General features: G+C 52.5%; 4 protein-coding genes and 1 long non-coding RNA gene across 5 annotated transcripts; 1 reads left to right on the forward strand and 4 right to left on the reverse strand.

The window, feature by feature from the left end:
- Positions 1-8,817: 8,817 nt before the first annotated feature.
- On the reverse strand, positions 8,818-74,418 carry TRIM45 (tripartite motif containing 45; the record flags this gene model as incomplete). Its single annotated transcript, XM_076058904.1, has 11 exons — positions 8,818-12,461; positions 39,321-39,564; positions 41,108-41,222; positions 42,210-42,339; positions 47,526-47,895; positions 48,338-48,514; positions 51,585-51,743; positions 56,225-56,463; positions 66,498-66,612; positions 70,430-70,710; positions 74,205-74,418. Coding segments are annotated over 11 exons (2,313 nt in total), but the record flags the coding sequence as incomplete, so codon positions are not given.
- Positions 74,419-83,039: 8,621 nt separating this feature from the next.
- On the forward strand, positions 83,040-99,998 carry PSMB1 (proteasome 20S subunit beta 1). The gene is made up of 6 exons (XM_032981433.2): positions 83,040-83,300; positions 85,891-85,998; positions 87,162-87,243; positions 92,409-92,538; positions 94,805-94,911; positions 98,625-99,998. Exons 1-6 carry the CDS (start codon positions 83,194-83,196, stop codon positions 98,814-98,816), a joined length of 726 nt encoding a protein of 241 aa, XP_032837324.1. The 5' UTR covers positions 83,040-83,193; the 3' UTR covers positions 98,817-99,998.
- A 13,159-nt stretch (positions 99,999-113,157) lies between these two features.
- Positions 113,158-201,772, reverse strand: LOC116958706 (mucin-5AC-like). Its single transcript, XM_076058903.1, has 26 exons — positions 201,597-201,772; positions 197,251-197,427; positions 195,143-195,237; positions 189,267-189,399; positions 188,325-188,655; positions 174,530-174,582; positions 171,711-171,823; positions 169,316-169,467; positions 168,432-168,579; positions 166,558-166,671; positions 165,348-165,533; positions 164,811-165,149; positions 164,403-164,559; positions 159,372-159,500; positions 147,240-147,387; positions 144,952-146,058; positions 142,365-143,240; positions 139,796-140,619; positions 138,510-138,553; positions 136,195-136,369; positions 131,875-131,985; positions 130,154-130,194; positions 124,609-124,734; positions 123,525-123,579; positions 115,232-115,352; positions 113,158-114,660 (listed from the first exon to the last, which is right to left on the reverse strand). Exons 1-26 carry the CDS (start codon positions 201,739-201,741, stop codon positions 114,345-114,347), a joined length of 6,216 nt encoding a protein of 2,071 aa, XP_075915018.1. The 5' UTR covers positions 201,742-201,772; the 3' UTR covers positions 113,158-114,344.
- Positions 201,773-259,315: 57,543 nt separating this feature from the next.
- LOC116958698 (uncharacterized) lies at positions 259,316-261,324 on the reverse strand. Its single transcript, XR_004405451.2, has 4 exons — positions 261,263-261,324; positions 260,075-260,128; positions 259,667-259,708; positions 259,316-259,363 (listed from the first exon to the last, which is right to left on the reverse strand). It is a non-coding gene; the product is annotated as an uncharacterized LOC116958698 (long non-coding RNA).
- Positions 261,325-261,559: 235 nt separating this feature from the next.
- On the reverse strand, positions 261,560-278,594 carry LOC116958710 (uncharacterized). The gene is made up of 16 exons (XM_076058909.1): positions 278,529-278,594; positions 278,041-278,076; positions 276,127-276,195; positions 275,691-275,726; positions 274,948-274,992; positions 273,041-273,076; positions 271,988-272,059; positions 271,561-271,596; positions 270,890-270,934; positions 267,010-267,060; positions 266,422-266,466; positions 265,494-265,541; positions 263,273-263,314; positions 262,563-262,616; positions 262,155-262,196; positions 261,560-261,850 (listed from the first exon to the last, which is right to left on the reverse strand). Coding segments are annotated over exons 2-16 (774 nt in total). The 5' UTR covers positions 278,042-278,076; positions 278,529-278,594; the 3' UTR covers positions 261,560-261,698.
- Between the last annotated feature and the right edge of the window lie 9,764 nt (positions 278,595-288,358).

Below are 288,358 nucleotides of genomic sequence, written 5' to 3' on the forward strand. Positions count from 1 at the left end.
ATTAATTACCACGAAACCACGAATTAAACTGAAATATGTAACTAATAAGCTTGTGCCGGAGGCCCCGGGGGGCCAGGCGTCTATGACGTCTCCTGGCCAAACCCCAATTGGCGGAGCCAGGAGATTGAATACCTACACTCGGGGCTACTCCAGAAACAACGAAAAGCCACTACGGGTGGCCACGTGGAATGTTCGAACGCTCACTGCAGAGGAGAGGCTGCCACTCCTCTGTCGGGAGCTGGACCGGTACCGCCTGGATCTATGCGGCATTCAGGAGGTCCGGTGGACCGGCTCTGGCTCCTGCCACCATGAGGGGTGGACAGTCCTCTACTCGGGGCAGCAGACTGCCAAACAACAGGGTGTGGGTCTTCTTTTGAACAAAAGAATGAAGGGGGCGTGGGAGCGTGGCGGTGAGGTGTGGGAAGCTGTAAGCCCCAGGCTACTTTGGGCTCGCCTTCCCATCAACCGGAGGCGAGGAATGGTGGTCGTGGTTACTTATGCCCCCACCGAAGATGAACATCCGTGGAGGGATGCAGGCAAAGCCGATGAGTCAGATGCCTTCTATGACCTCCTGTCACAGGTGCTGGCTAAAGTGGCCCCTCGGGATAGAGTCATCATGTTGGGTGACTTCAATGCCCGAGTTGGTCATGATACTGGCACCTGGTCTGGAGTGATTGGAGGGCATGGGCCAGATCAGCTCAATAACAACGGTAGGAGGCTGCTAGATTTTTGTGCAGCCCATGGGCTTGTAATTACCAACACGCTGTTCCGGCATCGGCGCATCCACACAACATCATGGATGCATGCCGGGTCCAAGCACGAACATCTGCTGGACTACATAGTGACGGAGCAGCAAATGCGAGCCCATGTCCTTGACACCAGGACCTACCGTGGAGCTGATCTGCCCTCTGACCATCGACTAGTCATCTGTAAGATGCGCCTGCCATTCTTCCACTCCGGTGGTGGGTGTACACCCAGGACCCCATTCCAACATAAAGTGGCCTGGTCTCAGTTATCTGATGCAAGTTGCAAGCGAGAATTTCATCATCGCTTGCGTCTGGGATTGGCATCGTCCCCGACTCCTCCTGATGTCGAGGGTAAATGGGCGAGGTTTAGGACTGTGACTCATGCAGCTGCAATGGCTGCTTTGGGTACGTGGTCCAGACCTCCCCAGAGACCCTGGCTGACAGAGGAGGTGTTCAGGATGGTTGAGAAAAAGCGACAGGCCCACTGTCATCGGCTACAGAATCCCACGTCAGAGAATGAGGAGGCTTACCGCAGCCTTCGCTCGGAGGTTCGGAGAGCCGTGAGGCGCTGCAAGGATGGGTGGTGGTCGCGGGTTGCTGAGGAGATGGAGTCTGCCTCAGTGGCCCGTGATCACAAATCTCTATTTAACTCCATCAAAAAAGTAACCTGCAGCGCCACACCTATTACCATCATTAGGAGAAAAAACGGTGATCCAATCTCCGACCCCCAGGAACAGGTTCGCAGATTTGCTGAGCATTTCTGTGAGGTCCTGGGGGAGGGAAAATCCCTCAGCCAGGAAAACATCGTGGCACAAAGTGAGGATGACCCTGCTGAGGCTGCGGTGCCTCAAATATTGGAAGTCACTCCCTGTGAGTGGCTGGCTGAGGTGCCATCTGCTGAGGAAGTATTGAAGGCAATCCGGAGTCTGAGACCAGGAAAGGCAGCGGGCAGAGATGATCTCCCAAGCGAAATGCTGAGGGAGGGTGGCGTTTGTGCACAGACTGCCCTATATGACATCATAACAACAGTCTGGACCACTGGACGGGTTCCGCAGGATTGGAAGGATGCCCTGGTGGTCCCCCTTTTTAAGAAGGGGGACCGCACAGACTGTAACAACTACAGGGGCATCTCACTCCTCAGTGTGCCGGGAAAGGTCCTGGCAAGGATTATTCAGCATCGCCTTGCCAGGCACGCTGAGGAGAGGCTTGCGGAGCCCCAATGTGGTTTCAGGAAAGGGCGGTCCTGCACAGATGCCATATTTTCTGTCCGTCTGCTACAGCAGAGGTGTAGGGAATTCCAACAAGACCTACATCTCTGCTTTATTGACCTGGTCAAGGCCTAGGATACCATCAGTAGGCCTGGGCTCTGGGTCGTTCTTCGTGCTTTTGGAGTACCTGACCCTCTGCTCACGATCATTAAGGACCTTCATGATGGTGAGCGGGCCCGGGTAAAACTACGTGGCCGGGAGTCAGAGCCATTCCCTGTACACCTTGGGGTGCGACAGGGATATCCTCTGGCTCCCACATTATTTAACATCTATTTTGACCACGTAGTTCGTGAAGCCTTCAATAGCTGTACCGGGGGAATCTCCATATGGTACAGATATAATGGGAGGCTAATCGATGCCCGGTTGCGGTCAACGGATGGCTCCCTATTGCACAACCACGTTATGTATGCTGATGATTTGGTAATAGCTGCTCAGTCAGAGGAGGAGTTGGAGACGCTGCTGCTGAGACTGGAGCGTGCCACTAAGAGGTGGGGCCTTACCATCAGCCCCACCAAAACTAAGCACCTGCCTGGGTATTTTGTACCATCGGACACTCCACCCCCACAACTCCCAATCGGTGATGGGGCAGTTGTGGAGAGAGTGGACAGTTTCCCATACCTGGGCAGTGTGCTTATGACTGGCTCCAGTTTAACAGCAGAGGTCTCACTTCGAATCAGTCGAGCTGCAATATCTTTTCATCGGTTGTGTAACGCTGTGTGGAAGCTACCTGGTCTGTCGCTCCGCACTAAGCTTCAGGTCTTCTCGGCCACGGTCATTCCCTCCCATCTCCACGCTTGCGAAACGTGGACCCCCCTAATGGAACATCTTCGCCGGTTAGAAACATTTAGGCTGGCCTGCCTACGATCCATCCTGGGTTTAACCAGACTGGATTGTGTAAGGAGCTCATAAATCCTTGAAAGATCTGGGCAGGGTCCCATCGGTGAGCTCCTCCGGCAGGCAAGGCTGCGATGGCTGGGTCATGTAGCCTGCATGCCCAGCCACCGCATGCCGAAACAGCTTTTGTTTGGCCGGATTGAGGGGGCTAAGCGGGCGCGGCACGGGCTAGAGAAGAGATGGAGTGATGTGGTACAGGAGGACGTGGAGCTGAGTGAACTTGCCGATGACTGGTACCAGCGGTGTCAAGATCGGCCTCTGTGGAGGAGGCTCGTGAAGGACGCTACTGGGCAGTTGGAGGCAGTCGCCCTCCAACAACAACGGAGGGCGGAGGAGCGACGCTCAGAACAACGAGCGGAGCGCCGGGTGGCTAAAGCACAGCAGATTGGCACAGTAGGGGGCACAGGTGGTCCATCAGCCAGTCATCTCAGTCAGTCGACCCGTGGCACCTGGGTCTGCCCAGTGACCTCCTGCCAGCGGGCGTTCGACACTTCACGTGGCCTCACGGTGCACATAGCCTGGCACAAGCGTCGTGGTGACGTCACCGCCACTTAGTGGCGAATGGCGGTTGTTGTTGTTGTTGTGTGTGTCTGTGAGTGTGTGTATGTGTGTGTGTATGTGTGTGTGTCTGTGAGTGTGCGTGTATGTGTGTGTGTATGTGTGTGTGTGTCTATGTGTGTGTCTGTGTGTGTGTCTGTGTGTGTGTCTGTGAGTGTGTGTGTCTGTGTGTGTGTCTGTGTGTGTATGTGTGTCTGTGTGTGTGTGTCTGTGCGTGTGTGTGTGTGTGTATGTGTGTGTCTGTGTGTGTCTGTGTGTCTGTGTGTGTATGTGTGTCTGTGTGTGTATGTGTGTCTGTGTGTCTGTGTGTTTGTGTGTCTGTGTGTGTGTATGTGTGTCTGTGTGTCTGTGTGTTTGTGTGTGTATGTGTGTCTGTGTGTGTATGTGTGTCTGTGTGTGTGTGTCTGTGTGTGTCTGTGTGTGCGTGTGTGTGTGTCTGTGTCTGTGAGTGTGTGTCTGTGTGTGTGTCTGTGTGTGTGTGTCTGTGAGTGTGTGTGTCTGTGTGTGTCTGTGTGTGTATGTGTGTCTGTGTGTGTGTGTCTGTGCGTGTGTGTGTCTGTGTGTGTGTGTATGTGTGTGTGTGTCTGTGTGTGTCTGTGTGTGTATGTGTATGTGTGTCTGTGTGTGTATGAGTGTGTCTGTGTGTGTATGAGTGTGTCTGTGTGTCTGTGTGTCTGTGTGCCGCTGCCGGCGTCCTCGCCGCCCAACGCGAGAGTCGCCTCCTCGCCGTGCGACGCGGCCGAGGAGGCGGTGGTGGAGCGCCGCTGGAGACGGGGAGACGCGGAGACGGGGAGACGGGGAGATGGGGAGACGCGGAGACGGGGCTCGCCGCTGGAGACGGGGAGACGGGGAGACGCGGAGGCGGGGAGACGCGGAGACGGGGAGACGGGGAGACGGGGCTGGCCGCTGGAGACGGGGAGACGGGGAGACGGGGCTGGCCGCTGGAGACGGGGAGACGGGGAGACGCGGAGACGGGGAGACGCGGAGACGGGGAGACGGGAAGACGGGGCTCGCCGCTGGAGACGGGGAGACGGGGAGACGGGGAGACGCGGAGACGCGGAGACGGGGAGACGCGGAGACGCGGAGACGGGGCTCGCCGCTGGAGACGGGGAGACGGGGAGACGGGGAGACGCGGAGACGGGGAGACGGGGCTCGCCGCCGGAGACGCGGAGACAGGGAGACGGGGCTCGCCTCTGGAGACGGGGAGATGGGGAGACGCAGAGACGCGGAGACGGGGAGACGGGGAGACGGGGAGACGGGGAGACGGGGCTGGCCGCTGGAGACGGGGAGACGGGGAGACGCGGAGACGGGGAGACGCGGAGACGGGGAGACGGGAAGACGGGGCTCGCCGCTGGAGACGGGGAGACGGGGAGACGGGGAGACGGTGAGACGCGGAGACGGGGCTCGCCGCTGGAGACGGGGAGATGGGGAGACGGGGAGACGCGGAGACGGGGAGACGGGGAGACGCGGAGACGCGGAGACGGGGCTCGCCGCTGGAGACGGGGAGACGGGGAGACGGGGAGACGCGGAGACGGGGAGACGGGGCTCGCCGCCGGAGACGCGGAGACAGGGAGACGGGGCTCGCCTCTGGAGACGGGGAGATGGGGAGACGCGGAGACGCGGAGACGGGGAGACGGGGAGACGGGGAGACGCGGAGACGCGGAGACGGGGAGACGGGGAGACGGGGCTCGCCGCCGGAGACGCCCGCCGTCAGGACGGCCGCTCTCGGCCTTTCGTGGATCGCAACACTGCCCCCACCCCCGCGCACGAAAGACCCGGAATGACGCTGCAGCGCCACGCGTTTGTGAACTCAAAGGGCGGCGATGCGGAACTTGACGGAGCCCTGAAACGCGCGATCCAAGGGCACGTTTACACCGTGCACGCCTCGCACGGCCAGGCCGCGGTGCTTCGGGTGTGGTGGTACCGGCCACGCCCGGAGGGAAACTGCCCGGAGGGCAAAGAAAACTCAAGGATGCAGCGGCCACGCTGGCGCAAGCGGAGCGGCAGCGAAAACAGCAGCAGCAGCAGTAGCAGCAGCAGCAGCAGCAGATCCACGTCGACTCAGCAGCAGCCGCAGTAGCAGCTAGCAGCAGCAGCAGTAGCAGCTAGCAGCTAGCAGCAGCAGCCGCAGCAACAGCAGCAGGAGATCCACGTCGACTCAGCAGCAGCCGACTGCGGAGCGCCTGGGCTCGAGGGCGATCAGGACGGCCAACAGCGGCACCGCGGCGGCGGCGGCGGGATGGGGGGCAGAGCGACCGCCGGCCCCGGCCGCTCCGACAGAGGAGGGGGGGGGGAGGGGGGCCACTGACCGCCACCAGTGCACCTGACGGTGCCTTGGCGCCCAAGAACGCCCCCTTCTCTCGCCCCTCGCTCGCCCCCTCGCTCGCCCCTCGCTCGCCCCTCGCTCGCCCCCTCGCTCGCCCCTTCGCACGACGAGGCAACGACGATGACCGCAGAACCGGAGGAGGAGAGTCGCCCTGGGACGGGCGAGAGCCCGGCTCCATCACCACCACCACCACCACCACACACAATCACCATCACAGACAACCACCACCACCATCACAGACAACCACCACCACACACAATCACCACCATCACCACCATCACCACCACCAGCACCACCAGCCTGGTAGTGGAGCAGAAATCCGAAGGGCTGTAAAGCGTTTTTGCCACAGACGTCCAGATGGGGGGGGGGAGGGCACGGGTCCTGAAAGTTATGACAACAACCACAACAACAACAACCACAACAACAACAACCACAACAACAACAACCACAACAACAACAACCACAACAACAACCACAACAACAACAACCACAACAACAACCACAACAACAACAACCACAACAACAACAAACAACCACAACAACAACCAACAACAACCACAACAACAACAACCACCACAACAACAACCACAACAACAACCACAACAACAACAACCACAACAACAACAACCACAACAACAACAACCACAACAACCACAACAACAACAACCACAACAACAACAAACAACCACAACAACAACCAACAACAACCAACAACCACAACAACAACAACCACCACAACAACAACCACAACAACAACCACAACAACAACAACACGACGACGCGAGTCCGCGGTATAAGCGAGGTTAAACAAATCCGCTTAATAATAATAATAAAATAATAATAAAATAATAATAAAAAATGCCAATAAAATATTGATAAAGTAAAATAATAATAAAATAATACAAATTAATAATGAAATTGTAATAACATAACAATAAAAGTAAAATAATAATAAAATAATGAAATAGCGATAACATTATAATATAATAATAAAATCTCTCTTGTGCTCGATGACTATTTGAGACGAGCCAGCACAGCAGCAGTGGACGCTGCTGGCAGCTGAGCTCCCGCGTCTCGCAGGAGGGAGTCGCCGCCGCCGCTCACATCGCCTTCGGAGACCTGCGAACCGGTTTTTCTCATTAAAAACCGGTTCAAATGTTCAAATCTCCGAACCGGTTAAACCCTCCAATGTAAACTCCGCCCACTCCCCTCCCCCACCACCAATGACGCTCTGACCTTGCTGCTACGGGCGTCACGTGACACGGCGGGTAGGGCCACGACCACGCCCTTTAAACCGCCACGCCCCCACTCCCTCGCACGGCCACGCCCTTATAAGGAAACAAGGGGGCGCCGACTTCCTTGTTAGGCCACGCCTACGTCATTTAAACCGCCACGCCCCCACTGCCTCGCACGGCCACGCCCGTATAAGGAAAGAGGGGGCGCAGACTCCCTTGATCGGCCACGCCCATAGCTCTGGCCACGCCCACATCGCTTAAACCGCCACGCCCCCACTGCCTCGCACGGCCACGCCCGTATAAGGAAACAAGCCCCGCCCACTCCTTTAAAACGCCACGCCGACTCCCGCACGCCCTTATAAGGAAACAGACCGCTCCCACTCTTTACCCGGCCACGCCCACAAGGAGATTCACGCCCACGCCCTTATAAGGACTCAAGGCACGCCCACGCGCTCATTCGACCACGCCTAAACAGGACGCGCGTATATTCTTGGTTCTTCACGGTAAAGTCACCACGCGGAAGGGAAACAATAAAATAATAATAAAAAATATATAAAACAATTAAATTTATCACGACGTCTCGACTGCAACACAAAGCAGCAATCATCATCAGGGTGTGAAAACCACAGCAAGAACAATTTTAAAAAGTGGCGTTTTTTTCCTGAACGTCAGCACCACGGAGAGCGATTTGGAAGTCATTCAGATGGACGAGTCCATCTATTTTGATTTAAAGCTTTCGTGACTGCAGTAATTCATATTCTTAGTTCTTTCGGTAAAGTCATCACGTTGAAGGGAAACAATAAAATAATAAAATATATATAAAACAATAAAAATCCTCACGACCGTTTGTGTTATGGTCGAAACGTCGTGAGAATTTTTTATTGTTTTATATATATTTTATTATTTTGTTGTTTCCCTTCAACGTGACTTTACCGAAAGAACTAAGAATATGAGTCCATCTATGTTCGGAAAAGAGGAGGGGGGGAGACGAAAAATTAATGCATGCTGTCTGAAAGCCACCGTAAGCGTGAACAATCAATTAAGACCCCAAATGGTTTATCAAATCCTTCCAATGATTGCTAAGCCCAGAATCCATCTTCCCGGTTGAAATTGTCTCCGCGTTTGTATATGTGTGGATAGCCTCATGAACGAATCTCTCATGGTAGTAGCCAGATGGCTTACAGAGAACCTCTGTCTTGGAGAAGTCAATTTCACGTGAGCCTACTGAATTATAACAGTGATCTGCCACGGCCGAGGTGTTGGTCCTACCGTGTTTTATTATTTTATTGTTTCCCTTCTACGCGGTGGTGACTTTACCGAAAGAACCAAGAATATGTATCCCTGCGGTCTTGTTCAGAAGCGACCTGGCTACAGCAAATGATGGCAGCTCAAGAAATTGGAGAGAGAGAGAGACGCTGACTCCAAATCTACAGCAGCAGCAGCAGGCATCTTCAGGGTCGGCATCGAACCCACGACATCCTGTAGATCAGGCGAGGTGGTTAACATCTCACCGGGGAGAGACACACGCAGACTCCAGATATATGACAGGGATGGTCAGGGTCGGCATCGAACCCACGACCTCCTGTACACCAGGCGAGGTAGTTAACATCTCACCGGGGAGAGACACACGCAGACTCCAGATATATGACAGGCATGGTCAGGGTCGGCATCGAATCCACGACCTCCTGTAGACCAGGCGAGGTAGTTAACATCTCTCACCACGGGGGGAGGGGAGTCAGATGAGAGGCAGGAGAGTCGTGGAGAGAGACGAGAGAGGGCGACACTTGGGGTCGTGCTGGTGACTTTATTAGCAAAACAGAAAGAGAGCGAGAGAACACGTATCGTGTAGGCAGACCGCTAAATACAGAGCGAGGGGATGGGGGCTAATGTGGAACAACAACAACATCCAGGCCAACAGGCACAACTCTAGATATGGTGGGATAGATAAGGTACACACACACCACACACTACACACACCACACACACACCACACATACACCACACACCACACACACACCACACACTCACACACCACACACTCACACACCACACACACACATTCACACACCACACATACACCACACACACCACACCACACAACACACCACACACTCACACACCACACACACACACCACACACACACCACACACACACACCACACACTCACACACCACACACACACACCACACACTCACACACCACACACACACACTACACACTCACACACCACACACACACCACACACACACACCACACACTCACACACCACACACACACTCACACACCACACACACACTCACACACCACAGACACACAATCACACACCACACACACACCACACAACACACCACACACACACACCACACACTCACACACCACTCACACACCACACACTCACACACCACACACACACACCACACACTCACACACCACACACACACCACACCACACACATTCACACACCACACATACACCACACACACACCACACATACAACACACCACACACACACACTCACACACCACACACACACTACACACTCACACACCACACACTCACACACCACACACTCACACACACTCACACACACTACACACTCACACACCACACACACACCACACACACACACACCACACACTCACACACCACACACACACTACACACACACATTCACACACCACACACACACCACACACACACCACACACCATACACATACCACACACAGAGAGAGACACACAGAGAGAGACACACAGAGAGAGACACAGAGACACACAGAGAGAGACACAGAGACACACAGAGAGACACACAGAGAGACACACAGAGAGAGACACACACAGGGAGAGAGACACACAGAGAGACACAGAGAGAGAGACACACAGAGAGACACACAGAGAGAGACACACAGAGAGACACAGAGACACACAGAGACAGAGAGACACAGAGAGAGACACAGAGAGAGAGACACACAGAGAGAGAGAGACACAGAGAGACACACAGAAACACAGAGAGAGACACAGAGACAGACACACACAGAGAGACACGCACAGAGAGAGACACAGAGAGAGACACAGAGAGAGACACAGAGAGAGAGACACACAGAGAGAGACACACAGAGAGAGAGACACAGAGACACAGAGAGAGAGGCACAGAGAGAGAGACACAGAGAGAGACACAGAGAGAGACACAGAGAGAGACACAGAGAGAGACACAGAGAGAGAGACACACAGAGAGAGAGAGACACACAGACAGACACAGAGAGACACAGAGAGACACACAGACAAAGACACACACAGAGAGAGACACACAGAGAGAGACACACAGACAGAGAGGGACACGCAGAGAGAGAGGGACACACAGAGAGAGGGACACGCAGAGAGGGACACACAGACTCCACATATACAGCAGCAGGTGTCGTTAGGGGTCGGGATCAAACCCACGACCTCCTGCAGACCAGGCGAGGTCGTCAACATCTCAGAGTTAACCACGGCACCCGATACAATCTGTGTGTGGATGAGGGGGTGGGTGAGTGGGTGAATGAGTGAGTGGATGGGTGAATGAAAAGGTGGGTGAATGAGTGGGTGGGTGAATGAGTAGGTGGGTGGGTGAATGAGTGGGTGGGTGGGTGAATGAGTGGGTGGGTGAATGAGTGGGTGGGTGGGTGAATGAGTGAGTGGGTGAATGAGTGGGTGGGTGAATGAGAAGGTGGGTGTATGAGTGGGTGGGTGAATGAGTGGGTGGGTGAATGAGTGGGTGGGTGAATGAGTGGGTGGGTGTATGAGTGGGTGGGTGTATGAGTGGGTGGGTGGGTGAATGAGTGGGTGGGTGAATGAGTGAGTGGATGGGTGAATGAGAAGGTGGGTGAATGAGTGGGTGGGTGGGTGAATGAGTGGGTGGGTGAATGAGAAAGTGGGTGAATGAGTGGGTGGGTGGCTGAATGAGTGGGTGGGTGGGTGAATGAGTGGGTTGGTGGGTGAATGAGTGGGTGGGTGGGTGAATGAGTGGATGGGTGAATGAGTGGATGGGTGGGTGAGTGAGTGGATGGGTGAGTGAGTGGATCGGTGAGTGAGTGGATGGGTGAATGAGTAGGTGGGTGAATGAGTTCGGTGGGTGAATGAGTAGGTGGGTGGGTGAATGAGTGGGTGGATGGGTGAATGAGTGGGTGGGTGAATGAGTAGGTGGGTGGGTGAATGGGTGGGTGAATGAGTGGGTGGGTGGGTGAATGAGTGGGTGGGTGAATGAGTAGGTGGGTGGGTGAATGAGTAGGTGGGTGGGTGAATGAGTGGGTGGGTGAATGAGTGGGTGGGTGAATGAGTAGGTGGGTGGGTGAATGAGTGGGTGAGTGAATGAGTGAGTGGGTGGGTGAATGAGTGGGTGGGTGGGTGAATGAGTGGGTGGGTGAATGAGTGGGTGGGTGAATGAGTGGGTGGGTGAATGAGTGGGTGGGTGAATGAGTGGGTGGGTGAATGAGTGGGTGGGTGAATGAGTGGGTGGGTGAATGAGTGGGTGGGTGGGTGAATGAGTAGGAGGGTGGGTGAATGAGTGGGTGGGTGAATGAGTAGGTGGGTGGGTGAATGAGTAGGAGGGTGGGTGAATGAGTGGGTGGGTGGGTGAATGAGTGGGTGGGTGAATGAGTGGGTGAGTGGGGGAGTGAGTGGATGGGGGAGTGAGTGGGTGGGTGGGTGAGTGGGTGGGTGGGTGGGAGAGTGAGTGGGTGGGGGAGTGAGTGGGTGGAGGAGTGAGTGGGTGGGGGAGTGAGTGGGTGGGTGAGTGGGTGGGTGGGAGAGTGAGTGGGTGGATGAGTGGGTGGGTGGGTGGGAGAGTGAGTGGGTGGGGGAGTGAGTGGGTGGAGGAGTGGGTGAGTGGGTGGGTGGGTGGGTGAGTGAGTGGGTGAGTGAGTGGGTGGGTGGGCGAGTGGGTGGGTGGGGGAGTTGGTGGTGAGTGTGGTCACCCTATCACTGCATGTGTCACCGCATGACCGTGTGTATGTGTCACTGTGTGTGTGTGTCACTATGTGTGTGTGTGTCAGTGTGTGTGTGTGTCACTGTGTGTGTGTGTGTCACCGTGTGTGTATGTGTCATTGTGTGTGTCACTGTGTGTGTGTGTGTCACTGTGTGTGTCACTGTGTGTGTGTCACTGTGTGTGTGTGTCACTGTGTGTGTGTGTCACACGGTGGCTGACAGGGTCTCTCCCCGCTGGGGGCTTCTCGCTGTGAGTGCGGGCGGTGGCGGTAGAGCACCAGCGCGGTGAGGCTGCTGGTGAGGCTGGCGGCGAGGCTGCTGGTGAGGCTGCTGGTGAGGCTGGCGGTGAGGCTGGCGGTGAGGCTGGCGGTGAGGCCGGCACTCTGTGGCGGAGCGTGAGGGGTGACCGCAGCAGGACCAGTGGGGGTGGCCGGGGTGGCCGGGATGGCCGTGGCCACAGCCCAAGAACCCTCCTGGGGGGGCGGGGGGAGAGAGACACAGATCCCCCGTGTCTCACATGTGTCTCACCTGTGACTCACATGTGTCTCACATGTGTCTCACCTGTGTCTCACATGTGTCTCACATGTGTCTCACATGTGTCTCACTCCTCAGTGTCTCACCTGTGTCTCACATGTGTCTCACATGTGTCTCACCTGTGTCTCACTCCTCAGTGTCTCACTCCCTGTGTCTCACCTGTGTCTCACTCCTCAGTGTCTCACTCCCTGTGTCTCACTCCCCTGTGTCTCACTCCTCAGTGTCTCACTCCCCAGTGTCTCACTCCCTGTGTCTCACTCCCCTGTGTCTCACTCCCCTGTGTCTCACTCCCCTGTGTCTCACTCCCCAGTGTCTCACTCCCCAGTGTCTCACTCCCCTGTGTCTCACTCCTCAGTGTCTCACTCCCCAGTGTCTCACTCCCCTGTGTCTCACTCCCCTGTGTCTCACTCCCCAGTGTCTCACTCCCCTGTGTCTCACTCCCCTGTGTCTCACTCCCCTGTGTCTCACTCCCCTGTGTCTCACTCCTCAGTGTCTCACTCCTCTGTGTCTCACTCCCCAGTGTCTCACTCCTCTGTGTCTCACTCCCTGTGTCTCACTCCCTGTGTCTCACTCCCCTGTGTCTCACTCCCCTGTGTCTCACTCCCCTGTGTCTCACTCCCTGTGTCTCACTCCCCTGTGTCTCCCCAGTGTCTCACCCCCTGTGTCTCACTCCCCTGTGTCTCACCCCCTGTGTCTCACCCCCTGTGTCTCACTCCCCTGTGTCTCACTCCCCAGTGTCTCACTCCTCAGTGTCTCACTCCCCAGTGTCTCACTCCCCTGTGTCTCACTCCCCTGTGTCTCACTCCCCTGTGTCTCACTCCCCTGTGTCTCACCCCCTGTGTCTCACCCCCTGCGTCTCACTCCCCTGTGTCTCACTCCCCAGTGTCTCACTCCTCAGTGTCTCACTCCCCTGTGTCTCACTCCTCAGTGTCTCACTCCCCTGTGTCTCACTCCTCAGTGTCTCACTCCCCTGTGTCTCACTCCCCTGTGTCTCACTCCCCTGTGTCTCACTCCCCTGTGTCTCACTCCTCAGTGTCTCACTCCCCTGTGTCTCACTCCTCAGTGTCTCACCTGTGTCTCACATGTGTCTCACATGTGTCTCACCTGTGTCTCACTCCTCAGTGTCTCACTCCCTGTGTCTCACATGTGTCTCACCTGTGTCTCACTCCTCAGTGTCTCACTCCCTGTGTCTCACTCCCCTGTGTCTCACTCCTCAGTGTCTCACTCCCCAGTGTCTCACTCCCTGTGTCTCACTCCCCTGTGTCTCACTCCCCTGTGTCTCACTCCCCTGTGTCTCACTCCTCAGTGTCTCACTCCCCAGTGTCTCACTCCCCTGTGTCTCACTCCTCAGTGTCTCACTCCCCAGTGTCTCACTCCCCTGTGTCTCACTTCCCAGTGTCTCACTCCCCAGTGTCTCACTCCCCTGTGTCTCACTCCCCTGTGTCTCACTCCCCTGTGTCTCACTCCCCTGTGTCTCACTCCTCAGTGTCTCACTCCTCTGTGTCTCACTCCCCAGTGTCTCACTCCTCTGTGTCTCACTCCCTGTGTCTCACTCCCTGTGTCTCACTCCCCTGTGTCTCACTCCCCTGTGTCTCACTCCCCTGTGTCTCACTCCCTGTGTCTCACTCCCCTGTGTCTCCCCAGTGTCTCACCCCCTGTGTCTCACTCCCCTGTGTCTCCCCTGTGTCTCACCCCCTGTGTCTCACTCCCCTGTGTCTCACTCTCCTGTGTCTCACCCCCTGTGTCTTACCCCCTGCGTCTCACTCCCCTGTGTCTCACTCCCCTGTGTCTCACCCCCTGTGTCTCACCCCCTGTGTCTCACCCCCTGTGTCTCACCCCCTGTGTCTCACTCCCCTGTGTCTCACTCCCTGTGTCTCACTCCTCAGTGTCTCACTCCCCTGTGTCTCACTCCCCTGTGTCTCACTCCCCAGTGTCTCACTCCCCTGTGTCTCACTCCCTGTGTTTCACTCCCCTGTGTCTCACTCCCCTGTGTCTCACTCCCCTGTGTCTCACCCCCTGTGTCTCACCCCCTGTGTCTCACTCCCCTGTGTCTCACTCCCTGTGTCTCACTCCTCAGTGTCTCACTCCCCTGTGTCTCACTCCCCTGTGTCTCACTCCCCAGTGTCTCACTCCCCTGTGTCTCACTCCCTGTGTTTCACTCCCCTGTGTCTCACTCCCCTGTGTCTCACTCCCCTGTGTCTCACCCCCTGTGTCTCACCCCCTGTGTCTCACTCCCCTGTGTCTCACTCCCCAGTGTCTCACTCCTCAGTGTCTCACTCCCCTGTGTCTCACTCCTCAGTGTCTCACTCCCCTGTGTCTCACTCCTCAGTGTCTCACTCCCCTGTGTCTCACTCCCCTGTGTCTCACTCCCCTGTGTCTCACTCCTCAGTGTCTCACTCCCCTGTGTCTCACTCCCCTGTGTCTCACTCCCCTGTGTCTCACTCCCCTGTGTCTCACTCCCCAGTGTCTCACTCCTCAGTGTCTCACTCCCCAGTGTCTCACTCCTCAGTGTCTCACTCCTCAGTGTCTCACTCCTCAGTGTCTCACTCCCCTGTGTCTCACTCCCCTGTGTCTCACTCCCCTGTGTCTCACTCCCCTGTGTCTCACCCCCTGTGTCTCACCCCCTGTGTCTCACTCCCCTGTGTCTCACTCCCTGTGTCTCACTCCTCAGTGTCTCACTCCCCTGTGTCTCACTCCCCTGTGTCTCACTCCCCAGTGTCTCACTCCCCTATGTCTCACTCCCTGTGTTTCACTCCCTTGTGTCTCACTCCCCTGTGTCTCACTCCCTGTGTCTCACTCCCCAGTGTCTCACTCCCTGTGTCTCACTCCTCAGTGTCTCACTCCCCTGTGTCTCACTCCTCAGTGTCTCACTCCTCAGTGTCTCACTCCCCTGTGTCTCACTCCCCAGTGTCTCACTCCCCTGTGTCTCCCCTGTGTCTCACCACCTGTGTCTCACTCCCCTGTGTCTCACTCCCCTGTGTCTCACTCCCCTCTGTCTCACTCCCCAGTGTCTCACTCCCCAGTGTCTCACTCCCTGTGTCTCACTCCTCAGTGTTTCACTCCCCAGTGTCTCACGCCTCAGTGTCTCACTCCCCTGTGTCTCACTCCCCTGTGTCTCACTCCCCAGTGTCTCACTCCTCAGTGTCTCACTCCTCAGTGTCTCACTCCTCAGTGTCTCACTCCTCAGTGTCTCACTCCTCAGTGTCTCACTCCCCTGTGTCTCACTCCCCAGTGTCTCACTCCCCTGTGTCTCCCCTGTGTCTCACCACCTGTGTCTCACTCCCCTGTGTCTCACTCCCCTGTGTCTCACTCCCCTCTGTCTCACTCCCCAGTGTCTCACTCCCCTGTGTCTCACTCCCTGTGTCTCACTCCTCAGTGTTTCACTCCCCAGTGTCTCACGCCTCAGTGTCTCACTCCCCTGTGTCTCACTCCCCTGTGTCTCACTCCCCAGTGTCTCACTCCTCAGTGTCTCACTCCTCAGTGTCTCACTCCTCAGTGTCTCACTCCTCAGTGTCTCACTCCCCAGTGTCTCACTCCCCTGTGTCTCACTCCCTGTGTCTCACTCCTCAGAGTCTCACTCCCTGTGTCTCACTCCCCTGTGTCTCACTCCCTGTGTCTCACTCCCCTGTGTCTCACTCCCCAGTGTCTCACTCCCCTGTGTCTCACTCCCCTGTGTCTCCCCAGTGTCTCACTCCCCTGTGTCTCACTCCCCTGTGTCTCCCCTGTGTCTCACCCCCTGTGTCTCACCCCCTGTGTCTCACTCCCCTGTGTCTCACTCCCCAGTGTCTCACTCCTCAGTGTCTCACTCCCCTGTGTCTCACTCCCCTGTGTCTCACTCCCCTGTGTCTCACTCTCCTGTGTCTCACCCCCTGTGTCTTACCCCCTGCGTCTCACTCCCCTGTGTCTCACTCCCCAGTGTCTCACTCCTCAGTGTCTCACTCCCCTGTGTCTCACTCCTCAGTGTCTCACTCCCCTGTGTCTCTCTCCTCAGTGTCTCACTCCCCTGTGTCTCACTCCCCTGTGTCTCACTCCCCTGTGTCTCACTCCCCTGTGTCTCACTCCTCAGTGTCTCACTCCCCTGTGTCTCACTCCTCAGTGTCTCACTCCCCTGTGTCTCACTCCCCTGTGTCTCACTCCCCTGTGTCTCACTCCCCAGTGTCTCACTCCTCAGTGTCTCACTCCTCAGTGTCTCACTCCTCAGTGTCTCACTCCCCTGTGTATCACTCCCCTGTGTCTCACTCCCCTGTGTCTCACCCCCTGTGTCTCACCCCCTGTGTCTCACTCCCCTGTGTCTCACTCCCTGTGTCTCACTCCTCAGTGTCTCACTCCCCTGTGTCTCACTCCCCTGTGTCTCACTCCCCAGTGTCTCACTCCCCTGTGTCTCACTCCCTGTGTTTCACTCCCCTGTGTCTCACTCCCCTGTGTCTCACTCCCCTGTGTCTCACCCCCTGTGTCTCACCCCCTGTGTCTCACTCCCCTGTGTCTCACTCCCCAGTGTCTCACTCCTCAGTGTCTCACTCCCCTGTGTCTCACTCCTCAGTGTCTCAGTCCCCTGTGTCTCACTCCTCAGTGTCTCACTCCCCTGTGTCTCACTCCCCTGTGTCTCACTCCCCTGTGTCTCACTCCTCAGTGTCTCACTCCCCTGTGTCTCACTCCTCAGTGTCTCACTCCCCTGTGTCTCACTCCCCTGTGTCTCACTCCCCTGTGTCTCACTCCCCAGTGTCTCACTCCTCAGTGTCTCACTCCCCAGTGTCTCACTCCTCAGTGTCTCACTCCTCAGTGTCTCACTCCTCAGTGTCTCACTCCCCCGTGTCTCACTCCCCTGTGTCTCACTCCCCTGTGTCTCACTCCCCTGTGTCTCACTCCTCAGTGTCTCACTCCCCAGTGTCTCACTCCCTGTGTCTCACTCCCCTGTGTCTCACTCCCCTGTGTCTCACTCCCCTGTGTCTCACTCCCCAGTGTCTCACTCCCCAGTGTCTCACTCCCCTGTGTCTCACTCCTCAGTGTCTCACTCCCCAGTGTCTCACTCCCCTGTGTCTCACTCCCCTGTGTCTCACTCCCCAGTGTCTCACTCCCCTGTGTCTCACTCCCCTGTGTCTCACTCCCCTGTGTCTCACTCCCCTGTGTCTCACTCCTCAGTGTCTCACTCCTCAGTGTCTCACTCCTCTGTGTCTCACTCCCCAGTGTCTCACTCCTCTGTGTCTCACTCCCTGTGTCTCACTCCCTGTGTCTCACTCCCCTGTGTCTCACTCCCCTGTGTCTCACTCCCCTGTGTCTCACTCCCTGTGTCTCACTCCCCTGTGTCTCCCCAGTGTCTCACCCCCTGTGTCTCACTCCCCTGTGTCTCCCCTGTGTCTCACCCCCTGTGTCTCACCCCCTGTGTCTCACTCCCCTGTGTCTCACTCCCCAGTGTCTCACTCCTCAGTGTCTCACTCCCCAGTGTCTCACTCCCCTGTGTCTCACTCCCCTGTGTCTCACTCCCCTGTGTCTCACTCCCCTGTGTCTCACCCCCTGTGTCTCACCCCCTGCGTCTCACTCCCCTGTGTCTCACTCCCCAGTGTCTCACTCCTCAGTGTCTCACTCCCCTGTGTCTCACTCCTCAGTGTCTCACTCCCCTGTGTCTCACTCCTCAGTGTCTCACTCCCCTGTGTCTCACTCCCCTGTGTCTCACTCCCCTGTGTCTCACTCCCCTGTGTCTCACTCCTCAGTGTCTCACTCCCCTGTGTCTCACTCCTCAGTGTCTCACCTGTGTCTCACATGTGTCTCACATGTGTCTCACCTGTGTCTAACTCCTCAGTGTCTCACTCCCTGTGTCTCACATGTGTCTCACCTGTGTCTCACTCCTCAGTGTCTCACTCCCTGTGTCTCACTCCCCTGTGTCTCACTCCTCAGTGTCTCACTCCCCAGTGTCTCACTCCCTGTGTCTCACTCCCCTGTGTCTCACTCCCCTGTGTCTCACTCCCCTGTGTCTCACTCCTCAGTGTCTCACTCCCCAGTGTCTCACTCCCCTGTGTCTCACTCCTCAGTGTCTCACTCCCCAGTGTCTCACTCCCCTGTGTCTCACTTCCCAGTGTCTCACTCCCCAGTGTCTCACTCCTCAGTGTCTCACTCCTCAGTGTCTCACTCCTCAGTGTCTCACTCCCCTGTGTATCACTCCCCTGTGTCTCACTCCCCTGTGTCTCACCCCCTGTGTCTCACCCCCTGTGTCTCACTCCCCTGTGTCTCACTCCCTGTGTCTCACTCCTCAGTGTCTCACTCCCCTGTGTCTCACTCCCCTGTGTCTCACTCCCCAGTGTCTCACTCCCCTGTGTCTCACTCCCTGTGTTTCACTCCCCTGTGTCTCACTCCCCTGTGTCTCACTCCCCTGTGTCTCACCCCCTGTGTCTCACCCCCTGTGTCTCACTCCCCTGTGTCTCACTCCCCAGTGTCTCACTCCTCAGTGTCTCACTCCCCTGTGTCTCACTCCTCAGTGTCTCAGTCCCCTGTGTCTCACTCCTCAGTGTCTCACTCCCCTGTGTCTCACTCCCCTGTGTCTCACTCCCCTGTGTCTCACTCCTCAGTGTCTCACTCCCCTGTGTCTCACTCCTCAGTGTCTCACTCCCCTGTGTCTCACTCCCCTGTGTCTCACTCCCCTGTGTCTCACTCCCCAGTGTCTCACTCCTCAGTGTCTCACTCCCCAGTGTCTCACTCCTCAGTGTCTCACTCCTCAGTGTCTCACTCCTCAGTGTCTCACTCCCCCGTGTCTCACTCCCCTGTGTCTCACTCCCCTGTGTCTCACTCCCCTGTGTCTCACTCCTCAGTGTCTCACTCCCCAGTGTCTCACTCCCTGTGTCTCACTCCCCTGTGTCTCACTCCCCTGTGTCTCACTCCCCTGTGTCTCACTCCCCAGTGTCTCACTCCCCAGTGTCTCACTCCCCTGTGTCTCAGTCCTCAGTGTCTCACTCCCCAGTGTCTCACTCCCCTGTGTCTCACTCCCCTGTGTCTCACTCCCCAGTGTCTCACTCCCCTGTGTCTCACTCCCCTGTGTCTCACTCCCCTGTGTCTCACTCCCCTGTGTCTCACTCCTCAGTGTCTCACTCCTCTGTGTCTCACTCCCCAGTGTCTCACTCCTCTGTGTCTCACTCCCTGTGTCTCACTCCCTGTGTCTCACTCCCCTGTGTCTCACTCCCCTGTGTCTCACTCCCCTGTGTCTCACTCCCTGTGTCTCACTCCCCTGTGTCTCCCCAGTGTCTCACCCCCTGTGTCTCACTCCCCTGTGTCTCCCCTGTGTCTCACCCCCTGTGTCTCACCCCCTGTGTCTCACTCCCCTGTGTCTCACTCCCCAGTGTCTCACTCCTCAGTGTCTCACTCCCCAGTGTCTCACTCCCCTGTGTCTCACTCCCCTGTGTCTCACTCCCCTGTGTCTCACTCCCCTGTGTCTCACCCCCTGTGTCTCACCCCCTGCGTCTCACTCCCCTGTGTCTCACTCCCCAGTGTCTCACTCCTCAGTGTCTCACTCCCCTGTGTCTCACTCCTCAGTGTCTCACTCCCCTGTGTCTCACTCCTCAGTGTCTCACTCCCCTGTGTCTCACTCCCCTGTGTCTCACTCCCCTGTGTCTCACTCCCCTGTGTCTCACTCCTCAGTGTCTCACTCCCCTGTGTCTCACTCCTCAGTGTCTCACCTGTGTCTCACATGTGTCTCACATGTGTCTCACCTGTGTCTCACTCCTCAGTGTCTCACTCCCTGTGTCTCACATGTGTCTCACCTGTGTCTCACTCCTCAGTGTCTCACTCCCTGTGTCTCACTCCCCTGTGTCTCACTCCTCAGTGTCTCACTCCCCAGTGTCTCACTCCCCTGTGTCTCACTCCCCTGTGTATCACTCCCCTGTGTCTCACTCCTCAGTGTCTCACTCCCCAGTGTCTCACTCCCCTGTGTCTCACTCCTCAGTGTCTCACTCCCCAGTGTCTCACTCCCCTGTGTCTCACTTCCCAGTGTCTCACTCCCCAGTGTCTCACTCCCCTGTGTCTCACTCCCCTGTGTCTCACTCCCCTGTGTCTCACTCCCCTGTGTCTCACTCCTCAGTGTCTCACTCCTCTGTGTCTCACTCCCCAGTGTCTCAATCCTCTGTGTCTCACTCCCTGTGTCTCACTCCCTGTGTCTCACTCCCCTGTGTCTCACTCCCCTGTGTCTCACTCCCCTGTGTCTCACTCCCTGTGTCTCACTCCCCTGTGTCTCCCCAGTGTCTCACCCCCTGTGTCTCACTCCCCTGTGTCTCCCCTGTGTCTCACCCCCTGTGTCTCACTCCCCTGTGTCTCACTCTCCTGTGTCTCACCCCCTGTGTCTTACCCCCTGCGTCTCACTCCCCTGTGTCTCACTCCCCTGTGTCTCACCCCCTGTGTCTCACCCCCTGTGTCTCACAACCTGTGTCTCACCCCCTGTGTCTCACTCCCCTGTGTCTCACTCCCTGTGTCTCACTCCTCAGTGTCTCACTCCCCTGTGTCTCACTCCCCTGTGTCTCACTCCCCAGTGTCTCACTCCCCTGTGTCTCACTCCCTGTGTTTCACTCCCCTGTGTCTCACCCCCTGTGTCTCACCCCCTGTGTCTCACAACCTGTGTCTCACCCCCTGTGTCTCACTCCCCTGTGTCTCACTCCCTGTGTCTCACTCCTCAGTGTCTCACTCCCCTGTGTCTCACTCCCCTGTGTCTCACTCCCCTGTGTCTCACCCCCTGTGTCTCACCCCCTGCGTCTCACTCCCCTGTGTCTCACTCCCCAGTGTCTCACTCCTCAGTGTCTCACTCCCCTGTGTCTCACTCCTCAGTGTCTCACTCCCCTGTGTCTCACTCCTCAGTGTCTCACTCCCCTGTGTCTCACTCCCCTGTGTCTCACTCCCCTGTGTCTCACTCCCCTGTGTCTCACTCCTCAGTGTCTCACTCCCCTGTGTCTCACTCCTCAGTGTCTCACCTGTGTCTCACATGTGTCTCACATGTGTCTCACCTGTGTCTCACTCCTCAGTGTCTCACTCCCTGTGTCTCACATGTGTCTCACCTGTGTCTCACTCCTCAGTGTCTCACTCCCTGTGTCTCACTCCCCTGTGTCTCACTCCTCAGTGTCTCACTCCCCAGTGTCTCACTCCCCTGTGTATCACTCCCCTGTGTCTCACTCCTCAGTGTCTCACTCCCCAGTGTCTCACTCCCCTGTGTCTCACTCCTCAGTGTCTCACTCCCCAGTGTCTCACTCCCCTGTGTCTCACTTCCCAGTGTCTCACTCCCCAGTGTCTCACTCCCCTGTGTCTCACTCCCCTGTGTCTCACTCCCCTGTGTCTCACTCCCCTGTGTCTCACTCCTCAGTGTCTCACTCCTCTGTGTCTCACTCCCCAGTGTCTCAATCCTCTGTGTCTCACTCCCTGTGTCTCACTCCCTGTGTCTCACTCCCCTGTGTCTCACTCCCCTGTGTCTCACTCCCCTGTGTCTCACTCCCTGTGTCTCACTCCCCTGTGTCTCCCCAGTGTCTCACCCCCTGTGTCTCACTCCCCTGTGTCTCCCCTGTGTCTCACCCCCTGTGTCTCACTCCCCTGTGTCTCACTCTCCTGTGTCTCACCCCCTGTGTCTTACCCCCTGCGTCTCACTCCCCTGTGTCTCACTCCCCTGTGTCTCACCCCCTGTGTCTCACCCCCTGTGTCTCACAACCTGTGTCTCACCCCCTGTGTCTCACTCCCCTGTGTCTCACTCCCTGTGTCTCACTCCTCAGTGTCTCACTCCCCTGTGTCTCACTCCCCTGTGTCTCACTCCCCAGTGTCTCACTCCCCTGTGTCTCACTCCCTGTGTTTCACTCCCCTGTGTCTCACTCCCCTGTGTCTCACTCCCCTGTGTCTCACCCCCTGTGTCTCACCCCCTGTGTCTCACTCCCCTGTGTCTCACTCCCTGTGTCTCACTCCTCAGTGTCTCACTCCCCTGTGTCTAACTCCCCTGTGTCTCACTCCCCAGTGTCTCACTCCCCTGTGTCTCACTCCCTGTGTTTCACTCCCCTGTGTCTCACTCCCCTGTGTCTCACTCCCCTGTGTCTCACCCCCTGTGTCTCACCCCCTGTGTCTCACTCCCCTGTGTCTCACTCCCCAGTGTCTCACTCCTCAGTGTCTCACTCCCCTGTGTCTCACTCCTCAGTGTCTCACTCCCCTGTGTCTCACTCCTCAGTGTCTCACTCCCCTGTGTCTCACTCCCCTGTGTCTCACTCCCCTGTGTCTCACTCCTCAGTGTCTCACTCCCCTGTGTCTCACTCCTCAGTGTCTCACTCCCCTGTGTCTCACTCCCCTGTGTCTCACTCCCCTGTGTCTCACTCCCCAGTGTCTCACTCCTCAGTGTCTCACTCCCCAGTGTCTCACTCCTCAGTGTCTCACTCCTCAGTGTCTCACTCGTCAGTGTCTCACTCCCCTGTGTCTCACTCCCCTGTGTCTCACTCCCCTGTGTCTCACTCCCCTGTGTCTCACCCCCTGTGTCTCACCCCCTGTATCTCACTCCCCTGTGTCTCACTCCCTGTGTCTCACTCCTCAGTGTCTCACTCCCCTGTGTCTCACTCCCCTGTGTCTCACTCCCCAGTGTCTCACTCCCCTATGTCTCACTCCCTGTGTTTCACTCCCTTGTGTCTCACTCCCCTGTGTCTCACTCCCTGTGTCTCACTCCCCAGTGTCTCACTCCCTGTGTCTCACTCCTCAGTGTCTCACTCCCCTGTGTCTCACTCCTCAGTGTCTCACTCCTCAGTGTCTCACTCCCCTGTGTCTCACTCCCCAGTGTCTCACTCCCCTGTGTCTCCCCTGTGTCTCACCACCTGTGTCTCACTCCCCTGTGTCTCACTCCCCTGTGTCTCACTCCCCTCTGTCTCACTCCCCAGTGTCTCACTCCCCAGTGTCTCACTCCTCAGTGTCTCACTCCCCTGTGTCTCACTCCCTGTGTCTCACTCCTCAGTGTTTCACTCCCCAGTGTCTCACGCCTCAGTGTCTCACTCCCCTGTGTCTCACTCCCCTGTGTCTCACTCCCCAGTGTCTCACTCCTCAGTGTCTCACTCCTCAGTGTCTCACTCCTCAGTGTCTCACTCCTCAGTGTCTCACTCCTCAGTGTCTCACTCCCCAGTGTCTCACTCCCCTGTGTCTCACTCCCTGTGTCTCACTCCCCTGTGTCTCACTCCCCAGTGTCTCACTCCCCTGTGTCTCACTCCCCTGTGTCTCCCCAGTGTCTCACTCCCCTGTGTCTCACTCCCCTGTGTCTCCCCTGTGTCTCACCCCCTGTGTCTCACCCCCTGTGTCTCACTCCCCTGTGTCTCACTCCCCAGTGTCTCACTCCTCAGTGTCTCACTCCCCTGTGTCTCACTCCCCTGTGTCTCACTCCCCTGTGTCTCACTCTCCTGTGTCTCACCCCCTGTGTCTTACCCCCTGCGTCTCACTCCCCTGTGTCTCACTCCCCAGTGTCTCACTCCTCAGTGTCTCACTCCCCTGTGTCTCACTCCTCAGTGTCTCACTCCCCTGTGTCTCTCTCCTCAGTGTCTCACTCCCCTGTGTCTCACTCCCCTGTGTCTCACTCCCCTGTGTCTCACTCCCCTGTGTCTCACTCCTCAGTGTCTCACTCCCCTGTGTCTCACTCCTCAGTGTCTCACTCCCCTGTGTCTCACTCCCCTGTGTCTCACTCCCTGTGTCTCACTCCCCAGTGTCTCACTCCCTGTGTCTCACTCCTCAGTGTCTCACTCCCCTGTGTCTCACTCCTCAGTGTCTCACTCCTCAGTGTCTCACTCCCCTGTGTCTCACTCCCCAGTGTCTCACTCCCCTGTGTCTCCCCTGTGTCTCACCACCTGTGTCTCACTCCCCTGTGTCTCACTCCCCTGTGTCTCACTCCCCTCTGTCTCACTCCCCAGTGTCTCACTCCCCAGTGTCTCACTCCTCAGTGTCTCACTCCCCTGTGTCTCACTCCCTGTGTCTCACTCCTCAGTGTTTCACTCCCCAGTGTCTCACGCCTCAGTGTCTCACTCCCCTGTGTCTCACTCCCCTGTGTCTCACTCCCCAGTGTCTCACTCCTCAGTGTCTCACTCCTCAGTGTCTCACTCCTCAGTGTCTCACTCCTCAGTGTCTCACTCCCCAGTGTCTCACTCCCCTGTGTCTCACTCCCTGTGTCTCACTCCTCAGAGTCTCACTCCCTGTGTCTCACTCCCCTGTGTCTCACTCCCTGTGTCTCACTCCCCTGTGTCTCACTCCCCAGTGTCTCACTCCCCTGTGTCTCACTCCCCTGTGTCTCCCCAGTGTCTCACTCCCCTGTGTCTCACTCCCCTGTGTCTCCCCTGTGTCTCACCCCCTGTGTCTCACCCCCTGTGTCTCACTCCCCTGTGTCTCACTCCCCAGTGTCTCACTCCTCAGTGTCTCACTCCCCTGTGTCTCACTCCCCTGTGTCTCACTCCCCTGTGTCTCACTCTCCTGTGTCTCACCCCCTGTGTCTTACCCCCTGCGTCTCACTCCCCTGTGTCTCACTCCCCAGTGTCTCACTCCTCAGTGTCTCACTCCCCTGTGTCTCACTCCTCAGTGTCTCACTCCCCTGTGTCTCTCTCCTCAGTGTCTCACTCCCCTGTGTCTCACTCCCCTGTGTCTCACTCCCCTGTGTCTCACTCCCCTGTGTCTCACTCCTCAGTGTCTCACTCCCCTGTGTCTCACTCCTCAGTGTCTCACTCCCCTGTGTCTCACTCCCCTGTGTCTCACTCCCCTGTGTCTCACTCCCCAGTGTCTCACTCCTCAGTGTCTCACTCCTCAGTGTCTCACTCCTCAGTGTCTCACTCCCCTGTGTATCACTCCCCTGTGTCTCACTCCCCTGTGTCTCACCCCCTGTGTCTCACCCCCTGTGTCTCACTCCCCTGTGTCTCACTCCCTGTGTCTCACTCCTCAGTGTCTCACTCCCCTGTGTCTCACTCCCCTGTGTCTCACTCCCCAGTGTCTCACTCCCCTGTGTCTCACTCCCTGTGTTTCACTCCCCTGTGTCTCACTCCCCTGTGTCTCACTCCCCTGTGTCTCACTCCTCAGTGTCTCACTCCCCTGTGTCTCACTCCTCAGTGTATCAGTCCCCTGTGTCTCACTCCTCAGTGTCTCACTCCCCTGTGTCTCACTCCCCTGTGTCTCACTCCCCTGTGTCTCACTCCTCAGTGTCTCACTCCCCTGTGTCTCACTCCTCAGTGTCTCACTCCCCTGTGTCTCACTCCCCTGTGTCTCACTCCCCTGTGTCTCACTCCCCAGTGTCTCACTCCTCAGTGTCTCACTCCCCAGTGTCTCACTCCTCAGTGTCTCACTCCTCAGTGTCTCACTCCTCAGTGTCTCACTCCCCCGTGTCTCACTCCCCTGTGTCTCACTCCCCTGTGTCTCACTCCCCTGTGTCTCACTCCTCAGTGTCTCACTCCCCAGTGTCTCACTCCCTGTGTCTCACTCCCCTGTGTCTCACTCCCCTGTGTCTCACTCCCCTGTGTCTCACTCCCCAGTGTCTCACTCCCCAGTGTCTCACTCCCCTGTGTCTCACTCCTCAGTGTCTCACTCCCCAGTGTCTCACTCCCCTGTGTCTCACTCCCCTGTGTCTCACTCCCCAGTGTCTCACTCCCCTGTGTCTCACTCCCCTGTGTCTCACTCCCCTGTGTCTCACTCCCCTGTGTCTCACTCCTCAGTGTCTCACTCCTCTGTGTCTCACTCCCCAGTGTCTCACTCCTCTGTGTCTCACTCCCTGTGTCTCACTCCCTGTGTCTCACTCCCCTGTGTCTCACTCCCCTGTGTCTCACTCCCCTGTGTCTCACTCCCTGTGTCTCACTCCCCTGTGTCTCCCCAGTGTCTCACCCCCTGTGTCTCACTCCCCTGTGTCTCCCCTGTGTCTCACCCCCTGTGTCTCACCCCCTGTGTCTCACTCCCCTGTGTCTCACTCCCCAGTGTCTCACTCCTCAGTGTCTCACTCCCCAGTGTCTCACTCCCCTGTGTCTCACTCCCCTGTGTCTCACTCCCCTGTGTCTCACTCCCCTGTGTCTCACCCCCTGTGTCTCACCCCCTGCGTCTCACTCCCCTGTGTCTCACTCCCCAGTGTCTCACTCCTCAGTGTCTCACTCCCCTGTGTCTCACTCCTCAGTGTCTCACTCCCCTGTGTCTCACTCCTCAGTGTCTCACTCCCCTGTGTCTCACTCCCCTGTGTCTCACTCCCCTGTGTCTCACTCCCCTGTGTCTCACTCCTCAGTGTCTCACTCCCCTGTGTCTCACTCCTCAGTGTCTCACCTGTGTCTCACATGTGTCTCACATGTGTCTCACCTGTGTCTCACTCCTCAGTGTCTCACTCCCTGTGTCTCACATGTGTCTCACCTGTGTCTCACTCCTCAGTGTCTCACTCCCTGTGTCTCACTCCCCTGTGTCTCACTCCTCAGTGTCTCACTCCCCAGTGTTTCACTCCCTGTGTCTCACTCCCCTGTGTCTCACACCCATGTGTCTCACTCCCCTGTGTCTCACTCCTCAGTGTCTCACTCCCCAGTGTCTCACTCCCCTGTGTCTCACTCCTCAGTGTCTCACTCCCCAGTGTCTCACTCCCCTGTGTCTCACTTCCCAGTGTCTCACTCCCCTGTGTCTCACTCCCCTGTGTCTCACTCCCCTGTGTCTCACTCCCCTGTGTCTCACTCCTCAGTGTCTCACTCCTCTGTGTCTCACTCCCCAGTGTCTCACTCCTCTGTGTCTCACTCCCTGTGTCTCACTCCCTGTGTCTCACTCCCCTGTGTCTCACTCCCCTGTGTCTCACTCCCCTGTGTCTCACTCCCTGTGTCTCACTCCCCTGTGTCTCCCCAGTGTCTCACCCCCTGTGTCTCACTCCCCTGTGTCTCCCCTGTCTCTCACCCCCTGTGTCTCACTCCCCTGTGTCTCACTCTCCTGTGTCTCACCCCCTGTGTCTTACCCCCTGCGTCTCACTCCCCTGTGTCTCACTCCCCTGTGTCTCACCCCCTGTGTCTCACCCCCTGTGTCTCACCCCCTGTGTCTCACCCCCTGTGTCTCACTCCCCTGTGTCTCACTCCCTGTGTCTCACTCCTCAGTGTCTCACTCCCCTGTGTCTCACTCCCCTGTGTCTCACTCCCCAGTGTCTCACTCCCCTGTGTCTCACTCCCTGTGTTTCACTCCCCTGTGTCTCACTCCCCTGTGTCTCACTCCCCTGTGTCTCACCCCCTGTGTCTCACCCCCTGTGTCTCACTCCCCTGTGTCTCACTCCCTGTGTCTCACTCCTCAGTGTCTCACTCCCCTGTGTCTCACTCCCCTGTGTCTCACTCCCCAGTGTCTCACTCCCCTGTGTCTCACTCCCTGTGTTTCACTCCCCTGTGTCTCACTCCCCTGTGTCTCACTCCCCTGTGTCTCACCCCCTGTGTCTCACCCCCTGTGTCTCACTCCCCTGTGTCTCACTCCCCAGTGTCTCACTCCTCAGTGTCTCACTCCCCTGTGTCTCACTCCTCAGTGTCTCACTCCCCTGTGTCTCACTCCTCAGTGTCTCACTCCCCTGTGTCTCACTCCCCTGTGTCTCACTCCCCTGTGTCTCACTCCTCAGTGTCTCACTCCCCTGTGTCTCACTCCTCAGTGTCTCACTCCCCTGTGTCTCACTCCCCTGTGTCTCACTCCCCTGTGTCTCACTCCCCAGTGTCTCACTCCTCAGTGTCTCACTCCCCAGTGTCTCACTCCTCAGTGTCTCACTCCTCAGTGTCTCACTCCTCAGTGTCTCACTCCCCTGTGTCTCACTCCCCTGTGTCTCACTCCCCTGTGTCTCACTCCCCTGTGTCTCACCCCCTGTGTCTCACCCCCTGTGTCTCACTCCCCTGTGTCTCACTCCCTGTGTCTCACTCCTCAGTGTCTCACTCCCCTGTGTCTCACTCCCCTGTGTCTCACTCCCCAGTGTCTCACTCCCCTATGTCTCACTCCCTGTGTTTCACTCCCTTGTGTCTCACTCCCCTGTGTCTCACTCCCTGTGTCTCACTCCCCAGTGTCTCACTCCCTGTGTCTCACTCCTCAGTGTCTCACTCCCCTGTGTCTCACTCCCCAGTGTCTCACTCCCCTGTGTCTCCCCTGTGTCTCACCACCTGTGTCTCACTCCCCTGTGTCTCACTCCCCTGTGTCTCACTCCCCTCTGTCTCACTCCCCAGTGTCTCACTCCCCAGTGTCTCACTCCTCAGTGTCTCACTCCCCTGTGTCTCACTCCCTGTGTCTCACTCCTCAGTGTTTCACTCCCCAGTGTCTCACGCCTCAGTGTCTCACTCCCCTGTGTCTCACTCCCCTGTGTCTCACTCCCCAGTGTCTCACTCCTCAGTGTCTCACTCCTCAGTGTCTCACTCCTCAGTGTCTCACTCCTCAGTGTCTCACTCCCCAGTGTCTCACTCCCCTGTGTCTCACTCCCTGTGTCTCACTCCTCAGAGTCTCACTCCCTGTGTCTCACTCCCCTGTGTCTCACTCCCTGTGTCTCACTCCCCTGTGTCTCACTCCCCAGTGTCTCACTCCCCTGTGTCTCACTCCCCTGTGTCTCCCCAGTGTCTCACTCCCCTGTGTCTCACTCCCCTGTGTCTCCCCTGTGTCTCACCCCCTGTGTCTCACCCCCTGTGTCTCACTCCCCTGTGTCTCACTCCCCAGTGTCTCACTCCTCAGTGTCTCACTCCCCTGTGTCTCACTCCCCTGTGTCTCACTCCCCTGTGTCTCACTCTCCTGTGTCTCACCCCCTGTGTCTTACCCCCTGCGTCTCACTCCCCTGTGTCTCACTCCCCAGTGTCTCACTCCTCAGTGTCTCACTCCCCTGTGTCTCACTCCTCAGTGTCTCACTCCCCTGTGTCTCTCTCCTCAGTGTCTCACTCCCCTGTGTCTCACTCCCCTGTGTCTCACTCCCCTGTGTCTCACTCCCCTGTGTCTCACTCCTCAGTGTCTCACTCCCCTGTGTCTCACTCCTCAGTGTCTCACTCCCCTGTGTCTCACTCCCCTGTGTCTCACTCCCCTGTGTCTCACTCCCCAGTGTCTCACTCCTCAGTGTCTCACTCCTCAGTGTCTCACTCCTCAGTGTCTCACTCCCCTGTGTATCACTCCCCTGTGTCTCACTCCCCTGTGTCTCACCCCCTGTGTCTCACCCCCTGTGTCTCACTCCCCTGTGTCTCACTCCCTGTGTCTCACTCCTCAGTGTCTCACTCCCCTGTGTCTCACTCCCCTGTGTCTCACTCCCTAGTGTCTCACTCCCCTGTGTCTCACTCCCTGTGTTTCACTCCCCTGTGTCTCACTCCCCTGTGTCTCACTCCCCTGTGTCTCACCCCCTGTGTCTCACCCCCTGTGTCTCACTCCCCTGTGTCTCACTCCCCAGTGTCTCACTCCTCAGTGTCTCACTCCCCTGTGTCTCACTCCTCAGTGTCTCAGTCCCCTGTGTCTCACTCCTCAGTGTCTCACTCCCCTGTGTCTCACTCCCTGTGTCTCACTTCCCTGTGTCTCACTCCCCTGTGTCTCACTCCCCAGTGTCTCACTCCCCTGTCTCACTCCTCAGTGTCTCACTCCCCTGTGTCTCACTCCCTGCGTCTCACTCCTCAGTGTCTCACTCCCCTGTCTCACTCCCCTGTGTCTCACTCCTCAGTGTCTCACTCCCTGTGTCTCACTCCCCTGTGTCTCACTCCCCTGTGTCTCACTCCTCAGTGTCTCACTCCCCAGTGTCTCACTCCTCAGTGTCTCACTCCCTGTGTCTCACTCCCCTGTGTCTCACTCCCCTGTGTCTCACTCCCCAGTGTCTCACTCCCTGTGTCTCACTCCTCAGTGTCTCACTCCCCTGTGTCTCACTCCTCAGTGTCTCACTCCCTGTGTTTCACTCCCTTGTGTCTCACTCCCCTGTGTCTCACTCCCTGTGTCTCACTCCCCAGTGTCTCACTCCCTGTGTCTCACTCCTCAGTGTCTCACTCCCCTGTGTCTCACTCCTCAGTGTCTCACTCCTCAGTGTCTCACTCCCCTGTGTCTCACTCCCCAGTGTCTCACTCCCCTGTGTCTCCCCTGTGTCTCACCACCTGTGTCTCACTCCCCTGTGTCTCACTCCCCTGTGTCTCACTCCCCTCTGTCTCACTCCCCAGTGTCTCACTCCCCAGTGTCTCACTCCTCAGTGTCTCACTCCCCTGTGTCTCACTCCCTGTGTCTCACTCCTCAGTGTTTCACTCCCCAGTGTCTCACGCCTCAGTGTCTCACTCCCCTGTGTCTCACTCCCCTGTGTCTCACTCCCCAGTGTCTCACTCCTCAGTGTCTCACTCCTCAGTGTCTCACTCCTCAGTGTCTCACTCCTCAGTGTCTCACTCTCCAGTGTCTCACTCCCCTGTGTCTCACTCCCCTGTGTCTCACTCCTCAGTGTCTCACTCCCCAGTGTCTCACTCCCCTGTGTCTCACTCCTCAGTGTCTCACTCCTCAGTGTCTCACTCCCCTGTGTCTCACTCCTCAGTGTCTCACTCCCCTGTGTCTCACTCCTCAGTGTCTCACTCCCTGTGTATCACTCCTCAGTGTCTCACTCCCCTGTGTCTCACTCCTCAGTGTCTCACTCCCTGTGTCTCACTCCTCAGTGTCTCACTCCCTGTGTCTCACCTCCTGTGTCTCACTCCCCTGTGTCTGACTCCCCTGTGTCTCACTCCCCAGTGTCTCACTCCCCTGTGTCTCACTCCCCAGTGTCTCACTCCTCAGTGTCTCACTCCCCTGTGTCTCACTCCTCAGTGTCTCACTCCCCTGTGTCTCACTCCCCTGTGTCTCACTCCTCAGCGTCTCACTCCCGGTGTCTCACTCCCCTGTGTCTCACTCCTCAGTGTCTCACTCCCCTGTGTCTCCCCAGTGTCTCACTCCCCTGTGTCTCACTCCCCTGTGTCTCCCCAGTGTCTCACTCCCCTGTGTCTCACTCCTCAGTGTCTCACTCCCCTGTGTCTCCCCAGTGTCTCACTCCCGGTGTCTCACTCCCCTGTGTCTCACTCCTCAGTGTCTCACTCCCTGTGTCTCACTCCTCAGTGTCTCATTCCCCAGTGTATCACTCCTCAGTGTCTCACTCCCCTGTGTCTCACTCCCCAGTGGCTCACTCCTCAGTGTCTCACTCCCCAGTGTCTCACTCCCCTGTGTCTCACTCCCTGTGTCTCACTCCCCTGTGTCTCACTCCCCTGTGTCTCACTCCCCAGTGTCTCACTCCCTGTGTCTCACTCCCCTGTGTCTCACTCCCCTGTGTCTCACTCCCGTGTCTCACTCCCCATTGTCTCACTCGCCAGTGTCTCACTCCCCAGTGTCTCACTCCCCTGTGTCTCACTCCCCATTGTCTCACTCCTCAGTGTCTCACTCCCCATTGTCTCACTCCCCAGTGTCTCACTCCTCAGTGTCTCACTCCTCAGTGTCTCACTCCTCAGTGTCTCACTCCCCTGTGTCTCACTCCCTGTGTCTCACTCCCCTGTGTCTCACTCCCCTGTGTCTCACTCCCCAGTGTCTCACTCCCTGTGTCTCACTCCCCTGTGTCTCACTCCCCTGTGTCTCACTCCCGTGTCTCACTCCCCATTGTCTCACTCGCCAGTGTCTCACTCCCCAGTGTCTCACTCCCCTGTGTCTCACCCCCATTGTCTCACTCCTCAGTGTCTCACTCCCCATTGTCTCACTCCCCAGTGTCTCACTCCTCAGTGACTCACTCCTCAGTGTCTCACTCCTCAGTGTCTCACTCCCCTGTGTCTCACTCCCTGTGTCTCACTTCCCTGTGTCTCACTCCCCTGTGTCTCACTCCCCAGTGTCTCACTCCCCTGTCTCACTCCTCAGTGTCTCACTCCCCTGTGTCTCACTCCCTGCGTCTCACTCCTCAGTGTCTCACTCCCCTGTCTCACTCCCCTGTGTCTCACTCCTCAGTGTCTCACTCCCTGTGTCTCACTCCCCTGTGTCTCACTCCCCTGTGTCTCACTCCTCAGTGTCTCACTCCCCAGTGTCTCACTCCTCAGTGTCTCACTCCCTGTGTCTCACTCCCCTGTGTCTCACTCCCCTGTGTCTCACTCCCCAGTGTCTCACTCCCTGTGTCTCACTCCTCAGTGTCTCACTCCCCTGTGTCTCACTCCTCAGTGTCTCACTCCCCAGTGTCTCACTCCCCTGTGTCTCACTCCCCTGTGTCTCACTCCCCAGTGTCTCACTCCCTGTGTCTCACTCCCCAGTGTCTCACTCCCCAGTGTCTCACTCCCCAGTGTCTCACTCCCCTGTGTCTCACTCCCCAGTGTCTCACTCCCCAGTGTCTCACTCCCCTGTGTCTCACTCTCCAGTGTCTCACTCCCAGTGTCTCACTCCCCTGTGTCTCACTCCCCTGTGTCTCACTCCTCAGTGTCTCACTCCCCAGTGTCTCACTCCCCTGTGTCTCACTCTCCAATGTCTCACTCCCAGTGTCTCACTCCCCAGTGTCTCACTCCCCTGTGTCTCACTCCCCTGTATCTCACTCCCAGTGTCTCACTCCTCAGTGTCTCACTCCCCGGTGTCTCACTCCTCAGTGTCTCACTCCCCAGTGTCTCACTCCCCTGTGTCTCACTCCCCAGTGTCTCACTCCCCTGTGTCTCACTCCCCTGTGTCTCACTCCCCTGTGTCTCACTCCCCAGTGTCTCACTCCTCAGTGTCTCACTCCCCGGTGTCTCACTCCTCAGTGTCTCACTCCCCAGTGTCTCACTCCCCTGTGTCTCACTCCCCAGTGTCTCACTCCCCTGTGTCTCACTCCCCTGTGTCTCACTCCCCTGTGTCTCACTCCCCAGTGTCTCACTCCTCAGTGTCTCACTCCCCAGTGTCTCACTCCCTGTGCCTCACTCCCCTCTGTCTCACTCCCCAGTGTCTCACTCCCCTGTGTCTCACTCCCAAGTGTCTCACTCCTCAGTGTCTCACTCCCCAGTGTCTCACTCCCCTGTGTCTCACTCCCCTGTGTCTCACTCCTCAGTGTCTCACTCCCCTGTGTCTCACTCCCCTGTGTCTCACTCCCCTGTGTCTCACTCCCCTGTGTCTCACTCCTCAGTGTCTCACTCCCCAGTGTCTCACTCCCCTGTGTCTCCCCTGTGTCTCACTCCCCAGTGTCTCACTCCCCAGTGTCTCACTCCCCTGTGTCTCACTCCCCAGTGTCTCACTCCCCTGTGTCTCACTCCCTGTGTCTCACTCCTCAGTGTCTCACTCCCCAGTGTCTCACTCCTCAGTGTCTCACTCCCCAGTGTCTCACTCCCCTGTGTCTCACTCCTCAGTGTCTCACTCCCCAGTGTCTCACTCCCCTGTGTCTCACTCCCCAGTGTCTCACTCCTCAGTGTCTCACTCCCCAGTGTCTCACTCCCCTGTGTCTCACTCCTCAGTGTCTCACTCCCCAGTGTCTCACTCCCCTGTGTCTCACTCCCCTGTGTCTCCCTCCTCAGTGTCTCACTCCCCTGTGTCTCACTCCCCTGTGTCTCACTCCCCTGTGTCTCACTCCCCTGTGTCTCACTCCTCAGTGTCTCACTCCCCAGTGTCTCACTCCCCTGTGTCTCCCCTGTGTCTCACTCCCCAGTGTCTCACTCCCCAGTGTCTCACTCCCCTGTGTCTCACTCCCCAGTGTCTCACTCCCCTGTGTCTCACTCCCTGTGTCTCACTCCTCAGTGTCTCACTCCCCTGTGTCTCACTCCCCTGTGTCTCACTCCCCAGTGTCTCACTCCCCTGTGTCTCACTCCTCAGTGTCTCACTCCTCAGTGTCTCACTCCTCAGTGTCTCACTCCCTGTGTCTCACTCCTCAGTGTCTCACTCCCCTGTGTCTCACTCCTCAGTGTCTCACTCCCCAGTGTCTCACTCCCTGTGCCTCACTCCCCTGTGTCTCACTCCCCAGTGTCTCACTCCCCTGTGTCTCACTCCCCAGTGTCTCACTCCTCAGTGTCTCACTCCCCAGTGTCTCACTCCCCTGTGTCTCACTCCCCTGTGTCTCACTCCTCAGTGTCTCACTCCCCTGTGTCTCACTCCCCTGTGTCTCACTCCCCTGTGTCTCACTCCCCTGTGTCTCACTCCTCAGTGTCTCACTCCCCAGTGTCTCACTCCCCTGTGTCTCCCCTGTGTCTCACTCCCCAGTGTCTCACTCCCCAGTGTCTCACTCCCCTGTGTCTCACTCCCCAGTGTCTCACTCCCCTGTGTCTCACTCCCTGTGTCTCACTCCTCAGTGTCTCACTCCCCAGTGTCTCACTCCTCAGTGTCTCACTCCCCAGTGTCTCACTCCCCTGTGTCTCACTCCTCAGTGTCTCACTCCCCAGTGTCTCACTCCCCTGTGTCTCACTCCCCAGTGTCTCACTCCTCAGTGTCTCACTCCCCAGTGTCTCACTCCCCTGTGTCTCACTCCTCAGTGTCTCACTCCCCAGTGTCTCACTCCCCTGTGTCTCACTCCCCTGTGTCTCCCTCCTCAGTGTCTCACTCCCCTGTGTCTCACTCCCCTGTGTCTCACTCCCCTGTGTCTCACTCCCCTGTGTCTCACTCCTCAGTGTCTCACTCCCCAGTGTCTCACTCCCCTGTGTCTCCCCTGTGTCTCACTCCCCAGTGTCTCACTCCCCAGTGTCTCACTCCCCTGTGTCTCACTCCCCAGTGTCTCACTCCCCTGTGTCTCACTCCCTGTGTCTCACTCCTCAGTGTCTCACTCCCCTGTGTCTCACTCCCCTGTGTCTCACTCCCCAGTGTCTCACTCCCCTGTGTCTCACTCCTCAGTGTCTCACTCCTCAGTGTCTCACTCCTCAGTGTCTCACTCCCTGTGTCTCACTCCTCAGTGTCTCACTCCCCTGTGTCTCACTCCTCAGTGTCTCACTCCCCTGTGTCTCACTCCTCAGTGTCTCACTCCCCTGTGTCTCACTCCCTGTGTCTCACTCCCCAGTGTCTCACTCCCCTGTGTCTCACTCCCCAGTGTCTCACTCCCCTGTGTCTCACTCCCCAGTGTCTCACTCCCCAGTGTCTCACTCCCCTGTGTCTCACTCCCCAGTGTCTCACTCCCCTGTGTCTCACTCCCCTGTGTCTCACTCCTCAGTGTCTCACTCCCCTGTGTCTCACTCCCCAGTGTCTCACTCCCCTGTGTCTCACTCCCCTGTGTCTCACTCCTCAGTGTCTCACTCCCCTGTGTCTCACTCCCTGTGTCTCACTCCTCAGTGTCTCACTCCCCAGTGTCTCACTCCCCTGTGTCTCACTCCTCAGTGTCTCACTCCTCAGTGTCTCTCTCCTCAGTGTCTCACTCCCCAGTGTCTCACTCCCCTGTGTCTCACTCCTCAGTGTCTCACTCCCCAGTGTCTCACTCCCCTGTGTCTCACTCCCTGTGTCTCACTCCTCAGTGTCTCACTCCCCTGTGTCTCACTCCCCTTTGTCTCACTCCCCTGTGTCTCACTCCTCAGTGTCTCACTCCCCTGTGTCTCACTCTCCTTTGTCTCACTCCCCTGTGTCTCACTCCTCAGTGTCTCACTCCTCAGTGTCTTACTTCTCAGTGTCTCACTCCCCAGTGTCTCACTCCCCTGTGTCTCACTCCCCTTTGTCTCACTCCCCTGTGTCTCACTCCTCAGTGTCTCACTCCCCTGTGTCTCACTCCCCTTTGTCTCACTCCCCTGTGTCTCACTCCTCAGTGTCTCACTCCTCAGTGTCTCACTCCTCAGTGTCTCACTCCCCAGTGTCTCACTCCCCTGTGCCTCACTCCCCTTTGTCTCACTCCCCTGTGTCTCACTCCTCAGTGTCTCACTCCCTGTGTCTCACTCCTCAGTGTCTCACTCCCTGTGTCTCACTCCTCAGTGTCTCACTCCCCCGTGTCTCACCCCCCCCGTGTCTCCCCCCGTGTCTCACCCCCCGTGTCTCACCAGGCATGCTACCCCCTGTGTCTCACCCACTCACCCCCCCGTGTCTCCCCCCGTGTCTCCCCCCGTGTCTCCCCCCGTGTCTCTCCCCCCGTGTCTCCCCCCGTGTCTCACCCGGCATGCTACCCCCCGTGTCTCACCCCCGTGTCTCTCACCCCGTGTCTCACCGGGCATGCTACTCCGTGTCTCCCCCCGTGTCTCACCAGGCATGCTACTCCGTGTCTCCCCCCGTGTCTCACCAGGCATGCTACTCCGTGTCTCCCCCCGTGTCTCCCCCCGTGTCTCACCAGGCATGTTACTCCGTGTCTCCCCCCGTGTCTCACCCCCGTGTCTCCCCGTGTCTCCCCCCGTGTCTCACCAGGCATGCTACTCCGTGTCTCCCCGTGTCTCCCCCCGTGTCTCACCAGGCATGCTACTCCGTGTCACCCCCCGTGTCTCCCCCCGTGTCTCCCCCGGCATGCTACTCCGTGTCACCCCCCGTGTCTCCCCCCGTGTCTCCCCTCGTGTCTCCCCCTGTGTCTCCCCCCGTGTCTCACCGGGCATGCTACCCCCCGTGTCTCACTCCGTGTCTCACCCCCGTGTCTCACCCCCGTGTCTCCCCCCGTGTCTCCCCCCGTGTCTCACCCCGTGTCTCCCCCCGTGTCTCCCCCCGTGTCTCCCCCCGTGTCTCCCCCCGTGTCTCCCCCCGTGTCTCCCCCCGTGTCTCCCCCTGTGTGTCCCCCCGTGTCTCCCCCCGTGTCTCCCCCCGTGTCTCCCCCCGTGTCTCTCCCCCCGTGTCTCCCCCCCGTGTCTCCCCCCGTGTCTCTCCCCCCGTGTCTCCCCCTGTGTCTCCCCCCGTGTCTCCCCCCGTGTCTCTCCCCCCGTGTCTCCCCCCCGTGTCTCCCCCCGTGTCTCTCCCCCCGTGTCTCCCCCCGTGTCTCCCCCCGTGTCTCACCCCCGTGTCTCACCGTGTCTCACCCCCCGTGTCTCACCCCCTCACCCCCCCGTGTCTCCCCCCGTGTCTCCCCCCGTGTCTCACCCCCGTGTCTCCCCCCGTGTCTCACCCCCCGTGTCTCACCCCCTCACCCCCCCGTGTCTCCCCCCGTGTCTCCCCCCGTGTCTCCCCCCGTGTCTCACCCCCCGTGTCTCACCCCCTCACCCCCCCGTGTCTCCCCCCGTGTCTCCCCCCGTGTCTCCCCCCGTGTCTCACCCCCCGTGTCTCACCCCCTCACCCCCCCGTGTCTCCCCCCGTGTCTCCCCCCGTGTCTCACCCCGTGTCTCCCCCCGTGTCTCCCCCCGTGTCTCACCCCGTGTCTCCCCCCGTGTCTCCCCCCGTGTCTCCCCCCGTGTCTCCCCCCGTGTCTCACCCCCGTGTCTCACCCCCGTGTCTCCACCCCGTGTCTCCCCCCCGTGTCTCCCCCCGTGTCTCCCCCCGTGTCTCCCCCCGTGTCTCCCCCCGTGTCTCCCCCCGTGTCTCCCCCCGTGTCTCACCCGGCATGCTACCCCGTGTCTCCCCCCGTGTCTCCCCCCGTGTCTCCCCCCGTGTCTCCCCCCGTGTCTCCCCCCGTGTCTCCCCGTGTCTCCCCCCGTGTCACCCCCCGTGTCTCCCCCCGTGTCTCCCCCCGTGTCTCCCCGTGTCTCCCCCCGTGTCTCCCCCCGTGTCACCCCCCGTGTCTCCCCCCGTGTCTCCCCCCGTGTCTCCCCCCGTGTCTCCCCCCGTGTCTCCCCCCGTGTCTCGCCCCGTGTCTCCCCCCGTGTCTCCCCCCGTGTCTCCCCCCGTGTCTCCCCCCGTGTCTCCCCCCGTGTCTCCCCCCGTGTCTCCCCCCGTGTCTCCCCCCGTGTCTCACCCGGCATGCTACCCCGTGTCTCCCCCCGTGTCTCCCCCCGTGTCTCCCCCCGTGTCTCCCCCCGTGTCTCCCCCCGTGTCTCCCCCCGTGTCTCCCCCCGTGTCTCCCCCCGTGTCTCCCCGTGTCTCCCCCCGTGTCACCCCCCGTGTCTCCCCCCGTGTCTCCCCCCGTGTCTCCCCGTGTCTCCCCCCGTGTCTCCCCCCGTGTCACCCCCCGTGTCTCCCCCCGTGTCTCCCCCCGTGTCTCCCCCCGTGTCTCCCCCCGTGTCTCCCCCCGTGTCTCCCCCCGTGTCTCCCCCCGTGTCTCCCCCCGTGTCTCCCCCCGTGTCTCCCCCCGTGTCTCCCCCCGTGTCTCACCCGGCATGCTACCCCGTGTCTCCCCCCGTGTCTCCCCCCGTGTCTCCCCCCGTGTCTCCCCCCGTGTCTCCCCCCGTGTCTCCCCCCGTGTCTCCCCGTGTCTCCCCCCGTGTCACCCCCCGTGTCTCCCCCCGTGTCTCCCCCCGTGTCTCCCCGTGTCTCCCCCCGTGTCTCCCCCCGTGTCACCCCCCGTGTCTCCCCCCGTGTCTCCCCCCGTGTCTCCCCCCGTGTCTCCCCCCGTGTCTCCCCCCGTGTCTCCCCCCGTGTCTCCCCCCGTGTCTCCCCCCGTGTCTCCCCCCGTGTCTCCCCCCGTGTCACCCCCCGTGTCTCCCCCCGTGTCTCCCCCCGTGTCTCACCCCGTGTCTCCCCCCGTGTCTCACCCCGTGTCTCCCCCCGTGTCTCCCCCCGTGTCTCCCCCCGTGTCTCCCCCCGTGTCTCCCCCCGTGTCTCCCCCCGTGTCTCCCCCCGTGTCTCCCCCCGTGTCTCCCCCCGTGTCTCCCCCCGTGTCTCCCCCCGTGTCTCCCCCCGTGTCACCCCCCGTGTCTCCCCCCGTGTCTCCCCCCGTGTCTCACCCCGTGTCTCCCCCCGTGTCTCCCCCCGTGTCTCCCCCCGTGTCTCCCCCCGTGTCTCCCCCCGTGTCTCCCCCCGTGTCTCCCCCCGTGTCTCACCCCGTGTCTCCCCCCGTGTCTCCCCCCGTGTCTCCCCCCGTGTCTCCCCCCGTGTCTCCCCCCGTGTCTCCCCCCGTGTCTCCCCCCGTGTCTCCCCCCGTGTCTCCCCCCGTGTCTCACCCCGTGTCTCCCCCCGTGTCTCACCCGGCATGCTACCCCCACACAGGCAGCGTGCATCACGTTGCCCGCCGCTGGAGCAGAAGGAGCAGCAGTGGTAGAGTCCACGGTGGTGCCCTCGCGATGGCGGTGACGGCGTCACCGTGGCGGAGGAGGCGGTGGAGGCGGTGGAGGCGGTGGAGGCGGAGGCGGTGGTGGAGGTGGTGGCGGAGGTGGAGGCGGTGGAGGTGGTGGTGGTGGTGTTTGACACTCGCAGGGAGAACGGGGAGCCCTGCAGACCCAGCAGCAGCATCAGCAGCATCATCAGCAGCAGCATCATCAGCAGCAGCAGCATCATCAGCAGCAGCATCATCAGCAGCAGCGTCATCATCAGTAGCAGCATCATCAGTAGCAGCGTCATCATCAGTAGCAGCAGCAGAAGCATCAGCAGCATCATCAGTAGCAGCAGCAGCATCATCATCAGCAGCAGCGTCATCATCAGTAGCAGCGTCATCATCAGTAGCAGCATCATCAGTAGCAGCAGCAGCATCAGCAGCAGTGGTGGTATCATCAGCAGTAGCGTCATCACCATCAGTAGCATCATTAGTAACATTAGCATCAGTAGCAGCATCAGCAGCGTCATCATCAGTAGCAGCGTCATCATCAGTAGCATCAGCAGCAGCAGCAGCAGCATCATCAGCAGCAGCGTCATTGTCAGTAACAGCAGCATCATCAGTAGCAGCATCATCAGTAGCATCATCATCAGTAGCAGCAGCATCAGTAGCATCATCATCAGTAGCAGCAGCATCAGTAGCGTCATCATCAGCATCATCATCATCAGCATCATCATCATCAGTAGCAGCAGCGTCATCATCAGCATCATCAGTAGCAGCATCAGTTGCGGCAGCATCAGCAGCAGCATCATCAGTAGCAGCATCATCATCAGCAGCAGCAGCAGCATCATCAGCAGCAGCGTCATCATCAGTAGCAGCAGCATCAGTAGGGGCATTATCGGTAGCTGTAGTGGTTGCATCGTCATCATCATCATCAGCAGCAGCATCAGCAGCATTGTCAGTAGCAGCAGCAGCATCAGCAGCATTGTCAGCAGCAGCAGCAGCATCATAATCAACATGAGGACTGTCGCGGTTACGAGGAGCGAGCGTGGCGGTTATTAGGAACGAGCGTGGCGGTTATTAGGAACCATGGCGGTTATTAGGAACCATGGCGGTTATTAGGAACCATGGCGGTTATTAGGAGCGAGCGTGGCGGTTATTAGGAACCATGGCGGTTATTAGGAACCATGGCGGTTATTAGGAACGAGCGTGGCGGTTATTAGGAACCATGGCGGTTATTAGGAACCATGGCGGTTATTAGGAACGAGCGGGCGGTTATTAGGAACCATGGCGGTTATTAGGAGCGAGCGTGGCGGTTATTAGGAACCATGGCGGTTATTAGGAGCGAGCGTCGCGGTTATTAGGAACGAGCGTGGCGGTTATTAGGAACCATGGCGGATATTAGGAACGAGCGTGGCGGTTATTAAGAACCATGGCGGTTATTAGGAGCGAGCGTGGCGGTTATTAGGAGCGAGCGTGGCGGTTATTAGGAACCATGGCGGTTATTAGGAGCGAGCGTGGCGGTTATTAGGAACCATGGCGGTTATTAGGAACCATGGCGGTTATTAGGAACCATGGCGGTTATTAGGAGCGAGCGTGGCGGTTATTAGGAACCATGGTGGTTATTAGGAACCATGGCGGTTATTAGGAACCATGGCGGTTATTAGGAACCATGGCGGTTATTAGGAACCATGGCGGTTATTAGGAGCGAGCGTGCATCACCTGTATGTGGCGTCCGCGCACCATGACGGATATGAAGTATCGACCACTGTCCGTGGCGGTGTAGGAGACATTGAACGTCGCCCCCTTGCCACGCGTCACCTCCACCGCCACCGCGCTGTGGAAGTGGACATCGCAAAACTAGCACGGAGATCCCTTCGCTCTTGGGGTGAGAGGGTGGGTGGGTGGTGGAGTGGGTGGGTGAGTGGGTGGGTGGGTGGGTGAGTGGGTGAGTGGGTGGGTGGGTGGGTGAGTGGGTGAGTGAGTGGGTGGGTGAGTGGGTGAGTGGGTGGGTGAGTGGGTGAGTGAGTGAGTGGGTGGGTGGGTGAGTGGGTGGGTGAGTGGGTGAGTGAGTGGGTGGGTGAGTGGGTGGGTGAGTGGGTGGGTGAGTGGGTGGGTGAGTGGGTGAGTGAGTGAGTGGGTGAGTGGGTGGGTGGGTGAGTGGGTGGGTGAGTGAGTGGGTGAGTGAGTGGGTGGGTGGGTGAGTGAGTGGGTGAGTGAGTGAATGGGTGAGTGGGTGAGTGGGTGGGTGGGTGAGTGGGTGGGTGAGTGAGTGGGTGAGTGGGTGGGTGGGTGGGTGAGTGAGTGGGTGAGTGGGTGGGTGAGTGAGTGGGTAGGTGAGTGGGTGGGTGAGTGAGTGGGTGGGTGAGTGAGGGGTGAGTGAGTGGGTGAGTGGGTGGGTGGGTGGGTGAGTGAGTGAGTGGGTGAGTGGGTGGGTGAGTGAGTGAGTGGGTGTGTGGGTGTGTGTGGGTGAGTGAGTGGGTGAGTGGGTGGGTGGGTGGGTGAGTGGGTGGGTGGGTGGGTGAGTGAGCGAGTGTAGTGGTGAGCGAGTGAGTGAGCAAGTGAGGTGGTGAGTGAGTGAGTGAGCGAGTGTAGTGGTGAGCGAGTGAGTGAGCGAGTGATGTGGTGAGTGAGTGGGTGAGTGAGTGAGTGGGTGAGTGAGTGAGTGGGTGAGCGAGCGAGCGAGTGCGGTGGTGAGCAAGTGAGTGAGCGAGTGATGTGGTGAGTGAGTGGGTGAGTGAGTGAGTGGGTGAGCGAGCGAGTGAGTGGGTGAGCGAGCGAGCGAGGTGGTGAGCGAGCGAGTGAGGTGGTGAGCGATCCTCACCAGCGCGTGTTCTCACGGTGAAGTATGGACACTTGGGGGCTGTCGTGAGCCCCAGGGATCGCCTCCCCGGCACGGTCAGCGAGCCGCACCAAGAAGCCGGCACGGCGGCCGGGCCGGGCGCGGTGCAGGCCTGGACCACTCACACACACACTTACACACTTACTTATACACACTCACACACACACTTACACTTACTTATACACACTCACACACACACTTACACTTACTTATACACACTCACACACACACACACTTATACACACTCACACACACTACTCACACACACACACACTTACTTATACACACTCACACACACTACTCACACACACACTTACACTTACACACTTACACACACACTTACTTATACACACACACACTTACACTTACTCATACACACTCACACACACACACACACTTACTTATACACACTTACTTATACACACTCACACACACTACTCACACACACACACACTTACACACTTACTTATACACACTCACACACACACACTTACACTTACACACTTACACACACTTACTTATACACACTCACACACACTTACTTATACACACTCACACTTACACACACTTACTTATACACACTACTTATACACACTCACACTTACTTATACACACCACTCACACTTACTTATACACACACACTCACACACACACTTACTTATACACACACACACTTACACTTACTTATACACACTCACACACACACTTACACTTACTTATACACACTCACACACACTCACACACACACACTTACTCATACACACTCACACACACACTTACACTTACTTATACACACTCACACACACACTTACACTTACTTATACACACTCACACACACTCACACACACACTTACACTTACTTATACACACTCACACACACTCACACTTACTTATACACTTACTTATACACACTACTTATACACACTCACACACACACTTACACTTACTTATACACACTCAGACACACACTTACACTTACTTATACACACTACTCACACTCACACACACTTACACTTACTTATACACACTCACACACACTTACACTTACTTATACACACTCACACACACTTACACTTACTTATACAGACTCACACACACTTACACTTACTTATACACATACACACTTACACTTACTTATACAGACTCACGCACACTTACACTTACTTATACACATACACACTTACACTTACTTATACACACTCACACACACTACTCATACACACTTACACTTACTTATACACACTTACACACACACTTACACTTACTTATACACACTCACACACACTACTCACACACACTTACACTTACTTATACACACTCACACACACACTTACACTCACTTATACACACTCACACACACACTCACACACAAACTCACACACACACTTACACTTACTTATACACACACACACACTCACACTTACTTATACACACTACTCACACACTCACACACACACTTACTTATACACACACACTTACACACTTACTTATACACACTCCACTTACACTTACACACTTACTTATACACACTCACACTTACACACTTACTCTAATACACACTCACACACACACACTTACTTATCACACACACTATCACACACACTTACACTTACTTATACACACACACTTACACTTACTTATACACACACACACATCACACACTTACTTATAAACACACACTCACACACACACTTACACTTTACTTATACACACTCATACACTACTCACACACACACTCACACACACACTTACACACACACTTACACTTACTTATACACACTCACACACACACTTACTTATACACACTCTTACACTACTCACACACACACTTACTTATACACACTCTTACACTACTCACACACACTTACACTTACTTATACACACTCATACACTACTCACACACACACTCACACACACACTTACACACACACTTACACTTACTTATACACACACACACTCTTACTTATACACACTCTTACACTACTCACACACACACTTACACTTACTTATACACACTCACACACACTCACACACACACTTACACTTACTTATACACACTCTTACACACTACTCACACACACTTACACTTACTTATACACACTCTTACACACTACTCACACACACACACACACTTACTCATACACACTCACACACACACTTACACTTACTTATACACACTCACACACACTTACACTTACTTATACACACTACTCACACACACACTTACACTTACTTATACACACTACTCACACACACTTACACTTACTTATACACACTCACACACACTTACACTTACTTATACACACTACTCACACACACACTTACACTTACTTATACACACTACTCACACACACACACACTTACTCTTACACTTACTTATACACACTCACACACACACACTTACACTTACTTATACACACTACTCACACACACACTTACACTTACTTATACACACTACTCACACACACACACACTTACTCTTACACTTACTTATACACACTCACACACACTCACACACACTTACACTTACTTATACACACTCTTACACACTACTCACACACACACAGACTTACTCATACACACTCACACACACACTTACACTTACTTATACACACTCACACACACACACACTTACACTTACTTATACACACTCACACACACACACACTTACACTTACTTATACACACTACTCACACACACACTTACACTTACTTATACACACTACTCACACACACTTACACTTACTTATACACACTCACACACACACACTTACACTTACTTATACACACTACTCACACACACACTTACACTTACTTATACACACTACTCACACACACACACACTTACTCTTACACTTACTTATACACACTCACACACACACACTTACACTTACTTATACACACTACTCACACACACACTTACTTATACACACTACTCACACACACACACACTTACTCTTACACTTACTTATACACACTCATACACTACTCACACACACACACTTACACTTACTTACTACTCACTAATACACTCACTCACTCATACACTCACTCACTACTCACTCACACACACACTCATACACACACTCATACACTACTCACTCACTCATACACTCACTCATACACTACTCACTCATACACTCACACACACACTTACACTTACTTACTACTCACTAATACACTCACTCACTCATACACTCACTCACTACTCACTCACACACTCACACACACACTCATACACACACTCATACACTACTCACTCACTCATACACTACTCACTCATACACTCACACACACACATACACTCACTTCTCTCTTACACACTACTACTCACTCACACACTCACACTCACTACTCACTCACACACTCACTCACACACACATACACTCACTCACTACTCACTAATACACTCACTACTCATACACTCACACACACATACACTCACTATTCACTCAAACACTCACTACTCACTCACTCATACACTCACTCATACACTCACACTCACTCACTCACTACTCACACACTCACTCACTACTCACTCACTCATACAATCACACACATACACTCACTACTCACTCAAACACTCACTACTCACTCACTCACTCATACACTCACTCATACACTCACTACTCACTCACACACTACTCACTCACACACTACTCCCTCATACACTCACTCATACACTCACTCATACACACTCACACACACACACTCACTACTGACTCATACACACTCACACACACACTCACTACTCACTCATACACACTCATACACACACTCACTCATACACTCACTACTCACACACACACACTTACTACTCACTCATACACACTCATACACACACACACTCACTGCTCACTCACTCACTCACTCATACACTCACTCACTCACTACTCACTCATACACTCACTACTCACACACTCACTCATACACTCACTCATTCACCCACTCACCCACCCACTCACTCAACCACTCACCCACTCACCCACTCACCCACCCACTCACCCACTCACCCACTCACCCACCCACTCACCCACTCACCCACCCATGCACTCACTCACCCACTCACTCACTCACAACCCACCCACTCACCCACTCACCCACTCACCCACCCACCCACTCACTCACCCACCCACCCACCCACTCACCCACCCACCCACTCACCCACTCACCCACTCACCCACCCACTCACCCACCCACTCACCCACCCATGCACTCACTCACCCACCCACCCACTCACCCACCCACTCACCCACTCACCCACTCACCCACTCACCCACCCACTCACCCACCCACTCACCCACCCACTCACCCACCCACCCACCCACTCACTCACAACCCACCCACTCACTCATCCACCCACCCACTCACCCACCCACCCACACCCACTCACCCACCCACTCATCCACCCACCCACCCACCCACTCACTCACAACCCACCCACTCACCCACTCACCCACCCACTCATCCACCCACTCACCCACCCACCCACTCACTCACACCCACCCACTCACCCACCCACCCACTCACTCACCCACCCACACTCACCCACCACTCACCACTCACTCACCCACCCCACCCACCACTCACCCACTCACCCACTCACCCACACACTCACCCACCCACCCACCCACTCACCCACTCACCCACTCACTCACCCACTCACCCCACCCACCCACTCACTCACCCACCCATGCACTCACTCACCCACTCACTCATTCACCCACCCACCCACCCACTCACCCACTCACCCACCCACTCACCCACCCACTCACCCACTCACCCACCCACCCACCCACTCACCCACTCACCCACTCACCCACCCACTCACTCACCCACCCACTCACTCACCCACTCACCCACCCACCCACCCACCCACCCACTCACACACCCACCCACCCACCCACCCACACACCCACCCACCCACCCACTCACTCACCCTCTCACCCACTCACCCACCCACTCACCCACCCACTCACCCACTCACCCACCCACTCACCCACCCACTCACCCACTCACCCACCCACCCACCCACTCACCCACCCACTCACTCACCCACCCACTCACTCACCCACTCACCCACCCACCCACTCACCCACCCACCCACCCACACACCCACCCACCCACCCACACACCCACCCACCCACTCACCCACCCACTCACCCACCCACTCACCCACTCACCCACTCACGCACCCACTCACTCACTCACCCACTCACCCACTCACCCACCCACCCACTCACTCACCCACCCACCCACTCACTCACTCACCCACCCACTCACCCACCCACCCACCCACCGTCTCCCAGTGCACTGCAGCTCCGTGCGTGTGCCAGTGCAGGTCCCAGCGTGCCACACAGCGGGAAGCCGTCCACCGTCCCGGCACTTGCCGTGGCCAGCAACGTCATCGAGGCCACTACAGCCTCCACGTCCACAGCCTCCACGTCCACAGCCTCCACGTCCACAGCCACCGCTCCTCCTCCTCCTCCACCTCCACCTCCTCCTCCTCCACCTCCTCCTCCTACCCCTCCTCCACCTCCTCCTCCTCCCGCCGCCGCCGCCGCCGAAGAGGAGCGGGAGGACGAGGAGGTGGAGGAGGAGGATGAGGAGGAGGAGGAGGAGGGAGGAGTCACTGCACCGGGGTGGGGTGGAACTTCAGCGGCGTCGGGCTGTGACAAACGACATCACAACATCGTCAACGTCATCATCGTCGTCATCGTCGTCATCATCGTCATCGTCGTCATCATCGTCATCATCTTCATCGCTATCATCATCCTCATTATCAGCGTCATCATCATCACCGCTATCGTCATCATAATCATCGTCATCATCATCATCACTATCATTATCATCATCATCGCTATCGTCATCGGCATCATCATCGTCATCATCATCATCATCACTATCATCATCATCATCATCGCTATCGTCATCGGCATCGGCATCATCGTCGTCATCATCATCATCATCGCTATCGTCACCATCATCATCATCATCGCTATCATCATCATCATCGTCATCATCATAGACTCACCTGGCGAGCCACCACCTCCTCACCACCTCCTCACCACCACCTCCTCCTCCTCACCACCACCTCCTCCTCCTCCTCACCTGGCGGGCCAGCGTGGCGAGCCTCTGCGTGGCGAGCGGCGCTGTGAGCATGATGTCGACGGGGTGACCGTGCCGCAGGAGGTGCTCGGTGAAGGCCGTGGCCGAGCGGAGCTCCGCCAGGCCGGAGCGGAGAGAAGAAGATCGCCACTGCAGAGAAGCCCGGCACAGCCGCAGCTTCTACCACCACCACCACCACCGGGACCACCACCGGGACCACCACCACCACCGTGACCACCGGGACCACCACCACCACCGGGACCACCACCACCACCACCATCATCACCACCACCACCACCACCACCAACACCACCATCACCACCCCCACCACCACCACCACCGTGACCACCACCGTGACCACCGGGACCACCACCACCACCGGGACCACCGTCACGGCCACAACCACGGTGGTGGTGGCCGTGGTGGTAGGGAGAGTGGGGGGGAGACAGAAGGTAGGGGGAGATGGTAAGTGTCAGTGTAGAGTGTCGGTGTAGAGTGTCGGTGTAGAGTGATAGTGTAGAGTGTCAGTGTAGAGTGTCAGTGTAGAGTGATAGTGTAGAGTGATGGTGTAGAGTGATGGTGTAGAGTGTCAGTGTAGAGTGATAGTGTAGAGTGATAGTGTAGAGTGATAGTGTAGAGTGATGGTGTAGAGTGATGGTGTAGAGTGATAGTGTAGAGTGATAGTGTAGAGTGTCAGTGTAGAGTGATAGTGTAGAGTGATAGTGTAGAGTGATGGTGTAGAGTGATAGTGTAGAGTGATGGTGTAGAGTGATAGTGTAGAGTGATAGTGTAGAGTGATAGTGTAGAGTGATAGTGTAGAGTGATAGTGTAGAGTGTCAGTGTAGAGTGTCGGTGTAGAGTGATGGTGTAGAGTGATAGTGTAGAGTGTCAGTGTAGAGTGATAGTGTAGAGTGATAGTGTAGAGTGATAGTGTAGAGTGATAGTGTAGAGTGATAGTGTAGAGTGATAGTGTAGAGTGATAGTGTAGAGTGATAGTGTAGAGTGTCAGTGTAGAGTGTCGGTGTAGAGTGATGGTGTAGAGTGATAGTGTAGAGTGATGGTGTAGAGTGACAGTGTAGAGTGATGGTGTAGAGTGATAGTGTAGAGTGATAGTGTAGAGTGATAGTGTAGAGTGATAGTGTAGAGTGATAGTGTAGAGTGATAGTGTAGAGTGATAGTGTAGAGTGTCAGTGTAGAGTGATAGTGTAGAGTGATAGTGTAGAGTGATAGTGTAGAGTGATAGTGTAGAGTGTCAGTGTAGAGTGTCGGTGTGGAGTGATAGTGTAGAGTGATAGTGTAGAGTGATAGTGTAGAGTGATAGTGTAGAGTGATAGTGTAGAGTGATGGTGTAGAGTGATAATGTAGAGTGATGGTGTAGAGTGATAGTGTAGAGTGATAGTGTAGAGTGTCAGTGTAGAGTGATGGTGTAGAGTGACAGTGTAGAGTGATAGTGTAGAGTGATAGTGTAGAGTGATGGTGTAGAGTGATAATGTAGAGTGATGGTGTAGAGTGATAGTGTAGAGTGATGGTGTAGAGTGATAGTGTAGAGTGATAGTGTAGAGTGATAGTGTAGAGTGATAGTGTAGAGTGATGGTGTAGAGTGATGGTGTAGAGTGATAGTGTAGAGTGATAGTGTAGAGTGTCAGTGTAGAGTGATAGTGTAGAGTGATAGTGTAGAGTGTCAATGTAGAGTGATAGTGTAGAGTGATAGTGTAGAGTGTCAGTGTAGAGTGATAGTGTAGAGTGATGGTGTAGAGTGATAGTGTAGAGTGATAGTGTAGAGTGATAGTGTAGAGTGATAGTGTAGAGTGATGGTGTAGAGTGTCGGTGTAGAGTGATAGTGTAGAGTGATAGTGTAGAGTGATGGTGTAGAGTGTCAGTGTAGAGTGTCAGTGTAGAGTGATAGTGTAGAGTGATAGTGTAGAGTGATAGTGTAGTGTAGAGTGATAGTGTAGAGTGATGGTGTAGAGTGATAGTGTAGAGTGTCAGTGTAGAGTGTCAGTGTAGAGTGATGGTGTAGAGTGATGGTGTAGAGTGATGGTGTAGAGTGATGGTGTAGAGTGATAGTGTAGAGTGATAGTGTAGAGTGTCAGTGTAGAGTGATAGTGTAGAGTGATGGTGTAGAGTGATAGTGTAGAGTGATAGTGTAGAGTGATAGTGTAGAGTGATGGTGTAGAGTGATAGTGTAGAGTGATAGTGTAGAGTGATAGTGTAGAGTGTCAGTGTAGAGTGTCAGTGTAGAGTGATAGTGTAGAGTGATAGTGTAGAGTGATAGTGTAGAGTGATAGTGTAGAGTGATAGTGTAGAGTGATAGTGTAGAGTGATAGTGTAGAGTGATAGTGTAGAGTGATAGTGTAGAGTGATAGTGTAGAGTGATAGTGCAGAGTGATGGTGTAGAGTGATAGTGTAGAGTGATAGTGTAGAGTGATAGTGTAGAGTGATGGTGTAGAGTGATAGTGTAGAGTGATAGTGTAGAGTGATAGTGTAGAGTGATAGTGTAGAGTGATGGTGTAGAGTGATGGTGTAGAGTGATAGTGTAGAGTGATAGTGTAGAGTGATAGTGTAGAGTGATAGTGTAGAGTGATGGTGTAGAGTGATGGTGTAGAGTGATAGTGTAGAGTGATAGTGTAGAGTGATAGTGTAGAGTGATGGTGTAGAGTGATAGTGTAGAGTGATAGTGTAGAGTGTCGGTGTAGAGTGTCAGTGTAGAGTGATGGTGTAGAGTGATAGTGTAGAGTGATAGTGTAGAGTGATAGTGTAGAGTGATGGTGTAGAGTGATAGTGTAGAGTGATGGTGTAGAGTGATAGTGTAGAGTGATAGTGTAGAGTGATGGTGTAGAGTGATGGTGTAGAGTGATGGTGTAGAGTGATAGTGTAGAGTGATAGTGTAGAGTGATGGTGTAGAGTGATGGTGTAGAGTGATGGTGTAGAGTGATGGTGTAGAGTGATGGTGTAGAGTGATAGTGTAGAGTGATAGTGTAGAGTGATGGTGTAGAGTGATGGTGTAGAGTGATAGTGTAGAGTGATAGTGTAGAGTGACAGTGTAGAGTGTCAGTGTAGAGTGTCAGTGTAGAGTGATAGTGTAGAGTGATAGTGTAGAGTGATAGTGTAGAGTGATAGTATAGAGTGATGGTGTAGAGTGTCAGTGTAGAGTGATGGTGTAGAGTGACAGTGTAGAGTGATAGTGTAGAGTGATAGTGTAGAGTGATAGTGTAGAGTGATAGTTAGAGTGTCAGTGTAGAGTGGACACCTCGTCAAGCGATTGCAGCAGGGAGTGGTAGTGCGTGTGCACTGTGAGCTCGTATGCCCGGCGGAAGCTCTCAATGTCCCCACGTGTTCGCTCGGCGTGCTCCTCCGTCAACTCGGAGAGCTCCTGCAGCTTACGCACGGACGCCTCCATAGCCCTCGCCTGGGGTGGGACACGCGGGGGACACGCGGGGGAGACACCGGGGGAGACACCGGGGGTGAGACGCGGGGGGTGAGACGGGAGACATGGGGGAGACGTGGGGCCAGACGGATATTCAGGAGGTCCGGTGGATCGGCTCTGGCTCCTGCCACCATGAGGGGTAGACAGTGCTCTACTGCCAAACAACAGGGAGTGGCTCTTCTTCTGAACAAAAGAATGAAGGGGGCGTGGGAGCGTGGCGGTGAGGTGTGGGAAGCTGTAAGCCCCAGGCTACTTTGGGCTCGCCTTCCCGTCAACCGGAGGCGAGGAGCGGTGGTCGTGGTTACTTATGCCCCCACCGAAGATGAACATCCATGGAGGGATGCAGGCAAAGCCAATGAGTCAGATGCCTTCTATGACCTCCTGTCACAGGTGCTGGCTAAAGTGGCCCCTCGGGGTAGAGTCATCTTGTTGGGTGACTTCAATGCCCGAGTTGGTCATGATGCTGGCACCTGGTCTGGTGTGATTGGAAGGCATGGGCCAGATCAGTTAAATAATAATGGTAGGAGGCTGCTAGATTTTTGTGCAGCTCATGGGCTTGTAATTACCAACACGCTGTTCCGGCATCGGTACATCCACACAACATCATGGATGCATGCCGGGTCCAAGCAAGAACATCTGCTGGACTACATAGTGACGGACCAGCGGATGCGGGACCATGTCACCAGGACCTACCGTGGAGCTGATCTGCCCACTGACCATCGACTTGTCATCTGTAAGATGTGCCTGCCATTCTTCCACTCCGGTGGTGGGTGTGCACACAGGACCCAATTCAAACCCACAGTTGCCTGGTCTCAGCTAGCTGATGAAAGTTGCAAGTGAGAATTTCATCATCGCTTGCAGCTGGGATTGCCATTGTCCCCCACTCCTCCTGATGTCGAGGGTAAATGGGCGAGGTTTAGGACTGTGACTCATGCAGCTGCAATGGCTGCTTTAGCTACACGGTCCAGACCTCCCCAGAGACCCTGGCTGGCAAAGGAGGTGTTCATGCTGGCTGAGAAAAAGTGACTGACTCTTATCGTCTACAGAATCCCACGTCAGAGAATGAGGAGGCTTACCGCAGCCTTCGCTCGGAGGTTCGGAGAGCCGTGAGGCGCTGCAAGGATGGGTGGTGGTCGCGGGTTGCTGAGGAGACGGAGTCTGCCTTAATGGCCCACGATCACAAATCACTCTTTAATTCCATCAAAAAATAACTTGCAGTGCCACACCTATCATCATGATTAGGGGAAAAAACGGTGATCCAAGCTCCGACCCCCAGGAACAGGTTTGCAGATTTGCTGAGCATTTCTGTGAGGTCCTGGGGGAGGGGAAACCCCTCAGCCAGGAAAACATCGTGGCACAAAGTAGGGATGACCCTGCTAAGGCTGCGGTGCCTCAAATATTGGAAGAAGTCACCCCCTGTGAGTGGCTGGCTGAGGTGCCATCTGTTGAGCACCGGGCAGAGCTGATCTTCCAAGCGAAATGCTGAGGGAGGGTGGCGTTTGTGCACAGACTGCCCTACATGACATCAAAACAACAGTCTGGACCACTGAACGGGTTCCACAGGATTGGAAGGATGCCCTGGTGGTCCCCCTCTTTAAGAAAGGGGACCACACAGACTTATAACTACAGGGGCATCTCACTCCTAAGTGTGCCGGGAAAGGTCTTGGCAAGGATTATTCAATATCGCCTTGCCAGGAACTCTGAGGAGATGCTTGCGGAGCCCCAATGCGGTTTCAGGAAAGGGCAGTCCTGCACAGATGCCATATTTTCTGTCCGTCTGCTGCAGCAGAGGTGTAGGGAATTCCAACAAGACCTACATCTCTGCTTTATTGACCTGGTCAAGGCCTATGATACCATCAGTTGGCCTGGGCTCTGGGTTGTTTTTCGTGCTCTCGGAGTCCCTGACCCTCTGCTCACGATCATTAAGTACCTTCATGATGGTGAGCGGGCCCGGGTAAAACTACGTGGCCGGGAGTCAGAGCCATTCCCTGTACACCTTGGGGTGCGACAGGGATGTCCTCTGGCTCCCACATTATTTAACATCTATTTCGACCACGGAGTTCGTGAAGCCTTCAGTAGCTGTACCGAGGGAATCTCCATTTGGTACAGATATAATGGGAGGCTAATCGATGCCCGGGTGCGGTCAAGGGATCGCTCCCTATTGGTCAACCATGTTACGTATGCCGATGATTTGGTAATTGCAGCTCACTCAGAGGAGGAGTTGGAGGCGCTGCTGCTGAAACTGGACCGTGCCACTAAGAGGTGGGGCCTTACCATCAGCCCCACCAAAACTAAGCACCTGCCTGGGTATTTTGTACCATCGGGCACTCCACCCCCACAACTCCCCAATCGGTGATGGGGCAGTTGTGGAGAGAGTGGAGAGTTTTCCATACCTGGGCAGTATGCTCATGACCAGTTTAAAAGCACAGGTGTCACTCCGAATCAGTCGAGCAGCATTATATTTTCATCGGTTGCGTAACACTGTGTGGAAGCTACCTGGTCTGTCGCTCCGCACGAAGCTTCAGGTCTTCTCGGCCACAGTCATTCCCACCCTTCTCAACGCTTGAAAAACGTGGACCCCCCTAATGGAACAACTTCGCCGGTTAGAAACATTTAGGCTGGCCTGCCTACGATAAATTCTGGGTTTAACCAGGCTGGATTGTGTGAGCTCACAAATCCTTGAAAGATCTGAAAAAGATCCCATCGGTGAGCACCTCCGGCAGGCAAGGCTGCATTGGCTGGGCCATGTAGCCCGCATGCCCAAACAGCTTTTGTTCGGCCGGATAGAGGGGGCTAAACGGGCACGGCTCGGGCTAGAGAAGAGATGGAGTGATGTGGTACAGGATGACGTGGAGCAGAGTGGACTTGTCGATGACTGGTACCAGCGGTGTCAAGATAGGCCTCTGTGGAGGAGGCTCGTGAAGGACGCTATTGGGCAGTTGGAGGCAGTCGCCCTCCAACAACAACGGAGGGCAGAGGAGCAACGCTCACAACAACGAGCCGAGCGCCGGGTGGCTAAAGCACAGCAGGTTGGCACAGTAGGGGGCACAGGTGGTGCATCAGCCAGTCATCTCAGTCAGTCGACCCGTGGCACCTGGGTCTGCCCCGTGACCTCCTGCCATCGGGTGTTCGACACTTCACGTGGCCTCAGGGTGCACATAGCTTGGCACAAGCGTCGTGGTGACGTCACCGCCACTTAGTGGCGAATGGCGGTTGTTGTTGTTGTATGCACGTGTGTATGTGTCTGTGTGTGTGTCTGTGTGTGTGTATAACCCCCTCACACCACCCACTGACCCAATCTACCCACACCACCCACACCTTACCACACCACACACCCCTCCACACCACCCACACCACACCCACACCACACCACACACACCACTCACACCACCCACACCACCCACACCACACCACACACACCACACCCACACACACCACACACACACACACCCCTCCACACCACTCACACCACCCACACCACCCACACCACCCACCCCTCCACACCCACACCACCCACACACACACCACACCCCTCCACACCACACACACACCACACCACACCATACCACACACCACTCGCACCACACCACTCACACCCCTCCACCCCACCCACACTACCCACACCCACACCACCCACACACACACCACACCACACCACACACACACCACCCACACCACCCACACCACACACACACCACACACACACCATCCACACCACACACACACCACACATACACCACACACACACCACCCCTCCACACCACACTACCCACACCACACCACACCACCCACCCCTCCACACCACCCACACCACACCACCCACACCACCCACACCACACACACCCCTCCACACCACCCACACCACACACACACCCCACACACCAACCACACACCACCCACACCACCCACACCACACACACCACACACACACACCCCACACACCACACCCACACACCACACCACACCCCTCCACACCACCCACACCACACCCACACCTCCACACCACCCACACCACTCACACCACACCACACACACAACACCACACCCCTCCACACCACACACACCACACCCCACACCCACACTACACCACCCACACCACACACACCACCCACACCCACACCACACACCACCCACAGCCACACCACACCCCTCCACACCACCCACACCACACACACACACCACACCCCTCCACACCACACACACCACACCACCCACACCACCCACACCACCCACACCACCCACACCACCCACACCACCCACCACCCACACACCACCCTCACCACCCACACCACCCTCACCACCCACACCACCCACACCACACACACACCCCACCCACACCACCCCTCCACACCACACTACCCACACCACACCACCCACACCCCTCCACACCACACGCACCACACCCCTCGACACCACTCACACCACCCTCACCACCCACACCCACACCACACCACACCCCCCACCCGTGCGTGTGCTCCCTCCAGCGCTCCGCTCGCCTCCCCCGCTGCACGCCCAGCGGCGTCCTCGGCCGGCTCCCAGCCGTGTGTGCCGTGAGGCCCTCCGGCAACGCAGCACTCCCGGCACGCCGGCACGGCGCAGCCGGCACAGCGGTAGCGCAGCTCCTGCCCGGCGTGCTGGCGGCAGAGCACCGGGCGGCGCACGACGCGGACCAGCCGGGACAGGGACGGGGAAGAGGACCCGGCTGGAGAGAGGGGGGGGGGAGAGGGGAGAGGGGGGGGGAGAGGGGCAGAGGAGTGTCAGAGTTACAGTCAGATTCACAGTCAGTCAGAGTTACAGTCAGATTCACAGTCAGAGTTACAGTCAGATTCAGATTCACAGTCAGAGTTACAGTCAGAGTTACAGTCACTCAGAGTTACAGTCAGAGTTACAGTCAGATTCACAGTCAGTCAGAGTTACAGTCAGATTCACAGTCAGAGTTACAGTCAGATTCACAGTCACTCAGAGTTACACTCAGAGTTACAGTCACTCAGAGTTACAGTCACTCAGATTTACAGTCAGAGTTACAGTCAGAGTTACAGTCAGAGTTACAGTCAGATTCACAGTCAGATTCACAGTCAGAGTTACAGTCAGAGTTACAGTCAGAGTTACAGTCACTCAGAGTTACAGTCAGAAGCACAGTCAGAGTTACAGTCAGAGTTACAGTCAGAGTTACAGTGAGAGTTACAGTCAGATTCACAGTCAGAGTTACAGTCAGATTCACAGTCAGAGTTACAGTCACAGTCAGAGTTACAGTCAGATTCACAGTCAGAGTTACAGTCAGATTCACAGTCAGAGTTACAGTCAGAGTTACAGTCACTCACAGTTACAGTCACTCAGAGTTACAGTCAGAGTTACAGTCACTCAGAGTTACAGTCACTCAGAGTTACAGTCAGAGTTACAGTCACTCAGAGTTACAGTCAGAGTTACAGTCAGAGTTACAGTCAGATTCACAGTCACAGTCAGAGTTACAGTCAGAGTCACAGTCACTCAGAGTCACATTCACAGTCAGAGTAACAGTCACTCAGAGTTACAGTCAGATTCACAGTCACTCAGAGTTACAGTCACTCAGAGTCACAGTCACTCAGAGTTACAGTCACTCAGAGTTACAGTCACTCAGAGTTACAGTCAGAGTTACAGTCAGAGTTACAGTCACTCAGAGTCACAGTCACTCAGAGTTACAGTCACTCAGAGTCACAGTCACTCAGAGTTACAGTCACTCAGAGTTACAGTCAGAGTTACAGTCAGAGTTACAGTCAGAGTCACTCAGAGTCACAGTCACTCAGAGTTACAGTCAGAGTTACAGTCACTCAGAGTCACAGTCAGAGTTACAGTCACTCAGAGTCACAGTCACTCAGAGTCACAGTCAGAGTTACAGTCACTCAGAGTCACAGTCACTCAGAGTTACAGTCAGAGTCACAGTCACTCAGAGTTACAGTCAGAGTTACAGTCACTCAGAGTCACAGTCACTCAGAGTTAGTCAGTCAGAGTCACAGTCACTCAGAGTCACAGTCAGTCAGAGTCACAGTCAGTCAGAGTCACAGTCACTCAGAGTCACAGTCACTCCGAGTCACAGTCACTCAGTTACAGTCACTCACAGTCACAGTCACTCAGAGTCACACTCAGAGTCACAGTCACTCAGAGTTACAGTCACTCAGAGTCACAGTCAGAGTTACAGTCACTCAGAGTTACAGTCACTCAGAGTCACAGTCAGAGTTACAGTCACTCAGAGTTACAGTCACTCAGAGTCACAGTCAGAGTTACAGTCACTCAGTTACAGTCACTCACAGTCACTCAGATTCACAGTCACTCAGAGTTACAGTCAGAGTTACAGTCAGATTCACAGTCAGTCAGAGTTACAGTCAGAGTCACAGTCAGAGTTACAGTCAGATTCACAGTCAGTCAGAGTTACAGTCAGATTCACAGTCAGAGTTACAGTCAGATTCACAGTCACTCAGAGTTACACTCAGAGTTACAGTCACTCAGAGTTACAGTCACTCAGATTTACAGTCAGAGTCACAGTCAGAGTTACAGTCAGAGTTACAGTCAGAGTTACAGTCAGAGTTACAGTCAGATTCACAGTCAGAGTTACAGTCAGAGTTACAGTCAGAGTTACAGTCACTCAGAGTCACAGTCAGAGTTACAGTCAGAAGCACAGTCAGAGTTACAGTCAGAGTTACAGTCAGAGTTACAGTGAGAGTTACAGTCAGATTCACAGTCAGAGTTACAGTCAGATTCACAGTCAGAGTTACAGTCACAGTCAGAGTTACAGTCAGATTCACAGTCAGAGTTACAGTCAGATTCACAGTCAGAGTTACAGTCAGAGTTACAGTCACTCACAGTTACAGTCACTCAGAGTTACAGTCAGAGTTACAGTCACTCAGAGTTACAGTCACTCAGAGTTACAGTCAGAGTTACAGTCAGAGTTACAGTCAGATTCACAGTCACAGTCAGAGTTACAGTCAGAGTCACAGTCACTCAGAGTCACATTCACAGTCAGAGTAACAGTCACTCAGAGTTACAGTCAGATTCACAGTCACTCAGAGTTACAGTCACTCAGAGTCACAGTCACTCAGAGTTACAGTCACTCAGAGTTACAGTCACTCAGAGTCACAGTCACTCAGAGTTACAGTCAGAGTTACAGTCAGAGTTACAGTCACTCAGAGTCACAGTCACTCAGAGTTACAGTCACTCAGAGTCACAGTCACTCAGAGTTACAGTCACTCAGAGTTACAGTCAGAGTTACAGTCAGAGTTACAGTCAGAGTCACTCAGAGTCACAGTCACTCAGAGTTACAGTCAGAGTTACAGTCACTCAGAGTCACAGTCAGAGTTACAGTCACTCAGAGTCACAGTCACTCAGAGTCACAGTCAGAGTTACAGTCACTCAGAGTCACAGTCACTCAGAGTTACAGTCAGAGTCACAGTCACTCAGAGTTACAGTCAGAGTTACAGTCACTCAGAGTCACAGTCACTCAGAGTTAGTCACTCAGAGTCACAGTCACTCAGAGTCACAGTCAGTCAGAGTCACAGTCAGTCAGAGTCACAGTCACTCAGAGTCACAGTCACTCAGAGTCACAGTCACTCCGAGTCACAGTCACTCAGTTACAGTCACTCACAGTCACAGTCACTCAGAGTCACACTCAGAGTCACAGTCACTCAGAGTTACAGTCACTCAGAGTCACAGTCAGAGTTACAGTCACTCAGAGTTACAGTCACTCAGAGTCACAGTCAGAGTTACAGTCACTCAGAGTTACAGTCACTCAGAGTCACAGTCAGAGTTACAGTCACTCAGTTACAGTCACTCACAGTCACTCAGATTCACAGTCACTCAGAGTTACAGTCAGAGTTACAGTCACTCACAGTCACTCAGAGTGACAGTCACTCAGAGTCACACTCAGAGTCACAGTCACTCAGAGTTAGTCACTCAGAGTCACAGTCACTCAGAGTTACAGTCAGAGTTATAGTCCCTCAGAGTCACAGTCAGTCAGAGTTACAGTCACTCAGAGTCACAGTCACTCAGAGTTACAGTCAGAGTTACAGTCACTCAGAGTCACAGTCAGTCAGAGTTACAGTCACTCAGAGTCACAGTCACTCAGAGTCACAGTCACTCAGAGTTACAGTCAGAGTTACAGTCACTCAGAGTCACAGTCACTCAGAGTCACAGTCACTCAGAGCTACAGTCAGAGTTACAGTCACTCAGAGTCACTCAGAGTCACTCAGAGTCACAGTCACTCAGAGTCACAGTCACTCAGAGTCACAGTCACTCAGAGTCACAGTCACTCAGAGTTACAGTCAGAGTTACAGTCACTCAGAGTCACAGTCACTCAGAGTTACAGTCACTCAGAGTCACAGTCACTCAGAGTCACAGTCACTCAGAGTTACAGTCAGAGTTACAGTCACTCAGAGTTACAGTCACTCAGAGTCACAGTCACTCAGAGTTACAGTCAGAGTCACAGTCACTCAGAGTCACAGTCACTCAGAGTCACAGTCACTCAGAGTCACTCAGAGTTGCAGTCAGAGTCACAGTCACTCAGAGTCACAGTCACTCAGAGTTACAGTCAGAGTTACATTCAGAGTTACAGTCAGATTCACAGTCACTCAGAGTCACAATCACTCAGAGTTACAGTCAGAGTTACAGTCACTCAGAGTCCATAATAAAGGTTTTTGGGTTAGATCGCGTTTATTTATAAATGTGTCGTAACCCTCCACCACCCGACACGGCCAATCAGCAAAGAAAAGTGTCACGTTGACAAAAGACAAATAATTCACTACTTCAGCCCACCGGTGTGTTGAAGAGTTAATCCACATTTACAGTTTGAGTACGACGTTTCGCTGGTAAATACTTCCAGCATCATCGGGCAATTCGCCAGAATGGTAAAGCCCTCGCTTGCTCCCGGTTTTATATAGAGCAGAAGAGTGACGTCATCACTTAACTCATCAGGTGCAGTGATTAGAGGCGGAGGGGGGGGTAATGTAATTATATAATCGATTAGTAATCAGTCATTGGTTATGATTAGTAATGAGTTGTAGATTAGTAATTCTTTAAATCAAAATGTAATGTGTATTATTTAATAATACGCTTCCAGGCCGCACTAAGCCGGTAGCTGTCAGAGCGATTAAAGTTATTCTTGTTCCTCTCAATTTCAATGGATTCTCTAATTAGTCTTTGCCAGTAATAATTAGTTTTACACACCACTGCAACATTGTCAAAATCAATTGAGTGTCCTTGTTGACAAGCATGTTCTGCCACTGCCGACAGTTGTGTTTGAGATAATTTAATATTTCTCTGATGTTCTTTTAGTCTTACGCTGATGTTACGTCCCGTCTGCCCAATGTAGCAGCTGCCACATGAACAATTAATCCGATATACACCTTCTGTTGATAGTTTAGGTAATGCGTCTTTAGTGCAAGATACTAGTTTTTGAATTTTGTGTACTGTACCAAATCTTACTGTAATGTTTTGCTTTTGCAAAACGCGGGCTAATTTGTCAGTTACTCCTGAGATATATGGAATTTTTATTGTTTTAACAATCTGGTCGCTTTCAGTAGTATTGCTTTGCGATCGTGATTTGGCATTCAGTGCTCTGTTAATTTGAGCATTATTGTAGCCATTCTGTCGTAGTGCGTCTTTAACGTGTTTAATCTCTCTCACTAGACTCTCACCATCTGACACTGTTTTTGCCCGATGTACGAGCGTCTTGATAAGAGAGGATTTTTGAGCTGGATGATGATGTGATTCTGCATTCAGATAGGCATCGGTGTGCGTTTGCTTTCTGTAAACGCTGTGTGTTATTTTACCGTTTAGGCCATGTCCAAGCAAAATATCTAGGAATGGGAGTGTGTTATTCACCTCCATTTCCATGGTGAACTGGATGGCCGGGTTTTGTGCATTGAGATGATTTAGAAAATCATTAAGTGTATCTTTACCATGTGGCCAGACAACCAAAGTGTCATCCACATACCTAAACCAAAAGGATGGTTTTAATGTGCTCGAGGCAAGTGCTCTTATTTCAAAGTTTTCCATGTACAAATTTGCTATAGCAGGGGATAAAGGAGAACCCATTGCTGCTCCTTCCTTTTGTTTAAAGAAATCCCCTCTCCATAAGAAGTAAGTGTTATTTAAGCAATGGCCAGCAAGTTTCGGAATATCTTTTTGTAAACCGGTATTCTTTACTAGTGTATCAAGTAATTTAAGCGATTCGTCCACTGGAACCTTAGTGAATAGAGAAATCACATCAAAGCTTACCAGAATATCATCAGGAGTAAGTTTAATATCTTTAATCACATTCACAAGATGTTCTGAATTTTTTATGAATGAAGATGTCTTACCGATGTAGGGCTGTATTTGTTTGGTTATATATTTTGCTAATTGATATGTGGCAGAGCCAATTGTACTGACTATGGGTCGTAATGGGATGCCGATTTTATGAATCTTTGGTAGCCCATAGAGTCTAGGTGGTTTTGAGGCCCTTGGCTTAATTAGGTATTGCTCATTTTTAGGGATTAATGAATTTGCAATTATTGCAGTGGTCTTACGTTCTAAAGTATTAGTTGGATCTCGTTTAATTTTAATGTAGGTACTTTCCTCTAGTAAATTTCTAATTTTATTATCATAATCGGCTCGTGACATCAGTACAGTAGTGCGGCCTTTATCAGCTGCTAGGATTTGGATATCCTTATTTACACGCAGCTCTCTTAAGGCTTTTGCCTCGTTAGAGCTAATATTTACTTTTGGAACTTTGCTATTCTCAATTATTTTAGCAACCTCATGTCTAGTCATCTCTGCCTCATTATGTGGAAGGAGTCTAACTGCTGATTCTACCTCAGCAATTATCTCATCCACTGGAATTGTGCGTGGGGTAACGGCAAAGTTAAGGCCTTTAGAAAGGATAGAGACCATGTCACCGGTTAATACAGTGTTGGTCAAGTTCAGTACAGTTTTGTTTTTACATTTTTGGTTTTCAGTAGGGATTTGTTTATTATGTAGTCTAGAAAATTTATTAATTTGGTTAGTTTTTGTTAGTTTAAACACATTATCAGCCGATTGTTGTGTTATGTTATCGATTATATTCCAATAATGCATAGATACACTATTGCTTATATCTAAGTGTAACTGCTTTAGCAGTTACACTTAGTCAGAGTCACAGTCACTCAGAGTCACAGTCACTCAGAGTCACAGTCACTCAGAGTTACAGTCAGAGTTACATTCAGAGTTACAGTCAGATTCACAGTCACTCAGAGTCACAATCACTCAGAGTTACAGTCAGAGTTACAGTCACTCAGAGTCACAGTCACCCAGAGTCACAATCACTCAGAGTTACAGTCAGAGTTACAGTCACTCAGAGTCACAGTCACTCAGAGTCACAGTCACTCAGAGTTACAGTCAGAGTCACAGTCAGAGTCACAGTCACTCAGAGTTACAGTCAGAGTTACAGTCACTCAGAGTCACAGTCACTCAGAGTCACAGTCACTCAGAGTCACAGTCACTCAGAGTTACAGTCACTCAGAGTTACAGTCAGAGTTACAGTCACTCAGAGTCACAGTCACTCAGAGTCACAGTCACTCAGAGTTACAGTCAGAGTTACAGTCACTCAGAGTTATAGTCACTCAGAGTCACAGTCACTCAGAGTCACAGTCACTCAGAGTTACAGTCAGAGTTACAGTCACTCAGAGTCACAGTCACTCAGAGTCACAGTCACTCAGAGTTACAGTCAGAGCCACAGTCACTCAGAGTCACAGTCACTCAGAGTCACAGTCACTCAGAGTTACAGTCACTCAGAGTCACAGTCACTCAGATTCACAGTCACTCAGAGTTGCAGTCAGAGTCAGAGTCACTCAGAGTTAGTCACTCAGAGTCACAGTCACTCAGAGTTAGTCACTCAGAGTCACAGTCACTCAGAGTCACAGTCACTCAGAGTCACAGTCACTCAGAGTTACAGTCACTCAGAGTCACAGTCATTCAGAATCATAGAGTCACACTCGTAGCCACACTCACATGGCTGTAGTAGTGGTGGTAGTGATGGTGGTGATGGCTGTAGTGATGGTGGTAGTGATGGCTGTAGTGGTGGTGGTAGTGATGGCTGTAGTAGTGGTGGTAGTGATGGCTGTAGTAGTAGTGGTAGTGATGGCTGTAGTGGTGGTGGCAGTGATGGCTGTAGTGGTGGTGGTAGTGGTAGTGGTAGTGATGGCTGTAGTAGTGGTGGAAGTGATGGCTGTAGTAGTGGTGGTAGTGATGGCTGTAGTAGTGGTGGAAGTGATGGCTGTAGTAGTGGTGGTAGTGATGGCTGTAGTGGTAGTGATGGCTGTAGTGGTAGTGATGGCTGTAGTAGTGGTGGAAGTGATGGCTGTAGTAGTGGTGGTAGTGATGGCTGTACTAGTGGTGGTAGTGATGGCTGTAGTGGTGGTGGTAGTGATGGCTGTAGTGGTGGTGGTAGTGATGGCTGTAGTAGTGGTGGTAGTGATGGCTGTAGTAGTGGTGGTAGTGATGGCTGTAGTGGTAGTGATGGCTGTAGTAGTGGTGGTAGTGATGGCTGTAGTGGTGGTGGTAGTGATGGCTGTAGTGGTGGTGGTAGTGATGGCTGTAGTAGTGGTGGTAGTGATGGCTGTAGTAGTGGTGGTAGTGATGGCTGTAGTGGTAGTGATGGCTGTAGTAGTGGTGGTAGTGATGGCTGTAGTAGTGGTGGTAGTGATGGCTGTAGTGGTGGTGGTGGTAGTGATGGCTGTAGTAGTGGTGGTAGTGATGGCTGTAGTAGTGGTGGTAGTGATGGCTGTAGTGGTGGTGGTGATGGCTGTAGTGGTGGTGGTGGTAGTGATGGCTGTAGTAGTGGTGGTAGTGATGGCTGTAGTGGTGGTGGTAGTGATGGCTGTAGTGGTGGTGGTAGTGATGGCTGTAGTGGTAGTGATGGCTGTAGTGGTGGTGGTAGTGATGGCTGTAGTGGTAGGGATGGCTGTAGTAGTGGTGGTAGTGATGGCTGTAGTGGTAGGGATGGCTGTAGTGGTGGTGGTAGTGATGGCTGTAGTGGTATTGATGGCTGTAGTAGTGGTGGTAGTGATGGCTGTAGTGGTAGGGATGGCTGTAGTAGTGGTGGTAGTGATGGCTGTAGTGGTAGTGATGGCTGTAGCAATGGTGGTAGTGATGGCTGTAGTGGTAGTGATGGCTGTAGTAGTGGTGGTAGTGATGGCTGTAGTGGGGGTGGTAGTGATGGTTGTAGTAGTGGTGGGAGTGATGGCTGTAGTAGTAGTGGTATTGATGGCTGTAGTAGTGGTGGGAGTGATGGCTGTAGTAGTGGTGGTAGTGATGGCTGTAGTGGTAGTGATGGCTGTAGTAGTGGTGGTAGTGATGGCTGTAGTAGTGGTGGGAGTGATGGCTCTAGTGGTAGTGATGGCTGTAGTGATGGTGGTAGTGATGGCTGTAGTAGTGGTGGGAGTGATGGCTGTAGTAGTGGTGGTAGTGATGGCTGTAGTGGTAGTGATGGCTGTAGTAGTGGTGGTAGTGATGGCTGTAGTAGTGGTGGGAGTGATGGCTGTAGTAGTAGTGGTAGTGATGGCTGTAGTAGTGGTGGTAGTGATGGCTCTAGTGGTAGTGATGGCTGTAGTGATGGTGGTAGTAATGGCTGTAGTAGTGGTGGTAGTGATGGCTGTAGTAGTGGTGGTAGTGATGGCTGTAATGGTAGTGATGGCTGTAGTGGTTGTGATGGCTGTAGTGGTAGTGATGGCTGTAGTGATGGTGGTAGTGATGGCTGTAGTAGTGGTGGTAGTGATGGCTGTAGTAGTGGTGGTAGTGATGGCTGTAGTAGTGGTGGTAGTGATGGCTGTAGTAGTGGTGGTAGTGATGGCTGTAGTGGTCGTGATGGCTGTAGTGATGGTGGTAGTGATGGCTGTAGTGATGGTGGTAGTGATGGCTGTAGTAGTGGTGGAAGTGATGGCTGTAGTAGTGGTGGTAGTGATGGCTGTAGTGGTAGTGATGGCTGTAGTGGTGGTGGTAGTGATGGCTGTAGTGATGGTGGTAGTGATGGTGGTAGTGATGGTGGTAGTGATGGCTGTAGTGATGGTGGTAGTGATGGCTGTAGTGGTCGTGATGGCTGTAGTCATGGTGGTAGTGATGGCTGCAGTGGTAGTGGTAGTGATGGCTGTAGTGATGGTGGTAGTGATGGCTGTAGTGATGGTGGTAGTGATGGCTGTAGTGATGGTGGTAGTGATGGCTATAGTGGTGGTGGTAGTGATGGCTGTAGTAGTAGTGATGGCTGTAGTAGTGGTGGTAGTGATGGCTGTAGTAGTGGTGGTAGTGATGGCTGTAGTGGTAGGGATGGCTGTAGTAGTGGTGGTATTGATGGCTGTAGTAGTGGTGGTAGTGATGGCTGTAGTGGTGGTGGTAGTGATGGCTGTAGTGGTGGTGGTAGTGATGGCTGTAGTAGTGGTGGTAGTGATGGCTGTAGTGGTAGTGATGGCTGTAGTGATGGTGGTAGTGATGGCTGTAGTGGTAGTGATGGCTGTAGTAGTGGTGGTAGTGATGGCTGTAGTAGTGGTGGGAGTGATGGCTGTACTGGTGGTGGTAGTGATGGCTGTAGTAGTAGTGGTAGTGATGGCTGTAGTGGTAGTGGTGGTGGTGGCTGTAGTGGTAGTGGTGGTGATGGCTGTAGTGGTGGTGGTAGTGATGGCTGTAGTAGTGGTGGTTGTGGTGGTGGTGGTGTTGGTGGTTGTGGTGGTTGTTGTGGTGGTGTCTCGGTGCAGGCCTCACCGCCGTGTGACTGTAGAGGGGTCAGTCTGTGTCCGGCTGTTGGCCTCTGACGCCTGTGAGCCTCGGTGCAGAACTCGCAGAGAAACACCGCACACTCCTCACAGTAGCTGTGAGCCTGTCCGTAGGGGAGCCAGACTCACTCACCTACTCACCTACTCACTCACCTACTCACTCACTCACCTACTCACTCACCTACTCACTCACTCACCTACTCACTCACCTACACACTCACTCACCTACTCACTCACCTACTCACTCACCTACACACTCACTCACCTACTCACTCACCTACTCACTCACCTACACACTCCTCACAGTAGCTGTGAGCCTGTCCGTAGGGGAACCAGACTCACTCACCTACTCACCTACTCACTCACCTACTCACTCACTCACTCACCTACTCACTCACCTAGTCACTCACTCACCTACTCACACACTCACTCACCTACTCACTCACCTACATACTCCACACAGTAGCTGTGAGCCTTTCCGTAGGGGAGCCAGACTCACTCACCTACTCACCTACTCACCTACTCACTCACCTACTCACTCACTCATCTACTCACTCACCTACTCACTCACTCACTCACCTACTCACTCACCTACACACTCCTCACAGTAGCTGTGAGCCTGTCCGTAGGGGAGCCAGACTCACTCACCTACTCACCTACTCACTCACTCAACTACTCACTCACCTACTCACTCCTCACAGTAGCTGTAAGCCTGTCTGTCGGGGAGCCAGACTCACTCACCTACTCACTCACCTACTCACTCACCTACTCACTCACTCACTCACCTACTCACTCACCTACTCACTCACTCACTCACTCACCTACTCACTCACCTACTCACCTACTCACTCACCTACTCACTCACCTACTCACTCACCTACTCACTCACCTACTCACTCACCTACTCACTCCTCACAGTAGCTGTGAGCCTGTCCGTAGGGGAGCCAGACTCACTCACCTACTCACCTACTCACCTACTTACTCACCTACTCACTCACCTACTCACTCACCTACTCACTCACCTACTCACCTACTCACTCACCTACTCACCTACTCACTCACCTACTCACTCACCTACACACTCCTCACAGTAGCTGTGAGCCTGTCCGTAGGGGAGCCAAGACTCACTCACCTACTCACTCACCTACTCACTCACCTACTCACTCACCTACTCACTCACTCACCTACTCACCTACTCACTCACCTACTCACCTACTCACTCACCTACTCACTCACCTACTCACTCACCTACTCACTCCTCACAGTAGCTGTGAGCCTGCCCGTAGGGGAGCCAGACTCACTCACCTACTCACCTAATCACTCACCTACTCACTCACCTACTCACCTACTTACTCACTCACCTACTCACTCACCTACTCACTCACCTACTCACCTACTCACTCACCTACTCACCTACTCACTCACCTACTCACTCATCTACTCACTCATCTACTCACTCACCTACTCACTCACTCACCTACTCACTCACCTACTCACTCACCTACTCACTCACCTACTCACTCACACACTCCTCACAGTAGCTGTGAGCCTGTCCGTAGGGGAGCCAGACTCACTCACCTACTCACCTACTTACTCACCTACTCACTCACCTACTCACTCACCTACTCACTCACCTACTCACTCACTCACCTACTCACTCACCTACTCACTCACTCACCTACTCACTCACCTACTCACTCACTCACCTACTCACTCACCTACTCACTCACCTACTCACTCACCTACTCACCTACTCACTCACCTACTCACCTACTCACTCACCTACTCACTCACCTACTCACTCACTCACCTACTCACTCAGCTACTCACCTACTCACTCACCTACTCACCTACTCACTCACCTACTCACTCACCTACTCACTCCTCACAGTAGCTGTGAGCTTGCCCGTAGGGGAGCCAGACTCACTCACCTACTCACTCACCTACTCACTCACCTACTCACTCACCTACTCACTCCTCACAGTAGCTGTGAGCCTGCCCGTAGGGGAGCCAGACTCACTCACCTACTCACCTAATCACTCACCTACTCACTCACCTACTCACCTACTTACTCATTCACCTACTCACTCACCTACTCACCTACTCACTCACCTACTCACCTACTCACTCACCTACTCACCTACTCACTCACCTACTCACTCATCTACTCACTCATCTACTCACTCACCTACTCACTCACTCACCTACTCACTCACCTACTCACTCACCTACTCACTCACCTACTCACTCACCTACTCACTCACACACTCCTCACAGTAGCTGTGAGCCTGCCCGTAGGGGAGCCAGACTCACTCACCTACTTACTCACCTACTCACTCACCTACTCACTCACCTACTCACTCACCTACTCACCTACTCACTCACCTACTCACCTACTCACTCACCTACTCACTCACCTATTCACTCACTCACCTACTCACCTACTCACTCACCTACTCACTCACCTACTCACCTACTCACTCACCTACTCACTCACTCACTCAACTACTCACTCACTCACCTACTCACTCACCTACTCACTCACTCACCTACTCACTCACCTACTCACTCACTCATTCACTCATTCACTCACTCACTCGCTCACCTACTCACTCAACTACTCACTCACCTACTCACCTACTCACTCACCTACTCACTCACTCACCTACTCACCTACTCACTCACTCACCTACTTACTCACCTACTCACTCACTCACCTACTCACTCACCTACCTACTCACTCACCTACTCACTCACCTACTTACCTACTCACTCACTCACCTACTCACCTACTCACTCACCTACTCACTCACTCACCTACTCACGCACCGACTCACTTACCCTTACCTACTCACTCACCTACTCACTCACCCACCGACTCACCTATTCACACACTCACCTACTCACTTCACTCAGCTACTCACTAACTCACCTTCTCAGTCATCCATGCACTCATCCACTCACCAGCTCACTCACTCAACCACCCACCCAGTCACTCACTCAACCGCTCACTCACTCACTCGCTTGCTCACTCAGTCACCTCCTCAGTCATCCACGCACTCATCCACTCACCAGCTCACTCACTCAACCACCCACCCACTCACTCACTCAACCGCTCACTCACTCACTCGCTTGCTCACTCAATCACCTACTCAGTCATCCACCCACTCATCCACTCACCAGCTCACTCACTCAACCACCCACCCACTCACTCAACCGCTCACTCACTCGCTCGTTCACTCAGTCACCTACTCAGTCATCCACCCACTCACTCAACTGCTCACTCACTCACTCACTCGCTCACTCAGTCATCCACCCACTCATCCACTCACCAGCTCACTCACTCAACCACCCACCCATCCACTCTCTCAACCGCTCACTCACTCACTCACTCGCTCACTCAGTCACCTACTCAGTCATCCACCCACTCATCCACTCACCAGCTCACTCACTCACTCAACCGCTCACTCACTCACTCACTCGCTCGCTCAGTCACCTACTCAGTCATCCACCCACTCATCCACTCACCAGCTCACTCACTCACTCAACCGCTCACTCACTCACTCACTCGCTCAGTCACCTACTCAGTCATCCACTCACACACTCACTCACCTACTCACCCACCCACTCACCCACTCACCCACTCACTCACCCACCCACTCGCTCACCCACTCACTCACCCACCCACCCACTCACTCACCCACTCACCCACCCACTCACCCACTCACTCACCCACCCACCCACCCACTCACTCACCCACTCACTCACTCACTCACCCACTCACTCACCCACCCACTCACCCACTCACTCACCCACCCACCCACCCACTCACTCACCCACTCACTCACTCACTCACCCACTCACCCACTCACTCACCCACCCACCCACCCACTCACCCACTCACCCACCCACTCACCCCACCTTATCGACGCCCACCACCGCCTCCTGCTGCTGCGTGGTGCCTGGACAGCAGCACAGGTCACAGGTCGGACCTGCTGCTGCTGTTGCTGTGCCTGTTGCTGTGCCTGCTGCTGCTGCTGTTGCTGCTGTGGCCACCCGGTGGCGCAGCAGCTCGGTAGCACGGAGGTGGTCGGTGGGCAGCTCGGACGTCCCACCAGGAGGGACGCGGCTCCGCTCCCCGCACACGCAGCACCGCACGACCCCCGTCACCGCCGCCGAGCTGACCGACGTGGGGTCAACGCCTGGTGGGAGACGGTGACGGCGAGTCGGGATTGTGATGGCGGTCACGACCACAACCACCCAACCACCCAACCACACTCACTCACACCGTGTCACACACCACACTCACTCACACTCACACCGTGTCACACACCACACTCACTCACACTCACACCGTGTCACACACCACACTCACACTGTGTCACACACCACACTCACTCACACTCACTCACACTCACACCGTGTCACACACCACACTCACACTGTGTCACACACCACACTCACTCACACTCACTCACACTCACACCGTGTCACACACCACACTCACACTGTGTCACACACCACACTCACTCACACTCACTCACACTCACACCGTGTCACACACCACACTCACACTGTGTCACACACCACACTCACTCACACTCACTCACACTCACACCGTGTCACACACCACACTCACACTGTGTCACACACCACACTCACTCACACTCACTCACACTCACACCGTGTCACACACCACACTCACACTGTGTCACACACCACACTCACTCACACTCACTCACACTCACACCGTGTCACACACCACACTCACACTGTGTCACACACCACACTCACTCACACTCACTCACACTCACTCACACTCACACCGTGTCACACACCACACTCACACTGTGTCACACACCACACTCACTCACACTCACTCACACTCACACCGTGTCACACACCACACTCACACTGTGTCACACACCACACTCACTCACACTCACTCACACTCACTCACACTCACTCACACTCACACCGTGTCACACACCACACTCACACTGTGTCACACACCACACTCACACTCACTCACACTCACGCCGTGTCACACACCACACTCACTCACACTCACTCACACTCACACCGTGTCACACACCACACTCACTCACACACTCACACCACACTCACTCACTCACACACCACACTCACACACTCACTCACTCACACTCACTCACTCACACTCACTCACTCACACACTCACTCATGCCGTGTCACACACCACACTCACTCACTCACTCACACTCACTCACACTCACACCGTGTCACACACCACAACCACTCACACACTCACTCACTCACACTCACTCACACTCACTCACACTCACACACCACACTCACTCACCCACCCACTCACACTCACTCTCACTCACTCACACCACACTCACTCACTCACACTCACACACCACAACCACTCACTCACTCACTCACACCACACTCACTCACACTCACTCACACACCACAACCACTCACTCACTCACACTCACTCACACTCACTCACTCACACTCACTCACTCACACCGTGTCACACACCACAACCACTCACACTCACTCACTCACACTCACTCACTCACACTCACTCACTCACACTCACTCACACCACACTCACTCACTCACACTCACTCACCCAACCACTCACACTCACTCACTCACTCACGCCGTGTCACACACCACACTCACTCACACTCACTCACCCACTCATTCACTCACTCACACTCACTCACTCACTCACCCACTCACTCACTCACACTCACTCACTCACTCACCCACTCACTCACACTCACTCACTCACTCACGCCGTGTCACACACCACACTCACTCACTCACTCACACTCACTCACTCACTCACACTCACTCACTCACACCACACTCACTCACTCACTTACACCACACTCACTCACTCACACTCACTCACTCACTCACCCACTCACTCACTCACTCACACTCACTCACTCACGCCGTGTCACACACCACACTCACTCACACCCACTCACACTCACTCACTCACTCACACTCACTCACTCACACTCACTCACTCACTCACACCACACTCACTCACTCACTCACACTCACTCACTCACTCACCCACTCACTCACTCACTCACACTCACTCACTCACTCACCCACTCACTCACACTCACTCACTCACACTCACTCACTCACTCACGCCGTGTCACACACCACACTCACTCACTCACACTCACTCACTCACTCACACTCACTCACACTCACTCACACTCACTCACACTCACTCACACTCACACACCACACTCACACACTCACTCACTCACACTCACTCACACTCACTCACTCACACACCGTGTCACACACTCACACTCACTCACTCACACCGTGTCACACACCACAACCACACTCACTCACTCACTCACCCAACCACACTCACTCACACTCACTCACCACTCACTCACTCACTCACACTCACTCACTCACTCACACCGTGTCACACACCACAACCACTCACACACTCACTCACACACTCACTCACGCCGTGTCACAAACCACACTCACTCACACACTCACTCACTCACACTCACTCACCACTCACTCACCCACTCACTCACACTCACTCACACTCACTCACTCACTCACACTCACTCACACCGTGTCACACACCACAACCACTCACACTCACTCACTCACTCACACTCACTCACACCGTGTCACACACCACAACCACTCACACACTCACTCACTCACACTCACTCACTCACACTCACTCACTCACACTCACTCACTCATACTCACCCAACCACTCACTCACTCACTCACACTCACTCACACTCACTCACGCCGTGTCACACACCCACTCACTCACTCACCCACTGACTCACTCACCCACCCACCCACCCACCCTCGCCCCACCCACCCACCCACTCACCCTCGCTCCACCCACCCACTCACTCACTCACTCACCCACTCACTCACCCACTCACCCACCCACCCACTCACCCACCCACCCACTCACCCACCCACCCACCCACTCACCCACCCACCCACCAACCCACTCACCCACCCACTCACCCACCCACCCACCCACTCACCCACTCACTCACTCACCCACCCACCCACCCTCGCCCCACCCACCCACCCACTCACCCTCGCCCCACCCACCCACTCACCCACCCACCCACTCACCCACTCACCCACCCACTCACTCACTCATTCACCCACCCACCCACTCACCCACTCACCCACCCACCCACCCACTCACCCACTCACCCACTCACTCACTCACCCACTCACTCACCCTCGCCCCACCCACTCACCCTCGCCCCACCCACCCACTCACCCACCCACCCACTCATCCACCCACTCACTCACTCATTCACCCACCCACCCACTCACCCACTCACTCACCCACCCACCCACTCACCCACTCACCCACCCACTCACTCACTCATTCATCCACCCACCCACTCACCCACTCATCCTCGCCCCACCCACCCACCCACTCACCCTCGCCCCACCCACCCACTCACCCTTGCCCCACCCACCCACTCACCCACTCACTCACTCACTCACCCACTCACCCACCCACTCACTCATCCACTCACCCACTCACTCACTCACCCACCCACCCACTCACTCACTCACCCACTCACCCACTCACTCACTCACCCACTCACTCACTCACCCACCCACCCACTCACCCACCCACTCACCCCACCCACCCACTCACCCTCGCCCCGCCCACCGTCCGTTTGCCCCTCCCCCTGCCCCTCCCCCTCCCGCGTCACGTGGAGGCAGCGCTGACAGAAGGCGTGGAGGCACGGCAGCAGCTTGGGCTGCCTCAGCAGACCCCCGCAGCTCCCGCACAGCAGACGCTCGGGCAGCGTAGACGGCCCTGGGGGGGGGTCCCCTGGGGGGGGTCCCCTGGGGGGGGGTCCCCTGGGGGGGGGTCACCTGGGGGGGGGTCCCCTGGGGGGGGGTCCCCTGGGGGGGGGTCCCCTGGGGGGGTCTCCGTGGAGTTGTAGAGCGCGGGGCCACCCACAAGAGGCCTGTGGTGGAGAGATGAGAGGGTGGTGAGATCCTCACTCCAACACCACACTCCTACACACTCCACACTCCTACACACTCCTACACACTCCTACACACTCCTCACTCCAACACCACACTCCTACACACTCCTCACTCCTACACCACACTCCTCACACTCCTCACACTCCTCACTCCAACACCACACTCCTCACACTCCTCACTCCTACACCACACTCCTCACACTCCTCACACTCCTCACTCCAACACCACACTCCTCACACTCCACCACACTCCTCCACACTCCAACACCACACTTCTCACACTCCACCACACTCCTCCTACACACTCCTCACACTCCACACTCCTACACCACACTCCTCACACTCCTCACTCCAACACCACACTCCTCACTCCTCCTACACACTCCTACACCACACTCCTCACACTCCTACACACTCCTCACTCAAACACCACACTCCTCACACTCCTCACACTCCTACACCACACTCCTCACACTCCTCACTCCAACACCACACTCCTCACACTCCTCACACTCCTCACTCCAACACCACACTCCCCACACTCCTCACACTCCTCAACACTCCACACTCCAACACCACACTCCTCACACTCTTCACTCCAACACCACACTCCTCACACTCCTCACTCCAACACCACACTCCTCACTCCTCCCACACACTCCTACACCACACTCCTACACACTCCACACTCCTACACCACACTCCTCACTCCTCCTACACACTCCTACACCACACTCCTCACACTCCTCACTCCTCCTACACACTCCTCACACTCCTCACACTCCTCACTCCAACACCACACTCCTCACACTCCTCACTCCAACACCACACTCCTCACACTCCTCACTCCAACACCACACTCCACCACACTCCTCACACTCCTCACTCCAACACCACACTCCTCACACTCCTCACTCCAACACCACACTCCTCACTCCTCCTACACACTCCTCACACTCCTCACACTCCTCACTCCAACACCACACTCCTCACACTCCTCACTCCAACACCACACTCCTCACACTCCTCACTCCAACACCACACTCCTCACTCCTCCTACACACTCCTACACCACACTCCTCACACTCCTACACACTCCTCACTCAAACACCACACTCCTCAGACTCCTCACACTCCTACACCACACTCCTCACACTCCTCACTCCAACACCACACTCCTCACTCCAACACCACACTCCTCACACTCCTCACACTCCTACACACTCCTACACCACACTCCTCACACTCCTCACTCCAACACCACACTCCTCACACTCCTCACACTCCTCACTCCAACACCACACTCCCCACACTCCTCACACTCCTCAACACTCCAACACCACACTCCTCACACTCTTCACTCCAACACCACACTTCTCACACTCCTCACTCCAACACCACACTCCTCACTCCTCCTACACACTCCTCAACACTCCACACTCCTACACCACACTCCTCACACTCCTCACTCCAACACCACACTCCTCACTCCTCCCACACACTCCTACACCACACTCCTACACACTCCACACTCCTACACCACACTCCTCACTCCTCCTACACACTCCTACACCACACTCCTCACACTCCTCACTCCTCCTACACACTCCTCACACTCCTCACACTCCTCACTCCAACACCACACTCCTCACACTCCTCACTCCAACACCACACTCCTCACACTCCTCACTCCAACACCACACTCCACCACACTCCTCACACTCCTCACTCCAACACCACACTCCACCACACTCCTCACACTCCTCACTCCAACACCACACTCCTCACACTCCTCACTCCAACACCACACTCCACCACACTCCTCACACTCCTCACTCCAACACCACACTCCTCACACTCCTCACTCCAACACCACACTCCTCACACTCCTCACTCCAACACCACACTCCTCACACTCCTCACTCCAACACCACACTCCTCACACTCCTCACTCCAACACCACACTCCTCACACTCCTCACTCCAACACCACACTCCTCACACTCCTCACTCCAACACCACACTCCTCACTCCTATACCACACTCCTACACACTCCTCACACTCCTCACACTCCTCCTACACACTCCTACACCACACTCCTCACACTCCTCACTCCAACACCACACTCCTCACACTCCTCACTCCTACACCACACTCCTCACACTCCTCACACTCCTACACACTCCTCCTACACACTCCTACACCACACTCCTACACACTCCTCACACTCCTCACACTCCTACACACTCCTCCTACACACTCCTACACCACACTCCTCACACTCCTCACTCCTACACCACACTCCTCACACTCCTCACTCCTACACCACACTCCTCACACTCCTCACTCCAACACCACACTCCTCACACTCCTCACTCCAACACCACACTCCTCACACTCCTCACTCCAACACCACACTCCTCACACTCCTCACTCCAACACCACACTCCTCACACTCCTCACTCCAACACCACACTCCTCACTCCTATACCACACTCCTACACACTCCTCACACTCCTCACACTCCTCCTACACACTCCTACACCACACTCCTCACACTCCTCACTCCAACACCACACTCCTCACACTCCTCACTCCTACACCACACTCCTCACACTCCTCACACTCCTCACTCCTACACCACACTCCTACACACTCCTCACACTCCTCACACTCCTACACACTCCTCCTACACACTCCTACACCACACTCCTCACACTCCTCACTCCAACACCACACTCCTCACACTCCTCACTCCTACACCACACTCCTCACACTCCTCACTCCAACACCACACTCCTCACACTCCTCACACTCCTCACTCCAACACCACACTCCTCACACTCCTCACTCCTACACCACACTCCTCACACTCCTCACACTCCTCACTCCAACACCACACTCCACCACACTCCAACACCACACTCCTACACACTCCTCACACTCCTCACTCCTACACCACACTCCTCACACTCCTCACACTCCTCACTCCAACACCACACTCCTCACACTCCTCACTCCTACACCACACTCCTCACACTCCTCACACTCCTCACTCCAACACCACACTCCACCACACTCCAACACCACACTCCTACACACTCCTCACTCCTACACCACACTCCTCACACTCCTCACACTCCTCACACTCCTCACTCCAACACCACACTCCTCCACACTCCACACTCCTACAAACTCCTCACTCCAACACCACACTCCTCCACACTCCACCACACTCCACCACCTCACTCCACCACACTCCACCACCTCACTCCACCTCACTCCACCACACTCCACCACCTCACTCCACCTCACTCCACCACACTCCACCACACTCCACCACCACATTCCACCACACTCCTCACACTCCTCCACACTCCTCCTCACTCCACCACCTCACTCCACCACACTCCACCACCACACTCCTCCACACTCCACCACACTCCTCCACCACACTTCTCACACTCCACCACCACACTCCACCACCACCACACTCCACCACCACCACACTCCACCACCACCACACTCCACCACCACCACACTCCACCACCACACTCCACCACCACACTCCACCACCACACTCCACCACCACCACACTCCACCACCACCACACTCCACCACCACCACACTCCACCACACTCCACCACCACACTCCACCACACTCCACCACCACACTCCACCACCACACTCCTCCACACTCCACCACCACACTCCACCACCACCACCACACTCCACCACACTCCACCACCACACTCCACCACACTCCACCACCACCACACTCCACCACCACCACACTCCACCACCACCACACTCCACCACACTCCACCACCACACTCCACCACACTCCACCACCACACTCCACCACACTCCACCACCACACTCCTCCACACTCCACCACCACACTCCACCACCACACTCCACCACCACCACACTCCACCACACTCCACCACCACACTCCACCACATTCCACCACCACACTCCACCACCACCACACTCCACCACCACCACACTCCACCACACTCCACCACCACACTCCACCACCACACTCCACCACCACACTCCTCCACACTCCACCACCACACTCCACCACCACACTCCACCACCACCACACTCCACCACACTCCACCACCACACTCCACCACATTCCACCACCACACTCCACCACCACCACACTCCACCACCACCACACTCCACCACACTCCACCACCACACTCCACCACACTCCACCACCACACTCCTCCACACTCCACCACCACACTCCACCACCACACTCCACCACCACACTCCACCACCACCACACTCCACCACACTCCACCACCACACTCCACCACACTCCACCACCACACTCCACCACCACACTCCACCACCACCACACTCCACCACCACACTCCACCACCACCACACTCCACCACACTCCACCACCACACTCCACCACACTCCACCACCACACTCCACCACCACACTCCACCACCACCACACTCCACCACCACCACACTCCACCACCACCACACTCCACCACACTCCACCACCACACTCCACCACCACACTCCACCACCACACTCCACCACACTCCACCACCACCACACTCCACCACCACCACACTCCACCACCACCACACTCCACCACCACCACACTCCACCACACTCCACCACCACACTCCACCACACTCCACCACCACCACACTCCACCACACTCCACCACCACACTCCTCCACACTCCACCACCACACTCCACCACCACACTCCACCACCACCACACTCCACCACACTCCACCACCACACTCCACCACACTCCACCACCACACTCCACCACCACCACACTCCACCACCACCACACTCCACCACCACACTCCACCACCACCACACTCCACCACCACCACACTCCACCACCACCACACTCCACCACCACCACACTCCACCACACTCCACCACACTCCACCACACTCCACCACCACACTCCTCCACACTCCACCACCACACTCCACCACCACACTCCACCACCACCACACTCCACCACACTCCACCACCACACTCCACCACACTCCACCACCACACTCCACCACCACCACACTCCACCACCACCACACTCCACCACCACCACACTCCACCTCATCGACCACCACCACTCACTTGGCCTTGGGAGAGTGACGGAGCTCGTCAGCAACGGAGTCGCTGGAGCAAGCCGCAACCTCACGCTGCTCCTCTGGTCCACGGCCTCTGACCCACCTCCTGCTAGGCCTCGTGACCCCCGTCTCCACGGCGACCCCCGTCGCCACGGCGACCCCCGTCTCCACGGCGACCCCCGTCGCCACGGCGACCCCCGTCTCCACGGCGACCCCCGTCTCCACGGCGACGTCTCCGGTCCCCGTGGCTACTCCCTTCCCGACGCCCGGCGTGCCCCCGTGGGTCACTGCCACGCCTCCGCTAACCTCCTCCTCCTCCTCCGTCTCCGTGGCGACGGGTCCCTCCTCTCTCTCCGTCTCCGTGGCGACGCCGCCGCCGCCTCCTCCTCCTCCTCCGTCTCCACGCTGCCTCTCCCCCAGCGTCAGAATCTCCCAGCCGCTGCCACTGCCACTGCCGCCGCTGCCGCCGTGCCCCACGCCCCCGCCGCTGGGCAAGGCGACGCCGGGGGCCGCTCGCCTCCAGCGGGCCAAGGGACGCGTGGCCGGGCCCGGGGCCTCGCGGGCCTCCGCAGGGGCAGGGGGAGGGGCAGGGGGGGGAGGGCCTCCGGAACGCTTCATGAGAGGCCGTGCCGGACTGCCGCTCAGATCTGAGACGTTACGGAAAGACAGAAAGGGAATGAACCGGGGGAGACCCCCCCTCTCTCAGACTCACGCAGAGACACCACGCAGAGACACCACGCAGAGACTCACGCAGAGACACCACGCAGAGACACGCAGAGACACCACGCAGAGACACACAGACTCACGCAGAGACACGCAGAGACACACAGAGACACGCAGAGACACGCAGAGACACACAGAGACACACAAAGACACGTGTAGAGACACCACGCAGAGACACGCAGAGACACCACGCAGACTCACGCAGAGACACACAGACTCACGCAGAGACACGCAGAGACTCACGCAGAGACTCACGCAGAGACACACAAGAGACACCACGCAGAGACACACAGAGACACCACGCAGAGACACCACGCAGAGACACCACGCAGAGACACCACGCAGAGACACGCAGACTCACGCAGAGACACCACGCAGAGACACCACGCAGAGACACCACGCAGAGACACCACACAGAGACACGCAGACTCACGCAGAGACACCACGCAGAGACACGCAGACTCACGCAGAGACACACAGACTCACGCAGAGACACGCAGAGACACACAGACTCACGCAGAGACACACAGAGACACACAGACTCACGCAGAGACACACAGAGACACACAGAGACACGCAGAGACACACAGAGACACACAGAGACACACAGACTCACGCAGAGACACACAGAGACACGCAGAGACACACAGACTCACGCAGAGACACACAGAGACACACAGAGACACGCAGAGACACACAGACTCACGCAGAGACACACAGAGACACACAGAGACACGCAGAGACACAGACTCACGCAGAGACACACAGAGACACGCAGACTCACGCAGAGACACACAGAGACACACAGAGACACCACACAGAGACACGCAGAGACACTCAGACTCACGCAGAGACACAAAGAGACACACAGAGACACGCAGAGACACGCAGAGACACGCAGACTCACGCAGAGACACCACACAGACTCACACAGAGACACCCAGAGACACCACACAGACTCATACAGAGACTCAGACTCACCAACAGACTCACCACACAGACTCACGCAGAGACACGCAGACTCACCACAGACTCACCACACAGAGACACACAGACTCACCACACAGAGACACACAGAGACACGCAGACTCACGCAGAGACACAGAGACACGCAGACTCACCACCACACAGACATACAGCCTCACCACACAGAGACCCACAGACTCACCACACAGAGACACACAGACTCACGACACAGAGACACACAGACTCACATAGACTCACCACACAGACTCACCACACAGAGACACACAGACTCACCACACATAGACACACAGACTCACCACACATAGACACACAGACTCACCACACAGAGACCCACAGACTCACCACACAGACTCACCACACAGAGACACACAGACTCACCACACAGACTCACCACACAGACTCACCACAAACACTCACCACACACACTCACCACACAGAGACACACACACACTCACCACACACACTCACCACACAGACTCACCACACAGACTCACCACACACACTCACCACACAGACTCACCACCACAGAGACTCACCACACAGAGACACACACTCACCACACAGACTCACCACACTGACTCACCACACAGAGACACACACACTCACCCCACACACTCACCACCACACACTGACTCACCCCACACACTCACCACCACACACTGACTCACCACACACACCTCCCGTGTACAAACAGCCGTGTAACCGTCTCCACCGGACCCATCATCGCGATCCGCGCAGCTAAAACTCAGCACCAGCACTGTACACTCACCCCGCTGAGGCGCTCAAGCCGGTGACGTCACGTCGTCATCGGCGCGTGACGTCACCGGTACAGTTTCGAGCGACCGTGGGGCGTGACGTCACACGCATACGGGGAACAGGAGAACGTTCTCAGTAACGTCATCGACTCTCCAGCGGTTGTGACCGCTGCGCGGCGTCACGGTCAGGATGACGTAATCGCCTGCGCGGTTGTGATCGTGACGTCAACGGTCAAGATGACGTCATCTGTCGTCTCGGTTTCCCAAATGGATTCAATCGACTGGCTATGGAGAGATAATGATCGATTTCGATTCACTCGGACGTTCGATTCCTCTCTTCTGTATGTAAACTCTGAACGCGAGAAATCTGTTTGCAAATCGATCACCAAATCGATTTTTATATTATTGCATTCAAACTTGGAAGACACATCGAGATAGATTTAAAATCGATCTCCGCTTTATTAATCTGAACGTTCATTCATTCATTGTTAACGATTCTCCCAGTCAATTGTCTCCCATTGTAACTGAACGTGAGGAATCTAAAATATATCGATTCTCACAGTAGAATCCATTTCTTTGTAACGGAACGTGACGAATCGTGTGACACCGACTCTCGTAATCGATTATCTTCCTTGAAACTGAACGGGAGGAATCGGTTTGCATAAATTATCAAATCGATTCTCTCATGTTTAAACCGAACGGGAGAAATCTGTTTATACCGATTCCTTTTTTTCATCCAACTACATTTAAATCGATTCTCCATTTAATCTTCACGCTGTCGAATCGATTGCGCTCGAGTACCCAAAACCTTCGATTTTCCATACCGCGTGAACGCGTTTGGAATCGATGTACGGTTGTTCAAAATTCGATTCCGCCTCCGTTCAATCCCAACGCGAGATGTTCGATTTACCCGGTTCGCTGAATTGATCGCTACCGATTCTGGAATCGTTCCAGCTCCGAGCCTTAATTTGCAAATTCACTGCCGGCCGTCCGCTGAGTTCAAATCTCGGCGCTGAATTGGACCTCTCGGTTAATTAAATTTGATTAATTAGCGACGAGGAGATGATGATGATGCAGCAGCAGCAGCCCGAGTCGGGGCTCGTCGGCGAGTGGGGTCTGAGTTCGGGCCCAGTGCAGGCGCGGTTCTCTCCTTACGCCTTTAACGGAGGGTGAGGGCGCCTTGCCTGAACAACCAGGCCTCACTCACTCAGTCATTAAGTTACTCACTCAGTCACTCACTCTCAGTCACTCGCTCAGTTACTCATTAAGTTACTCACTCAGTCACTCACTCAGTCATTAAGTTACTCACTCAGTCACTCACTCAGTCACTCATTCAGTTACTCACTCAGTCACTCACTCAGTCATTAAGTTACTCACTCAGTCACTCACTCAGTCACTCACTCAGTCACTCACTCAGTCACTCATTCAGTTACTCACTCAGTCACTCACTCAGTCATTAAGTTACTCACTCAGTCACTCACTCAGTCACTCATTCAGTTACTCACTCAGTTACTCAGTCACTCACTCAGTCACTCACTCAGTCACTCACTCAGTCACTCACTCAGTCACTCAGTTACTCACTCATTAAGTTACTCAGTCACTCACTCAGTTACTCACTCATTAAGTTACTCAGTTACTCAGTCACTCACTCAGTCACTCACTCAGTTACTCAGTCACTCAATTCAGTCACTCAGTCACTCATTAAGTTACTCAGTCACTCACTCAGTTACTCACTCATTAAGTTACTCAGTTACTCAGTCACTCACTCAGTCACTCAGTTACTCACTCAGTCACTCACTCAGTTACTCAGTCACTTCCTCGGTCACTCAGTCACTCAATTCAGTCACTCAGTCACTCACTCATTAAGTTACTCAGTCACTCACTCAGTTACTCAGTCACTCAATTCAGTCACTCAGTCACTCACTCAGTCACTCAGTTACTCAGTCACTCAATTCAGTCACTCAGTCACTCACTCATTAAGTCACTCACTCAGTCACTCAGTTACTCATTAAGTTACTCACTCAGTCACTCACTCTCAGTCGCTCGCTCAGTTACTCAGTCACTCACTCAGTCACCCACTCAGTCACTCAGTTACTCAGTCACTCAGACTCAGTCACTCGATCACTCAGTCACTCACAAACTCACTCAGTCACTCAGACACTCAGTCATTCATAGACCCACTCAGTCCCTCACAGACTCACTCAGTCACTCACATACTCAGCCACAGACTTTAGTCACTCAGTTACTCACAGACTCGGCCACAGACTAACTCAGTCACTCACAGACTCAGTCATAGACTCCCTCACTCACGGATTCACTCAGTCACTCACAGACACCGTCACTTAGTCACTCACAAACTCACTCACTTAGTCACTCACAGACTCACTCAGTTACTCACACAGTCACATACTCACTCACAGATTCAGTCATAGACTCACTCGCAGACTGACTCATAGACTCACTCACAGACCTACTCATTCACACAGTCATCCACAGCCTCACAGACTCACTCAATCACTCACAGACTCACCCAATCACTCACAGACTCACTCAATCACTCACAGACTCACCCAATCACTCACAGACTCACTCAGTCACAGACTCCCTCACTCACTGACGCACTTAGTCACAGACTCACAGACGCACTCAGTCACAGACGCACTGAGTCACAGACTCACTCAGTCACAGACTCACTCACTGACGCATTTAGTCACAGACTCACAGACGCACTCAGTCACAGACTCACTGAGTCACAGACTCACTCAGTCACTCACAGACTCACTTACTCAATCACTCACAGAGTCACTCACTCACAGACTCACTCACAGACCTACTCATTCACACAGTAATTCACAGCCTCACAGACTCAATCACTCACAGACTCAATCACAGACTCACTCAGTCACACACTCACTCAGTCACAGACTCACTCAGTCACAGACTCACTCAGTCCCATCGGTGAGCTCCTCCGGCAGGCAAGGCTGCGTTGGCTGGTTCATGTAGCCCGCATGCCCACCCAACGCATGCCTAAACAGCTTTTGTTCGGCCGGATCGAGGGGGCTAAACGGGCGCGGCACGGGCTAGAGAAGAGACAGAGCGATGTGGTACAGGAGGACGTGGAGCTGAGTGAATTTGCCGATGACTGGTACCAGCGGTGTCAAGATCGGCCTCTGTGGAGGAGGCTCGTGAAGGACGCTACTGGGCAGTTGGAGGCAGTCGCCCTCCAACAACAACGGAGGGCGGAGGAGCGACGCTCACAACAACGAGCGGAGCGCCGGGTGGCTAAAGCACAGCAAGTTGGCACAGTAGGGGGCACAGGTGGTGTATCAGCCAGTCATCTCAGTCAGTCGACCCGTGGCACCTGCTGGGTCTGCCCCGTGACCTCCTGCCAGCGGGCGTTCGACACTTCACGTGGCCTCAGGGTGCACATGGCCTGGCACAAGCGTCGTGGTGACGTCACCGCCACTTAGTGGCGAATGCGGTTTGTCGTATCTGTATGTATCTTTGTATCTGTATGTATGTATCTGTGTGTGTATCGTGTGTTTGTGTATGTGTTTGCGCGTGTAAATATAAGTGTATGTGTGTGTGTGTATGTAACCGTGTATGTTGCGTATCTATATGTGTGCATGTCTCTATATGTGTGTGTGTAAATATCTATGTGTGTGTATGTATTTGTGTGTGTGTAAATATCTATGTGTGTGTGTATGTATTTGTGTGTGTATCTAAAGATTTGCCTTGTGCGTGTGTATGTGTGCACAGAACCATCCTGGCGATAGCCGGCGAGGATTATGCACTGCTGGCTTCGGACACGCGGCTGAGCGAGCATTTTTCCATCCACACTCGAAACAGCCCCAAGGTCCACGCGCTGTGAGTGGCCTGCACACCACACACAGAGACAAAGATCCCCCGTGTAGCCTGTAACAGACTGCAGGGGCAAGTGCTGCTAGCGAGCAGCGCCTATGAAGGCCGGTAACGGCACACGAGGGGGTGGGTGGCCAGCACCACGCCCGACCGCCTTTTTCTCCCCGGTGGCGATGTCTACTACACACCGCACCAGGTTAACTAATTTGAGGCTGAGTCGACCTAGGGGAGGCCCGGGACCGGTACAGATAATCGTCACCGGTGTTGGCCGTGAGCGGGAATCGAACCCGGGTCGCCGGGTTCATAGCGCAGCGTAGCGCTAACCGCTACACCACCGCTCCCCACAACACGTAGAGACACACACAGATATGGAGAGAGATACACACAGAGATACATACACAGAGACACACGCAACTATAAAGAGACACATAGACACACAGAGACACGTAGGGACACACAGACACACACGGCATTAATAGGCGCTCGCAAACTGCCCTTGGCCACATCAGTCTGTGTGGGCTACATGGGAGACCTTTGTCTTTGTGCGTGTGTGTGTGCACGTGTGTGTACGTGTGTGTACGTGTGTACGTGTGTGTGTGTGTGTACGTGTCTGTGTGCGTGTGTGTGTGTGCGCGTGTGTGCGCGTGTGTACGTGTGTGTGCGTGTGTGTACGTGTGTGTACGTGTGTGTGTGTGTACGTTTGTGTGTATGTGTGTGCGTTTGTGTGTATGTGTGTGCGTGTACGTGTGTGTGTGTGTGTGTACGTGTGTGTGTGTACACTGTGTGTGTGTACACTGTGTGTGTGTACACTGTGTGTGTGTACACTGTGTGTGTGTACACTGTGTGTACGTGTACGTGTGTGTGTGTACACTGTGTGTGTGTACGTGTGTGTACGTGTGTGTGTGTACGTGTGTGTGTGTACGTGTGTGTGTGGGTACGTGTGGGTACGTGTGTGTACGTGTGTGTGTGTACGTGTGTGTGTGTACGTGTGTGTGTGTACGTGTGTACGTGTGTGTGTGTACGTGTGTGTGTGTGTACGTGTGTGTGTGTGTACGTGTGTGTGTGTACACTGTGTGTGTGTGTACGTGTGTGTGTACGTGTGTGTGTACGTGTGTACGTGTGTGTGTACGTGTGTGTGTGTGTGTACGTGTGTGTGTGTGTGTGTGCAGCTCTGACCGCACGGTGCTTGGATGCTGCGGTTTCCATGGCGACTGCCTCACCCTCACCAAGATCATAGAAGCGAGGCGCAAGGTGACACTCACTCCCTCACGTGTTCACACTCACTCACACTCACTCACACACTCACTCTCACACAACAACAACAACCGCCATTCGCCACTAGGTGGCGGTGACGTCACCACGACGCTTGTGCCAGGCTATGTGCACCCTGAGGCCACGTGAAGTGTCGACCGCCCGCGGGCAGGAGGTCACGGGGCAGACCCAGGTGCCACGGGTCGACTGACTGAGTTGAGTGGCTGATGCACCACCTGTGCCCCCTACTGTGCCAACCTGCTGTGCTTCAGCCACCCGGCGCTCCACTCGTTGTTCTGAGCGTCGCTCCTCCGCCCTCCGTTGTTGTTGGAGGGCGACTGCCTCCGACTGCCCAGTAGAATCCTTCACGAGCCTCCTCCACAGAGGCCGATCTTTACACCGCTGGTACCAGTCATCGGCAAGTCCACTCAGCTCCACTTCCTCCTGTACCACATCGCTCCATCTCTTCTCTAGCCCATGCCGCGCCCGTTTAGCCCCCTCGATCCGGCCGAACAAAAGCTGTTTCGGCATGCGGTAGCTGGGCATGCGGGCTACATGGCCCAGCCAACGCAGCCTTGCCTGCCGGATCTTTTAAGGATTTGTGAGCTCCTCACACAATCCAGTCTGGTTAAACCCAGGATGAATCGTGGACAGGCCAGCCTAAATGTTTCTAACCGGCGAAGATGTTCCATTAGGGGGGTCCACGTTTCGCAAGCGTAGAGAAGGGAGGGCATGACTTTGGCCGAGAAGACCCGAAGCTTCGTGCGGAGCGACAGACCAGGTAGCTTCCACACAGCGTTACGCACTGTAGGGGGTACAGCTGGTGGTGCATCTGCCGGTCATCTCAGTCAGCCAACCCATGGCACTTGCTGGGTCTTTCCCGAGACCTCCTGTCAGTGAGCCTTCGACACTTTGCGTGGCCTCAAAGTGCACCTGGTATGGTACAGGCGCTGTCAAGCCGGAGCCGGTCATGAGCACACTGCCCAGGTATGGGAAACTCTCCACTCTCTCCACAACTGCCCCATCACCGATTAGGAGTTGTGGGGGTGGAGTGTCCGATGGTACAAAATACCCTGGCAGGTGCTTAGTTTTGGTGGGGCTGATGGTAAGGCCTCACCTCTTAGTAGCACGCTCCAGGTTCAGCAGCAGCGCCTCCAACTCCTCTGAGCAGCAATTGCCAGATGATCGCCATACGTAACTTAGTTGAGCAATAGGGAGCCATCACTTGACTGCATCCGGGCATCGATCAGCCTCCCATTATATCTGTACCAGATGGAAATTCCTCCGGTACAGCCATTGAAGGCTTCACGAACTACGTGGTCAAAATAGATGTTAAATAATGTGGGAGCCAGAGGACATCCCTGTCGCACACACTCACATTTCTGTATGTGTCCCACCCAGATGTACCAGCACACACACTCACACACACACTGAGGAACTCAAATATACTCACATACACAACAACAACAACCGCCATTCGCCACTAAGTGGCGGTGACGTCACCACGACGCTTGTGCCAGGCTATGTGCACCATGAGGCCACGTGAAGTGTCGAACGCCCGCTGGCAGGAGGTCACTGGGCAGACCCAGGTGCCACGGGTCGACTGACTGAGATGACTGGCTGATGCACCACCTGTGCCCCCTACTGTGCCAACCTGCTGTGCTTTAGCCACCCGACGCTCCGCTCGTTGTTCTGAGCGTCGCTCCTCCGCCCTCCGTTGTTGTTGGAGGGCGACTGCCTCCAACTGCCCAGTAGCATCCTTCACGAGCCTCCTCCACAGAGGCCGATCTTGACACCGCTGGTACCAGTCATCGTCAAGTCCACTCAGCTCCACGTCCTCCTGTACCACATCACTCCATCTCTTCTCTAGCCCGTGCCGCGCCCGCTTAGCCCCCTCAATCCGGCCAAACAAAAGCTGTTTCGGCATGCGGTGGCTGGGCATGCGGGCTACATGACCCAGCCATCGCAGCCTTGCCTGCCGGAGGAGCTCACCGATGGGACCCTGCCCAGATCTTTCAAGGATTTGTGAGCTCCTCACACAATCCAGTCTGGTTAAACCCAGGATGGATCGTAGGCAGGCCAGCCTAAATGTTTCTAACCGGCGAAGATGTTCCATTAGGGGGGTCCACGTTTCGCAAGCGTAGAGAAGGGAAGGAATGACCGTGGCCGAGAAGACCTGAAGCTTAGTGCGGAGCGACAGACCAGGTAGCTTCCACACAGCGTTACGCAACCGATGAAAAGATATTGCCGCTCGACTGATTCGGAGTGAGACCTCTGCTGTTAAACTGGAGCCAGTCATGAGCACACTGCCCAGGTATGGGAAACTCTCCACTCTCTCCACAACTGCCCCATCACCGATTGGGAGTTGTGGGGGTGGAGTCTCCGATGGTACAAAATACCCAGGCAGGTGCTTAGTTTTGGTGGGGCTGATGGTAAGGCCCCACCTCTTAGTGGCACGCTCCAGTCTCAGCAGCAGCGTCTCCAACTCCTCCTCTGACTGAGCAGCTATTACCAAATCATCAGCATACATAACGTGGTTGAGCAATAGGGAGCCATCCCTTGACCGCACCCGGGCATCGATTAGCCTCCCATTATATCTGTACCATATGGAGATTCCCCCGGTACAGCTATTGAAGGCTTCAAGAACTACGTGGTCAAAATAGATGTTACATAATGTGGGAGCCAGAGGACATCCCTGTCGCACCCCAAGGTGTACAGGGAATGGCTCTGACTCCCGGCCATGTAGTTTTACCCGGGCCCGCTCACCATCATGAAGGTCCTTAATGATCGTGAGCAGAGGGTCAGGTACTCCAAAAGCACGAAGAACGACCCAGAGCCCAGGCCTACTGATGGTATCATAGGCCTTGACCAGGTCAATAAAGCAGAGATGTAGGCCTTGTTGGAATTCCCTACACCTCTGCTGTAGCAGACGGACAGAAAATATGGCATCTGTGCAGGACCGCCCTTTCCTGAAACCGCATTGGGGCTCCGCAAGCCTCTCCTCAGCGTGCCTGGCAAGGCGATGCTGAATAATCCTTGCCAGGACCTTTCCCGGCACACTGAGGAGTGAGATGCCCCTGTAGTTGTTACAGTCTGTGCGGTCCCCCTTCTTAAAAAGGGGGACCACCAGGGCATCCTTCCAATCCTGCGGAACCCGTCCAGTGGTCCAGACTGTTGTTACATACACACACACTCACACACACACACACTCACACACACTCTCACACACACTCTCACACACACTCACACACACATTCACACACACATCTCCCTGTGTGTGTATGTGTGCCCCACCCAGATGTACCAGCACACACACTCACACACACTCACACACTCACACACACACACACTGAGACTCTCACACTCACACACTCGCACATACTCACACACACTCACACACACTCACATCTCCGTGTGTGTGTGTGCACCACCCAGATGTACCAGCACACACACACACTCACATTCACTCACACACTCTCACACACACTCACACACACACTCTCATCTCCCTGTGGGTGTGTGTGGCCCACCCAGATGTACCAGCGCACACACTCACACACACTCACATCACTGTGTATGTGTGGCCCACCCAGATGTACCAGCACACACACTCACACACACTCACACACACACACTCACACACACTCTCACACACACTCACACACACATTCACACACACACATCTCCCTGTGTGTGTGTGTGTGTGCCCCACCCAGATGTACCAGCACACACACTCACACACACTCACACACTCACACACACTCACACACTCACACACACTCACACACTCACACACACATTCACACACACACACACACATCTCCCTGTGTGTGTGTGTGCACCACCCAGATGTACCAGCACACACACTCACACACACTCACACACACACACATCTCCCTGTGTGTGTGTGTGGCCCACCCAGATGTACCAGCACACACACTTACACACTCACATTCACTCACACACTCTCACACACTCTCGCACACACTCACACACACACACACACTCTCACATCTCCCTGTGTGTGTGTGTGTGCACCACCCAGATGTACCAGCACACACACTCACACACTCACATCTCCCTGTGTGTGTGTGTGGCCCACCCAGATGTACCAGAACACACACTCACACTCACACATTCACACACACACTCACACACACTCGCACACACTCACACACCACACACACTCACACACACACACACTCACTCACACACACTCACACACACTCACAAAGATAAAAAAAAAAGATCCCCCATATAGCCTGTAACAGACTGTAGGGGCAAGTGCTGTTAGCGAGAACCTATGAAGGCCGGAACGGTACACGAGGGGGTGGGTGGCCAGCACCACGCCCGACCGCCTTTGTCTCCCTAGTGGCAATGTTTACACACCGCACCAGGTACTCATTTGAGGCTGAGTCGACCTAGGGGAGGCCCGGGACCGGTTCAGATAATCGTCACCGGTGTTGGCCGTGAGCGGGAATCGAACCCGGGTCGCCAGGTTCATAGCGCAGCGCGCTAACCGCTACACTATCACACTCTCACACACACTGACACACACTCACATCTCCCTGTGTGTGTGTGTGCCCCACCCAGATGTACCAGCACACACACACACTCACACACACATCTCCCTGTGTGTGTGCGTGTGCCCCACCCAGATGTACCAGCACACACACTCACACACACACTCACACACACACATCTCCCTGTTTGTGTGTGTGGCCCACCCAGATGTACCAGCACACACACTCACACACTCACACACACTCACACACACTCACACACACTCACACACACTCACATCTCCCTGTGTGTGTGTGTGGCCACCCAGATGTACCAGCACACACACTCACACACACTCACACACTCACACACACACACATCTCCCTGTGTGTGTGTGCCCCACCTAGATGTACCAGCACACACACTCACACACACACTCTCACACACACTCACACACTCTCACACACACACTCACATCTCCCTGTGTGTGTGTGTGTGTGCCCCACCCAGATGTACCAGCACACACACTCACATCTCCCTGTGTGTGTGGCCCACCCAGATGTACCAGCACACACACTCACACACACTCACACACACTCACACACACTCACACACACTCACACACACTCACATCTCTCCGTGTGTATGTGTGCACCACCCAGATGTACCAGCACACGTACAACAAGCCCATGGGCACGGGTGCGTTGGCGGCGATGCTCTCCACCATCCTGTACCAGCGCCGTTTCTTCCCCTACTACGTCTACAACATCGTGGGCGGCCTTGATGACAACGGTCACTTTCCCTGCACCATCCTAACTATGAGACTACACTACACGCAACTACATATACTACACTCAACTACCTATACTACACACAACTACCTATACTACACACAACTACCTATACTACACTCAACTACCTATACTACACACAACTACCTATACTACACTCAACTACCTATACTACACACAACTACCTATACTACACACAACTACCTACACTACACTCAACTACCTATACTACACACAACTACCTATACTACACACAACTACCTATACTACACACAACTACCTATAAACTATTACACTACACTCAACTACCTATAAACTATTAGACTACACTACACTCAACTAGCTATAAACTATTAGACTACACTACACTCAACTACATATAAACTATTAGACTACACTACACTCAACTACCTATAAACTATTAGACTACATTACACTCAACTACCTATAAACTATTAGACTACACTACACTCAACTACCTATACACTATTACACTACACTACACTCAACTACCTATAAACTATTACACTACACTGCACTCAACTACCTATAAACTATTAGACTATACTACACTTAACTACCTATAAACTATTACACTACACTACACTCAACTACCTATATACTATTACACTACACTACACTCAACTACCTATAAACTATTAGACTACACTACACTCAACTACCTATAAACTATTACACTACACTACACTCAACTACCTATAAACTATTAGACTACACTACACTCAACTACCTATAAACTATTACACTACACTACACTCAACTACCTATACACTATTAGACTACACTACACTCAACTAGCTATAAACTATTAGACTACACTACACTCAACTACCTATACACTATTAGACTACACTACACTCAACTACCTATAAACTATTAGACTACACTACACTCAACTAGCTATAAACTATTAGACTACACTACACTCAACTAGCTATAAACTATTAGACTACACTACACTACCTATAAACTATTACACTACACTACACTCAACTACCTATAAACTATTACACTACACTACACTCAACTAGCTATAAACTATTAGACTACACTACACTCAACTACCTATACACTATTAGACTACACTACACTCAACTACCTATAAACTATTAGACTACACTACACTCAACTAGCTATAAACTATTAGACTACACTACACTCAACTAGCTATAAACTATTAGACTACACTACACTACCTATAAACTATTACACTACACTACACTCAACTACCTATAAACTATTACACTACACTACCTATAAACTATTAGACTACACTCAACTACCTCTAAACTATTAGACTACACTACACTCAACTACCTATAAACTATTAGACTACACTACACTCAACTACCTATAAACTATTACACTACACTACACTCAACTACCTATAAACTATTACACTACACTACACTCAACTACCTATACACTATTACACTACACTCAACTACCTATACACTATTACACTATACTAGCAATAGGTTTTTACCCTTTTATCTGACACCTTTATTCAAGGCATCATGTTTGCAATAACCACAACACAAGCAGTCAAAATGCAAACAAAAGGAGACAACTCAGGATAATAATATTGGCACTGTCCTTGGCTAGTCTGTTAAGGCTACACGTTGGGGTGGGTCTTTGTGTGTGTGGGGAGCGGTGGTGCAGCGGTTAGCGCGCTGCCCTATGAACCCAGCAGAGATCCGGTTTCGATTCCCGCTCACGGCCATCGACGTGGGCGTCGATTATCTGTCTGAACCGGTCCTGGGCCTCGTCCCCTAGGTAGACTCGGCCCAAAATGAGCGCCCGGTGTAACGGTGCGTGGTGAACATAGCTAGCACTGGGGGAGACAAAGGCGGCCGGGCGTGGTGCTGCTTAACGGCTGCCGCTACTCGCTAACGGCAGCTTGCCCCTAGGGTCTGCTCGAGGCTACCCGGGGGACCTTTGTCTGTGTGCGCGTGTGCGTGTGGGGGGGGAGCGGTGGCGCAACGGTTAGCGCTGTTCCCGGTCAAGGGGCAGCACCGGTGACGATTAATTGAGCCGGTCCTGGGCCTCCCCCTAGGTCGACTCGGCCTCAAATGGGTACCCGGTGCAGCGTTTGGTGGTGGTGGTGGTGGTGTAGCGGCGTAGCGTCGTAAACATCGCTAGCACTCGGGGAGACAAAGGCGGCCGGGCGTGGTGCTGCTGGACACCCACCCCCCCTGGCCCTAACAGTCTGTTGAAGGCTACCTGGGGGATGTTTGTGTCTGTAGGGAAGGGGGTGGTCTATGGCTTCGACCCCGTGGGCTCTTATGAGAGTAACGCCTACATCGCCGGGGGCTCTGCCAACGCCATGCTGCAGCCACTGCTGGATAACCAGGTGAGAGTGGTGCACACAGAACACACAGGGTACACACACACACACAGACACAGGGTACACACACACACACAGACACAGGGTACACACACACACACAGGATACACACACACAGGGTACACACACACACAGGGTACACACACACACAGTGTACACACACACAGGGTACACACACACACACAGGGTACACACACACACACAGGGTACACACACAGGTTACACACACAGACACAGGGTACACACACACACACAGGGTACACACACACAGGTTACACACACACACACAGGGTACACACACACAGGGTACACACACACAGGGTGCACACAGACACAGGGTACACACACACACACACAGGGTACATACACACACACAGGGTACACACACACACAGGGTACACACACACACACAGGGTACACACACAGGTTACACACACAGACACAGGGTACACACACACGCAGGTTACACACACAGACACAGGGTACACACACACAGGGTACACACACACAGTGTACACGCACACACAGGGTACACGCACACACAGGGTGCACACAGACACAGGGTACACACACACAGGGTACATACACACACACAGGGTACACACACACAGGACACACACACAGGTACACGCACACACAGGGTGCACACAGACACAGGGTACACACACACACAGGGTACACACACACACAGGGTACACACACACACAGGGTACACACACACAGGACACATACACACACCTGTACACACACACAGGTACACGCACACAGGGTACACACACAGGGTACACACACAGGGTACACACACACAACAACAACCGCCATTCGCCACTAAGTGGCGGTGACGTCACCACGACGCTTGTGCCAGGCCATGTGCACCTTGAGGCCACGTGAAGTGTCGAACGCCCGCTGGCAGGAGGTCATGGGGCAGACCCAGGTGCCACGGGTCGACTGACTGAGATGACTGGCTGATGCACCACCTGTGCCCACTACTGTGCCAACCTGCTGTGTTTTAGCCACCCGGCGCTCCGCTCGTTGTTGTGAGCATCGCTCCTCCGCCCTCGGTTGTTGTTGGAGGGCGACTACCTCAAACTGCCCAGTAGCGTCCTTCACGAGCCTCCTCCACAGAGGCCGATCTTTGACACCGCTGGTACCAGTCATCGGCAAGTCCACTCAGCTCCACGTCCTCCTGTACCACTTTACTCCATCTCTTCTCTAGCCCGTGCCGCGCCCGTTTAGCCCCCTCGATCCGGCCGAACAAAAGCTGTTTGGGCATGCGGTGGCTGGGCATGCGGGCTACATGACCCAGCCAACGCAGACTTGCCTGCCGGAGGAGCTCACCGATGGGACCGTGCCCAGATCTTTCAAGGATTTGTGAGCTCATCTTCTTTGGTTCTTTTGGTAAAGTCACGTAGAATGAGAATAAAATAATAAATTGATAAAATAAAATAACACAATAATATTCTCACGACGTTTCGGCCACAACACAAGCGGCCTTCATCAGGTGAAGGGACGAGACTGTCTGGAGGACAGCGCTGGAGTGAAAAAGCCACGCTCAGATCGCGACCTTTAAGCTGTGTGAGAAGAAACAAAGCGCCTTGACAAAGGAATTAGCATTTAATTTAGCATTGAAATGGCTGAGTGATTAGCTTGTGACTGGTCACAGAAATGGCTATGTTAAAGTTAAAGCATACACGTCCGCAGAGGCACCCCTTGACAAAGGAATTAGCATAGAATTTAGCATTGAAATAGCTAAGTTAAAGCATACACATCCGCAGAGGCACCCCTTGACAAAGGAATTAGCATATAATTTAGCATTGAAATAGCTGAGTGATTAGCTTGTAACTGGTCACAGAAATAGCTATGTTAAAGTCAGAGCATACACATTTAAATCGAAATTTGTGAGCTCACACAATCCAGCCTGGTTAAACCCAGGATGGATCGTAGGCAGGCCTGCCTAAATGTTTCTAACCAGCGAAGATGTTCCATTAGGGGGTCCACGTTTCACAAGCGTAGAGAAGGGAGGGAATGACCATGGCCGAGAAAACCTGAAGCTTAGTGCGGAGCGACAGACCAGGTGGGTTCCACACAGCGTTACGCAACCGATGAAAAGATATTGCCGCTCGACTGATTCGGAGTGAGACCTCTGCTGTTAAACTGGAGCCGGTCATGAGCACACTGCCCAGGTATGGGAAACTCTCCACTCTCTCCACAACTGCCCCATCACCGATTGGGAGTTGTGGGGGTGGAGTGTCCGATGGTACAAAATACCCAGGCAGGTGCTTAGTTTTGGTGGGGCTGATGGTAAGGCCCCACCTCTTAGTGGCACGCTCCAGTCTCATCAGCAGCGTGTTCACAGGTACACACACACACACAGGTACACACACACACACATAGATACACGCATGTACGCATTGGTGCACACAGGTTCACACAAACACACGACTGTATTCAACAATGCAAGTGTTTATTAGTCAACTTTTGGATCAACAAACAAGCTGCCTTTCAGTAACCATAGCAACTGTCTCCCTCTGCTTCTGCTACTACTACTGCTGCTACCTTGACTACTGCTACCTCTACTACTGCTACTACTGCTACTACTACTGCTACCTTGACTACTGCTACCTCTACTCCTGCTACTACTACTGCTACCTTGACTACTACTACCTCTACTACTGCTACTACTACTGCTGCTACTACTACCTTGACTACTGCTACCTCTACTACTGCTACTACTACTGCTACTACTGCTGCTGCTACCTTGACTACTGCTACCTCTACTACTGCTACTACTACTGCTACTACTACTGCTGCTACCTTGACTACTGCTACCTCTACTACTGCTACTACTACCTCTGCTACTGCTACTACTACCTCTGCTAATACTACCTCTGCTGCTACTACTACTACCTCTGTTACTACTACTACCTCTGTCACTACTACTACCTCTGCCACTTCTACTACCTCTGTTACTACTACCTCTGTTACTACTACTACTACCTCTGCTATTGCTACTACTACAACCTCTGCTACTACTACCTCTGTCACTACTACTACCACTACCTCTGCTACTACTTCCTCTGCTATTGCTAATACTACTACCTCTGCTGCTACTACCTCTGCTGCTACTACCACTACCTCTGCTACTACTACCTCTGTCACTACTACCTCTGTCACTTCTACTACTACTACCTTTGCTCCTGTTACTACTACCTCTGCTACTACTACTACCTCTGCTATTGCTACTACTACTACCTCTGCTGCTACTACCACTACCTCTGTCACTACTACTACTACCTCTGCTATTGCTACTACTACTACCTCTGCTATTGCTACTACTACCTCTGCTGCTACTACTACTACCTCTGCTACTACTACCTCTGTCACTACTACCTCTGTCACTACTACCTCTGCTACTACTACCTCTGCTACTGCTACTACTACCTCTGCTACTACTACCTCTGCTACTACTACCTCTGCCACTACTACCTCTGCCACTACTACCTCTGTTACTACTACCACTACCTCTGCTACTACTACCTCTGCCACTACTACCTCTGCTACTACTACCTCTGCCACTACTACCTCTGCCACTACTACCTCTGTCACTACTACTACCACTACCTCTGCTACTACTTCCTCTGCCACTACTACCTCTGCCACTACTACCTCCCATACGACTACCACCTCCGCTTGCTACCGCCACCAACCCCGTCCCCCAGATTGGCCGTAAGAACCAGCTGGGCGCTGGCGAGGAGCGTCTGGCCATGCCGCTGGACCGCGCCGTGCAGCTCGTACGCGACGTCTTTGTGTCGGCGGCCGAGCGCGACATCCACACGGGCGACGCGCTGCGTGTGTGCGTGGTGACGCGTGACGGCGTGCGAGAGGAGACGCACGCACTCAGACGCGACTAGTGGGGGTGGCGTGGGTACACACACACACACACGTGGGTACACACACACACATGTGGGTACACACACGCACGTGGGTACACACATGCACGTGGGTACACACACACACGTGGGTACACACACACACGTGGGTACACACACACACACACGTGGGTACACACACACAGGTACACACACACACGTGGGTACACACACACAGGTACACACACACACGTGGGTACACACACACACACACGTGGGTACACACACACGTGGGTACACACACACGTGGGTACACACACACGTGGGTACACACACACGTGGGTACACACACACGTGGGTACACACACACACGTGGGTACACACACACACACACGTGGATACACACACACACACACGTGGGTACACACACACACGTGGGTACACACACACACACACGTGGGTACACACACACACACACGTGGGTACACACACACACACGTGGGTACACACACACACACACGTGGGTACACACACACACACACGTGGGTACACACACACACGTGGGTACACACACACACGTGGGTACACACACACACACACGTGGGTACACACACACACACACGTGGGTACACACACACACACACGTGGGTACACACACACACACACGTGGGTACACACACACGTGGGTACACACACACACGTGGGTACACACACACACGCGGGTACACACACACACACACACGTGGGTACACACACACACACACGTGGGTACACACACACACGTGGGTACACACACACACACGTGGCTACACACACACCCCCGTGGGTACACACACACACGTGGGTACACACACACACACACCCCCGTGGGTACACACACACACGTGGATACACACACGCATACACGTGGGTATACACACACACACACGTGGGTACACACACACAGGTACACACACACACGTGGGTACACACACACACACGTGGGTACACACACACGCACACACACGTGGGTATACACATACACACACACGTGGGTACACACACACACACATGGCTAGACACACATGGCTACACACATGCACACACACGTGGCTACACACACACACACACGTGGTTACATACACACACGGCGACATGCACACATTCACACTCACATAACGTGTGGCCCGTTGTGTGCTCGTCACCCGTGAAGTGATACAAAATAAACGTTGCCGCTGGTTTTTGTCCGCGACTTCGGTACCTCTTGCTTACATCCAGCAGTGGAGAGGGCACGGCGTGTGGTGTGTAGGGCGTCGTGTGTGTGCGTGCGCGTGCGTGGCTGGCCCGGCATACATGGGGGTCATCCGTCCAGGCTGGATTTGGGGACTGCGCGAGGAGCTCGCAGGTCCTTGGAAGTTCTGGGCACGGAAGTCCCCATCGTCGGTGAGCTCCCCCCGGCAGGCCAAGGAGGCTGCGTTGTCCGGGGTGGCGTAGCAACCCACGTGCTGCCCCTTGAGGCCAGCTTCTGCTTTGGCCGGATAGCGGGGGGCCTGAGGCGGGCGGGAGCGGCGTTTGCGTTTGTCGGCTGCGTAACGCTGCTCCGTGGAAGCTTCGTGTGGATCTGGGCGCTCCGCATGAAGCCTCGGGTCTTCTCGGCCAGAGTCAGGCCCTCCCTTCTCGATGCTTGCGAAACGTGCCCCCCCCCCCCCATATAGGAACATTTGGGCCGGTTAAAAACATTCAAGGCCGGCCCTGCCTTCGGTCCATCCTGGGCTTTAACCCGGCTGCATCGTCTGAGGAGCCCCACAGGTCCTTGAAAGGTTTCATTAAAAGCCCCCATCGGTTGGAGCACCTCCAGTGGGCAAGGAGGCTTGAGGTTTGGCTGGGTTCACGTGAGCAGCCGTGCACGCCCAGCCACCTGATGGAGTGGCGGGGCGGGGGGAGGGTGCTAAACGGGCACGACACGCGGCCCGGAGAAGAGATGGGAGCTGATGCGGCAAACAGGAGGACGTGGAGCCGAGGGCGTGGACTTGCCGATCCACCGGGTAACCAGCGGTGTCAAGTTTGTCGTCTGGAGGACGCTCCGCGTGACTGTAGCCGCTCAACCCCCGAGCTCTGAATGCCCCGATGGTGCATTGCCTTTGTACTGGTCGCATTTTTGGCGTTCTCTGGTTCGACCGCTGTCCCTTGGCGTAGACCAAATGGGCTTCGAAGACGACGCAGATATTCTTCTTTGGCTCTTTCGGTAAAGTCACCACGTAGAATGAGAATAAAATAATAAATTGATAAAATAAAATAACAATAAAATTCTCACGACGTTTCGGCCACAACACAAGCGGCCTTCATCAGATGAAGAAAGAACCAAAGAAGATGAATCCTTGCAGTCACGAAAGCTTTAAATCGACATTTGATTCAGCTTGTTATCAGCACGCTTTTGTTTGCACGGTTAACCGCAGACGTTTTATTCCTTCCAAAAGATTTACATTCGGTGTTTCGAACACCTGAGCGCAGCTGTTTTATCGTCAGAATGGGTGAAACTTATTCCTTCTCGACTTTTATCTTCCGCGATTCATGTTCTTTGGGTCTTTCGGGTAAAGTCACCACATAGACAGACCTCCCCCGCTTGCGTTGCGACCGGAACGTGCTTTGTTGATTTATTTTTTTAACCAACCTCCCCGTGACTTTACCGAAAGACGTGGAGAATATGAGAAAGAAAAAAAAAAAACCTGTTCTTATTTTTGTTCATAGTTGTGATGTCACAATAGGGCAAGTCTGCACGCAGACACCAACCCTCCCTCTGTTTGCTCGGGGCTGGGGGGGGGTGGAATCATCTCTGCCCGGCCCCTTTTCCTGGTCTCAAGACTCCAGATCGCCCCTCGTACAACCCTCAACATGTGGCACCTCGGCCGACCACTCGGAAGGGGTGGCCCACCACCTCCAATAATTGAGGCACTGCATGGCCCAGAGCCGGGTCACACCTTGAACCCCGTGAAGTTACTTGGATCGAGGGATTTCTCCTCGCCCCGCGACCTCGGAAACGCTCTGCAAACTTGCAGAGTTGTTCGTGTGTGTGGGGGGGGGGGGGGGAGAGGGGAGGTTGGCGATCGGATCGCTGTTCTTTCCCCCCCTTAAGGCTGCCGTGATAGGCGGGGGGGCGCTGCAACGTTACAGCCGCCATTTTGCGCGCTAAGTGGCAGTGACGTCACCACGGCCAGGTGCACTCCGAGGCCACGTGATGGTGCTGCCAGGAGGTCACGGCATAAATACCCAAGCGCCATGGGTTGGCTGGCAGGTGACTGGCAGATGCACCACCTGTGCCCCCCAACTGTGCCAAATCGCTCGTTGTTGCGAGTGTCGCTCCTCCCGCCCTCTGTTGCTGGAGGGCGACTGCCTCCAACCGCTCGGTAGCAGCTTATTTTACGAGCCTCCTCCACAGAGGCCGATCTTGACACCGCTGGTACCGGTCATCGGCAAGTTCACTCAGCTCCACGTCCTCCTGTACCACATCACTCCATCTCTTCTCTAGCCCCGTGCCTCCTGTACCACGTCACTCCATCTCTTCTCTAGCCCCGTGCCTCCTGTACCACATCACTCCATCTCTTCTCTAGCCCCGTGCCTCCTGTACCACGTCACTCCATCTCTTCTCTAGCCCCGTGCCTCCTGTACCACGTCACTCCATCTCTTCTCTAGCCCCGTGCCTCCTGTACCACATCACTCCATCTCTTCTCTAGCCCCGTGCCTCCTGTACCACGTCACTCCATCTCTTCTCTAGCCCGTGCCTCCTGTACCACATCACTCCATCTCTTCTCTAGCCCGTGCCTCCTGTACCACATCACTCCATCTCTTCTCTAGCCCCGTGCCTCCTGTACCGCATCACTCCATCTCTTATCTAGCCCCGTGCCTCCTGTACCACATAACTCCATCTCTTATCTAGCCCCGTGCCTCCTGTACCACATCACTCCATCTCTTATCTAGCCCCGTGCCTCCTGTACCACGTCACTCCATCTCTTCTCTAGCCCCGTGCCTCCTGTACCACATCACTCCATCTCTTATCTAGCCCCGTGCCTCCTGTACCACATCACTCCATCTCTTCTCTAGCCCCGTGCCTCCTGTACCACATCACTCCATCTCTTCTCTAGCCCATGCCTCCTGTACCACATCACTCCATCTCTTCTCTAGCCCGTGCCTCCTGTACCGCATCACTCCATCTCTTCTCTAGCCTCGTGCCTCCTGTACCACATCACTCTATCTCTTCTCTAGCCCATCCCTCCTGTACCACATCACTCCATCTCTTCTCTAGCCCCGTGCCTCCTGTACCGCATCACTCCATCTCTTCTCTAGCCCGTGCCTCCTGTACCACATCACTCCATCTCTTCTCTAGCCCCGTGCCTCCTGTACCGCATCACTCCATCTCTTCTCTAGCCCCGTGCCTCCTGTACCACATCACTCCATCTCTTCTCTAGCCCCGTGCCTCCTGTACCGCATCACTCCATCTCTTCTCTAGCCCCGTGCCTCCTGTACCGCATCACTCCATCTCTTCACTAGCCTATGCCTCCTGTACCACGTCACTCCATCTCTTCTCTAGCCCCATGCCTCCTGTACCACGTCACTCCATCTCTTCTCTAGCCCCGTGCCTCCTGTACCACATCACTCCATCTCTTCTCTAGCCCCGTGCTTCCTGTACCACATCACTCCATCTCTTCTCTAGCCCCGTGCCTCCTGTACCACGTCACTCCATCTCTTCTCTAGCCCCGTGCCTCCTGTACCACATCACTCCATCTCTTCTCTAGCCCCGTGCCTCCTGTACCACGTCACTCCATCACTTCTCTAGCCCCGTGCCTCCTGTACCACATCACTTCACCTTTTCTCTAGCCCCGTGCCTCCTGTACCACATCACTCCATCTCTTCTCTAGCCCCGTGCCTCCTGTACCACATCACTCCATCTCTTCTCTAGCCCCGTGCCTCCTGTACCACGTCACTCCATCTCTTCTCTAGCCCCGTGCCTCCTGTACCACATCACTCCATCTCTTCTCTAGCCCCGTGCCTCCTGTACCACGTCACTCCATCTCTTCTCTAGCCCCGTGCCTCCTGTACCACGTCACTCCATCTCTTCTCTAGCCCCGTGCCTCCTGTACCACGTCACTCCATCTCTTCTCTAGCCCCGTGCCTCCTGTACCACATCACTCCATCTCTTCTCTAGCCCCGTGCCTCCTGTACCACATCACTCCATCTCTTCTCTAGCCCCGTGCCTCCTGTACCCCATCTACTCCATCTCTTCTCTAGCCCGTGCCTCCTGTACCACATCACTCCATCTCTTATCTAGCCCCGTGCCTCCTGTACCACGTCACTCCATCTCTTCTCTAGCCCCGTGCCTCCTGTACCACATCACTCCATCTCTTATCTAGCCCCGTGCCTCCTGTACCACATCACTCCATCTCTTCTCTAGCCCCGTGCCTCCTGTACCACATCACTCCATCTCTTCTCTAGCCCATGCCTCCTGTACCACATCACTCCATCTCTTCTCTAGCCCGTGCCTCCTGTACCGCATCACTCCATCTCTTCTCTAGCCTCGTGCCTCCTGTACCACATCACTCCATCTCTTCTCTAGCCCATCCCTCCTGTACCACATCACTCCATCTATTCTCTAGCCCCGTGCCTCCTGTACCGCATCACTCCATCTCTTCTCTAGCCCGTGCCTCCTGTACCACATCACTCCATCTCTTCTCTAGCCCGTGCCTCCTGTACCACGTCACTCCATCTCTTCTCTAGCCCCGTGCCTCCTGTACCGCATCACTCCATCTCTTCACTAGCCTATGCCTCCTGTACCACGTCACTCCATCTCTTCTCTAGCCCCGTGCCTCCTGTACCACGTCACTCCATCTCTTCTCTAGCCCCGTGCCTCCTGTACCACATCACTCCATCTCTTCTCTAGCCCCGTGCTTCCTGTACCACATCACTCCATCTCTTCTCTAGCCCCGTGCCTCCTATACCACGTCACTCCATCTCTTCTCTAGCCCCGTGCCTCCTGTACCACGTCACTCCATCTCTTCTCTAGCCCCGTGCCTCCTGTACCACATCACTCCATCTCTTCTCTAGCCCCGTGCCTCCTGTACCACGTCACTCCATCACTTCTCTAGCCCCGTGCCTCCTGTACCACATCACTTCACCTTTTCTCTAGCCCCGTGCCTCCTGTACCACATCACTCCATCTCTTCTCTAGCCCCGTGCCTCCTGTACCACATCACTCCATCTCTTCTCTAGCCCCGTGCCTCCTGTACCACGTCACTCCATCTCTTCTCTAGCCCCGTGCCTCCTGTACCACATCACTCCATCTCTTCTCTAGCCCCGTGCCTCCTGTACCACGTCACTCCATCTCTTCTCTAGCCCCGTGCCTCCTGTACCACGTCACTCCATCTCTTCTCTAGCCCCGTGCCTCCTGTACCACGTCACTCCATCTCTTCTCTAGCCCCGTGCCTCCTGTACCACATCACTCCATCTCTTCTCTAGCCCCGTGCCTCCTGTACCACATCACTCCATCTCTTCTCTAGCCCCGTGCCTCCTGTGCCACATCACTCCATCTCTTCTCTAGCCCCGTGCCTCCTGTACCCCATCTACTCCATCTCTTCTCTAGCCCGTGTCTCCTGTACCGCATCACTCCATCGCTTCTCTAGCCCGTGCCTCCTGTACCACATCACTCCATCTCTTCTCTAGCCCCGTGCCTCCTGTACCCCATCTACTCCATCTCTTCTCTAGCCCGTGCCTCCTGTACCACATCACTCCATCTCTTCTCTAGCCCGTGCCTCCTGTACCACATCACTCCATCTCTTCTCTAGCCCCGTGCCTCCTGTGCCACATCACTCCATCTCTTCTCTAGCCCCGTGCCTCCTGTACCCCATCTACTCCATCTCTTCTCTAGCCCGTGTCTCCTGTACCGCATCACTCCATCGCTTCTCTAGCCCGTGCCTCCTGTACCACATCACTCCATCTCTTCTCTAGCCCCGTGCCTCCTGTACCCCATCTACTCCATCTCTTCTCTAGCCCGTGCCTCCTGTACCACATCACTCCATCTCTTCTCTAGCCCGTGCCTCCTGTACCACGTCACTTCATCTCTTCTCTAGCCCCGTGCCTCCTGTACCACATCACTCCATCACTTCTCTAGCCCGTGCCTCCTGTACCACATCACTCCATCTCTTCTCTAGCCCCGTGCCTCCTGTACCACATCACTCCATCTCTTCTCTAGCCCCGTGCCTCCTGTACCGCATCACTCCATCTCTTCTCTAGCCCGTGCCTCCTGTACCACATCACTCCATCTCTTCTCTAGCCCGTGCCTCCTGTACCACGTCACTCCATCTCTTCTCTAGCCCCGTGCCTCCTGTACCGCATCACTCCATCTCTTCACTAGCCTATGCCTCCTGTACCACGTCACTCCATCTCTTCTCTAGCCCCGTGCCTCCTGTACCACGTCACTCCATCTCTTCTCTAGCCCCGTGCCTCCTGTACCACATCACTCCATCTCTTCTCTAGCCCCGTGCCTCCTGTACCACATCACTCCATCTCTTCTCTAGCCCGTGCCTCCTGTACCACGTCACTCCATCTCTTCTCTAGCCCCGTGCCTCCTGTACCACGTCACTCCATCTCTTCTCTAGCCCCGTGCCTCCTGTACCACGTCACTCCATCTCTTCTCTAGCCCCGTGCCTCCTGTACCACATCACTCCATCTCTTCTCTAGCCCCGTGCCTCCTGTACCACATCACTCCATCTCTTCTCTAGCCCCGTGCCTCCTGTGCCACATCACTCCATCTCTTCTCTAGCCCCGTGCCTCCTGTACCCCATCTACTCCATCTCTTCTCTAGCCCGTGTCTCCTGTACCGCATCACTCCATCTCTTCTCTAGCCCCGTGCCTCCTGTACCCCATCTACTCCATCTCTTCTTTAGCCCGTGCCTCCTGTACCACATCACTCCATCTCTTCTCTAGCCCGTGCCTCCTGTACCACATCACTCCATCTCTTCTCTAGCCCCGTGCCTCCTGTGCCACATCACTCCATCTCTTCTCTAGCCCCGTGCCTCCTGTACCCCATCTACTCCATCTCTTCTCTAGCCCGTGTCTCCTGTACCGCATCACTCCATCGCTTCTCTAGCCCGTGCCTCCTGTACCACATCACTCCATCTCTTCTCTAGCCCCGTGCCTCCTGTACCCCATCTACTCCATCTCTTCTCTAGCCCGTGCCTCCTGTACCACGTCACTTCATCTCTTCTCTAGCCCCGTGCCTCCTGTACCACATCACTCCATCACTTCTCTAGCCCGTGCCTCCTGTACCACATCACTCCATCTCTTCTCTAGCCCCGTGCCTCCTGTACCACATCACTCCATCTCTTCTCTAGCCCCGTGCCTCCTGTACCGCATCACTCCATCTCTTCTCTAGCCCGTGCCTCCTGTACCACATCACTCCATCTCTTCTCTAGCCCGTGCCTCCTGTACCACGTCACTCCATCTCTTCTCTAGCCCCGTGCCTCCTGTACCCCATCACTCCATCTCTTCACTAGCCTATGCCTCCTGTACCACGTCACTCCATCTCTTCTCTAGCCCCGTGCCTCCTGTACCACATCACTCCATCTCTTCTCTAGCCCCGTGCCTCCTGTACCACGTCACTCCATCTCTTCTCTAGCCCCGTGCCTCCTGTACCACGTCACTCCATCTCTTCTCTAGCCCCGTGCCTCCTGTACCACATCTACTCCATCTCTTCTCTAGCCCGTGTCTCCTGTACCGCATCACTCCATCGCTTCTCTAGCCCGTGCCTCCTGTACCACATCACTCCATCTCTTCTCTAGCCCCGTGCCTCCTGTACCCCATCTACTCCATCTCTTCTCTAGCCCGTGCCTCCTGTACCACATCACTCCATCTCTTCTCTAGCCCGTGCCTCCTGTACCACATCACTCCATCTCTTCTCTAGCCCCGTGCCTCCTGTGCCACATCACTCCATCTCTTCTCTAGCCCCGTGCCTCCTGTACCCCATCTACTCCATCTCTTCTCTAGCCCGTGTCTCCTGTACCGCATCACTCCATCGCTTCTCTAGCCCGTGCCTCCTGTACCACATCACTCCATCTCTTCTCTAGCCCCGTGCCTCCTGTACCCCATCTACTCCATCTCTTCTCTAGCCCGTGCCTCCTGTACCACATCACTCCATCTCTTCTCTAGCCCGTGCCTCCTGTACCACGTCACTTCATCTCTTCTCTAGCCCCGTGCCTCCTGTACCACATCACTCCATCACTTCTCTAGCCCGTGCCTCCTGTACCACATCACTCCATCTCTTCTCTAGCCCCGTGCCTCCTGTACCACATCACTCCATCTCTTCTCTAGCCCCGTGCCTCCTGTACCGCATCACTCCATCTCTTCTCTAGCCCGTGCCTCCTGTACCACATCACTCCATCTCTTCTCTAGCGCGTGCCTCCTGTACCACGTCACTCCATCTCTTCTCTAGCCCCGTGCCTCCTGTACCCCATCACTCCATCTCTTCACTAGCCTATGCCTCCTGTACCACGTCACTCCATCTCTTCTCTAGCCCCGTGCCTCCTGTACCACATCACTCCATCTCTTCTCTAGCCCCGTGCCTCCTGTACCACATCACTCCATCTCTTCTCTAGCCCCGTGCCTCCTGTACCGCATCACTCCATCTCTTCTCTAGCCCCGTGCCTCCTGTACCACGTCACTCCATCACTTCTCTAGCCCCGTGCCTCCTGTACCACATCACTTCACCTTTTCTCTAGCCCCGTGCCTCCTGTACCACATCACTCCATCTCTTCTCTAGCCCCGTGCCTCCTGTACCACATCACTCCATCTCTTCTCTAGCCCCGTGCCTCCTGTACCACGTCACTCCATCTCTTCTCTAGCCCCGTGCCTCCTGTACCACATCACTCCATCTCTTCTCTAGCCCCGTGCCTCCTGTACCACGTCACTCCATCTCTTCTCTAGCCCCGTGCCTCCTGTACCACGTCACTCCATCTCTTCTCTAGCCCCGTGCCTCCTGTACCACGTCACTCCATCTCTTCTCTAGCCCCGTGCCTCCTGTACCACATCACTCCATCTCTTCTCTAGCCCCGTGCCTCCTGTACCACATCACTCCATCTCTTCTCTAGCCCCGTGCCTCCTGTGCCACATCACTCCATCTCTTCTCTAGCCCCGTGCCTCCTGTACCCCATCTACTCCATCTCTTCTCTAGCCCGTGTCTCCTGTACCGCATCACTCCATCGCTTCTCTAGCCCGTGCCTCCTGTACCACATCACTCCATCTCTTCTCTAGCCCCGTGCCTCCTGTACCCCATCTACTCCATCTCTTCTCTAGCCCGTGCCTCCTGTACCACATCACTCCATCTCTTCTCTAGCCCGTGCCTCCTGTACCACATCACTCCATCTCTTCTCTAGCCCCGTGCCTCCTGTGCCACATCACTCCATCTCTTCTCTAGCCCCGTGCCTCCTGTACCCCATCTACTCCATCTCTTCTCTAGCCCGTGTCTCCTGTACCGCATCACTCCATCGCTTCTCTAGCCCGTGCCTCCTGTACCACATCACTCCATCTCTTCTCTAGCCCCGTGCCTCCTGTACCCCATCTACTCCATCTCTTCTCTAGCCCGTGCCTCCTGTACCACATCACTCCATCTCTTCTCTAGCCCGTGCCTCCTGTACCACGTCACTTCATCTATTCTCTAGCCCCGTGCCTCCTGTACCACATCACTCCATCACTTCTCTAGCCCGTGCCTCCTGTACCACATCACTCCATCTCTTCTCTAGCCCCGTGCCTCCTGTACCACATCACTCCATCTCTTCTCTAGCCCCGTGCCTCCTGTACCGCATCACTCCATCTCTTCTCTAGCCCGTGCCTCCTGTACCACATCACTCCATCTCTTCTCTAGCCCGTGCCTCCTGTACCACGTCACTCCATCTCTTCTCTAGCCCCGTGCCTCCTGTACCCCATCACTCCATCTCTTCACTAGCCTATGCCTCCTGTACCACGTCACTCCATCTCTTCTCTAGCCCCGTGCCTCCTGTACCACATCACTCCATCTCTTCTCTAGCCCCGTGCCTCCTGTACCACATCACTCCATCTCTTCTCTAGCCCCGTGCCTCCTGTACCGCATCACTCCATCTCTTCTCTAGCCCCGTGCCTCCTGTACCACGTTACTCCATCACTTCTCTAGCCCCGTGCCTCCTGTACCACATCACTCCATCTCTTCTCTAGCCCATGCCTCCTGTACCACGTCACTCCATCTCTTCTCTAGCCCCGTGCCTCCTGTACCACGTCACTCCATCTCTTCTCTAGCCCCGTGCCTCCTGTACCACATCACTCCATCTCTTCTCTAGCCCCATGCCTCCTGTACCACATCACTCCATCTCTTCTCTAGCCCGTGCCTCCTGTACCACGTCACTCCATCTCTTCTCTAGCCCCGTGCCTCCTGTACCACGTCACTACATCTCTTCTCCAGATCGGTGCCACACCCGTTGAGCCCCCTCTATCCGGCCAAACAGCAGCTGCTTGGGCATGCGGTGGCTGGGCATGCGGGCTACATGACCCAGCCAACGCAGCCATGCCTGCCGGAGGAGCTCACCGATGGGACTTTGCCCAGATCTCTAGAGAATCTGTGAGCTCCTCAGACTTTCCAGTCTGGTTAAACCCCGGATGTATCTTAGACAGAAGAGACAGGCACAGAGACGCAATACAGACATGGACACAGGCAGAGAGACACACGGGTAGACGCACCAAAACCCACGATTCGCCACAATTATGGTAATGTCACCACGGCACTTATGCTAGGCCAGGTTGCACTTTGAGACCGCGTGAAGTGTCAAAGGCTCGCTAACAGGAGGTCACCGGACAGACCCAGCAGGTGCCATGAGCTGGCTGACTGAGATGATTGGCAGATGCACCACCAGCTGTACCCCCCTACTGTGCCAGGATAGGTACAGGAGGAGGTCACCGGACAGACCCAGCAGGTGCCATGAGCTGGCTGACTGAGATGACTGATAATGCACCACCAGCTTTGCCCCCTGCTGTGCTAACTTGCTGGATTTATTTATCCGCCCGGCGCTCCGCTCGTTGTTGTGAGCGTCGCTCCTCTGCCCTCCCGTTGTTGCTGCAGAGGCGACTGTCCTCCAACGTATCGGTAGCAGCGTCCTTCACGAGCCTCCTCCATGGAGGCCGACACCGCTGGTAACAGTCTTCGGCAAAGTCTACTCAGCTCCACATCACTCCATCTCTTCTCCAGCCCACGTCGTGCCTATTTAGCCCCCTCTATGCGGCCAAACAAAAGCTGTTTGGGGCATGCAGTGGCTGGGCATGCGGGCTACATGACCTAGCCAAGGCAGCCTTGCCTGCCGGAGTAATTTATTTTCTTTCCACGTGACTTTACCGATAGAACCAAAGAGTAATCCCTGCAGTCACGAAAGTTTCGGAATCTAGTTTGATGGGAATATGTCCAGATATTTCAAGGCTTTGTGAATTCACACAACGCAGCCTGGTTAAACTCAGGATGGAACGTAGGCAGGCCAGCCTGAATGTTTATAACCGGCGTGGATGTTCCATTAGAGGGGGTCCACGTTTCACAAGCGTAGAGGAACGAGGGCATGACTGTGGCCGAGAAGACCCGAAACTTCGGGTGAAGCGACAGACCAGGCAGCTTCCACAGAGCATTACGCAGCCGATGAAAATACAATGCCGCTCGACTGATTTGGAGCGAGATCTCTGCTGTCAAACCGGAGCTGGTCATGAGCACACTGCCCAGGTATGGAAAACTCTCCACTCTCTCCACAACTGCTCCATAACCAATGGAGACCTGACGGGGTGGAGTGTTTGATGGTGCTTAGTTTTGGTGGGGCTGATGGTTAAACCTCACCTCTCGGTGGCACGCTCCAGGTTCACCAGCAGCGCCTCCAACTCCTCTGCGTGAGCAGCAATCACCAGATAATCAGCATGCGCAACGTGGTTCCCCAATAGGGAGCCATCCCTCGACTGCACCGGGGCATCGATCAGCCTCGCATTTTGTTTGAACCAGATTGGAAATGCGTGTGGTCCAGTCACGGAGAGCTTCTCAAACTACGTGGCCAAAGATAGCGTTAAATAATGTGGGAGCTAAAGGACATCCCTGCCGCACCCCAAGGTGAATAGGGAATGGCTCTGACTCCTTGTCACGAAGCATTACCCGTTGCCTGCCCACCATCATGAAGCCCCTTAATCGTTCAAAGCAGAGATTCAAGGATTCCAAAAGCACGAAGAATAGCCCAGAGCCCTGGGCCTGTTGATGCCATCATAGGCCTTGACCAAGTAACAAAATAGCAGAGAAGTAGGTCTTGTTGGAATTCCCCACACATCTGCTGTTGCAGACATACAGAGAATTTGACATCCGTGCAGGACCACCCTGGCCTAAAACCGCATTGGGGCTCCGCAAAGCCTCTCCCCTCAGCGTGCTAGGCAAGGTGATGTTGATTAATCCTTGCCCAGGACCTTACACGGCACACTGAGATGAGAGATGCCCCTGTGGTTGTTGCAATTTCTACACACCAGGGCACCTTTACAATCCTGCGGAACGGCGTCCTGTGGTCCAGACAGTCGTGACGATGTCACGTAGGGCAGTCTGCAGACAGAATGCCACTCCTCCCTCGGCATTTTGCTTGGGAGATCGTCTGTGTCCGGCATTCTTCCTGGTTCTCGCCCCTCTCACTTCCCCCACAGAAGGCCAACCACCTCAGAAGGGGTGGCTACTTCCTGCAAATATTTGAGACACGGCAGCCCTTGCTCGAGAAATGATTTGCAAACCTGCGAACCTGTCCCTGGGGGGTTGGATACGGGATCACCGTTCTTTCCCTTCACATGGCGATAGGTGAGGCTCTGCAAGTTACTTTGTAGATGGAATTAAAGAGCGTTTTGTGATTGTGGGCCACTGGGGCAGACTCCATCTCAGTAATCCGCGCCCGCCACTCATCCTTGCAGGGCCGCACAGATCTTCGAACCTTCCGAGCGAAGGCTGCGGTAAGAGAGACTCACACAGAGACACACACAGAGACACACACAGAGAGACTCACACAGAGACACACAGAGAGACTCACATAGAGACACAGAGAGAGACTCACACAGAGACACAGAGAGACACAGACACACAGACACAGAGACACACACAGAGAGACTCACACAGAGACACACAGAGAGACTCACACAGAGACACAGAGAGACACAGACACAGAGACACACAGAGACACACAGACACACAGAGACACACACAGAGACACACAGAGACACACAGACACACAGAGACACAGGCATCGCGAGACGCACAGACACACAGAGACACAGAGACACACAGAGACGCAGGCATCGCGAGACGCACGGTGCACGTGGGAATGAGTTCACAGCAGAGTCGGTGCAGTGCAATGGAAGCAACGTTTATTGTGACTCTGAGACACACAGAGACACACACAGAGACACACACACACACAGACACACACAGAGACACACACACAGACACACAGAGACACACACAGAGACACACACACAGACACAGACACACACAGAGACACACACAGACATACACAGAGACACACACAGAGACACACACAGAGACACACACAGAGACACACACAGAGACACACACAGAGACACACACAGACACACACAGAGACGCACACACAGACACACACAGACACACACAGAGACACACAAAGACACACAGAGACACACACAGACAGACAGAGACACACACAGAGACACACACAGACACACACAGAGACACACAGAGACACACAGAGACACACACACACAGACGCACACATGCACGCACACACATACGTCAGTCTCAGAGTCCGAACTTGACCTCAGGCGGATTCAGATCGGGGGTGGTGGTGGTGTGGGTCACGGGGACAGAGTGTGTGTGTGTAGGTCACTCAGAGGTCACGGGGCTGGCGTGAGTGTGTGTAGGTCACTTAGAGGTCAGGGGGCTGGCGTGAGTGTGTGTAGGTCACTCAGAGGTCACGGGGCTGGTGTGAGTGTGGTTCACTCAGAGGTCACGGGGCTGGTGTGTGTGTGTGGGTCACTCAGAGGTCACGGGGCTGGTGTGTGAGTGTGGTTCACTCAGAGGTCACGGGGCTGGTGTGAGTGTGGTTCACTCAGAGGTCACGGGGCTGGTGTGTGAGTGTGGGTCACTCAGAGGTCACGGGGCTGGTGTGTGTGTGTGGGTCACTCAGAGGTCACGGGGCTGGTGTGTGTGTGTGGGTCACTCAGAGGTCACGGGGCTGGCGTGTGTGTGTGGGTCACTCAGAGGTCACGAGGCTGGTGTGTGTGTGTGGGGGTCACTCAGAGGTCACGGGGCTGGCGTGTGTGTGGGTCACTCAGAGGTCACGGGGCTGGTGTGTGGGGGTCACTCAGAGGTCACGAGGCTGGTGTGTGTGTGTGGGGGTCACTCAGAGGTCACGGGGCTGGCGTGTGTGTGGGTCACTCAGAGGTCACGAGGCTGGTGTGAGTGTGGGGGTCACTCAGAGGTCACGGGGCTGGTGTGTGGGGGTCACTCAGAGGTCACGGGGCTGGTGTGTGGGGGTCACTCAGAGGTCACTCGTCACGGAGCGGCGCACTCAGCGGCGACGCAGCGGCAGCGCTGGGCCAGGGCCACGTCGGCGCTCAGCTCCGTGCCGTTGGGGCACAGCAGCGGCACGGAGACGACGACGGGCCCACCGGGGCCGCCGGGCCCACCGGGGCCGCCGGGCCCACCGGGGCCGCCGGGCCCACCGGGGCCGCCGGGCCCACCAGGGCCGCCGGGGCCGCCGGTCTCCCGGCAACACGAGCAGCTGCCTCGCCACGGCTGAGGCGCAGCGCCGGTCGCCGTGGAGACCGAGGATGAGGAGGATGGGGAGGAGGAGGACCACGCGTCCGGCCTGCAACGAAGGTGACAAGGTAAAGGTCGGCCACCCCAGGTAGCCTCTCGCGGCAGGGCTCTAGGGGGCAAGTGCCGTCAGTAGTAAGTGGATGTGGGGGATGGTTGATATTAATAATGATGATGCCGCGATGATGATGATGATGACGTGACCATGATGATGATGTAACGACGGTGTAACCATGGTGACGGCGTTACCATAGTGACGGCATAACCATGGTGACGGTGTAACCATGGTGACGGAGTAACCATGGTAACGGCGTAACGATGTTGACTTTATAATCATGTTGACGGCGTAACCATGGTGACGGCGTAACCATGTTGACTTTGTAACCATGTTGACGGCGTAACCATGGTGACGGTGTAACCATGTTGACGGTGTAACGATGTTGACGGTGTAACGATGGTGACGGCGTAACCATGGTGACGGTGTAACCATGGTGACGGCGTAACCATGTTGACTTTGTAACCATGGTGACGGTGTAACCATGTTGACTTTGTAACCATGTTGACGGTGTAACCATGGTGACGGTGTAACCATGGTGACGGTGTGACGTCGCCGTTCCGCTCACAGGGTACTGGAGAAGCAGGTGCCCACACATTTGGTGACCTCCACCGGCCCCTTGCTGCTGCAGTCACCCACGCTGATGACCGTCCAGAAGTTTTGAGGTTGGCAGCTTTCCTGGGGGGCTGCTAGGGGTGTGGTGTAGTGGGGGTGGGGTGGGGGGGGTAGACAGAGATAAAGTAATCCCAGGTAGCCTCTAACAGGGATGTAGGGGCAAGTGCTGTTAAGTAGCGAGCAGCAGCAGCAGCGGCGATAGTAATACACGAAGATCCCCCCCCCGTATAGCCCGAGCAGACTGTTGGGGCAAGTGCTGTTAGCCAGCACCTCACACAGACACACACAGAGACCAACACACTCGCACACACAACAACAACCGCCATTCGCCACTAAGTGGCGGTGACGTCACCACGACGCTTGAGCCAGGCCATGTGCACCTTGAGGCCACGTGAAGTGTCGAACGCCCGCCGGCAGGAGGTCACTGGGCAGACCCAGGTGCCACGGGTCGACTGACTGAGATGACTGAGATGACTGAGATGACTGGCCGATGCACCACCTGTGCCCCCTACTGTGCCAACCTGCTGTGCCTTAGCCACCCGGCGCTCCGCTCGTTGTTGTGAGTGTCGCTCCTCCGCCCTCCGTTTTTGTTGGAGGGCGACTGCCTCCAACTGCCCAGTAGCGTCCTTCACGAGCCTCCTCCACAGAGGCCGATCTTGACACTGCTGGTACCAGTCATCGGCAAGTCCACTCAGCTCCACGTCCTCCTGTACCACATCACTCCATCTCTTCTCTAGCCCGTGCCGCGCCCGTTTAGCCCCCTCGATCCGGCCGAACAAAAGCTGTTTCGGCATGCGGTGGCTGGGCATGCGGGCTACATGACCCAGCCAACGCAGCCTTGCCTGCCGGAGGAGCTCACCGATGGGACCTTGCCCATATCTTTCAAGGATATGTGAGCTCCTCACACAATCCAGCCTGGTTAAACCGAGGATGTATCGTAGGCAGGCCAGCCTAAATGTTTCTAACCGGCGAAGATGTTCCATTAGGGGGGTCCACGTTTCGCAAGCGTAGAGAAGGGAGGGAATGACCGTGGCCAAGAAGACCTGAAGCTTCGTGCGGAGCAACAGACCAGGTAGCTTCCATACAGCGTTACGCAATCGATGAAAATATTAATAGTAAAGGTTTTTGGGTTAGATCGCATTATTTATACGTGTCGCAACCATTCGACACGGCAAATCAGTAAAAAAAAGTGTCACGTTGACAAAAGACAAATAGTTCACTACTTTAGCCCACCGGTGTGTTGAAGAGTGAATCCACAACATTTACAATTGTTGAGTTCGACGTTTCGCTGGTAATTACATCCAGCATCATCGGGCAATTTGCCAGAATAGTGAAGCCCTACACTTGCTCCCGATCTTAAATAGAGCAGCAGGGTGATGTCATCATTTAACCCATCAGGTGCAGAGATCAGAGGCAGAGAGGGGGGGGGGGGTTATTGTAATTATATACTACGTTAGTCATCATTCAATTAGTATGTGTTTCCCCTATAAGGAATTGTATACACTCCCAGGCCACACTAAGCCTGTAGCTGTCAGAGCGATTAAAGTTATTTCTATTTCCCTCAATTTCAATGAATTCTCTAATTAGTCTTGGACAGTAATAATTAGTTTCACACAACACTTCAACGTTATAAAAATCAATTGAGTGTCCTTGTTGACAAGCATGTTCTGCCACTGCCGACAGTTGTGTTTGAGAGTATTTAATATTTCTTTGGTGTTCTTTTAGTCTTACGCTGATGTTACGTCCCGTCTGTCCAATATAGAATCTGCTACATACGCAATGAATCCGATACACACCTTCTGTTGATAACGTAGGCAATTCATCTTTAGTACAAGATACTAGTTTTATTTTTATTTTGTATACTGTACCAAATATTTTACTTTAATGTTTTGCTTCTGCAACACACGGGCTAATTTGTCAGTTACTCCTGAGATGTATGGTATTTTAATTGTTTCAATAATCTGATCGCTTTCAGCAGTGTTGCTTTGCGTTCGTGATTTGGCATTCAGTGCTCTGTTAATTTGACAATTATTGTAGCCATTCTGTCTTAGTGCTTCTGTAACGTGTTTGATCTCTCTCACTAGACTTTCACCATCTGACACTGTTTTAGCCTGATGTATGAGCGTCTTCATTAGAGAAGATTTCTGAGCTGGGTGGTGATGCGAATCTGCATTCAGATAGGCATCAGTGTGCGTTTGTTTTCTGTAAACGCTGTGTGTTATTTTGCCATTTAGGCCATGTCCAAGCAAAATATCTAGGAACGGGAGTGTATTATTCACCTCCACTTCCATGGTGAACTGGATGGCCGGGTTTTGTTGCAATTAGATGATTTAGAAATTAATTAAGTGTATCTTTACCATGTGGTCAGACAACCAAAGTGTCATCCACATATCTAAACCAAAAAGATGGTTTTAATGTGCTTGAGGCAAGTGCTCTTGTTTCAAAGTTTTCCATGTACAGATTTGCTATAGCAGGAGATAAAGGAGAGCCCATTGCTGCTCCTTCCTTTTGTTTAAATAAATCCCCTCTCCATAAGAAGTAAGTGTTATTTAAACAATGGTCAGCTAGTTTTGGAATATCTTTTGGTAAACCTATATTCTTTACTAGTGTATCAAGTAATTTAAGCGACTCATTAACTGGAACCTTGGTGAATGGAGAAATCACATAAAAACTCACCAGAATATCATTAGGGTTAAGTTTAATATCTGTAATCACATTCACAAGATGTTCTGAATTTCGCATGAATGAAGATGTCCTACCAATGTAGGGCTGTATTTGTTTAGTGATATATTTTGCTAATTTACATGTGGCAGAGCCAATTGTACTTACTATGGGTCGTAATGGGATGCCGATTTTATGAATCTTTGGTAGCCCATACAGTCTACAGTGAATCAATTTATAACATTTTTGACATGCGTTTTTCTGGATTTTGTTGTTGTTATTCTGTCTCTCACTGTTCAAATAAACCTACCATTAAAATTATAGACTGATCATTTCTTTGTCAGTGGGCAAACGTACAAAATCAGCAGGGGATCAAATACTTTTTTCCCTCACTGTAGGTGGTTTTGAGGCCCTTGGCTTAATTTCGTATTGCTCAGCCTTGGGGATTAATGCATTTACAATGATTGCAGTAGTCTTAAGTTCTAAAGTATTAGTTGGATCTCGTTTAATTTGAGTGTAGGTACTTTCCTCTAGTAAATCTTTAATTGTATTATCATAATCTGCTCGTGACATCACTACCGTAGTGCGGCCTTTATCAGCTGCCAGAATTTGAATATCTGTATTTAATCGGAGCTCTCTTGAGGCTTTTGCTTCTATAGAGCTAATATTTACTTTTGGTACTTTTCTATTCTCAATTATTTTAGCAACCTCGTGTCGAGTCATCTCTGCCTCATTATGTGGAAGGAGTCTTACTGCTGATTCTACCTCAGCAATGATCTCATCAACTGGAATTGTGCGTGGGGTAACGGCAAAGTTAAGGCCTTTAGAAAGGACGGAAATCATGTCGCTGGTTAAAACGATGTTAGTCAAGTTCGTTACGGTTTTGTTTTTAAATTGTTCGTTTTTAGTTGGGAATTGTTTGTTATGACGTCTAGAGAATTGATTAATTTGGTAAGTTTTTGCTAGATTAAATACATTATCTGCCGATTGTTGTTATAGTATCGATTGTATTCCAGGAATGCATGGATACACTATGGCTTATATTTAAGTGCAAGTGCCTTAAAGATTCCGAAATGTGAGATAATTCACTCCTATTGTGCTGTATTCTCTCGAGTAATAATTAGCTGGCTTTGGTTAGCTTTAACAGACTTCATGTGATGTGTTATTTTAACTGCGTTTGGTATTACCTTCGAATCTCTGCACCTGTTTAGGGACGCCAGTGAAGGCATCAATTTTAGCCGCTTAATGCGGAGTTTCTCCAATTTTCTGGTCTTAAGAAAAGTATCCTCCCGATAGAGGTCAGTCAGTTTAACATCAAGGCTTTCGCGACTCGACTGATTCGGAGTGAGACCTCTGCTATCAAACCTGAGTCGGTCATGAGCACTCTGCCCGTGAATGGGAAACTCTCCACTCTCTCCACAACTGCCCCATCACCAATTGGGACATGTGGGGGTGGAGTGTCCGATGATACAAAATACCCTGGCAGGTGCTTAGTTTTGGTGGGGCTGATGGTAAGGCCCCACCTCTTAGTGGCACGATCCAGGTTCAGCAGTAGCGTCTACAACTCCTCCTCTGAGTGAGCGGCAATTACCAGATCATCGGCATACATAGTGTGGTTGACCAATAGGGAGCGATCCCTTGACCGCACCTGGGCATCGATCAGTCTTCCATTGTATTTCTAACAGATGGAAATCCCTCCGATACAGTCATCGAAGGCTTCACGAACTAATTGGTCGAAATAGATGTTAAATAATATGGGAGCCAGAGGACATCCCTGTCGCACCCCAAGGTGAACAGGGAATGGCTCCGACTCCCAGCCACGTAGTTTTACCCGGGCCCGCTCACCATCATGAAGGTCCTTAATGATCGTGAGCAGAGGGTCAGCGACTCTGAAAGCAGGAAGAACAACCCAGAGCCCAGGCCAACTGATGGTATCATAGGCCTTGACCAGATCAATAAAGCAGAGATGTAGGTCTTGTTGGAATTCCCTACACCTCTGCTGTAGCAGACGGACAGAAAATATGGCATCTGTGCAGGACCACCCTTTCCTGAAACCGCATTGGGGCTCCGCAAGCCTCTCCTCAGCGTGCCTGGCAAAGCCACCAGGGTACCCTTCCAATCCTGCGGAAACCGTCCAGTGGTCCAGACTGTTGTTATGATGTCATGTAGGGCAGTCTGTGCACAAACGCCACCCTCCCTCAGCATTTTGCTTGGGAGACCATCTCTGCCCGGTGCCTATCCTGGTCTCAGACTCTGGATCGCCTTCAGTACTTCCTCAACAGATGGCACCTCAGCCAGCCACTCACAGGGGGTGACTTCTGTTCCCAATATTTGAGGTACGGCAGCCTCAGCAGGGCCATCTCCATTTTGTCCCACGATGTTTTCCAGGCTGAGGGATTTCCCCTCCCCCAGGACCTCACAGAAATGTTAAGAAAATATGCAAACCTGTTCCTGGGGGTCGGAGATTGGATTACCAGTCTTTCCCCTAATGATGGTAATAGGTGTGGTGCTGCAAGTTACTTTTTTGATGGAGTTAATCAGCAATTTGTGATCGCGAGCCATTGAGGCAGGTTCCATCTCCTCGGCAACCCGCAACCACCACCCATCCTTGCAGCATCTCACAGCTCTGCAAACCTCTGAGCGAATGCTGCGGTAAGCCTCCTCATTCCCTGCCGTGGGATGCTGTAGCCGATTAGAGTGGGCCTGTCGCTTTTTCTCAGACAGCCTGAACACCTCTGTCAGCCAGGGTCTCTGGGGAGGTCTGGACCATGTACCCAAGGCAACCATTGCAGCTGCATGAGCCACAGCCCTAAACCTCAGCCATTTACCCTCGACATCAGGAGGAGTGGGGGATGATGGCAACCCCTGCCGCAATTGATAATGGAATTCTCGCTTGCAACTTTCATCAGATAACTGACACCAGGCTACTATGGGTGTGAATGGGGTCCTGGGTGTACACCCACCACCGGAGTGGAAGAATGGCAGGCGCATCTTACAGATGACTAGTCAATGGTCTGTGGGCAGATCAGCTCCACGGCAGGTCCTGGTGTCAAGGACATGGGCCCGCATCCGCTGTTCCGTCACTACGTAGTCCAGCAGATGTTCTTGCTTGGACCCGGCATGCATCCATGATGTTGTGTGGATGCGCCGATGCCGGAACAGCGTGTTGGTAATTACAAGCCCATGGGCTGCACAAATATCTAGCAGCCTCCTACCATTGTTATTGAGCTGATCTGGCCCATGCCCTCCAATCACTCCAGACCAGGTGCCAGCATCATGACCAACTCGGGCATTGAAGTCACCCAAGGGGCCACTTTAGCCAGCACCTGTGACAGGAGGTCATAGAAGGCATCTGACTCATCGGCCTTGCCTGCATCCCTCAACAGATGTTCATCTTCAGTGGGGGCATAAGTAACCACGACCACCACTCCTCGCCTCTGGTTGATGGGAAGGCGAGCCCAAAATAGCCTGGGGCTTACAGCTTCCCACACCTCGCCGCCTGCCCCGAGTAGAGGACTGTCCACCCCTCATGGTGGCAGGAGCCAGAACCGGTCCACCGGACCTCCTGAATACCACAGAGATCCAGGCGGTACCGGTCCAGCTCCCGACAGAGGAGTGGCAGCCTCTCCTCTGCAGTGAGCATTCGAACATTCCACGTGGCCACACGAAGTGGCTTTTTTCTGTTTCTGGAGGAACCCCGAGGGTAAGGATTCAGTCTCCTGGCTCCACCAAATGGGGTTTGGCCAGGAGATGTCACAGACGCCTGTCCCCCTAGGGCCTCCGGCACAAGCTTATTTAGATTTTGATCCCGTGGTTTAGTGGTAATTTATTTGAAGGTGGAGGGGGTTGCCAGCCCCTCGCACCCATCCAGAGCCCCCATTTGGCCACTTTGGTGGCTACAAACGCCATGAGAGGAATGGCCGATCGAAATTGTCCCTCCCCCGACGTCACTGCTCACCACAGCTTTGCCGTCCGGCACCAATGAGGAGGTGACACTCACACACAACAACAACCGCCATTCGCCACTTAGTGGCGGTGATGTCACCATGGCGCTTGTGCCAGGCTAGGTGCACGTTAAAGCCACGTCAACATCCAGCAACAACGGAGGTCAGAGGAGCGACGCTCACAACAATGAGCGGAGCGCCGGGCGGCTAAAACACAGCAGGTTGGCACAGTAGGGGGGCACAGATGGTGCATCAGCCAGTCATCTCAGTCAGTCGACCCGTGGCACCTGCAGGGTCTGTCCCGTGACCACTCACAAAGACAAAGATCTCCCGTGTAGCCTCTAAGAGGGCTGACCGGGGCAAGTGCTGTTAGTGGCGAGTAGCAGCAGCGCCTATGAAGGCTACCGGCACTGTGGCACACGAGGGGGTGGGTGGCCAGCACCACGCCCGGCCGCCTTTGTCTCCCCAGTGGCGATGTTTACACACCGCTACACCGGGTACTCATTTGAGGCTGAGTCGACCTAGGGGAGGCCCAGGACCGGTTCAGATAATCGTCACTGGTGTTGGCCATGAGCGGGAATCGAACCCGGGTCGCCAGGTTCGTAGCGCAGTGTAGCGCTAACCGCTACACTACCGCTCCCCACACAGACACATACACAGACACACACACAGACACACACACAGACACACACACAGACACACACAGACACACACAGACACACACAGACACATACACAGACACAACAACAACAACCGCCATTCACCACTAAGTGGCGGTGACGTCACCACGACGCTTGTGCCAGTCCACGTGCACCCTGAGGCCACGTGAAGTGTCGAACGCCCACTGGCAGGAGGTCACGGGGCAGATCCAGGTGCCACGGGTCGACTGACCGAGATGACTGGCTGATGCACCACCTGTGCCCCCTACTGTGCCAACCTGCTGTGCTTTAGCCACCCGGCGCTCCGCTCGTTGTTGTGAGCGTCGTTCCTCCGCCCTCCGTTGTTGTTGGAGGGCGACTGCCTCCAACTGCCCAGTAGCGTCCTTCACGAGCCTCCTCCACAGTGGCCGATCTTGACACCGCTGGTACCAGTCATCGGCAAGTCCACTCAGCTCCACGTCCTCCTGTACCACGTCACTCCATCTCTTCTCTAGCCCGTGCCGCGCCCGTTTAGCCCCCTCAATCCGGCCGAACAAAAGCTGTTTCGGCATGCGGTGGCTGGGCATGCGGGCTACATGACCCAGCCATCGCAGCCTTGCCCGCCGGAGGAGCTCACCGATGGGACCTTGCCCAGATCTTTCAAGGATTTGTGAGCTCCTCACACAATCCAGTCTGGTTAAACCCAGGATGGATCATAGGCAGGCCAGGCTAAATGTTTCTAACCAGCGAAGATGTTCCATTAGGGGGGTCCACATTTCGCAAGCGTAGAGAAGGGAGGGAATGACCGTGGCCGAGAAGACCTGAAGCTTAGTGCGGAGCGACAGACCAGGTAGCTTCCACACAGCGTTACACAACCGATCAAAAGATATTGCCGCTCGACTGATTCGGAGTGAGACCTCTGCTGTTAAACTGACACACAGGCAGACACACACACACAGACACGCGGTGAGGGTGAGTCAGTGCGATGTGAGTGTCTATTTACCATCGTTACACTTGTAGGTGATGCAGCACCCATGGACATCATAGACTACGCTGACCTAGGAGAGACAGCATCAGCACCATCATCATCAGCACCAGCATCATCATCAGCACCATCATCATCAGCACCATCATCATTATCAGCACCATCATCATCATCAGCACCATCATCATCAGCACCATCATCATCATCACCATCATCATCAGCACCATCATCATCAGCACCATCATCATCAGGGTTCCAGGCAGGTGATCTGGTGAGTGTATGAGTGAGTGTGTGTGTGAGTGAGTGTATGAGTGAGTGAGTGTATGAGTGAGCGTATGAGTGTATGAGTGAGTGAGTGTGTGAGTGAGTGAGTGTGTGAGTGTGTGTGTGAGTGAGTGTATGAGTGAGTGAGTGTATGAGTGAGTGTGTGTGAGTGTGTGAATGAGTGTATGAGTGAGTGTATGAGTGAGTGAGTGTATGAGTGAGTGTGTGTGTGTGAGTGTGTGTGTGGGTGAGTGAGTGAGTGTATGAGTGAGTGTATGAGCGAGTGAGTGTATGAGTGAGTGAGTGTATGAGCGAGTGAGTGTATGAGTGAGTGAGTGTATGAGTGAGTGAGTGTATGAGTGAGTGTGTGTGTGTGAGTGTGTGAGTGAGTGTATGAGTGAGTGTGTGTGAGTGTGTGTGTGAGCGAGTGTATGAGTGAGTGTGTGTGAGTGTATGAGTGAGTGAGTGTATAAGTGAGTGAGTGTATGAGTGAGTGTATGAGCGAGTGTGTGAGTGAGTGTCTGAGTGAGTGAGTGTCTGAGTGAGTGAGTGAGTGTCTGAGTGAGTGAGTGTCTGAGTGAGTGAGTCTCTGAGTGAGTGAGTGTATGAGTGAGTGAGTGTATGAGTGAGCGAGTGGCTGAGTGAGTGAGTGGCTGAGTGAGCGAGTGTATGAGTGAGTGGCTGAGCGAGTGGCTGAGCGAGTGACTCAGTGAGTGAGTGTATGAGTGAGTGTATGAGTGAGTGTATGAGTGAGTGTATGAGTAAGTCTCTGAGTGAGTGAGTGTATAAGTGAGTGAGTGGCTAGGTGAGTGAGTGGCCGAGTGAGTGAGTGACTCACATTTGTACACGTGTGTGGGTACTGGGGCTCCAGGCAGGTGATCTGGTGCTCCCTCAGCAACGCAGACCCCTGTGACTCCGTACACTCCAGGAACGAGCAGTTGTCCTTGTTCCATTGCTCCCCAACCTGCACACAGAGACAATCACCACCGGGAAGCCTTTCAATAGACTGCTGGGGCTGTTCGTATGTACGTGTGTGTGTACGTGTGTGTGTTTGTGTGTTTGTGTGTGTGTACGTGTGTGTACGCGTGTGTTTGTGTACGTGTGTGTGTACGTGTGTGTACGCGTGTGTGTGTGGACGTGTGTGTACGTGTGGACGTGTGTGTGTTTGTGTACGTGTGTGTGTACGTGTGTGTACGCGTGTGTGTGTGTACGCGTGTGTACGTGTGTGTGTACGTGTGTGTTTGTGTTTATGTGTGTGTATGTATGTGTGTGTGTACGCGTGTGTGTGTGTACGCGTGAGTCCGGCAAAACAACCCCCTACCTCCTCGCGGTGCCGGACGGGCAACTCTGTCGTGGACAGTGCTGTGGGGGGAGTTCCAATTTTGATTGGCTCCTCCCCTCATGGCATATGTGTCCACCACAGGGGCTAAACGGGGGCTCTGGACGGGTGCGAGGGGCTGGTAACCCCTCCACCTTCAATTAATTACCACAAAACCACGAATTAAAGTGAAATATGTAACAACTAAGCTTGTGCCGGAGGCCCCGGGGGGCCAGGCGTCTATGACGTCTCCTGGCCAAACCCCAATTGGCGGAGCCAGGAGATTGAATACCTACCCTCGGGGCTACTCCAGAAACAACGAAAAGCCACTACGGGTGGCCACGTGGAATGTTCGAACGCTCACTGCAGAGGAGAGGCTGCCACTCCTCTGTCGGGAGCTGGACCGGTACCGCCTGGATCTATGCGGCATTCAGGAGGTCCGGTGGACCGGCTCTGGCTCCTGCCACCATGAGGGGTGGACAGTCCTCTACTCGGGGCAGCAGACTGCCAAACAACAGGGTGTGGGTCTTCTTTTGAACAAAAGAATGAAGGGGTCGTGGGAGCGTGGCGGTGAGGTGTGGGAAGCTGTAAGCCCCAGGCTACTTTGGGCTCGCCTTCCCATCAACCGGAGGCGAGGAATGGTGGTCGTGGTTACTTATGCCCCCACCGAAGATGAACATCCGTGGAGGGATGCAGGCAAAGCCGATGAGTCAGATGCCTTCTATGACCTCCTGTCACAGGTGCTGGCTAAAGTGGCCCCTCGGGATAGAGTCATCATGTTGGGTGACTTCAATGCCCGAGTTGGTCATGATACTGGCACCTGGTCTGGAGTGATTGGAGGGCATGGGCCAGATCAGCTCAATAACAATGGTAGGAGGCTGCTAGATTTTTGTGCAGCCCATGGGCTTTTAATTACCAACACGCTGTTCCGGCATCAGCGCATCCACACAACATCATGGATGCATGCCGGGTCCAAGCAAGAACATCTGCTGGACTACATAGTGACGGACCAGCGAATGCGAGCCCATGTCCTTGACACCAGGACCTACCGTGGAGCTGATCTGCCCTCTGACCATCGACTAGTCATCTGTAAGATGCGCCTGCCATTCTTCCACTCCGGTGGTGGGTGTACACCCAGGACCCCATTCCAACCTAAAGTGGCCTGGTCTCAGTTATCTGATGAAAGTTGCAAGCGAGAATTTCATCATCGCTTGCGGCTGGGATTGGCATCGTCCCCGACTCCTCCTGATGTCGAGGGTAAATGGGCGAGGTTTAGGACTGTGACTCATGCAGCTGCAATGGCTGCTTTGGGTACGCGGTCCAGACCTCCCCAGACACCCTGGATGACAGAGGAGTTGTTCAGGATGGTTGAGAAAAAGCGACAGGCCCACTGTCATCGGCTACAGAATCCCACGTCAGAGAATGAGGAGGCTTACCGCAGCCTTCGCTCGGAGGTTCGGAGAGCCGTGAGGCGCTGCAAGGATGGGTGGTGGTCGCGGGTTGCTGAGGAGATGGAGTCTGCCTCAGTGGCCCGTGATCACAAATCGCTATTTAACTCCATCAAAAAAGTAACCTGCAGCGCCACACCTATTACCATCATTAGGGGAAAAAACGGTGATCCAATTTCCGACCCCCAGGAACAGGTTCGCAGATTTGCTGAGCATTTCTGTGAGGTCCTGGGGGAGGGAAAATCCCACAGCCAGGAAAACATCGTGGCACAAAGTGAGGATGACCCTGCTGAGGCTGCGGTGCCTCAAATATTGGATGAAGTCACCCCCTGTGAGTGGCTGGCTGAGGTGCCATCTGCTGAGGAAGTATTGAAGGCGATCCGGAGTCTGAGACCAGGAAAGGCAGCGGGCAGAGATGATCTCCCAAGCGAAATGCTGAGGGAGGGTGGCGTTTGTGCACAGACTGCCCTATATGACATCATAACAACAGTCTGGACCACTGGACGGGTTCCGCAGGATTGGAAGGATGCCCTGGTGGTCCCCCTTTTTAAGAAGGGGGACCGCACAGACTGTAACAACTACAGGGGCATCTCCCTCCTCAGTGTGCCGGGAAAGGTCCTGGCAAGGATTATTCAGCATCGCCTTGCCAGGCACGCTGAGGAGAGGCTTGCGGAGCCCCAATGCGGTTTCAGGAAAGGGCGGTCCTGCACAGATGCCATATTTTCTGTCCGTCTGCTACAGCAGAGGTGTAGGGAATTCCAACAAGACCTACATCTCTGCTTTATTGACCTGGTCAAGGCCTATGATACCATCAGTAGGCCTGGCCTCTGGGTCGTTCTTCGTGCTTTTGGAGTACCTGACCCTCTGCTCACGATCATTAAGGACCTTCATGATGGTGAGCGGGCCCGGGTAAAACTACGTGGCCGGGAGTCAGAGCCATTCCCTGTACACCTTGGGGTGCGACAGGGATGTCCTCTGGCTCCCACATTATTTAACATCTATTTTGACCACGTAGTTCGTGAAGCCTTCAATAGCTGTACCGGGGGAATCTCCATATGGTACAGATATAATGGGAGGCTAATCGATGCCCGGGTGCGGTCAAGGGATGGCTCCCTATTGCTCAACCACGTTATGTATGCTGATGACTTGGTAATAGCTGCTCAGTCAGAGGAGGAGTTGCAGACGCTGCTGCTGAGACTGGAGCGTGCCACTAAGAGGTGGGGCCTTACCATCAGCCCCACCAAAACTAAGCACCTGCCTGGGTATTTTGTACCATCGGACACTCCACCCCCACAACTCCCAATCGGTGATGGGGCAGTTGTGGAGAGAGTGGAGAGTTTCCCATACCTGGGCAGTGTGCTTATGACTGGCTCCAGTTTAACAGCAGAGGTCTCACTCCGAATCAGTCGAGCGGCAATATCTTTTCATCGGTTGCGTAACGCTGTGTGGAAGCTACCTGGTCTGTCGCTCCGCACTAAGCTTCAGGTCTTCTCGGCCACGGTCATTCCCTCCCTTCTCTACGCTTGCGAAACGTGGACCCCCCTAATGGAACATCTTCGCCGGTTAGAAACATTTAGGCTGACCTGCCTACGATCCATCCTGGGTTTAACCAGACTGGATTGTGTGAGGAGCTCACAAATCCTTGAAAGATCTGGGCAGGGTCCCATCGGTGAGCTCCTCCGGCAGGCAAGGCTGCGATGGCTGGGTCATGTAGCCCGCATGCCCAGCCACCGCATGCCGAAACAGCTTTTGTTTGGCCGGATTGAGGGGGCTAAGCGGGCGCGGCACGGGCTAGAGAAGAGATGGAGTGATGTGGTACAGGAGGACGTGGAGCTGAGTGGACTTGCCGATGACTGGTACCAGCGGTGTCAAGATCGGCCTCTGTGGAGGAGGCTCGTGAAGGATGCTACTGGGCAGTTGGAGGCAGTCGCCCTCCAACAACAACGGAGGGCGGAGGAGCGACGCTCACAACAGCGAGCGGAGCGCCGGGTGGCTAAAGCACAGCAGGTTGGCACAGTAGGGGGCACAGGTGGTGCATCAGCCAGTCATCTCAGTCAGTCGACCCGTGGCACCTGGGTCTGCCCCGTGACCTCCTGCCAGCGGGCGTTCGACACTTCACGTGGCCTCAGGGTGCACATAGCCTGGCACAAGCGTCGTGGTGACGTCACCGCCACTTAGTGGCGAATGGCGGTTGTTGTTGTTGTTGTTGTTGTGTACGCGTGTGTGTGTGTGTACGCGTGTGTGTGTGTACGCGTGTGTACGTGTGTGTGTACGTGTGTGTTTGTGTGTATGTGTATGTGTGTATGTGTATGTGTGTGTATGTGTGTGTGTACGCTGTGTGTGTACCTGTGTGTGTATGTGTGTGTATGTGTGTGTACGTGTGTGTGTGTACCCTGTGTGTGTATGTGTGTGTGTACGTGTGTGTGTATGTGTATGTGTGTATGTGTGTGTATGTGTGTGTACGTGTGTGTGTTGAACTTCTGTCACACCACCGCACGTAGCCAACCGCGCTAATCGGAGGTACGGGAGGGGGGGGGAAGAGGACAAGAAACTACCCAGCAGTGGGTGAGTGAGTGCGGTGAGTGAGTGGGTGAGTGAGTGCGGTGAGTGAGTGGGTGAGTGAGTTGGTGAGTGAGTTGGTGAGTGAGTTGGTGAGTGAGTTGGTGAGTGAGTGTGTGAGTGAGTGGGTGAGTGGGAAGGTGAGTGGGTGAGTTAGTGGGTGAGTTAGTGGGTGAGTGGGTGAGTGGGAAGGTGAGTGGGTGAGTTAGTGGGTGAGTTAGTGGGTGAGTTAGTTGGTGAGTGGGAAGGCGAGCGGGTGAGTTCGTGAGTCAGTGGGAAGGCGAGTGGGTGAGTTAGTTGGTGAGTGGGAAGGCGAGTGGGTGAGTTGGTGAGTCAGTGGGAAGGTGAGTGGGTGAGTTAGTTGGTGAGTGGGAAGGCGAGTGGGTGAGTTGGTGAGTCAGTGGGAAGGCGAGTGGGTGAGTTAGTGGGTGAGTTAGTTGGTGAGTGGGAAGGAGAGTGGGTGAGTTGGTGAGTGAGTGAGAGGCGAATGGGTGAGTTAGTGAGTGAGTGGGAAGGCGAGTGAGTGAGTTAGTGGGTGAGTGGGAAGGCGAGTGGGTGAGTTGGTGGGTGAGTGGGAAGGCGAGTGGGTGAGTTAGTGGGTGAGTGGGAAGGCGAGTGGGTGAGTTGGTGAGTGGGAAGGCGAGTGGGTGAGTTAGTGGGTGAGTGAGAAGGCGAGTGGGTGAGTTAGTGGGTGGGTGGGTGGATGAGTGGGTGAGTTAGTGGGTGAGTGGGAAGGTGAGTGGGTGAGTTAGTGGGTGGGTGGGTGGATGAGTGGGTGAGTGAGAAGGAAAATGGGTGAATTGCTGAGTGGGTGGTTGAGAGAGTCAGTGAGTGGGTGAGTGAGAAGGCGAGTGGGTGAGTTGGTGAGTGAGTGGGAAGGCGAGTGGGTGAGTTGGTGAGTGAGTGGGAAGGCAAGTGGGTGAGTTAGTTAGTGGGTGGATGAGTGGGTGAGTGAGAAGGAAAATGTGTGAATTGCTGAGTGGGTGGTTGAGAGAGTGAGTGAGTGGGTGGGAAGGCAGGTGGGTGAGTTGGTGAGTGAGTGGATGAGTGAGTCTCACCTGGTACATCTTGCCATTATATTCACATGTCGGCGAAGGCTCTGTGACACGCCACACACACGACACCACCACGCACAGTCGCCACTAAAGAACCACACAGCCACTGCGCCATAAGTGAGCGGGTGAGTGAGTGGATGAGCGGGTGAGTGCGTGGGTGAGTGGGTGACTAGGTAGGCGTTTGGGTGGCTGGGTCAGTGAGTGTGTGAATGAATGTGGCTGTGCGAGTGATTACGTGGGTCAATAAGTAGCTGAGTGAGTGAGTGACTGTGTGAGTGAGTGGCTGAATGAGTGAGGGGCTGAGTGAGTGAGTGGTTGAGTGAGTGAGTGGCTGAGTGAGTGAGTGGTTGAGTGAGCGAGTGGCTGAGTGAGTCTCTGAGTGAGCGAGTGGCTGAGTGAGTCTCTGAGTGAGTGGCTGAGTGAGTGAGGGGCTGAGTGAGTGAGTGAGTGGTTGAGTGAGTGGCTGAGCGAGTGGCTGAGTGAGTGAGGGGCTGAGTGAGTGAGGGGCTGAGTGAGTGAGTGGTTGAGTGAGCGAGTGGCTGAGTGAGTCCCTGAGTGAGCGAGTGGCTGAGTGAGTCTCTGAGTGAGCGAGTCTCTGAGTGAGTGAGGGGCTGAGTGAGTGAGTGGCTGAGTGAGTGCGGGGCTGAGTGAGTGAGCGGTTGAGTGAGCGAGTGGCTCAGTGAGTGAGTGGTTGAGTGAGTGAGTGGCTGAGTGGTTGAGTGAGTGAGTGGCAGGGTGGGTGAGTGGCTGAGTGAGTGAGTAGCAAGGTGAGTGAGTGGCTGAGTGAGTGAGTCGCAGGGTGAGTGAGTGGTTGAGTGAGCGAGTGGCTGAGTGAGTGAGCGAGTGGCTGCATGAGTGAGTGGCAGGGTGAGTAAGTGGCTGAATGAGTGAGTGGCTGAATGAGTGAACGAGTGGCTGAGTGGGCGAGGGACTGTGTGAGTGGCTGAGTGAGCGAGTGGCTGAGTGAGTCTCTGAGTGAGCGAGTGGCTGAGCGAGTCTCTGAGTGAGCGAGTGGCTGAGTGAGTCTCTGAGTGAGCGAGTGGCTGAGCGAGTCTCTGAGTGAGCGAGTGGCTGAGTGAGTCTCTGAGTGAGCGAGCGGCTGAGTGAGTCTCTGAGCGAGTGAGTGGCTCAGTGAGTGAACGAGTGGCTGAGTGAGTGAGCGAGTGGCTGAGTGAGTGAGTGAGTGGCTGAGTGAGTGAGCGAGTGAGTGGCTGAGCGAGTGAGTGAGTCTCTGAGTGAGCGAGTGAGTGGCTGAGTGAGTGAGTGAGTCTCTGAGTGAGCGAGTGAGTGGCTGAGTGAGTGAGCGAGTGAATGGCTGAGTGAGTGAGCGAGTGGCTGAGTGAGTGGCTGAGTGAGTGAGTGAGTCTCTGAGTGAGCGAGTGAGTGGCTGAGTGAGTGAGCGAGTCTCTGAGTGAGCGAGTGAGTGGCTGAGTGAGTGAGCGAGTGGCTGAGTGAGTGAGTGAACGAGTGGCTGAGTGAGTGAGTGGCTGAGTGAGTGAGTGGCTGAGTGAGTGAGCGAGTGGCTGAGTGAGTGAGCGAGTGGCTGAGTGAGTGAGTGAGTGGCTGAGTGAGTGAGTCTCTGAGTGAGTGAGCGAGTGAGTGAGTGGCTGAGTGAGTGAGTGAGTGGCTGAGTGAGTGAGTCTCTGAGTGAGTGAGCGAGTGAGTGAGTGGTTGAGTGAGTGGCTGAGTGAGTGAGTCTCTGAGTGAGTGAGTGAGTCCCTTACGAGGAACACATTCGTAGCTGCGGCAGCAGCTGTTCTGAGCGCTGCTCTCCATGAGCTCCATGAGAACGCTGCCGGGCGAACACGCCGGCACCGCACAGTCCTCCGGACAAACTACACACAGAGACAAAGACAAAGATCCCCCGTGTAGCCTCAACAGACTGTAGGGGCAAGTGCTGCTAGCGAGCAGCACCTACGAAGGCCGGTAACGGCACACGAGGGGGTGGGTGGCCAGCACCACGCCCGGCCGCCTTTGTCTCCCCAGTGGCGATGTTTTTACGCACCGCACCAGGTACTCATTTGAGGCTGAGTCGACCTAGGCGAGGTCCAGGACCGGTTCAGATAATCGTCACAGGTGTTGGCCGTGAGCGGGAATCGAACCCGGGTCGCCAGGTTCATAGCGCAGCGTAGCGCCTACACTACCGCTCCCCACACACAACAACAACAACTGCCATTCGCCACTAAGTGGCGGTGACGTCACCACGACGCTTGTGCCAGGCCATGTGCACGTTGAGGCAACGTGAAGTGTCGAACGCCCGCTGGAAGGTCACGGGGCAGACCCAGGTACCACGGGTCGACTGACTGAGATGACTGGCTGATGCACCACCTGTGCCCCCTACTGTGCCAACCTGCTGTGCTTTAGCCACCCGGCGCTCCGCTCGCTGTTGTGAGCGTCGCTCCTCCGCCCTCCGTTGTTGTTGGAGGGCGACTGCCTCCAACTGCCCAGTAGCATCCTTCACGAGCCTCCTCCACAGAGGCCGATCTTGACACCGCTGGTACCAGTCATCGGCAAGTCCACTCAGCTCCACGTCCTCCTGTACCACATCACTCCATCTCTTCTCTAGCCCTTGCCGCGCCCGCTTAGCCCCCTCAATCCGGCCAAACAAAAGCTGTTTCGGCATGCGGTGGCTGGGCATGCGGGCTACATGACCCAGCCATCGCAGCCTTGCCTGCCGGAGGAGCTCACCGATGGGACCCTGCCCAGATCTTTCAAGGATTTGTGAGCTCCTCACACAATCCAGTCTGGTTAAACCCAGGATGGATCGTAGGCAGGTCAGCCTAAATGTTTCTAACCGGCGAAGATGTTCCATTAGGGGGGTCCACGTTTCGCAAGCGTAGAGAAGGGAGGGAATGATCGTGGCCGAGAAGACCTGAAGCTTAGTGCGGAGCGACAGACCAGGTAGCTTCCACACAGCGTTACGCAACCGATGAAAAGATATTGCCGCTCGACTGATTCGGAGTGAGACCTCTGCTGTTAAACTGGAGCCAGTCATAAGCACACTGCCCAGGTATGGGAAACTCTCCACTCTCTCCACAACTGCCCCATCACCGATTGGGAGTTGTGGGGGTGGAGTGTCCGATGGTACAAAATACCCAGGCAGGTGCTTAGTTTTGGTGGGGCTGATGGTAAGGCCCCACCTCTTAGTGGCACGCTCCAGTCTCAGCAGCAGCGTCTCCAACTCCTCCTCTGACTGAGCAGCTATTACCAAGTCATCAGCATACATAACGTGGTTGAGCAATAGGGAGCCATCCCTTGACCGCACCCAGGCATCGATTAGCCTCCCATTATATCTGTACCGTATGGAGATTCCCCCGGTACAGCTATTGAAGGCTTCACGAACTACGTGGTCAAAATAGATGTTAAATAATGTGGGAGCCAGAGGACATCCCTGTCGCACCCCAAGGTGTACAGGGAATGGCTCTGACTCCCGGCCACGTAGTTTTACCCGGGCCCGCTCACCATCATGAAGGTCCTTAATGATCGTGAGCAGAGGGTCAGGTACTCCAAAAGCACGAAGAACGACCCAGAGCCCAGGCCTACTGATGGTATCATAGGCCTTGACCAGGTCAATAAAGCAGAGATGTAGGTCTTGTTGGAATTCCCTACACCTCTGCTGTAGCAGACGGACAGAAAATATGGCATCTGTGCAGGACCGCCCTTTCCTGAAACCGCATTGGGGCTCCGCAAGCCTCTCCTCAGCGTGCCTGGCAAGGCGATGCTGAATAATCCTTGCCAGGACCTTTCCCGGCACACTGAGGAGTGAGATGCCCCTGTAGTTGTTACAGTCTGTGCGGTCCCCCTTCTTAAAAAGGGGGACCACCAGGGCATCCTTCCAATCCTGCGGAACCCGTCCAGTGGTCCAGACTGTTGTTATAATGTCATATAGGGCAGTCTGTGCACAAACGCCACCCTCCCTCAGCATTTCGCTTGGGAGATCATCTCTGCCCGCTGCCTTTCCTGGTCTCAGACTCCGGATCGCCTTCAATACTTCCTCAGCAGATGGCACCTCAGCCAGCCACTCACAGGGGGTGACTTCATCCAATATTTGAGGCAACGCAGCCTCAGCAGGGTCATCCTCACTTTGTGCCACGTTGTTTTCCTGGCTGAGGGATTTTCCCTCCCCCAGGACCTCACAGAAATGCTCAGCAAATCTGCGAACCTGTTCCTGGGGGTCGGAAATTGGATCACCGTTTTTTCCCCTAATGATGGTAATAGGTGTGGCGCTGCAGGTTACTTTTTTGATGGAGTTAAATAGAGATTTGTGATCACGGGCCACTGAGGCAGACTCCATCTCCTCAGCAACCCGCGACCACCACCCATCCTTGCAGCGCCTCACGGCTCTCCGAACCTCCGAGCGAAGGCTGCGGTAAGCCTCCTCATTCTCTGACGTGGGATTCTGTAGCCGATGACAGTGGGCCTGTCGCTTTTTCTCAACCATCCTGAACAACTCCTCTGTCATCCAGGGTGTCTGGGGAGGTCTGGACCGCGTACCCAAAGCAGCCATTGCAGCTGCATGAGTCACAGTCCTAAACCTCGCCCATTTACCCTCGACATCAGGAGGAGTCGGGGACGATGCCAATCCCAGCCGCAAGCGATGATGAAATTCTCGCTTGCGACTTTCATCAGATAACTGAGACCAGGCCACTTTAGGTTGGAATGGGGTCCTGGGTGTACACCCACCACCGGAGTGGAAGAATGGCAGGCGCATCTTACAGATGACTAGTCGATGGTCAGAGGGCAGATCAGCTCCACGGTAGGTCCTGGTGTCAAGGACATGGGCTCGCATTCGCTGGTCCGTCACTATGTAGTCCAGCAGATGTTCTTGCTTGGACCCGGCATGCATCCATGATGTTGTGTGGATGCGCCGATGCCGGAACAGCGTGTTGGTAATTACAAGCCCATGGGCTGCACAAAAATCTAGCAGCCTCCTACCGTTGTTATTGAGCTGATCTGGCCCATGCCCTCCAATCACTCCAGACCAGGTGCCAGTATCATGACCAACTCGGGCATTGAAGTCACCCAACATGATGACTCTATCCCGAGGGGCCACTTTAGCCAGCACCTGTGACAGGAGGTCATAGAAGGCATCTGACTCATCGGCTTTGCCTGCATCCCTCCACGGATGTTCATCTTCGGTGGGGGCATAAGTAACCACGACCACCATTCCTCGCCTCCGGTTGATGGGAAGGCGAGCCCAAAGTAGCCTGGGGCTTACAGCTTCCCACACCTCACCGCCACGCTCCCACGCCCCCTTCATTCTTTTGTTCAAAAGAAGACCCACACCCTGTTGTTTGGCAGTCTGCTGCCCCGAGTAGAGGACTGTCCACCCCTCATGGTGGCAGGAGCCAGAGCCGGTCCACCGGACCTCCTGAATGCCGCATAGATCCAGGCGGTACCGGTCCAGCTCCCGACAGAGGAGTGGCAGCCTCTCCTCTGCAGTGAGCGTTCGAACATTCCACGTGGCCACCCGTAGTGGCTTTTCGTTGTTTCTGGAGTAGCCCCGAGGGTAGGTATTCAATCTCCTGGCTCCGCCAATTGGGGTTTGGCCAGGAGATGTCATAGACGCCTGGCCCCCCGGGGCCTCCGGCACAAGCTTAGTTGTTACATATTTCAGTTTAATTCGTGGTTTTGTGGTAATTAATTGAAGGTGGAGGGGTTACCAGCCCCTCGCACCCGTCCAGAGCCCCCGTTTAGCCCCTGTGGTGGACACATATGCCATGAGGGGAGGAGCCAATCAAAATTGGAACTCCCCCCACAGCGCTGTCCACGACAGAGTTGCCCGTCCGGCACCACAGACACACACACCACACACACCACACACACAGACACAGACACACAGAGACACACACACCACACACACAGACACACACACCACACACACCACACACACCACACACACCACACACACACACCACACACACTACACACAACACACAGTGCCATACCACACACACACACACACCACACACACACACACCACACACACAGACACACACACCACACACACACAGACACACCACACACACCACACAGTGCCATACCACACTGGTAGTGCGGGCAGCACTCTCCGGGCCGCGTGGTGGCCACGGGGAACGAGCCGTGCTTGTGACACTCGCTGGCGCTCCAGTCGCACGACTTGGTGACCACCACTCGCTGGGCCCCCGTGCACGAGTGGACGAACAGAGAGACGCACGCCGTCACCGGCCTCTCCTCCTCCTGGCGGCGGGAAGCGACCACGGCAACGTGGAGGGTATAGTGGTGTAGTGTAGTGTGTAGTGTAGTAGTAGTGTAGTGTGTAGTGTAGTAGTGTGTAGTGTAGTGTGTAGTGTAGTGTGTAGTGTAGTAGTGTAGTGTATAGTGTAGTGTGTAGTGTAGTAGTGTGTAGTGTAGTGTATTAGTGTGTAGTGTAGTGTGTAGTGGTGTAGTGAGTAGTGTAGTGTGTAGTGTAGTAGTGTGTAGTGTAGTGTGTAGTGTAGTGTGTAGTGTAGTAGTGTAGTGTATAGTGTAGTAGTGTATAGTGTGTAGTGTAGTGTGTAGTGTAGTGTGTAGTAGTGTATAGTGTAGTGTATAGTGTAGTGTATAGTGTAGTGTATAGTGTTTGTGTGTAGTGTGGTGTATTGCAGTGTATAGTGTAGTGGTGTAGTGTATAGTGTAGTGTAGTAGTGTAGTGTGTAGTGTAGTGTATAGTGTAGTGTATAGTGTAGTGTATAGTAGTGTAGTGTATAGTAGTGTAGTGTATAGTAGTGTAGTGTAGTGCATAGTAGTGTAGTGTATAGTAGTGTAGTGTATAGTGTAGTGTATAGTAGTGTAGTGTATAGTGTAGTGTATAGTGTAGTGTATAGTAGTGTAATATACAGTTTAGTGTATAGTGTAGTGTATAGTAGTGTAGTGTATAGTGGATTGTGTAGTGTATAGTAGTGTATCGTCGTGTATAGTGTAGAGTATAGTAATGCAGTGTGTAGTGTATAGTAGTGTATAGTGTAGTGTATAGTAGTGTAATGTATAGTAGTGTATAGTGTAGTGTATAGTAGTGTAGAGTATAGTAGTGTAGTGTATAGTGTAGTGTATCGTGTAGTGTATAGTGTATAGTAGTGTAGTGTATAGTCGTGTAGTTTACAGACAGTCCCCGGGTTACGGAAGGGTTAGCTTCCCCGAGATCGATCCATAACCCGAATTCCCTGCGTGTCGGTAACTGAAAATGCCACCCCCCTCCCCTCCCAAAATCAACGACAGAATCCCACAGCCGGGTGTAGCTGTTGCCTCCACTACCACCCCATCAATGGGTTCCTTTTCTCTCGGTGCCCCGCGTTATATCCCTCTGCAATACGTCCTGTGCTTATCTACGATTCTTTCATTTCGATCGAACGTCCACCTTCCCGCTGACCACCACCGTTGTTAAACTCACGGGACATTTTCCCGCATCCCCATTTTGTCTCACGAACACCACGGAACATTTCAACGTCGGTTGTTTAACGGAAAAGGCGGTCGTTCCCGAATGTCCGTTTACACAGTCTTTGGTCTTTCACGGTCAAGTCACGTAGGTAAAATAAAAATAAAATAAAATAACTAACTTAAACCACGACGTTTCCGAGGCAACACAAGCTTCCGTCTTCAGGTGGAACAGACACAACAAAGTTCGCTGCATCAAGTTGGGAGCTCTGGGACACCCGAGATTATATACAGGTTAAGGTGGGGGGGGGGGGGGGGCGGGAGGAGCCAGGCATCTTTTGAGGAAGGTCAGCGTCTCGATGAGCTGTGACTTCTTATCTTGTCGTCTGTTAAAAGCTCTAACGGATAGGTGGAAATCCTCCCCGTAGAGGTCATTAACTCGAGGCGTCTCGTTTGCCGTTCAGCGGCCTAGGCCCGATCGCCTCCGACGGGTGTTGAGCGAATCGGGGGCGCGGTCGCGTCAACTCAAGTACGCGCGGTGAAGACACGCGCGAAATGAACTCAAAATGAAGAGAAGCAGCCGCGTAAAGCTGAGATGTAACGAGACGGCGTGGCGGGTGTAACAGCTCGGCCGACAGCGCAGAGCGGCGATAACGCCGCCGCCGCCGCCTTACGCCTCGCCCCGCTCCGCGTTGCGTTCGATCGCGACCTCGCTGCGCTGCAAAGCTCGGCAATTCTGTTGACTGACGTGATTTACGGGAGCATTTCCGTATGTTGCGTTCCGCGGCAACCCGGCGACTTGTTGTGCTGCAGCGTGGTGAACAGTGTTACTTCAGCGTAGTGTGGTGCGTAGTGTACGTATGCACAACTTCTAGTGGCGAACGGCCGTTGTTGTGCATGTGTGTGTGCGTGCGAGTTTGTGTGCGCGGATCCGAGCACGAGCGGGAACGTCCCCACAGGCACTCACCTTGCAGACCGTCGCCGGGGACAAAGTGGTGGTGGCGGCTGAAGCTGCAACACAAAGGCGGAAGGTCACTTCGGGGGCAAACGGGTGGCCACCTCACGTCCGGCCCAGGTCATCCCCACCGTACAACCACACACTCATCCGCTCACCCACTCATCCACTCATCCACTCACCCACTCACCGACTCATCCACCCACCCACTCATCCATTCACCCACTCACCGACTCATACACTCACCCACCCACCCAACCACCCAACTACTCACCGACTCAACCACTAAAGCACTCACCCACCCACTCAACTAGCTAACCACTCACCCACTCACCTGCCCGACCGCCCAGCCAGCCACTCACCCACCCACCCACTCATCCACTCACCCACCCAACCACCCACCCACCCAATCACCCACTTAACCACTGACTCAACCACCCACTCACCCACCCACCTACTCATCCACTCACTCGTAGTGCAGTAGTGTAGCGTGTAGTGTATAGTAGTAGAGCATGTAGAGAATAGTAGTGTGTATTAGTTTATAGTAGTGTACTGTGTATAGTGTAGTATATAGTAGTGTAGTGTATAGCAGTGTATTTAATAGTAGTGTAGTGTGTAGTGTATTGTATAGTAGTGTAGGTTGTATTAGTGTATAGTGTATAGTATGTATAGCATAGGCGACTCCAACACCTACGACCACTCACTACAGGCGACCCCCGCACCTACTACCACTCACTACAGGTGACCCCCGCACCTACAACCACTCACTACAGGTGACCCCCGCACCTACTACCACTCACTACAGGTGACCCCCGCACCTACAACCACTCACTACAGGTGACCCCCGCACCTACAACCACTCACTACAGGTGACCCCCGCACCTGCAACCACTCACTACAGGCGACCCCCGCACCTACAACCACTCACTACAGGTGACCCCCGCACCTACAACCACTCACTACAGGTGACCCCCGCACCTACAACCACTCACTACAGGTGACCCCCGCACCTACAACCACTCACTACAGGTGACCCCCGCACCTACGACATCAGCGGCCGTCTTCAGGAAGACGACCGCTCGCGTTATCTTTTGCTATTTTCTTTGAACCTATCTACGTGACCTTACCGAACAACCCAAGAATATTAATTCCTGCAGTCACGAAAGCTTTACGCCTGCGTAAGCACAAGTCGGGGATCACCTGCAGTGTGTAGTAGTGTAGCGGGTAGCGTAGCACCGCCACCGTAGCACGTAGCCAACGGCGCCAATCACGGGCGCAGCTGCGTTTTGTGAACAAACCTGCTGGCGTGCCGGGCGGCGGCGGCGGCGTCGTCGTCGCAGCGGTGATATTGGATTTGGCCCCGCAGAGGAAGCGGACGGCGTAGTTGAGGCACAGCGGCCTGGGCCCGCTCTGGTCGGCGTTGCGGCAGATCAGGCCGACGAGACGGTCGCAGATGACCTTCTGCCCCAGCGTGGAGACGTCCCGGCCCGGGTACATCACGGCCTGGCACTGGACGCCCACGGGCTCCGAGCAGACGCCGACGCCGGCGTTCCTGACCTTCTGGATCGTCTCGATGTCCCCCTCGTTGTCCGGCGTCGGCGCGGACACGTCGAACCAGCGCGTCCACTCGGCCGGCTTGATGTCGGGCTCGGTGGAGTTCGCTTCCCAAGGCGGAGTCGGAACGGAGCTCAGCGACACGCCCGGAGCGACGGAAGATGTCGCGGCGGTCGGCCTCATCGTCGTCGTCGGCCCGGTCGCCGGCGCGCACAAGAACTTGACGGCGTAGTCCAGGCACAGCGGCCTGGGCCCGCTCTGGTCGGCGTTGCGACAGATCAGGCCGACGAGACGGTCGCAGATGACCTTCTGCCCCAGCGTGGAGACGTCCCGGCCCGGGTACATCACGGCCCGGCACTGGACGGCCACGGGCTCCGGGCAGACGTCGACGCCGGCGTTCCTGATCCTCTCGATCGTCTCGACGTCCCCCTCGTTGTCCGGCGTCGGCGTGGACACGTTGAGCCAGGGCGACCACTCGGCGGGCTTGACGGTGAGCTCCGTCGAGGCCGCGGGAGTGGGCCCGGCCACCGTGGTGGTGGTCTTGGTGAGGCCCGGGGCCTCCGGCGATCTAGAGACGGACGAAACAATGCAACGAACATTTGGGCTCCGTCGTGGTGGGGCACTTTCACATACAAACTCTCTGACTGTAATAATAAAATTACTGCCCAATCATTTCAGCTCAAGGCTTGGCATGTTTAAACAGTATACTGTGTTTTAATTCTACTTAAAAGGTACGATTCGTATTGAAGAATTCCTTCCCCCAATGAAGGGCATGAAAATGGAATGACCCATGTTGATACATTCGATGCAATACACAGCGTGCTCATGCAGATCATCCCAGGGCACCTTAAAATACAAAACTCTGACGATTATAAAGACCACTAGCTAATCATTCCAGCTCCAGGATTGGCTAATTAAAACTATTTGTTTTCTTAGTTAACGGTATGACCTGCATTTATATCTTCCCCCCCCCCACCAGTGAAAAGCATTAAATGGTCTGACCCAGCTTGCATAATCAATCACGAGGGTGACTGAATCTGGATCAGACTGGTTCGAGTTAGAGTAACCACGTGGTGAGACACGTGGCCATTTATCAAGAAAACCATTGATGTTTGGCCCCCATGACCGGGAGAAGTACAGGCGACCCCAACACCTACGACCACTCACTACAGGTGACCCCAACACCTACTACCACTCACTACAGGCGACCCCAACACCTACTACCACTCACTACAGGCGACCCCAACACCTACTACCACTCACTACAGGTGACCCCAACACCTACGACCGCTCACTACAGGTGACCCCCTCACCTACGACCACTCACTACAGGCGACCCCCACACCTACAACCACTCACTACAGGCGACCCCCACATCTACTACCACTCACTACAGGCGACCCTAACACCTACATCCGCTCACTACAGGCGACCCCCTACACCTACGACCACTCACTACAGGCGACCCCCACACCTCCAACTTAATTAGTTCCTGGATGGCGGTGGCAAGTGGAACCATCGTACGTTGAAACTTAATTTCCCACAGGCCACACTGTTATACATTCGGGTTCCCTTCCTGGAAACCCATTATTGCTTTAATAGATTGTGTCAGTATAAATGCGTCGTAAGACCCGCCACCACCCACCCGACGCAGGCGATCGTTAAGGTTCGTCACGTAAACAAAACGTGCCAATTCGTCACTAGTTCAGCAGACCGGTGTGTGCTGGAGAATAAACCCACTGCAACATTTACAATTGTTAATGACAAACCTTCCCAATTGGCCGTGCCGGGTGGTGGAGGGTTTAATGACACATTTAATATGTATACGATCTAAACCAAAAAAAAACATTCTACTGTCAAAAATAAATCTAGAATAAGTTTTGATTTAAAGCTTTCGTGACTGCAGGGATTCATATTCTTGGTTCTTTCGGTAAAGTCACCACCACGTAGAAGGGAAACAATAAAATAATAAAAATATAAAACAATAAAATTCTCACGACGTTTCGACTGCAACACAAGAAGCAATCATCATCAGGTGAGAATTTTATTGTTTTATATTTTTATTATTTTATTGTTTCCCTTCTACGTGGTGGTGACTTTACCGAAAGAACCAAGAATAAAAATCAAGAATAGGTCACGTTTTTGTGGAAATGACCCTTCCTCGTAGTAACCATGAGATAAGTCGACCACCACAGGCACGTGTTTATTTTCTTTACCGACACTATACCCTCCGAGCAGTTGTCTACGCACGCATGACGTGAGCAGCAGACTTAAGCCCGGCGAGGTTGTTGGACGAGACGGCTTCACCCTCACCTGTCCGCTGGGGTCGGGGATGAAGCCGATTTCAACGACACCGGTGGAGCGATGGACGACGTCGCCACGGTGGTCATCGTCGTCGTCGTCATCGTCGTCGGCCTGGTCCTCGGCGCGCACAAGAACTTGACGGCGTAGTTGAGGCACAGCGGCCTGGGCCCGCTCTGGTCGGCGTTGCGGCAGATCAGGCCGACGAGACGGTCGCAGATGACCTTCTGCCCCAGCGTGGCGACGTCCCGGCCCGGGTACATCACGGCCTGGCACTGGACGCCCACGGGCTCCGAGCAGACGCCGACGCCGGCGTTCCTGACCTTCTGGATCGTCTCGATGTCCCCCTCGTTGTCCGGCGTCGGCGCGGACACGTCGAACCAGCGCGTCCACTCGGCCGGCTTGATGTCGGGCTCGGTGGAGTTCGCTTCCCAAGGCGGAGTCGGAACGGAGCTCAGCGACACGCCCGGAGCGACGGAAGATGTCGCGGCGGTCGGCCTCATCGTCGTCGTCGGCCCGGTCGCCGGCGCGCACAAGAACTTGACGGCGTAGTCCAGGCACAGCGGCCGGCTTCCGCTCTGGTCGGCGTTGCGGCAGATGAGGCCGACGAGACGGTCGCAGATGACCTTCTGCCCCAGCGTGGAGACGTCCCGGCCCGGGTACATCACGGCCTGGCACTGGACGGCCATGGGCTCCGGGCAGACGTCGACGCCGGCGTTCCTGATCCTCTCGATCGTCTCGACGTCCCCCTCGTTGTCCGGCGTCGGCGTGGACACGTTAAGCCAGGGCGACCACTCGGCGGGCTTGACGGTGAGCTCCGTCGAGGCCGCGGGAGTGGGCCCGGCCACCGTGGTGGTGGTCTTGGTGAGGCCCGGGGCCTCCGGCGATCTAGAGACGGACGAAACAATGCAACGAACATTTGGGCTCTGTCATGGTGGGGCACTTTCACATACAAACACTCTGACTGTAACAATAAAATTACTGCCCAATCATTTCAGCTCAAGGCTTGGCATGTTTAAACAGTATACTGTGTTTGAATTCTACTTAAAAGGTACGATTCGTATTGAAGAATTCCTTCCCCCGATGAAGGGCATGAAAATGGAATGACCCATGTTGATACATTCGATGCAATACACAGCGTGCTCATGCAGATCATCCCAGGGCACCTTAAAATACAAAACTCTGACGATTATAAAGACCACTAGCTAATCATTCCAGCTCCAGGATTGGCTAATTAAAACTATTTGTTTTCTTAGTTAACGGTATGACCTGCATTTATATCTCCCCCCCCCCCACCAGTGAAAAGCATTAAATGGTCTGACCCAGCTTGCATAATCAATCACGAGGGAGACTGAATCTGGATCAGACTGGTTCGAGTTAGAGTAACCACGTGGTGAGACACGTGGCCATTTATCAAGAAAACCATTGATGTTTGGCCCCCATGACCGGGAGAAGTACAGGCGACCCCAACACCTACGACCACTCACTACAGGTGACCCCAACACCTACTACCACTCACTACAGGCGACCCCAACACCTACTACCACTCACTACAGGCGACCCCAACACGTACTACCACTCACTACAGGTGACCCCAACACCTACGACCGCTCACTACAGGTGACCCCCTCACCTACGACCACTCACTACAGGCGACCCCCACACCTACTACCACTCACTACAGGCGACCCTAACACCTACATCCGCTCACTACAGGCGACCCCCTACACCTACGACCACTCACTACAGGTGACCCCCACACCTCCAACTTAATTGGTTCCTGGATGGCGGTGGCAAGTGGAACCATCGTACGTTGAAACTTAATTTCCCACAGGCCACAATGTTATACATTCGGGTTCCCTTCCTGGAAACCCATTATTGCTTTAATAGATTGTGTCAGTATAAATCGTCGTAAGACCCGCCACCACCCACCCGACGCAGGCGATCGTTAAGGTTCGTCACGTAAACAAAACGTGCCAATTCGTCACTAGTTCAGCAGACCGGTGTGTGCTGGAGAATAAACCCACTGCAACATTTACAATTGTTAATGACAAACCTTCCCAATTGGCCGTGCCGGGTGGTGGAGGGTTTAATGACACATTTAATATGTATGCGATCTAAACAAAAAAAAAACATTCTACTGTCAAAAATAAATCTAGAATAAGTTTTGATTCAAAGCTTTCGTGACTGCAGGGATTTATATTCTTGGTTATTTCGGTAAAGTCACCACCACGTAGAAGGGAAACAATAAAATAATAAAAATATAAAATAATAAAATTCTCACCTGATGATGATTGCTTCTTGTGTTGCAGTCAAAACGTCGTGAGAATTTTATTGTTTTATATTTTTATTATTTTATTGTTTCCCTTCTACGTGGTGGTGACTTTACCGAAAGAACCAAGAATATAAACCTAGAATAGGTCACGTTTTTGTGGAAATTTACTTCCTCGTAGTAACCATGAGATAAGTCGACCACCACAGGCACGTGTTTATTTTCTTTACCGACACTATACCCCCCGAGAAGTTGTCTACGCACGCATGACGTGAGCAGCAGACTTAAGCCCGGCGAGGTTGTTGGACGAGACGGCTTCACCCTCACCTGTCCGCTGGAGTCGGGGATGAAGCCGATTTCAACGACACCGGTGGAGCGATGGACGACGTCGCCACAGTGGTCATCATCGTCGTCGTCGTCGTCGTCGGCCTGGTCGCCGGCGCGCACAAGAACTTGACGGCGTAGTTGAGGCACAGCGGCCTGGGCCCGCTCTGGTCGGCGTTGCGGCAGATCAGGCCGACGAGACGGTCGCAGATGACCTTCTGCCCCAGCGTGGAGACGTCCCGGCCCGGGTACATCACGGCCTGGCACTGGACGCCCACGGGCTCCGAGCAGACGCCGACGCCGGCGTTCCTGACCTTCTGGATCGTCTCGATGTCCCCCTCGTTGTCCGGCGTCGGCGCGGACACGTCGAACCAGCGCGTCCACTCGGCCGGCTTGATGTCGGGCTCGGTGGAGTTCGCTTCCCAAGGCGGAGTCGGAACGGAGCTCAGCGACACGCCCGGAGCCACGGAAGATGTCGCTGCGGTCGGCCTCATCGTCGTCGTCGGCCCGGTCGCCGGCGCGCACAAGAACTTGACGGCGTAGTCCAGGCACAGCGGCCTGGGCCCGCTCTGGTCGGCGTTGCGGCAGATCAGGCCGACGAGACGGTCGCAGATGACCTTCTGCCCCAGCGTGGAGACGTCCCGGCCCGGGTACATCACGGCCCGGCACTGGACGCCCACGGGCTCCGGGCAGACGTCGACGCCGGCGTTCCTGATCCTCTCGATCGTCTCGACGTCCCCCTCGTTGTCCGGCGTCGGCACGGACACGTTAAGCCAGGGCGACCACTCGGCGGGCTTGACGGTGAGCTCCGTCGAAGTCTTCCTCACCGTCGTTGACGCCGCAGCCGTGCCAGACACTGGCGAGGGACTGGTCGACAGCGTGGTGTGCGCCACATCCGGCTTCGTGGGACTGGCCGATGAATGTTCAGAGTCTGGCTTGGTGGGACTGGCCGATGAATGTTCAGAGTCCGGCTTCGTGGGACTGGCCGATGAATGTTCAGAGTCCGGCTTCGTGGGACTGGCCGATGACACCTGAGCCGCTGAGCTTGTGGGAGCAACGGGAGTAGTCGCGGCGAGGTCTCTGCACTGGGGGACACCGCTCACGCAGTCGCTGCAAGAGAGAGCGTGACGGCACTCAGGTTAGAGCATCCACACGCACTTAGTCTGTGGGCAATGTTAGAGATGGTGCCATGTTAGTCTATGTCTATGGTACCATGTTAGTCTGTGGGCAATGTTAGTCTATGTACAATGTTAGTCTATGTACAATGTTAGTCAATGGTACAATGTTAGTCTATGGTACTATGTTAGTCTATGGTACCATATTAGTCTATGTACAATGTTAGTCTATGTACAATGTTAGTCAATGGAACAATGTTAGTCTATGGTACCATGCTAGTCTCTGGTACAATGTTAGTCTGTGGTACAATGTTAGTCTATGGTACAATGTTAGTCTGTGGGCAATGTTAGTCCATGTACAATGTTAGTCTATGGTACTAGGGTACAATGTTAGTCTATGTACAATGTTAGTCTATGTACAATGGTAGTCTATGTACCATGTTAGTCTATGTATAATGTTAGTCTATGGTACAATGTTAGTCTATGGTACAATGCTAGTCTATGGTACAATGTTAGTCTGTGGTACAATGTTAGTCTATGTACAATGTTAGTCTATGTACAATGTTAGTCTATGGTACCATGCTAGTCTATGGTACCATGCTAGTCTATGGTACAATGTTAGTCTGTGGTACAATGTTAGTCTATGTACAATGTTAGTCTATGTACAATGTTAGTCTATGGTACCATGCTAGTCTATGGTACCATGCTAGTCTATGGTACCATGCTAGTCTATGGTACCATGCTAGTCTATGCTAGTCTATGGTACTATGGTACCATGCTAGTCTATGGTAGTCTATGGTACCATGCTAGTCTATGGTAGTCTATGGTACCATGCTAGTCTATGGTACCATGCTAGTCTATGGTACCATGCTAGTCTATGGTACCATGCTAGTCTATGGTACCATGCTAGTCTATGGTACCATGCTAGTCTATGGTACCATGCTAGTCTATGGTACCATGCTAGTCTATGGTACCATGTTAGTCTATGGTACCATGCTAGTCTATGGTACCATGCTAGTCTATGGTACCATGCTAGTCTATGGTACCATGCTAGTCTATGGTACCATGCTAGTCTATGGTACCATGCTAGTCTATGGTACTATGTTAGTCTATGGTACCATGCTAGTCTATGGTACCATGCTAGTCTATGGTGCAGCCTGTGTGTGAAGTGCTGACCACGTGGTGGTGGTGGCGACGATGACGTTGGTGGCGTTGTGGGCGAGGCGAACGCCGTCAACGTAGCAGGGGCACTCCCGCAGAGCCACGCAGCGGTGGGACTCCTCGTCCCAGTAGGGGCGTGCCTTGACACAGCGTGGGTAGCACCCTGTCAACAACAACATCATCAACAACAACATCAACAACAACAACATTAACAACAACATCAACAACAACATCAACAACAACAACATAAACAACGATAGCGAGGCACTAACACAGTGGTGGGACTCCTCGTCCCAGTAGGGGCGTGCCTTGACGCAACGCGGGTAGCAGCCTGTCAACAACAACCACCACCGCAGTGTACGTGTGTGTGTGTACGTGTGTGTGTGTGTACGTGTATATTTTCTGTCCGTCTGCTACAGCAGAGGTGTAGGGAATTCCAACAAGACCTACATCTCTGCTTTATTGACCTGGTCAAGGCCTATGATACCGTCAGTAGGCCTGGGCTCTGGGTCATTCTTCGTGCTTTTGGAGTACCTGACCCTCTGCTCACGATCATTAAGGACCTTCATGATGGTGAGCGGGCCCGGGTAAAACTACGTGGCCGGGAGTCAGAGCCATTCCCTGTACACCTTGGGGTGCGACAGGGATGTCCTCTGGCTCCCACATTATTTAACATCTATTTTGACCACGTAGTTCGTGACGCCTTCAATAGCTGTAACGGGGGAATCTCCATATGGTACAGATATAATGGGAGGCTGATCGATGCCCGGGTGCGGTCAAGGGATGGCTCCCTATTGGTCAACCACGTTATGTATGCTGATGATTTGGTAATAGCTGCTCAGTCAGAGGAGGAGTTGGAGACGCTGCTGCTGAGACTGGAGCGTGCCACTAAGAGGTGGGGCCTTACCATCAGCCCCACCAAAACTAAGCACCTGCCTGGGTATTTTGTACCATCGGACACTCCACCCCCACAACTCCCAATCGGTGATGGGGCAGATGTGGAGAGAGTGGAGAGTTTCCCATACCTGGGTAGTGTGCTTATGACTGGCTCCAGTTTAACAGCAGAGGTCTCACTCCGAATCAGTCGAGCGGCAATATCTTTTCATCGGTTGCGTAATGCTGTGTGGAAGCTACCTGGTCTGTCGCTCCGCACTAAGCTTCAGGTCTTCTCGGCCACGGTCATTCCCTCCCTTCTCTACGCTTGCGAAACGTGGACCCCCCTAATGGAACATCTTCGCCGGTTAGAAACATTTAGGCTGGCCTGCCTACGATCCATCCTGGGTTTAACCAGACTGGATTGTGTGAGGAGCTCACAAATCCTTGAAAGATCTGGGCAAGGTCCCATCGGTGAGCTCCTCCGGCGGGCAAGGCTGCGATGGCTGGGTCATGTAGTCCGCATGCCCAGCCACCGCATGCCGAAACAGCTTTTGTTCGGCCGGATTGAGGGGGCAAAGCGGGTGCGGCACGGGCTAGAGAAGAGATGGAGTGATGTGGTACAGGAGGACGTGGAGCTGAGTGGACTTGCCGATGACTGGTACCAGCGGTGTCAAGATCGACCTCTGTGGAGGAGGCTCGTGAAGGATGCTACTGGGCAGTTGGAGGTAGTCGCCCTCCAACAACAACGGAGGGCGGAGGAGCGACGCTCACAACAACGAGCGGAACGCCGGGTGGCTAAAGCACAGCAGGTTGGCACAGTAGGGGGCACAGGTGGTGCATCAGCCAGTCATCTCAGTCAGTCGACCCGTGGCACCTGGGTCTGCCCCGTGACCTCCTGCCAGCGGGCGTTCGACACTTCACGTGGCCTCAGGGTGCACATAGCCTGGCACAAGCGTCGTGGTGACGTCACCACCACTTAGTGGCGAATGGCGGTTGTTGTTGTTGAGTGTACGTGTGTGTGTGTGTGTACGTGTGTGTGTACATGTGTGTACGTGTGTGTGTGTACGTGTGTGTACGTGTGTGTAAGTGTGTACGTGTGTACGTGTGTACATGTGTGTGTGTGTACATGTGTGTCCGGCAAAACAACCCCCTACCTCCTCGCGGTGCCGGACGGGCAACTCTGTCGTGGACAGTGCTGCGGGGGGAGATCCAATTTTGATTGGCTCCTACCCTCATGGCATATGTGTCCACCACAGGGACTAAACGGGGGCTCTGGACGGGTGCGAGGGGCTGGTAACCCCTCCATCTTCAATTAATTACCACGAAACCACGAGTTAAACTGAAATATGTAACTAATAAGCTTGTCTTCTTTGGTTCTTTCGATAAAGTCACGTACAATGAGAATAAAATAATAAATTGATAAAATAAAATAACACAATAATATTCTCACGACGTTTCGGCCACAACACAAGCGGCCTTCATCAGGTGAAGGGAGCGAGACTGTCTGGTAGGACAGCGCTGGAGTGAGAGAGCCACGTTCAGATCACGGCTTTTAAGCTGTGTGAGAGGAACAAAGAGCCTTGACGAAGGAATTAGCATAAAATTTAGCATTGAAAAGGCTGAATGATTAGCTTGTGACTGGTCACAGAAATAGCTATGTTAAAAGTTAAAGCATACACATCCGCAGAGGCACCCATTGTTAAAAGGAATTAGCATAGAATTTAGCATTGAAATAGCTAAATTAAGGCATTCGCTTGTAACTGCTACAGAAATAGTTACGTTGAAGTCAGAGCATACACATTCACCGAGGCACTTAGTACAAATCAAAACAGTAGAATTTAGCATTGAAATAACTAGGCGAATTTAGCATTGAAATAACTGGGTGATTTGCTCGTGACTGGTCACAGAAATGACTACACATCTGAGATATTCACAGTACTATATAGTGAACCAATAAAAACTAAAATATTAATTACCTTCATGTTATCAATAAACTCTATATTCTCCAATCAGCTAAGCTACCAACCATAAGTCGTTATATATCACAATGCTATATGGCGAAAAAATGGGTGGATTCTTACCCTCAAATTTCCGTACCACGGATAGCTACGGGCCCCGTTCAGACGGACGAGTTCGTCCATGGTCGGAACAGAGGAGGGGGAGAGAGACAGCTGCGAAGCCCTAGTATACTCCATGTTGTAAACCATACCATTAACCGTGGTGTGAGAGGTATTAAGAGGCAATGCTGGCGAAAGAGCTGCGGTCTGAAGGTTATCGTAAAATTACAATTAATTAAGAACAGAAATGATTTAACACATCTTTCCAGTGGTTACTAAGCCTGAATCCATCTTCTCGGTTGAAATTGTCTCTGTGCTTGTATATGTGAATGGCCTCATGAACGAATCTCTCATGGTAGCCAGTTGGTTTGCAAAGAACCTCCGTCTTGGAGAAGTCAATGTCATGTGAGCCCACTGAATTGTAACAGTGATCTGCCACGGCAGAGGAGTTCGTCTTACCGTGTTTCAAGTCTGCTTTATGTTCGCGGATGCGGTCCGAGATATGTCTTTTGGTTTCTCCAATGTAGCTACTACCACAGAGGCACTTTAGTTTGTAAACGCCCGGGTACTGTATGTCTGGAAGAGCATCTTTTACAGATGGAACTAAATCACGGATTTTGTGTACTGTGTTGAATCGGACCTGGATCTTGTGTTTATTCAGGATTTTGGAGATCTTTTTAGTGACCCCTGCAATGTAGGGTAAGGTGATGGTTTTGAGTGGCCTTCAGAGCTGCGGTCTGAAGGTCATCTTACGATGACCTTCAGACCGCAGCTCTTTCGCCAGCATTGCCTCTTAATACCTCTCACACCACGGTTAATGGTATGGTTTACAACATGGAGTATACTAGGGCTTCGCAGCTGTCTCTCTCCCCCTCCTCTGTTCCGACCATGGACGAACTCGTCCGTCTGAACGGGGCCCGTAGCTATCCGTGGTACGGAAATTTGAGGGTAAGAATCCACCCATTTTTTCGCCATATAGCATTGTGATATATAACGACTTATGGTTGGTAGCTTAGCTGATTGGAGAATATAGAGTTTATTGATAACATGAAGGTAATTTATATTTTAGTTTTTATTGGTTCACTATATAGTACTGTGAATATCTCAGATGTGTAGTCATTTCTGTGACCAGTCACTAGCAAATCACCCAGTTATTTCAATGCTAAATTCGCCTAGTTATTTCAATGCTAAATTCTACTGTTTTGATTTGTACTAAGTGCCTCGGTGAATGTGTATGCTCTGACTTCAACGTAACTATTTCTGTAGCAGTTACAAGCGAATGCCTTAATTTAGCTATTTCAATGCTAAATTCTATGCTAATTCCTTTTAACAATGGGTGCCTCTGCGGATGTGTATGCTTTAACTTTTAACATAGCTATTTCTGTGACCAGTCACAAGCTAATCATTCAGCCTTTTCAATGCTAAATTTTATGCTAATTCCTTCGTCAAGGCTCTTTGTTCCTCTCACACAGCTTAAAAGCCGTGATCTGAACATGGCTCTCTCACTCCAGCGCTGTCCTACCAGACAGTCTCGCTCCCTTCACCTGATGAAGGCCGCTTGTGTTGTGGCCGAAACGTCGTGAGAATATTATTGTGTTATTTTATTTTATCAATTTATTATTTTATTCTCATTCTACGTGACTTTACCGAAAGAACCAAAGAAGATGGATCATTGCAGTCACGAAAGCTTTAAATCGAAATTTAATAAGCTTGTGCCGGAGGCCCCGGGGGGCCAGGCGTCTATGACGTCTCCTGGCCAAACCCCAATTGGCGGAGCCAGGAGATTGAATACCTACCCTCGGGGCTACTCCAGAAACAACGAAAAACCACTACGGGTGGCCACGTGGAATGTTCGAATGCTCACTGCGGAGGAGAGGCTGCCACTCCTCTGTCGGGAGCTGGACCGGTACCGCCTGGATCTATGCGGCATTCAGGAGGTCTGGTGGACCAGCTCTGGCTCCTGCCACCATGAGGGGTGGACAGTCCTCTACTCGGGGCAGCAGACTGCCAAACAACAGGGAGTGGCTCTTCTTTTGAACAAAAGAATGAAGGGGGCGTGGGAGCGTGGCGGTGAGGTGTGGGAAGCTGTAAGCCCCAGGCTACTTTGGGCTCGCCTTCCCATCAACTGGAGGTGAGGAATGGTGGTCGTGGTTACTTATGCCCCCACCGAAGATGAACATCCGTGGAGGGATGCAGGCAAAGCGATGAGTCAGATGCCTTCTATGACCTCCTGTCACAGGTGCTGGCTAAAGTAGCCCCTCGGAATAGAGTCATCATGTTGGGTGACTTCAATGCCCGAGTTGGTCATGATACTGGCACTTGGTCTGGAGTGATTGGAGGGCATGGGCCAGATCAGCTCAATAACAACGGTAGGAGGCTGCTAGATTTTTGTGCAGCCCATGGGCTTGTAATTACCAACACGCTGTTCCAGCATCGGCGCATCCACACAACATCATGGATGCATGCCGGGTCCAAGCAAGAACATCTGCTGGACTACATAGTGACGGACCAGCGGATGCGAGCCCATGTCCTTGACACCAGGACCTACCGTGGAGCTGATCTGCCCTCTGACCATCGACTAGTCATCTGTAAGATGCGCCTGCCATTCTTCCACTCCGGTAGTGGGTGTACACCCAGGACCCCATTCCGACCTAAAGTGGCCTGGTCTCAGTTATCTGATGAAAGTTGCAAGCGAGAATTTCATCATCGCTTGCGGCTGGGATTGGCATCGTCCCCGACTCCTCCTGATGTCGAGGGTAAATGGGCGAGGTTTAGGACTGTGACTCATGCAGCTGCAATGGCTGCTTTGGGTACGCGGTCCAGACCTCCCCAGAGACCCTGGCTGACAGAGGAGGTGTTCAGGATGGTTGAGAAAAAGCGACAGGCCCACTGCCATCGGCTACAGAATCCCACGTCAGAGAATGAGGAGGCTTACCGCAGCCTTCGCTCGGAGGTTCGGAGAGCCGTGAGGCGCTGCAAGGATGGGTGGTGGTCGCGGGTTGCTGAGGAGATGGAGTCTACCTCAGTGGCCCGTGATCACAAATCTCTACTTAACTCCATCAAAAAAGTAACCTGCAGCGCCACACCTATTACCATCATTAGGGGAAAAAACGGTGATCCAATCTCCGACCCCCAGGAACAGGTTTGCAGATTTGCTGAGCATTTCTGTGAGGTCCTGGGGGAGGGAAAATCCCTCAGCCAGGAAAACATCGTGGCACAAATTGAGGATGACCCTGCTGAGGCTGCGGTGCCTCAAATATTGGAAGAAGTCTCCCCCTGTGAGTGGCTGGCTGAGGTGCCATCTGTTGAGGAATTACTGAAGGCGATCCGGAGTCTGAGACCAGGAAAGGCAGCGGGCAGAGATGATCTCCCAAGCAAAATGCTGAGCGAGGGTGGCGTTTGTGCACAGACTGCCCTATATGACATCATAACAACAGTCTGGACCACTGGACGGGTTCCGCAGGATTGGAAGGATGCCCTGGTGGTCCCCCTTTTTAAGAAGGGGGACCGCACAGACTGTAACAAATACAGGGGCATCTCACTCCTCAGTGTGCCGGGAAAGGTCCTGGCAAGGATTATTCAGCATCGCCTTGCCAGGCACGCTGAGGAGAGGCTTGCGGAGCCCCAATGCGGTTTCAGGATAGGGCGGTCATGCACAGATGCCATATTTTCTGTCCGTCTGCTACAGCAGAGGTGTAGGGAATTCCAACAAGACCTACATCTCTGATTTATTGACCTGGTCAAGGCCTTTGATACCATCAGTAGGCCTGGGCTCTGGGTTGTTCTTCGTGCTTTTGGAGTACCTGACCCTCTGCTCACGATCATTAAGGACCTTCATGATGGTGAGCGGGCCCGGGTAAAACTACGTGGCCGGGAGTCAGAGCCATTCCCTGTACACCTTGGGGTGCGACAGGGATGTCCTCTGGCTCCCACATTATTTAACATCTATTTTGACCACGTAGTTCGTGAAGCCTTCAATAGCTGTACCGGGGGAATCTCCATATGGTACAGATATAATGGGAGGCTGATCATATATGCCCGGGTGCGGTCAAGGGATGGCTCCCTATTGCTCAACCACGTTATGTATGCTGATGATTTGGTAATAGCTGCTCAGTCAGAGGAGGAGTTGGAGACGCTGCTGCTGAGACTGGAGCATGCCACTAAGAGGTGGGGCCTTACCATCAGCCCCACCAAAACTAAGCACCTGCCTGGGTATTTTGTACCATCGGACACTCCACCCCCACAACTCCCGATCAGTGATGGGGCAGTTGTGGAGAGAGTGGAGAGTTTCCCATACCTGGGCAGTGTGCTTATGACTGGCTCCAGTTTAACAGCAGAGGTCTCACTCCGAATCAGTTGAGCGGCAATATCTTTTCATCGGTTGTGTAACGCTGTGTGGAAGCTACCTGGTCTGTCGCTCCGCACTAAGCTTCAGGTCTTCTCGGCCACGGTCATTCCCTCCCTTCTCTACGCTTGAGAAACGTGGACCCCCCTAATGGAACATCTTCGCTGGTTAGAAACATTTAGGCTGGCCTGCCTACGATCCATCCTGGGTTTAACCAGACTGGATTGTGTGAGGAGCTCACAAATCCTTGAAAGATCTGGGCAAGGTCCCATCGGTGAGCTCCTCTGGCGGGCAAGGCTGCGATGGCTGGGTCATGTAGCCCGCATGCCCAGCCACCGCATGCCGAAACAGCTTTTGTTCGGCCGGATTGAGGGGGCAAAGCGGGCGCGGCACGGGCTAGAGAAGAGATGGAGTGATGTGGTACAGGAGGACGTGGAGCTGAGTGGACTTGCCGATGACTGGTACCAGCGGTGTCAAGATCGACCTCTGTGGAGGAGGCTCGTGAAGGATGCTACTGGGCAGTTGGAGGTAGTCGCCCTCCAACAACAACGGAGGGCGGAGGAGCGACGCTCACAACAATGAGCGGAGCGCCGGGTGGCTAAAGCACAGCAGGTTGGCACAGTAGGGGGCACAGGTGGTGCATCAGCCAGTCATCTCAGTCAGTCGACCCGTGGCACCTGGGTCTGCCCCGTGACCTCCTGCCAGCGGGCGTTCGACACTTCACCTGGCCTCAGGGTGCACATAGCCTGGCACAAGCGTCGTGGTGACGTCACCGCTACTTAGTGGCGAATGGCGGTTGTTGTTGTTGTACGTGTGTTGCGGTGCCGGACGGCAACTCTGTCGTGGACAGTGCTGTGGGGGGAGGTCCAATTTTGATTGCCTCCTCCCCTCATGGCATATGTGTCCACCACAGGGGCTAAACGGGGGCTCTGGACGGGTGCGAGGGGCTAATAACCCCTCCACCTTCAATTAATACCAATAAACCGCGTATAAAATATATAACTAATAAGCTTGTGCCGGAGGCCCCGGGGGGGCAGGCGTCTATGACGTCTCCTGCCCAAACCCCAATTGGCGGAGCCAGGAGATTGAATCTCTACCCTCGGGGCTCCTCCAGAAACAACGAAAAACCACTACGGGTGGCCACGTGGAATGTTCGAACGCTCACTGCGGAGGAGAGGCTGCCACTCCTCTGTCGGGAGCTGGACCGGTACCGCCTGGATCTATGTGGCATTCAGGAGGTCCGGTGGACCGGCTCTGGCTCCTGCCACCATGAAGGGTGGACAGTCCTCTACTCGGGGCAGCAGACTGCCAAACAACAGGGTGTGGCTCTTCTTTTGAACAAAAGAATGAAGGGGGCGTGGGAGCGAGTCGGTGAGGTGTGGGAAGCTGTAAGCCCCAGGCTACTTTGGGCTCGCCTTCCCATCAACCGAAGGTGAGGAATGGTGGTCATGGTTACTTATGCCCCCACCGAAGATGAACATCCGTGGAGGGATGCAGGCAAAGCCGATGAGTCAGATGCCTTCTATGACCTCCTGTCACAGGTGCTGGCTAAAGTGGCCCCTCGGGATAGAGTCATCTTGTTGGGTGACTTCGATGCCCGAGTTGGTCATGATACTGGCACGTGGTCTGGAGAGCCCCAATGCGGTTTCAGGAAAGGGCGGTCCTGCACAGATGACATATTTTCTGTCCGTCTGCTACAGCAGAGGTGTAGGGAATTCCAACAAGACCTACATCTCTGATTTATTGACCTGGTCAAGGCCTTTGATACCATCAGTAGGCCTGGGCTCTGGGTTGTTCTTCGTGCTTTTGGAGTACCTGACCCTCTGCTCACGATCATTAAGGACCTTCATGATGGTGAGCGGGCCCGGGTAAAACTACGTGGCCGGGAGTCAGAGCCATTCCCTGTACACCTTGGGGTGCGACAGGGATGTCCTCTGACTCCCACATTATTTAACATCTATTTTGACCACGTAGTTCGTGAAGCCTTCAATAGCTGTACCGGGGGAATCTCCATATGGTACAGATATAATGGGAGGCTGATCGATGCCCGGGTGCGGTCAAGGGATGGCTCCCTATTGATCAACCACGTTATGTATGCTGATGATTTGGTAATAGCTGCCCATTCAGAGGAGGAGTTGGAGATGCTGCTGCTGAGGCTGGAGCGTGCCACTAAGAGGTGGGGCCTTACCATCAGCCCCACCAAAACTAAGCACCTGCCTGGGTATTTTGTACCATCGGACACTCCACCCCCACAACTCCTAATCGGTAATGGGGCAGTTGTGGAGAGAGTGGAGAGTTTCCCATACCTGGGCAGTGTGCTTATGACTGGCTCCAGTTTAACAGCGAGAGGTCTCACTCCGAATCAGTCGAGCGGCAATATCTTTTCATCGGTTGCGTAATGCTGTGTGGAAGCTACCTGGTCTGTCGCTCCGCACTAAGGCTCAGGTCTTCTCGGCCATGGTCATTCCCTCCCTTCTCTACGCTTGCGAAACGTGGACCCCCCTAATGGAACATCTTCGCCGGTTAGAAACATTTAGGCTGGCCTGCCTATGATCCATCCTGGGCTTAACCAGACTGGATTGTGTGAGGAGCTCACAAATCCTTGAAAGATCTGGGCAAGGTCCCATCGGTGAGCTCCTCCGGCGGGGAAGGCTGCGATGGCTGGGTCATGTAGCCCGCATGCCCAGCCACCGCATGCCAAAACAGCTTTTGTTTGGCCGGATTGAGGGGGCTAAGCGGGCGCGGCACGGGCTAGAGAAGAGATGGAGTGATGTGGTACAGGAGGACGTGGAGCTGAGTGGACTTGCCGATGACTGGTACCAGCGGTGTCAAGATCGGCCTCTGTGGAGGAGACTCGTGAAGGACGCTACTGGGCAGTTGGAGGCAGTCGCCCTCCAACAACAACGGAGGGCAGAGGAGCGACGCTCAGAACAACGAGAGGAGCGCCGGGTGGCTGAAGCACAGCGGGTAGGCACAGTAGGGGGCACAGGTGGTGCATCAGCCAGTCATCTCAGTCAGTCGACCCGTGGCACCTGGGTCTGCCCCGTGACCTCCTGCCAGCGGGCGTTCGACACTTCACGTGGCCTCAGGGTGCACATAGCCTGGCACAAGCGTCGTGGTGACGTCACCGCCACTTAGTGGCGAATGGCGGTTGTTGTTGTGTACGTGTGTGTGTACGTGTGCGTGTGTGTGTGTGTGCATGTGTGTGTGTGCGTGTGTGTGTACGTGTGTGTGTGTGCATGCTCATCGGAGGTACACCGCACCACGTGGGTAGCAGCCTGCAAACACCACCACCACCCAACAACCACAACAGCAACAACAACCGCATTGCACCATGGGGCACGGGTAGCAGTCTGGCAACAACAACAACAACCGCCATTCGCCACTAATTGGCGGTGACGTCACCATGAAGCTTGTGCCAGGCTAGGTGTGCTTTGAGGCCCACATTTGAATTGTTGAAGCCTCGCTGCTGGCAGGAGGAGGTCACGGGACAGACCCAGCAGGTGCCATGGGTTGACTGCTGTACCAGGCTAGGTGCAGGAGGAGGTCACGGGACAGACCCAGCAGGTGCCATGCGTTCCCTGGTGTACCAGGCTAGGTGCAGGAGGAGGTCACGGGACAGACCCAGCAGGTGCCATGGGTTGACTGACTGAGATGACTGAGACGACTGGCTGATGCACCACCTGTGCTCCCACTGTGCCAACTTGCTGTGTTTGAGCTGCCTGGTGCTCCGCTCATTATTGTTACTGAATGGGTGACTGAGTGGGTGAGCGAGTGGGTGAGGGAGTGGGTGAGCGAGTGGGTTAGCGCGTGAGTGGGTGAGTGAGTGAACGAGTGACTGAGTGAACGAGTGACTGAGCGAGTGACTGAGCGAGTGACTGAATGGGTGACTGAGTGGGTGAGCGAGTGGGTGAGTGAGTGAACGAGTGACTGAGCGAGTGACTGAGCGAGTGACTGAATGGGTGACTGAGTGGGTGACTGAGTGGGTGACTGAGTGGGTGAGCGAGTGAGTGGGTGAGTGAGTGAACGAGTGACTGAGCGAGTGACTGAATGGGTGAGTGAGTAGGTGACTGAGTGGGTGAGTGAGTAGGTGACTGAGTAGGTGAGTGAGTAGGTGAGCGAGTGAGTGGGTGAGTGAATGAACGAGTGACTGAGCGAGTGACTGAATGGGTGAGTGAGTAGGTGACTGAGTGGGTGAGTGAGTAGGTGACTGAGTAGGTGAGTGAGTGAGTAGGTGAGTAGGTGAGTGAGTAGGTGAGTGAGTAGGTGACTGAATGGGTGACTGAGCGAGTGACTGAGTGGGTGAGCGAGTGAGTGAGTGAGTAGGTGAGCGAGTAGGTGAGCGGGTGAGTGAGTAGGTGAGTGAGTAGGTGAGTAGGTGAGTGAGTAGGTGAGTGGGTGACTGAATGGGTGACTGAGCGAGTGACTGAATGGGTGACTGAGTGGGTGAGCGAGTGAGTGAGTAGGTGAGTGAGTTGGTGAGCGAGTAGGTGAGCGGGTGAGTGAGTGAACGAGTGACTGAGCGAGTGACTGAATGGGTGAGTGAGTAGGTGACTGAGTGGGTGAGTGAGTAGGTGACTGAGTAGGTGACTGAGTAGGTGAGTGAGTAGGTGAGTAGGTGAGTGAGTAGGTGAGTGAGTAGGTGAGTAGGTGAGTGAGTAGGTGAGTAGGTGACTGAGTAGGTGAGTGAGTAGGTGAGTGAGTAGGTGAGTGAGTAGGTGACTGAATGGGTGACTGAGTGGGTGACTGAATGGGTGACTGAGCGAGTGACTGAGTGGGTGAGCGAGTGAGTGAGTGAGTAGGTGAGTGAGTAGGTGAGTGAGTAGGTGAGCGAGTAGGTGAGCGGGTGAGTGTGTGGGCACCGCTCACCCTCCAGTGTGTTCAGCTCGCTGCTCAGGTTGCCACCGGGCGCTGTGGGGCAGATGGCGGAGAGGGCGCTGCAGGCACTGTAGTGCCACGTGCACTCCCCCTCCTCGTTGTAGAAGTCACAGAACACGGCTGGGAGGAACCACAGACGCACACACAGTTACACACAAAGACAAAGATCCCCCGTGTAGCCTTAACAGACTGTAGGGGCAAGTGCTGTTAGCGAGTACCTACGAAGGCCGGAACGGCACACGAAGGGGGTGGGTGGCCAACACCACGCCCGGCCGCCTTTGTCTCCCCAGTGGCGATGTTTACACATCGCACCAGGTACTCATTTGAGGCTGAGTCGACCTAGGGGAGGCCCAGGACCGGTTCAGGTAATCGCCATCACCGGTGCTGGCCGTGAAGGGGAATCGAACCCGGGTCGCCAGGTTCGTAGAGCAGCGCGCTAACCGCTACACTACCGCTCCCCACAGTTACACACACGCACAACAACAACCGCCATTCGCCACTAAGTGGTGGTGACGTCACCACGACGCTTGGGCCAGGCCATGTGCACCTTGAGGCCACGTGAAGTGTCGAACGCCCGCTGGCAGGAGGTCACGGGGCAGACCCAGGTGCCACGGGTCGACTGAGATGACTGGCTGATGCACCACCTGTGCCCCCTACTGTGCCAACCTGCTGTGCTTTAGCCACCCGGCGCTCCGCTCGTTGTTGTGAGCATCGCTCCACCGCCCTCCATTGTTGTTGGAGGGCGACTGCCTCCAACTGCCCAGTAGCAGCGTCCTTCACGAGCCTCCTCCACAGAGGCCGATCTTGACACCGCTGGTACCAGTCATCAGCAAGTCCACTCAGCTCCAACATCCTCCTGTACCAAATCACTCCATCTTTTGTCTAGCCCATGCCGCGCCCATTTAGCCCCTTCCATCCGGCCGAACAAAAGCTGTTTCGGCATGCGGTGGCTGGGCATGCGGGCTACATGACCCAGCCAACGCAGCCTTGCCTGCCAGAGGAGCCTGGTTAAACCCAGGATGGATCATAGGCAGGTCAGTCTAAATGTTTCTAACCGGCGAAGAGGTTCCATTAGGGGGGGGGGGGTCCACCTTTCGCAAGCGTAGGGAAGGGAGGGAATGATTGTGGCCGAGAAGACCTGAAGCTTCATGCGGAGCGACAGACCAGGTAGCTTCCACACAGCGTTACGCAACCGATGAAAAGATAATGCCACTCGAGTGATTCGGAGTGAGACCTCTGCTGTTAAACTGGAGCCAGTCATAAGCACACTGCCCAGGTATGGGAAACTCTCCACTCTCTCCACAACTGCCCTATCACCAATTTGGAGTTATGGGGGTGGAGTGTCCAATGGTACCAAATACCCAGGCAGGTGCTTAGTTTTGGTGGGGCTGATGGTCAGTCCCCACCTCTCAGTGGCAAGTTCCAGGTTAAGCAGCAGCGCCTCGAACTCCTCCTCCGAGTGAGCGGCAATTACCAGATAATCGGCATACATAACGTGGTTGAGCAATAGGGAGCCATCCCTTGACCGTACCCGGGCATCGATCAGCCTCCCATTGTATCTGTACCAGATGAAATTCCTCCGGTAAGCTATTGAAGGCTTCACGAACTACGTGGTCGAAATAGATGTTAAATAATGTTGGAGCCAGAGGACATCCCTGTCACACACCAAAGTGAACAGGGAATGGCTCCGACTCCTGGCCACTTAGTTTTACCCGAGCCCGCTCACCATCATGAAGGTCCTTATGAGCGTGAGCAGAGGGTCAGGGACTCCAAAAGCACGAAGAACAACCCAGAGCCCAGGCCTACTGATGGTATCATAGGCCTTGACCAGGTCAATAATGCAGAGATGTAGGTCTTGTTGGAATTCCCTACACCTCTGCTGTAGCAGACGGACAGAAAATATGTCATCTGTGCAGGACCACCATTTCCTGAAACCGCATTGGGGCTCTGCAAGCCTCTCCTCAGTGTGCCTGGCAAGGTGATGTTGAATAATCCTTGCCAGGACCTTTCCCGGCACACTGAGGAGTGAGATTCCCCTGTAGGTATTACAGTCTGTGCGGTCCCCTTTCTTAAAGAGGGGGACCACCAGGGCATCTTTCCAATCCTGTGGAACCCGTCCAGTGGTCCAGACTGTTGTTATGATGTCATATAGGGCAGTCTGTGCCACACGCCACCCTCCCTCAGCATTTCGCTTGGGAGATCATCTCTGCCCAGTGCCTTTTCTGGTCTCAGGCTCCGGATCGCCTTCAGTACTTCCTCAACAGATGGCATCTCAGCTAGCCACTCACAGAGAGCGACTTCTTATTCAAATATTTGAGGCACCGCAGCCTAAGCAGGGTCATCCCCACTTTGTCCCATGTTGTTTTCCAGGCTGAGGGATTTCCCCTCCCCCAGGACCTCACAGAAATGCTGAGCAAATCTGCAAACCTGTTCCTGGGGGTCGGAGATTGGATCACCGTTCTTTCCCCTAATGATGGTAATAGGTGTGGCGCTGCAGATTACTTTTTTGATGAAGTTAAAGAGTGATTTGTAATCACGGGCCATTGAGGCAGACTCCATCTCCTCAGCAACATGCAACCACCAACCATCTTTGCAGCGCCTCACGGCTCTCTGAACCTCTGAGCGAAGGCTGAGGTAAGCCTCCTCATTCTCTGACGTGGGATTCTGTAGCCAATGACAGTGGGCCTGTCCCTTTTTCTCAACCATCCTGAACACCTCCTCTGTCAGCCAGGGTCTCTGGGGAGGTCTGGATCGCGTACCCAAAGCAGCCATTGCAGCTGCATGAGTCACAGTCCTAAACCTCGCCCATTTACCCTCGACATCAGGAGGAGTCGGGGACGATGCCAATCCCAGCCGCAAGCGATGATGAAATTCTCGCTTGCAACTTTCATCAGATAACTGAGACCAGGCCACTATGGGTTTGAATTAGATCCTGGGTGTACACCCACCACCGGAGTGGGAGAATGGCAGGCGCATCTTACAGATGACAAATAGATGGTCAGTGGGCAGATCAGCTCCACGGTAGGTCTGGGTGTCAAGGACATGGGCCCGCATCCGCTCTTCCGTCACTATGTAGTCCAGCAGATGTTCTTGCTTGGACCCGGCATGCATCCATGATGTTGTGTGGATGCGCCGATGCCAGAACAGCGTGTTGGTAATTACAAGCCCATGGGCTGCACAACAATCTAGCAGCCTCCTACTGTTGTTATTGAGCTGATCTGGCCCATGTCTTCCAATCACTCCAGACCAGGTGCTAGCATCATGACCAACTCGGGCATCGAAGTCACCCAACAAGATGACTCTGTCCCGAGGGGCCACTTTAGCCAGCACCTGTGACAGGTCATAGAAGGCATCTGACTCATCGGCTTTGCCTGCATCCCTCTACTGATGTTTGTCTTCGGTAGGGGCATAAGTAACCACCACTACCACTCCGCGCCTCTGGTAAATGGGAAGGCGAGCCCAAAGTAGCCTGGGGCTTACAGCTTCCCACACCTCACCGCCACGCTGCCACACCCCCTTAATTCTTTTGATCAGAAGAAGAGCCACTCCCTGTTGTTTGGCAGTCTGCTGCCCCGAATAGAGGACTGTCCACCCCTCATGGTGGCAGGAGCCAGAGCTGGTCCACCGGACCTCCTGAATACCACAGAGATCCAGGCGGTACCGGTCCAGCTCCCCACAGAGGAGTGGCAGCCTCTCCTCCGCAGTGAGCAGTCGAACATTCCACGTGGCCATCCTTAGTGACTTTTTGTTGTTTCACAGTTACATGCACAGTTACACACACATACAGTTACACACACACAGTTACTCACACACATAGTTACAGTTATACCAATACCAATAGCCGCCATTCGCCACTATGAGTGGGTGGGCGAGTGAGTTGGTGAGTAGGTGGGTGAGAGGGAGGGTGAGAAAGTCGGTGAGCCAGTAGGTGAGCGAGTTGGTGAGCGGGCGAGTTGATGAGTGAGTGAGTGGGTGAGTGAGTGTGTGAGTGGGTAGGTTAGCAGGCTGAGTGGGCGGGTGTGTGAGTGGGCAAGTCAGTGAGCCAGTGAGTGAGTCGTTGAGCGAGTGAGGGTGAGTAAATGGATGAGTTGATCAGTGAGTGAGCGGGTGGGCGAGCGAGTGAGCGAGAGGGTGAGTGAGTGTGGGGGGATGGTCAATGGGTGGGGGGGGTGGTGGTGAGTGAGTGGGGATGAGTGAGTGGGGGTGTGGTGAGTGAGTGGGGGGGCGGTGAGTGGGGGGGTCGTGAATGAGTGGGGGGGGGGGGTGGTGAGTGAGTGGGGATGAGTGAGTGGGGGTGTGGTGAGTGAATGGGGGGGCGGTGAGTGGGGGGGTCGTGAATGAGTGGGGGGGGGGGTGAGTGGGGGGGGTGGTGAGTGTGCGAGTAGGTGAGCGAGTGAGGGGGTGGTGAGTGAGTGGGGGAGGTGGTGAGTGAGTGGGGTGGTGGTGAGTGAGTGCGGGGGGGGGATGGTGAGTAAGTGGGGGGGTGGTGAGTAAGTGGGAGGTGGTGAGTGAGTGGTGAGTGAGTGAGTGGCGAGCGAGTGGTGAGTGAGTGAGTGAGCAAGTGAGTGGTGAGTGAGTGAGTGAGTGGTGAGCGAGCGAGTGGTGAGCGAGTGAGGGAGGTGGTGAGTGAGTGGTGAGTGAGTGGTGAGCGAGTGAGTGAGTGGTGAGCGAGTGGTGAGTGAGTGAGTGAGCGAGGGAGGTGGTGAGCGAGTGGTGAGTGAGTGAGTGGTGAGCGAGCGAGCGAGTGAGTGAGTGGTGAGCGAGTGAGTGGTGAGCGAGCGAGTGAGTGGTGAGTGAGTGAGTGAGTGGTGAGCGAGCGAGTGAGTGAGTGAGTGAGTAAGTGGTGAGCGAGCGAGTGGTGAGCGAGCGAGCGAGTGGTGAGCGAGTGTGTGAGTGGTGAGCGAGTGAGTAGGTGAGTGAGTGAGTGAGTGGTGAGCGAGCGAGTGAGTGAGTGAGTGGTGAGCGAGCGAGCGAGTGAGTGAGTGGTGAGTGAGTGGTGAGTGAGTGGTGAGCGAGCCTCACGACACATGTCGGGAGTCCTCCAGTGCACACAGACGCCGTGGTCGCGGCAGGCGCGAGCGTACGCGGCCACGGCAGTGCACACGCACTCGCAGTCGCCGCCGCCGTCGCACGCACACGCGTCACGCACGCACGCCTCCAGGTACGGCACGTGGTACACCTGGGGGGGAGGGGGGAGACACGGGGGGGGGAAGGGGGGGTGGTGGACGCACGGGGGAGAGACACCACGGTGAGACACGGTGACGGGGGTGTGGCGGGGGTGAGTGTGTTGGGGTGGTCGTGGTGGGGTGGGCGTGGCGTGTTGGGGTGGGCGTGGTGGGGTGAGAGGGTGAGAGGGTGAGAGGGTGAGAGGGTGACCCTCCCCCCACCCCCCCTCCCACCCTTCCTCCCTCCCCTCCGCCCGTGACCCACCTGTGCGTGGCACTCGGCGAAGGCGTCGCCCCCGATGACCGCGCAGCGTCTCTGCGCCCACACTTGGCGGTAGGGGTTGGCGCGGCACGGATCCATCGCCACCAACGCCGTCGAGCTGGACGAGGAGGATGAGGACGAGGAGGACGACGAGGAGGATGAGGAGGAGGATGAGGAGGATGAGGAGGAGGAGGGAGGCGCCGGGGCGCCGGATCCCCCGCACGGAGCAGCGCGCCAGCCCCTGGCCAGGGCCGTCGGCGAGGCCACCCTGGCGCCATCGCGGCCCACAAAGTCGTCCGAGACGTCGCCGTTGTTGTTGCCGCACAGGCCGCAGACGCGGCCCTGGGTGGGGGGTGGGGTGGGGGGAGTGCAGCGAGTTGGGAGAGGATTGTTATCGTCGGCTCGTCTCTGATCACTGATCCAATCTCTCTCTCTCTGGTTCTCTCTCTCCGGTTCTCTCTCTCCGGTTCTCTCTCTTGCCCCGATCTCTCTCCGGCCGACGCCGACGCCGCCGACGCCGGCGCCGCCGCCGCCGCCCACCTGGTACGACGGCGGCAGGGAGAGGGTCAGGCTGGTCCTGCGGTCCCACGTGAGCGTGAGTCCCACCGCCGTGGACACGACGAGGTAGAGGCCACGTGACACCACGGTGTGACGCCGCTCGGGAGACGCGGCGGGGCCGACGCGAGACGCGGAGTAGTTCCCGTCGTGCAGGTAGATCTCCACGTCCTACAGGGGGGCGCGCGCGGGCACAGCGCACGTGGACACAGCGATGCGGAACGACAAGTTAAGCCCGCAGCCTGTGGTTAGGGCCAGAGCTTGAATTATGGCCCCGGCAAGCGGCCCCAAAGCCTGAGGTAGACCCAAGCGCCGTTGGCTATGCACGGCGTGAAAAGAAGGTCAACCTACGTACAAACGAGGAGCATGATTTAGGCCCAAAGCCTGAATAAGCCCAGACAAGGATCCTGAGTTGGGCCCAGAAAAGGAGCCTGAGTTAGGCCCAAAAAGCCTGAGTTAGGCCCAGACAATGTGCCTGTGGTTAGGGCCAGAGCCCGAGTTAGGCCCAGACAATGTGCCTGTGGTTAGGGCCAGAGCTTGGGTTGGGCCCAGAAAAGGAGCCTGAGTTAGGCCCAAAAAGCCTGAGTTAGGCCCAGACAAGGCGCTTGAGTAAAGGCTCAGAGCCTGAGTTAGGCCCAGGCAAGGCGCTTGAGTAAGACCCAGAGTCTGAGGTGTGCCACATTGCCGCCCTGCACAGGCGCTGCAACTCCCGACTAACAGCACTTTGCCTCAACAGCCTGTTCAGGCTATACGGCGGGATCTTTGTTCAACACGTAGGCTTTTGCGACCAAACGCAGTTAAACTAACTCATTAACCCCCCCCCCCCTCCTTCTGGTCTTCGCACCTGATTGGCTCACAAGTGGCAACATCACATTTATCCCCCGTCTATCTCAGGCCCAGACCAGCATCATTTGGCCGTCGCCTGATGATGTTAGTTGTAATTACCGGTGAAATGTCATGGTACTCGAATTGCAAATGTTGTGGGTTTACTCTCCAACACACAACCGGTTAGTGCCTTACCATAAACTAATTGTCATCTTTTGTTTACGCGACAAACAACACCAGTTGGCTGTGTCAGGCGGTGGCGGGTTTAACGGCACATTTGTATTCACGCGATCTAACCCAACAACCTCTATTGTGGATATTTGCGCGTGTCGTCCGAGTGTGTCTGAGCGTGCCCCAAAGTGACCCTCACCTCCAGAATGATTCTGACTGCCCGGGAGCAAGTGGTCCCAGACGTTCCGCACGGCAAGTTCTCCGTGATGACGCGGAACGTGCCCTGCTGCTGCTGCTGATCCCCGCAGTAATCCTGAGAGACATGCAAACGCATGCAAAGACGCACACACGCGCGCGCGCGAACACGCACGCAGATGCACACACACACACATCGACCTGGATTATATTTCTCAGTCAGACGGGGCCTCAAACACAGATGACAATTCCTGGCAATGCTTGGCTCAGTTCGGCCCAGACACAGACCCTGAGTAAGGCCAGAAACAGAGCCTGAGTTAGGCCCAGATAGTAAATTAGGCCCAGACACGCAGCCTGAGGGTCAGGCCCGGATGAAAAGCTTGAGTTAGGTCCTGGCACACAGCCCAATTACATTCAGCTTTCCAAAAGCAAAAAAGGGTCCCACAGACATAACTGCTCGACCCAAGCCATTAATACTTTGATACTGGTGTAGTGAGACATTTCGTAGGGAGGGGGGGGGCACGTCTTTATTATCCACATGTACCCTAACCACTATACATCAATTCTTCACGCAGTTCATCTTGAGGACCTCTTCCACGTGGTATATCATACGCCTCCCCGTGTTTGCGTGCCTAACCCGACTACGCTCCGGGTCCTCCGGCTATAATATACGATGTGAGACTACCTGACCTGACCCAGCCAAGGTACAGGTCCAACACTGACCTCATCACAGAGCTTCGGCCCTTAAAAGGACGGCGAAGCTAGGGGTTCAGAATCCTACTCTAGCAGCGTCTTCTCTTGCTTCAACTGGTTATCTTCAACTGGTTATCTTCAACTGGTTATCTTCAACTGGTTATCTTCAACTGGTTATCTTCAACTGGTTATCTTCAACTGGTTATCTTCAACTGGTTATCTTCAACTGCTCCGGTCTCCAACTGCTTCGGTTTTTAAACCGCCTGGACCTCTCCAGAAGTTCGCCCTACATCCGTTTCTCAGCCGAGGTGCGGACCCTCAGTGAGGGACGCGGGTGACCCCAGTCCCCCACTGAGGTCCGCATGTCTGCCGTTGCGGGTCAGCGCAGCCGCAGCCACCCAACTGCTTCACGGCTGCCTGTCATTGCCTGCAAGCGCAGCCCATCCATGGCGCTGCACTGCCATTGGCTTGGTGCTGTTCGCCTTTTGGCATCATTCTGTGATCCAACACTGGCGCAGAGACACGGCCACAGAGGTAAGCTGCAGGTCTGGCGCGGGCCAATCGGTTGCAAGGACAAACGCGTACACAGCGATTTGTCAAGGCGCGTTCGTTTTTTTGACCACGACGCGTGGTTGGGCAGGCATGACGCCGCCTTTCAGTCGACAACAACAGCTGTCACCTTAGTCCGGCGTTTGAACATCTTACAACACAACGGGCTAAAGGGCACCCCAGTTCGATGCGTAGGCTTTCGCGACCGATGTCGTTAATTTGTCGTGGGTATATATTAAAAAAAAACAACAACAGCGGCAAAAAAAAATCCCTATTACACTTTTTTCTTTTGATTTAAAGCTTTCGTGACCGCAGTAATTCATATTCTTGGCTCTTTCGGTAAAGTTGCGTTGAAGGGAAACAATAAAATAATAAAAAATATATACATAAAACAATAAAGAATCTCACGACGTTTCGACCACAACACAAAATGGTCATTGACCGTTGTTTTATATATATTTTATTATTTTATTGTTCCCCTTCAACGTGACTTTACCGAAAGGGCTAAGGATATACATTTTTTCAGCGCTAACAAAAGGGCGCCGGTGCCTGCGGCGGTCGGCTCCGAAGCCGAATCGCCCGAGGGCACGGTCCACGTACCGCCGGCTCAGCGAGCCACCCCCCCACACCCCTCACCTGAGCCACGACGAACTCGCAAGAGCCGTCGAGCACGAACTGGCGCCCGTCAAAGGAGCTGTAGTGCCCGTCGCCGAACACGGAGCACGTGGAGAGGCAGGGCTCCTGGCGACGCGCCTGGCAGGCCCACTGGCCCCCACGGCACGTGCTGGGACACACGGACGCACGCACGCACGACAGCAAGAGGCAAAGATCTCCCCCACGCCACCTTCTCGTGTGTGTGGGCGTGTGTACGTGTGTGCGTGTGTGTGTACGTATTAAACGAAACGGTAAGCTCACAACTTGTCATACTTGGTGGTGGTGACGGTGGCGGTGGTGGTGATGATGATGGTGGTGGTTATGTTGGTGATGCAAGCACCACACTCACCACTTCTCACACTTGGTGGTGACGGTGATGGTGATGATGATAATGATGGTGGTGGTGGCGGTGGTGATACAAGCACCACACTCACCACTTCTCACACTTGGTGGTGATGGTGGTGGTGATGGTGATGATGATGATGGTGGTGGTGGCGGTGGTGAAACAAGCACCACACTCACCACTTCTCACACTTGGTGTTGACGGTGGTGGTGATGGTGATGATGATGATGGTGGTGGTGGCGGTGGTGATACAAGCACCACACTCACCACTTCTCACACTTGGTGGTGACGGTGGTGGTGATGGTGATGATGATGATGGTGGTGGTGGTTATGTTGGTGATGCAAGCACCACACTCACCACTTCTCACACTTGGTGGTGATGGTGGTGGTGATGATGATGATGATGATGCAGCACCACCACACTCACCACTTCTCACACTTGGTGGTGACGGTGGTGGTGACGGTGATGACGGTGATGATGATGATGGTGGTGGTAATGATGATGCAGCACCACCACACTCACCACTTTTCACACTTGGTGGTGACGGTGCCGCCGCTGCTGTAGGAGCGGCCGTTGCGGCTGCAGGGGCAATCCCGGGGGGCCACACAGCCCCCCACGCCGTCCGCCAGCAGACCCCGGGGACACCCACAGCCCGGCTCACAGCGGACACTCAGCTAAGCGGAGACACGGGGAGACACGGGGAGACGCGGGGAGACACGGGGAGACACGGAGAGACACGGGGAGACAAGGGGAGACACGGGGAGACACGGGGAGACACGGAGAGACACGGGGAGACACGGGGAGACACGGAGAGACACGGAGAGACACGGGGAGACACGGGGAGACAAGGGGAGACACGGGGAGACACGGGGAGACACGGGGAGACAAGGGGAGACACGGGGAGACACGGGGAGACAAGGAGAGACACCGGGAGACACGGGGAGACACGGTGAGACACGGGGAGACACGGGGAGACACGGGGAGACACGGGGAGACAAGGAGAGACACGGGGAGACACGGAGAAACACGGGGAGACACGGTGAGACACGGGGAGACACGGTGAGACATGGGGAGACACGGAGAGACACGGGGAAACACGGGGAGACGCGGTGAGACACGGGGAGACACGGGGAAACAAGGGGAGACACGGGGAGACACGGTGAGACACGGGGAGACACGGAGAGACACGGGGAGACACGGAGAGACACGGGGAGACACGGGGAGACACGGGGAGACACGGGGAGACAAGGAGAGACACGGGGAGACAAGGAGAGACACGGTGAGACAGGGGGAGACAAGGAGAGACACGGTGAGACAGGGGGAGACACGGAGAGACACGGGGAGACACGGGGAGACACGGAGAGACACGGTGAGACAGGGGGAGACACGGAGAGACACGGTGAGACAGGGGGAGACAAGGAGAGACACGGTGAGACAGGGGGAGACACGGAGAGACACGGGGAGACACGGGGAGACACGGAGAGACACGGTGAGACAGGGGGAGACACGGAGAGACACGGGGAGACACGGGGAGACAAGGAGAGACACGATGAGACAGGGGGAGACACGGAGAGACACGGGGAGACACGGGGAGACACGGAGAGACACGGTGAGACACGGAGAGACACGGGGAGACACGGGGAGACACGGGGAGACACGGAGAGACACAGGAGAGACACGGGGAGACACGGAGAGACACGGGGAGACACGGGGAGACACGGAGAGACACGGTGAGACACGGAGAGACACGGAGAGACACGGGAGACACGGTGAGACACGGGGAGACACGGGGAGACACGGTGAGACACGGAGAGACACGGGGAGACACGGTGAGACACGGGGAGACACGGGGAGACACGGTGAGACATGAGGACATGGGTAGCTGAGTCAGGGAGCCATGGTTGTGGTGATGATGGTGATGTCAGTGACGATGTTGGTGATGTCGGTGACGATGTTGGTGACGTTGGTGATGTTGGTGATGTTGGTGACGATGTTGGTGATGTTGGTGATGATGTTGACGATGATGGTGATGTTGGTGATGTCGGTGATGATGTCGGTGAAGATGGTGACGATGTCGGTGACGATGTTGATGATGCTGACGATGTTGGTGATGATGTTGGTGATGTTGGTGACGATGTTGGTGATGTTGGTGATGATGTTGGTGATGTTGATGATGTCGGTGACGATGTTGACGATGTTGGTGATGTCGGTGACGATGTTGACGATGTTGGTGATGTTGGTGATGATGTTGGTGATGATGTTGGTGATGATGCTGGTGATGTTGACGATGTTAGTGATGATGTTGGTGACGATGTTGGTGACGATGTTGGTGATGATGATGGTGATGATGTTGGTGATATTGGTGATATCGGTGACGATGTCAGTGACGATGTTGGTGATGTTGACGATGTTGGTGACGATGTTGGTGACGATGTTGGTGATGTTGACGATGTTGGTGACCATGTTGACGATGTTGGTGACGATGTTGACGATGTTGGTGACGATGTTGACGATGTTGACGGTGATGTTGGTGATGATGTTGGTGATGTTGGTGATGATGTTGGTGATGTTGACGATGTTGGTGACGATGTTGGTGACGATGTTGGTGACGATGTTGGTGATGATGATGGTGATGATGTTGGTGATATTGGTGATATCGGTGACGATGTCAGTGACGATGTTGGTGATGTTGACGATGTTGGTGACGATGTTGGTGACGATGTTGGTGATGTTGACGATGTTGGTGACCATGTTGACGATGTTGGTGACGATGTTGACGATGTTGGTGACGATGTTGACGATGTTGACGGTGATGTTGGTGATGATGTTGGTGATGTTGGTGATGATGTTGGTGATGTTGACGATGTTGGTGACGATGTTGGTGACGATGTCGTCGATGGTGACGCCGGGCACTCACGCAGGGCGTCTTTGTGATCTTCCCGTGGCACGAGGGGGCACACCCCACTCCCTGTGCCGCTGTCGCCGCCTTCCCCGTGCAGTTGTAGCGCACCAGCGGAGCGGAGCACGTGCCTGTGACGTCACAACAGCCGCCAGCGAGTGGTGACGTCACAACAACGACGTCGTCGTCACGTCGCGGCAAGGTCGCGACGTCACAACAGCCGCCAGCGAGTGGTGACGTCACAACAACCGCCAGCGAGTGGTGACGTCACAACAACCGCCAGCGAGTGGTGACGTCACAACAGCCGCCAGCGAGCTGTGACGTCACAACAACCGCCAGCGAGTAGTGACGTCACAACAACCGCCAGCAAGTAGTGACGTCACAACAACCGCCAGCGAGTGGTGACGTCACAACAACGACGTCGTCGCATCGCGGAAAGGTCACGACGTCACAACAACGACGCCGTGACGTCACAACAACGACACCGTGACGTCACAACAACGACGTCGTGGCCTCAAATCTACGACGTCGTGACGTCACAACAACGCCGTCGTGACGTCACGGCGTTGTCACGGCCATCGCCGCGATGTAATCCGACATAAACTAAACTTAACAACAAATATTTTATATATTCTTGGTTCTTTCGGTAAAGTCACGTTGAAGGGAAACAATAAAATAATAAAATATATAATATATTTACAATAATAAAATATATAATATATTTACAATATATTATAACGAGGGAATGAAACCCGGTGTTTATAAAATAGTGCCCCCATTATTCTTGGTTCTTTCGGTAAAGTCACCACCACGTAGAAGGGAAACAATAAAATAATAAAAATATAAAACAATAAAATTCTCACGACGTTTCGACTGCAACACAAGAAGCAATCATCATCAGGTGTGAAAACCACTTTTTCTCTAATTTTCTTGCTGTGGGTTTCACACCTGATGATGATTGCTTGTGTTGCAGCCGAAACGTCGTGAGAATTTTATTGTTTTATATTTTTATTATTTTATTGTTTCCCTTCTATGTGGTGGTGACTTTACCGAAAGAACCAAGAATAACAATTTTATTGTTTTACAATAATTTTATTGTTTTATATTTTTATTATTTTATTGTTTCCCTTCTACGTGGTGGTGACTTTACCGAAAGAACCAAGAATAATAATTGTATTGTTTAATATTTTTATTATTTTATTGTTTCCCTTCTACGTGGTGGTGACTTTACCGAAAGAACCAAGAAGAATAATTTTATTGTTTTATCTTTTTATTATTTTATTGTTTCCCTTCTAACGTGGCGACTTTACCGAAAGAACCAAGAATATAAATCCCTGCAGTCACGAAAGCTTCACATCGAAACTTAACAACAACTATAAACTAATTCTAGATTTGAAGCTTTCGTGACTGCAAGGATCCATACGTACACATGTGTACGTGTGTACGTGTGTGTGTAGGTGTGTGTGTAGGTGTGTGTGTGTGTGTAGGTGTGTACGTGTGTGTGTAGGTGTGTGTGTAGGTGTGTGTAGGTGTGTGTGTAGGTGTGTGTGTAGGTGTGTACGTGTGTGTGTGTAGGTGTGTGTGTAGGTGTGTGTGTAGGTATGTACGTGTGTGTGTAGGTGTGTGTGTAGGTGTGTAGGTGTGTGTGTAGGTGTGTGTGTAGGTGTGTGTGTAGGTGTGTACGTGTGTGTGTAGGTGTGTAGGTGTGTGTGTAGGTGTGTGTGTAGGTGTGTGTGTAGGTGTGTGTGTAGGTGTGTGTGTAGGTGTATGTGTAGGTGTGTAGGTGTGTGTGGTGTGTAGGTGTGTGTGTGTAGGTGTGTAGGTGTGTGTGTGTAGGTGTGTAGGTGTGTGTGTAGGTGTGTACGTGTGTAGGTGTGTGTAGGTGTGTACGTGTGTAGGTGTGCGTGTGTGTAGGTGTGTGTGTGTGTAGGTGTGTGTGTAGGTGTGTGTGTAGGTGTGTAGGTGTGTGTGTGTAGGTGTGTAGGTGTGTGTGTAGGTGTGTGCGTAGGTGTATACGTGTGTAGGTGTGCGTGTGTGTAGGTATGTGTAGGTGTGTGTAGGTGTGTGTGTAGGTGTGTGTGTAGGTGTGTGTGTAGGTGTATGTGTAGGTGTGTAGGTGTGTGTGTAGGTGTGTGTGTGTAGGTGTGTAGGTGTGTGTGTGTAGGTGTGTGTGTAGGTGTGTAGGTGTGTGTGTGTAGGTGTGTAGGTGTGTGTGTAGGTGTGTGTAGGTGTGTACGTGTGTAGGTGTGTGTGTAGGTGTGTGTGTGTGTAGGTGTGTGTGTGTAGGTGTGTAGGTGTGTGTAGGTGTGGAGGTGTGTGTGTGTAGGTGTGTGTGTGTGTGCGTGTGGGGAGCGGTAGTGTAGCGGTTAGCGCGCTGCGCTATGAACCTGGCGACCCGGGTTCGATTCCCACTCACGGCCAACACCAGTGACGATTATCTGAACCGGTCCCGGGCCTCCGCTAGGTCGACTCAGCCTCAAATGAGTACCTGGTGTGGTGTGTAAACATTGCCACTAGGGAGACAAAGGCGGTCGGGCATGGTGCTGGCCACCCACCCCCTCGTGTACCGTTCCGGCCTTCATAGGTGCTCGCTAACAGCACTTGCCCCTACAGTCTGTTAAGGCTATATGGGGGATCTTTGTCTTTGTGTGTGCGTGTATACGTGTGTGTACGTGTTTGTGTGTGCGTGTGTAGGTGTGTGTGTAGGTGTGTAGGTGTGTGTGTGTGTGTGCATGTGTGTGCATGTGTGTGTACGTGTGTGTACGTGTGTGTGCGTGTGTGTGTAGGTGTGTAGGTGTGTGCGTGTGTGTGTGAGTGCCTGTACCGCACGTCCTCACCGTTGTCCACCTGTGCAGGTCTCTCACAATCGAGCACCCCGTTCTGACACGTGCTGCGCACACACAGCACACACGTAACACGTTAACTACACACTAACTACACACTAACTACACACTAACACAACACGTTAACTACACACTAACACAGCACGTTAACTACACACTAACTACACACTAACACAGCACGTTAACTACACACTAACTACACACTAACACCGCACACTAACTACACACTAACACAACACGTTAACTACACACTAACTACACACTAACACAACACTAACACAGCACGTGCTGCGCACACACAGCACACACGCAACACGTTAACTACACACTAACTACACACTAACACAACACGCTAACTACACACTAACACAACACACTAACTATACACTAACACAACACACTAACTACACACTAACACAACACGTTAACTACACACTAGCTACACACTAAGTACACACTAACTACACACTAACACAGCACGTTAACTACACACTAACAAAACACACTAACTACACACTAACACAACACGTTAACTACACACTAACACAACACTAACACAACACGTTAACTACACACTAACACAACACTCTAACTACACGTTAACTACACAAACACAGCACATTAACTGCACACTAACACAGCACGTTAACTACACACTAATACAACCTTAACACAACACGTTAACTACACACTAACACAACACGCTAACTACACCCTAACACAACACTAACACAGCACGCTAACTACACACTAACACAACACGCTAACTACACGTTAACTACACACTAACACAGCACGTTAACTGCACACTAACAGAGCACATTAACTACACATTAACACAACACACTAACTACATGTTAACCACACACTAACACAACATGTTAACTACACAATAACACAACACGCTAACTATAACACAGCACGCTAACTACACACTAACACAACACGCTAACACAACACGCTAACTACACACTAACTACACACTAACACAACACGTTAACTACACACTAGCTACACACTAAGTACACACTAACTACACACGAACACAGCACGTTAACTACACACTAACAAAACACACTAACTACACACTAACACAACACGTTAACTACACACTAACACAACACTAACACAACACGTTAACTACACACTAACACAACACTCTAACTACACGTTAACTACACAAACACAGCACATTAACTGCACACCAACACAGCACGTTAACTACACACTAACACAACACTAACACAGCACGCTAACTACACACTAACACAACACGCTAACTACACGTTAACAACACACTAACACAGCACGCTAACTACACACTAACACAACACGTTAACTACACACTAATACAGCACGTTAACTGCACACTAACAGAGGACATTAACTACACATTAACACAACACACTAACTATACGTTAACCACACACTAACACAACATGTTAACTACACAATAACACAACACGCTAACTATAACACAGCACGCTAACTACACACTAACACAACACGCTAACACAACACACTAACTACACACTAACACAGCACGCTAACTACACACTAACACAACACGCTAACTACACACTAACACAACACGCTAACACAACACTAACACAACACCCTAACTACACGTTAACTACACACTAACACACACAGCATGCTAATTACACACAAAGACAACACTAACACAACACTAACACAACACGCTAACTACACACTAACACAACACACTAAACGCTAACTACACACTAACTACACACAAACACAACACGCTAACTACACACTAACACAACACGCTAACTACACACTAACACAACACGCTAACTACACACTAACACAACACACTAACACAACACACTAACTACACACTAACACAACACACTAACTACACACTAACACAACACACTAACACAACACGCTAACTACACACTAACTACACACAAACACAACACACTAACACAACACTAACACAACACGTTAACTACACACTAACACAGCACGCTAACTACACACTAACTACACACTAACACAACACGCTAACTACACACTAACACAACACTAACTACACAGTAACTACACGCTAACTACACACTAACACAGCACGCTAACTACACACTAACTACACACTAACACAACACGCTAACTACACACTAACTACACACAAACACAACACACTAACACAACACTAACACAACACGTTAACTACACACTAACACAGCACGCTAACTACACACTAACTACACACTAACACAACACGCTAACTACACACTAACACAACACTAACTACACAGTAACTACACGCTAACTACACACTAACACAGCACGCTAACACTACACACTAAGACAACACACTAACACAACACACAACACGCTAACTACACACTAACACAACACTAACACAACACGCTAACTACACACTAACACAACACGCTAACACAACACTAACACAACACGCTAACTACACACTAACACAACACACTAACACAACACGTTAACTACACACTAACACAACACTAACAACACTAACTACACACTAACTACACACTAACACAACACGCTAACTACACACTAACACAACACTAACTACACAGTAACTACACGCTTACTACACACTAACACAACACGCTAACACAACACTAACACAACACGCTAACTACACACTAACACAACACTAACACAACACGCTAACACAACACTAACACAACACGCTAACTACACACTAACTACACACTAACACAACACACTAACACAACACGCTAACACAACACGTTAACTACACACTAACACAACACACTAACACAACACGTTAACTAGACACTAACACAACACGCTAACTACACACTAACATAACATTAACTACACACTAACACAACACACTAACACAACACGCTAACTACACACTAACACAACACTAACACAACACGTTAACTACACACTAACACAACACTCTAACTACACGTTAACTACACAAACACAGCACATTAACTGCACACTAACACAGCACGTTAACTACACACTAATACAACCTTAACACAGCACGCCAACTACACACTAACACAACACGCTAACTACACACTAACACAACACTAACACAGCACGCTAACTACACACTAACACAACACGCTAACTACACGTTAACTACACACTAACACAGCACGTTAACTGCACACTAACAGAGCACATTAACTACACATTAACACAACACACTAACTACATGTTAACCACACACTAACACAACATGTTAACTACACAATAACACAACACGCTAACTATAACACAGCACGCTAACTACACACTAACACAACACGCTAACACAACACGCTAACTACACACTAACTACACACTAACACAACACGTTAACTACACACTAGCTACACACTAAGTACACACTAACTACACACTAACACAGCACGTTAACTACACACTAACAAAACACACTAACTACACACTAACACAACACGTTAACTACACACTAACACAACACTAACACAACACGTTAACTACACACTAACACAACACTCTAACTACACGTTAACTACACAAACACAGCACATTAACTGCACACCAACACAGCACGTTAACTACACACTAACACAACACTAACACAGCACGCTAACTACACACTAACACAACACGCTAACTACACGTTAACTACACACTAACACAGCACGCTAACTACACACTAACACAACACGTTAACTACACACTAATACAGCACGTTAACTGCACACTAACAGAGGACATTAACTACACATTAACACAACACACTAACTATACGTTAACCACACACTAACACAACATGTTAACTACACAATAACACAACACGCTAACTATACACAGCACGCTAACTACACACTAACACAACATGCTAACACAACACACTAACTACACACTAACACAGCACGCTAACTACACACTAACACAACACGCTAACTACACACTAACACAACACGCTAACACAACACTAACACAACACCCTAACTACACGTTAACTACACACTAACACAACACGCTAACTACACACTAACTACACACTAACACAACACGCTAACTACACACTAACACAGCATGCTAATTACACACAAAGACAACACTAACACAACACTAACACAACACACTAACTACACACTAACACAACACACTAAACGCTAACTACACACTAACTACACACAAACACAACACGCTAACTACACACTAACACAACACGCTAACTACACACTAACACAACACGCTAACTACACACTAACACAACACACTAACACAACACACTAACTACACACAAACACAACACACTAACTACACACTAACACAACACACTAACACAACACGCTAACTACACACTAACTACACACAAACACAACACACTAACACAACACTAACACAACACGTTAACTACACACTAACACAGCACGCTAACTACACACTAACTACACACTAACACAACACGCTAACTACACACTAACACAACACTAACTACACAGTAACTACACGCTAACTACACACTAACACAGCACGCTAACACTACACACTAAGACAACACACTAACACAACACACTAACACAACACGCTAACTACACACTAACACAACACTAACACAACACGCTAACTACACACTAACACAACACGCTAACACAACACTAACACAACACGCTAACTACACACTAACACAACACACTAACACAACACGTTAACTACACACTAACACAACACTAACAACACTAACTACACACTAACTACACACTAACACAACACGCTAACTACACACTAACACAACACTAACTACACAGTAACTACACGCTTACTACACACTAACACAACACGCTAACACAACACTAACACAACACGCTAACTACACACTAACACAACACTAACACAACACGCTAACACAACACTAACACAACACGCTAACTACACACTAACACAACACTAACTACACACTAACACAACACACTAACACAACACGCTAACACAACACGTTAACTACACACTAACACAACACACTAACACAACACGTTAACTAGACACTAACACAACACGCTAACTACACACTAACACAACACTAACTACACACTAACACAACACACTAACACAACACGCTAACTACACACTAACACAACACGTTAACTACACACTAACACAACACACTAACACAACACGTTAACTACACACTAACACAACACGCTAACTACTCACTAACATAACACGTTAACTACACACTGACACAACACACTAACACAACACGTTAACTACACACTAACACAACACGCTAACACAACACACTAACACAACACTAACACACTAACACAACACACTAACACAACACACTAACACAACACACTAACACAACACACTAACTACACACTAACACAACACGCTAACTACACACTAACTACACACTAGCACAACACGCTAACTACACCCTAACACAGCACGCTAACTACACACAAACACAACACTAACACCACACTAACACAACACGATAACTACACACTAACACAACACACTACACGCTAACTACACACTAACTACACACAAACACAACACGCTAATTACACACTAACACAACACGCTAAATACACACTAACACAACACACTAACTACACACTAACACAACACACTAACACAACACACTAACTACACACTAACACAACACACTAACTACACACTAACACAACACACTAACACAACACACTAACACAACACACTAACACAACACACTAACACAACACACTAACACAACACACTAACACAACACACTAACACAACACACTAACACAACACACTAACACAACACACCAACACAACACACTAACACAACACACTAACACAACACACTAACACAACACTAACACAACACACTAACACAACACTAACACAACACACTAACACACACTAACACAACACACTAACACAACACTAACACAACACACTAACACAACACACTAACACAACACACTAACACAACACACACTAACACACACTAACACAACACACTACCTACACAACACACAAACACACACTAACACAACACACTAACACAACACACTACCTACACAACACACTAACACAACACTAACACACTAACACAACACACTAACACAACACTAACACAACACACACTAACACAACACACTAACACAACACACTAACACAACCCACTAACACAACACACTAACACAACACACTAACACAACACACTAACTCAACACACTAACACAACACACTAACACAACACTAACACAACACACTAACACAACACACTAACACAACACACTAACACAACACTAACACAACACACTAACACAACACACACTAACACAACACACACTAACACAACACACTAACACAACACACTAACACAACACCCTAACTACACGTTAACTACACACTAACACAACACGCTAACTACACACTAACTACACACTAACACAACACGCTAACTACACACTAACACAGCATGCTAATTACACACAAAGACAACACTAACACAACACTAACACAACACACTAACTACACACTAACACAACACACTAAACGCTAACTACACACTAACTACACACAAACACAACACGCTAACTACACACTAACACAACACGCTAACTACACACTAACACAACACGCTAACTACACACTAACACAACACACTAACACAACACACTAACTACACACTAACACAACACACTAACTACACACTAACACAACACACTAACACAACACGCTAACTACACACTAACTACACACAAACACAACACACTAACACAACACTAACACAACACGTTAACTACACACTAACACAGCACGCTAACTACACACTAACTACACACTAACACAACACGCTAACTACACACTAACACAACACTAACTACACAGTAACTACACGCTAACTACACACTAACACAGCACGCTAACACTACACACTAAGACAACACACTAACACAACACGCTAACACAACACGTTAACTACACACTAACACAACACTAACACAACACGCTAACTACACACTAACACAACACGCTAACACAACACTAACACAACACGCTAACTACACACTAACACAACACACTAACACAACACGTTAACTACACACTAACACAACACTAACAACACTAACTACACACTAACTACACACTAACACAACACGCTAACTACACACTAACACAACACTAACTACACAGTAACTACACGCTTACTACACACTAACACAACACGCTAACACAACACTAACACAACACGCTAACTACACACTAACACAACACTAACACAACACGCTAACACAACACTAACACAACACGCTAACTACACACTAACACAACACTAACTACACACTAACACAACACACTAACACAACACGCTAACACAACACGTTAACTACACACTAACACAACACACTAACACAACACGTTAACTAGACACTAACACAACACGCTAACTACACACTAACACAACACTAACTACACACTAACACAACACACTAACACAACACGCTAACTACACACTAACACAACACGTTAACTACACACTAACACAACACACTAACACAACACGTTAACTACACACTAACACAACACGCTAACTACTCACTAACATAACACGTTAACTACACACTGACACAACACACTAACACAACACGTTAACTACACACTAACACAACACGCTAACACAACACACTAACACAACACTAACACACTAACACAACACACTAACACAACACACTAACACAACACACTAACACAACACACTAACTACACACTAACACAACACGCTAACTACACACTAACTACACACTAGCACAACACGCTAACTACACCCTAACACAGCACGCTAACTACACACAAACACAACACTAACACCACACTAACACAACACGATAACTACACACTAACACAACACACTACACGCTAACTACACACTAACTACACACAAACACAACACGCTAATTACACACTAACACAACACGCTAAATACACACTAACACAACACACTAACTACACACTAACACAACACACTAACACAACACACTAACTACACACTAACACAACACACTAACTACACACTAACACAACACACTAACACAACACAACACACTAACTACACACTAACAACACACTAACAACACACTAACACAACACACTAACACAATACACTAACACAACACGCTAGCTACACACTAACACAACACGCTAACTACACACTAACACAACAAGCTAACTACACGCTAACTACACACTACCACAACACTAACACAGCACGTTAACTACACATTAACACAACACTAACACAACACGATAACTACACACTAACACAACACGTTAACTACACACTAACACAGCACGCTAACTACACACTAACTACACACTAACACAACACGCTAACTACACACTAACACAACACTAACGACACACTAACACAACACGTTAACTACACACTAACACAACACGCTAACACAACACACTAACACAACACGCTAACACAACACACTAACACAACACTAACACAACACACTAACACAACACTACCACAACACACTAACACAACACGCTAACTACACAACACGCTAACGCAACACACTAACATAACACACTAACACAACACTAACACAACACACTAACACAACACGTTAACTACACAACACACTAACACAACACACTAACACAACACACTAACACAACACACTAACACAACACACTAACACAACACACTAACTACACAACACACTAACACAACACACTAACACAACACTACCACTAACACAACACACTAACACAACACTAACACAACACACAAACACACACTAACACAACACACTAACACAACACACTAACACAACACACACTAACACAACACACACTAACACAACACGCTAACACAACACACTAACACAACACACACTAACACAACACACAAACACAACACACTAACTACACAACACACACTAACACACACTAACACAACACACTAACACAACACAACACACTAACACAACACACTAAGACAACACACACTAACACAACACACTAACACAACACAACACACACTAACACACACTAACACAACACACTAACTACACAACACACTTACAACACAACACACTAACACAACACTAACACTAACACAACACACTAACACAACACTAACACAACACACAAACACACACTAACACAACACTAACACAACACGCTAACACAACACTAACACAACACGCTAACTACACACTAACACAACACTAACTACACACTAACACAACACACTAACACAACACGCTAACACAACACGTTAACTACACACTAACACAACACACTAACACAACACGTTAACTAGACACTAACACAACACGCTAACTACACACTAACACAACACTAACTACACACTAACACAACACACTAACACAACACGCTAACTACACACTAACACAACACGTTAACTACACACTAACACAACACACTAACACAACACGTTAACTACACACTAACACAACACGCTAACTACTCACTAACATAACACGTTAACTACACACTGACACAACACACTAACACAACACGTTAACTACACACTAACACAACACGCTAACACAACACACTAACACAACACTAACACACTAACACAACACACTAACACAACACACTAACACAACACACTAACTACACACTAACACAACACGCTAACTACACACTAACTACACACTAGCACAACACGCTAACTACACCCTAACACAGCACGCTAACTACACACAAACACAACACTAACACCACACTAACACAACACGATAACTACACACTAACACAACACACTACACGCTAACTACACACTAACTACACACAAACACAACACGCTAATTACACACTAACACAACACGCTAAATACACACTAACACAACACACTAACTACACACTAACACAACACACTAACACAACACACTAACTACACACTAACACAACACACTAACTACACACTAACACAACACACTAACACAACACAACACACTAACTACACACTAACAACACACTAACAACACACTAACACAACACACTAACACAATACACTAACACAACACGCTAGCTACACACTAACACAACACGCTAACTACACACTAACACAACAAGCTAACTACACGCTAACTACACACTAACACAACACTAACACAGCACGTTAACTACACATTAACACAACACTAACACAACACGATAACTACACACTAACACAACACGTTAACTACACACTAACACAGCACGCTAACTACACACTAACTACACACTAACACAACATGCTAACTACACACTAACACAACACTAACGACACACTAACACAACACGTTAACTACACACTAACACAACACGCTAACACAACACACTAACACAACACGCTAACACAACACACTAACACAACACTAACACAACACACTAACACAACACTACCACAACACACTAACACAACACGCTAACTACACAACACGCTAACGCAACACACTAACATAACACACTAACACAACACTAACACAACACACTAACACAACACGTTAACTACACAACACACTAACACAACACACTAACACAACACACTAACACAACACACACTAACACAACACACTAACACAACACACTAACTACACAACACACTAACACAACACACTAACACAACACTAACACTAACACAACACACTAACACAACACTAACACAACACACAAACACACACTAACACAACACACTAACACAACACACTAACACAACACACACTAACACAACACACACTAACACAACACGCTAACACAACACACTAACACAACACACACTAACACAACACACAAACACAACACACTAACTACACAACACACACTAACACACACTAACACAACACACCAACACAACACAACACACTAACACAACACACTAAGACAACACACACTAACACAACACACTAACACAACACACTAACACAACACAACACACACTAACACACACTAACACAACACACTAACTACACAACACACTTACAACACAACACACTAACACAACACTAACACTAACACAACACACTAACACAACACTAACACAACACACAAACACACACTAACACAACACTAACACAACACGCTAACACAACACTAACACAACACGCTAACACAACACTAACTACACACTAACACAACACACTAACACAACACGCTAACACAACACGTTAACTACACACTAACACAACACACTAACACAACACGTTAACTAGACACTAACACAACATGCTAACTACACACTAACACAACACTAACTACACACTAACACAACACACTAACACAACACGCTAACTACACACTAACACAACACGTTAACTACACACTAACACAACACACTAACACAACACGTTAACTACACACTAACACAACACGCTAACTACTCACTAACATAACACGTTAACTACACACTGACACAACACACTAACACAACACGTTAACTACACACTAACACAACACGCTAACACAACACACTAACACAACACTAACACACTAACACAACACACTAACACAACACACTAACACAACACACTAACACAACACACTAACTACACACTAACACAACACGCTAACTACACACTAACTACACACTAGCACAACACGCTAACTACACCCTAACACAGCACGCTAACTACACACAAACACAACACTAACACCACACTAACACAACACGATAACTACACACTAACACAACACACTACACGCTAACTACACACTAACTACACACAAACACAACACGCTAATTACACACTAACACAACACGCTAAATACACACTAACACAACACACTAACTACACACTAACACAACACACTAACACAACACACTAACTACACACTAACACAACACACTAACTACACACTAACACAACACACTAACACAACACAACACACTAACTACACACTAACAACACACTAACAACACACTAACACAACACACTAACACAATACACTAACACAACACGCTAGCTACACACTAACACAACACGCTAACTACACACTAACACAACAAGCTAACTACACGCTAACTACACACTAACACAACACTAACACAGCACGTTAACTACACATTAACACAACACTAACACAACACGATAACCACACACTAACACAACACGTTAACTACACACTAACACAGCACGCTAACTACACACTAACTACACACTAACACAACACGCTAACTACACGCTAACACAACACTAACGACACACTAACACAACACGTTAACTACACACTAACACAACACGCTAACACAACACACTAACACAACACGCTAACACAACACACTAACACAACACTAACACAACACACTAACACAACACTACCACAACACACTAACACAACACGCTAACTACACAACACGCTAACGCAACACACTAACATAACACACTAACACAACACTAACACAACACACTAACACAACACGTTAACTACACAACACACTAACACAACACACTAACACAACACACTAACACAACACACTAACACAACACACACTAACACAACACACTAACACAACACACTAACTACACAACACACGAACACAACACACTAACACAACACTAACACTAACACAACACACTAACACAACACTAACACAACACACAAACACACACTAACACAACACACTAACACAACACACTAACACAACACACACTAACACAACACACACTAACACAACACGCTAACACAACACACACTAACACAACACACAAACACAACACACTAACTACACAACACACACTAACACACACTAACACAACACACTAACACAACACAACACACTAACACAACACACTAAGACAACACACACTAACACAACACACTAACACAACACACTAACACAACACAACACACACTAACACACACTAACACAACACACTAACTACACAACACACTTACAACACAACACACTAACACAACACTAACACTAACACAACACACTAACACAACACTAACACAACACACAAACACACACTAACACAACACACTAACACAACACACTAACACAACACACACTAACACAACACACACTAACACAACACGCTAACACAACACACTAACACAACACACACTAACACAACACACAAACACAACACACTAACTACACAACACACACTAACACACACTAACACAACACACTAACACAACACTAACACTAACACAACACTAACACAACACTAACACAACACACACTAACACAACACACTAACGCAACACAACACACTAACACACACTAACACAACACTAACACAACACTAACACAACACTAACACAACACTAACACAACACACACTAACACAACACACACTAACACAACACACTAAGACAACACACACTAACACAACACACTAACACAACACACTAACACAACACAACACACACTAACACACACTAACACAACACACTAACTACACAACACACTTACAACACAACACACTAACACAACACACTAACACAACACACTAACACAACACACTAACACAACACACTAACACACACTAACACAACACACTAACACAACACACTAACACAACACACTAACACAACACACTAACACAACACACTAACACAACACTAACACAACACACTACCTACACAACACACTAACACAACACTAACACAACACACTAACACAACACAACACACTAACACACCACTAACACAACACTAACACAACGCACTAACACAACACAACACACTAACACAACACTAACACAACACACTAACACAACACAACACACTAACACAACACACTAACACAACACGTGTGTGTGTGTGTGTACGCTACCACAGGGCGCCCCCCAGCCTGACGGCCTGCCCGCTGGGCAGGCTGCGTCCCGACGCCCCCACGCAGGGGCAGCGGCTGGGGGGGACGCACTGCCCCTGGGGCTCTTCGTAGCTGCCTTGGGCGCACACGCAGCCCTCCAGCCCCACCACGGCAGTGGAGGTGGAGGAGGAGGAGCCGCAGCCGAAGCCACGCCCCTGAGCAGCCCAGGCCGCCGCTGCCGTCCCCTCGCCGCTGCCGCCGCGCGCGAGCGACGCGCACGTGCGGTTGGCGCACGCGGCAGTCGCGCGGTAGGAGAAGACGCGGCCCGGAGCGCATGACGTCGTCGCCTTGTCTGGTGGGGGAGGGGGGAGGGGGAGGGGCATGGGCAGGGGGAGGAGTTAGTGGCCTTGTCTGGTGGGGGTGGGGCAGGGGGAGGGGTTAGTGGCCTTGTCTGGTGGGGGGAGGGGCAGGGGGAGGGGTTAGTGGCCTTGTCTGGTGGGGGGGTGGGGGGAGGGGCAAGGGGAGGGGTTAGTGGCCTTGTCTGGTGGGGGGAGGGGCAGGGGGAGGGGTTAGTGGCCTTGTCTGGTGAAAGCAGGGGAGAGGGGTTAGTGGACAATGTCAGCACGGGCACCGCTACCCACCACCACCACCACCCACCACCACTGGTACCCACCACCACTACCCACTAGTACCCACCACCACCCACCACCACCACCCACCACCACCCACCACCACCACCACCCATCACCACCACCCACCACCAGCCACCACCACCCACCACCACCACCAGCCACCACCACCCACCACCACCACCCACCACCACCACCCACCACCACCACCCACCACCACCCACCACCACCACCCACCACCACCACCACCCACCACCACCACCCACCACCACCCACCACCACCACCCACCACCACCACCCACCACCACCACCCACCACCACCACCACTACCCACCACACACGGGCACGAGTGAGCGCCACGCATCCACGGTGCGTCCGGCGAGGGCGCAGGCCTGCACGTAGGAGGCGAGGGCCGAGCAGAGCGATGCAGCCGCATCCTGGCCGGTGCAAACCTCGTAGCGGCACGCCTGTCACACACACACACAGATACATATACATGTACATACACACATACACACACATACACATAGACACACACACATACACACACATACACAGACACACACAGACATACACACACACATACACACAGATACACACAGATACACACAAACACACACACTCACACACACATATATACACACACACTCACACACACATACATACACACAAACATACACACACAGACACACAGACACACACACAGACACACACACAGACACACACACAGACACACACATACAGACACACACACAGATACACACAGACATACATACACACAGTGGGTGGGTGAGTGTGTGGGTGAGTGAGTGGATGAGTGAGTGAGTGGGTTGGTGAGTGAGGTGGTGGGTGAGTGAGTGGGTGAGTGAGTGAGTGGATCAGTGAGTGAGTGGGTGAGTGGGTGGGTGAGTGGGTGAGTAGGTGTGTGGGTGTGTGTGGGTCTGTGTGTGTGTGTGCGCGCGCAGTGGATGTGTGTGTGTGGGTCTGTGTGTGTGGGTCTGTGTGTGCGGTGTGTGTGTGTGGGTCTGTGTGTGTGTGTCTGTGTGTATGTGTGTGTGTCTGTATGTGTGTGTGTCTGTGTGTGTGTGTGCGGAGTGGATGTGTGTGTGTGTCTGTGTGTGTCTGTGTGTATGTCTAAGTGTGTGTGTGTGCGGAGTGGATGTGTGTGTGTGTGTGTGCAGAGTGGATGTGTGTGTGGGTGTGTGTGTGTGCAGAGTGGATGTGTGTGTGTGTGTGCGGAGTGGATGTGTGTGTGTGTGTGTGTCTGTGAAAAGCCACTACGGGTGGCCACGTGGAATGTTCGAACGCTCACTGCAGAGGAGAGGCTGCCACTCCTCTGTCGGGAGCTGGACCGGTACCGCCTGGATCTATGCGGCATTCAGGAGGTCCGGTGGACCGGCTCTGGCTCCTGCCACCATGAGGGGTGGACAGTCCTCTACTCGGGGCAGCAGACTGCCAAACAACAGGGTGTGGGTCTTCTTTTGAACAAAAGAATGAAGGGGGCGTGGGAGCGTGGCGGTGAGGTGTGGGAAGCTGTAAGCCCCAGGCTACTTTGGGCTCGCCTTCCCATCAACCGGAGGCGAGGAATGGTGGTCGTGGTTACTTATGCCCCCACCGAAGATGAACATCCGTGGAGGGATGCAGGCAAAGCCGATGAGTCAGATGCCTTCTATGACCTCCTTTCACAGGTGCTGGCTAAAGTGGCCCCTCGGGATAGAGTCATCATGTTGGGTGACTTCAATGCCCGAGTTGGTCATGATACTGGCACCTGGTCTGGAGTGATTGGAGGGCATGGGCCAGATCAGCTCAATAACAACGGTAGGAGGCTGCTAGATTTTTGTGCAGCCCATGGGCTTGTAATTACCAACACGCTGTTCCGGCATCGGCGCATCCACACAACATCATGGATGCATGCCGGGTCCAAGCAAGAACATCTGCTGGACTACATAGTGACGGACCAGCGAATGCGAGCCCATGTCCTTGACACCAGGACCTACCGTGGAGCTGATCTGCCCTCTGACCATCGACTAGTCATCTGTAAGATGCGCCTGCCATTCTTCCACTCCGGTGGTGGGTGTACACCCAGGACCCCATTCCAACCTAAAGTGGCCTGGTCTCAGTTATCTGATGAAAGTTGCAAGCGAGAATTTCATCATCGCTTGCAGCTGGGATTGGCATCGTCCCCGACTCCTCCTGATGTCGAGGGTAAATGGGCGAGGTTTAGGACTGTGACTCATGCAGCTGCAATGGCTGCTTTGGGTACGCGGTCCAGACCTCCCCAGACACCCTGGATGACAGAGGAGTTGTTCAGGATGGTTGAGAAAAAGCGACAGGCCCACTGTCATCGGCTACAGAACCCCACGTCAGAGAATGAGGAGGCTTACCGCAGCCTTCGCTCGGAGGTTCGGAGAGCCGTGAGGCGCTGCAAGGATGGGTGGTGGTCGCGGGTTGCTGAGGAGATGGAGTCTGCCTCAGTGGCCCGTGATCACAAATCGCTATTTAACTCCATCAAAAAAGTAACCTGCAGCGCCACACCTATTACCATCATTAGGGGAAAAAACGGTGATCCAATTTCCGACCCCCAGGAACAGGTTCGCAGATTTGCTGAGCATTTCTGTGAGGTCCTGGGGGAGGGAAAATCCCACAGCCAGGAAAACATCGTGGCACAAAGTGAGGATGACCCTGCTGAGGCTGCGGTGCCTCAAATATTGGATGAAGTCACCCCCTGTGAGTGGCTGGCTGAGGTGCCATCTGCTGAGGAAGTATTGAAGGCGATACGGAGTCTGAGACCAGGAAAGGCAGCGGGCAGAGATGATCTCCCAAGCGAAATGCTGAGGGAGGGTGGCGTTTGTGCACAGACTGCCCTATATGACATCATAACAACAGTCTGGACCACTGGACGGGTTCCGCAGGATTGGAAGGATGCCCTGGTGGTCCCCCTTTTTAAGAAGGGGGACCGCACAGACTGTAACAACTACAGGGGCATCTCACTCCTCAGTGTGCCGGGAAAGGTCCTGGCAAGGATTATTCAGCATCGCCTTGCCAGGCACGCTGAGGAGAGGCTTGCGGAGCCCCAATGCGGTTTCAGGAAAGGGCGGTCCTGCACAGATGCCATATTTTCTGTCCGTCTGCTACAGCAGAGGTGTAGGGAATTCCAACAAGACCTACATCTCTGCTTTATTGACCTGGTCAAGGCCTATGATACCATCAGTAGGCCTGGGCTCTGGGTCGTTCTTCGTGCTTTTGGAGTACCTGACCCTCTGCTCACGATCATTAAGGACCTTCATGATGGTGAGCGGGCCCGGGTAAAACTACGTGGCCGGGAGTCAGAGCCATTCCCTGTACACCTTGGGGTGCGACAGGGATGTCCTCTGGCTCCCACATTATTTAACATCTATTTTGACCACGTAGTTCGTGAAGCCTTCAATAGCTGTACCGGGGGAATCTCCATATGGTACAGATATAATGGGAGGCTAATCGATGCCCGGGTGCGGTCAAGGGATGGCTCCCTATTGCTCAACCACGTTATGTATGCTGATGACTTGGTAATAGCTGCTCAGTCAGAGGAGGAGTTGGAGACGCTGCTGCTGAGACTGGAGCGTGCCACTAAGAGGTGGGGCCTTACCATCAGCCCCACCAAAACTAAGCACCTGCCTGGGTATTTTGTACCATCGGACACTCCACCCCCACAACTCCCAATCGGTGATGGGGCAGTTGTGGAGAGAGTGGAGAGTTTCCCATACCTGGGCAGTGTGCTTATGACTGGCTCCAGTTTAACAGCAGAGGTCTCACTCCGAATCAGTCGAGCGGCAATATCTTTTCATCGGTTGCGTAACGCTGTGTGGAAGCTACCTGGTCTGTCGCTCCGCACTAAGCTTCAGGTCTTCTCGGCCACGGTCATTCCCTCCCTTCTCTACGCTTGCGAAACGTGGACCCCCCTAATGGAACATCTTCGCCGGTTAGAAACATTTAGGCTGACCTGCCTACGATCCATCCTGGGTTTAACCAGACTGGATTGTGTGAGGAGCTCACAAATCCTTGAAAGATCTGGGCAGGGTCCCATCGGTGAGCTCCTCCGGCAGGCAAGGCTGCGATGGCTGGGTCATGTAGCCCGCATGCCCAGCCACCGCATGCCGAAACAGCTTTTGTTTGGCCGGATTGAGGGGGCTAAGCGGGCGCGGCACGGGCTAGAGAAGAGATGGAGTGATGTGGTACAGGAGGACGTGGAGCTGAGTGGACTTGCCGATGACTGGTACCAGCGGTGTCAAGATCGGCCTCTGTGGAGGAGGCTCGTGAAGGATGCTACTGGGCAGTTGGAGGCAGTCGCCCTCCAACAACAACGGAGGGCGGAGGAGCGACGCTCACAACAGCGAGCGGAGCGCCGGGTGGCTAAAGCACAGCAGGTTGGCACAGTAGGGGGCACAGGTGGTGCATCAGCCAGTCATCTCAGTCAGTCGACCCGTGGCACCTGGGTCTGCCCCGTGACCTCCTGCCAGCGGGCGTTCGACACTTCACGTGGCCTCAGGGTGCACATAGCCTGGCACAAGTGTCGTGGTGACGTCACCGCCACTTAGTGGCGAATGGCGGTTGTTGTTGTTGTGTCTGTGTGTGTCTAGGTGTGTATGTGCGGAGTGGATGTGGTTTCGTGGTAATTAATTGGAGGTGGAGGGGTTACCAGCCCCTCGCACCCGTCCAGAGCCCCCGTTTAGCCCCTGTGGTGGACACATATGCCATGAGGGGAGGAGCCAATCAAAATTGGATCTCCCCCCACAGCACTGTCCACGACAGAGTTGCCCGTCCGGCACCGCGAGGAGGTAGGGGGTTGTTTTGCCGGACCTGGTCAAGGCCTATGATACCATCAGTAGGCCTGGGCTCTGGGTCGTTCTTCGTGCTTTTGGAGTACCAAAGCGGGCCCGGGTAAAACTACGTGGCCGGGAGTCAGAGCCATTCCCTGTACACCTTGGAGTGCGACAGGGATGTCCTCTGGCTCCCACATTATTTAACATCTATTTTGACCACGTAGTTCGTGAAGCCTTCAATAGCTGTACCGGGGGAATCTCCATATGGTACAGATATAATGGGAGGCTGATCGATGCCCGGGTGCGGTCAAGGGATGTATGCCGATGATTTGGTAATAGCTGCTCATTCAGAGGAGGAGTTGGAGACGCTGCTGCTGAGACTGGAGCGTGCAACTAAGAGATGGGGCCTTACCATCAGCCCCATCAAAACTAAGCACCTGCCTGGGTATTTTGTACCATCGGACACTCCACCCCCACAACTCCCAATCGGTGATGGGGCAGTTGTGGAGAGAGTGGAGAGTTTCCCATTCCTGGGCAGTGTGCTTATGACTGGCTCCAGTTTAACAGCAGAGGTCTCACTCCGAATCAGTCGAGCGGCAATATCTTTTCATCGGTTGCGTAACGCTGTGTGGAAGCTACCTGGTCTGTCGCTCCGCACTAAGCTTCAGGTCTTCTCGGCCACGGTCATTCCCTCACTTCTCTACGCTTGCGAAACGTGGACCCCCCTAATGGAACATCTTCGCCGGTTAGAAACATTTAGGCTGGCCTGCCTACGATCCATCCTGGGTTTAACCAGACTGGATTGTTTGAGGAGCTCACAAATCCTTGAAAGATCTGGGCAAGGTCCCATCGGTGAGCTCCTCCGGCGGGCAAGGCTGCGAAGGCTGGGTCATGTAGCCCGCATTCCCAGCCACCGCATGCCGAAACAGCTTTTGTTCGGCCGGATTGAGGGGGCTAAGCGGGCGCGGCATGGGCTAGAGAAGAGATGGAGTGATGTGGTACAGGAGGATGTGGAGCTGAGTGGACTTGCCGATGACTGGTACCAGCGGTGTCAAGATCGGCCTCTGTGGAGGAGGCTCGTGAAAGATGCTACTGGGCAGTTGGAGGCAGTCGCCCTCCAACAACAACGGAGGGCGGAGGAGCGACGCTCAGAACAACGAGCGGAGCGCCGGGTGGCTAAAGCACAGCAGGTTGGCACAGTAGGGGGCACAGGTGGTGCACCAGCCAGTCATCTCAGTCAGTCGACCCGTGGCACCTCGGTCTGCCCCGTGACCTCCTGCCGGCGGGCGTTCAACACTTCACGTGGCCTCAGGGTGCACATAGCCTGGCACAAGCGTCGTGGTGACGTCACCGCCACTTAGTGGCGAATGGCGGTTGTTGTTGTTGGAGTGGATGTGTGTGTGCCGCTCACCGTGTAGAAGCGTGCCGGGTCCACGTCACCGTGGCAGGCGCCGAAGGCGGATTGCTCGCTCAGCACCAGCGAGCACCACCGCTCGGCAAAGCCTGCTGCAGCGGCACAACCACCGTCACCACCGTCAACCACCACCACCACCGGCAACCACCATCGGCAACCGCCACCCCCGTCAACCACCACCACCACCGTCAACCACCACCACCATCAACCACCACCACCACCACCACCACCGTCAACCACCACCATCAACCACCACCATCAACCACCACCACCATCAACCACCACCGTCAACCACCACCACCACCGTCAACCACCACCACCAACCACCGTCAACCACCACCACCAACCACCGTCAACCACCACCACCGTCAACCACCACCACCGTCAACCACCACCACCACCACTGTCAACCACCATCACCACCACCGTCAACCACCACCACCACCACCACCGTCAACCACCACCACCAACCACCGTCAACCACCACCACCAACCACCGTCAACCACCACCACCGTCAACCACCACCACCATCAACCACCACCATCAACCACAATCAGCATCACAGCCGTCGTCACCACCACCGCCATTGCCAGCATCATCATCATCAGCAGCAGTATCATCATCAGCATCAGCATCATCATCAGCAGCAGCATCATCAGAGTCATCATCAGCGTCATCATCAGCATCATCAGCAGCAGCATCATCAGCATCATCATCAGCAGCAGCATCAGCAGCAGCATCATCAGCGTCATCATCAGCATCATCATCAGCAGCAGCATCATCATCAGCAGCATGTCCCCGTGGTGTCTCTGTCCCTCCCCCCCTCCAGCTGCGGTGTCTCTGTGTCTGTGTCTCTGTGGTGTCTCTGTGGTGTCTCTGTGGTGTCTCTGTGTCTCTGTGGTGTCTCTGTCTCTGTCTGTGTCTCTGTGGTGTCTCTGTGTCTCTGTGGTGTCTCTGTCTCTGTGTCTGTGTCTCTGTGGTGTCTCTGTGGTGTCTCTGTCTCTGTGGTGTCTCTGTCTCTGTGTCTGTGTCTCTGTAGTGTATCTGTGTCTCTGTGGTGTCTCTTTGTCTCTGTCTCGGTAGTGTCTCTGTGGTGTCTCTGTGGTGTCTCTGTGTCTCTGTCTCTGTAGTGTCTCTGTGTCTCTGTGGTGTCTCTTTGTCTCTGTCTCTGTAGTGTCTCTGTGGTGTTTCTGTGGTGTCTCTGTGTCTGTGTCTCTGTCTCTGTGGTGTCTCTGTGTCTGTGTCTCTGTGGTGTCTCTGTGTCTCTGTGGTGTCTCTGTCTCTGTGTCTCTGTGGTGTCTCTGTGGTGTCTCTGTCTCTGTGGTGTCTCTGTCTCTGTGTCTCTGTAGTGTCTCTGTGTCTCTGTGGTGTCTCTTTGTCTCTGTCTCTGTAGTGTCTCTGTGGTGTCTCTGTGGTGTCTCTGTGTCTGTGTCTCTGTCTCTGTGTCTCTGTGTCTGTGTCTCTGTGGTTTCTCTGTCTCTGTGGTGTATCTGTCTGTGTGTCTGTGTCTCTGTCTCTGTGACTCTGCCTCTGTGTCTGTCTCTGTGCCTCTGTCTCTGTCTCTGTGTCTGTGTCTCTGTCTCTGCGGTGTCTCTGTCTCTGTGTCTCTGTCTCTCTGGTTTCTCTGTCTCTGTGTCTCTGTCTCTGTATCTCTGCCTGTGTCTCTGTGTCTGTGTCTCTGTGTCTCTGTCTGTGTCTCTGTGTCTCTGTCGCTGTCTCTGTGTCTCTGTCTCTGTGGTTTCTCTGTGTCTGTGTCTCTGTGCCTCTGTCTCTGTGTCTCTGTCTCTCTGGTTTCTCCGTCTCTGTGTCTCTGTCTCTGTGTCTCTGCCTGTGTCTCTGTGTCTCTGTCTCTGTGTCTCTGTCTGTGTCTCTGTGTCTCTGTCGCTGTCTCTGTGTCTCTGTCTCTGTGGTTTCTCTGTGTCTGTGTCTCTGTGCCTCTGTCTCTGTGTCTCTGTCTCTGTCTCTGTGTCTCTGTCTGTGTCTCTGTGCCTCTGTGTCTCTGTGCCTCTGCCTCTGTGCCTCTGTGTCTCTGTCTCTGTGTCTCTGTGTCTGTGTGTGTGTCTCTCTGTGTCTCTGTGTCTCTGCCCCTGTGCCTCTGCCTCACCGGTGCTGGCGCTGGCAGCGCACGGCTCTGCCAGCGCGTCCCCTGCGGGGCGGCAGGAACCCCCCCCGCGCGCCCCGACCCCCCAGGAGTCGGCGAGAGCGGCAGCCGTGGCCTGCACCACCCCCTGGCTGCAGCGCCAATCGTCGCCCGCGACGCCGTTGAAGTTGCCGCACAGGCCTGCACACACAGGTTCGTGATCACACACACACACACAGGTACACACATACACACAGGTTCATGATCACACACACACACAGGTACACACACACACACAGGTTCATGATCACACACACACACAGGTACACACATACACACAGGTTCATGATCACACACACACACAGGTACACACACACACACAGGTTCATGATCACACACACACACAGGTACACACACACACAGGTTCATGATCACACACACACACAGGTACACACACACACACACAGGTTCATGATCACACACACACACAGGTACACACACACACAGGTTCATGATCACACACACACACACACAGGTACACACACACACAGGTTCATGATCACACACACACAGGTTCATGATCACACACACACAGGTTCATGATCACACACACACACAGGTTCATGATCACACACACACACACAAGTTCATGATCACACACACACACACAGGTTCATGATCACAGGCACCCACACCGGTTCATGATCACACACACACACACACAGGTTCATGATCACACACACACACAGGTTCATGATCACACATACAGGCACACACACACACAGGTTCATGATCACACACACACACAGGCACACACACAGGTTCGTGATCACACACACACACACAGGCACACACACACAGGTTCATGATCACACACACACACACACAGGCACACACACACAGGTTCATGATCACACACACACACAGGCACACACACACACACACACGGGTTCATGATCACACACACAGGCACACACACACACAGGTTCATGATCACACACGCACACACAGGTTCATGATCACACACACACACAGGTTCATGATCACACACACACACAGGCACACACACACAGGTTCATGATCACACACACAGGTTCATGATCACACACACACACAGGTTCATGATCACACACACACACAGGCACACACACACAGGTTCATGATCACACACACACACACAGGCACACACACACAGGTTCATGATCACACACACACACAGGCACACACACACACAGGTTCATGATCACACACACACAGGTTCATGATCACACACACACAGGTTCATGATCACACACACACACACAGGTTCATGATCACACACACACAGGTTAATGATCACACACACACACAGGTTCATGATCACACACACACACAGGTTCATGATCACACACACACACAGGTTCATGATCACACACACACAGGTTCATGATCACACACACACACACAGGTTCATGATCACACACACACACACAGGTTCATGATCACACACACACACAGGCACACAGGCACACACACACAGGTTCATGATCACACACACACAGGTTCATGATCACACACACACACAGGCACACACGCTGGTTCATGATCACACACACACACACACAGGCACACACACACACAGGTTCATGATCACACACACACACAGGCACACACACAGGTGCATGATCACACACACACACAGGTTCATGATCACACACACACAGGTTCATGATCACACACACACAGGTTCATGATCACACACACACACAGGTTCATGATCACACACACACACAGGTACACACACACACACAGGCACACACACAGGCACACACACACAAAGGCACACACACACACAGGTAGACACACACAAGCACACACACAAGCACACACACACAAGCACACACACAAGCACACACACACAAGCACACACACACAGGTTCATGATCACACACGCACACACACACAGGCACACACACACAGGTTCATGATCACACACACACACACAGGCACACACACAGGTTCGTGATCACACACACACACACACAGGCACAGGCACACACACACACAGGTTCATGATCACACACACACACAGGCACACACACACAGGTTCATGATCACACACACACACAGGCACACACACACACACGGGTTCATGATCACACACACACACACAGGTTCATGATCACACACACACACAGGTTCATGATCACACACACACACACAGGCACACACACACAGGTTCATGATCACACACACACAGGCACACACACAGGTTCATGATCACACACACAGGCACACACACACACAGGTTCATGGTCACACACACACAGGTTCATGATCACACACACACACAGGTTCATGATCACACACACACAGGTTCATGATCACACACACACACACAGGTTCATGATCACACACACACACACAGGTTCATGATCACACACACACACAGGTGCATGATCACACACACACAGGTTCATGATCACACACACACAGGTTCATGATCACACACACACACAGGTTCATGATCACACACACACAGGTTCATGATCACACACACACACAGGTTCATGATCACACACACACACACAGGTTCATGATCACACACACACACAGGTTCATGATCACACACACACAGGTTCATGATCACACACACACAGGTTCATGATCACACACGCACACAGGTTCATGATCACACACACACACAGGTTCATGATCACACACACACAAAGACAAAGATCCCCCATATAGCCTGTAACAGACTGTAGGGGCAAGTGCTGTTAGCGAGCACCTATGAAGGCCGAAACGGTACACGAGGGGGTGGGTGGCCAGCACCACGCCCGACCGCCTTTGTCTCCCTAGTGGCGATGTTTACACACCGCACCAGGTACTCATTTGAGGCTGAGTCGACCTAGGGGAGGCCCGGGACCGGTTCAGATAATCGTCACTGGTGTTGGCCGTGAGCGGGAATCGAACCCGGGTCACCAGGTTCATAGCGCAGCGCGCTAACCGCTACACTATCGCTCCCCACACACACACACACACAGGCACACAGGCACACACACACAGGTTCATGATCACACACACACAGGTTCATGATCACACACACACACAGGCACACACGCAGGTTCATGATCACACACACACACAGGCACACACACACAGGTGCATGATCACACACACACACAGGTTCATGATCACACACACACAGGTTCATGATCACACACACACACAGGTTCATGATCACACACACACACAGGTTCATGATCACACACACACAGGTACACACACACACACAGGCACACACACAGGCACACACACACAAGCACACACAGGCACACACACACAGGTAGACACACACACAAGCACACACACACAAGCACACACACAAGCACACACACACAGGCACACACACACAGGTTCATGATAATACAGGTACATGATCACATGTACCTGTGAACAACAACCGCCATTCGCCACTAAGTGGCGGTGACATCACCACAACGCTTGTGCCAGGCCATGTGCACCTTGAGGCCACGTGGAGTGTCGAACGCCCGCTGGCAGGAGGTCACGGGGCAGACCCAGGTGCCACGGGTCGACTGACTGAGATGACTGGCTGGTGCACCACCTGTGCCCCCTACTGTGCCAACCTGCTGTGCTTCAGCCACCCGGCGCTCCGCTCGTTGTTGTGAGCGTCGCTCCTCCGCCCTCCGTTGTTGTTGGAGGGCGACTGCCTCCAACTGCCCAGTAGTGTCCTTCACGAGCCTCCTCCACAGAGGCCGATCTTGACACCGCTGGTACCAGTCATCGGCAAGTCCACTCAGCTCCACATTCTCCCATCGTGCATCAGCTCCATCTCTTCTCCAGCCCGTGTCGTGCCCATTTAGCCCCCTCTATCCGGCCAAACAAAAGCTGCTTGGGCATGCGGTGGCTGGGGCATGCGGTGGCTGGGCACGCGGTGGCTGGGCACGCGGTGGCTGGGCATGAGGTGGCTGTGGCATGTGGTGGGCTACATGACCTGGGCCCATCCGTTCCAATCACTCTGAAACCAGGTGCCAGCATCACGACCTCTTCGTGCATTAAAGTGGACGAACTAGATTACGCTCAATGCATCGCTCCCCGCGTGTCCCCGTGTGTCTGTCTCCATGTCTAGCCACGAGTCCTTGTGTGTCTCACCCCGTGTCTCACCGTGTGTGTCTCACCCCGTGTCTCACCGTGTGTCTCACCCCGTGTCTCACCGTGTGTCTCACCCCGTGTCTCACCCCGTGTGTCTCACCCCGTGTCTCACCCCGTGTGTCACTCTCCGTGTGTCTCTCCCCGTGTCTCTCTCCACGTGTGTCTCTCTCTCCCCGTGTGTCTCTCCCCGTGTCCCCAGCCGCGTGGAGTCTCACCGCGCGTGAGTCCGCGCAGGTCCGGGCTGGCCGTGACGAACATCTGCATCGTGAGCTCCGTGCGGATCTGCAGGAGGAGCGAGGGGCTGGAGGAGCTGGAGGCGCCCTGGGTGGGTGGCAGGAGCAGACGCACCTCCACGAACATCGATGACACCCGCTGGACCTCCACCGAGTCTGTGTCGACACGCGGGGGGAGAGACGCGGGGGGAGACGCGGGGATGCGCAGTGAGAGACACAGACACAGATACGAAAGAGTTTAAAATTTTGATTTAAAGCCTTCGTGACTGCACGGATTCATATTCTTGGTTCTTTCGGTGAAGTCACCACCACGTAGAAGGGAAACAACAAAATAATACAAAAATATAAAACAATTCAATTATCATTCTTGGTTATTTTAATATAGATAGGGAAACGATAAAATAATAAAAAATTATAAAACAATAAATTTATCACGACGTTTCGACTACAACACAAAGAAGCAATCGTCATCAGGTGTGAAAACCACGGCAAGAACATTTGTGGTTTTCACACCTGATGATGATGATGATTGCTTCTTGTGTTGCAGTCGAAACGTCGTGATACATTTTATTGTTTTATATTTTTGTATTTTATTGTTTCCCTTCTACGTGGCAGTGACTTCACCGAAAGAACCAAGAATAATAATTTTATTGTTTTACAATAATTTTATTGTTTTATATTTTTATTATTTTATTGTTTTCCTTCTACGTGGCGGTGACTTCACCGAAAGAACCAAGAATAAAAATTGTATTGTTTTACAATATTTGTATTGTTTTATATTTTTGTATTATTTTATTGTTTCCCTTCTACGTGGCGGTGACTTTACCGAAAGAACCAAGAATAATAATTTTATTGTTTTATATTTTTGTATTATTTTATTGTTTCCCTATCTACGTGGCGGTGACTTCACCGAAAGAACCAAGAATATATTTCCCCAACAAGGCTGTGAAGGCTACACAGGGGCTCTGTAAACCTCTGTGTGTGTGTGCGTGTGATCACTAAACCCGCTGCTGAAGCAAGCACTTGCCCCACTAGCGTGCGCGAGGCTACCTGGGGGAGCTTTGCCTCTGGTACCTGTGACGTAGGGCAGGGGGAGGAGGTCCTCGCCCTGGCTCACGATGCTCGCGCTGGAGAATTCGATATACTCCTTCATCCAGCAGTGAGAGAGAAGAGGGAGGGGGAGGGAGGGGGAGGAGGGGGTGAGGAGGGGTGAGGAGGGGGGAGGAGGAGAAGGGGGTGAGGGAGATGGTAGTGAGGGTGAGGATGGTGGTGAGCGTGGGGTGAGGATGGGGGTGAGGATGACAATGGAGTCGAGGGTGGGGGTGAGGGTGAAGATGGAGGTGAGGATGGTGGTGAGCGTGGGGTGAGGATGGGGGTGAGGGTGAAGATGGAGGTGAGGATGGTGGTGAGCGTGGGGTGAGCATGACGGCACCACCACGAGGAGGTGCCGTCCGGCACCTCCTCGTGGTGCCGGACGGGCAACGCTGTCGTGGACAGTGCTGTGGGGGGAGGGCAAATTCCGATTGGCCTCTCTCCCCATGGCGTCTGTGACCACCACAGCGGCCACATGGGGGCTCTGGACAGATGCGAGGGGCTGGTAACCCCTCCAGCTTCAATTAACTACCACTAAACAACGATGTAAAAAATGTAATAAGCTTGTACCGGAGGCCCTGGGGGGGACAGGCGTCTATGACGTCTCCTGGCCAAACCCCAATTGGCGGAGCCAGGAGATTGAATCTCTACCCTCGGGGCTCCTCCAGAAACAACGAAAAACCACTACGGGTGGCCACGTGGAATGTTCGAACGCTCACTGCGGAGGAGAGGCTGCCACTCCTCTGTCGGGAGCTGGACCGGTACCGCCTGGATCTCTGTGGCATTCAGGAGGTCCGGTGGACCGGCTCTGGCTCCTGCCACCATGAGGGGTGGACAGTCCTCTACTCGGGGCAGGAGACTGCCAAACAACAGGGTGTGGCTCTTATTTTGAACAAAAGAATGAAGGGGGCGTGGGAGCGTGGCGGTGAGGTGTGGGAAGCTGTAAGCCCCAGGCTACTTTGGGCTCACCTTCCCATCAACCGGAGGCGAGGAGTGGTGGTCGTGGTTACTTATGCCGCCACCGAAGACAAACATCCGTGGAGGGATACAGGCAAGGCCGATGAGTCAGATGCCTTCTATGACGTCCTGTCACAGGTGCTGGCTAAAGTGGCCCTTCGGGATAGAGTCATCTTGTTGGGTGACTTCAATGCCCGAGTTGGTCATGATGCTGGCACCTGGTCTGGAGTGGTTGGAGGGCATGGGCCAGATCAGCTCAATAACAACAGGAGCAGGCTGCTAGAATTTTGTGCAACCCATGGGCTTGTAATTACCAACATGCTGTTCCGGCATCGGCGCATCCACTCAACATCATGGATGCATGCGAGCCCATGTCCTTGACACCAGGACCGACCGTGGAGCTGATCTGCCCACTGACCATCGACTTGTCATCTGTAAGATGCGCCTGCTATTCTTCCACTCCGGTGGTGGGTGTACACCCAGGATCCCATTCAAACCCATACCGGCATGGTCTCAGCTAGCTGATGAAAGTTGCAAGCGAGAATTTCATCATCGCGTGAGGCTGGGGTTGGAATCGTCGCCCACTCCGCCTGATATAGGAATAGGTTTTACCCTTTTAACTGGCACAAAAACTGACACCTTTATTCAAGGCATCATGTTTGCAATAACCACAACACAAGCAGTCAAAATGCAAGCAAAAAAGACAACTCTGATAATAATATGCACTGTCCTTGAATTTGATTGGTCCACACCCGAGACGGCTTTTCTTAGAGCCTAGTCTCCATTGGTGTTGGACCAGAAGACCTATTCCTAGATCTTGTTACTGGCAAAGGAGGTCTCATAATGTAAATGCTCACCCCGAGCCCTCAATACTCTGATAGTGCGCTGTTTTTGAGTTGTATGCCTTTTAGCGTCTTCTGGTCCAACACCAATGGAGACTAGGCTCTAAGAAAAGCCGTCTCGGGTGTGGACCAATCAAATTCAAGGACAGTGCCAATATTATTTTCAGAGTTGTCTTTTTTGTTTGCATTTTGACTGCTTGTGTTGTGGTTATTGCAAACATGATGCCTTGAATAAAGGTGTCAGTTTTTGTGCCAGTTAAAAGGGTAAAACCTATTCCTATATCTTGTTACTGGCAAAGGAGGTCTCATAACACTCCTCCTGATGTCGAGGGTAAATGGGCGAGGTTTCGGACTGTGGCTCATGCAGCTGCAATGGCTGCTTTGGTTACATGGTCCAGACCTCCCCAGAGACCCTGGCTGACAGAGGAGGTGTTCATGTTGGTTGAGAAAAAGCGACAGACCCACTCTCATCGTCTACAGCATTCCACGTCAGAGAATGTGGAGGCTTACCGCAGCCTTCGCTCGGAAGTTCGGAGAGCTGTGAGGGGCTGCAAGGATGGTTGGTGGTCGCGCGTTGCTGAGGAGATGGAGTCTGCCTCAGTGGCCCGTGATCACAAATCATTCTTTAATTCCACCAAAAAAGTAATCTGCAGTGCCATACCTATTACCATCATCAGGGGAAAGAACGGTGATCAAATCTACGACCACCAGGAACAGGTTTGCAGATTTGCAGAGCATTTCTGAGGTGCTGGGGGAGGGAAAATCCCTCAGCCAGGAAAACATCGTGGCACAAAGTGGGGATGACCCTGCTGAGGTTGCGGTGCCTCAAATATGGGAAGAAGAAGTCATCCCCTGTGAGTGGCTTGCTGAGGTGCCATCTGTTGAGGAAGTACTGAAGACGATGCAGAGTCTGAGACCAGGATAGGCACCGGGAAGAGATGATCTCCTAAGTGAAATGCTGAGGGAGGGTGGCATTTGTGCACAGACTGCCCTACATGACATCATAACAACAGTCTGGACCACTGGACAGGTTCTGCAGGATTGGAAAGATGCCCTGCGGTCCACCTCTTTAAGAAGGGGGACCGCACGGACTGTAACAACTACAGGGGCATCTCACTCCTCAGTGTGCCGGGAAAGGTCCTGGCAAGGATTATTCAACATTGCCTTGCCAGGCACGCTGAGCAGAGGCTTTTGGAGCCCCAATGTGGTTTCAGGAAAGGGCGGTTCTGCACAGATGCCATATTTTCTGTCCATCTGCTACAGCAGTCGGCCTATGATACCATCAGTAAGCCTGGGCTCTGGGTTGTTCTTCGTGCTTTCGGAGTCCCTGACCTGCTGCTCATGATCATTAAGGACCATCATGATGGTGAGCGGGCCTGGGTAAAACTACGTGGCCGGTAGTCGGAGCAATTCCCTGTACACCTTGGGGTGCGACAGGGGAGTCCTCTGGCTCCCACATTATTTAACATCTGTTTTGACCACGTAGTTCGTGAAGCCTTCAATAAATGTACCGGGGGAATTTCCATCTGGTACAGATATAATGGGAGGCTGATCGATGCCCGGGTGCGGTCAAGGGATGGCTCCCTATTGCTCAAACAACGTTATGTATGGCGATGATTTGCTAATAGCTGCTCATTCAGAGGAGGAGTTAGAAACGCTGCTGCTGAGACTGGAGCGTGCCACTAAGAGATGGATCCTTACCATCAGCCCCACCAAAACTAAGCACCTGCCTGTGTATTTTGTACCATCGGACACTCCACCCCCACAACTCCCAATCGGTGATGGGGCAGTTGTGGAGAGAGTGGAGAGTTTCCCATGCCTGGGCAGTGTGCTTATGACCGGCTCCAGTTTAACAGCAGAGGTCTCACTCCGAATCAGTCGAGCGGCAACATCTTTTCATTGGTTGCGTAACGCTGTGTGGAAGCTACCTGGTCTGTCGCTCCGCACGAAGCTTCAGGTCTTCTCGGCCATGGTCATTCCCTCCCTTCTCTACGCTTGCGAAACGTGGACCCCCCTAATGGAACATCATCGCCGCTTAGAAAGATTTAGGCTGGCCTACCAATGATCCATCCTGGGTTTAACCAAAGCCTGAACATGTTTTGTTCAGCCGGATAGAGGGGGCTAAACGGGCGCAGCACGGGCTAGCGAAGAGATGGAGTGATGTGGTACAGGAGGACGTGGAGCTGAGTGGACATGCCGATGACTGGTACCAGCGGTGTCAAGATCGGCCTCTGTGGAGGAGGCTCATGAAGGACGCTACTGGGCAGTTGGAGGCATTCGCCCTCCAACAACAATGAAGGGCAGAGGAGCGACGCTCACAACAACAAGCGGAGTGCCGGGTGGCTAAAGCACAGCAAGTTGGTACAGTAGGGGGCACAGGTGGTGCATCATCTTAGTCATCTCGGTCAGTCGACCCGTGGCACCTGGGTCTGCCCCGTGACCTCCTGCCAGCGGGTGTTCGACACTTCACGTGGCCTCAACGTGCACATAGCCTGGCACAAGCGTCGTGGTGATGTCACCGCCACTTAGTAGTGAATGGCGGTTGTTGTTGTTGTTGGTGGTGGTGGTGAGCGTGGTGGTGAGGTTACCTTTCCGTTGGTGATGAGGATGGAGTCAAGGCAAGTCTCTGATTCCGTGGCTCCGCACTGAGTGAAGGAGCCAACCAGGGTCCAGTTTCCTGCCTGGGTGAGTGACGGGGTGAGTGAGTGACCGTGTGAGTCATTGACCTTGTGATCATGTAACTGAGAGACTGTGTGAGTCAGTGACTGTGTGACCGAGTGACTGTATGAGTGAGTGACTGTGTGAGTCAGTGAATGAGTGAGTCAGTGACTGTGAGTCAGTGACTGTGTGACTGTGTAAGTGAGTGACTGAGTGAGTGACTGTGTGAGTGAGTGACAGTGTAAGTGAGTGGCTGTGTGAGTCAGTGACTGTGTGAGTGACTGAGTGACTGTGTGACTGTGTGTTTGAGTGACTGTGAGAGTGAGTGACTGTGTGACTGACTGAGTGACTGAGTGAGTGTGTGAGTGAGTGACTGTGTGAGTGACTGAGTGACTGTGTGACTGTGTGTTTGAGTGACTGTGAGAGTGAGTGACTGTGTGACTGACTGTGTGACTGTGTAACTGTGTGAGTGAGTGAGTGTGTGAGTGGGTGACTGTGTGAGTGAGTGAGTGACTGTGTGACCATGTGACTGAGTGACCGTGTGACTGAGTGACTGTGTGAGTGACTGTGTGAGTGAGTGAGTGACTGTGTGAGTGAGTGACTGTGTGAGTGAGTGAGTGATGGTGTAAGTGAGTGACTGTGTGATTGGGTGACTGTGTGAGTGACTGTGTGAGTGAGTGACTGTGTAACCGAGTGACTGTGTGAGTCAGTGACTGTGTGACTGAGTGACTGTGTGAGTGAGTGACTGTGTGAGTCAGTGACTGTGTGACTGAGTGACTGTGTGAGTGAGTGACTGTGTGAGTCAGTGACTGGGTGAGTCAGTGACTGTGTGACTGTGAGTGAATGACTGTGTGACTGTGTCACTGAGTGATTGAGTGAGTGAGTGACTGTGTGAGTGAGTGACTGAGTAAGTGACTGTGTGAGTGAGTGACTGTGTAAGTGAGTGACTGTGTGAGTGAGTGAGTGACTGTGTGACCATGTGACTGGGTTACTGTGTGACTGAGTGACTGTGTGAGTGACCGTGTGAGTGAGTGACCGTGTGAGTGACCGTGTGAGTGAGTGACTGTGTGAGTGACTGAGTGAGTGACCGTGTGACTGAGTGACTGTGTGACCGTGTGACTGAGTGACTGTGTGACCATGTGACTGAGTGACTGAGTGACCGTGTGACCGTGTGACTGAGTGACCGTGTGACCGTGTGACTGAGTGACCGTGTGCCTGAGTGACCATGTGACCGTGTGACCATGTGCCTGAGTGACCGTGTGCCTGAGTGACCATGTGACCGTGTGACCGTGTGCCTGAGTGACCGTGTGACTGAGTGACCGTGTGCCTGAGTGACCGAGTGACCGTGTGACCATGTGCCTGAGTGACTGAGTGACCGTGTGACCGTGTGACCGTGTGACCGTGTGACTGAGTGACTGTGTGCCTGAGTGACCGAGTGACCGAGTGACCATGTGCCTGAGTGACTGAGTGACCATGTGACCGTGTGACCGTGTGAGTGACTGTGTGAGTGACTGAGTGCGTGACCGTGTGACCGTGTGACTGAGTGACCGAGTGACCGAGTGACCATGTGCCTGAGTGACTGAGTGAGCCGCTGCACCTGCAGCAGGAGGTAGCGGCATGCCGCGTGGAAGCGGAACTCCACGTGGTCGAAAGTAGCCACGTGGGAGCCCCCATCCACCACGCACGTTGCCGCACATGGCCGCTCTGTACAGCTCCAACGGCCTCGCTCACACGCACTGGGCACGGGCGGGAGGGGGTAAGCGCCGTAACTTTACCGCTCCGGTACGTGACAAACGTTCCGTCTCGGAATTTGGTTTGGCTTAAAGGTCAGGGAGAGGTCAAATAATAAATTAAACTATGAACGATATACTAAACTAAACTATATACTAAGTTATAAACTATATGCCAAACTATGTACTAAAATATGATCTGAACTATATGCAAAACTAAAAAAAATCACTATATACTAAACTATATGCTAAACTATATGCTGAGCTATAAGCTAAACTATACACTAAACTATAAACTAAACTATATTCTAAACTATAAACTAAACTATATACTAAACTATAAACTAAACTATATACTAAACTATATACTAAACTAGATACTAAACTAAGCTAAACTATAAACTAAACTATATTCTAAACTATAAACTAAACTATAAACTAAACTAAATACTAAACTATATACAAAACTATATACTAAACTATAAACTAAACTATATACTAAACTATATACTAAACTATATACTAAACTATATACTAAACTAAACACTAAACTAAACACTAAACTATATACTAAACTATAATCTAAACTATTTACTAAACTATATACTAAACTATATACTAAACTATATACTAAACTATATACTAAACTATATACTAAACTAAACTATAAACTAAACTATATACTAAACTACATACTAAACTACATACTAAACTACATACTAAACTATATACTAAACTATAAACTAAACTATAAACTAAACTATATACTAAACTATATACTAAACTATATACTAAACTATATACTAAACTATACACTAAACTATACACTAAACTATACACTAAACTATATACTAAACTATATACTAAACTATATACTAAACTATAAACTAAACTATATACTAAACTATATACTAAACTAAATACTAAACTATATACTAAACTATATACTAAACTATATACTAAACTATATACTAAACTACATACTAAACTACATACTAAACTATATACTAAACTATATAAATTCAACTATACACTAAACTATATACTACACTATATAAATTAAACATTATACTAAATTAAACTATAATCTAAGCTATACATTAAACTATATAAATTAAACTATATAAATTAAACATTATACTAAATTAAACTATAATCTAAGCCATACACTAAACTATATAAAGTAAACTACTATAATAAGCTATACACTAAACTATATACTAAACTAAACTATATAAATTAAACATTATACTAAAGTAAACTATAATCTAAGCCATACACTAAACTATATAAAGTAAACTACTATAATTAAACTATAGACCAGTGGTTCTTAACCTTGTTGGAGGTACCGAACCCCACCAGTTTCATATGCGCATTCACCGAACCCCTCTTTAGTGAAAAATAAAATGTGATTTTTTTCAAATTCAAGACATAGATATGTTTTTTACTGGTACACAAAATGAGCCGTGCATGAACATTACCTTGTTCAAAGAATAAAACCAACACAATGCATAAACTCACAACAAATTACATACCTGGAAATCAATGTGACTTCTGCTGTTGCCTTTGAGAGATCAGTTCAGATATGCGTGGCTTCACCTTGGCAAGTGCCACTCTCATGTTATTTTCACAGCAAAGTCTGTTCCTTTTCTTCGTTTTTATGTCCAGCATCCTCGAAAAGGATTGCTCACAAAGATATGTTGTAACAAATGGTATAAAAAAAATCCAGGGCTTTCTTAGCAATAACTGGATACTTGTTCATTTGTCGACACCAAAACGTTGAGAGCGTTGTTGTTCTGAAGAGTTGCTGTTGAACCTGGCTCTGCTGAATTTCAATGATTTCGTCGAGGAATTCATCATTGACATCTGCTGTTTCAACAGCAAACGTGAACGGCTGTCTCACCCATGCTGGATATGACTCTCTTGTAGGGAAATATCCGTCGAGAGACTTTGCAAGCTCATCTAAGTGCGTGGCAATTGTTTGCTTCAGTTCCGTGGATACAGAAATATCTCCGATTCCAGACACATCTTCGATCTTACTTGCACAGTCGTCCAGAAGCGGGAAGTTTGCGAAGTTATTGTTCTCTGTTCGTCGTTTCCATAACGGTTAGCTTTTTTTGAAAAGCCTTCAGGTGTTCTTCCGCTTCCATGATATTGACTCCACCACCCTGCATCTGCTGATTGAGATGATTGAGAGCTGCGAATATATCAGCCATGTACGCTAAAATGAGAATGAACTCAGGATTTTTGAAGCAATCTGCATGGCAGTGTTGGTGCTCTTGCAAAAACAGGGCTAATTCCACACGCATGGCAAAAACACGATTCAGCACCTGTCCCCGGGATAACCACCGAATATTAGAATGGAGCAGAAGTACCTCAAATTCAGAGCCCATTTCTTTACACAGCTCACTGAAGATGCGGTGCCTCAGAGCACTTTTTCGCACATAGTTCACACATTCCACCACAGTTTTTAATACTTCTGCCATTTTTGGAGGTAAGGTTTTTGTTGCCAACGCATGCCTGTGCAGAATACAATGCGTCACAATGATGTGTGGTGCATCGGCCTTTACTAGCGCACCAAAACCAGACTTTCTTCCCAGCATGACTGGAGCTCCGTCCGTACAAACTGCAGAAACCATATCCCATGAAAGATTGTTGTCTCTGAAGAAGTCATCCACAAGCTTCTTCACATCGGCTGCCTTCGTTGTTGTTGTAAGAGGCTTACAAAATAAAAACTCTTCTTTTATCATGTCGTCTTTCACATAGCGTACAAAAACAGCAAGCTGGCTTAGATCAGAAACGTCTGTGGTTTCGTCAAGTTGAAGGCTGAATTTTGCCGGGCTTGAAATCAGATCCGCGACTACTTGAGCCAAGATGTCTTTACTCATGTCTTCTATTCTGTCACTGACGGTGTCATTTGAAAGGGGAATTTGGGATAATTTACCTTCGGCCGCTGTTCCGAGTATCAGATTCGCCATCTTTAATGCAGCTGGTTTCACAAGTGTTTCACCAATGGTGTGTGGCTTGCCCTGCTTTGCGATCAGGTAAGCAACTTCGTACGATGCTGTCAGGATCGGTTTGTTAACAGGTACAAATCCAAGAGCAGGCAGAGTGGCCCTTTCATCGAATCTGGCTCTCTTCACCCTGAATTCAGCAAGTGTTGTGTTCTTGTATTCCCCGTCTCCATGCAGCTTCAAGAAGTGTTCCTTTAGTTTTGCCGGTGCAAGACTAGAGTTGCTCAACTTGGCGTTGCAAATCATGCAGATAGGACGCTCACTCCCATCACGTTCCGTGATACATGAGAATCCATGTTGTACATATTCGTCCGACCACTTTCTTCTTTTGCCCGACATAGTTAGTATGGATAAAATATTAAAGAAATCACACGACGTACGACAACAACAGTCACACGTTGACTACTGAGTACGCACTAAATTCCCCGCAGCGCTGATTGGCCAAGCAGTGTAGCATGATCATCTGCAGCCAGTGATGGCCAAGCGGGCCGTGTGTGTCATCACAAATTTACACAATAATTCAAGTGTGTCCGGACCTCCGTGGCGGGGGATCTGCCGAACCCCTGAGATCGACTCACCGAACCCCTGGGGTTCGATCGAACCCAGGTTAAGAACCACTGCGATAGACTAAACTATGAGCTGCCAGGTGACGCCCCACTGACGCGTGGAGCTCCGTTGTCAGACAAGCGAACTGGCCAATCACAAATGGTCGCAGCTCAGCCGAGTGGCTGACGTCATCATCATCGTCATCATCATCGTCACGTGGAACATTTACACCAGCAGACAGCACACATTTTTGGACGGCGAGTGAGTGGTGAGGGTGAGGTGAGTGGTGAATGAGTGGTGAGTTGTGAGTGGTGAGTGAGTGTGAGTGGTAAGTGAGTGGTGAGTGAGTTGTGAGTGAGTTGTGAGTGGTGAGGTGAGTGAGTGAGCGGTGAGTGACTGGTGAGTGAGTGGTGAGTGAGTGGTGAGTGAGTGGTGAGTTGTGAGTGGTGAGTGAGTTGTGAGTGAGTTGTGAGTGGTGAGGTGAGTGAGTGAGCGGTGAGTGAGTGGTGAGTGAGTGAGTGGTGAGTGAGTGAGTGAGTGGTGAGTGAGTGGTGAGTGAGTGTGAGTGGTGAGTGAGTGGTGAGTGGTGAGTGAGTGTGAGTGGTAAGTGAGTGGTGAGTGAGTTGTGAGTGAGTTGTGAGTGGTGAGGTGAGTGAGTGGTGAGTGAGTGAGTGGTGAGTGAGTGAGTGGTGAGTGAGTGGTGAGTGAGTGGCGAGTGAGTCTGAGTGAGTGGTGAGTGAGTGTGAGTGGTGAGTGAGTGGTGAGTGAGTTGTGAGTGAGTTGTGAGTGGTGAGGTGAGTGAATGGTGAGTGAGTGTGAGTGGTAAGTGCGTGGTGAGTGAGTGTGAGTGAGTGGTGAGTGAGTGTGAGTGGTGAGTGAGTGAGTGTATGAGTAGTGAGTGAGTGAGTAGTGAGTGAGTGAGTAGTGAGTGAGTGTGTGAGTGAGTGAGTAGTGAGTAGTGTGTGTGTGAGTGTGTGTATGAGTAGTGAGTGGGTGAGTGAGTGGGTGAGTGATTGAGTGGTGAGTGAGTGAGTGATGAGTGAGTGGGTGAGTGAGTGAGTTGTGAGTGAGTGGTGAGTGAGTGAGTGGTGAGTGAGATTGAGTAGTGAGTGAGTGGTGAGTGGGTGAGTGAGTGAGTCGTGAGTGAGTGGGTGAGTGAGTGAGTGTATGAGTGAGTGGTGAGTGAGTGGTGAGTGAGTGAGTGGGTGAGTGAGTGAGTGGTGAGTGAGTGGTGAGTGAGTGGGTGAGTGAGTGAGTGGTGAGTGAGTAAATGAGTGAGTGGTGAGTGAGTGAGTGGTGAGTGAGTGAGTGGGTGAGTGAGTGAATGAGTGGTGAGTGAGTGAGTGTGTGAGTGAGTGAGTGATTGGTGAGTGAGTGGTGAGGGCCTGAGTGGGTGAGTGAGTGGGTGGGTGAGTGAGTGAGTGGGTGTGTGAGTGAGTGGTGAGTGTGTGAGTGAGTGGTGAGTGTGTGAGTGAGTGGTGAGTAGTGAGTGAGTGAGTAGTGAGTGAGTGTGTGAGTGAGTGAGTAGTGAGTAGTGAGTGTGTGAGTGAGTGTATGAGTAGTGAGTGGGTGATTGAGTGAGTGAGTGAGTGTATGAGTGAGTGGGTGAGTGAGTGGGTGAGTGAGTGGTGGGTGGTGAGTGAGTGAGTGATGAGTGAGTGGGTGAGTGAGTGGTGAGTGTGTGAGTGAGTGAGTAGTGAGTAGTGTGTGTGTGAGTGTGTGTATGAGTAGTGAGTGGGTGAGTGAGTGGGTGAGTGATTGAGTGGTGAGTGGTGAGTGAGTGAGTGATGAGTGAGTGGGTGAGTGAGTGAGTTGTGAGTGAGTGGTGAGTGAGTGAGTGGTGAGTGAGATTGAGTAGTGAGTGAGTGGTGAGTGGGTGAGTGAGTGAGTCGTGAGTGAGTGGGTGAGTGAGTGGTGAGTGAGTGTATGAGTGAGTGGTGAGTGAGTGGTGAGTGAGTAGTGAGTGAGTGAGTGGGTGAGTGAGTGAGTGAGTGGTGAGTGAGTGGTGAGTGAGTGGGTGAGTGAGTGAGTGGTGAGTGAGTAAATGAGTGAGTGGTGAGTGAGTGAGTGGTGAGTGAGTGGTGAGTGAGTGAGTGGGTGAGTGAGTGAATGAGTAGTGAGTGAGTGGGTGAGTGAGTGAGTGGTGAGTGAGTGGTGAGTGATTGGTGAGTGAGTGGTGAGTGAGGGCCTGAGTGGGTGAGTGAGTGGGTGGGTGAGTGGGTGTGTGACTGAGTGAGTGTGTGAGTGAGTGTATGAGTAGTGAGTGGGTGATTGAGTGAGTGAGTGTATGAGTGAGTGGGTGAGTGAGTGGGTGAGTGAGTGAGTGGTGGGTGGTGAGTGAGTGAGTGATGAGTGAGTGGGTGAGTGAGTGGTGAGTGTGTGAGTGAGTGAGTGATGAGTGAGTGGGTGAGCGAGTGGTGAGTGTGTGAGTGAGTGGTGAGTGTGTGAGTGAGTGGTGAGTGAGTAGTGAGTGAGTGAGTGTATGAGTAGTGAATGAGTGAGTAGTAAGTGAGTGAGTAGTAAGTGAGTGTGTGAGTGAGTGAGTAGTGAGTGTGTGAGTGAGTGAGTGTATGAGTGGGTGAGTGAGTGGGTGATTGAGTGAGTGAGTGATGAGTGAGTGGGTGAGTGAGTGAGTTGTGAGTGAGTGAGTGGTGAGTGAGTGAGTGAGTGGTGAGTGAGAGTGAGTATTGAGTGAGTGGTGAGTGGGTGAGTGAGTGAGTCGTGAGTGAGTGAGTGGTGAGTGAGTGGTGAGTGAGTGGTGAGTGAGTGAGTGGTGAGTGAGTGGTGAGTGAGTGGGTGAGTGAGTGAGTGAGTGGTGAGTGAGTGGTGAGTGAGTGAGAGTCGTGAGTGGTGAGTGAGTGAGTAGTGAGTGAGTAGTGAGTGAGTGAGTGGGTGAGTGAGTGGTGAGTGAGTGAGTGAGTGGTGAGTGAGTGGTGAGTGAGTGGTGAGTGAGTGGTGAGTGAGTGAGTGAGTGGGTGAATGAGTGAGTGGTGAGTGAGTGAGTGGGTGAGTGAGTGAATGAGTGAGTGGTGAGTGAGTGAGTGGTGAGTGGGTGTGTGAGTGAGTGAGTGTGTGAGTGAGTGTATGAGTAGTGAGTGGGTGATTGAGTGAGTGAGTGGGTGAGTGAGTGGGTGAGTGAGTGGGTGAGTGAGTGAGTGAGTGGTGGGTGGTGAGTGAGTGAGTGATGAGTGAGTGGGTGAGTGAGTGGTGAGTGTGTGAGTGAGTGAGTGATGAGTGAGTGGGTGAGCGAGTGGTGAGTGTGTGAGTGAGTGGTGAGTGTGTGAGTGAGTGGTGAGTGAGTAGTGAGTGAGTGAGTGTATGAGTAGTGAATGAGTGAGTAGTAAGTGAGTGAGTAGTAAGTGAGTGTGTGAGTGAGTGAGTAGTGAGTGTGTGGGTGAGTGAGTGGTGAGTGAGTGTATGAGTGAGTGGTGAGTGAGTGGTGAGTGAGTAGTGAGTGAGTGAGTGGGTGAGTGAGTGAGTGAGTGAGTGGTGAGTGAGTGGTGAGTGAGTGGGTGAGTGAGTGAGTGGTGAGTGAGTAAATGAGTGAGTGGTGAGTGAGTGAGTGGTGAGTGAGTGGTGAGTGAGTGAGTGGGTGAGTGAGTGAATGAGTGGTGAGTGAGTGAGTGGGTGAGTGAGTGAGTGGTGAGTGAGTGGTGAGTGATTGGTGAGTGAGTGGTGAGTGAGGGCCTGAGTGGGTGAGTGAGTGGGTGGGTGAGTGGGTGTGTGACTGAGTGAGTGTGTGAGTGAGTGTATGAGTAGTGAGTGGGTGATTGAGTGAGTGAGTGTATGAGTGAGTGGGTGAGTGAGTGGGTGAGTGAGTGAGTGGTGGGTGGTGAGTGAGTGAGTGATGAGTGAGTGGGTGAGTGAGTGGTGAGTGTGTGAGTGAGTGAGTGATGAGTGAGTGGGTGAGCGAGTGGTGAGTGTGTGAGTGAGTGGTGAGTGTGTGAGTGAGTGGTGAGTGAGTAGTGAGTGAGTGAGTGTATGAGTAGTGAATGAGTGAGTAGTAAGTGAGTGAGTAGTAAGTGAGTGTGTGAGTGAGTGAGTAGTGAGTGTGTGAGTGAGTGAGTGTATGAGTGGGTGAGTGAGTGGGTGATTGAGTGAGTGAGTGATGAGTGAGTGGGTGAGTGAGTGAGTTGTGAGTGAGTGAGTGGTGAGTGAGTGAGTGAGTGGTGAGTGAGAGTGAGTATTGAGTGAGTGGTGAGTGGGTGAGTGAGTGAGTCGTGAGTGAGTGAGTGGTGAGTGAGTGGTGAGTGAGTGGTGAGTGAGTGAGTGGTGAGTGAGTGGTGAGTGAGTGGGTGAGTGAGTGAGTGAGTGGTGAGTGAGTGGTGAGTGAGTGAGAGTCGTGAGTGGTGAGTGAGTGAGTAGTGAGTGAGTAGTGAGTGAGTGAGTGGGTGAGTGAGTGGTGAGTGAGTGAGTGAGTGGTGAGTGAGTGGTGAGTGAGTGGTGAGTGAGTGGTGAGTGAGTGAGTGAGTGGGTGAATGAGTGAGTGGTGAGTGAGTGAGTGGGTGAGTGAGTGAATGAGTGAGTGGTGAGTGAGTGAGTGGTGAGTGGGTGTGTGAGTGAGTGAGTGTGTGAGTGAGTGTATGAGTAGTGAGTGGGTGATTGAGTGAGTGAGTGGGTGAGTGAGTGGGTGAGTGAGTGGGTGAGTGAGTGAGTGAGTGGTGGGTGGTGAGTGAGTGAGTGATGAGTGAGTGGGTGAGTGAGTGGTGAGTGTGTGAGTGAGTGAGTGATGAGTGAGTGGGTGAGCGAGTGGTGAGTGTGTGAGTGAGTGGTGAGTGTGTGAGTGAGTGGTGAGTGAGTAGTGAGTGAGTGAGTGTATGAGTAGTGAATGAGTGAGTAGTAAGTGAGTGAGTAGTAAGTGAGTGTGTGAGTGAGTGAGTAGTGAGTGTGTGAGTGAGTGAGTGTATGAGTGGGTGAGTGAGTGGGTGATTGAGTGAGTGAGTGATGAGTGAGTGGGTGAGTGAGTGAGTTGTGAGTGAGTGAGTGGTGAGTGAGTGAGTGAGTGGTGAGTGAGAGTGAGTATTGAGTGAGTGGTGAGTGGGTGAGTGAGTGAGTCGTGAGTGAGTGAGTGGTGAGTGAGTGGTGAGTGAGTGGTGAGTGAGTGAGTGGTGAGTGAGTGGTGAGTGAGTGGGTGAGTGAGTGAGTGAGTGGTGAGTGAGTGAGAGTCGTGAGTGGTGAGTGAGTGAGTAGTGAGTGAGTAGTGAGTGAGTGAGTGGGTGAGTGAGTGGTGAGTGAGTGAGTGAGTGGTGAGTGAGTGGTGAGTGAGTGAGTGGGTGAATGAGTGAGTGGTGAGTGAGTGAGTGGGTGAGTGAGTGAATGAGTGAGTGGTGAGTGAGTGAGTGGTGAGTGAGTGGTGAGTGAGTGGTGAGTGAGTGAATGAGTAGTGAGTGGGTGATTGAGTGAGTGAGTGTATGAGTGAGTGGGTGAGTGAGTGGGTGAGTGAGTGAGTGAGTGGTGGGTGGTGAGTGAGTGAGTGATGAGTGAGTGGGTGAGTGAGTGGTGAGTGTGTGAGTGAGTGAGTGATGAGTGAGTGGGTGAGCGAGTGGTGAGTGTGTGAGTGAGTGGTGAGTGTGTGAGTGAGTGGTGAGTGAGTAGTGAGTGAGTGAGTGTATGAGTAGTGAATGAGTGAGTAGTAAGTGAGTGAGTAGTAAGTGAGTGTGTGAGTGAGTGAGTAGTGAGTGTGTGAGTGAGTGAGTGTATGAGTGGGTGAGTGAGTGGGTGATTGAGTGAGTGAGTGATGAGTGAGTGGGTGAGTGAGTGAGTTGTGAGTGAGTGAGTGGTGAGTGAGTGAGTGAGTGGTGAGTGAGAGTGAGTATTGAGTGAGTGGTGAGTGGGTGAGTGAGTGAGTCGTGAGTGAGTGAGTGGTGAGTGAGTGGTGAGTGAGTGGTGAGTGAGTGAGTGGTGAGTGAGTGGTGAGTGAGTGGGTGAGTGAGTGAGTGAGTGGTGAGTGAGTGGTGAGTGAGTGAGAGTCGTGAGTGGTGAGTGAGTGAGTAGTGAGTGAGTAGTGAGTGAGTGAGTGGGTGAGTGAGTGGTGAGTGAGTGAGTGAGTGGTGAGTGAGTGGTGAGTGAGTGGTGAGTGAGTGAGTGAGTGGGTGAATGAGTGAGTGGTGAGTGAGTGAGTGGGTGAGTGAGTGAATGAGTGAGTGGTGAGTGAGTGAGTGGTGAGTGAGTGGTGAGTGAGTGAATGAGTGGTGAGTGAGTGAGTGAGTGGTGAGTGAGTGAGTGAGTGGTGAGTGGTGAGTGAGTGGTGAGTGAGTGGTGAGTGAGAGGTTAGTGAGGGCCTGAGTGGGTGAATGAGTGGGTGGGTGAGTGAGTTTGTGGGTGTGTGAGTGAGTGGTGAGTGTGTGAGTGAGTGGTGAGTGTGTGAGTGAGTGGTGAGTAGTGAGTGAGTGAATGGTGAGTGGTGAGTGAGTAGTGAGTAGTGAGTGAGTAGTGAGTGAGTGAGTAGTGAGTGAGTGGTGAGTGAGTGAGTGTATGAGTGAGTGAGTGTATGAGTGAGTGAGTGGTGAGTGAGTGGTGAGTGAGTGAGTTTATGAGTGTGTGAGTAGTGAGTGAGTGGTGAGTGTGTGAGTGGTGAGTGAGTGGTGAGTGAGTGGTGATTGAGTGAGTGGTGAGTGAGTGGTGAGTGAGCGGTGATTGAGTGAGTGGTGAGTGAGTGAGTAGTGAGTGAATGAGTGTATGAGTAGTGAGTGGGTGATTGAGCGAGTGAGTGGGTGAGTGAGTGGTGAGTGAGTGGTGAGTGAATAGTGAGTGGTGAGTGAATAGTGAGTGAGTGGTGAGTGAGTAGTGATTGAGTAGTGATTGAGTGAGTGGTGAGTGAGTGGTGAGTGAGTGAGTGGGTGAGTGAGTGGTGAGTGAGTGGTGAGTGAGTCCTCACCATTTGCGGCAGGGTGAGGAGCGTATCGCTCCCGCCCGGTAAACTTTGCCGTTGAACTCACACGAGCAGTTGGACAGCGGCACGCAGCGACCAGACGGGGAAACATCGTCCACAACGGTGCCTAGACACACACACAAAAGACAAAGATCCCCCGTATAGCCTTAACAGACTGTAGGGGCAAGTGCTGTTAGCGAGCACATATGAAGGCCGGAACGGTACACGAGGGGGTGGGTGGCCAGCACCACGCCCGACCGCCTTAGTCTCCCCAGTGGCGATGTTTTTATCCACCGCACCAGGTACTCATTTTAGGCTGAGTCGACCTAGGGGAGGCCCGGGACCGGTTCAGATAATCGTCACTGGTGTTGGCCGTGAGCGGGAATCGAACCCGGGTCGCCAGGTTCATAGCGCAGCGCGCTAACCGCTACACTATCGCTCCCCACCCATAGACACACACACATAGACACACACACATAGACACACACACACACACTTAGACACACACACTTAGACACACACACAGACAAACACACACAGACAACAACAACCGCCATTCGCCACTAAGTGGCGGTGACGTCACCACGACGCTTGTGCCAGGACATGTGCACCTTGAGGCCACGTGGAGTGTCGAATGCCTGCTGGCAGGAGGTCACGGGGCAGACCCAGGTGCCACGGGTCGACTGAATGAGATGACTGGCTGATGCACCACCTGTGCCCCCTACTGTGCCAATCTGCTGTGCTTTAGCCACCCGGCGCTCCGCTCGTTGTTGTGAGCGTCGCTCCTCCGCCGTCCGTTGTTTTTGGAGGGCGACTACCTCCAACTGCCCAGTAGCGTCCTTCACGAGCCTTCTCCACAGAGGCCGATCTTGACACCGCTGGTACCAGTCATCGGCAAGTCCACTCAGCTCCACGTCCTCCTGTACCACATCACTCCATATCTTCTCTAGCCCGTGCCACGCCCGTTTAGCCCCCTCGATCCGGCCGAACAAAAGCTGTTTCGGCATGCGGTGGCTGGGCATGCGGGCTACATGACCCAGCCATCGCAGCCTTGCCCGCCGGAGGAGCTCACCGATGGGACCTTGCCCAGATCTTTCAAGGATTTGTGAGCTCCTCACACAATCCAGTCTGGTTAAACCCAGGATGGATCGTAGGCAGGCCAGCCTAAATGTTTCTAACCGGTGAAGATGTTCCATTAGGGTGGTCCACGTTTCGCAAGCGTAGAGAAGGGAGGGAATGACCGTGGCCGAGAAGACCTGAAGCTTAGTGCGGAGCGACAGACCAGGTAGCTTCCACACAGCGTTACGCAACCGATGAAAAGATATTGCCGCTCGACTGATTCGGAGTGAGACCTCTGCTGTTAAACTGGAGCCGGTCATAAGCACACTTTCCCAGGTATGGGAAACTCTCCACTCTCTCCACAACTGCCCCATCACCGATTGGGAGTTGTGGGGGTGGAGTGTCCGATGGTACAAAATACCCAGGCAGGTGCTTAGTTTTGGTGGGGCTGATGGTAAGGCCCCATCTCTTAGTGGCACGCTCCAGTCTCAGCAGCAGCGTCTCCAACTCCTCCTCTGAATGAGCAGCTATTACCAAATCATCAGCATATATAACGTGGTTGAGCAATAGGGAGCCATCCCTTGACCGCACCTGGGCATCGATCAGCCTCCCATTATATCTGTACCATATGGAGATTCCCCCGGAACAGCTATTGAAGGCTTCACGAACTACGTGGTCGAAATAGATGTTAAATAATGTGGGAGCCAGAGGACATCCCTGTCGCACCCCAAGGTGTACAGGGAAAGGCTCGGACTCCCGGCCATGTAATTTTTCCCGGGCCCCCTCACCATCATGAAGGTCCTTAATCGTAAGCAGAGGGTCAGGTACTCCAAAAGCACGAAGAACAACCCAGAGCCCAGGCCTACTGATGGTATCATAGGCCTTGACCAGATCAATAAAGCAGAGATGTAGGTCTTGCTGGAATTCCCTACACCTCTGCTGTAGCAGACGGACAGAAAATATGGCATCTGTGCAGGACCGCCCTTTCCTGAAACCGCATTGGGGCTCCGCAAGCCTCTCCTCAGCGTGCCTGGCAAAGCGATGTTGAATAATCCTTGCCAGGACCTTTCCCGGCACACTGAGGAGTGAGATGCCCCTGTAGTTGTTACAGCCTGTGCGGTCCCCCTTCTTAAAGAGGTGGACCGCCAGGGCATCTTTCCAATCCTGCAGAACCTGTCCAGTGGTCCAGACTGTTGTTATGATGTCATGTAGGGCAGTCTGTGCACAAACGCCACCCTCCCTCAGCATTTCACTTGGGAGATCATCTCTGCCCAGTGCCTTTCCTGGTCTCACGCTCTGGATCGTCTTCAGTACTTCCTCAACAGATGGTACTTCATCCAGCCACTCACAGGGGGTGACTTCTTCCAATTTTTCAGGCACCGCAGCCTCAGCAGGGTCATCCCCACTTTGTGCCACGATGTTTTCCTGGCTGAGGGATTTTCCCTCCCCCAGGACCTCACAGAAATGCTCAGCAAATCTGCAAACCTGTTCCTGGGGGTCGGAGATTGGATCACCGTTTTGTCCCCTAATGATGGTAACATGTGTGGCGCTGCAGGTTACTTTTTTTATGGAGTTAAATAGAGATTTGTGATCGCGGGCCACTGAGGCAGACTCCATCTCCTCAGCAACCCGCGACCACCACCTATCCTTGCAGCGCCTCACGGCTCTCTGAAACTCCGAGCGAAGGTTGTGGTAAGCCTCCTCATTCTCTGACGTGGGATTCTGTAGCCGATGACAGTGGGCCTGTCGCTTTTTCTCAACCATCCTGAACACCTCCTCTGTCAGCCAGGGTCTCTGGGGAGGACCTGACCGCATACCCAAAGCAGACATTGCAGCCACATGAGTCACAGTTCTAAACCTCGCCCATTTACCCTCGACATCAGGAGGAGTGGGGGACGATGCCAACCCCAGCCACAAGCGATGATGAAATTCTCGCTTGCAACTTTCATCAGATAACCGAGACCAGGCCACTTTTGCTTGGAATGGGGTCCTGGGTGTCCACCCATCACCGGAACGGAAGAATGGGCAGCGCATCTTACAGATGACAAGTCGATGGTCAGAAGGCAGATCAGCTCCACGGTAGGTCCTGGTGTCAAGGACATGGGTTCGCATCCGCTGGTCCGTCACTATGTAGTCCAGCAGATGTTCTTGCTTGGACCCGGCATGCATCGATGATGTTGTGTGGATGCGCCGATACCGGAACAGCGTGTTGGTAATTACAAGTCCATGGGCTGCACAAAAATCTAGCAGCCTCCTACCGTTGTTATTAAGCTGATCTGGCCCATGCCCTTCAATCACTTCAGGCCGGGTGCCGGAATCATGACCAACTCGGGCATTGAAGTCACCCATCAAGATGACTCTATCCCGAGGGGCCACTTTAGCCAGCATCTGCGACAGGAGGTCATAGAAGGCATCTGACTCATCGGCTTTGCCTGCATCCCTCCACGAATGTTCGTCTTCGGTGGGGGCATAAGTAACCACGACCACCAATCCTCCCCTCCAATTGATAGGAAGGCGAGCCCAAAGTAGCCTGGGGCTTACAGCTTCCCACACCTCACTGCCACGCTGCCACGCCCCCTTCATTCTTTTGTTCAGAAGAAGAGCCACACCCTGTTGTTTGGCAGTCTCCTGCCCCGAGTAGAGGACTGTCCACCCCTCATAGTTGCAGGAGCCAGAACCGGTCCACCGGACCTCCTGAATGCCACAGAGATCCAGGCGGTACCGGTCCAGCTCCCGACAGAGTAGTGGCAGCCTCTCCTCCGCAGTGAGCGTTCGAACATTCCACGTGGCCAAACGAAGTGGCTTTTCGTTGTTTCTGGAGGAGCCCCGAGGGTTGAGATTCAATCTCCTGGCTCCGCCAATTGGGGTTTGGCCAGGAGACGTCATAGACGCCTGTCCCCCCGGGGCCTCCGGCACAAGCTTATTTGTTACATGTTTAAGTTTAAGTCGTAGTTTCGTGGTAATTTTTTGAAAGGTGGAGGGGTTACCAGCCCCTCGCATCCATCCAAAGCCCCCGTTTAGCCCCTGCGGTGGTCACAGACGCCATGAGGGGAGGAACCAATCGGAATTGGCCCTCCCCCCACAACACTGTCCACGATAGAGTTGCCCGTCCGGCACACACACACAGACACACACACATAGACACACACACAGACACACACACATAGACACACACACATACACACACACATAGACACATAGACGCACACAGACACACACACAGACATAAAGATAAAGATCCCCCATATAGCCTTAACAGACTGTAGGGGCAAGTGCTGTTAGCGAGCACCTATGAAGGCCGGAACGGTACACGAGGGGGTGGGTGGCCAGCACCACGCCTGACTGCCTTTTTCTCCCCAGTGGCGATGTTTACACACCGCACCAGGTACTCATTTGAGGCTGAGTCGACCTAGGGGAGACCCGGACTGGTTCAGATAATCGTCACTGATGTTGGCCGTGAGCGGGAATCGAACCCGAGTCGCTAGGTTCATAGCGCAGCGCGCTAACCGCTACACTATCGCTCCTCACGAGCCTCCTCCACAGAGGCCGATCTTGACACCGCTGGTACCAGTCATCGGCAAGTCCACTCAGCTCCACGTCCTCCTGTAACACATCACTCCATCTCTTCTCTAGCCCGTGCCGCGCCCGTTTAGCCCCCTCAATCCGGCCGAACAAAAGCTGTTTTGGCATGCGGTGGCTGGGCATGCGGGTTACATGGCCCAGTCAACGCAGCCTTGCCTGCCGGAGGAGTTCACCGATGGGACCTTGCCCAGATCTTTCAAGGATTTGTGAGTTCCTCACACAATCCAGCCTGGTTAAACCCAGGATGGATCGTAGGCAGGCCAGCCTAAATGTTTCTAAGCGGCGAAGATGTTCCATTGGGGGGTCCACTTTTCGCAAGCGTAGAGAAGGAGGGAATGACCGTGGCCCAGAAGACCTGAAGCTTAGTGCGGAGCGACAGACCAGGTAGTTTCCACACAGCGTTACGCAACCGAGGAAAAGATATTGCCGCTCGACTGATTCAGAGTGAGACCTCTGCTGTTAAACTGGAACCAGTCATAAGCACACTGCCCAGGTATGGGAAACTCTCCACTCTCTCCACAACTGCCCCATCACCGATTGGGAGTTGTGGGGGTGGAGTGTCCGATGGTACAAAATACCCAGGCAGGTGCTTAGTTTTGGTGGGGCTGATGGTAAGGCCCCACCTCTTAGTGGCACGCTCCAGTCTCATCAGCAGCGTCTCCAACTCCTCCTCTGAGTGAGCAGCTATTACCAAATCATCAGCATACATAACGTGGTTGAGCAATAAGGAGCCATCCCTTGACCGCACTCGGGCATCGATCAGCCTCCCATTATATCTGTACCAAATGGAGATTCCCCCCGGTACAGCCAATGAAGGCTTCACGAACTGCGTGGTCAAAATAGATGTTAAGTAATGTGGGAGCCAGGGGACATCCCTGTCGCACCCCAAGGTGTACAGGGAATGGCTCCGACACCCGGCCAACGTAGTTTTACCCGGGGGCCTGCTCACCATGTTCACACCACCACAACGTTCACAAAACGTTTCACAAACACACCGCCACAACATTCACACGCCGTTCCACGCTCCAACGTTGACACGACCACCACGACGACGTTCACGCCACCGACCGCTGGGGCAGAAGCAGCCGTAGGTGCATCGCGAGCTGCAGGCGGCGGCGCTGCCCGAGTCCCTGCAGGATGGGGGGCAGGCGGAGCCGCACTCGGAGAAGACTCGGCCAGGTGGGCACCGTGGAGCCGCTGTGTGGGAGAGAGACGACACGCACACAGGTAAAGGTAAAGGTCCCCCAGGTAGCCTTGAGCATTAGACTCGGCCAGGTGGGGCTGGAGAGACACACGCACACAGGTAAAGGTGAAGGTCCCCCAGGTAGCCTTAGGCAGAGAAGACTCGGCCAGGTGGGGCAGGAGAGACACTCGCACACAGGTGAAGGTGAAGGTCCCCCAGGTAGCCTTTAACCGGTCTGTCGGGGCAAGTGCTGCTTGACAATGACACACACTCACACAGACTCACACACACACTCGCACACACACGCGCACACACACACACTCATACACACACACACTCACACACACACTCATACACACACACACACAGACACACACACTCATACACACACTCACACACACACACTCACACACACTCTCACTCACACTCACTCACACACACTCTCACTCACACACACACACTCTCACTCACACACTCACACTCACTCACTCACACACACTCACACACACTCTCACACTCACACACACACGCTCACACTCACTCAGAGACTCACTCACTCAGAGACTCACTCACTCAGACACTCACTCAGAGACTCACTCAGACACTCACTCACTCACTCAGACACTCACTCAGAGACTCACTCACTCACTCAGACACTCACTCAGATACTCACTCACACACACACTCACACACACACACACTCTCACTCACACACACTCTCACTCACACACACTCTTACTCACACTCACACACACTCACTCACACACACACTCTCACACACTCACACACGCTCACACACACACAGACTCACACACACACTCTCACTCACACACACTCTCACTCACACACACACTCTCACTCACACACTCTCACATTCACACACTCTCACACTCTCACACACACTCACACACACACACTCACACACACACACGCTCACACACACACACTCACACACACACTCACACACACACACACACGCTCACACACACACACTCACACACACTCACACACACACGCTCACACACTCACACACACTCACCTCTATAAGACAAATACCCCCACTATAGCCTGATCAGACTGTGAGTGTTGTTAGCAGCAGCTATGAAGTCTAGCGGCACTGTGGCACACGAGGGGGTGCCTGGCTGCCGGCACCACGCCCTGCCGCCTTTGTCTCCCCCAGTGCTGGCGATGCTTTTCTACTCCTGCACTGCACCGCCAGGTACTCATTTGAGGCTGAGTCGACCTAGCGGAGGCCCAGAACCAGTTCAGACGATTCTGGAGGAAAAGGACGAGGAGCGAGGAGGGGGTGGAGGAGGAGGAAGGGGGGGTAGGAGGAGCAGCAGGAGCAGTATCTGTAGTGAGCTGTAGCTGTAGCAGCAGCAAGAGCAGTATCTGTAGTGAGCTGTAGCTGCAGCTGTAGCAGGAGGAGGAGTATCTGTAGTGAGCTGTAGCTGTAGCTGCAGCAGGAGGAGTATCTGTAGTGAGCTGTAGCTGTAGCTGCAGCAGGAGGAGTATCTGTAGTGAGCTGTAGCTGTAGCAGCAGCAGGAGGAGTATCTGTAGTGAGCTGTAGCTGTAGCAGCAGCAGCAGGAGTATCTGTAGTGAGCTGTAGCTGTAGCAGCAGCAGGAGGAGTATCTGTAGTGAGCTGTAGCTGTAGCTGCAGCAGGAGGAGTATCTGTAGTGAGCTGTAGCTGTAGCAGCAGCAGGAGGAGTATCTGTAGTGAGCTGTAGCTGTAGCAGCAGCAGGAGGAGTATCTGTAGTGAGCTGTAGCTGTAGCTGCAGCAGGAGGAGTATCTGTAGTGAGCTGTAGCTGTAGCAGCAGCAGGAGGAGTATCTGTAGTGAGCTGTAGCTGTAGCAGGAGGAGTATCTGTAGTGAGCTGTAGCTGTAGCAGCAGGAGGAGGAGTATCTGTAGTGAGGTGTAGCTGTAGCTGTAGCAGGAGGAGTATCTGTAGTGAGCTGTATCTGTAGCAGCAGCAGGAGGAGTATCTGTAGTGAGTTGTAGCTGTAGCTGTAGCAGGAGGAGTATCTGTAGTGAGCTGTATCTGTAGCAGCAGGAGGAGTATCTGTAGTGAGCTGTAGCTGTAGCAGCAGCAGCAGGAGGAGTATCTGTAGTGAGCTGTATCTGTAGCAGTAGCAGCAGGAGGAGTATCTGTAGTGAGCTGTAGCTGTAGCAGTAGCAGGAGTATCTGTAGTGAGCTGTAGCTGTAGCAGCAGCAGCAGCAGGAGGAGTATCTGTAGTGAGCTGTAGCTGTAGCAGCAGCAGGAGGAGTATCTGTAGTGAGCTGTAGCTGTAGCAGCAGGAGGAGGAGTGTCTGTAGTGAGCTGTAGCTGCAGCTGTAGCAGCAGGAGGAGTATTTGTAGTGAGCTGTAGCTGCAGCTGTAGCAGCAGGAGGAGGAGTATCTGTAGCAGCAGCAGGAGTATCTGTAGTGAGCTGTAGCAGCAGGAGGAGTATCTGTAGTGAGCTGTAGCTGTAGCAGCAGCAGCAGGAGTATCTGTAGTGAGCTGTAGCTGTAGCAGCAGCAGCAGCAGGAGTATCTGTAGTGAGCTGTAGCTGTAGCAGGAGGAGGAGTATCTGTAGTGACCTGTAGCTGTAGCAGCAGCAGCAGGAGTATCTGTAGTGAGCTGTAGCTGTAGCAGCAGCAGCAGCAGGAGTATCTGTAGTGAGCTGTAGCTGTAGCAGGAGGAGGAGTATCTGTAGTGACCTGTAGCTGTAGCTGTAGCAGCAGCAGGAGGAGTATCTGTAGTGAGCTGTAGCTGTAGCTGCAGCAGGAGGAGTATCTGTAGTGAGCTGTAGCTGTAGCAGGAGGAGTATCTGTAGGTAGCTGTAGCTGTAGCAGCAGGAGGAGTATCTGTAGTGAGGTGTAGCTGTAGCAGCAGCAGGAGGAGGAGTATCTGTAGTGAGCTGTAGCTGTAGCAGCAGGAGGAGTATCTGTAGGTAGCTGTAGCTGTAGCAGCAGGAGGAGTATCTATAGTGAGCTGTAGCTGTAGCAGGAGGAGTATCTGTAGGTAGCTGTAGCTGTAGCAGCAGGAGGAGTATCTATAGTGAGCTGTAGCTGTAGCAGCAGGAGTATCTGTAGCAGCAGGAGGAGTATCTGTAGCAGCAGCAGGAGGAGTATCTGTAGCAGCAGGAGCAGTATCTGTAGCAGCAGCAGGAGGAGTATCTGTAGCAGCAGCAGGAGCAGTATCTGTAGTGAGCTGCAGTGCCTGAGGGTCTCACGGCAGAGCGAGGGGCTCCTCCACTCGGCTGGGCGCCCCCCGGCGATGACGAGCGCCTGGGAGAGGGCGCGGAGCGACGAGCACGGGGAGCACGCCGGCGGGGACGACGAGGAGGACGACGACGACGAGGTGGAGGAGGAGGTGGAGGAGTTGGAGCAGGCGCACAGCTCGCCCGCACAGCCAGCCACGAACGGCTCCAGCAGCAGCAGCATGGAGCTGGTGGAGCTGGTGGAGGAGCTGGTGGAGGTGGAGGAGCTGGTGGTGGAGTCACCGCCAGCGCCATGACCAAGCACGGAGCGCAGAAGAGATCGGCACCGTTCTTCCTGCACACGCCACACACATAGACACACATAGACACACCACACACCACACACACATATACATACACACACCACACACACCACACACACACCATACACCACACACACCATCCACACACACACGCCACACACATAGACACACATAGACACACACACATACACACACCACACACCACACACACACACCATCCACACATAGACACACACATATACATACACACACCACACACACCACACACATATACATACACACACCACACACACACCATCCACACACACCATCCACACACACACCACACACACACACACATACACACACCATCCACACACACACACCACACACATAGACACACATAGACACACACACATACATACACACACCACACACCACACACACCATCCACACATAGACACACACATATACATACACACACCACACACACCACACACACACCATCCACACACACACCACACACACCACACACACATACATATACACACACATACATACACACACACACACCACACACACACACCACACACATAGACACACATATAGACACACATATACATACACACACCACACACACCACACACACAACATCCACACACACCACACACACCACACACACATACATATACACACACACACACCACACACATACATATACACACATACATACACACACCATCCACACACACACACCACACACATAGACACACATAGACACACACATATACATACACACACCACACACACCACACACACACCATCCACACACACACCACACACATATACACACACATACATACACACCCCATCCACACACACACACCACACACATAGACACACATAGACACACACATATACATACACACACCACACACACCACACACACACCACACACACCACACACACACCCTCCACACACACACCACACACACCACACACACCACACACACACCATCCACACACACACCACACACACCACACACACATACATATACACACACATACATACACACACACACCACACACACACACCACACACATAGACACACATATAGACACACATATACATACACACACCACACACACCACACACACACCATCCACACACACCACACACACCACACACACATACATATACACACACACACCACACACATACATATACACACATACATACACACACCATCCACACACACACACCACACACATAGACACACATAGACACACACATATACATACACACACCACACACACCACACACACACCATCCACACACACACCACACACATATACACACACATACATACACACCCCATCCACACACACACACCACACACATAGACACACATAGACACACACATATACATACACACACCACACACACCACACACACACCATCCACACACACACCACACACATATACACACACACCACACACACACCATCCACACACACACCACACACACACCACACACACACCACACACACCACACACACCACATACCACACATCACATACACCACATACACCACACACACACACACCACACACTCACACCACACACTCACCACACACACACCACACACACCACACACACACCACACACCAAACACACACCACACACCACACACACATACATATACACACACACACACCACACACATACATATACACACATACATACACACACCATCCACACACACACACCACACACATAGACACACATAGACACACACATATACATACACACACCACACACACCACACACACACCATCCACACACACACCACACACACACCATCCACACACACACACCACACACACCACACACACCACACACACACCATCCACACACACACCACACACACCACACACACCACACACACACCATCCACACACACACCACACACACCACACACACACCATCCACACACACACCACACACACCACACACACCACACACACACCATCCACACACACACCACACACACCACACACACATACATATACACACACATACATACACACACACACACCACACACACACACCACACACATAGACACACATATAGACACACATATACATACACACACCACACACACCACACACACACCATCCACACACACCACACACACCACACACACATACATATACACACACACACACACCACACACATACATATACACACATACATACACACACCATCCACACACACACACCACACACATAGACACACATAGACACACACATATACATACACACACCACACACACCACACACACACCATCCACACACACACCACACACATATACACACACATACATACACACCCCATCCACACACACACACCACACACATAGACACACATAGACACACACATATACATACACACACCACACACACCACACACACACCATCCACACACACACCACACACATATACACACACACCACACACACACCATCCACACACACACCACACACACACCACACACACACACCACACACACCACACACACCACATACCACACATCACATACACCACATACACCACACACACACACACCACACACACCACACACACACCATCCACACACACACCACACACACCACACACACCACACACACACCATCCACACACACACCACACACACCACACACACACCATCCACACACACACCACACACACCACACACACCACACACACACCATCCACACACACACCACACACACCACACACACATACATATACACACACATACATACACACACACACACCACACACACACACCACACACATAGACACACATATAGACACACATATACATACACACACCACACACACCACACACACACCATCCACACACACCACACACACCACACACACATACATATACACACACACACACACCACACACATACATATACACACATACATACACACACCATCCACACACACACACCACACACATAGACACACATAGACACACACATATACATACACACACCACACACACCACACACACACCATCCACACACACACCACACACATATACACACACATACATACACACCCCATCCACACACACACACCACACACATAGACACACATAGACACACACATATACATACACACACCACACACACCACACACACACCATCCACACACACACCACACACATATACACACACACCACACACACACCATCCACACACACACCACACACACACCACACACACACACCACACACACCACACACACCACATACCACACATCACATACACCACATACACCACACACACACACACCACACACTCACACCACACACTCACCACACACACACCACACACACCACACACACACCACACACCAAACACACACCACACACCACACACACACCACACACACACCACACACACACCACACACACCACACACACCACACACACACCACACACTCACCACACACTCACCACACACACACCACACACACACCACACACACCACACACACACACCACACACACACCACACACCACACACAAACACCACCCACACGCATGGCACACGAGTTTCCGGTTAGCGCAGTCTGGGATGGTGACGGTGGTGATGGTGGTGACGGTGGTGACGGTGGTGGTGGTGATGGTGATGGTGACGATGGTGGTGGTGACGGTGGTGGTGACGGTGGTGGTGACGGTGGTGGTGGTGACGGTGGTGGTGGTGATGGTGGTGGTGGTGATGGTGGTGGTGACGGTGGTGACGGTGGTGATGGTGGTGATGGTGGTGGTGGTGATGGTGACGGTGGTGATGATGGTGGTGATGGTGGTGATGGTGGTGGTGATGGTGGTGGTCTTTATGATCCATACTCATGGAGACCCACCACCCAGCTACCCAGCTAGCTACTCACCACCCAGCTACCCAGCTAGCTACTCACCACCCAGCTACCCAGCTAGCTACTCACCACCCAGCTACCCAGCTAGATACTCACCACCCAGCTACCCAGCTAGATACTCACCACCTAGCTACCCAGCTAGATACTCACCACCCAGCTACCCAGCTAGATACTCACCACCCAGCTACCTAGCTAGATACTCACCACTCAGCTACCCAGCTAGATACTCACCACCCAGCTACCCAGCTAGATACTCACCACCCAGCTACCTAGCTAGATACTCACCACCAAGCTACCCAGCTAGATACTCACCACCCAGCTACCCACTCACCACCCAGCTACCCAGCTAGCTACTCACCACCCAGCTACCCAGCTAGCTACTCACCACCCAGCTACCTAGCTAGATACTCACCACCCAGCTACCCAGCTAGCTACTCACCACCCAGCTACCCACTCACCACCCAGCTACCCAGCTAGCTACTCACCACCCAGCTACCCGGCTAGCTACTCACCACTCAGCTACCCAGCTAGATACTCACCACCCAGCTACCCAGCTAGATACTCACCACCCAGCTACCCAGCTAGATACTCACCACCCAGCTAGCTACTCACCACCCAGCTACCCAGCTAGATACTCACCACCCAGCTAGCTACTCACCACCCAGCTACCCACTCACCACCCAGCTACCCACTCACCACCCAGCTACCCAGCTAGCTACTCACCACCCAGCTAGCTACTCACCACCCAGCTACCCACTCACCACCCAGCTACCCAGCTAGCTACTCACCACCCAGCTACCCGGCTAGCTACTCACCACTCAGCTACCCAGCTAGATACTCACCACCCAGCTACCCAGCTAGATACTCACCACCCAGCTACCCAGCTAGATACTCACCACCCAGCTACCCAGCTAGATACTCACCACCCAGCTAGCTACTCACCACCCAGCTACCCAGCTAGCTACTCACCACCCAGCTAGCTACTCACCACCCAGCTACCCACTCACCACCCAGCTACCCAGCTAGCTACTCACCACCCAGCTACCCGGCTAGCTACTCACGTGCTGCGGGCAGGCCGGGGTGACGTTGGCGGCTGTGATGAATGGACATTGCTCTCCAGGATCGTTCACGTGGTGCTCATTCACCATCTGGTGGACGCCCCTGGGAGCCACTCCCTCTGTGGAGGGCGCGTCCACCACCACCACCACAATCAGTGACACGTGTGTGTGTGTGTGTTACACGTGTGTGTGTTAGTGACACGTGTGTGTGTGTGTGTTACACGTGTGTGTGTGTTAGTGACACGTGTGTGTGTTAGTGACACGTGTGTGTGTTAGTGACACGTGTGTGTGTGTGTGTGTTAGTGACACGTGTGTGTGTGTGTTAGTGACACGTGTGTGTTAGTGACACGTGTGTGTGTGTGTGTTAGTGACACGTGTGTGTGTGTGTTAGTGACACGTGTGTGTGTTAGTGACACGTGTGTGTGTGTGTGTTAGTGACACGTGTGTGTGTGTTAGTGACACGTGTGCGTGTCAGTGACACGTGTGTATGTGTTAGTGACACGTGTGTGTGTGTGTTAGTGACACGTGTGTGTGTGAGTGACACGCGTGTGTGTGTTAGTGACACGTGTGTGTGTGTGTGTGTTAGTGACACGTGTGTGTGTGTTAGTGACACGTGTGTGTGTGAGTGACACGTGTGTGTGTGTGTTAGTGACACGTGTGTATGTGAGTGACACGTGTGTGTTAGTGACACGTGTGTGTGTGTGTTAGTGACACGTGTGTGTGTTAGTGACACGTGTGTGTGTGACACGTGTGTTAGTGACACGTGTGTGTGTGACACGTGTGTGTCTGTGACACGTGTGTGTGTGTGTGTGAGTGACACACGTGTGTGTGTGTGTGTTAGTGACACGTGTGTGTTAGTGACACGTGTGTGTGTGAGTGACACGTGTGTATGTGTGTTAGTGACACGTGTGTGTGAGTGACACGTGTGTGTGTTCGTGACACGTGTGTGTGAGTGAAACGTGTGTGTGTGTGTTAGTGACACGTGTGTGTGTTAGTGACACGTGTGTGTGTGTGAGTGACACGTGTGTATGTGTGTTAGTGACACGTGTGTGTGAGTGACACGTGTGTGTGTTAGTGACACGTGTGTGTGTGTGTGTGTTAGTGACACGTGTGTGTGTGTTAGTGACACGTGTGTGTGTGTGTTAGTGACACGTGTGTATGTGTGTTAGTGACACGTGTGTGTGAGTGACACGTGTGTGTGTGAGTGACACGTGTGTATGTGTGTTAGTGACACGTGTGTGTGAGTGACACGTGTGTGTGTTAGTGACACGTGTGTGTGTAGTGACACGTGTGTGTTAGTGACACGTGTGTGTGTTAGTGACACGTGTGTGTTAGTGACACGTGTGTGTGTGTGAGTGACACGTGTGTATGTGTGTTAGTGACACGTGTGTGTGAGTGACACGTGTGTGTGTTAGTGACACGTGTGTGTGTGTTAGTGACACGTGTGTGTGTGTTAGTGACACGTGTGTGTGTGAGTGACACGTGTGTATGTGTGTTAGTGACACGTGTGTGTTAGTGACACGTGTGTGTGTTAGTGACACGTGTGTATGTTAGTGACACGTGTGTGTGTTAGTGACACGTGTGTGTAGTGACACGTGTGTGTTAGTGACACGTGTGTGTGTTAGTGACACGTGTGTGTGTTAGTGACACGTGTGTGTGTGACACGTGTGTTAGTGACACGTGTGTGTGTGACACGTGTGTGTGTGTGTGTTGCATTACCTCTAAGTAGCTCTGTGGAGTTCGCGACGCCGTTGAAGTCTCCGCAGAGTCCGCACGTCTTGCTGCGGTAGCGGGCATCCAACTCGACCTGCACCACAACAACAATCACCACAATCACCACCACAATCACCACAAGAATCACCACGACAATCACCACAACAATCACCACAATCACCACAACAACAATCACCACAACCACCACAACAATCACCACCACAATCACCACAACAACAATCACCACAATCACCACAATCACCACAACAATCACCACCACAACAATCACCACCACAACAATCACCACCACAACAATCACCACAATCACCACCACAATCACCACCACAACAATCACCACCACAATCACCACAACAACAATCACCACCACAATCACCACAATCACCACCACAATCACCACCACAACAATCACCACCACAATCACCACCACAACAATCACCACCACAACATCAACAGCCACAATCACCACCACAATCAGCACCACAACAAGCACCACCACAATCACCACCACAATCACCACCACAACAATCACCACCACAACAATCACCACCACAATCACCACCACAATCACCACCACAACAATCACCACCACAATCACCACCACAACAATCACCACAATCACCACAACAATCACCACCACAATCACCACCACAATCACCACCACAATCACCACAATCACCACCACAATCACCACCACAACAATCACCACCACAATCACCACCAGAACAATCACCACCACAATCACCACCACAACAATCACCACAACAACAATCACCACAACCACCACCACAACAATCACCACCACAATCACCACCACAGCAATCACCTCCACAATCACCACAACAATCACCACCACAATCACCACCACAACAATCACCACAATCACCACAACAATCACCACAATCACCACCACAATCACCACCACAACATCAACAACCACAATCACCACCACAATCACCACCACAACAATCACCACCACAATCACCACCACAATCACCACCACAACAATCACCACCACAATCACCACCACAACAATCACCACCACAACAATCAACACCACAACAATCACCACCACAATCACCACCACAACAATCACCACCACAATCACCACAATCACCACCACAATCACCACCACAACAATCACCACCACAATCACCACCACAACAATCACCAACATAATCACCACCACAAAAATCACCACAATCACCACAACAGCAATCACCACAACCACCACCACAACAATCACCACAACAATCACCACCACAATCACCACCACAACAATCACCACCACAATCACCACCACAACAATCACCACCACAATCACCACCACAACAATCACCACCACAATCACCACCACAACATCAACAACCACCACAACAGCAACAACCACAACCTGTGATAATGTGGGTGACTCTCTGAGTGATTGAGTCTCTGAGTGAGTCTTTGAGTGAGTGAGTCTCTGAGTGAGTGAGTCAGTCTCTGAGTGAGTCAGTCTCTGAGTGAGTGAGTCTCTGAGTGAGCGAGTCTCTGAGTGAGTGAGTCTCTGAGTGAGTTTCTGAGTGAGTGGGTGTCTGAGTGAGTGAGTCTCTGAGTGAGTTTATGAGTGAGTGAGTGTCTGAGTGAGTCTCTGAGTGAGTGAGTGTCTGAGTGAGTCTCTGAGTGAGTGAGTGAGTGTCTGAGTGAGTGAGTCTCTGAGTGAGTCGCTGAGTGAGTGAGTGAGTCTCTGAGTGAGTCTCTGAGTGAGTGAGTGTCTGAGTGAGTGAGTCTCTGAGTGAGTGAGTGTCTGAGTGAGTGAGTCTCTGAGTGAGTGAGTGAGTGTCTGAGTGAGTGAGTAATTCTCTGAGTGTCTGAGTGAGTGTCTGAGTGAGTGAGTGAGTGCCTGAGTGAGTGAGTCTCTGAGTGAGTGTCTGAGTGAGTGAGTGTCTGAGTGAGTGAGTGTCTGAGTGAGTGAGTGAGTCACCCTGAGTGAGTGTCTGAGTGAGTGAGTGAGTCTCTGAGTGAGTGAGTCACCCTGAGTGTGTGAGTGAGTGAGTATGAGTGAGTGTCTGATTGAGTGAGTGTATGAGTGAGTGCCTGAGTGAGTGTCTGAGTGAGTGAGTGTCTGAGTGAGTGTCTGAGTGAGTGAGTGTCTGAGTGAGTGAGTCTCTGAGTGAGTGAGTGTCTGAGTGAGTGAGTCTCTGAGTGAGTGAGTGTCTGAGTGAGTGAGTGATTCTCTGAGTGTCTGAGTGAGTGTCTGAGTGAGTGAGTGAGTGCCTGAGTGAGTGAGTCTCTGAGTGAGTGTCTGAGTGAGTGAGTGTCTGAGTGAGTGAGTGTCTGAGTGAGTGAGTGAGTCACCCTGAGTGAGTGTCTGAGTGAGTGAGTGAGTCTCTGAGTGAGTGAGTCACCTTGAGTGTGTGAGTGAGTGAGTATGAGTGAGTGTCTGATTGAGTGAGTGTATGAGTGAGTGCCTGAGTGAGTGTCTGAGTGAGTGAGTGTCTGAGTGAGTGTCTGAGTGAGTGAGTGTCTGAGTGAGTGAGTGTCTGAGTGAGTGAGTGTCTCAGTGAGTGAGTGTCTGAGTGAGTGTCTGAGTGAGTGAGTGTCTGTGTGTCTGAGTGAGTGAGTGAGTGTCTGAGTGAGTGAGTGTCTGAGTGAGTGAGTGAGTCTCTGAGTGAGTGAGTGAGTCACCCTGAGTGAGTGTCTGAGTGAGTGAGTGTCTGAGTGAGTGTCTGAGTGAGGGAGTGAGTGTCTGAGTGAGTGAGTGAGTGTCTGAGTGTCTGAGTGCGTCTCTGAGTGAGTCTCTGAGTGAGTGAGTGTCTGAGTGAGTGAGTCTCTGAGTAAGTCTCTGAGTGAGTCTCTGAGTGAGTGAGTGTCTGAGTGAGTGAGTGTCTGAGTGAGTCACTGAGTGAGTGAGTGTCTGAGTGAGTGAGTGTCTGAGTGAGTCTCTGAGTGAGTGAGTGAGTGTTTGAGTGAGTGAGTGAGTCTCTGAGTGAGTCTCTGAGTGAGTGTCTGAGTGAGTGAGTGAGTGTCTGAGTGAGTGAGTCAGGCACCCTGAGTGAGTGAGTGTCTAAGTGAGTCTCTGAGTGAGTCTCTGAGTGAGTGAGTGTCTGAGTGAGTCTCTGAGTGAGTCTCTGAGTGAGTGAGTGTCTGAGTGAGTGAGTGAGTCTCTGAGTGAGTGTCTGAGTGAGTGAGTGAGTGTCTGAGTGAGTGAGTCAGGCACCCTGAGTGAGTGAGTGAGTCATCCTGAGTGAGTCTCTGAGTGAGTGAGTGAGTCATCCTGAGTGAGTCACCCTGAGTGAGTCACCCTGAGTGTCTGAGTGAGTCACCCTGAGTGAGTCACCCTGAGTGAGTGAGTGTCTGAGTGAGTGAGTGTCTGAGTGAGTGTCTGAGTGAGTGAGTGTCTGAGTGAGTGTCTGAGTGAGTGGGTGAGTGTCTGAGCGAGTGAGTGTCTGAGTGAGTGTCTGAGTGAGTCTCTGAGTGAGTGAGTGAGTCATCCTGAGTGAGTCACCCTGAGTGAGTCACCCTGAGTGAGTGAGTGTCTGAGTGAGTGAGTGTCTGAGTGAGTGTCTGAGTGAGTGGGTGAGTGTCTGAGCGAGTGAGTGTCTGAGTGAGTGTCTAAGTGAGACTCTGAGTGAGTGAGTCTTCCTGAGTGAGTCACCCTGAGTGAGTCACCCTGAGTGTCTGAGTGAGTCACCCTGAGTGAGTCACCCTGAGTGACTGAGTGAGTCACCCTGAGTGAGTCATCTTGAGTGAGTCACCCTGAGTGTCTGAGTGAGTCACCCTGAGTGAGTCACCCTGAGTGTCTGAGTGAGTCACCCTGAGTGAGTCACCCTGAGTGAGTGTCTGAGTGAGTGAGTCACCCTGAATAAGTCTTGCCCGTCCCAGTACACGTTGACTCCCATCGAGCGCAAGGACACCCGCAGCTGCATGGCCTGGCGCCCTGAGTGAGTCACCCTGAGTGAGTCACCCTGAGTGAGTCACCCTGATTGAGGGAGTCACCCTGGGTGAGTGTCTGAATGAGTCACCCTGAGTGTCTGAGTGAGTCACCCTGAGTAATTGAGTGAGTCACCCTGAGTGAGTGAGTCACCCTGAGTGGGTGAGTGAGTCACCCTGAGTGAGTGTGTGAGTGAGTGAGTGAATCACCCTGAGTGAGTCACCCTGAGTGAGTCACCCTGAGTGGGTCAGTGAGTGAGTCACCCTGAGCAAGTGAGTGAGTCACCCTGAGTGAGTGTCTGAGTGAGTGAGTCACCCTGAGTGAGTCACCCTGAGTGTGTGAGTGAGTGAGTCACCCTGAGTGAGTGTCTGAGTGAGTGTCTGAGTGAGTGAGTGAGTGGGTGAGTGAGTCACCCTGAGTGAGTGAGTGAGTCACCCTGAGTGAGTCTCTGAGTGAGTGAGTGTCTGAGTGAGTGTCTGAGTGAGTGAGTGAGTCACCCTGAGTGAGTGTGTGAGTGAGTGAGTCACCCTGAGTGAGTCCTGCCCGTCCCAGTACACGTTGACTCCCATCGAGCGCAAGGAAACCCGCAGCTGCATGGCCTGGCGCCCTGAGTGAGTCACCCTGAGTGAGTGAGTCACCCTGAGTGAGTGAGTCACCCTGAGTGAGTGAGTCACGCTGAGTGAGTGAGTCACCCTGAGTGAGTGAGTCACCCTGAGTGAGTGAGTCACCCTGAGTGAGTCCTGCCCGTCCCAGTACACGTTGACTCCCATTGAGCGCAAGGAGACCCGCAGCTGCATGGCCTGGCGCCCTGAGTGAGTCACCCTGAGTGAGTGAGTCACCCTGAGTGAGTCACCCTGGGTGAGTGAGTCACCCTGAGTGAGTGAGTGAGTCACCCTGAGTGAGTCACCCTGAGTGAGTGAGTCACCCTGAGTGAGTGAGTCACCCTGAGTGAGTCACCCTGGGTGAGTGAGTCACCCTGAGTGAGTGAGTGAGTCACCCTGAGTGAGTGTGTGAGTGAGTGAGTGTCTGAGTGAGTGAGTGAGTGTGTGAGTCACCCTGAGTGAGTGTGTGAGTGAGTGAGTGTCTGAGTGAGTCACCCTGAGTGTGTGAGTGAGTGAGTCACCCTGAGTGAGTCACCCTGGGTGAGTGAGTCACCCTGAGTGAGTGAGTGAGTCACCCTGAGTGAGTGTGTGAGTGAGTGAGTGTCTGAGTGAGTGAGTGAGTGTGTGAGTCACCCTGAGTGAGTGTGTGAGTGAGTGAGTGAGTGTCTGAGTGAGTCACCCTGAGTGTGTGAGTGAGTGAGTCACCCTGAGTGAGTCCGGTACCCGTCCAAGTACACGTTGACTCCCATCGAGCGCAAGGAGACCCGCAGCTGCATGGCCTGGCGCCCTGAGTGAGTCACCCTGAGTGAGTGAGTCACCCTGAGTGAGTGAGTCACCCTGAGTGAGTGATTCACCCTGAGTGAGTGAGTGCGTGAGTGAGTGAGTGAGTCACCCTGAGTGAGTGAGTGTGTGAGTGAGTGTGTGAGTGAGTGAGTGAGTCACCCTGAGTGAGTCCTGCCCGTCCCAGTACACGTTGACTCCCATCGAGCGCAAGGAGACCCGCAGCTGCATGGCCTGGCGCTCCACCTGCAGGCTGCTCGTGACGTAGGGCAGCGTCACGCTGCACGCAGACACAGGCAAAGGGCCCCCGGGTAGCCTCCAGCAGGGCTGTAGGGGCACAAGTCTGGGGGTACTAGGGGGGTACTAGGGGGGTGGTAGGGGGGTACTAGGGGGTAGTAGGGGGGTACTAGGGGGGTAACTAGGGGGTACTAGGGGGTACTAGGGGGGTACTAGGGGGGTACTAGGGGGGTACTAGGGGGGTACTAGGGGGGTACTAGGGGGTAGTAGGGGGGTACTGGGGGGTGGTAGGGGGGTGGTAGGGGGGTACTAGGGGGGTGGTAGGGGGGTACTAGGGGGGTACTAGGGGATACTAGGGGGGTACTAGGGGGTACTAGGGGGGTAGTAAGGGGGTACTAGGGGGGTACTAGGGGGGTACTAGGGGGTACTAAGGGGGTACTAGGGGGGTACTAGGGGGTTCTAAGGGGGTACAAGGGGGGTACTAGAGGGGTAGTAAGGGGGTACTAGGGGGTACTAGGGGGGTACTAGGGGGTACTAGGGGGGTACTAGGGGGTACTCGGGGGGTACTAGGGGGGTACTAGGGGGGTACTAGGGGGTTACTAGGGGGTACTAGGGGGGTTATTAGGGGGGTGGTAGGGGGGTACTAGGGGGGTGGTAGGGGGGTTCTAGGGGGGTACTAGGGGATACTAGGGGGTACTAGGGGGGTACTAGTGGGGTAGTAAGGGGGTACTAGGGGGGTACTAGGGGGGTACTAGGGGGTACTAAGGGGGTACTAGGGGGGTACTAGTGGGTACTAAGGGGGTACTAGAGGGGTACTAGGGGGTGCTAGGGGGGTACTAAGGGGGTTCTAGGGGGGTATTAGGGGGGTAACGGAGGGTGCTAGGGGGTACTAGGGGGTACTAGTGGGGTACGAAGGGGGTACTAGGGGGGTACTAGGGGGGTACTAGGGGGTGCTAGGGGGTACTAAGGGGGTACTAGGGGGGTACTATGGGGGTACTAGGGGGTGCATGGGGGGTACTAGAGGGTACTACGGGGTACTACGGGGGTGCTAGGGGGTACTAGGGGGTACTAGCGGGGTAGTAAGGAGGTACTAGGGGGTACTAGGGGGGTACTATGGGGGTACTAGGGGATACTATGGGGGTACTAGGGGGGTGCTAGGGGGGTACTAGGGGGGTACTAGGGGGGTAGTAGGGGTGTAGTAAGGGGGTAGTAAGGGGGTACTAGAGGGGTACTAGAGGGGTAGTAAGGAGGTACTAGGGGAGTACTATGGCGGTACTAGGGGGGTACTAGAGGGGTACTAGGGGGGTACTAGAGGGGTACTAGGGAGGTCCTAAGGGCGTACTAGAGGGGTACTAGGGGGGAACTAGGGGGGTACTAGAGGGGTACTAGGGGGGTACTAGAGGGGTACTAGAGGGGTACTAGGGGGGTACTAGGGGTACTAGGGAGTACTAGGGGGGTACTAGGTGGGTACTATGGGGTACTAAGGGGGGTACTAGGGGGGTACTAGGGGGGTAGTAGGGGGGTAATAGGGGGGTAATAGGGGGGTACTAGGGGGGTAGTAGGGGGTACTAGGGGGTACTAGGGGGTACTAGGGGGTAGTAGGGGGTACTAGAGGGTACTAGGGGGCACTAGGGGGGAACTAGGTGGGTACTAGGGGGTACTAGGGGGTAGTAGGGGGTAATAGGGGGGTACTAGGGGGGTACTAAGGGGGTTCTAGGGGGTACTAGGGGGTAGTAGGGGGTAATAGGGGGTACTAGGGGGTACTAGTGGGTACTAGGGGGGTACTAGGGGGGTGCTAGGGGGGTACTAGGGTGGTAATAGGGGGGTAGTAGGGGGGTACTAGGGGGGTACTAGGGGGGTACTAGGGGGTACTAGGGGGGTATTAAGGGGTATTAGTGGGGTACTACGGGGGTACTAGGGGGTACTAGGGGGGTACTAGGGGGGTACTAGGGGGTAGTAAGGGGGTACTAGGGGGGTACTAGGGGGGTACTAGGGGGGTACTAAGGGGGGTACTAGGGGGGTACTAGGGGGTACTAGGGAGTACTAGGGGGGTCCTAGGGGGTACTAGGGGGGTACTAGGGGGGTAGGAGGGGGGTAGTAGGGGGGTACTAGGGGGGTACTAGTGGGGTACTAGGGGGGTACTAGCGGGGAACTAAGGGGTACTAGGGGGGTACTAAGGGGCTAGTAGGGGGGTACTAGGGGGTACTAGGGGGGTCATAGGGAGTACTAGGGGGGTACTAGGGGGGTAGTAGGGGGGATACTAGGGGGGTACTAGGTGGGTATTAGGGAGTACTAGGGGGGTACTAGGGAGTACTAGAGGGGTCCTAGGGGGTACTAGGGGGGTACTAGGGGGGTAGGAAGGGGTAGTAGGGGGGTACTATTGGGGTACTAGGGGGGTCATATGGAGTACTAGGGGGGTACTAGGGGGGTACTAGGGGGTACTAGGGGGGTACTAGGGGGGTAGTAGGGGGGTAGTAGGGGGGTAGTAAGGGGGTACTAAGGGGGTACTAGGGGGGTACTAGGGGGGTACTAGGGGGGTACTAAGAGGGTACTAGGGGGGTACTAAGGGGGTACTAAGGGGGTACTAGGGGGTACTAAGGGGGTACTAGGGGGTACTATGGGGGTACTAAGGGGGTACTAGGGGGTACTAAGGGGGTACTAAGGGGGTACTAGGGGGTACTAGGGGGTACTAGAGGGGTACTAGGGGGTACTAGCGGGTACTAGGGAGTACTAGGGGGTACTAGGTGGGTACTAGGAGGTACTATGGGGTACTAAAGGGGGTACTAGGGGGTACTAGGGGGGTAGTAGGGGGGTAATAGGGGGGTACAAGGGGGGTACTATGGGGGTACTATGGGGGTAGTAGGGTGTAGTAGGGGGTACTAAGGGGGTACTAGGGGGGTGCTAGGGGGTAGTAGGGGGTAGTAGGGGGTACTAGGGGGTTCTAGGGGGTAGTAGGGGGTAGTTGGGGGCACTAGGGGGGAACTAGGGGGGTACTATGGGGTACTAGGGAGTAGTAGGGGGTAGTAGGGGGTAGTAGGGGGTACTAGGGGGGTACTAGGGGGGTACTAGGGGGGTAGTAGGGGGGTACTAGGGGGGTACTAGGGGGTACTAGGGGGGTACTGATGGGGTATTAGAGGGGTACTAGGGGGGTAATAGGGGGGTAGTTAGGGGGGTACTAGGGGGGTACTAGGGGTGTACTAGGGGGTACTAGAGGGGTACTAAGGGGGTATTAGAGGGGTACTAGGGGGGTACTAGGGGGGTTCTAGGGGGGTAGTAGGGGGGTAGTAGGGGGGTACTAGGGGGGTACTAGGGGCGTACTAGGGGGTAGTAAGGGGGTACTAGGGGGGTACTAGGGGGGTACTAGGGGGGTATTAATGTGGGTGCTAGGGGGGTACTAGGGGGTACTAGGGAGTACTAGGGGGGTCCTAGGGGGTACTAGGGGGGTACTAGGGGGGTAGGAAGGGGGTAGTAGGGGGGTACTAGGGGGGTACTAGGGGGGTACTAGGGGGTAGTAAGGGGGTACTAGGGGGGTACTAGGGGGGTACTAAGGGGGTACTAATGTGGGTACTAGGGGGGTACTAGGGGGTACTAGGGAGTACTAGGGGGGTCCTAGGGGTACTAGGGGGGTACTAGGGGGGTAGGAGGGGGGTAGTAGGGGGGTACTAGGGGGGTACTAGTGGGGTACTAGGGGGTACTAGGGGGGAACTAAGGGGTACTAGGGGGGTACTAGAGGGGTACTAGTGGGGTACTAGGAGGGTAGTAGGGGGGTAGTAGGGGGGGTAGTAAGGGGGTACTAAGGGGGTACTAGGGGGGTACTAGGGGGGTACTAGGGGGGTACTAAGGGGGTACTAAGGGGGTACTAGGGGGTACTAAGGGGGTACTAGGGGGTACTAGGGGGGTACTAGGGGGGTACTAATGTGGGAACTAGGGGGGTATTAGGGGGTACTAGGGAGTACTAGGGGGGTCCTAGGGGGTACTAGGGGGGTACTAGGGGAGTAGGAGGGGGGTAGTAGGGGGGTACTCGGGGGGTACTAGGGGGGTACTAGGGGGTAGTAAGGGGGTACTAGGGGGGTACTAGGGGGGTACTAGGGGGGTACTAATGTGGGTACTAGGGGGGTACTAGAGGGTACTAGGGGGGTACTAGGGGGTTAGGAGGGGGGTAGTAGGGGGGTACTAGGGGGGTACTAGTGGGGTACTAGGGGGTACTAGGGGGGAACTAAGGGGGACTAGGGGGGTACTAGGGGGGTACTAGTGGGGTACTAGGAGGGTAGTAGGGGGGTAGTAGGGGGGTAGTAGGGGGGGTAGTAAGGGGGTACTAAGGGGGTACTAGGGGGTACTAGGGGGGTACTAAGGGGGTACTAGGGGGGTACTAAGGGGGTACTAAGGGGGTACTAGGGGGTACTAAGGGGGTACTAGGGGGTACTAGGGGGGTACTAGGGGGGTACTAAGCGGGTACTAAGGGGGTACTAGGGGGTACTAAGGGGGTACTAGGGTGTACTAGGGGGTACTAGAGGGTAGTAAGGGGGTACTAGGGGGTACGAGAGGCGTACTTCTGCTCGTCGTTGACGACGACGATGGAGGTGTCCCCAAGCAGCTGGATTTGTCTCCCCGCTGCAGCGACAATGACCCTGGCCAGGCGTCCGCCGGCAGATCGACGCGTCAACACCGCCACGGGCTCCAGGCTCGCGTCACAGGCACGCACCTTGACACACAAACACATCGTCAGTATTGTGTCTGTGTGTCTATAGTCAGTGGTGTGTCTATAGTCATTGCGTCTATAGTCATTGTTGTGTCTATGGTCATTGTTGTCTATAGTAATTGTTGTGTCTATAGTCATTGTTGTCTATAGTCATTGTGTGTCTATAGTCATTGTGTCTATAGTCATTGTTGTGTCTATAGTCATTGTGTCTATAGTCATTGTTGTGTCTATAGTCATTGTGTCTATAGTCAGTGTTGTGTCTATAGTCATTGTGTCTATAGTCATTGTTGTGTTTATAGTCATTGTGTCTATAGTCAGTGTTGTGTCTATAGTCATTGTGTCTATAGTCATTGTTGTGTCTATAGTCATTGTTGTCTATAGTCATTGTTGTGTCTATAGTCATTGTTGTCTATAGTCATTGTGTCTATAGTCATTGTTGTGTCTATAGTCATTGTGTCTATAGTCATTGTGTGTCTATAGTCATTGTGTCTATAGTCAGTGTGTCTATAGTCATTGTTGTGTCTATAGTCAGTGTGTCTATAGCCACGGGCTCCAGGCTAGCGTCACAGGCACGCACCTTGACACACAAACACATCGTCAGTATTGTGTCTATAGTCAGTGTTGTGTCTATAGTCATTGTGTGTCTATAGTCAGTGGTGTGTCTATAGTCATTGTGTCTATAGTCATTGTTGTGTCTATAGTCATTGTTGTCTATAGTATTTGTTGTGTCTATAGTCATTGTTGTCTATAGTCATTGTGTCTATAGTCATTGTTGTGTATATAGTCATTGTGTCTATAGTCATTGTTGTGTCTATAGTCATTGTGTCTATAGTCATTGTTGTGTCTATAGTCATTGTGTCTATAGTCAGTGTGTCTATAGTCATTGTGTCTATAGTCATTGTGTCTATAGTCAGTGTGTCTATAGCCACGGGCTCCAGGCTAGCGTCACAGGCACGCACCTTGACACACAAACACATCGTCAGTATTGTGTCTATAGTCAGTGTTGTGTCTATAGGCATTGTGTCTATAGTCATTGTGTCTGTAGTCATTCTGTGTCTATAGTCATTGTTGTCTATAGTAATTGTGTGTCTATAGTCATTGTGTGTCTATAGTCATTGTGTGTCTATGTCATTGTTGTGTCTATAGTCATTGTTGTGTCTATAGTTATTGTTGTGTCTATAGTCATTATGTGTCTATAGTCATTGTGTGTCTATAGTCATTGTTGTGTCTATAGCCATTGTTGTGTGTCTATAGTCATTGTTGTGTCTATAGTCAGTGTGTCTATAGCCACGGGCTCCAGGCTAGCGTCACAGGCACGCACCTTGGCACACAAACACATCGTCAGTATTGTGTCTATAGTCAGTGTTGTGTCTATAGGCATTGTGTCTATAGTCATTGTGTCTGTAGTCATTCTGTGTCTATAGTCATTGTTGTCTATAGTAATTGTGTGTCTATAGTCATTGTGTGTCTATAGTCATTGTGTGTCTATAGTCATTGTTGTGTCTATAGTCATTGTTGTGTCTATAGTCATTGTGTGTCTATAGTCATTGTGTGTCTATAGTCATTGTGTGTCTATAGTAATTGTTGTGTCTATAGTCATTGTTGTGTGTCTATAGTCATTGTTGTGTCTATAGTCATTGTGTCTACAGTCATTGTGTGTCTATAGTCATTGTGTGTCTATAGTCATTGTGTGTCTATAGTCAGTGTTGTGTCTATAGTTATTGTGTCTACAGTGATTGTTGTGTCTATAGTCATTGTGTGTCTATACTCATCGTTGTGTCTATAGTCATTGTGTGTCTATAGTCATTGTGTGTCTATAGTCATTGTGTGTCTATAGTCATTGTGTCTATAGTCATTGTGTGTCTATAGACAGTGTCTGTCTGTCTATAGTCAGTGTCTGTGTGTCCATAGTCAGTGTCTGTGTGTCTATAGTCATTGTGTGTCTATAGTCATTGTGTGTCTATAGTCATTGTGTCTATAGTCATTGTGTGTCTATAGACAGTGTCTGTCTGTATATAGTCAGTGTCTGTGTGTCTATAGTCGTTGTGTGTCTATAGTCATTGTGTGTCTATAGTCATTGTTGTCTATAGTCATTGTGTGTCTATAGTCATTGTGTCTATAGTCATTGTGTGTCGATAGTCATTGTGTGTCTATAGTCATTGTGTCTATAGTCAGTGTGTGTCTATAGTCAGTGTCTGTGTGTCTATAGTCATTGTGTCTATAGTAATTGTGTGTCTATAGTCATTGTTGTGTCTATAGTTATTGTGTCTATAGTCATTGTGTCTATAGTCATTGTGTGTCTATAGTCATTGTGTGTGTCTATAGTCATTGTGTGTCTATAGTCATTGTGTGTCTATAGTCATTGTGTCTATAGTCATTGTGTGTCTATAGTCATTGTGTGTCTATAGTCATTGTGTGTCTATAGTCATTGTTGTGTCTATAGTCATTGTTGTGTCTATAGTCATTGTGTCTATAGTCATTGTGTGTCTATAGTCATTGTGTCTATAGTCATTGTGTCTATAGTCATTGTGTGTCTATAGTCATTGTGTGTGTCTATAGTCATTGTGTGTCTATAGTCATTGTGTGTCTATAGTCATTGTGTGTGTCTATAGTCAGTGTCTGTGTGTCTATAGTCATTGTGTGTCTATAGTCATTGTGTGTCTATAGTCAGTGTCTGTGTGTCTATAGTCAATGTGTGTCTATAGTCATTGTGTCTATAGTCATTGTGTCTATAGTCATTGTGTGTCTATAGTCATTGTGTTTCTATAGTCATTGTGTGTCTATAGTCATTGTGTGTCTATAGTCAGTGTCTGTGTGTCTATAGTCATTGTGTCTATAGTCAGTGTCTATGTGTCTATAGTCATTGTGTGTCTATAGTCATTGTGTGTCTATAGTCATTGTGTGTCTATAGTCATTGTGTGTCTATAGTCATTGTTGTGTCTATAGTCATTGTGTCTATAGTCATTGTTGTATATAGTCATTGTGTGTCTATAGTCATTGTTTGTCTATAGTCATTGTGTGTCTATAGTCATTGTGTATATAGTCATTGTGTCTATAGTCATTGTGTGTCTATAGTCATTGTTGTATATAGTCATTGTGTGTCTATAGTCAGTGTCTGTGTGTCTATAGTCATTGTGTGTCTATAGTCATTGTGTGTCTATAGTCATTGTTGTGTCTATAGTCATTGTGTGTCTATAGTCATTGTCTGTGTGTCTATAGTCATTGTTGTGTCTATAGTCAGTGTGTCTATAGTCACGGGCTCCAGGCAAGCGTCACAGGCACGCACCTTGACACACAAACACATCGTCAGTGTCTGTGTGTGTCTATAGTCATTGTGTGTCTATAGTCATTGTTGTGTCTATAGTCATTGTGTGTCTATAGTCATTGTTGTGTGTGTATAGTCAGTGTCTGTGTTTCTATAGTCAGTGTCTGTGTGTATAGTCAGTGTTGTGTGTCTATAGTCAGTGTCTGTGTGTCTATAGTCATTGTCTGTGTGTCTATAGTCAGTGTCTGTGTGTCTATAGTCATTGTTGTGTGTCTATAGTCATTGTCTGTGTGTCTATAGTCAGTGTCTGTGTGTCTATAGTCATTGTTGTGTGTCTATAGTCATTGTTGTGTGTCTATAGTCAGTGTCTGTGTGTATAGTCACCATCTCGAAGTTGCAGGCGCTGGAGAAGGCGAAGTGGAATCCATCGAAGGTCCTCACCTGGCCCATCCCGTACAGCGAGCACCAGCCGGGACCCTCAGCACCTGCATCGTGCGTGGGGGGAGTGGGGGGTGGCGGGTGGTGGGGGTGGTTGGGGGGGTGGTGGGACATGGAGACTCAGTGAGACTCACCACACAGAAACCACACGACACTATACACTACACACTACACTATACACTACACTATACACTACACTACACACTACACTATACACTACACTATACACTACACTATACACTACACTATACACTATACTACTATACACTACACTGTACACTACTATACACTACACACTGCACTATACACTACTATACACTACACACTACACTATACACTACACACTACACTATACACTACACTATACACTACTATACACTACACTATACCCTATACATTACACTACACCATACATTACACATTACACTACACCATACACTACACATTACACTACACATTACACTACACCCTACACTACACCCTACACTACACCCTACACTACACCATACACTACACCATACACTACACATTACACTACACCATACACTACACCATACACTACACATTACACTACACCATACACTACACATTACACTACACCATACACTACACATTACACTATACCATACACTACACCATACACTACACATTACACTACACCATACACTACACATTACACTACACCATACACTACACATTACACTATACCATACACTACACCATACACTACACATTACACTACACCATACACTACACATTACACTACACATTACACTACACCCTACACTACACATGACACTACGCCATACACTACACATTACACTACACCATACACTACACCATACACTACACCATACACTACACATTACACTACACCATACACTACACCATACACTACACATTACACTACACCATACACTACACATTACACTACACATTACACTACACCCTACACTACACATGACACTACGCCATACACTACACATTACACTACACCATACACTACACCATACACTACACCATACACTACACATTACACTACACCATACACTACACATTACACTACACATTACACTACACCATACACTACACATTACACTACACATTACACTACACCCTACACTACACATGACACTACGCCATACACTACACATTACACTACACCATACACTACACCATACACTACACCATACACTACACATTACACTACACCATACACTACACATTACACTACACATTACACTACACCATACACTACACATTACACTACACATTACACTACACCCTACACTACACATGACACTACGCCATACACTACACATTACACTACACCATACACTACACCATACACTACACATTACACTACACCATACACTACACATTACACTACACATTACACTACACCATACACTACACCATACACTACACCATACACTACACATTACACTACACCATACACTACACATTACACTACACCATACACTACACAATACAATACACTACACCATACACTACACATACTACACATACTACACACATTACACTACACATTACACTACACCATACACTACACATTACACTACACCATATACTACACATACTACACACACGTGCACTGCAACTGTGTGGACGTGATTGTGCTATCGTGCACACTCACGGCTCTGTTCAGGTTTTTTCTCAGCCTTCGATGATGACGACACTAACGATGGTGGCGATGGTGAGGAGGTCTTGCTCTCTGTAAACACGACACAAGCACCTCCGGTTAGCACCATTCACTACGTACGGTACGTAACGCATACACTACACTACACTATACACTACACTACTATACACTACACTATACACTACACTATACACTACTATACACTACAGTATATACTACACTACTATACACTACACTACTATACACTAAAGTATATACTACACTGCTATACACTACACTACGATACACTACACTACTATACACTACACTACTATACACTACACTACTATACACTACACTACTATACACTACACTATACACTACACTACGATACACTACACTACTATACACTACAATATACACTACACTACTATACATTATACACTACTATACACTACAATATACACTACACTACTATACATTATACACTACACTACTATACATTATACACTACACACTACTATACACTACACTACTATACACTACACTATACACTACAGTATATACTACACTACTATACACTACACTACTATACACTACACTACTGTACACTACACTACTATACACTACACTACTATACACTACACTACGATACACTACACTACTATACACTACACTATACACTACACTATACACTACACTACGATACACTACACTACTATACACTACAATATACACTACACTACTATACATTATACACTACACTACTATACATTATACACTACACACTACTATACACTACACTATACACTACACTATACACTACACTATACACTACACTATACAATAATGTGTAGTGTAGTATAGTGTATAGTGTAGTATGTAGTGTATAGTGTATTGTATAGTAGTGTATAGTGTATTGTATAGTGTATTGTATAGTAGTGTAGTGTATAGTAGTGTATAGTGTATTGTATAGTGTAGTGTATAGTGCAGTGTCTAAGTATGTGGAACTTCTTCAGAACCACCACCGCATGTAGCCAAGTCACGCTGATCGCAGGTGTGTGTGGGGGAAGGACATCAAACCACACATCGGGTCCATGGTCATCCCCCAACAGTTCCAGTGACACAGGAGGATGGGTCACCACTTGTTGTTGCTGTTGTTGTAATGTAGAGCGGCTGAGACACTCACGGCTCTTTTCGTCCGTGTCGTCGGCTGACGTTGATGTCTTGTCCTCTGTGAACGCGACAGACGCGGGGAGTTGAACCTCGCAGCGTCCCGTGTGTGTGTACGTTGAACTTTTTTCGCACCGTACGTAGCCAACCGCGCTAATCGGAGGTGCTTTTCCTAGCTCCTGGATACTCTAGCCCTGATCCCTCCTTCAGTCGTACAAAATCAACTTGAGCAGAAATTCACATCGGCGGTATAGCTGGACAATGGGGGGGGGGGGGGGGGGGTGGACTAAATTTTGATTTAAAGCTTTCGTGACTGCAGGGATTCATATTCTTGGTTCTTTTGGTAAAGTCACCACCACGTAGAAGGGAGACAATAAAATAATAAAAATATAAAACTGTATTTTTATTATTATTTTATTGTTTCCCTTCTACGCGGTGACTTTTTCAAATGAACCAAGAATACGAATGGGGAGACTGTTGTATGAACACCAGATTTCATGCCCTTTTTTTGGGATTCATCAGCACAGATGCAAGCCATCGTTGCTTACTGCTCCACATAACCCTCTGCTGCAGCCACAGAGCCACTGTGTGAGATGTCTGCTTCGACGGTTTCACGAGCACAGGCGCCTCGCCGGTGTGAGATACTCACGTCTCTCGTCGCCTGTCTTCCCGGCTGACGATGTCTTGTTCTCTGTGAACACGACAGACGTGCTCGACTTAAAACCTCACGGCGTCCATCTCAACCACCTGCTCCTCTTAACCCCTGGCTACTGTTACAAGCGGGACTCCCTCTATCCCTGGTCTCACCTTGAGTCGTTCTCACCCTGCTTGGAGCAAAATCTACTTGAGCAAAGAGTCACAATGGCAGCAAGCCGGACAATGGGGGACTGTTCTACGAACCCCTGGGCATTATCCCTCGTTGGGAATCATCAGTCTTCTCGGCTGACGACGACGACGTCTCGTTCTCTGTGAACGCGGCAGACGCGCTTTGAGTCAAGCCTCACAGCGTCCAGCACCAACCAGCTGTATGTGTATGCGTGTGTGTTGATCTTCTTTCCCACCGTACACATAGCCAACCATGTTAATTGTAGGTGCTACTCTTAGCCACTCTTGCAAACGGGACTCGCTCTATTCCCGGTCTCTCCTTGAGTCGTTCTCACCCCGGTCGTACGAAATCAACTCGAGCAAAAAGACCCAACGGCCAAATAAGCAGGGCAATGGGCGGGGTCATTGCGTAGTGTGTAAAGCAACTGAGTCTCACAAACTGTAGTTGTAGTGATTCCAGACATACAGCACCCTGGTGTCTACAAACTAAGTTGCCTCTGTGGTAGTAGTTACATTGGAGAAACCAAACGCCATGTCTCGGACCGCATTCGTGAACACAAAGCAGACCTCAAACACGATAGGACCAACACCTCGGCCGTGGCAGATCATTGTTATAATTCAGTAGGCTCACATGACATTGCCTTTTCCAAGACAGAGGTTCTTTGTAAGCCATCTGGCTACCATGAGAGATTCGTTCATGAGGCTATCCACATATACAAGCACAGAGACAATTTCAACCGAGAAGATGGATTCTGGCTTAGCAATCATTGGAAGGATTTGATAAACCATTTCAGGTCTTAATTGATTGTTCACGCTTACAGTGGCTTTCAGACAGCATACATTAATTTTTCGTCTCCCCCCTCCTCTTTTCCGAACATAGATGGACTCGTCCATCTAAATAAACTGTCAAATCGCTCTCCGTAGTGCTAATGTTTAAAAATAAATATATATAAACCGCCACTTCTTTCAAATGTTTCTTGCCGTTGGTTTTCACACCTGATGATGGCTGCTTGTGTTGCAGTCGAAACGTCGTGAGAATTTTTGTTTTATATATATTATTATTTTATTGTTTCCCTTCAACGTGACTTTACCGAAAGAACCAAGAATATGAATCATTTTATAGTTTATCAGGTAAGGCCCACTGAGCTATGTAGCTCCTGTTCAGAAGCGACCTGGCCACAAGTGATAGCTCACGTGGAAATTTAAAGCAGCCCAATGCTCTAAACGCGTCACGTTCATTCTAAACGTGGAGGGGGAAAACCCGAAGGACCCAAAGAAAACCCCCACGTGACCACAGGGAGAAAATGCAAACTCCAAATATACAGCAGGAGTCAGGGTCAGGGTCAGGATTGAACCCACGACCTCCTGTATACCAGGCAAGGTAGTTAACATCTTGCGACCGGGGCAAAAAGATGAACAAGTACAAAGGCAATGCAAGTAACTCCTCGGGCTATTGCTCCTGAGCAATAGCCCGAGGAGGTGTAACCAAACGTATTTTAACGCTTCATCGTTTTTGATAACTAGCAAACAAGGTCACGGCTCTTGTCGTCTGTTTTCTCAGCTGACGATGTCTTGTTCTATGTGAATCCGACAAACGCGGTGGAGTTAAACCTCACACAGCGTCCAACCCAGCCACCTGATGCTATTAACTCATGGCCACTTTTGCAAACGGGACACCCTCTATCCCTGGTCTCTCCTTGAGTCGTTCTCACCCCGGTTGTACAAAATCAACTCAAACAGAGTCACAACGACAGCATAGCAGGACAATGTGAGGACTGATTTAAAGCTTTCGTGACTGCAGGGATTCATATTCTTGGTTCTTTCGGTAAAGTCACCACCATGTAGAAGGGAAACAAAAAAAATAATAAAATATAAAACAATAAAATTCCCACGACGTTTCGACTGCAACACAAGCAATCATCATCAGGTGTGAAACCCACAGCAAGAAAATTAGAAAAAAGTGGTTTTCACACCTGATGATGATTGCTTTTGTTGCAGTAGAAACGTCGTGAGAATTTTATTGCTTTATATTTTATTATTTTATTGTTTCCCTTCTACGTGGTGACTTTAGTGAAAGAACCAAGAATAATGGGGGGACTGTTGTATAAACACCGGGTTTCATTCCCTTGTTCGGAAACCATCAGCGCAGCGTAAGCCATCGTTGCCTACCGCTTCATAAACCCCCTCCCCTGCAGCTACAGAGCCACTAAGTGAGATGTCTGCTTCAACGGTTTTACGAGAACAGGCGTCTCGCCGGTGTGAGATACTCACGTCTCTCGTCGTCTGTCTTCTCGGCTGACGATGTCTTGTTCTCTGTGAACACGACAGACGTGCTTGACTTAAAACCTCACGGCGTCCATCTCAACCACCTGCTCCTCTAAACTCCTGGCTACTGTTACAAGCGGGACTCCCTCTATCCCTGGTCTCACCTTGAGTCGTTCTCACCCTGGTTGGAGCAAAATCTACTTTGTACAAAGAGTCGCAATGGCAGCAAGCCGGACAATGGGGGACTGTTCTATGAACCCCTGGGCATTATCCCTCGTTGGGAATCATCAGCACAGTATAGTCATTGTTACTTACTGCTTTGTAAACCACTCCCGGCAGTGGCAAACCCAATTTGTGAGATGTCTGCTTCAACGGTTTTACGTGAAAAGGCGTCTTGTTGGCGTGAGACACTCACGGTTCTTGTCGTCTGCTTTCTCGGCTGATGATGACGACGATGATGTCTTGTTCTCTGTGAACACGACAGAATCGGGGAGTTAAACCCCACAGCGTCCGACCACATGCTGTTCTCTGGGAAACGGAGAGACGTGGTTGACTTAAAACGTCACAGAATGCATCTCAACCACCTGCTCCTCTAAACTCCTGGTCACTCTCGAAAACGGGGCTCCCTCTATCCCTGGTTTCTCCTTGAGTCGTTCTCATCCCCGTCGTACAAAATTAACTTGAACAGAAAGCTACAACGGCAGTACAGCAGGACAATGGGGGGACTGTTGTATAAACACCGGGTTTCATTCCCTTGTTCGGAATCATCAGCACAGCGTAAGCCATCGTTGGTTATCGCTTCATAAACCCCCTCGCACTGCAGCAACAGAGCCAGTCTGTGAGATATCTGCTTCGACGAGTCATTGAGATTAAGTATCTCGCTGGTGTGAGAAACTCGTGGCTGATATAAAAAATGCATAGTATTTTACCTTCTCTGGCAATTAAAATAGGAGTTGTGCTAAGATGTTCAAACACAACTAAGATACCTTTGTGAAAAATAAATTTTGCAAGGCATCAAATCTTCATGAACCACACCATCATACTTGTGGCAAAAACATGGAAGCAGACATGCTGACAATGAAAGTGAACGCATTGTCGTTGAAACTGATTGGCCTACACCAGACACAGCCTTCTCTGTGGCCTTGCACCAGTGTTAACGGAGCAGAGATCGCCAAAAGGCGAACAGGACAAAATACAATGCAAGGACTTTCCGAACTCTTATAGCTCAGCTCAAGAAGTTATTTGATTTCGATTTAAAGCTTTCGTGACTGCAGGGATTCATATTCTTGGTTCTTTCGGTAAAGTCACCACCACGTAGAAGGGAAACAATAAAATAATAAAGATATAAAACAATAAAATTATCACGACGTTTTTCTTGCCGTGGTTTTCACACCTGATGATGATTGCTTGTGTTGCGGTCGAAACGTCGTGAGAATTTTATTGTTTTACATTTGTATTATTTTATTGTTTCCCTTCTACGTCAGTTATTTGGTGTCTAAACCATTTAACTCAGCTCCTGTTTCACTGCCAGAGAAGGCTACAAACCTATTCTTATTTTTCATAATTTTTCATAGTCCTGCCAAAAAGGTCCCATCGAGACACTCACGGCTCTTGTCGTCTGACTTCTCGGCTGACGACGGCGATGTCTTGTTCTCTGTAAAACCCACAGACATGGTTGACTTAACACATCACAGCGTCCATCTCTCCTTGAGTCGTTCTCATCCCCAACGTACAAAATCAACTTGAACAATGGCAGTACAGCAGGACAATGAGGGGGGGACTGTTGTATAAACACCGTGTTTCATTCCCTTGTTCGGAAACCATCAGCGCAGCGTAAGCCATCGTTGCTTACCGCTTCATAAACCCCCTCCCCTGCAGCTACAGAGCCACTGTGTGAGATGTCTGCTTCAACGGTTTTACGAGAACAGGCGCCTCGCCGGTGTGAGATACTCACGGCTCTCGTCATCTGTCTTCTCGGCTGACGATGTCTTGTTCTCTGTGAACACGACAGACGTGGTTGACTTAAAACCTCACAGCGTCCATCTCAACCACCTGCTCCTCTTAACCCCTGGCTACTGTTACAAGCGGGACTCCCTCTATCCCTGGACACCTTGAGTCGTTCTCACCCTGGTTGGAGCAAAATCTACTTGAGCAAAGAGTCGCAATGGCAGCAAGCTGGCCAATGGGGGACTGTTCTATCAACCCCTGGGCATTATCCCTCGTTGGGAATCATCAGCACAGTATAGTCATTGTTGCTTACTGCTTTGTAAACCACTCCCGGCAGTGGCAAAACCAATTTGTGAGATGTCTGCTTCAACGGTTTTACGAGAAAAGGCGTCTTGTTGGCGTGAGACACTCACGGTTCTTGTCGTCTGCTTTCTCGGCTGATGATGACGACGATGATGTCTTGTTCTCTGTGAACACGACAGAATCGGGGAGTTAAACCCCACAGCGTCTGACCACATGCTGTTCTCTGGGAAACGGAGAGACGTGGTTGACTTAAAACGTCGCAGAATGCATCTCAACCACCTGCTCCTCTAAACTCCTGGTCACTCTCGAAAACGGGGCTCCCTCTATCCCTGGTTTCTCCTCGAGTCGTTCTCATCCCCGTCGTACAAAATCAACTTGAACAGAAAGCTACAACGGCAGTACAGCAGGACAATGGAGGGGAATGTTGTATAAACACCGGGTTTCATTCCCTTGTTTGGAATCATCAGCACAGCGTAAGCCATCGTTGGTTATCGCTTCATAAGCACCCTCCACTGCAGCGACAGAGCCAGTCTGTGAGATATCTGCTACGACGAGTCATTGAGATTAAGTATCTCGCTGGTGTGAGACACTAATGGCTGATGTAAAAAAAAACATAGTATTTTACCTTCTCTGGCAATTAAAATAGGAGTTGTGCTAAGATGTTCAAACACAACTAAGATACCTTTGTGAAAAATAAATTTTGCAAGGCATCAAATCTGCATGAACCACACCATCATACTTGTGGCAAAAACATGGAAGCCGACATTCTGACAATGAAAGTGAACGCGTTGTCGTTGAAACTGATTGGCCTACACCAGACACAGCCTTCTCTGTGGCCTTGCACCAGTGTTAACGGAGCAGAGATCGCCAAAAGGCGAACAGGACAAAAGACAATGCAAGGACTTTCCGAACTCTTATAGCTCAGCTCGAGAAGTTATTTGATTTCGATTTAAAGCTTTCGTGACTGCAGAGATTCATATTCTTGGTTCTTTCGGTAAAGTCACCACCACGTAGAAGGGAAACAATAAAATAGTAAAAATATAAAACAATAAAATTATCACGACGTTTTTCTTGCTGTGGTTTTCACACCTGATGATGATTGCTTGTGTTGCGGTCAAAACGTCGTGAGAATTTTATGGTTTTACATTTTTATTATTTTATTGTTTCCCTTCTACGTCAGTTATTTGGTGTCTAAACCATTTAACTCAGCTCCTGTTTCACTGCCAGAGAAGGCTACAAACCTATTCTTATTTTTCATAATTTTTGATAGTCCTGCCAAAAAGCTCCCATCGAGACACTCACGGCTCTTGTCGTCTGTCTTCTCAGCTGACGACGACGACGATGACGGTGGTGTCTTGTCCTCTGTGAACACGACAAACATGGGGCAATAAAACAATCACGGCGTTGAGCCGCTCAACGCCCGCTCGCTCGCCACCATTCCTCTCGTCGCGAGCATGGCAGTCAGACTCAGCCTTGTCAATCGCTAGCGAGGGATTTTTTTTTTTTAGTCGAGAGAGACAAAGAGGGAGGTCAGGACCAGAGACGATCAACCTCGTCTACATTCTAACAGGAAGACGGCGCGGGCAGCGAAGAGATCAGCGGAAGTCGGAGAGGAACCCGCAGCGGAGAATTCGCGCCCCGCACCTCTCTATGGGCGGAACGTTTCATGCACGAATGAATGGCTGAGTGAAGGTCACAGTTCATTCACAATTCAACACCGTCAGTGGCCGGCTCCTGCACCGGTTATCCCTGAGCTCTGGTTACGTGCAATGTGGACGCCCGCATGCTGAGAGATGCGAGCGTCTCACACGGGCGAGGGGTTTTAGGACGCTGGGTCAGGCACTCACGGCTCTTGCCGTCTGACTTCTCGGCTGACGACGGCGATGTCTTGTTCTCTGTAAAACCCACAGACATGGTTGACTTAACACATCACAGCGTCCATCTCTCCTTGAGTCGTTCTCATCCCCAACGTACAAAATCAACTTGAACAATGGCAGTATAGCAGGACAATGAGGGGGGGGGGACTGTTGTATAAACACCGGGTTTCATTCCCTTGTTCGGAAACCATCAGCGCAGCGTAAGCCATCGTTGCCTACCGCTTTATGAACCCCCTCCCCTGCAGCTACAGAGCCACTGTGTGAGATGTCTGCTTCAACGGTTTTACGAGAACAGGCGCCTCGCCGGTGTGAGATACTCACGGCTCTCGTCGCCTGTCTTCCCGGCTGACAATGTCTTGTTCTCTGTGAACACGACAGACGTGCTTGACTTAAAACCTCACAGCGTCCATCTCAACCACCTGCTCCTCTTAACCCCTGGTTACTGTTACAAGCGGGACTCCCTCTATCCCTGGTCTCACCTTGAGTCGTTCTCACCCTGCTTGGAGCAAAATCTACTTGAGCAAAGAGTCGCAATGGCAGCAAGCCGGACAATGGGGGACTGTTCTATGAACCCCTGGGCATTATCCCTCGTTGGGAATCATCAGCACAGTATAGTCATTGTTACTTACTGCTTTGTAAACCCCTCCCGGCAGTGGTAAATCCAATTTGTGAGATGTCTGCTTCAACGGTTTTACGAGAAAAGGCGTCTTGTTGGTGTGAGACACTCACGGTTCTTGTCGTCTGCTTTCTCGGCTGATGATGACGACGATGATGTCTTGTTCTCTGTGAACACGACAGAATCGGGGAGTTAAACCAAACAGCGTCCGACCACATGCTGTTTTCTGGGAAATGGAGAGACGTGGTTGACTTAAAACGTCACATAATGCATCTCAACCACCTGCTCTAAACTCCTGGTCACTCTCGAAAACGGGGCTCCCTCTATCCCTGGTTTCTCCTTGAGTCGTTCTCATCCCCGTCGTACAAAATTAACTTGAACAGAAAGCTACAACGGCAGTACAGCAGGACAATGGGGGGACTGTTGTATAAACACCGGGTTTCATTCCCTTGTTCGGAATCATCAGCACAGCGTAAGCCATCGTTGGTTATCGCTTCATAAACCCCCTCGCACTGCAGCGACAGAGCCAGTCTGTGAGATATCTGCTTCGACGAGTCATTGAGATCAAGTATCTCGCTGGTGTGAGAAACTCGTGGCTGATATAAAAAATGCATAGTATTTTACCTTCTCTGGCAATTAAAATAGGAGTTGTGCTAAGATGTTCAAACACAACTAAGATACCTTTGTGAAAAATAAATTTTGCAAGGCATCAAATCTTCATGAACCACACCATCATACTTGTGGCAAAAACATGGAAGCCGACATGCTGACAATGAAAGTGAACGCATTGTCGTTGAAACTGATTGGCCTACACCAGACACAGCCTTCTCTGTGGCCTTGCACCAGTGTTAACGGAGCAGAGATCGCCAAAAGGCGAACAGGACAAAAGACAATGCAAGGACTTTCCGAACTCTTATAGCTCAGCTCGAGAAGTTATTTGATTTCGATTTAAAGCTTTCGTGACTGCAGGGATTCATATTCTTGGTTCTTTCGGTAAAGTCACCACCACGTAGAAGGGAAACAATAAAATAGTAAAAATATAAAACAATACAATTATCACGACGTTTTTCTTGCTGTGGTTTTCACACCTGATGATGATTGCTTGTGTTGCAGTCGAAATGTCGTGAGAATTTTCTTGTTTTACATTTTTATTATTTTATTGTTTCCCTTCTACGTCAGTTATTTGGTGTCTAATCCATTTAACTCAGCTCCTATTTCACTGCCAGAGAAGCCTACAAACCTATTCTTATTTTTCATAATTTTTGATATTCCTGCCAAAAAGCTCCCATCGAGACACTCACGGCTCTTGTCGTCTGTCTTCTCAGCTGACGACGACGACGATGGTGGTGTCTTGTCCTCTGTGAACACGACAAACATGGGGCAATAAAACAATCACGGCGTTCAGCCGCTCAACGCCCGCTCGCTCGCCACCATTCCTCTCGTCGCGAGCATGGCAGTCAGACTCAGCCTTGTCAATCGCTAGCGAGGGATTTTTTTTTGAGTCGAGAGAGACAAAGAGGGAGGTCAGGACCAGATACGATCAACCTCATCAACATTCTAAGAGGAAGACGGCGCGGGCAGCGAAGAGATCAGCGGAAGTCAGCGAGGAACCCGCAGCGGAGAATTCGCGCCCCGCACCTCTCTATGGGCGGAACGTTTCATGCACGAATGAATGGCTGAGTGAAGGTCACAGTTCATTCACAATTCAACACCGTGGGTGGCCGGCTCCTGCACAGGTTATCCCTGAGCTCTGGTTCCGTGCAATGTGGATGCCCGCATGCTGAGAGATGCGAGCGTCTCACACGGGCGAGGGGTTTTAGGACGCTGGGTCAGGCACTCACGGCTCTTGCCGTCTGACTTCTCGGCTGACGACGGCGATGTCTTGTTCTCTGTAAAACCCACAGACATGGTTGACTTAACACATCACAGCGTCCATCTCTCCTTGAGTCGTTCTCATCCCCAACGTACAAAATCAACTTGAACAATGGCAGTATAGCAGGACAATGGGGGGGGGGGGGACTGTTGTATAAACACCGGGTTTCATTCCCTTGTTCGGAAACCATCAGCGCAGCGTAAGCCATCGTTGCTTACCGCTTCATAAACCCCCTCCCCTGCAGCTACAGAGCCACTGTGTGAGATGTCTGCTTCAACGGTTTTACGAGAACAGGCGTCTCGCCGGTGTGAGATACTCACGGTTCTCGTCGCCTGTCTTCCCGCCTGACGATGTCTTGTTCCCTGTGAACACGACAGACGTGGTTGACTTAAAACCTCACAGCGTCCATCTCAACCACCTGCTCCTCTTAACCCCTGGCTACTGTTACAAGCGGGACTCCCTCTATCCCTGGTCTCACCTTGAGTCGTTCTCACCCTGCTTGGAGCAAAATCTACTTGAGCAAAGAGTCGCAATGGCAGCAAGCCGGACAATGGGGGACTGTTCTACGAACCCCTGGGCATTATCCCTCGTTGGGAATCATCAGCACAGTATAGTCATTGTTGCTTACTGCTTTGTAAACCCCTCCCGGCAGTGGCAAACCCAATTTGTGAGATGTCTGCTTCAACGGTTTTACGAGAAAAGGCGTCTTGTTGGCGTGAGACACTCACGGTTCTTGTCGTCTGTGTTCTCGGCTGATGATGAAGACGATGATGTCTTGTTCTCTGTGAACACGACAGAATCGGGGAGTTAAGCCTCACAGCGTCCGGCCGCCTGCTGTATGTAGGTATGTGCGTGTTGAACTACTTTTGCACCACTGTATGTAACCAAACATGATCATTGGAGGTGCTACTCTTAACTCCTGACCGCTCTAGCCAACAGGACTCCCTCTATCCCTGATCTCTCCTCGAGTCGTTCTTGCCCCGGTCGTACGAAATCAGCTTAAAGCAAGGAAGCAATAAAATAATAATATAAAAAATACATAAAACAATAAAATTCTCACGACGTTTCGACTGCAACACAAGAAGCAATCATCATCAGGTGAGAATTTTATTGTTTTATATTTTTATTATTTTATTGTTTCCCTTCTACGTGGTGGTGACTTTACCGAAAGAACCAAGAATATGAATCCCTGCAGTCACGAAAGCTTTAAATCGAAATTTAAAGCAAAGAGTCGCAATGGCAGTATAGCAGGACAATGGTGGAGACTATGATATAACCCTGGGGTTTCATCCCCTTGTTGGGAATCATCAGCACAACCAAATCCATCGTTGGTTACTGCTTCATCAACGTCCTCCCATGCAGCATCAGAGCTACTGTGTGAGATGTCTGCTTCGACGGTCTTACGAGAACAGGCGTCTCGCTGGTGTGAGACACTCACGGTTCTCGTCGTCCGTCTTCTCGGCTGATGATGTCTTGTTCTCTGTGAACACAACAGACCCGGTTGAATTTTGATTTAAAGCTTTCGTGACTGCAGTAATTCATATTCTTAGTTCTTTCGGTAAAGTCACGTTGAAGGGAAACAACAAAATAATAAAATATATGTAAAACAATAATATTTTATATATATAACAACAAAATAATAAAATATATAAAAAACAATAATATTTATATATATTTATTATTTTGTTGTTTCCCTTCAACGTGACTTTACCGAAAGAACTAAGAATATAGACCCGGTTGAGTTAAACCAAACAGCGTTCAGCCACTAAACCACCGCTCGCCAACCCCCATTCCTCTCATCTGTGGGTCATTGTGTTTCGCCAGTACTATCTAACATCATCGCCACGGCGGCTAGGAGATGACAACTACCTCGCCTGGTACAGGAGGTCGTGGGTTCAATCCTGAACCTGGTTCTAGATTTAAAGCTTCCGTGACTGCTAGGATCCATACTCTTTGGTTCTATTGGGTAAAGTCACGTAGGTGAAAATAAAATAACAAAAAATCACGACGTTTCGGATTTTTTGTTATTTTATTTTCACCTACGTGACTTTACCCAATAGAACCAAAGAGCCTGAGCCTGATGTTAACGTCTCTCTCTCTCTCTCTCCACCCGTCATTCCGTGGATTTTTCCTCCGCTTCCTCTGCGGTTTTTCCCTTCACTTTGTGGAATCAACAGCACGTGTTTAGAGTGTGTGGTTGCTGCTATAAATCGATTATGTATTAAATCTTGACTTAAAGCTTTCGTGACTGTAGGAATTCATACGCTTTTGGTCTTTCGGTAAAGTCACGTAGGTAGAAATATAATAAAATAATAAAGATGGGTACAAAGTTAGCAATCTTTGGAAGGACGTTAATGACCAGGTAAAGTCACAACTGGCTGTGATGCTTCCATCCTACCTGCCTATGTTAGCAGTTATTTCCGACCCTCTGAGTTACATTACCTTGTTAAATGTCTTTACATTGACAGGCTAAATGTCTTTACATTAACAGGCTAAATGTCTCACTAACAATAGCGGCTGCTCCCTTTTCCTCGATGCGGTGGCGACGCTCGTTGTTTAATAAGCTGAACGTCTCCCTCGTTAACACAGCCGCTGCTGCGGGAACCGTCTCACACTGACACGCGCTCATCTCTGGCAATACAACGGCCGAGGTATACCTAGCTCTGCGATCTTCCACTTACTTGTGCAAGCGGCCGTGATTCTCACCGTGTGGTGCCGCGCTTACGGGGCCCGCGGCGGATAATGTGTTGACATCACGTGCAGGCCGCTCGCTGGCGCGTAGCGCCGGCCCTAGCGGGGCTTGGGGTGAGCGCCGGTCAGCAGCGGGGGCACCGCGAGCGGCGGCGTGAGGTGCGGGGCTCCCGGTGAGGGAGCCAGGGGGAGCGTCGGCCAGCCAGGGTTTACGCTGGGGCACGATACGCCGGTTCGCCCGCCGACACGTGACCGGACGATTTTGGAGGGGGGCCACCGGCGGACGGGTGGCGGGGGGGAGGCCCCGCTGGGCGGTCACGTGGTATAGAGGAGCTCTCGGGGGAGCCTTCGGGAAAGAGCCGGAGAGATCTGGAAGGTTGGGTGGGGCGAGGGTGCGGGGCCGGCCCCGGGCCGGGCCGATGTAACGGGGGGGCCCCCGTGAGGGGCTCCGGGTTCTTAGTGTCGCCGGTGAAGAAGGTCCACGCTGGGGGAGGAGAAGCCTCTAGCCACGCGGGTCCGGGACCCAGCTCGTGGTCATGGGCCGGGATAGCGAACCGTGTCTAGTTGATGCCGTAGCGTCGCTGGGTGGACATTCAACACCACAAGTGTTGCTTGTGTTTTGTTGATCTATTGAATAAATATTGTTGCTCCCAAAAACAACGTCTGCAACTCAGTTGGACTCACTACACTTGGCTTGTACCCATCTCAAAACATTTATGACCTACGGCTGCCCTCTCGCTAGATTTCTTCCTGCCTCCTCAGCAGTCCGCCTGCTGTATGGTTTTTTTTTTCACCTGAAGACGAGTGCTTTTGCCCTGCGATCGAAACGTCGTGATTTTATGTTGTTATTTTTCTATCCACGTGACTTTACCGAAAGACCCAAAGAGTCGAAAATGTAAGTTGTATTGTCCGTGCACATCCCAGCCTCACGGCCCTTGCGTAATTTCAACAAATGTTGTTTCACTCACGGCTCTTTTCATCTGTCTTCTTAGCTGACGATGACGATGTCTTGTTCTCTGTGAACCGGACACAGTTACCATTGTAGTATAGTGGTGTAGTGTATAGTAGTGTAATGTACAGTGGTGTAGTGTATAGTAGTGTACAGTGGTGTAGTGTATAGTAGTGTAGTGTACAGTGGTGTAGTGTATAGTAGTGTAGTGTATAGTAGTGTAGTGTACAGTGGTGTAGTGTATAGTAGTGTAGTGTATAGTAGTGTAGTGTACAGTGGTGTAGTGTATAGTAGTGTAGTGTATAGTAGTGTAGCATATAGTAGTGTAGTGTATAGTAGTGTAGTGTACAGTGGTGTAGTGTATAGTAGTGTAGTGTATAGTAGTGTAGTGTATAGTAGTGAAGTGTACAGTCGTGTAGTGTATAGTGGTGTAGTGTATAGTGTAGTGTACAGTGGTGTAGTGTATAGTGTAGTGTAAAGTAGTATGTGTATAGTAGTGGAGTGTACAGTGGTGTAGTGTATGGTGTAGTGTATAGTGTAGTGTATAGTAGAGTAGTATATAGTAGTGTAGTGTATAGTAGTGTGGTGTATAGTAGTGGAGTGTACAGTGGTGTAGTGTATAGTAGTGTAGTGTACAGTGGTGTAGTGTATGGTGTAGTGTATAGTAGTGTGGTGTAGTGTATAATGTAGTGTATAATGTAGTGTATAGTAGTGTAGTGTATAGTGGTGTAGTGTATAGTGTAGTGTGTAGTAGTGTAGTGTATAGTGTACTATATCGTAGTATAGTGTGTAATGTCTGTATGTAGAACGTCTTTCATACCACCGTACGGGATGGACAACAAACCACACATCGAGTCCATGGTCATCCCCCATTAGCTCCCACCATAGAGGAGGATGGGTCACCACTGGTTGTTGTTGTTGTAATGTAGAGCGGCTGAGACACTCACGGCTCTTGTCGTCCGTGTCGTCGGCTGACGTTGGTTTCTTGTTCTCTGCGAATGCGACAGACACGGGGAGTTGAACCTCACAGCATCCGACCGCCTGCTGTACGTAGAGTCTACGTGTGTTGAACTTCTTTAACGTAACCACCGTACGTAGCCAACCGCGAGAATCGGCGGCGAGACCCTCAACTCCTGGATGCTCAGGCAAACGGTGACGACGGCGTCTTGTTCTCTGTGAGCCCGATAGACGGTGGTTGAGTTAAAGCCTCACAGCCTCCAACCCAACCACATGATACTCCTTAACTCCTGGCCACTCCAGCAAGCGGGACTCCCTCTATCCCTGGGTCTCTCCTTGAGTCGTTCTCACCCCGGTCGTACAAAATCAACCGGAGCAAAGTGTCACAGCGGCAGTGTAGCAGGACAATGATGGGGGGGGGGGGGGGACTGTTGTATAGCGTATAAAAACCAGGTTTTCATCCCTCGTTGAGAATTATCAGCACAGCTGTAAGCCATCGTTGCTTACTGCTTCACATAACCCTCCCCTGCAGCGACGGCTTTACGAGCACAGGCGTCTCGCCGGTGTGAGACACTCACGGCTCTTGTCGTCTGTCTTCTCGGCTGACGACGACGACGATGTCTCGTTCTCTGTGAACACGGCAGACGCGGTTGAATTAAACTGGTAGAGCGGTCGGCTAATAAAACTACCAACTATTGTGTTTTTTGAAAGCTTTCTTGACTGCAGGGATTCATATTATGGGTTCTTTCGGTAAAGTCACGTAGAAGGGAAATAATGAAAAAAGATATATTGTTTCCCTTCTACATGAGTTTACCAAAATAAACCGGAATATATGTTTTTTTATTTTACCCCCAAAGGGAACCTCCGAGCGAATACGGTTCTTCTTTGGTCAGCAACGACGTGGCCCATAGAGACGCACACGGACTCATAGAGACCCATACTCATATAGACCCATACTCATACAGACCCATACTCATAGAGATCCATACTCATAGAGACTCACACTCATAGAGACCCACAGTCATAGAGACTCATACTCATAGAGACCCATACTCATAGAGACCCACACTCATAGAGACCCATACTCATAGAGACCCATACTCATAGAGACCCATACTCATAGAGACCTACACACTCATAGAGACCCACACTCATAGAGACCCATACTCATAGAGACCCACACTCGTAGAGACCCATACTCATAGAGATCCATACTCATAGAGGCTCAAACTCATAGAGACCCATACTCATAGAGATCCACAGAGACTTATAGAGACACATACTCGTAGAGACTCATACTCATAGAGACTCACAGAGACCCATACTCATAGAGACCCATACTCATAGAGACTCAAACTCATAGAGACCCATACTCAAAGACACCCACACTCATAGAGACCCATACTCATAGATACCCACACTCATAGAGACCCACACTCATAGAGACCCACACTCATAGAGACCCACACTCACAGAGACCCACGCTCACAGAGACCCACACTCATAGAGACCCATACTCATAGAGACCCACAGAGACTCAGAGACTCATAGTCAAATAGATCCACAGAGACCCATAGAGACCAATACAGACCCATACCCATAGAGACCCATACTCATAGAGACCCACACTCATAGAGACCCACACTCATACATATCCATACTGAGAGAGACCCACAGAGACTCATAGAGACCCATACTCATAGAGATCCACAGAGACCCACAGAGACTCATAGAGACCCACATAAGCACACTGCCCAGATATGGGAAACTCTCCACAACTGTCCCATCACCGATTGGGAGTTGTGGGGGTGGAGTGTCCGATGGTATAAAATACCCAGGCAGGTGCTTAGTTTTGGTGGGGCTGATGGAAAGGCCCCACCTCTTAGTGGCACGCTCCAGTCTCAGCAGCAGCATCTCCAAATCCTCCTCTGAATGAGCAGCTACTACCAAGTCATCGGCATACAAAACGTGGCTGAGCAATAGGGAGCCATCCCTTGACCGCACCCGGGCATCAATCAGCCTCCCATTATATCTGTACCAAACGGAGATTCCCCCGGTACAGCTATTGAAGGCTTCACGAATTACGTGGTCAAAATAGATGTTAAATAATGTGGGAGCCAGAGGACATCCCTGTCGCACCCCAAGGTGAACAGGGAATGGCTCTGACTCCCGGCCACGTAGTTTTACCTGGGCCCGCTCACCATCATGAAGGTCCTTAATGATCATGAGCAGAGGGTCAGGGACTCCAAAAGCACAAAGAACAACCCAGAGCCCAGGCCTACTGATGGTATCATAGGCCTTGACCAGGTCAATAAAGCGGAGATGTAGGTCTTGTTGGAATTCCCTACACCTCTGCTGTAGCAGACGGACAGAAAATGTGGCATCTGTGCAGGACCGCCCTTTCCTGAAACCGCATTGGGGCTCCGCAAGCCTCTCCTCAGCGTGCCTGGCAAGGCGATGTTGAATAATCCTTGCCAGGACCTTTCCTGGCACACTGAGGAGTGAGATGCCCCTGTAGTTGTTACAGCCTGTCCGATCCCCCTTCTTAAAGAGGGGGACCACCAGGGCATCCTTCCAATCCTGCGGAACCTGTCCAGTGGTCCAGACTGTTGTTATGATGTCATATAGGGCAGTCTGTGCACAAACGCCACCCTCCCTCAGCATTTCACTTGGTAGATCGTCTCTACCCGGTGCCTTTCCTGGTCTCAGACTCCAGATCGCCTTCAGTACTTCGTCAACAGAAGGCACCTCAGCCAGCCACTCACAGGGGGTGACTTCTTCCAATATTTGAGGCACTGCAGCTTCAGCAGGGTCATCCGCACTTTGTGCCACGATGTTTTCCTGGCTAAGGGATTTCCCCTCCCCCAGGACCTCACAGAAATGCTCAACAAATCTGCAAACCTGTTCCTGGGGTTCGGAGATTGGATCACCGTTTTTTCCCCTAATGATGGTGATAGGTGTGGTGCTGCAGGTTACTTTTTTGATGGAGTTAAATAGAGATTTGTGATCGCGGGCCAATGAGGCAGACTCCATCTCCTCAGCAACCCGCGACCACCAACCATCCTTGCAGCACCTCACGGCTCTCCGAACCTCCGAGCAAAGGCTGCGGTAAGCCTCCTCATTCTCTGATGTGGGATTCTGTAGCCGATGACAGTGGGCCTGTCGCTTTTTCTCAACCATCCTGAACACCTCCTCTGTCAGCCAGGGTCTCTGGGGAGGTCTGGACCGCGTACCCAAAGCAGCCATTGCAGCTGCATGAGTCACAGTCCTAAACCTCGCCCATTTACCCTCGACATCAGGAGGAGTGTGGGACGATGCCAACCCCAGCCGCACACGATGATGAAATTCTCGCTTGCAATTTTCATCAGATAACTGAGACCAGGCCACTTTAGGTTGGAATGGGGTCCTGGGTGTACACCCACCACTGGAGTGTAAGAATGTCAGGCGCATCTTACAGATGACTAGTCGATGGTCAGACTGCAGATCAGCTCCACGGAAGGTCCTGGTATCAAGGACATGGGCTCGCATCCGCTGGTCCGTCACTACGTAGTCCAGCAGATGTTCTTGCTTGGACCCGGCATGCATCCATGATGTTTGGTGGATGCGCTGATGCCGGAACAGCGTGTTGGTAATTACAAGCCCATGGGCTGCAAAATCTATCAGCCTCCTACCGTTGTTATTGAGCTGATCTGGCCCATGCCCTCCAATCGCTCCAGACCAGGTGCCAGTATCATGACCAACTCGGGCATTGAAGTCACCCAACATGATGACTCTATCCCGAGGGGCCACTTTAGCCAGCACCTGTGACAGGAGGTCATAGAAGGCATCTGACTCATCGGCTTTGCCTGCATCCCTCCACGGATGTTCGTTTTCGGTGGGGACATAAGTAACCACGACCACCACTCCTCGCCTCTGGTTGATGGGAAGGCGAGCCCAAAGTAGCCTGGGGCGTACAGCTTCTCACACCTCACCGCCACGCTCCCACGCCCTCTTCATTCTTTGTTCAGAAGAAGACCCACTCCCTGTTGTTTGGCAGTCTGCTGCCCCGAGTAGAGGACTGTCCATCCCTCATTGTGGCAGGAGCCAGAGCCGGTCCACCGGACCTCCTGAATGCCACAGAGATCCAAGCGGTACCGGTCCAGCTCTCGATAGAGGAGTGGCAGTCTCTCCTCCGCAGTGAGCGTTCGAACATTCCACGTGGCCACACGAAGTGGCTTTTCGTTGTTTCTGGAGGAGCCCCGAGGGTAGAGATTCAATCTCTTGGCTCCACCAAATGGGGTTTGGCCAGGAGACGTCATAGACGCCTGTCCCCCCGGGGACTCCGGCACAAGCTTCATTTGATATTTTCACACACACACATACACGCGCACACTACACACACACACACAACACACATACTACACACATGCACACACATTAAACACATACACACTCCACACACACACACGCTGTACTTACTGGGCATGGCATCTGTGGATGTCTTTGTGATGTCACTCTCCTTATCTGCAACACACAGGGGTAAATGTACGTGTATTGTTACTGTCACTACGACGGCTACGACTACCACCACCCAAACTCGTTAACCCATCGCGGCCTCACCGAGTCTCCAGACCCATAATCATCGCGACCCCCAGAGATCCAGAGACCCACAGAGACTCACAGAGACCCATACTCATAGAGACCCACAGAGATCCATACTAATAGAGACCCACAGAGACCCATACTCATAGAGAACCACAGAGATCCATACTCATAGAGACTCACAGAGACCCATACTCATAGAGACTCACAGAGACCCATACTCATAGAGACCCACAGACATCCATAATCATAGAGACCCATACTCATAGAGACCCAAAGAGATCCAGAGACTCGCAGAGACCCATACTCATAGATACTCACAGAGACCCACAGACACCCACAGAGACCCATACTCATAGAGTCCCACAGAGTTCCAGAGACTCATAGAGACCCACAGAGACCCCTACTCATAGAGACCCACAGAGACCCATATTCATAACGGCGCTGGTGATGATTGTGTGTGGTGGTGGGGGTGGTGATTGTGTCGTGGTGGTGATCGTGTGTGGTGGTGGTGGTTGTGGGTAGGCGATGTTGTGTGAGTCACATACTCGCTTTGATCTCCTTTGCTGCTTGCGGAGCTGTTTCTGAAACAGACACGAAGACACAGATCTCACTCACCCTCCCACTCACCAAGGACTCACCCATTTACTCACCCAATAACTCACACAATAACTCACCCACCCACTCACTCACCCACTCACTCACTCACCCACTCACCCACCCACTCACCCACCCATTCACAAACTCACTCACCCACCCACAAACTCACTCACCCACTCACTCACTCACCCACTCACTCACCCACTCACCCACCCACCCCCTCACTCACTCACTCACCCACCCACTCACTCACTCACCCACTCACCCACCCACCCACCCACTCACCCACCCACCCACCCACTCACCCACCCACCCACTCACCACTCACCCACCCACCCACCCTCTCCCTGGCTGTGCTGTGAGAGTTGAACTCACTGCTCAATGCTGCTGCTGCTGCTGTAGGGGTGGAAGTCTCCTTCCGGGTGTTGGAGGCCGCCGCGTTCAGCACTGAGCACAGCGGTCAGACGTGAGGGGGTCACAGCGAGTTGTGGTGATTGTGGTGGTGGTGGTGTGTGGTGGTGGTGGTGGTGTGTGGTGGTGTGTGGTGGTGGTGGTGTGTGGTGGTGATTGTGTGTGGTCGTGATTATGTGTGGTGGTGGTGATTGTGGTGGTGATTGTGTGTGGTGTGTGGTGGTGATGGTGGTGGTGGCGATGGTGGTGGTGATGGTGGTGGTGGTGATTGTGTGTTGTGGTGGTGGTGATTGTGTGGTGGTGATTGTGGTGGTGGTGATTGTGTGTGGTGGTGATTTATGTGGTGGTGGTGATTGTGTGTGGTGGTGATGGTGTGTGGTGGTGGTGGTGTGTGGTGGTGATTGTGGTGGTGGTGGTGGTGATGGTGGTGATTGTGGTGGTGGTGATTGTGGTGGTGATTGTGGTGGTGATTGTGTGTGGTGGTTGTGGTGGTGGTGATTGTGGTGGTGGTGGCGATTGTGTGTGGTGGTGGTGGTGATGGTGGTGATTGTGTGTGGTGGTGGTGGTGGTGATTGTGTGGTGGTGGTGATTGTGTGTGGTGGTGGTGAGTGTGTGTGGTGGTGGTGATTGTGGTGGTGGTGATTGTGGTGGTGGTGGCGATTGTGTGTGGTGGTGGTGGTGATTGTGTGGTGGTGGTGATTGTGTGTGGTGGTGGTAGTGGGGGTGATTGTGTGTGGTGGTGGTGATTGTGGGTGGTGGTGATATTGTGTGTGGTGGTGGTGGTGATTGTTTGTGGTTGTGGTGGTGATTGTGTGTGGTGGTGGTGGTGATTGTGTGTGGTGGTGGTTGTGGTGATTGTGTGTGGTGGTGGTTGTGGTGATTGTGTGTGGTGGTGGTGGTGATTGTTTGTGGTGGTGGTGATTGTGTGTGGTGGTGGTGATTGTGTGTGGTGGTGGTGATTGTGTGTGGTGGTGGTGGTGGTGGTTGTGGGTAGGCGATGTTGCGTGAGTCACACACTCGCTTTGATCTCCTTTGCTGTTTGCGGAGCTGTTTCTGAAACAGACACAAAGACAGATCTCACTCACCCTCCCACTCACCAATGACTCACCCATTTACTCACCCAATGACTCACCCATTCACTCACCCACTCACCCACTCACTCACCCACTCACCCACCCACTCACTCACCCACTCACTTCCTCAACAGAAGGCACCTCAGCCAGCCACTCACAGGGGGTTACTTCTTACAATATTTGAGGCACTGCAGCCTCAGCAGGGTCATCCGCACTTTGTGCCACGATGTTTTCCTGGCTGAGGGATTTCCCCTTCCCCAGGACCTCACAGAAATGCTCAACAAATCTGCAAACCTGTTCCTGGGGGTCGGAGATTGGATCACCGTTTTTTTCCCCTAATGATGGTGATAGGTGTGGTGCTGCAGGTTACATTTTTGATGGAGTTAAATAGAGATTTGTGATCGCGGGCCACTGAGGCAGACTCCATCTCCTCAGCAACCCGCGACCACCACCCACCCTTGCAGCACCTCACGGCTCTCCGAACCTCCGAGCAAAGGCTGCGGTAAGCCTCCTCATTCTCTGATGTGGGATTCTGTAACCGATGACAGTGGGCCTGTCGCTTTTTCTCAACCATCCTGAACACCTCCTCTGTCAGCCAGGGTCTCTGGGGAGGTCTGGACCGCATACCCAAAGCAGCCATTGCAGCTGCATGAGTCACAGTCCTAAACCTCGCCCATTTACCCTCGACATCAGGAGGAGTGTGGGACGATGCCAACCCCAGCCGCACACGATGATGAAATTCTCGCTTGCAATTTTCATCAGATAACTGAGACCAGGCCACTTTAGGTTGGAATGGGGTCCTGGGTGTACACCCACCACTGGAGTGTAAGAATGTCAGGCGCATCTTACAGATGACTAGTCGATGGTCAGACTGCAGATCAGCTCCACGGTAGGTCCTGGTATCAAGGACATGGGCTCGCATCCGCTGGTCCGTCACTACGTAGTCCAGCAGATGTTCTTGCTTGGACCCGGCATGCATCCATGATGTTTGGTGGATGCGCTGATGCCGGAACAGCGTGTTGGTAATTACAAGCCCATGGGCTGCAAAAATCTATCAGCCTCCTACCGTTGTTATTGAGCTGATCTGGCCCATGCCCTCCAATCGCTCCAGACCAGGTGCCAGTATCATGACCAACTCGGGCATTGAAGTCACCCAACATGATGACTCTATCCCGAGGGGCCACTTTAGCCAGCACCTGTGACAGGAGGTCATAGAAGGCATCTGACTCATCGGCTTTGCCTGCATCCCTCCACGGATGTTCGTTTTCGGTGGGGACATAAGTAACCACGACCACCACTCCTCGCCTCTGGTTGATGGGAAGGCGAGCCCAAAGTAGCCTGGGGCTTACAGCTTCCCACACCTCACCGCCACGCTCCCACGCCCTCTTCATTCTTTGTTCAGAAGAAGACCCACTCCCTGTTGTTTGGCAGTCTGCTGCCCCGAGTAGAGGACTGTCCATCCCTCATTGTGGCAGGAGCCAGAGCCGGTCCACCGGACCTCCTGAATGCCACAGAGATCCAAGCGGTACCGGTCCAGCTCTCGATAGAGGAGTGGCAGTCTCTCCTCCGCAGTGAGCGTTCGAACATTCCACGTGGCCACACGAAGTGGCTTTTCGTTGTTTCTGGAGGAGCCCCGAGGGTAGAGATTCAATCTCTTGGCTCCACCAAATGGGGTTTGGCCAGGAGACGTCATAGACGCCTGTCCCCCCGGGGACTCCGGCACAAGCTTCATTTGATATTTTCACACACACACATACACGCGCACACTACACACACACACAACACACATACTACACACATGCACACACATTAAACACATACACACTCCACACACACGCACGCTGTACTTACTGGGCATGGCATCTGTGGATGTCTTTGTGATGTCACTCTCCTTATCTGCAACACACAGGGGTAAATGTACGTGTATTGTTACTGTCACTACGACGGCTACGACTACCACCACCCAAACTCGTTAACCCATCGCGGCCTCACCGAGTCTCCAGACCCATAATCATCGCGACCCACAGAGATCCAGAGACCCACAGAGACTCACAGAGACCCATACTCATAGAGACCCACAGAGACCCATACTCACAGAGACCCACAGAGATCCATACTCATAGAGACCCACAGAGACCCATACTCATAGAGACCCACAGAGACCCATACTCATAGAGACCCACAGAGATCCATACTCATAGAGACTCACAGAGACCCATACTCATAGAGACCCACAGACATCCATAATCATAGAGACCCATACTCATAGAGACCCAAAGAGATCCAGAGACTCGCAGAGACCCATACTCATAGATACTCACAGAGACCCACAGACACCCACAGAGACCCATACTCATAGAGTCCCACAGAGTTCCAGAGACTCATAGAGACCCACAGAGACCCCTACTCATAGAGACCCACAGAGACCCATATTCATAACGGCGCTGGTGATGATTGTGTGTGGTGGTGGTGATGATTGTGTGTGGTGGTGGCGATGATTGTGTGTGGTGGTGGTGATTGTGTGTGGTGGAGGTGGTGGTGATTGTGTGTGGTGGTGGTGGTTGTGGGTAGGCGATGTTGTGTGAGTCACACACTCGCTTTGATCTCCTTTGCTGCTTGCGGAGCTGTTTCTGAAACAGACACAAAGACACAGATCTCACTCACCCTCCCGCTCACCAATGACTCACCCATTTACTCACCCAATGAGTCACCCAATGACTCACCCACTCACTCACTCACCCACTCACCCACTCACCCACCCATTCACCCACCCACTCACCCACTCACCCACCCACTCACAAACTCACTCACCCACCCACCCACTCACGCACTCACCCACTCACTCACCCACCCACCCACCCACTCACTCACCCACCCACTCACTCACTCACCCACCCACCCACTCACTCACCCACCCACTCACTCACCCACTCACTCACTCACCCACTCACCCACCCACCCACTCACCCACTCACCCACTCACTCACCCACCCACCCTCTCCCTGGCTGTGCTGTGAGAGTTGAACTCACTGCTCAATGCTGCTGCTGCTGTAGGGGTGGAAGTCTCCTTCTGGGTGTTGGAGGACGCCGCGTTCAGCACTGAGCACAGCGGTCAGACGTGAGGGGGTCACAGCGAGTTGTGGTGATTGTGGTGGTGGTGGTGGTGTGTGGTGGTGGTGGTGGTGTGTGGTGGTGGTGGTGGTGATGGTGGTGGTGGTTGTGGTGGTGGTGGTGATTGTGGTGGTGGTGGTGGTGTGTGGTGATTGTGTCTGGTGGTGTGTGGTGGTGATTGTGTGTGGTGGTGGTGATTGTGGTGGTGGTGTGTGGTGGTGGTGGTGATTGTGTGTGGTGGTGGTGGTGGTGATGGTGGTGGTGGTGATTGTGTGTGGTGGTGGTGGTGATGTGTGGTGGTGATGGTGGTGGTGATTGTGTAGTGGTGGTGGTGATTGTGTGTGGTGGTGGTGGTGATGGTGGTGATGGTGGTGATGGTGCTTGTGCGTGGTGGTGGTGGTGATGATTGTGTGTGGTGGTTGTCTGTGGTGGTGGTGGTGATTGCTTGGTGGTGGTGATGATTGTGTTTGGTGGTGGTGGTGATTGTATGTGGTGATGTTGGTGGTGTGTGGTGGTGGTGGTGGTGGTGTTGATTGTGTGTGGTGATGGTGGTGTGTGGTGGTGGTGATTGTATGTGGTGATGGTGGTGGTGGTGATCGTGGTGGTGATTGTGTGTGGTGGTGGTGTTGGTTGTGTGGTGGTGGTGATTGTGTGTGGTGGTGGTGTGTGGTGGTGGTGATTGTGTGTGGTGGTGGTGATTGTGTGTGGTGGTGGTGGTGGTGATTGTGTGGTGGTGGTGATTGTGTGTGGTGGTGGTGGTGATTGTGGTGGTGGTGGTGGTGATTGTGTGTGGTGGTGGTGGTGGTGGTGATTGTGTGTGGTGGTGGTGATTGTGGTGGTGGTGATTGTGTGTGGTGGTGGTGGTGGTGATTGTGTGTGGTGGTGGTGGTGATTGTGGTGTTTGTGGTGATTGTGTGTGGTGGTGGTGGTGGTGGTGATTGTGTGGTAACGGTGGTGATGATTGTGGTGGTGATTGTGTGTGGTGTTGGTTTGTGATTGTGTGTGGTGGTGGTGGTGATTGTGAGTGGTGGTGGTGGTGATTGTGTGTGGTGGTGGTGATTGTGTGTGGTGGTGGTGGTGATTGTGTGTGGTGGTGGTGATGGTGGTGGTGATTGTGTAGTGGTGGTTTATGGTGGTGATGGTGCTTGTGCGTGGTGGTGGTGGTGGTGGTGATGATTGTGTGTGGTGGTTGTCTGTGGTGGTGGTGATTGCGTCGTGGTGATGATTGTGTTTGGTGGTGGTGGTGATTGTATGTGGTGATGGTGGTGGTGTGTGGTGGTGGTGGTGGTGTTGATTGTGTGTGGTGATGGTGGTGTGTGGTGGTGGTGATTGTATGTGGTGATGGTGGTGGTGGTGATTGTATGTGGTGATGGTGGTGGTGATTGTGTGTGGTGGTGGTGTTGGTTGTGTGGTGGTGGTTATTGTGTGTGGTGGTGGTGATTGTGTGTGGTGGTGGTGATTGTGTGTGGTGGTGGTGGTGATTGTTGTGGTGGTGGTGGTGATTGTGTGTGGTGGTGGTGATTGTGGTGGTGATTGTGTGTGGTGGTGGTGATTGTGTGTGGTTGTGGTGGTGATTGTGGTGGTGGTGGTGGTGATTGTGTGTGGTGGTGGTGGTGGTGATTGTGTGTGGTGGTGGTGATTGTGTGGTGGTGATTGTGTGTGGTGGTGATTGTGGTGGTGGTGGTGATTGTGTGTGGTGGTGGTGATTGTGTGTGGTGTTGGTGGTGGTGATTGTGTGTGGTGATGGTGGTGGTGATTATGCGTGGTGATCGTGGTGGTGATTGTGTGTGGTGGTGGTGCTTGTGGGTAGGCGATGTTGCGTGAGTCACACACTCGCTTTGATCTCCTTGGCTGCTTGCGGAGCTGTTTCTGAAACAGACACAAAGACAGATCTCACTCACCCTCCCACTCACCAATGATTCACCCATTTACTCACCCAATGACTCACCCACTCACCCACCCACTCACGCACTCACCCACTTACTCACCCACTCACTCACCCACTCACTCACTCACTCACCCACTCACTCACTCACCACTCATTCAATCACTCACCCTATCACTCACTCACGTACTCACCCACTCACTCACCCACTTACTCACACAATCATCCTCCCACTCACTAATGATTCACCCACTTACTCACCTACTCACCCACCCACTTACTCACCCAATGACTCACCCACCCACTCACCCATACACTCACCCATACACTCAACTATACACTCACCCACTCACCCACTCTCCCACCCACTCACCCACTCACCCACCCACCCACTCACCCACCCTCTCCCTGGCTGTGCTGTGAGAGTTGAACTCACTGCTCAATGTTGCTGCTGCTGCTGTAGGGGTGGAAGTCTCCTTCTGGGTGTTGGAGGCCGCCGCTTTCAGCACTGAGCACAGCGGTCAGACGTGAGGGGGTCACAACGAGTTGTGACTCATACCACGACAAACCACCATCACCACCACACAATCATCATCACCACCATCACCGCAATCACCACACAATCATCCTCACCACCATCATCGCAATCACCACTCACCCATCCACTCACTCATTCACCACACTCACTCACTCATTCAACAAATGACTCGCTCATTCACTCACTCACCCACCAACTTACTCAATCACTCACCACACACTCAGCCACTCATTCATGCATCGTCACAATGCCACGTGTTTTCATCGTCACAATGCCACGTGGTCTCATCGTCACCCTGCCACGTGGTCTCATCGTCACAATGCCACGTGTTCTCATCGTCACCCTGCCACGTGGTCTCGTCGTCACAATGCCACGTGTTCTCATCGTCAACCTGCCACGTGTTCTCATCGTCACAATGTCACGTGTTCTCTTCGTCACCCTGCCACATGTTCTTGTCGTCACAATGCCACGTGTTCTCGTCGTCACCCTGCCACGTGGTCTCATCGTCACAATGCCACGTGTTCTCATCGTCAACCTGCCACGTGTTCTCGTCGTCACAATGCCACGTGTTCTCATCGTCACCCTGCCACGTGGTCTCATCGTCACAATGTCACGTGTTCTCATCGTCAACCTGCCACGTGTTTTCATCGTCACAATGTCACGTGTTCTCATCGTCAACCTGCCACGTGTTTTCATCGTCACAATGTCATGTGTTCTCGTCGTCACAATGCCACGTGTCATCATCGTCACCCTGCCACGCGTTCTCGTCGTCACAATGCCACGTGTTCTCGTCGTCACCCTGCCACGTGGTCTCATCGTCACAATGCCACGTGTTCTCATCGTCACCCTGCCACGTGTTCTCGTCGTCACAATGCCACGTGTTCTCGTCGTCACAATGCCACGTGGTCTCATCGTCACAATGCAACGTGTTCTCGTCGTCACCCTGCCACGTGGTCTCATCGTCACAATGCCACGTGTTCTCATCGTCAACCTGCCACGTGTTCTCATCGTCACAATGTCACGTGTTCTCATCGTCAACCTGCCACGTGTTCTCATCGTCACAATGCCACGTGTTCTCATCGTCAACCTGCCACGTGTTCTCATCGTCACAATGCCACGTGTTCTCGTCGTCACCCTGCCACGTGGTCTCATCGTCACAATGCCACGTGGTCTCGTCGTCACAATGCCACGTGGTCTCATCGTCACCCTGCCACGTGGTCTCGTCGTCACAATGCCACGTGGTCTCGTCGTCACAATGCCACGTGGTCTCGTCGTCACAATGCCACGTGTTCTCCTCGTCACAATGCCACGTGGTCTCATCGACAGGGAGAGCGACTCACGAGCCAAGCAGAGCACAGCAGCGACCGGGACCCAGCGCAGTCGCATCCTGGCTGTGAAACACAAAAATACTGTGTCACACACACACACTCACTGTGTCACACACACAGTGTAACACACACTGTGTGTCACACACACACACACACTGTGTCACACACACACTATGTCACACACACTATGTCACACACACACAGTGTAACACACACACACACAGTGTGTCACACACACACATTGTGTCACACACACACTATGTCACACACACACACACTGTGTGTGTGTGTGACACAGTGAGTGTGTGTGACACACACACTCACTGTGTCACACACACACACTGTGTGTCACACACACACATTGTGTCACACACACACTGTGTCACACACACTATGTCACACACGCACACACTGTGTCACACACACAGTGTCACACACACACACTGTGTCACACACACACAGTGTCACACACACACTATGTCACACACGCACACACTGTGTCACACACACACAGTGTCACACACACTGTGTCACACACACACAGTGTCACACACACACTATGTCACACACGCACACACTGTGTCACACACACACAGTGTCACACACACACTGTGTCACACACATAGTGACACACACACACACACTGTGTCACACACACACTATGTCACACACGCACACACTGTGTCACGCACACACAGTGTCACACACACACTGTGTCACACACACAGTGACACACACACACTGTGTCACACACACACAGTGACACACACACACTGTGTCACAAACACACACTGTGTCACTCACACACACACTGACTGAGTCACACACACACACACTGTCACACACAGTGTCACACACACACTGTGTCACACACACACACACTGTCTCACACACACACACACTGTGTCACACACACACGCAACAACAACCTCCATTCGCCACTAAGTGGCGGTGACGTCACCACGACGCTTGTGCCAGGACATGTGCACCTTGAGGCCACGTGAAGTGTCGAACGCCCGCTGGAAGGTCACGGGGCAGACCCAGGTGCCACGGGTCGACTGACTGAGATGACTGAGATGACTGGCTGATGCACCACCTGTGCCCCCTACTGTGCCAACCTCCTGTGCTTTAGCCACCCGGCGCTCCGCTCGTTGTTGTGAGCGTCGCTCCTCCGCCCTCCGTTGTTGTTGGAGGGCGACTACCTCCAACTGCCCAGTAGCGTCCTTCACGAGCCTCCTCCACAGAGGCCGATCTTGACACCGCTGGTACCAGTCATCGGCAAGTCCACTCAGCTCCACGTCCTCCTGTACCACATCACTCCATGTCTTCTCTAGCCCGTGCCGCGCCCGTTTAGCCCCCTCGATCCGGCCGAACAAAAGCTGTTTCGGCATGCGGTGGCTGGGCATGCGGGCTACATGACCCAGCCATCGCAGCCTTGCCCGCCGGAGGAGCTCACCGATGGGACCTTGCCCAGATCTTTCAAGGATTTGTGAGCTCCTCACACAAACCAGCCTGGTTAAACCCAGGATGGATCGTAGGCAGGCCAGCCTAAATCTTTCTAACGGCGAAGATGTTCCATTAGGGGGGTCCACGTTTCGCAAGCGTAGAGAAGGGAGGGAATGACCGTGGCCGAGAAGACCTGAAGCTTAGTGCGGAGCGACAGACCAGGTAGCTTCCACACAGCATTACGCAACCGATGAAAAGATATTGCCGCTCGACTGATTCGGAGTGAGACCTCTGCTGTTAAACTGGAGCCGGTCATAAGCACACTTCCCAGGTATGGGAAACTCTCCACTCTCTCCACAACTGCCCCATCACCGATTGGGAGTTGTGGGGGTGGAGTGTCCGATGGTACAAAATACCCAGGCAGGTGCTTAGTTTTGGTGGGGCTAATGGTAAGGCCCCATCTCTTAGTGGCAAGCTCCAGTCTCAGCAGTAGCGTCTCCAACTCCTCCTCTGAATGAGCAGCTATTACCAAATCATCAGCAAACATAACGTGGTTGAGCAATAGGGAGCCATCCCTTGACCGCACCCGGGCATCGATCAGCCTCCCATTATATCTGTACCATATGGAGATTCCCCCGGTACAGCTATTGAAGGCTTCACGAACTACGTGGTCAAAATATACGTTAAATAATGTGGGAGCCAGAGGACATCCCTGTCGCACCCCAAGGTGAACAGGGAATGGCTCTGACTCCCGGCCACGTAGTTTTACCCGGGCCCACTCACCATCGTGAAGGTCCTTAATGATCGTGAGCAGAGGGTCAGGGACTCCAAAAGCACGAAGAACAACCCAGAGCCCAGGCCTACTGATGGTAACATAGGCCTTGACCAGGTCAATAAAGCTGGAATTTTCTACACGTCTGCTGTAGCAGACGGACAGAAAATATGGCATCTGTGCAGGACCGCCCTTTCCTGAAACCGCATTGGGGCTCCGCAAGCCTCTCCTCAGCGTGCCTGTTGAATAATCCTTGCCAGGACCTTTCCCGGCACACCGAGGAGTGAGATGCCCCTGTAGTTGTTACAGTATGTGCGATCCCCCTTCTTAAAGAGGGGGACCACCAGGGCACATACACACAGACACACACACACATAGACACACACACAAAAAAAACAAATATCCCCCGTATAGACTTAAGATACTGTTGGGGCAAGTGCTGTTAGCGAGCACCTATGAAGGCCGGAATGGTACACGAGGGGGTGGGTGGCCAGCACCACGCCCGACCGCCTTTGTCTCCCTTTGTCACCAGGTACTCATTTGAGGCTGAGTCGACCTAGGGGAGGCCCGGGACCGGTTCAGATAATCGTCACTGATGTTGGCCGTGAGCGGGAATCGAACCCGGGTCGCCAGGTGCATAGCGCAGCGCGCTAACCGCTACACTATCGCTCCCCACAAGACACACACACACTCAGTGTCACACACACACTCAGTGTCACACACACACTCAGTGTCACACACACACTCAGTGTCACACACACACTCAGTGTCACACACACACTCAGTGTCACACACACACTCAGTGTCACACACTCACTCAGTGTCACACACTCACTCAGTGTCACACAAAGACAAAGATCCCCCTTATAGCCTTGACAGACTGTAGGAGCAAGTGCTGTTAGCGAGCACCTATGAAGGCCAGAACAGTACACGAGGGGGTGGGTGGCCAGCACCACGCCCGACCGCCTTTGTCTCCCCAGTGGCGATGTTTACACACTGCACCAGGTACTCATTTCAGGCTGAGTCGACCTAGGGGAGGCCCAGGACCGGTTCATCACTGGTGTTTTCCGTGAGCGGGAATCGAACGCGAGTCGCCAGGTTCGTAGCGCAGCGCGCTAACCGCTACACTACCGCTACCCACACACACACTGTGTGTGTGTGTGTAGCACACACACACACACAGTGTGTAACACACACACACACTGTGTCACACACACACACACTGTGACACACACAGACACACTGTGTCACTCACACACTGTGACACACACAGACACACTGTGTCACACTCTCATACTGTGTCACACACACACACTGTGTCACTCACACACACACACTGTGTCACTCACACACTGTGACACACACACACTGTGACACACACACACACTGTGTCACACTCTCACACTCACCGTGTCACTGCGAGCCTGATGCTCACACAGTTGTGCCTGAGAAATGCAGACTCCAACACAGGCTGACCAACACACACACACAGACTGAACAACACACGCACTCTCTTACACAGACTCACACTGTGAGACTCACAGACTCACACACAGGTTGGTGGTGCTCACACAGCCTCTATTATATACACACCACACACACCACACACGTAAGGTCCAGGTATTGACTGAGCAGGTGAATCACCAGCGAATTGGGCTTGACCCAAACAATAGAATCGCTATTCGTCTAATTACCCCCCATTCAATTACACGCAGGTACACAGGTACACTCACACACACACACTCACGTACACACTCACACACACATAGGTACACACACATAGGTACACACACAGGTACACACACTCACACACAGGTACACTCACACACAGGTACACACACTCACACACACTCACACACAGGGTACACTCACACACAGGGTACACTCACGCAGGTACACACACACACACAGGTACATAGGTACACTCACACAGGTATACACACAGATATATACACAGGTACACACACAGGGTACACTCACACAGGTACACGCACACACAGGTACACAGGTACACAGGTACGCACACACACAGGCACACACACACAGGTACACAGGTACACAGGTACGCACACACACAGGTACACAGGTACACAGGTAGGCACACACACACAGGCGCACGCGCACAGACACACAGGCGCACACACACAGGCGCACACACACAGGCGCACACACACAGGCGCACACACACAGGCGCACACACACAGGCGCACACACACAGGCGCACACACACAGGCGCACACACACAGGCGCACACACACAGGCGCACACACACAGGCGCACACACACAGGCGCACACACACAGGCGCACACACACAGGCGCACACACACAGGCGCACACACACAGGCGCACACACACAGGCGCACACACACAGGCGCACACACACAGGCGCACACACACAGGCGCACACACACAGGCGCACACACACAGGCGCACACACACAGGCGCACACACACAGGCGCACACACACAGGCGCACACACACAGGCGCACACACACAGGCGCACACACACAGGCGCACACACACAGGCGCACACACACAGGCGCACACACACAGGCGCACACACACAGGCGCACACACACAGGCGCACACACACAGGCGCACACACACAGGCGCACACACACAGGCGCACACACACAGGCGCACACACACAGGCGCACACACACAGGCGCACACACACAGGCGCACACACACAGGCGCACACACACAGGCGCACACACACAGGCGCACACACACAGGCGCACACACACAGGCGCACACACACAGGCGCACACACACAGGCGCACACACACAGGCGCACACACACAGGCGCACACACACAGGCGCACACACACAGGCGCACACACACAGGCGCACACACACAGGCGCACACACACAGGCGCACACACACAGGCGCACACACACAGGCGCACACACACAGGCGCACACACACAGGCGCACACACACAGGCGCACACACACAGGCGCACACACACAGGCGCACACACACAGGCGCACACACACAGGCGCACACACACAGGCGCACACACACAGGCGCACACACACAGGCGCACACACACAGGCGCACACACACAGGCGCACACACACAGGCGCACACACACAGGCGCACACACACAGGCGCACACACACAGGCGCACACACACAGGCGCACACACACAGGCGCACACACACAGGCGCACACACACAGGCGCACACACACAGGCGCACACACACAGGCGCACACACACAGGCGCACACACACAGGCGCACACACACAGGCGCACACACACAGGCGCACACACACAGGCGCACACACACAGGCGCACACACACAGGCGCACACACACAGGCGCACACACACAGGCGCACACACACAGGCGCACACACACAGGCGCACACACACAGGCGCACACACACAGGCGCACACACACAGGCGCACACACACAGGCGCACACACACAGGCGCACACACACAGGCGCACACACACAGGCGCACACACACAGGCGCACACACACAGGCGCACACACACAGGCGCACACACACAGGCGCACACACACAGGCGCACACACACAGGCGCACACACACAGGCGCACACACACAGGCGCACACACACAGGCGCACACACACAGGCGCACACACACAGGCGCACACACACAGGCGCACACACACAGGCGCACACACACAGGCGCACACACACAGGCGCACACACACAGGCGCACACACACAGGCGCACACACACAGGCGCACACACACAGGCGCACACACACAGGCGCACACACACAGGCGCACACACACAGGCGCACACACACAGGCGCACACACACAGGCGCACACACACAGGCGCACACACACAGGCGCACACACACAGGCGCACACACACAGGCGCACACACACAGGCGCACACACACAGGCGCACACACACAGGCGCACACACACAGGCGCACACACACAGGCGCACACACACAGGCGCACACACACAGGCGCACACACACAGGCGCACACACACAGGCGCACACACACAGGCGCACACACACAGGCGCACACACACAGGCGCACACACACAGGCGCACACACACAGGCGCACACACACAGGCGCACACACACAGGCGCACACACACAGGCGCACACACACAGGCGCACACACACAGGCGCACACACACAGGCGCACACACACAGGCGCACACACACAGGCGCACACACACAGGCGCACACACACAGGCGCACACACACAGGCGCACACACACAGGCGCACACACACAGGCGCACACACAGGCGCACACACACACACAGGCGCACACACACACACAGGCGCACACACACACACAGGCGCACACAAAGATCAAAGATCCCCCGTATAGCCTTAACAGACTGTAGGGGCAAGTGCTGTTAGCGAGCACCTATGAAGGCCAGAACAGTACACGAGGGGGTGGGTGGCCAGCACCACGCCCGACCGCCTTTGTCTCCCCAGTGGCGATATTTACACACCGCACCAGGTACTCATTTGAGGCTGAGTCGACCTAGGGGAGGCCCGGGACCGGTTCAGATAATCGTCACTGGTGTTGGCCGTGAGCGAGAATCGAACCCGTGTCGCCGGGTTCATAGCGCAGCGCGCTAACCGCTACACTATCGCTCCCCACAGGCACACACACACAGGTACACAGGTACACACACAGGTACACACAGGTACACACAGGTACACGCACAGGGTACACTCACACAGCTAATAGCAGCATCAGCATCACAATGGTGAATTGCGGAGCGAGTAATTGGGGCCGACTCCAATGAACGAACCTCCCACCCCCCGCATTGTAGCAAGGGGCGGAGTGTGCGTGGCTCGCCGCACTTAGAGGCACAATGGCAGTGACCTTGTAAGCAATGAGCTCATTATCATCATCATCGTCGTCGTGATCCCAGTCGTATTCTCGGCACAGGTCCAGGGCGAGCGAGGCGCGTGTCCACGTGTGGTCGGCCGAAGTGACCCACACTCATAGACACCCACACTCATAGAGACCCACACTCATAGAGACCCATACTCATAGAGACTCACAGAGACCCACACTCATAGAGACCCATACTCAGTAGAGACCCACACTCATAGAGACCCACACTCATAGAGACCCACCTCATAGAGACCCACACTCATAGAGACTCACAGAGACCCACACTCATAGAGACCCACACTCATAGAGATGCAAACTCACAGAGACCCATACTCATAGAGACTCAGACTCATAGAGACTCATACTCATAGAGACCCACACTCATAGAGACCCACACTCATAGAGACCCAGACCCATAGAGACCCATACTCATAGAGACCCACACACTCAGAGACCCATACTCATAGAGACCCACACTCATAGAGACCCACACGCACAGAGACCCACACTCATAGAGACTCACACTCATAGAGACTCATACTCATAGAGAGCCACACTCATAGAGACCCATACTCATAGAGAGCCACACTCATAGAGACCCACACTCATAGAGACCCACACTCATAGAGACCCATACTCATAGAGAGCCACACTCATAGAGACCCACACTCATAGAGACCCACACTCACAGAGATGCAAACTCACAGAGACCCATACTCATAGAGACTCATACTCATAGAGACCCACACTCATAGAGACCCATACTCATAGAGACTCACAGAGACCCACACTCATAGAGACCCATACTCAGTAGAGACCCACACTCATAGAGACCCACACTCATAGAGACCCACACTCATAGAGACCCACACTCATAGAGACTCACAGAGACCCACACTCATAGAGACCCACACTCATAGAGATGCAAACTCACAGAGACCCATACTCATAGAGACTCACACTCATAGAGACTCATACTCATAGAGACCCACACTCATAGAGACCCACACTCATAAAACCCACACTCATAGAGACCCATACTCATAGAGACCCACACTCAGAGAGACCCATACTCATAGAGACTCATACTCATAGAGACTCATACTCATAGAGACCCACACTCATAGAAACCCACACTCATAGAGACTCATACTCATAGAGAGCCACACTCATAGAGACCCATACTCATAGAGAGCCACACTCATAGAGACCCACACTCATAGAGACCCACACTCATAGAGACCCACACTCATAGAGACCCATACTCATAGAGAGCCACACTCATAGAGACCCACACTCATAGAGACCCACACTCATAGAGATGCAAA

The sequence above is a fragment of the Petromyzon marinus genome, assembly GCF_048934315.1.
Source record: "Petromyzon marinus isolate PM22_M1 ecotype Great Lakes invasive population chromosome 80 unlocalized genomic scaffold, UKy_Petmar_22M1.pri1.0 chr80_unloc.3, whole genome shotgun sequence".
Taxonomy (NCBI): domain Eukaryota; kingdom Metazoa; phylum Chordata; class Hyperoartia; order Petromyzontiformes; family Petromyzontidae; genus Petromyzon; species Petromyzon marinus.

Excerpts from the sequence above, each read along its gene's own strand:
- PSMB1 (XM_032981433.2), top strand. The coding sequence starts at position 83,194 with ATGATGATGATGCAGCAGCAGCAGCCCGAGTCGGGGCTCGTCGGCGAG. Across the intron at positions 85,999-87,161 it reads AGCCCCAAGGTCCACGCGCT|CTCTGACCGCACGGTGCTTG; the intron begins GTGAGTGGCCTG and ends GTGTGTGTGCAG. Across the intron at positions 87,244-92,408 it reads TCATAGAAGCGAGGCGCAAG|ATGTACCAGCACACGTACAA; the intron begins GTGACACTCACT and ends TGCACCACCCAG.
- LOC116958706 (XM_076058903.1), bottom strand. The coding sequence starts at position 201,741 with ATGTTCGTGGAGGTGCGTCTGCTCCTGCCACCCACCCAGGGCGCCTCC. Across the intron at positions 140,620-142,364 it reads TCCCCGACCCCAGCGGACAG|ATCGCCGGAGGCCCCGGGCC; the intron begins GTGAGGGTGAAG and ends GTCCGTCTCTAG. Across the intron at positions 136,370-138,509 it reads CCCCGGCGACGGTCTGCAAG|GAGGAGGAGAGGCCGGTGAC; the intron begins GTGAGTGCCTGT and ends TCCCGCCGCCAG.
- LOC116958710 (XM_076058909.1), bottom strand. Across the intron at positions 263,315-265,493 it reads GAAGACAGATGAAAAGAGCC|AGAACAAGACATCATCAGCC; the intron begins GTGAGTGAAACA and ends TTGTGTTCACAG. Across the intron at positions 261,851-262,154 it reads GAAGACAGGCGACGAGAACC|AGAACAAGACATCGCCGTCG; the intron begins GTGAGTATCTCA and ends TGGGTTTTACAG.